At 40.5% G+C, this 255,633-nt stretch overlaps 1 protein-coding gene and 2 pseudogenes across 5 annotated transcripts; 1 reads left to right on the top strand and 2 right to left on the bottom strand.

Moving 5' to 3' along the window:
- Positions 1-23,932: 23,932 nt before the first annotated feature.
- On the bottom strand, positions 23,933-209,973 carry Armh4 (armadillo like helical domain containing 4). Of its 5 annotated transcripts, XM_087210145.1 has the most exons (9): positions 209,858-209,972; positions 199,964-201,278; positions 194,390-194,641; positions 192,154-192,357; positions 159,296-159,553; positions 48,135-48,177; positions 36,655-36,686; positions 30,865-30,999; positions 23,933-30,613 (listed from the first exon to the last, which is right to left on the bottom strand). In XM_087210145.1, exons 2-8 carry the CDS (start codon positions 201,219-201,221, stop codon positions 30,914-30,916), a joined length of 2,133 nt encoding a protein of 710 aa, XP_087066271.1. In that variant the 5' UTR covers positions 201,222-201,278; positions 209,858-209,972; the 3' UTR covers positions 23,933-30,613; positions 30,865-30,913. The 5 variants fall into 5 exon arrangements, with proteins under 5 accessions (XP_087066271.1, XP_004871153.2, XP_004871154.2 ...); XM_004871096.3 differs by lacking the exon at positions 48,135-48,177; XM_004871097.4 differs by lacking the exons at positions 48,135-48,177; positions 209,858-209,972 and adding an exon at positions 208,762-209,282.
- On the bottom strand, positions 62,529-73,727 carry LOC147828377 (programmed cell death protein 5 pseudogene; annotated as a pseudogene).
- LOC101702764 (PRELI domain-containing protein 1, mitochondrial pseudogene) lies at positions 109,558-110,179 on the top strand (annotated as a pseudogene).
- Positions 209,974-255,633: the final 45,660 nt, after the last annotated feature.

Genomic DNA, 255,633 nt, shown 5'->3' on the forward strand with positions numbered 1-255,633 from the left:
GGAGACACACATCATCCTAAAAGAAGCTTATAGACTAAAGATGAAAGGATGGAAAATAATACTCCAGAGCCCAAAAGCAAACAGGAATAGCTCTTATTTTCAGACACAATAGACTTCAAGCCATAATTGATCAGAATAGACAAATATGGCCATTACACACTGGTAGAGGGAGCAATTCAACATGAAGAGATAACAATTGTAAGTATCCATGTACCTGGTGCACCCAACTTTATAAAACAAAAACTACTAGATTTAATACAACAGATAAACACCAATACAATCATAGTGGGGGGATTGTTCTACCCAAGCAAGTTGGAACTATAGAGATGCACCACACTCTGAGTCAGATTTGAGTCCATTTATTTAAAGCTGGTGACTGAGAGAGACTAGTGCCTGGAAAGCTCTCTTGACACCAAGAAGCAGTTTGATTTTTCCTTTTAAACCATGCTTTCAGTTGGGGACGGCTCAAGGGGACAGCAAGCGGAATTTTACAGAAGCAGAACAATGCCAGGTTAGTGGGAGGCAAAATGAAGTTTCACATACTAGGTGAGCTATACAACATTCTGCAGCTGCAGCAAGTTTTCTCCCAAAGAGAATGTGGGTTTGGGGTGCTTTGTGCAGCACAAGTACAAAATGGTGGTGAGGCTCAAGATGGAGTTGGGTTGGCTATCACAGGATTCAACACCGCATTCTCACAATTAAACAGGTCAACCAGTCAAAAAATCAGCAAAGAAACATTGGAGTTTTTAAACTAAATCATTGAACAAATGGACTTAATAGATAGCTACAGAATATTTCATCCAACAACCACAAAATACACATTTATCTCAACAGCAAATGGAACTTTTCCCAAAATAGACTATATCATAGGCCATAAAGCATGCTTAAATAAATAAAAAAGAATTTAAATAATCCCCTCCATGCTATTAGATCATAGTGGAATAAAGCTAGAAATCAGCACCAAAAGAAGCGATAGAAACTACATAAATATATGAAGATTAAATATGTTTTTGAGTAATAGGTGAATCACACAGGAAATCAGGGAAGAAATGAAAATGTTTCTAGAATCAAATGATAAAATCTATGGAACACAATGGAAGAAGTTCTAAGTGGGAAATTTATACCTCTAAATGCATACATAAAAAGAATAAAACAGGGCCAGGGATTTAGCTCAGTGGCGCCATGCCTGCCTGACAAGGGAAAGGTCCTGAGTTCAATCCCCAGTACTGGGAAAAAGAAAAAAAGAACAGAACAGTCTCAAATAAATGAGTGATGCATCTCAAGGTCCTAGAAAGACAAGAGCAACCCATATCAGAAACTAATAGAAGAAAAGAAATTATAAAGATCAGAGCAAAAATTTATGAACTTGAGACTAAAAAAACAATACAAAGGATCAATGAACCCAAGAGTTGGTACTTTGAAAAGATGGGAAGGGAATCTTGGGATGGAGGAGCTGGGAAGAAGGGAAAGAGGAAGTAGAAAAGATCAAGACAAGATATGTATATGTACCATTCCCCATGATGAATGTATTTATTATGTATCACAAACATATACTGCTTTTTAAATTGAGGAATAAAACAAAGAAGGTAAACATTTGTAATTGATTCAAGACATTGAGGCAGAAACAACAGTGCAACAAAAGTTAGTTATAAAAGACTTCCCAGAAATGTTTCAGAAAGTGGCAAGCACAATAGGAAAAATGTATTCAAAGCAAGGAAGAACATTTTGAGAATGACTAACGGAAATGTCATTTACAGTAATATTTTTTAATTAAACAGTCACTGAATTTTTTAATTAAACCTCAAATGTGTCTTGATTCATGCTACATTTTTTTAATTAAATTCTTTTATTGGTACACTGCAGGTATACAACACAATTACATTTCTCATTGGGAATTGTACCTTTACATAATGCATCTTGGTTCTTATTTTTTCCCCATTCCTAGCCCTCCCTTCACGCCCTCCACCCTTCCCTATTTACAAAGACTTTGTTTCCATTTTTTCCATTTCTCATCATTTTTCCTTTCCCTTTCCTTTCCCCTGCCCCTCCCACTACCCCTACCCCTTTGGACCTTTTCTTCCTATTTTACATGATCAATTATTCATTCTAATCATTGGTACATTTTAGGTATACAATATAATGACATTCATCATTGGAAATTTGCACCTTTACATAGTCTCTCTTGGTTCTTGTTTTTCACCCTTGCCCAGCCCTCCCTTCAACCCCTCCATTCCTCCCTATTGACAAAGATTTTGTTCCTATTTTTCCATTTTCTCATATTAATCCCATTCCCTTCTATCCTTTCCCCTAGCCCTCCCACTTCCTTCCCCTTTGGCCCTTTTCTTCCTATTTCACATTACCTATTATAGATTTAGTCCTTATTTACACTTTCAGTTCCTCACACCAGAGAAACTATTCGGTATTTATACATGTGTGTCCTATTTATTTCACTTAAGAGTATTGCCTGAATGTGTATCCAATTAGCAACAAATGTCTCTAATTTTTCTTTTTTTATGGCTGAGTAGTACTCCATTTTATTTTTAAAAACCACATTTTCTTAATCCAGTCTCCAGTTGATGGGCATTTGGGCTGTTTCCAAGTTTTAGCTATCACAAACTGTGCTGCTATGAACATGGGCACACATATATCACTGTGGTATGATTCATTTAATTCTTTGGGGAAGATCACCAGCAGTGGCATAGTGGGGTCAAATGGGACTTCCAGTCCTAGTTCTTTGAGGTATCTCCATACTGATTTCCACAGTGCTTGCACCAGTCTACACTCCCACCAGCAGTGGAGCAGGGTTTCTCTTTCCCCACAGCCCCACCAGCATTTGTTATTGGTTGATTTCATGGTAGCAGCCATTCTTTCTGGAGTGAAGTGGAATCTCAGCATTGTTTTCAGTTGCATCTCTTGAATGATCAGTGATGTTGAACATTTTTTCATGTATTTATTTGCTATTTCTACTTCTTTGTTTGAGAAATGTCTGTTCATTTCAGATGCCCATTTTCGGATTGGGTCTTTAAATTTGGGAGGTCTGATCTTTTTAAGTGCTTTATAGATTCGAGATAGTAGACCTTTGTCTGAGGAAGAGCAGGTGAAGATTTTTTCCCACATTGTGGGTTGTCTCTTCACACTGCTGGTGGTTTCTCTTGCTGTGCAGAAGCCTTTCAATAAGAAGAGATCCCACTTGTTGATTGTTTGTGCTAGTTCACAGGCAACTGAGTTTTTGTTCATAAAATCTTTTCCTACATCCATGTCTTCAAGGGTTCTACCTAACCTCTGTTCCAACTGGTTCAGAGTTTCTATTTTAATATTTAGATCTTTAATCCATTTTGATTTTAGTTTAGTGCACGCTGAGAGATACAGGTCTAGTTTTAATCTTTGGCAAGTTGAAGCCCAATTTTTCCAGCACCATTTATGAAAGAGGCTATCTTTCCTCCAGTGAGGGTGTTTGGCTCCTTTATCAAAGATGAGATAGCTGAGTGTGTCTGGCATTGTTTCTGCATCTTCTAATCTGTTCCACTGGTCCTCAGGTCTGTTTCTTTCCCAGTACCATGCTGTTTTTATCACAATAGCTTTGTAGTATAGTTACAGGTTGAGGATTGTGATACCCCCTGCCATGTCTCTGTTACCTAGAATTGCTTTTGCTATTCTGGGTCTGTTCTTGTTCCAAATGAATTTTTGGATTGTTTTCTCAAGGTCCATGAAGTATGCTGCTGAGATCTCAATTGGAATTGCATTAAATCTATATAGCAGTTTTGGAAGTATGGCCATTTTCACTATATTAATCCTTCCTACCCAAGAGCAGGGGATGTCTGTCCATTTTCTGATATCATCTTCAATCTCTCTTTTCAGAGTGCCATAGTTTTCAGAGAAGAGGTCTTTGATTTCTTTCGTTAGGATGATTCCTAGGTATTTCAGTTTTTGGAAGCTATTGTGAAAGGAATTATTTGCCAAATTTCTCTCTCAGTGAGTCTGTCATTGGTGTAGAGGAAAGCTATTGATTTCTGTGTGTTGACCTTGTAACCAGCTACTTGACTGAATTTGTTTATTAAGTCTAGAAGACTTTTGGTGGAGTTCTTAGGGTCTTCTATAAGGAGTATCATGTCATCTGCAAATAATGACAATTTGACTTCTTCATTCCCTATCTTTATTCCTTTCATTTCTTTCTCTTGTCTAATTGCCATGGCTAATGTTTCCAGAACTATATTGAACAAGAGTGGTGATAGTGGACATCCTTGTCTTGTTCCTGATTTTAGTGTGAAGGATTTCAGTTTTTGACCATTTAGTATGATATTGGCTGTTGGTTTTTCATAGATGGCTTCTATCAGTTTGAGGTAGAGACCATCTATTCCAATATTTTGTAGGGTTTTTATCATAAATGCATGTTGGATTTTGTCAAATGCTTTTTCTGCATCTATGGAGATAATAATATGGTTTTTGTCCTTGGCTCTATTGATATAGTGTATTACATTGATTGATTTGCGTATACTGAACCATCCCTTCATCCCTGGGATGAATCCCACTTGATCAGGGTGTATGATCTTCTTGATGATCTTCTGCATTCTGTTTGCCATTATCTTATTAAGGATTTTTGCATCTGTGTTCATTAGTGAGATTGGCCTATAGTTCTCCTTTTCGGTTGGGTCCTTCTCTGCTTTGGGGATCAAGGTGATGCTTGCTTCCAGGAATGAATTTGGGAGTATTGCTTCCCTTTCAATTTCATTGAAGAGTTTAAACAGTAGAGGCAGCAGTTCCTCTCTAAATGTCTTGTAGAATTCAGCAGTGAAGCCATCAGGGCCTGGGCTTTTCTTCATTGATAAGTTTTTAATTACATTTTCAATTTCATTGGTTGATATTGGGTTGTTTAGAATTTTTAGGTCTTCTTCATTCAACTTTGGTAATTCATATATATCTAGGAATCTGTCCATTTCTTCTGTGTTGTCCATCTTATTGGCGTATAGGTTCTGGAAGTAAGTATTGATGACTCTCTGTATTTCTGCTGGGTCTGTTGTAATTTCACCCTTTTCATTCCTAATTGCATGGATTTGGGCCTTTTCTTTCCTTTTTCTGACAAGATTGGCTAAGGGTTTGTCAATTTTGTTGATTCTTTTGAAGAACCCACTCTTGGCTTCATTGATTTTTTGTATTGTTCTCTTAGTCTCTATTGCATTGATTTCTCCTCTGATCTTTATAATTTCCTCCCTTGTATGAGATCTGGGGTTGTCCTGCTCTTCTTTTTCTAGAAGCTTGAGGTTCAGCATTAGGTTGTTTAATTGGACTCATTCTGTTTTTCTAATATGCATATTCACTGCTATGAATTTCCCTCATAAGACTACTTTCATTGTGTCCCATAGATTCCGATATGTTGTATTGTCATTGTCATTTAATTGAAGGAACAGTCTGATTTCTTCTTTAATTTCCTCTCTGACCCATTGGTTATTCAGAAGTGTGTTGTTCAATTTCCATGTGTTTATGAAATTTTTTGAGTTTCTTTTGCTATGGATCTCCAATTTCATCGCATTATGGTCTGATAATATACAAGGGATAACTTCAATTCCTTTGCACTTACTTAAACATGTTCTATGTGTGAGTATGTGGTCTATTTTGTAGAATAACCCGTGTGCAGCTGAGAAGAGTGTGTATTCTGATTTTGTGGAGTGGAAGACTCTGTAAACATCTGTTAAGTTCATTTGTTCAAGAGTTCGATTGAGTTCTAGTATTTCTTTACTTATTTTTAGTCTAGTTGATCTACCTGTTTGTAACAGTGGGGTGTGGAGGTCCCCCACTACAATTGTATTAGTGCATATATGACTTTTCATGTCCATTAGTATTTGTTTTATATAGTTGGGCACACTAGTGTTTGGTGCATATATGTTTATGATTGTCATCTCTTCCTCTTGGATTCTTCCCTTTACAAGGATGTAGTGTCCTTCTTCATCTCTCTTCATCAGTGTTGGTTTGAAATCTACTTGATCTCCAAAGAGGATGGCTACTCCTGCTTTTTTTCAGGTTCCTGTCACATGGAGTATTGTTTTCCACCCTTTAACTTTCAGTCTATGAGTTTCCTTTTAAATGAAGTGTGTTTCTTGTATGCAGCATATTGTTGGATTTTGCTTCTTGATCCATTCTGCCAATCTATCTCTTTTGATTGGTGAATTGAGACCATTAACATTGATGGTTATAATTGAAACATACTTACTTGTCATTGCCTTGACTTTTTCTTTTTGTTGGGTTCTCCCCCTTTCCATTTAATTTCTTGTCATGCCAGATGGGTTCATTCTGCTTTGCTTCCTGGGGTTGTGATCCTCAATGTCTGTTTCTAGGATATTGTGTAAAATTCATTGGAGTGCTGGTTTGGTATTCACGAAGTTCCTAAGGTGCTCTTTGTCATGAAAGTATCCTATTTCTCCATCCATTTTGAAAGATAGTTTTGCAGGGTACATCAATCTGGGTTGGAGGCTGTTTTCTTTTAGGGCTTGGAATATGTCACTCCAAGCTCTTCTTGCCTTGATGGTTTGTGTTGAGAAGTCTGCTGTCATTCTGATGGGCTTTCCTTTGTATGTGATTTGTTTCTTTTCTCTAACTGCTTGTAGAACTTTGTTCTTCTGATGAGTTTCTGGAATCTTCACAATTATATGCCTGTGTGTAGATTTCTTTTGATGAAGGCTATTTGGAGTCCTATATGCCTCACTTATCTGTATGTCAAGCTCTTTTCCCCTGCTTGGGAAGTTTTCTGCCATTATTTCTCTGAAGAGATCTTTTATGTCATCTGCACTCTCTCCTGTTTCTTCATTGAGCCCAATCAGTCTTATGTTATTCTTCTCTGCATCATCTAGCAGCTGCTGGATTGATTTTTCATGTTCCCTTGTAATTTTGAAGCAATTTTTCTTTTCCTGGTTACTAATTGCAATCTTATCTTCTATATCTGAAATTCTGTCCTCACATTGGCTCATTCTGTTGTATAGACTTTCAATGGAGTTTTTCATCCATGGAAATCTATTTGCATCTGTTTTATGGATTCCATTTGTTTCCTATGTTGGGATTCCATCATGTTCCTGAGCTCCTCTCTAGATTTATTAATCATGTCTTGCGCTAGGGGCACAATTTCTCCTGTTATCTGAGAAATTATTTCTGATTTCATTTTTTCCAGATATCCTTTTGTTGCCAGTTCAGTGGGTCCAGGTGGTTGAGTATCAGCATGTTCCATCTCATTTCCCTTTGGGGTTGCTGTAGGTGATCTGGAAGTCTAGTTTTGAGACTTATTTACGTGTTTTCTCCTTTCAACTGGGGGAGGGGGCTGTTGGCACCTGCACAGATTACCTCCTCTGAGCTGGGAGAGGTGGGACAGGGGCCGGGAGCAGTGGGAGGGATGGTGGCCAGGAAGCCCCTTCCTCTGGTCCAGGAGCAGTGGGACTCAGTACCGTGGTCTGGTGGTCTAGTGTCCTCTGCATCTTTGTAGTGTGGAACCAGGTGGCTGTACAGAGGAGTGGGGAGTGGGGGGTCCGGTGGATTGTTGCTGGGTAGCTGGCTGATTCAGCATCTTCTGCATGACTTGGGACCTCGGCAGGGTGTGCACAGACCTGCCTGTCTGCAGCAGGCTGATTCGGCGTCTTCCACATGACTCCGGACCTCGGCAGGGCATGTGCAGACCTGCCTGTCTGCAGTGGGCTGATTTGGCATCTTCCAAGTGACTCCAATTCATGCTACATTTTGAGCCAAACTGTGGCCATTCTGAACACTGGCCTTGGTTATTTGGGAGCAAAGAACAGCTGAAAGTTATCCCTGTGACTTTTTCCAAATAGAATATTATGGGATAGCAGAAGTTTTAGGCACTTCCATATACATCTATGGATTTTAGGTTGTTTAAAAATATAGATAGTAACTAAAATCTAACATGTTTACATGTTTACCATGTGCCAAGGCCCCAAGGCCCATGCTAAGCGATTCTATACATGGCCAGATTTAAGTTCTCCCTTGACATCCCTGCCGTGTCCTTTCCATCAACTCCAGCCTCTACACAACCACATGCTGCCAAGCTCAGGAGGGATAAGGGGCAACAATTGTGTTTACTTTGTAGGTAAGGAAAGAGAGACTTAGATTATGAAACTTTTCCAGGGTCTTCTGAAGTGACAAGCCAGGACCAGACACCAGGCCTTTGGACTCCAAAGCCTACTCTCTTAACTACTATGCTTACACTCCCTCAAGTGAAATAAAAGACCTATAGTTGATATATGGAGGAAGTGGGGGTTAAAGTCTCTTTTGTAATTTATTTTTTTTTAATTTCCAGATTTCCTAGATCTGAAGGAGCCAATAAATTATTTTGTACAACTCCTTCCTTCAAAGAGCTGACTGTAATCTCTGGGACCCTGAATCAGTCTCAGGCCTAAGAAAACATGCATTATGATTGGCCAGAACAGGTTATGAACTCAGACTGGATGGCACAGTTGGGGTAGGTAGCCTTACCAACAGTAAGGGAATGTGAGACTGCTCTGGGCAGCTCCGAGTCAGCCCAGCCTGAATCTGTGGCATTAGCGAGTCCCATAAAACCACAAATATGTCATTCCCCAGGGAATAAAAGGGAACACTCATTCCCACCCCTGTGGTGAAACAGCTAATTCCATATAAACCATGTAAAACCAAGCCTGTTATCACACAAAGTCAAAAAATGAAATCACAGACAGAATGAAGGTCAAAAAGGAATTGTTTATTAGAAATATATGAGAAGAAAAAAAGGTCCCAGTTGGGAGGGGTCCTGGAAAGTGAGATGCCATGTGACCCCTCAGTCCACAGTTTTTTATGGATAAGCAGAGCATGGGAATTTACTCAGTTGTCCAGTGGCCACCTATCACAGTTGGCTCTGTGGATTTAAAGTGACCAGTTGGAACTCAGGCTCACTGAACCAGTTACTCGGCATGAAGTGTTAAAGGAAACTGATTTTAAAAGATATTCAGTTATTTTGTATTTCTAAATTCCTTGAAACTCAGCCCTGGATGTAGGGAAGGGTTGCACTCTATTTTGCCTGAGGAACTCCTTTCCTGGTCAAAGTCCCAGTTTTACTGTCTATTCTTATTTTAATTCTTATCAATGTGGTTGACCACCCAACTACCCCAGGCCATTTCTCTAGCTAGCTGCCTATTTATAAGCTAATTCAACAGCACAATGCCTTTTACAATGGCACCACACACCTTGGAGAACTCCAGTCTATAAATAAAGCTAGTCATCACCATCAGACAGGCTAAATCTTCATCTACCTTGACATATTGAATATCAACAAGGTGAAAAACAAGAGTGGAGAAGGGAGAGAGCATCTGCCTCCTCCGCTGCGTATTACTCACCCGCCATGACTGGAAGTAGCTAGGAGTCTCCATGTGTGACCAGGCACAAGTTTAACTGGATTATTGTGCATCAAGGCTCTCATCCTTGAAGCTGGAGCCACACTCTCCCTATGGACCTCCTGGAGTCAGGATTAAGGCCACAAAAGAAGCGTCTTGCAGAGCATGGTGGCACAAAGCCTGTAGTCTCAGCACTCTGGGAAGGTGGAGCAAGAGCATTGCAAGTTCAAGCCCAGTCTGGGCAATTTAGTGACTTCACACAGTTATCCTTAAAATAATAATAATAGCTCACCCCAGGTAGCACATACCATGGACCAAACACTGTGCTTATAGCTTTACATGCACCCATCTTATCTAATAACAAGCAAATTAGCATCATTACTATCAGCACCCCATATTACAGAGAACTCTACACCTTACTGAAGTGGGGTTGAATGCTGAGTTTGGTTTCTTCTGGGTTCTGCTTTGTATCCTAGAAACACTAGCCTTAGTGACTACACTCACAGGGTCTTTTGCCATGTGGTTCCAGTCAAGTAGGGCCCATGGGGGCGGGCACTAGCCTGAGATGCACAGTCACAACAGAGGTGTGGGCCTTCATCCTCTCTTCCTTCCCTGTGGTCCAATGAGGGTATCTCCATTTACCACCCACACCACTGCTCTCCCCTGGTTCTTGTATCTCTCTTTTCCACAGAAAGGTGACTATGGCTCCCCTTGTTGTTAATTTCTGGGAACTTCACCATCTCTCAGTAGTTACCTTCACCTTCCCACACCTATGAAAATCACCTTTGTTAAACTCTTTTCAGCTAAATTCCTTGAATATACATTGTCTTTCCTGCCAGGACCCTGGCTGAGGCAATAACAAAATGCCTTGCTCAAATTTAGCTTAGCTAAATATGATAACAACAGGGTTAGGAACTTTGGCAATCTAACTCCAGAACCTAGATTTTTAGATCAGTATTTGTATCTGTTAAGGCACCAAATAAGACCATCAGTGATAGAAGTAAAGAGTCTGGCTCCTAATTTTACACCCTCTGTGCTCTCTTGGATGCTGTCATTTAGGCAAATCTGGTCCCAGGCCTCACTTTTTCTCCAGTCAACTTCACCCCCATCTCCCCAGAAAGATGGGGCCACTATGAGAACCATCTTTCCAAAGGCCCAAGACCTTAGCTCTTCCCTAACCCTGGCCAGGCCCATTCTCTGGCTTGTCACCTAGAAGTTAGCTAAACACAGTCACCTCTACTATGAGACTTAGGTAAGGTCGCCGCACCCTGCCTGCTCCTGCCCCATGGCTGATCCCCACCCTACTCCATACCCCACAGGAGTCCAGATCACCCCAAGGCAGGTTTCCATTCTCCCCCAGCTCTGATCTAACTGAAACAATTCCACGTCTCAACCCTCAATACCCTACCCCGCTCATGTTCTGTGTCACATTAACTCAAACACAAAACTTGGTCCTGGACTTGATTTTCTTTCTTGTGGGTATGTGTATATTTAAAAGACTTTGGGGAACAATAGGTGAGTTTTTCACTAAAGCAACACAAACAATTTAAACAGTAAATACCCTTAAGACTCTTGAACTTCTGGCACCATGGATTTGTCACTGGCTCCTTCTCCCCACACGGAACCCAGCTTTCATCATCTGGCCTTCTCCTCTTTCCAAGAATAAAAAGCAATACTGGCTCCTTTCCTTCCCGGAGCACAGGTTAGTTTCTTTGTAGCCTTGGTTCCTCCTTCAACATAGAGCAGTTTTTCAATGCATTTCCTTTAACAAATCTCCCTCCATAAGAAAAATCCCGGAAGCAGTGCTGCATTATTAGTCACCATATAGGCCACCTTCATACTGCAGCTGGAAGCCGCTCCCCCTGCACTGTACATACCGATGTCTGGGGAAAATGTGTATATGATCTGACTGAGCAGAGATGCAGAAGTAAGTAGCAGTCTCCTAGCAGTCTCACAACCCAGTAAAGGACAAAGAGCCTAGGCCTCAGTCTGAAGACATTATGTCGGTCTTTTCTACTAAGTAGTGGGGACTCAGATTAGCAATGCCATATTCTTGAACTTCCATTTCTGCATCTGCTAAAACAATGCTTCTCAGAGTGTGGCTCCCCAGACTCCTGCATACAAATGATCAGGACCCAAGGGCCTATAGCATGTAACATTTAAGGGGGTGATAGTTTCTTCTCTGTATTTTAAGAAGCACTCAGGCAATGAGTCTGAGATGCGGGCATGAGTGTGAGAATTATTGTCTTTAATCAACTTTCAGCCATCTGCCCACCTACTTTGACAGCAGATGCAAAAGCATTTTATAAACCACAGATACCTAGTCCTGGATGCTCTGAGAATCTCTCAGGAAGTTTTTAAAAGCCCTGAGACCAATGAAGGCCAAGTGTTCAGGGACAGGCCGTGAATAGGTCAGTTCTATAAGGTCCTCTGGTGGGAGGTGGGTCCATGGTCCAACCAGGTATAGAATCCAGAAGCTAAACCTAGGCAGCAAACCAAATGTTAGAGTCACCATCATTGTAAGCTTGCCTTTTCCCAAGCTGGGGGAGAAGCAATAAGTCTCCTTCCTTTCTCATCAGGCAAGGAGATGGGAGGGAAGAGGCCAGTCACATCTCAAGTGATGGAGGGTTTTGAAACAGATCAGTGAACACATCTAAGAATCTTGTTGTGAGTGGGGACTGGCAGCACAGGAGGCCTTGTCTACATGATAAATTTAAAGAGATGTGGAAGAAGGGAGCTGAAAACACAGCCAGCTGAGTGGAGCTGAAAACACAGGATGCTGAGCCCCACCCCCAGGTTTCTGAGTCCATAGGTCTGGATGGGGCCTGAGCCATATTAAAACAAATATCTTTCTAAATCATGCCAAAGGGAGCCCCCACCTGCTTCCCATTAGAAATGTATAAAAAAAATTCTTCAGTGCACAGCTTCCATTTGTTGCCTCCCAAGTGAAGGCAAATGATATGCAAGTGAGAGCTCAAACTCTTCACTATCTTGTCCTCTCCTTTCTTCTCTGTCTTTTCTGTCTCTTCAGCTAACCAGCTATAGGACTCACGGTAGGGACATCATCTCTCTGAGCTTCCATTTCTTCATTTATTGTCAGTGATTCTCAGCATGTGGTCCCCAGACCAGCAGCATCAGTATCACCTAAGAGCCTGATAGAGATGTATGGTGTTGGGCTGGGGATTTAGCTCAGTGGTTCTGCCTTCTGCCTCGCAAGCAAAAGGTCCTGAGTTTGATCCCTGGTGTCCCCCCCAAAAAAGGAAGCAGAAGAAGCAATGCTGTCCTTTGATGGTCAATTTTCTCCCCCAGATGTGCACAACCTTCTGGTTCTCTTTATTCCCCTTTCCTCAAACACATTAAGTTTTTAAGACTTTTGCATTTGCTGCTCCTTCTGCCTGAAAACTGTTCCCAGTGGCATCTGCACATATTTCAGCGACCTCATTGTATAATGTAGATGCCTCCTAAAATCCTTTACCTTCACATATTATGTATGTCCTTCATAACACTAATTGTCATCTTCTTATCATATTACATGTTTGTTTTTTCTCTCCCTCTTCCCCCTAAAATGAAAGCTCGTGAAGGAGAGACCACATCTATTTACTTGCTGTATCCTCAGAATTAACAGAGTGCCCGGCATGGCCAGGACTGTCCAATAGAATTTCTTGTGAAGATGGAAATGTTCCATATCCACTTTGTGCAATATGGTAGCTGCTACCCATATGTGGCGCCTGTTTGGGCGCTCAAAATGAGGCTAGTATGACTAAGAAACTAAATTTTAAATTTTGATTCAATTTTAAGTCATTTAAATTTAAATATGTGTGTGTGGCTATATCCTACTATACCAAACAGTACATCCCTAAACATTTAAAATTTTAAGTGTAGCCTGGGATTTAGCTCAGTGGTTTTGCCGCCTGCTGCACAAGCACAAGGACCCAAGTTCTATCCCCGGTACCAAATAAATAAATAAATAAATAAATAAATAAATAAATAAATAAATATTTAAGTATATTGAACAAATGAATGACTCCTTTGTCAAATGCACTAAAAAAATCTGATTAAAAACTTTTGTCGCTGATTAGCAAATAATACTTTCACTGACCCTGATTCATCCAACTACTTTGGCTGCTAAAAATTTGGATTTTCATTCTAAGTAGGAACTGTCTTCTTTTTAGTAAAATTATTTTCAAGTTACAACTAGTATTCTGGTAGAAATTTTAGGTAGGAGATGGGAAGGAGAATGTAGAAACAAGGCATGTTATATTGGCCTTGGAGGTAAAATTGCATTATTCCTTTTATAGGAGTTTGGGATGAAGGGACCAGAGAAATCGTCCTACTTCTAGTGGACTCTGCTTACAGCACTGGTAAGGCTGCCTGCAAACTATGGAACTGCTAGAGATGGAGGGAACATGATCTCTTTTTTGGCAGAGGAAATATGGTTAAGATAGATGGAAAGAATACAATCAAGCTACTTAGATTACAAGTCATCTTAGAAATTAATTTTTTGAAATGAAGCTCATAATTTTAGCCCAGCTTACTTGCTAACTATGCCAAGGTGTGGTGTACAGGATATTGGTCTCTTCTTTCATATCCCAAAATTGAACAACTCCCAGGAGAAATCTATTTCTTGAGAAGGTTTATTTCCCTCTCTAAAATATCCCCCTCCCTCTGGGCTGGGGATGTGGCTCAGTGATACAACACTTACTGAGCACGTGTGAGGCCCCAGTACCACAAAAAAAATTTTATTTGAAATATTCCAAATCTCTATATTTTCCCAGTATAAGTCAATCTTTACATAAACTTACCTTAACTCTGCTTTGGCTGTTCCCATCTTTAAGACTCTTAGGTGTGTAATTTTATACTGTGGAGAAATTATCATTAGTTTGGTTAGTATTGGACAATTCGGCACACTGTAAATCCTTTTATCAGCTACATTAGAATATATGCTCAACTCAAACTTTCTTTTCTTTAAAATAAAAGATAGGCTAAAAATGGGATCCAAGGATCCTTCCAGCTCTAAAATTGTTATATCCTCTGGTTAAAGAGTTCCTAATGAGGAAGCCTGTGGCCTAAATTTGTCATCTGCATTATTAGAAATATCATAGTACTAAATTGAGCTCTCATATCCCAAAATATTCCTGCAATTTAATACCAGATCAGTTTTCTGCCTTGATTCATACCCTCAACTAATCTGCTGTCTTTCCCCACCCATTCTCCCCAAAACAAAGCCTTAGACACAGAAGTTCATTTGCAAATGTGGCCTCAGGGAGCAGGTGTGCATGACAGAGACAGGAAGCATGCAGGAGGAAAAAGATCCTCCGAGATGAGTTACAGGTTGGCCACTGTTTCAGGCAACTGGCTCCCATGGGATTGGAGAAGCCGAATAAATCACAACTCAGAACTGTCTTCCTGGGACAGGAAAAAGGAAAAAGCAGGTACCAACTAACTCTCATCCCTGTGGCCAAGCGTGGCCTGCAGATGTCACCTCCTCCATGCTCCTCAGTTGTGTACACCTGAGTATTGATCAAGTCAGGACACTCAGCATCAGAGACCTGAAAGCCACAGGACAAGGCTTGCCTATCAGGTGGCACTGCTTCAAAACTGTCACCTGCACAGACCTGATTACCACAGTGTTGGCAAGAGCAAGAGGATTGGGAGCAGTGCAGAGGTACAATCCAGGCCCTGAACTTATCTGTTCCCTTCTTGAAGTGCAGTCTATCCCAGATTCCAGATGGCAGCCAGGCATAATCTGCATAGACTTCATTCAAGGGCTTAATGTGACAAGTCCCAGTTGCTTCTATTGCAACTGTGATATTCACAGTAACATGAAGTAATATCAAGGCCACAGTGATAGTTGCTGTTTCCCTCCTTGACCACCATTCTAGATTTCTCTCACTCTTGACCAGAATCTTCAGGGTGTAGATTGCTTGCATGGGAGTAACCTTGAGAATCAGAATTTCAGCACAATCTGACAATGAGAGCCTCCTAGTGGACTCCTATGCACTCTGGATTTCAGAACATTCCTTTTCTTGACAACTGGGTGATCTGACCTTGTCATTTTCTTTTTTCAAAGCCTTGAACCAGTCTAAACATCCAGCTCAATCCTAATTACCATTGCTCCTATGCTATTTCAGGCCCACAGCTATCACTCGATCCAATGCTTTGCCTTCTGCCTGCACCTCTTTTCAGTTGCCAATAACTATGAGTCATAATGACTGCACCACTGCTGGCCAGGCACCCCTTCTCCCACTACCAGCACCAATGGAGTTTGTATCACCTCTGACCAGTGAGCTCCTGCCAAAGTTCCAGGCCCAGTTACAGTACCCTCGGTCCCTCTGAAAACAGCCTGGGACAAAGTCTTCCACTGATGGAGCAATGACACAGGGAAAGACAGCCAATGCAAAGATGAGTCTTCAGGGCCAGGGATTCAGCTCAGTGGCGCCACACCTACCTCGTAAGCACAAGGTCCTGAGTTCAATACCAAGTACCAAAAAAACAACACAAAACAAAAAAAAACAGATGAGTCTTCAAGGTGGTATTGCAATGGACAACCAGTGCATGGTCCTAAGAAATATTCCAAGAGCCTCTGAGAAGTGGCCATAATAGCAACAAAAGGTAGGAACATTTCTCCACCAGTTTCCGTTGCCACTGGCTTGGACCATCAGGTCAGCACTCTGGGTTGCCAAGCTGTTCACTTGTGTAAGCCAAGAGTGGGTCTGCGGGAACCCACACATGCAGGTGCAGAACTGAAAGGTGCTGCAGTGACTGGAACAGAAGAGGATTTGGTATGGCACACATGCCGCTGCAGGCTGTTGTCATCAAAAACCCTAAAAGCTCCATCATCACAAAGTCTAGGAAGTCCTTGGGGCCCAGGTTGCCCAGGATCATTCTGGTTTATAGTGTCCTCTTTGCCCCCTCTTGCTCTCAATTATGTTCTAGTTTAGATCATAAGTATTGTTACTTAGTTGTCTCTCCTTCTCCTTCCCTCCCTTTCTTCCCCTCCCCACTCAGAACATTTTCAGGTGCACACAAAAAAATTTCCAATACATTTGGTTTTCCATAGTTGTTTTTCTTCTTCATTGTCTTTTCTAGTTTTTCTACTAGATAGAATGCACTTTGTCTTCATTAAGGCAAAGAAACCAACTTCTACTGTCAAGCCAAGAACAGAACCCATGCCAGAGTTTATTTGATTATACTTAGTGAAATACCGCACTCCCCAAATACAGTCTGAATAGTAATTTTACTCTGATACAGAAAAATTCCATTAAGCAACACCAAAATCCATGAACTGTATGCGGAAGCCTTGTGCATCTAGAAATCAATGGTATGTGAACAGAAGACGGTCTCAACTTTTAAAATGTTGCCATTATAATAGAACAGGCTTTATTGTGACATTACATAAATGTCACATCATCAATATTCTTTTTGTTTCTAAGAATAAACAAAAGGGCTTTTAAACTATAAAATCATTTAGACCACTGTGTAAAAACCCAAATTAACTGAGAAATTCCAAACTACTACTTTAATGGATAACAAAAGCTAACTAGAAACTTTACTCAGAATAACTGGATACTCTGTTTGCACGCTACCTGTGGAATCAGGGTATTTAGCCACAGGCTCATTGAATTATTTTAGAATATGACTTGGTATGTTATATTCTTTTGTGCGGCTTCTCTCCTTGTGGCACTTGGGAGATAGACAATCATCGATCCAAAGGGCAATGTTCAGTGTATGAAGATATAACAAAAATTAAATACCTTAAAAATTTAATCCAACTCATGGCCAAAGACCAATGCTATCAAGTTCAGATAGCATGGAAAAACATCCAACAAATCACTTAGTACAGCTCATCTTTTATGCTTCCCTTGTCAAGATGATTATTTATTGCAAGTGAGATTTTTGCCATTGCCCACCTTGCATGGCTACCTTGTTGGGTTTTGGCAGTTAACTAAGTGAGCTTAGCTACATTAAACATTGAGCCCAGCATGGGGTCCCCAGCAAGAGTTTGATAAACATCTCTGACCTTATAGTCAAGCAATAAAAATAAATTTTAATTTCACTAGGATTTTTTTAAATTCACATTTTGTGTACAGTTTAAACTAGGCTATTTAACAAGTCCCCAAACTAATAAAAGTACCCTCATCATTTATAACAGAAAATAAATACCTTAATTATTTTTATTTGCAATTTTTTAGACTCCAGACTTCTTAAACAAGAACAAAAATGTGTCCTAAAGAGGATGATCTTCTCAGCAAAGTCTCAATCAAGCAGTTTGCCAAATGCTTGCTCCAAGCTATTTTAATCTAATAATACTTTTTGAACAAGAATTACTATCACACGCAAAGATAGATTTTTAGAATAAAGTTCAGTGGTCTGTACCATGTGCTTTATCTAACTTTATCTCCTATTATGTATCAGGAATTTGAAGAACTGTAGGTTAGGGAAGATGTTACAAAAGTCTTGGCCAAAAGGGTTTCATTAGCTGTTTTGAAAGACACAGATTTTTTTCCTGAAAATATGTGGAATTAAAATAATACAACAAGTCAGATGTGGTGGCTTTCACATGTAATCCCAACTGCTCAGGAGGCAGGGAGATCACAAGTTCAAGGCCAGCCTGGGCTACATAGCAAGGCCCTGTCTCAAAATTTATAATAATAATAACAATAATAATAATCAGACATAAATCCTACTGAGTCCATTTGTACACACTTTCATGGCCAGAACCTTCAGAACTAAAAGTAATAAAGAGAGGTTGGCTCAGAGTCCTGTGTAGAGAACACAAGAGCATGAAAAGCTATGATTCCTCTTATAACAAGGACAGAGAGAAGAAAGCAACCACATCGCAGTGAGCCTGTGCCCACTTAACTTCAGCCAAGTAAAGTCAGATATAGAAAATATGTGCACCTGAGCACTGAGGAGGAGCCTTCCAGGCCACGGCTCACAGCGCTGAGGAGCAAAGCCACCCCCAGCACTGAGAAGTTGAGCCTCGCAGGTGCCAGCAGCACACACCCCTCTCCCCTCACTCCCTCCACCCAGTTGAAATGAGAAGATACATTAAAAAGTCTCAAAACCAGACTTCTAGATGACCTAAAGGAACACCAAAGGGAAACAAGATGAAACAATCTGATACTCAGCAACCTGGACTCCGTGAACTGGCAATGAAAAACGATCTGGAAAAAATGAAATCAGAAATAATTTCTAAGACAACAGCAGAGGTTGTATTCATATTGTAAGACATGAATAATAAATCTAGAGAGGATACAGATAAACAAAAATAGAGGAACTGAGGAACATGATGGAATCTCAACATAGGAAACAAATGGAATCCATAAAACAGATGCAAACAGATTTCAATGAGATTAAAAACTCCATTGAAAGGTTACCCAGCACAAAGATAAGACTGCAATTAGTGAGCAGAAAAACAAAAATTTCTCTAAAATACGAAGAGACCATGAGAAATCAATCCAGCAGCTGCTAGACACTGCAAAGAAGAATAACATAAGACTGACTGGAGTCAATGAAGAAAGAGGAGAGAGTGCAGATGACATGAAAAAAACTGTTCACAGAAGTGATGGCAGAAAACTTCCCAAGGAGAGGAAAAGAACTTGACATACAGACAAGGGAGGCATATAGGACTCCAAATAGCCTTGATCAAAAAAATCTACACATAGTCAATAATAGTTAAAGATTCCAGAAACCCAACAGAAGAAAAAAATTCTACAAGCAGTTAGAGAAAAGAAACAAATCACATACAAAGGAAAGCCCATCAGAATCACAGCAGACTTCTCAATACAAACACTCAAGACAAGAAGACCTTGGAGTGACATATTTCAAGCTCTAAAGGAAAACATCCTCCAACCCAGATTGATGAACCCTGCAAAACTATCTTGCAAAATTGATGGAGAAATAAAATACTTTCATAACATAGAGCACCTCAGGAACTTCATGAATACCAAACCAGCACTCCAGAATCTTAGACAATATCTTAGGAAGACAACGAGAATCACAACCTCAGAAAGCCCAAAAGAATGAATCCATCTGGCACGACAAATAATTAAACGCAAAGAGGAAGAATCCAACAAAAAGAAAAAGTCATGACAATGATAATACCTATCAGTTATAACCATCAATGTTAATGGTCTCAATTCACCAATCAAAAGAAATAGACTGGCAGAATGGGTCAGGAAGCAAGATCCAACAAGATGCTGCATACAAGAAACACACTTAATTCAAAAAGAAACTCATAGACTAAAAGTTAAAGGGTGGAAAACAATACTCCATGTGACAGGAACCAGAAAAAAAATCCTCTTTGAAGATCAACTGGATTTCAAACCAACACTGATTAAGAGAGAAAAAGAAGGACACTACATCCTTGTAAAGGGAACAATCCAAGAGGAAGAGATGACAATCATAAACATATATGCACCAAACACTAGTGTACCCAACTATATAAAACAAATACTAATGCACATGAAAAATCAAATAAGCACTAACACAATAGTAGTGGAGGACCTCAATACTCCACCCACACAAATAGATAGATCAACCAGACAAAAAATAAGCAACAAAACACTAGAACTCAAAAAAACTCTTGAACAAATGAACTTAACAGATATTTACAGAGTTCCACCCCACAAAATCAGAATACACATTCTTTTCAGCTGCACACAGGTCATTCTCCAAAATAGACCACATACTCGCTCATAGAAGATGTTTAAGTAAGGGCACAGGAATTGAAGTTATCCCCTGTATATTATCAGACCATAGAGCAATAACATTGGAGATCAATAGCAAAAGAAACCACAAGAATTTCATAAAAACATGGAATTTGAACAACACACTTCTGAATAACCAGTGGGTCACAGAGGAAATTAAAGAAGAAATCAGACAGTTCCCACAATCAAATGACAATGACAATACAACATATCGGAATCTGTGGGACACAATGAAAGCAGTCTTACAAGGGAAATTCATAGCAGTGAATACTCATATTAGGGAAACAGAGCAAGCCCAATGAAACAACCTGATGCTGAACCTCAAGCTTCTAGAAAAAGAAGAGCAGGATAAACCCAAAGCTCATACAAGGGAGGAAATTATAAAGATCAGAGGAGAAATCAATGCAATGGAGACTAATAGGATGATACAAAAAATCAATGAAGCCAAGAGTTGGTTCTTCAAAAGAATAAACAAAATTGACAAATCCTTAGCCAACCTTGTCAGAAAAAGGAAAGAAAAGGCCCAAATCCATGCAATTAGGAATGATAAGGATGAAATTACAATGGACCCAGCAGAAATCCAGAGGATCATCAATACCAACTTTGAGAACCTATATGCCAATAAGATGGAAAACACAGAAGAAATGGACAGATTCCTAGATACATATGAATTACCAAAGTTGAACAAAGAAGACCTAAAAATTCTAAACAATCCAATATCAATCAATGAAATTGAAAACGTAATGAAAAACTTACCAACTAAGAAAAGCCCAAGTCCTGATGGCTTCACTGCTGAATTCTACAAGACATTTAGAGAGGAACTACTGTCCCTACTGTTTAAACTCTTCAATGAAATTGAAAGGGAAGCAATACTCCCAGATTCATTCCTGGAAACAAGCATCACCTTGGTCCCCAAAGCAGAGAAAGATCCAACCAAAAAAGAGAACTATAGGCCAACCTCACTAATGAACACAGGTGCAAAAATCCTTAAAAAGATACTAGCAAATGGAATGCAGAAGGTCATCAAGAAGATCACACACCCTGACCAAGTGGGATTCATCCCAGGGATTCAGGGATGGTTCAATATACACAAACCAATTAATGTAATACACTATATCAATAAAGCCAAAGACAAAAACCATGGGATCATCTCAATAGATGCAGAAAAACATTGGACAAAATCCAACATCCATTTATGATAAAAACCCTATAAAAAATTGGAATAGATTGTCTCTACCTCAAGCTGATAAAAGCCATCTATGAAAAACCAACAGCCAGTATCATATTAAATGGTCAAAAGCTGAACTCCTTCACACTATAAGCACGATCAAGACAAAGGTGTCCACTATCAGCACTCCTGTTCAATATACTCTTGGAAACATTAGCCATGGCAATTAGACAAGAAAAAGAAATAAAAAGAATAAAGATAGGAAATAAAGAAGTCAAATTGTCATTATGTGCAGATGACATGATACTCTATATAGAAGACCTCAAGAACTCCACCAAAAGTCTTCTAGACTTAATAACAAAATTCAATAAAGTAGCTGGATACAAAGTCAAAACACAAATATCAATAGCTTTCCTCTACACGAACAACAGACTCACTGAAACAGAAATAGGGTAAACAATTCCTTTCACAATAGCATCCAAAAAACTGAAATACCTAGGAATCAACCTAACAAAAGAAATCAAAGACCTCTTCTCTGAAAACTATAGCACTCTGAAAAGAGAGACTGAAAACAATATCATACAATGGAATGACATCCTTTGCTCCTGGGTAGGAAGCATCAACATAATGAAAATGGCCATACTTCCAAAATTGTTATATAGATTCAATGCAATCCTAATTGAAATTCCAGGACCTTAAGAAAGCAGTCCAAAAATTCATTTGGAACAAGAAGAGACCCAGAATAGCAAAAGCAATTCTAGGTAACAGAGACATGGCAGGGGGTATCACAATCCCCTACCTGAAACTATACTACAAAGCTACTGTGATAAAAACAGCATGGTACTGGCAAAGAAACAGACCTGAAAACCAGTGGAACAGATTAGAAGATGCAGAAACAACTCCAGACATACTTAGCCACCTCATCTTCAACAAAGGAACCAAACACCCTCATTGGAGGAAAGATAGCCTCTTTAATAAACGGTGCCAGAAAAATTGGGTTTCAACTTACCAAAGATTAAAACTAGACCTATATCTCTCACCATGCACTAAACTAAAATCAAAATGGATTAAAGATCTAAATATTAAAACAGAAAAGCTGAACCAGTTGGAACAGGGGTTAGGTAGAACTCCTGAAGACATTGGTGTAAGAAAAGATTTTATGAAAAAAATCTCAGTTGCTTGTGAATTAGCACAAACAATCAACAAATGGAATCTCTTCATAGTAAAACGCTTCTGCACAGCAAGAGAAACCACCAACAGAGTGAAGAGACAACCCATAATGTGGGAAAACATTTTCACCTGCTGTTTCTCAGACAAAGGTCTACTATCTCGAATCTATAAAGAACTTAAAAAAAATCAGACCTCCCAAATTTAAAGACCCAACACAAAAATGGGCATCTGAAATGAACAGGCATTTCTTACACAAGGAAGTAGAAATAGCAAATAAACATGAAAAAATGTTCAACATCACTGGTCATTTGAGAGATGCAAATGAAAACAAAGCTGAGATTCCACTGCACCCCAGAAAGAATGGCTGCCATCATGAAATCAACCAATAACAAATGCTGGCGGGACTGTGGGGAAAGAGGAACCCTGCTCCACTGCTCGTGGGAGTATCGACTGGTGCAACCACTATGGAAATCAGTATGGAGATACCTCAAAGAACCAGGACTGGAAGTCCCGTTTGACCAAGCTATTCCCCTGCTGAGTATCTTCCCCAAAGAATTAAAAGAATCCTACCACAGTGATATATGTGCACCCATGTTCATAGCAGCACAATTTGTAATAGCTAAAACTTGGAAGCAGCCCAATTGCCCATCAACTGAAGACTGGATAAAGAAAATGTGGTGTGTTTTTTTAAAATGGAGTACTACTCAGCCATAAAAATGAGAAATTAGAGACATCTATAGCTAAATGGATGCACATTGAAGTGATACTCTTAAGTGAAATAAATAGGACACACATGTGTAAATACTGAATAGTTTCTCTAGCATGAGAATCTGAAAGTGTAAATAAGGACTAAAAGGTATAATAGATAATGAAATAGGAAGAAAGGGGGCAAAGGGGAAGGGGAAGTGGGAGGCATAGGGTAAAGGAAAGAAGGGAAAGGAATTAATATGAGATAATGGGAACAAAGTCTTTGTAAATAGGGAGGAATGGAGGGGTTGAAGGGAGGGCAGGGGAATGGGGAAAAAATAAGAACCAAGAGAGATTATGTAAAGGTGCAAATTTCCAATGATGAATGTCATTATATTGTACACCTAAAATGTACTAACAAAATTAAGAAAAAAAAGAAAATATGTGCAACCAAAAATAATAAATGACACAAAAATACCAATTAGATTTAAGAGAGTTGATCCAAGCAAGTTTAATTAATTTAGATCACCACAGTGAAGTACCTGTCTTCCCAATATTTCTCACAATGCTAAGTATCCCCTACCCTTGTGGTAATTCAGCCTGTTTCATTTTTAAAACTTTAAATATCTGCTTTGAGGGCAAATGCAAAGATAGTAAAGTGTCCTCTAACCCCTCAGGGCACAGGAAGATGTCATTTCCCAATGGATGTTCCAGTTATGAAGATTTCTCCTTTTAACTGTGTTTTCATTTATATCATATAGAAGCATCTTGATGGAAGTGAACAGTCATAGACCATCAAATGCTTTAAAAAATCTAATGATGAAACACAGCTTGTTTATTCAAATACAACCACAACATTTTCACAAGCTTTTCCTTTTATTTATTCCTTTTAAGACAATCATGAGAAATAGTAGCAACAGAGAGGTAACAAAATAGCATGTAAACTATGATCCAGATTTTGTGTAAAATTAAGCATATAAAACATCATAAATACACAGAAAAAATTAGAAAAATATAGCTGAAATTGTTAACGCTGGTTATCTCTGGGAGTGGAATTGAGGTGATATTTATTTCTAATGCTTTCCTGCTTTTCTTCAATTCCATGCTGTCGTCACTGAGGGCCTCCAGAACCAGCCCTGTGCTGATGTTGATATGGCAACCATGCAAAATTTGACTTATTTTTCATATGCTAAGGGAGATAAGCTACTTGATGGTTGTCCATGACAACTGTCAAAAGCCCCAGAATCCACACAGCTCTGGGACCTGGGGCCTGGACACTCTGGCCACACCTCCAAACCTGACCTCATACTCCCACAGACTGCCGTGAGAAGGAGCTTCTGGGATTTGTTTTCAAGCAAAACAATATACTGACCCTTGGCTTTCATGCCAAATAATATGAAAGTCTCGTACTGATCTTTACAAACCAATCGGATCCTAGATAGTCACTCAAAGCTAGGATTCAACCAAAGTAACTGGAGATATTTGGAGGTTTTTTCAGATGTTTAACTTCTATTAAAGTTATTTCTTGGCACCTACTATTGAAAGTAACAGAATGAGCACATGCTTATAAACTTTGTAGAAAGTTAAAGCCACTGATACATTTTTGGCAGAATTGTTGTTTTTCTTAGGCCTGGACCTGCTGGAATAATAGCCAGTACCTTCATGAGGTGGGACACTGGCTTCCATGATATCTGAGGGCCCTCAGTCAGCCCGTGACCCTGGTTTCCTTTTCCATTGTCCCCACATCTAACCAGTCCCCAAGTCCTACCATTCACCATCTCCTCCTGGACACCTCCAGGATCCACCCCCACCCCCATAATTCTCTCCTGCACCTTGGTCGGAAAACGGTCATCTCTCACCTGCATTGTTTTGCCAGTCTTGACCTTGACTGGTGTCCCTAACTCCTAACACCAACCTTCCCATTTCAGTCTTCCTATGGCCTCTAGCCTGATCATATCACTTCTCAGCATGACACTCATGATTTCTAACTGGCCTCAGAATAAAGTCCCACTTCCTTGGCATGATCTGGAAGACTTCAGAATCAGTCCACTTCACACCACACATCCCCCAGTGCCCCATCCTCATGCCCGAGCAGAACCAGCACCCCACAGTGCTTAACTAACCCCTCTTTTTGACATGGCTCACTGCTAGAACATGCATCCCATTGTTTCCTGTACCTCACTAACCCATACTCACCCTGCCCAGCCTCACATTTGACGTTACCTGCTCTGGATAAACATTCCCAGTCTTCTTGTAAGAACGGATATTGCTTTTATGGATCTCATAGCAACGCTGGGATAAAATTATGCATTTACTCTCCCCCTTATGGCTCTCTAAATTCTTTCTGGTCATGGACTGTATGTATCTTGCTATTCTTGGTCTCCTACACCTCACACACTGTCCAACACATCAAAGGTATTCAATTAATACTGATTCAGAAAGAAACAATATGTTGACCGGCTCAAGGTTTAACAAAGATAGAATCTCCAGCCATCCTCAGATCCCCTGGACTCAGACCTCTGGGTGTTGTTATTGTTGTTTTGAACTTTTTGTGGTGCTGGGGATCAAACTCAGACCTAATGCATGCTAGGCAAACACTCTACCACTCTACACTCTACCAGTGAGCTACACCTGTAGTCCCAGACCTTTGGAATTTTATTGGTTCAATTACAAGACTATTTTGAACTTTTCCTCCTTTATCTCTTACATGAAAAAGGAAATAAGGATGATTTTGTTGTCATTTCCTAGAAGAACCACCCCCCATTTCCTTCCTTCCTTTCGTGTTTCTCTTTATCCTGTAAGCACATAATAGAAACAGGTTAATTAATAGGAAGTTAGACATACTTATTACTCCAAACAGGATATTCCCATTGCATTTATATCACAGTGGCTTACAAAATAAATGCAGACTTTTTTCTCTCCACGTAGAAATTAAGCAACAGAATTATTTTTCCAGCCATGTTGACTGCCAAGGTTTATAATTACTAGAGTTAACATAATTAGATGTCTCTTAGCCCATATCCAGCTTATGAGCCTAACAGCTACCCCAAAAAGGAGATGTTTGTCTTATGAGGGAACTAAATGTACAAATATGGGACTTTTATTAAGTCAATCCCATCATTTTGTTTTCGAATTATTTCCCATTCCTAGACGTTTACATTCAGTCATTAGAAGTCTGTGTAATTACGGAAGATGTTTAAGTGTGTCTCAGCTCATTTAAAGTAAGCACGCACCTTTCATCTCCTCATTCATCCTGGGCTTCAATTCCTTCCCAACTATGTATATTCATTCCACCTATTTATTGCAGGGTAATTTTCTTTGGTGGAAAAGATGGAAGCAAATAGATTTTTGTAGCTTTATGGTGCCTTTACTTGCTAATGATCTTGCTTACTGCATTCTCCTCTTTGCTTATCTTTATAACATTTTTAAGTATGATCATTCAGAATTTGGCCTCCTGTAGCACATTCTAGGGCAGTGGTGGCAAACCTATGACACATGTCCCACGCTGGGCTGTTTATCATCACTGAAAGCTCTAAAAGGTTCACCATCAACTGTTCTTAGGTTTTGGGCCATTTTTACATTTGTCTTGTATTATTGTTTTCCTTCCATCTTCATCTACCCGTATTTCTTTCTTTATTACCATCCTTCACATAACGGAAAAAGGACAGCTTGCTTTCTTCAACTGTAATCCTGCCTTTACAGATTTCTCTGAGGTCATAACAAAGCCTGTCTTTTTAAAAGCCACATGGCTATAAACTCACACCCAATAATATATCTTGTTTTCCAATGCTGCTTTTTGGCAGCTGGTAGGAACATTGATTATTCATATGCACAGAAATCACAATGCCTGTGGGTGATTTGATTCTTCCTCCCTGAGTTATGGCTGTAATTCTAAATGAGGTGTTTCATTTGGGCTTGCACAGGAAGGAGAGACAGAGAGAGGCGAGCATTGGGCTTTCAGAATGCTTTACACTGCTCCATATTATTTTCATCTTCATATTTTGACTTTTAAGTTTTAGCTTTAAAAACTGATGAAATGAAAGCTGGGAGTCTAGCTCAGTGGTAGAGCAATTGTCCAGCAGGCATGAGACCTTGGGCTCTATCCCAGCACCACAAAAAGTTAATAAAATAAAATCATGCAATGAAGAGCCAGCTTTGTTTGACTATACTAAAACCACTTCAAAGGTACTCTGAAACTTTGCTTTAAACATTTCCTCACAACGTTTTTGAGCAAGATACAAGATCCAGGTAATTTAAGAAAGCATTTCTGGAAAACTGCAGTGAGACAGTTGATGAACTTCAGCCAAGGCTGAGGCATTACTAAGGGAATCTGCTACCCTGGGATCCTAATTAACTCCAAATGCTGCGTATAAATTAAGCTAGCAGCTTCTTAAAGAAGCAGTTTACAGAAGAGAATAACTTTAAAAGACTTAAAAGGAAAACATTGTCTTCTGATCATAGAAAAGGACATCAGGGCATAGAAGAAACCCTTTCTCTCCATCCCAGCCTTCCATTCCTTTCTAATAGCTTCCACCTTTCTTTCATTTTCCTTTCTCCACTATGGCAGGTGTGATTCACTGGATATCAGGACCAGGGAAAGGGCCTCTTCCCACAAGGTCTTGCTTGGCTTTGTCTTTTTTTCCTTCCCCTCACCCTGCTTCCTTCTTTCTTTCTCCTTTTATCTTTCTTTCTTTCTAACAACACAGCAAGAGATCTGGCCTCTTAAGCTCACAATACAATGTTGTTAACTATAGGTGCTATGTTGTACAGCAGACCTCTAGAATTCATCTTGCAAAATTGTAACTTTAGACCAATTGACCCATTCCTTCCCACTCCCCACCAACACACACGCACACACACACACACACATACACTCACTTCTGTTCCTGGCAACCTGCATTTTAAGCTCTTTCTTTTTTTCTTGGTACCGGGGATCAAACTCAGGACCAGGCAGGCGCTATTGCCGCTGAGCTACATCCCTGGCCCATTTTACCTCTTTCTATGAGTTTATTTTATTAGATACCTCAGAGGATTGGAACCCTGCAGCACTCATCTTTGTGTGATTAGCTTCCTAGCATCCTGTCCTCTAACCTCACACCTACTGTCACAATGACAAGATTTCCTAAGACTGAATGACAGTCTAATTTATGTGCACAGAACCTTTTCTTCATCCAGATGTTTAAATGGGTTTGTACAGAAACCTACTATGATCTAAGTACACTCTTTCCCTTTAACAGACACGTGTCCCCTGAAAGGGTGCAGAGACATTTCTGCTCAGCCCTAAATCCAAGATGTGCCCTCCCCACAGCTCGCTGGAGGAATGAAAACGTGCCTGTTATTTGTGACTTTATTATACTACAGAGTGCAGAGTCGAGCTACTAGCCCTGACCTAGTGAAGGCTACAGAAGGTCCATTCCAAGCATCAGGGCTATCAGCATCTCTCCCGGTTTGCCAGATTTTTGCACTTATTGTTTGTTCTCTGCACACAGCTTGTCAAGAATGCAGACAGTAATGGCACCTGGCTCCCACTTCCTCCCGACTGGAGGAGTACTTACAGCCAAAGGTTGCTCTTAGACAATGAAAGAGTCCCCTGTGTAATATCAAGGTGTCTCTACTCATGAAATTACACACCACTTATGAGTGTCCTGGTTCTGAATTCCATGTTTAAAATCTGACCTTGAGCTTATTTGCCAACCACTAAGTACAGAGATTTTCATTTGTCTATCAATTTTGCACACGCTTGCATGCTTCTCTGGGCAAAAAGAGTTAAAATTACTTAATGAAAACATTCTTGTGATCCAGCCATCACTCAAGAATGGGTTGTAGGAAGTTTTCCCTATTGGTTCCCTACAGGTGATGGTTTAGTTTATGTATAAGAGAGAAATTAGTGCAGCATCATTCACCATTTAACAAAGGCAGAAGCTCCTATCAAATGCTCCTTCACCAAGCAGCTACTTCTTTAGAACTTTGATTTTAAAGAAGGACTCTGAAATGTCACTGCTTCCTCCAGATACCCAGAAAAAGCCCTGAACTGAAGACAGGGAATGTGGTTTTATATCCCAGGGAGATCTATATTGTTTCTCCCTTGGTATAACTTTGGATAACCGTTTCCCATCTCTTCTTCAGTTCCAATTTCAGTCAAATGGGAAATAGAAATATATGTCCCACCTCACCCCATAGCTATGAGAAAGCTCTGTTTGACTTCCCTGAACACAGCAGCACAGGCAATAATAAACACAATGAATTCTCCATAGTAACAGTAGTCTCAGGAACCTTTATCTTGCCATGGAAATAAGCCAGGCCTCTATCGCAAAACTCAACTAACTACAAGTCCAAAAGGCCCAGATTCGAATAGGGTACCTGAATGCCCTACTTGGTACCAGGCAGGGACTCACATATCAGGATCTAGCACAGTCCCTGTGCCCGGAGTGGATGCCTAGAGAGAGGCTAGCTTTCCATGAGCTCTGCTGTGCACTAGGACTCTGGCCACTGAGCCTCCTCCTGCCACAGAAGGCATTTTTCCTAATCATTCCAAAAAAGGACAAATGGTGGCTCACTTCTTCCATAGACAAGAAAAACAGATGTGGAGAAGCAATATTCTAAATTACTCGTGTGGCGGTCACACAAGCTGAGAGCCAAACAGCAGAGATAAATGCTCTGGGAGCTTGCTCACCCTCATCTTGATTTCTTCCTCATTTCTTCTTGCGAAAGTCAGATGGCACACAAAAAGAATACCTTTTCATGATAAATATAAGACTCTATGGATAGACCTGATGGACATAATCATACATTCTATTTAAGAGAGCAAGCACATTATTAAGAGTCATTTAATGTATTGTTTCTAGTGCACTTCTTTCCTTGCCAAGACAGAGAATATGACAGAAGGTGAAAATAATAAAAGTAGGAGACTGAAGTATATAGAGAGATACACAGAAATCTACAGATAGCAATGCTAATGTGCTGAGAGCTCTTGACAAAAAAAATTTCATTCCAAGTAGATGCTGATTTTAATGCAAATGCAAGATGTACCACGGCCCACAAGCCTACAATTTCAAGTAGATAGAGTGTGATTATGAGAAGTTACTCTTTGTTAAAATTTCTATTTCAAAGTCAAGCATGCCTGGCGGCAACAATCATTACGCTTAATTCAGGTGATCCAAACCATGGAAAACTACAAAATATTTACTCTACGTCATCCCACTACTTTTACTGAACAACATGTGTGCTGTGTTTATAAACTGCAGCCCGTGATGATGGGAAATTCACTACAGCAAACCAAATACCGTGTGTTACATTTAGTTTACAGCATGCCTTTTCTGCTCAGAACAAGAAAAATCTACTATCCAGCAGATACTAGGACTGACAGCCTTGTAGCAGCAGTGTGGCATGATATTGTTGTTGTTGTTGTTTTGCCTCAAAATAAAAATAAAATAATAACATCATTGACTATCCTAATGAAACCAAAGTCCAATTCAAAATTCATCTTCAGAGCTGTCGGCTAAGAGCATTACTCGATCTTGCATGCTGCTGAATTCTCTCTGTTAAAAAGAGAAAACAGAAAAACATTAAATTCTTTCTCTTGCAGAACCAAGCTGGGGAACAGCCACTTTAAAGAGCACAGTAACAAACACCCAACTCAGGCCCACAGCAGCTAATCCCAACCACTGGGCACATCAGTATATACTGTTCATGCAGCATTAAACCTCATGTGCTTTATTAAGCAAATTAGGTAAGCATAAGGGAAGAATGTTCTGAAACCAGTTAGGCTTTGCTCTTGTTGGTTCCATACCTTTCTTTTATGCCTTTTGAAGCCATTTCTCCTTCGGCGATTCATAACCTTAATGCTGTAGAGTGCTCCCAAGATGAACAAGGCTCCAGCTATCCCCACTCCTATAGGCACCAGCATCCCAGACATGTAGCCAGCCTGCAGACAAAGAAACATGCATCAGGGTGCTGAACAGACTGGCTGGGGTCCTTGCTTCTCCGGAGTAGCAGCAGGTTTTCAGATGCTTTGCATCTTCTGTCTACTTTATTATAAAATATAATGGAATATAGAAGCTACTGTTCTTAGGAAAAAGTAGCAGTGAGAGAGGTATGACAATTTGGAGGAATATTTCAAATGCTTAAGAGTAAGTACTGAAATAAATCAGCAAGATCTAGTGGCCTCTCCAGACACTTGCATATGCACATTTGTCAACATCAGTTTCTGATGCCAGAAATATAATTTGTATTAAAGACAGATGAAAAAAAAATTTAAAAACAAACAAACAAAAAAAGACAGATGATGTTGTAAGACCGTGGGCCTTACCAAACAGCTCCAAGGAGCTGACTACAGCGAAGATCACCCGGGAGGGAACACACCGGACAAGTTGTAGAACAGACCTTTATTAGTCTAGCCAGACGGCACTCTCCAAGCACCAAGCTTAGAGAGGCACCTGGCTCAGAGCCTGAGGTCCTTCCATAGGAGACGCTAGAGGGAAGTTGGCAAGCAGAAATACAGAAGCAAAACGCAGAAGGAACGTTTACAGATTGCTCTTAAGATAACATATTCAGATATGGAGTTGGGCAAGCATGATGGAACACTATGCACACAACAGACCTTCCTGGCACAACAACAAGCACATCCCTGGAACTCGATGTCTACCTGGTGATCTGTAACAGAAGCAGACAAGTTGGGGCCCTATTACAAAATGGAGTACAAAATGGAGTAACTGTTGTTCAGTCTCACAATGTGAGTGTCTGAGAACGCCAGGACAATCAAAATGCTCTAAATTGGAAATGGCCTGAGTGGGGCTTAAAGGGGGATGAAGTTTCTCTGGAACACTGTGTTCCTTGGAGGCCAGAAGAAGGGCCTCGACTGTGGTGTCTGTCTGTCTGTCTCTCTCTCTCTCTCTCTCTCTCTCTCTCTGTCCTCCAATATGGTAAGAAAGTAAAGGTGAGATTAGCTGAAAACAAGAAGAAAAGGGCCTGCAGAGGAAAGAGAAAAGGAGGAGAGGAGGTGTTAAAGGTTGGAACAAAGGCAGAAACGACAAGGACAGGAAGAGTGCTCCTATAATGGACAGTCTGGTTTCTAAGAATGGAAAGATCTTCCCCACGGACAGGACCAAAGCTGGGACTTAGGAGAGGATTCTGAGTGTCCCCAGACCCAAAGAAAGGCAGGGATAGAAAGGGGCACAAAGATCACTCCCAGCAATGATCCTGCATGCTGGCCCAAAAGAGTGTGAAGGTATCAAACCCATGTGATGTCTTCAACATTCCCGAGGGTCACTATGGATACCTCAGTCCTAAAAGAGTAGTTTGAGCCCCATACATTCCTGGGCTTGAGAAAGTAGCTCAGGACCCAGCAAAGCCTGGGGCAAGGCCACTGTAACTGTACTGAGAACCATCCCTGCACCCTGGCTCCTAAGTCCCGTAATGGGCTAGAGGGGATGTACCAACCCAGAGGCTTTTCACAGGTTTGCCTCCCTAAAAACTGATCCAGACAAAATACATGAACAATTAAAATTTTAACAGCTGAAATAAATACTTTAGATGAGCATTACTTGGAAGAGGGAGACCATTCGTTAATTTGCCTTAAATTTCTAATAGAGCTCAAACTATTTCCTGTATCTTTCAGAATGATCCAAAAACAGAGAGAGAGAGAATAAAATTGTCCAAAAAGGCTGATGTTTGCAAATTGTGATGTTTCTCCAACATTTCTAGAGGTGAAAGGAGAAAGAGATGAGACCTTACAAAAAAGTGGCATCCTCTTCTTGTGCACAGCCTGCTCCCTCATTTACTCCCTCTGCCTTCAAGAGTCTTAAATGAGGGCAAAACATGGAAATTTTCCCATTAATCTGGGAACAATGGCATTTCTCATCAGCATACTAAGTATTTTTTCCCTGAGAAACAAAGCCCAGTCATTTTTCAACACAATAATATGCTTCACAGAAGCCCCAACTTTTTCTAAGCTCCGCTTAAGGCTTATAAAAACTGTGTAATTTTCCACATACGAAAACTGGGAAATAAAAAATTTTTTGCTGCCCTTGCCAGAAATATGGATTTCTAAAAATTAGCATTCCCAGTGCATGGCAATACAAGTCTGCATATTGAAACACGGATAATGACTGAGGTTAAATCCAGTCGATGGAGCTTTTCAGAAATGCACATCAGTGGATGATATTCAGCCTTTTGCAAGACCAACCTGACCGGCCATTGCATGCATCAGCACCCCTGCCAGACCTGCTGCTACACAGATCCTGGGCCCAGGGGGCTAAGGCAGGTGCTGAGAATCTGCATTTCTAACAAGCTCAGTGCTGCTGCACTGGTGCACACTGCAAACCGCTGCCATGCAGTGTAACCTGAGGCATTCGTTTGATGGACGCAGGACGCATTGGGTGACCGGACAAAAGGGCTGGCCTTTGTCACACAGTTTAAACTGTTACTGTGCCTCCCATTTTAAGAAGCAGTTTAGGTATTGGGAAACTGCATCACTGGGTAGCCAAGTTAGGGTCTACCTCACAAGCCTCACCAACTTGGACTTTTAACCAAGAGCTCTAGGGTTATTGAAGGTCACTCTCCTGTCCCTCAGTGTCCATTTCCCTTACTCTAGCTATAAAGCTTCTGGTTCTGGGCTGGGCACATAATAAAGATCACTGCTCCCTGCCTTCCCTGAATTTTGACATGGCCAGGTAATAAATTTCAGCAAGAAGCTGATATGTTACTGGTCCATGCAAGTCTAAGACACGGTCTGGAAGAGGGCAGCAGAGTATTTATTCCCCTCCTTAAGAATGACAGAGGGCCTCATTCTGCACTTACTTTTTGTTTTCTGTTTGTTTTGTTTTGTTTACGGTACCAGAAATTGCACACAGGGCCTTTGCTCTGAACTACACTCCTACCCCTTTTTTACTTCAAAATATAAATTGAGATAGGATCTCACTAAGTCACTAGACTGTCCAGGCTGGGCTCCCACTTGTGAGCCTCCTGCCTCAGCCGCCCAGAGTGCCGGGCTCACCGATGTGCACCAGCGTGCCTGGCTTGTACAGTACTTTCAAGGAGGAAGGAGCAGTGACAGCCTCCCCTTTCCCCTCCTTACTTCTGACTAGAATTGGACACAGTGTGTTTGCAGCTGCCATCCAGGACCATGGCATGACCTTGGGAATGAAGGCTGTAAGCAGTGCCGCAGCAGACAGAAGCAGTCTGAGCCCGTCACTGTCATTCTCCATCAGTCCTTTACTGTCATCACCAGATTAGTCCATGAGAACCAGTGGCCCAAGCCACTGTCGCGGAGGGTTGTCTGTCGTTCAGAGCTAATCTTAACCCTAACTAGTATGGAAAGACTCAACAACAAAATGAACAACTGAGAACTTTCTAGAGCTTGGATAATTCATAGAAACCCAATACAGTGGTGCCTCAGTTCACGAATTCAAGTTCACAGTTAATTCTTTCCATGATTCTGGTTGCCAACTCCATTCCACCATTCTGATTTCTGCAAATAAATAATCATGGGAAGAATTAAGTTGGCGAACTGAGGTACTACTGTCTGGAACAATTAATGAAACCAAATTGAAAGTACTGGGCTGGGGATTTAGCTCAGTGGTTCCGCCACCTGCCTGGCAAGCACAAGGACCCAAGTTCGATCCCCGGTACCAAAAAAAAAAAGAAAGAAAGAAAGTACTGGCTTGGCTGAAGAGGCCAATTTAATACATAGCTTAGTTTACATTTCTAAGGGATTCTGTGGCTTTCATCAAAGAGATAACTGTTACACTTGGAAGTAGTTTCTAAAGATGATGACTAGCAAGATTCTTACAGAGGATACGTAGGGAAGGGAGTGAGAAAAGAAGGAAGAGAGAGATACACATTCTAGGTTTGAAATGCAGACACAGCAGTGTGAGCATACATTATTTCAAGCATGAATGAAGGAGGGATATGGGAAGATTAGAATGTGTTCCTCCAAGAAGGAATCAGAAGATGTAGACATTAAATAAGACAACCACTTTGCTATCTCAACTTCATTCTTCTCCGAATTTTTTAAAAATTAAGACATACTAAAAAAAATATTCCTGAAGAAATTGGAAAAAAGAGCTGGAGAAACTTCAAAACAAGAAGAAGCAGTGACAAGGTACCAGATTTCTGAACGAAAGCTTTAGAGAAATAGAACATACTAACTTTCCTAAAGCTGCACAAATTTTTAAAGAGAATGATGAGAATATTCAGGTAATTAAGTCTGCAGCAGCAAACTTTAGAGCAATTATATGCCAAAATTTATTTCTTAAATGTTTTTGTCCTTTTTGGTAATTCAGAAGGATATTTTTCTACAAAAACAGTGACTTTTGGGTTCCTAGATTATCTTGATTTCCCCTGACAAATAACAAGAAGGACTACCAATGTAAATTCATGCAATTCTAAATTTACAAGTCTTCTTCACCCAAGGTTTTCTCAGTCTATCTGAGCATATCCTCTTTGGACAAATGGATCTATTATAAATACCAGAGTTGTTTTCACCTGCCTCCACAGCCTAAACGTTTTCAACACCAATTTTAATGTATATGACCACAAAACAGTCTTGTCCTCCTAAACTGCATATATGCTAAGAAGTCTTAGTGAGAAGCAGCAAAAATAACAGTGAAAATAAGTTACATAATTTTATTTGCAACTGAATGTTCCCTTTTATTCTTTACCATTAAGCTATAACTAAATATTAATAATTCAAATATGGAAAAATTGACTCCAAAGAATGAAAAATACATGTAATATCATAAATGAAATATACTGAAACTGGAAAATTGGAAGTAACTCAACATCTGAGCATTAAAAAGGTTTCAATTTTGGGCCGGGGATTTAGCTCAGTAGTGCTGCCGCCTGCCTCGCAAGCACAAGGTCCCGAGTTCAATCCCCGGAACAAAAAAAAAAAAAGGTTTCATTTTAACTGAAACCCCACTTAAATCTGATCTGGGTTATGCTAATGGAATCTGACTTGGCCACACCAAGGAATCCTAACTCCATCAAATATTTTTATGAGTAATTCCAGTTTAAAATTATGAACTAACCAAAAGTGAAACTCTGGAAAGGGTTTAAAGTCAAAAGAAAATGAAAATATGAGCCTGGGAGGAAGTTAATATTGTCAGTCACTACCTAGGCAGAATTAATACCAGAGAAAAATATTTTTCCACCGCTGGTTGTCCAGATGGGTCAGCTCATTAACACTTGGTGGGAAGCAGCACTATGATAAGCTACATACCTACTTTCTTAGCTCACAGTGGGACAAGAAATGCCAGACAGAACTGGATAGCACTGTGAAATTCTCTAAAAGAAAGTCCACCTCGGTATCTTAAGGATATTATTCAGTGGCACACACCAACCAAGATAAATTCTTTTACCTTTGTAAGTATGAATGGTGCTATGAAGAATAAGGTGCCTCCTGTGTTCTACAGAAAGGAAGTTAAAGGGGAAGTCTTTCTTACTGGGCACCTGGAAGGGGCCCTATATGTTTGCACAGAGAAGCAGAATCAGAACAACAAAGTTCCACTACTTTAACATCTGTTTCCCAAAGGTGTATGCCCTGCAAGATAACTCCAGAAGAAAAGAAGACTTTTCTTACCTTGTCTTTGAGTTTTTCCATCCAGCTTCTCACTAGAAAAATCAGAGAATAAAATATAAATTGCCATCTTTTACTTATATTTCATAGTATTAATCTAATACATTGAAGGAATTTTTGTCCAAAATACAGTGAAAATGTCAATAGTATTAATGTAATGACAGCAATGGTCTTGCTTTTACTCCCGCTTGTTCAGAAATGCAACTGAAAACACAACCTCCCTCACATCCTTATTAGATGAGCAGAGAATATTTTTGTTTGTTAAGTGTTTTTTCATTTATTATTAAATGCTTTTGGAGGAGATCTGAGAAAACATACAGGAAATCACCTTGCAAGTATCTTGTTCATTTTTCCTCTGACATTTTCCTTTAGCCTCATTCCTCATCTCTCTTGGTTTCTAAACTCAGTGAGAATGCTGCACTTGCATAATGTCAGAGAGCAGAGAAGAAGGTAGGAGAGGGCAAAGGGCAGGGCAGGGCAGCCCAGCCCTGGCTCCAAAGAGACACACTTGCAATTGCATTTGAATATGGAGGAATTTGACCAAAGGCAAGAACAAGAAGGTATATATATATATATATGTATATATATTATACTGTATATATGCTATATATATCTTATGAATTGTACTATTCTGACAATGTAACCACTATGAATAATAAAAATAATCATCTAGCAATATTTATAAAAGCCAACTGGAAAGGACTAGATCAACTATGACATTTTACATAGATCATGATGACAATCATTTGGAAATATAGATGCCAAGAGTTAGAAGGAAGCATTAATCAAAGTAAAAACACATGTGAGAATGGCCCTGTTAAGAATGGTTTGAGGTTGGTGGGGGACATTTCACTTTTAATGTTATAACAGTGTTCAACACTGAATAAAGATTTTTTTTTCCCAGTACTGGGGATTGAACTCAAGGCCTTCCACATGCTAGACATGCACTCTACCACTGAGATACAGCCTTTTTTTAAAATTTTCATTTTTTCAGACAGGGTTTGCTAAATTGCCCAGGCTGGCCCCAAACTTGCAATCTATCTTCCTTAGTCTCTTGAGAGGCTGGAATTACAGGCATGCACCACCATGCCCAGATAAAGATTTCTTTTTTGAAGCATCAAAAAGGAGGGAAAAGACAAATATATCCTCATTTTACCTTTATTATCAAACAAAAGGAATCAATTTAAAAATCCTTCAAGATCTCTTTAAATGTTCTTTCTTCTCTGGGAGCTCCAACCAATAAAAAAAAGGAAGGGAAGAGAGTAGCAATCTTTCTTATACAGCTCAACAGTAACTACCTTAGGTTTTGTGTGGTGTATAACCTATAAAAGTTCTCTTACTGTAGTACAAAAGCAGTCAGTCAGTACATACATAAATGAGTTCAGCTGTGTTCCAGCAAGCTTTATTTGTAGACAATGAAATACAAATTTCATGTCCTTTTCATATGTCATAAATATTTTCTTTTTGGTTTTTTATAACCGTATTAAAGTGCAAAAAAAACCCCACTCTTTGCTCACTCACCATTATAAAAATAGAGGATAGGTCCCTTGAATGAACATATTTCATTCAAGAAGCTGGTACCTCCAACTTCTGCCTCCAGTAATAATATATCTGACGAAACTGACAAGGGTGCCTGCACACAGAGCTCTACCCCTTACAAAGCACATCACATCTCTCATCACTTGACCAGAAAACTGACAGCCATGACAGTCAGGTAAGATTATGCTTAGGGGAAAGATGGAGAAACTGAGCTCAGAGATCCTAAGAGACTTGCCCACAGTTAGCCAGGGAAGAGTCACTGAAATTCAAGGTTGATTTAACAATCCAGAAGCAAGACTTCCCTACCTGCAATTTCTCTTCATGATACCACCACTCTTCTCCTCCCTTGAGCTGAAGATGTGGAGACACATTTGACTCTTCAAGCTCCTCAGTTCCTGTCTCCATTCTCCCACATAAAGACCTAATCAAGACCTCCCAGCTTTGTTCTTCCCTCACAGCTTCCTCTATCACAACTGGGATTGAGACAGAGAGAGTGATGATCAATTAAGATGAAATCAGGGTGAGAGCTGCCCCCATCATAGAGGAGATGAACCTTCTGAGCCAGAATATCACTGCCCCCAGCACCAAGGAGCAGAACTGTCCCCAGCACAGAGGAGGTGAACATTCCAGAATGCTGTAGCACTGCCCCGAGAGCCTAAGCAAGCCTCATGGGCATCAGTAGAACACATCCCTTCCCCCCACCCCTTGGAGAAATTAGATGACACATAAACAAGTCTCAACACCAAACTTCCAGATCACCTAAAGCAAACCCAAAGGGGAACAAGATGGAACAAACTGATACTCAACCACCTGGATTCCCTGAACTGGCAAGAAAAGAGGATCTGGAAAAAATGAAATCAAAAATAATTTCTCAGATAACAGCAGAGATTGTGCCCAAAGTGCAAGACATGACTAATAAATTTAGAGAGGACACAGATAAAAAAATAGAGGAGCTAAGGAACATGATGGAATCCCAACATAGGAAACAAATGGAATCCATAAAACAGATGCAAACAGATTTCCATGAGATTAAAAACTCCATTGAGGAGGAGACTTCCAGTTCAGCGTGCCATAGCTCCCAGCCAGGAGGAGGCTTCCAGGTAGGCGCACCGCAGCTCCCAGCCTGAAGCAGGCATCCGGGTAGGTGTGCCACAGCTCCCAGCACAGAGGAGGCCTCCAGGTCAGCATGCCACAGCTCCCAGCCAGGAGGAGACTTCTGGGTAGGTGTGCTAAGGCTCCCAGCCTGGAGGAGGCTTCCGGGTAGGTGTGCCACAGCCTCCAGCACAGAGGAGGCCTCCGGGTTAGCATGCCATGGCTCCCAGCCCAGAGAAGAATTCCAGGTCGGCATGGCATAGCTCCCAGCCAGGAGGAGGATTCCGGGTAGGCATGCCACAGCTCCCAATGTGAAGGAGGCCTCCAGGTAGGCATACCACAGCTCCCAGCCCAAAGAAGACTTTCAGGTCAGTGCTTGCAGCCAGAAGGAGGCTTCCAGGTAGGCATGCCACAGCTCCCGGTGTGAAGGAAGCCTCCGGGTTGGAAGGCTATGTCTCCCAGCCTGGAGGAGGCTACTGGGTAGGCGTGTCACAGCTCCCAGGATGGAGAGGCCTCTGGGTCGGTGTGCCACAGCTCCCAGGGTGGAGGAGGCTTCTGGGTAGGTGTGTCACAGCTCCCAGCACAGATGAAACAACCAGGTCAGTGTGCCACAACTCCCAGGGTGGAGGAGGCTTCTGGGTAGGTGTGTCACAGCTCCCAGCACAGATGAAACAACCAGGTCAGTGTGCCACAGCTCCCAGCACAGAGGAGGTGAGCTGTGTGAGCATGAGGAACCCCCTCCCCCATCAAAATGAAAAGACAGATAAACAAGCCTCAGAACCAGATTTCCAGATCACCTAGAGCAACCCCAAAGGGAAACTAGAGGGAATACTCTGATACTCAACAACCTGGATTCCTTGAACTACCAAAGAAAGAAGATCTGGAAAAAATAAAATCAGAAATAATTTCTCAAATAGAGAAATAGCATAGATTGTGGCCATAGTGCAAAACATGATTAATAAATCTAGAGAGGACACATGAAAAAATGAAGGATCTGAGGAACATGATGGAATCTCAACACAGGAAACAAATGGAATCCATAAAACAGATGTAAACAGATTTCCAGGAGATTAAAAACTCATTAAAACTCTACACAGCAGAATGAACCAATGTGAGGACAGAATTTCAGATATAGGAGATAAGATTGCAATTAGTGACCAGGAAAAGAAAAAATTCTTTAAAATTATAAGGAACCATGAGAAAACAATCCAGCAGAAGCTAGATGATGCAAAGAAGAATAACATAAGACTGATTGGGGTCAAAGAAGAAACAGGAGAGAGTGAGGATGACATAAAAAAACTGTTCACAGAAGTGATGGCAGAAAACTTCCCAAGCAGGGGGAAAGAATTTGACCTACACATAAGTGAGGCATATAGGACTCCAAATAGCCTTGATCAAAAAAATCTACACATAGGCATATAATTGTTAAAATTCCAGTAACCTAACGGAAGAACAAAATTCTACAAGCAGTGAGAGAAAAGAAACAAATCACATACAAAGTAAAGCCCATCAGGATCACAGCAGACTTCTCAATGCAAATCCTCAAGGCAAGAAGAGCTTGGAGTGAAGTGTTTCAAGCCCTAAAGGAAAACAACCTCCAACCCAGAATGATGTACCCTGCAAAACTATCTTTTGAAATTGATGGTGAAATAAGATAGTTTCATGACAAAGAGCACCTTAGGAACTTCATGGATACCAAAACAGTACTTCAAAAAATTTTAGACAAAATCCTAGAAAAACACAACAAGGATCACAACCCCAGGAAGAAGAGCAGAATGAATCCACTGGACAAGTAAGAAATTAAAAGCAAAGGGAGAGGATCAAACAAAAAGGAAAAGTCAGGCAATGATAACTCCATATGTATCAATTATAACCATCAATGTTAATGGTCACAACTCACCAATCAAAAGAAACAGACTGGCAGAATGGGTCAAGAAGCGAGATCCAGCAATATGCTGCATACAAGAAACACACTTAATTCAAAAAGAAACTGATACACTGAAACTTAAAGGGTGGAAAACAATATTCCATGCTATGAAAGTCACAAAAAAAGCAGGAGTGGCTATCCCCTTTGCAGATCAACTGGATTTCAAACCCACAATGATTAAGAGAGACAAAGAAGTACACTATATCCTTGTAAAGAGAACAATCCAAGATGACAATCATAAATATCTATTCACCAAACACTAGTGCACCCAAATATATAAAACAAATACTAACGGACATGAAAAATGATACAAGGACTAATACAATAGTAGTGTGGGACCTCAATAACCCACTGTCACAAATACGTAGTTCAACTAGACAAAAAACAAGCAACGAAATACTAGAAGTCAATCAAACTCTTGAACATATGAACTTAACAGATGTTTACAGAGTGTTACACCCCACAAAATCAGAATAGGCATTCTTTTCACCTGCACACAGGTCATTCTCCAAAATAGACCACACAAGTGCTCACAGAACATATTTAGGTGAGTGCAAAGGAACTGAAGTTATACCCTGTATATCATCAGACGACAGTGTGATGAAATTGGAGATCAACAGCAAAAGAAACTGAAAAAACATCATAAACACATGGAAATTGAACAACACATTTCTGAATAACCAATGGGTCACAGAGGAAATTAAAGAAGAAATCAGACAGTTCCTTCAAATAAATGACAATAACAACACAACATATCAGAATCTATGGGACACAATGAAAGCAGTATTACGAAGGAAATTCATAGCAGTGAATATGCATATTAGGAAAACAGAGCGAACCCAATTAAACAACCTGACCCTGAACCTCAACCTTCTAGAAAGAGAAGAGCAGGACAAACTAAAGCTCATACAAGGGAGGAAATTACAGAGATCAGGGCAGAAATCAATGCAATGGAGACTAAGAAACTGATAAAAAAAAAAAATCAGTGAAGCCAAGAGTCGCTTCTTCAAAAGAATAAACAAAATTGATGAATCCTTAGCAAATCTTATCAGAAAAAGGAAAGAAAAGGCCCCAATCCATGCAATTAGGAAAGAAAAGAGTGAAATTACAACAAACCAGCAGAAATCCAGAGGATCATCAATACCTACTTCGAGAACCTATACGACAATAAGATGGAAAACACAAAAGAAATGGACAGATTCCTAGACAAGTATGAATTACCAAAGTTGGACTAAGAAGACTTAAAAAATTCTAAACAACCCAATATCATTCAGTGAAAATGAAACTGTAATTAAAAACATACCAACCAAGAAAAGCCTGGGTCCTGATGGCTAAACCGCTGAATTGTACAAGACATTCGGAGAGTAACTACTGCCACTACTCTTTAAATTCTTCAACAAAATTCAAAAGGAAGCAATATTCCTGAAATCATTCCTGGAAGCATGGATCACCTTGATCCCCAAAGGAGAGAAGGACCCAACTGAAAAAGAGAACTATAGGCCTATCTCACGAATGAACATAGATGCAAAAATCCTTACTAAGATACTGGCAAACAGAATGCAGAAGATCATCAAGAAGATCATACACCCTGACCAAGTGGGATTCATCCCAGGGATGCATGGATGGTTCAACATACACAAATCAATTAATGTAATACACTATATCAATAGAGCCAGGGACAAAAACCATATGATCATCTCAATACATGCAGAAAAACCATTTGACAAAATCCAACATGCATTTAAGATAAAAAGCCTACAAAAAATCGGAATAGGCGGTCTCGACCTCAATCTGATAAAAACCATCTATGAAAAACCAGCAGCCAATATCATACTAAATGGTCAAACACTGAAATCCTTCACACGAAAATATGGAAAAAGACAAGGATGTTCACTATCACCACTCCTGTTCCAGATAGTCTTGGAAACATTAGCCACAGCAATTAGATAAGAGAAAGAAATAAAAGGAATAAAGATAGGAAATGAAGAAGTCAAATTGTCATTATTTGCAGATGACATAATACTCTATAGCAAAGACCCCAAGAACTCCACCAAAAGTCTTCTAGACTTAATAACCAAATTCAGTAAAGTAGTTCAATACAAGGTCAACACACAAAAATCAATACCTTTTCTTTACATGAACAACAGACTCATTGAAACAGAAATAGGGCAAATAATTCCTTTCAAAATAGCTTCCAAAAAACTGAAATACCAAGGAATCAACCTAACAAAAGAAATCAAAGACCTCTTCTCTGAAAACTATAGCACTTTGAAAAAAGAGATTGAAGGGGATATGATAAAATGGAAAGACATCCCATGCCCCTGGATAGGAAGGATCAACATAGTGAAAATGGCCATACTTCCAAAACTGCTATATACATTCAATGCAATCCTAATTGAAATCCCAGCAGCATACTTCATAGACCTTGAGAAAACAATCCAAAAATTCATTTGGAACAAGAAGAGACCCAGAATAGCAAAAGCAATTCTAGGTAACAGAGACATGGCAGGGGGTATTAAAACCCCAAACTTGCAACTCTACTACAAAGCTACTGTGATAAAAACAACATGGTACTGGCTAAGAAACAGACCTGTGGACCAGTGGAAGAGATTAGAAGATGCAGAAACAATGCCAGACACACTGAGCCGCCTCATCTTCCACAAAGGAGCCAAACACTCTCACTGGAGGAAAGATAGCCTCTTTAATAAATGGTGCTGGAGAAATTGGGTTTCAACTTGCCAAAGACTAAAACTAGACCTATATCTCTCAACATGCACTAAACTAAAATCAAAATGGATGAAAGATCTAAATATTAAAATAGAAATGCTGAAGCACCTGGAACAGAGATTAGGTAAAACTCTTGAAGACACTGAAGTAGGAAAAGACTTTATGAACAAAACCTCAGTTGCCTGTGAACTAGCAAAAACAATCAACAAGTGGAATCTCTTCTTACTAAAAAGATTCTGCACAGTAAGAGAAACCACCAGCAGTGTGAAGAGACAACCCACAATGTGGGGAAAAATTTTCACCAGTGGTCCCTCAGACAAAGGTTTAGTATCTCGAATCTATAAAGAACATAAAAATTAGACCTCCCAAATATAAAGATCCAATCCAAAAATGGGCATCTGCATTGAACAGACATTTCTCACACAAAGAAGTAGAAATAGCAAATATATGAAAAAATGTTCAACATAACTGGTCATTCGAGTGATGCAAATTGAAACAATGCTGAGATTCCACCTCACACCAGAAAGAATGGCTGCTAGCATAACAATAACAAATAGCAATAACAAATAGCAATAACAAATGCTGGTGGGGCTGTGGGGAAATAGGAACACTGCTCCACTGCTGGTGGGAGTGTAGACTGGTGCAAGCACTGTGGAAATCAGTATGGAGATACCTCAAAGAACTAGGACTGGAAGTTCCATTTGACCCAGCTATTCCCCTGCTGGGTATCTTCCCCCAAAGAATTAAAAGAATCCTACCACAGTGATATATGTGTACCCATGTTCACAGTAGCACAGTTTGTAATAGCTAAAACATGGAAACAGCCCAAATGCCCATCAACTGGAGACTAGATCAAGAAAATGTGTTTTTTTATAAAATGGAGTACTGCTCAGCCATCAAAAATGAGAAATTAGAGACATTTATTGCTAAATCGATGCACACTGAGGTGATACTCTTACGAGAAATAAATAGGACACACAGGTGTAAATACCAAATAGTTTCTGTGGTATGAGAAACAAACTGTAAATAAGGACTAAAAGGTGTAATAGATAATGTGAAATAGGAAGAAAAGGAGCAAAGGGGAAGGGGAAGGGGTAGGAGAAAGGAAAGAAGGGAATGGAATTAATATGAGAAAATGAGAAAAAGGAAACAAAGTTTTTGTAAATAGGGAGGGATGGAGGGGTTGAAGGGAGGGCAGAGGAAGGGGGAAAAATAAGAACCAAGAGAGTATGTAAAGGTGCAAATCACCAATGATGAATGTCATTATATTGTACACCTAAAATGTACCAATAAAAGGATATACAAAAAAACTCCAGTGAAAGTTTTCACAGCAGAATGAGCCAATGTGAGAACAGAATTTAAGATTTTGAAGATAAGATTGCAATTAGTGACCAGGAAAAGAAAAATTGCATTAAAATTGTGAGGGATCACAAGAAATCAATCCAGAAGCTGTTACACTATGCAAAAAAGAATAACATAAGACTGATGGGAGTCAATGAAGAATCATGAAAGAGTTCAGATGACATAAAAAAAAACTGTTCACAAAAGTCATGGCAGAAAACTTCCCAACCAGGGCAAAAGAACTTGACATACAGACAAGGGAGGCATATAGGACTCCAACTAGCCTTGATCAAAAAAAATCTACACATAGGCATATAATTGTTAAAGATTCCAGAAATACAACAGAAGAACAAAATTCCACAAGCAGTTAGAGAAAAGAAACAAATCACATACAAAGGAAAGCCCATCAGAATCACAGCAGACTTCTCAATGCAAACACTCAAGGCAAGAAGAGCTTGGAATGACATATTCCAAGCCCTAAAGGAAAACATCTTCCAACCCAGATTGATGTACCCTGTGAAACTATCTTTCAAAATTGATGGAGAAGTAAGATACTTTCATGACAAAGAGCACCTTAGGAACTTCATGAATACCAAATCAGCACTCCAAAAAATCTTAGACAACATCCTAGGAAAAGACAATGAGGATCACAACCCCAGAAAGCACAGCAGAATGAATCTATCGGGCACAACAAAATATTAAACACAAATGGGAAGAATCCAACAAAAAGAAAAAGTCATGACAATGATAACTCAATACATATCAGATATAATCATCAATGTTAATGGTCTCAATTCACCAATCAAAAGAAACAGATTGGCAGAATGGATCAAGAAGCAAGGTCCAACAAGATGCTGCATACAAAAAACAGTTAATTAAAAAAAAAACAAAAAAACCTCAGACTGAAAGTTAAAGGGTGGACAACAATACTCAATGCGACAGGAACCTGAAAAAAAAGGAGTAGCTATTCTCTTTGAAGATCAACTGGATTTCAAACCAACTCTGATTAAGAGACAAAAAGAAGGACACTACATCCTTGTAAAGGGAACAATCCAAGAGTAAGAGATGACACTCATAAACATTTATGCACCAAACACTAGTGTACCCAAATATATAAAACAAATACTACTGGACATGAAAATTCAAATGAGCAGAATACAATAGTAGTGGGGGACCTCAACAGCTCAATGCCACAAATAGACAGATCAATTAGACAAAAAATAAGCAATGAAATACTAGAAGTCAATAAAACTCCTGAACAATAGAACTTAACACATGTTTACAGAGTGTTCGACCCCACAAAATCGGAACACACATTATTTTCAGCAGCACACAGGTCATTCTCCAAAATAGACCACATACTCGCTCATAGGACATGTTTAAGTAAGGGCAAAGGAAATGAAGTTATCCCCTGTATATCATCAGACCATAGTGCAATAACACTGGAGATCAATAGCAAAAGAAACCACAAGAATTTCATAAACACATGGAAATTGAACAACACACTTCTAAATAACCAATGGGTCACACAGGAAATTAAAGAACAAATCAGACAATTCTTACAATCAAATGACAATGACAGTACAACATATTGGAATCTATGGAACACAATGAAAGCAGTCTTGCAAGGGAAATTCATAGCAGTGAATAATCATATTAGGAAAACAGAGCGAGCCCAATTAAACAACCTGATGCTGAACCTCAAGCTTCTAGAAATAGAAGAGTAGGACAAACCCAAAGCTCATGCAAGGGAGGAAATTATAAAGATCGGGGCAGAAATCAATGCAATGGAGACTAAGAATGATACAAAAAATCAATAAGCCAAGAGTTGGTTCTTCAAAAAAATAAACAAAATTGACAAATCCTTAGCCAACCTTATCAGAAAAAGGAAAGAAAAGGCCTAAATCTATGCAATTAGGAATGAAAGTGATGAAATTATAACAGACCCAGAAGAAATCCACAGGATCATCAATACCTATTTCAAGAATCTATAGGCCAATAAGATGGAAAACACAGAAGAAATGGACAGATTCCTAGACACATATGAATTACCAAAGTTGAACGAAGAGACCTAAAAATTTTAAACAACCCAATATCAATCAATGAAATTGAAAATGTAACTTTTTTCTTCTATTATCTTTATCCAGTTTTAGGATTCGCACAATGTTGATTTCCTAAAATGAGGGGAGAAGTGTTCCTTCTTTTTTCTGCTTTAAATGTATGATATAATTTATCAGTTAAAATGTTTATGAGCCTGCTGTTGTCATATAGGTAGGTTTTTAAGCTAGGAATATACTTCCTTTAATAGGTGCTATTCAAATTTTAGATTTCCTCCAGTGTTAGTTTCATTAATTTGTCTTCTAAGTTACTTCTTAGAAGTTGTCAAATTTATTTCAAAAATGATTTTTGTAATATGCTGTCTATATCCTTTTAAATTCTGTAAAATCTATGGTAATGTCTCCTAGATCTTAATATTATAATTTTAAAAATGTATAACTGATATTGTGTAACAGGAAGAAAAGGTCTAAAAGAGCAGGGAAATTGGGAGGGGTAGGGGAAGGGAAAAAAGGGAAAGGAAAAAATATGAGAAGAGGAAAAAAATGGAAACAAGGTCTTTGCAAATAGGAAAGGGTGGAGTGGGTGAAGGGAGGGCAAGGGAAGGGGAAAATAAATAAGAACCAAGAGACTCATGTAATGGTACAAGATCCCAATGATGAATGTAACTGTATTTTATCCCTAAAATGTACCAATAAAGTTAATGGGGAAAAAATTAAAAAAATAAAAATTTAAAAAAAAAAAAAAAAAGGATACACCAAAAAAAAAAAAAAGGAAGTTGAAAATGTAATTAAAAACTTACCAGCAAAGAAAAGCCCGGGTCCTGTTGGCTTCACTGCCGAATTCTACAAGACATTTAGAGAGAAACTACTGCCACTACTGTTTAAACTGTTCAATGAAATTGAAAAGGAAGCAATACTCACAAATTCATTCCTGGAAACAAGCATCACCTTGATCCCCAAAGGAGCGAAAGACCCAACCAAAAAAGAGAACTATAGGTCAATCTCACTAATGAACATAGATGCAAAAATTCTTAATAAGATACTGGCAAATAGAATGCAGAAGATCATCAAGAAGATCATACACCCTGACCAAGTAGGATTCATCCCAGGGATGCAGGGATTTTTTCAACATATGCAAATCAATCAATGTAATACACTATAGCAGTAGAGCCAAGGTCAAAAACCATAGGATAGGGGCTGGGGATTTAGCTCAGTGTTTTCGCCGCATGCTGTGCAAGCACAAGGACCCGAGTTCGATCGCTGGCACCCAAAAAAACAACAACTACAACAAAAAAAGCCCCATAGGATCATCTCAATAGAGGCAGAAAAAACATTTGACAAAATCCAACATGCATTTATGATAAAAATACTTTACAAAAAAATTGGAATAGATGGTCTCTACCTCAATCTGATAAAAGCCATCTATGAAAAAGCAACAGCCAATATCATACTAAATGGTCAAAACCTAAAATCCTTCACACTAAAAGCAGGAACAAGACAAGGATGTCCACTATCACCAATCCTGTTCAAGATAGTCTTGGAAGCATTAGCCACAGCAATTAGACAAGAGAAAGAAATAAAAGGAAGAAAAAGAAGGAATGAAGAAGACAAATTGTCATTATTTGCAGAGGACATGAAACTCTATATCGAAGACCCCAAGAATGTCACCAAACGTCTTCTAGACTTAATAATGAAATTCAGTAAAGTAGCTGGATACCAGGACAAGATACAAAAATCAGCAGCTTTACTCTACACGAACAACAGACTCACTGAGACAGAAATAGGACAAACAATTCCTTTCATAGTAGCATCCGAAAAACAGAAATACCTAGGAATCAACCTAACAAAAGTAATCAAAGACCACTTTTCTGAAAACTATAGCACTCTGAAGACGGAGATTGAAGATGGTGCCAGAAAATGGAAAGACATCCCTTGCTCCTGGGTAGGAAGGATCAACATAGCGAAAATGGCCATACTTCCAAAACTGCTATATAGATTCAGTACAATCCCAATTGAAATCCCAGCAGCATACTTCACAGGCCTTCAGAAATCAATCCAAAAATTCATTTGGAACAAGAGACCCAGAATAGCAAAAGCAATTCTAGGTAACAGAGACATGGCAGGGGGTATCACAATCCCCAACTTGAAACTATACTACAAAACTGTGATTAAAAACAGCATGGTACTGGCAAAGAAACAGACCTGATGACCAGTGGAACAGATTAGAAGATGCAGAAACAACTCCAGACATACTCAGCCACCTCATCTTCCATAAAGGAGCCAAACACTCTCACTGGAGGAAAGATAGCCTCTTTAACATATGGTGCTGGAAAAATTGTGTTTCAACTTGACAAAGATTAAAACTAGATCTATATCTCTCACCATGAACTAAACTAAAATCGAAATGGATTAAAGATCTAAATATTAAAATACAAACACGGAACTGGCTGGAACACAGGTTAGGTAGAACTCTTGAAGACATTGGTGTAGGAACAGATTTTATGAACAAAACCTCAGTTGCCCGTGAACTAGCAAAAACAATCAACAAGTGGGATCTCTTCTTATTAAAAAGCTTCTGTACAGCAAGAGAAACCACCAGCAGTATGAAAAGGCAACCCACAATGGGGGAAAAAATCTTCACCTGCTGTTCCTCAGACAAAGGTCTACTATCTCAAATCTATAAAGAACTTAAAAAGATCAGACCTCCCAAATGTAAAGACCCAATCCAAAAATGGGTATCTGAAATGAACAGACATTTCTCAGACAAAGAAGTAGAAATAGCAAATAAATACATGAAAAAATGTTCAACATCAATGGTCATTCAAGAGATGCAAATGAAAACAATGCTGAGATTCCACATCACATCAGAAAGAATGGCTGCTATCATGAAATCAACCAACAACTAATGCTGGCATGGCTGTGAGGAAAGAGGAACCCTGCTCTACTGCTGGTGGGAGTGTAGACTGGTGCAACCACTGTGGAAATCAGTATGGAGACACCTCAAAGAATTAGGACTGGAAGTCCCATTTGACCCAGCTATTCCCCTGCTGGGTGTCTTCCCCAAAGAATTAAAAGAATCATACCACAGTGATATATGTGCACCCATGTTCATAGCAGCACAATTTGTAATAGCAGCCCAGTTGTCCAACAACTGGAGACTGGATAAAGAAAATGTGGGGTTTTTCATAAAATGGAGTACTACTCAGCCATCAAAAATGAGAAATTATGGACATTTATAGCTAAATGGATGCACATTTAGGCAATACTCTTAAATGAAATAAATAGGACACAGATGTGTAAATACTGAACAGTTTCTCTAGTGTGAGATACTGAAGTTGTAAATAAGGACTAAAAGGTATAATACATAATGTGAAATAGGAAGAAAAGGGATAAAGGGGAAGGGGAAGTGGGAGGGGTAGGGGAAGGGAATGGAATTAATATGAGAAAATGGAAAAATAGGAGCAAAATCTTTGTAAATAGGGAGGAATGGAGGGGTTGAAGGGAGGGCTGGGCAAGGGTGAAAAATGAGAACCAAGAGAGATTATGTAAAGGTGCAAATTTCCAATGATGAATGTCATTATATTGTACACCTAAAATGTACCAATAAAATTAATTTTTTAAAAAGATGAGATCAGGGTCAAGGGAAGGTCAGAAAAAAGAAGTCCAGGAACTGGGATGAGCCCTGGGTTATGGGGTCAGAAGTGAAATCCACCATCAACTCACTGGAGGCTGACCTGTGGGTCTGCTGCTTCCTCTTGTATGAAACAGAGAGGGCAATGGATGTCTTGCAAGAGTGCTGAAGATATTAGAAGTAACATATGCAAAACTTTAGTACAGTAATGACAGAGAGGACAGAAAACAAAAGACATGAATTCTAGGACAAAAAACAAGTGAAAAAAGAGTACTGTGTCCAAAACATAGATTTAAATTCAAGCAAGAATTTACCTTTGATTCCTTGAGTAGATATTTATTATTCCCACTGTGTTTGATCACATATTGTATGTACATTGGGTCAGCAGAAGTCATGGGACTAAATCCCATTGAGAAAATGATTAGCATCAAGTCCACAATGAACAGTGGTTGACAAGCAGGATGGACAGAGGGACAGAGGGAGAGAGTCAACTCCTGGGTAAAATCCCAAGGTTGAGTCTGATGTCTGGAGTCAAAGAGCAGGCTACATGTTAACCAGAGCCCAGAGAGGGAGAGGCCCAGGCATGCAGATGTGAGCATGTGCTGACATGCAGGAGGCAAGGTGGGGCACTGGCTACAGGTATATGGCAGGGTAGGGGTGGCTCAGAGAAGAGGAGATGGAGATAAAGACTATGCCAAGGTCTGGGGCACCCATTGGCTTTTGTACTGAAGAAAAACCACTGCCAGGAGGAATATTTTAACTTAGGTCTCACCAAGCCAGACTTCACTGAGAAACTGCCCATATCTTAGGTTCTCAGTTTCTGAGTTCTGCCCTGGATGATTTTCTAACAGAGTAATTTTCTACTAGAAATGGGAAGGCACGTCACACAGGATGGTCCCACATGCACAGGTAATTTGAAAGAGCATATTCCATGGGCCTAGTCTTGTAACTTCCCAAACAGACAAGAAAGCTGGGAAAACTCTAGAAAAGAAACCTCCAGTGAGAGAGGTGAAATACAAAGGATAGTGAACAAGTACTTTGGTGGTCACAGGTCTAAAAAGGTTAAGACACTCCTTTCTCAGAATCTGTGGGCTTGGTTGTGTTTCCCCAGCTAAGCATGCAAGACTCTCAAGAGCCAGGCCTTGGGTTCTCAGGCAGCTGGCAGGGACCTCAGCATGGTATTGGATACTTCAGTGCTTAATAAATATTTCTCCTTCTTTCAGCAACATTTACACTTTTAAGTGACTTCACAATTTTTGTGCAAGCAGGATTCTCTTTTTTAAGGATTCTGTAAACTGTTTCTAATAAAACATTCAAGGTAGAATAAAAATAAAATAATAAATTTTACATTGTGATCATTTTAACATTTTTATGAAGAGAAGTTGATAAAGGAGTGCAAAAGCAGAGGAGAGAAAATAAGAAAGATTTTAATAAAAATAAAAGACAATTATTTATAAAGAAGAGAAACCAACAATTGCATTTTTTAAAAAATAGAGAAACACATGGGCAGAAGCATGAAATGATACCATTTTTCAGAGATGTGTAGGTAGGAAAAGATTTACAATCAGTATCAAAAGCTAAAAAAATGTTTAAATATTCTATTCAGTTATTCATGGATTTGTATAAAAATTGTGTAGAAATTATAGTCACTGTAACATTTACAATAGGAAAATGTAAGTAATATCAATATTCAACAATAAGAGGTTAAAACTCAAAGGGAAAAAACTTTAGGCTATGTCTACATGAAACTAAAATTATTTAAAGAAGAATACTTCGTTATGAGCCCAAGTTTATATATATATACTCTGTTAGGTGGGTCATGGCTCAGTAGTAAAGCATGTCTTTGGCATGCATAAGGTTCCAGGTTCAATCCTTGGGGCCAAAAAAAGAGCATGTATATTAGAACAATATACATCAAAACACTAACTGACACAAGTAATAGATGGGAGAATTATGGTGGGTTTTCTTCTATTTTCTATATTTGTAGATTTTACAATTAGGTATAATTTCTTAAGAAAATCACTTTTTAAAAAACACAAAATTTGGCAATCCTCTGCAAACTGAAGTTGGTGGTAGGTTGCTGATACAAGAAGTTTGAGGCCTTCCCATGTAGCTAATTCCTGAGCCCACAGCTATAGATTCTAATCCCACTGATTCTGGTTTGTTTTCTTTCTCGATGTTTTATTTGCCGCAAATGAAAAAGCACAGCCATATAATGAGGCCTCTGGTGTCCTACAAGTAAGGAGAGAGCTACAAAGATAAACAGTAGGCATGCAGAAAGGTCCTACATGACAAGCCCACTGCCAACATCACACTCAATGGTGAAAAGATGAAGTTTTTTTCAAGTCGATCTTATATCCTGTAAGTTTACTGACTCCATTTATAAGTCCTAACAAGTTTTTGGTGGAGTCTCTAGGGTTTGCTAAAGACAAGATCATGTATTTTAACTCATTTCTTTCCAAAGGGAAAAGGGAAAGAAAAAATAATTGAAGGGAAAAATGCAGAAATAGAGCTTTTGCAAATGGGAAAAGGATCAACAGTTGGAAAGAACAAGGAGGGATGGGAGGGGTAAGGGATGAAAAAAAAAGAATTAAAATGTGTTATGCACATGTACCAACTCCCTACAATAAATGCAATTGTTACGTACTGCAAACTTGTACTAAAAAAAAAAAAAATGGTAGTGCCATAAAAGCAGAGACATAGACAAATGGGACAGAATTGAGAGCCCAGAAATAAATCTATGCATTTATGGCTAATTTTTTCTGGTTTTGGGTTTGGGTTTTATTGGTACCGGGGATCCAACTCGGGTCCTTGTGCTTCCACAGCAGGTGGCAAAAACACTGAGCTAAACCACCGGCCCATGGCTAATGTATTTTTAACAAAGGTGCCAATAACACACAACTGGAGGAGAACAGTCTCTTTGATGAGTGGTATTGGGAAAACTGGATATCCACATGCAGGAGCACACAAAAATTAACTCAAGACAGATTAAAGACTTCAGAATTTGAAATTATAAATCTACTAGAAGACAATATATGGAGAAAGCTTAGTGACATTGGTCAGGGCAATGACTTTTTTAATATGACTCAAAATACAGAGGCAATAAAAGCAAAATTAGACAGATGAAATTATATTAAGATAATACAGTTTTGATCCAGCCCAAGCCAAGCACAGGGGCGGGCCACCAGAGACAGGTCCTGGGTCACAGGAAACCCCACCCCATCCAGCCCTCACCAAGCACACTGGCGGGGACCAACCAGAAGGTGAGGACCCCTTGCTACTGGCGATGCCCATGGCAGTGATCCGCTTAGCTGCACGGACACCTGCAGGATTCACCACCCCCACCCTGCTCCTCTGGCCTCTTGGAAGAGATGACAATAAATATATACACACTAAATACAAATGCCCCCAACTATACAAAACAAATATTAATAGACTTGAAAAACCAAATAAGCACTAATACAATTGTAGTGGGGGACCTCAATACCCTACTATCACAAACAGATAGATCATCTAGACAAAAAGTTAACAACAAAATTCTAGAACTGAACTAAGCCATTGAACAAACGGACTTAATAGATGTTTACACAGTGTTCCACCACACAAAATCAGAATACGTATTCTTTGCAGCTGCACACGGGTCATACTCCAGAAAAGATCACATGCTAGCTCATAGGACATGTATAAGTAAATGCAAAAGAATTGAAGGTACCCCTTGTATATTATCAGACCATAGTGCAATACAATTGGAGATCAATAACATAAGAAACCACAAGCACCTGGAAGGAAGCTCCCCCGCTGCCATCCCAAGCTCCTAGGGCAGAGAAGCTGAGCCGGTCACAGAACTCAGAAGGAAGCTCCCCCGCCGCCATTCCACACTCCTAGGGCAGAGAAGGTGAGCCGCATGGGTGCCAGAAGCAACCCCCCACCCCACCCCATGGAAATGAGAAGACACGTAAACAAGCCTCAAAAACAGACTTCTGGATCACCTACAGCAACCCCAAAGGGAAACAAGATGGAACAATCTGATACTCAACTACCTGGACTCTCTGAACTGGCAACAAAAGAGGATCAGGGAAAAATGAAATCAGAAATAATTACTCAGATAACAGTAAAGATTGTGCTCATAGTTCAAGACATGATTAACAAATCTAGAGAGGACACAGATAAAGAAAATAGAGGATCTGAGGAACATGATAGAATCCCAACATAAGAAACAAATGGAATCCATAAAACAGATACAAACAGATTTCCAGGAGATTAAAAACTCCATCAAAAGTCTGCGCAGCAGAATGAACCAATGTGAGGATAGAATTTCAGATATAGAAGAAAAGATTGCAATTACTGACCAGAAAAGAAAAATTGCTTTAAAATTGTAAAGGAACACGAGAAATCAATCCAGCAGCCGCTAGATGATGCAAAGAAGAATAACATAAGACTGATTGGAGTCAATGAAGAAAGAGGAGAGAGTGCACATGACAGTAAAAAAAACTGTTCACAGAAGTGATGGCAGAAAACTTCCAAAGCAGGGCAAAAGAACTTGACATACAGATAAGTGAGGCATATAGGACTCCAGCTAGCCTTCATCAAAAAAAATCTACACATAGGTATATAATAGTTAGGATTCCAGAAACCCAGCAGAAGAACAAAATTCTACAAGCAGTTAGAGAAAAGAAACAAATCACATACAAAGGAAAGCCCATCAGAATCACAGCAGACTTCTCAATGCAAACCCTCAAGGTAAGAAGAGCTTGGAGTGATGTCTTTCAAGCCCTAAAGGAAAACAACCTCCAACCCAGATTGATGTACCCTGCAAAACTATCTTTCAAACTTGATGGAGAAATAAGATACTTTCATGATAAAGAGCACCTCAGGAACTTCATGAATATCAAACCGGCACTCCAAAAAATTTTAGACAATACCCTAGGAAAAGACAATGAGGATCACAACCCCAAGAAACCCAGCAGAATGAATCCATTTGGCGTGACAAATTAAACACAAAGGGGGAGAGTCCAACAAAAAGAAAAAGTCATGACAAGGCTTTTAAAACTTTTAACTTCATCTCCCTAATGAATGTATAAGTCAATCTTGTTATTGTACTTACTAGTATTTTTCTGATTCTAGACTTGCACACCTTTCCTTGTGCTATATTGGCTATTTATCATCTTCTTATGTCTACTTTTTAATTGGGTTGTCTATTAATGAGCTGTAAGAATTCTTTATATATTCTGGTCATAGGTTACAGGCATTGTAAATATGGTCTGTTTAAGGACTACTTTTCATTTTAATGATGTCATTTAAAGTTCTAAATTTTGGCTTTTGTCTCTCCTTTGTTCAGAGACAGCCCAGCACATCTATTCCCCTAATAAAGTCTTGTTGTGGCCTGGTCTGGTCTTGGTCTTCAGCACTTTTACCTGACATTTCTGGTGCCGTGACTCGGATGGTAGATGGTCCATTAATGGACGATGCCCCACAGGACGGGGCTGATTGACCTTTTGGCCATCTCCAATGGACCTATCTGCCATTGCCAGGACCCTCCGGGGCTTTCTACCTTTGCATTGCTGGTGCTACACATCCACACCGGTCACCAATGTCTGGGTGAGTAGGGAGTTCAGCCTCCCTCTCATCGGGTTCTCTGTCTCGTGTTCTCTCCCCCTCTGGGGACTTCTCAGAAATCGAAGCGCTTGGTCAGAGAAACCCCCACGGCCTCTGGGCCCAGGACCGTGCCCCTGGGAGAGGTCCCATCGGCCCGCCTCCTCTCGTTCTCTCCCTCTGGGAGACTCACTCGGAGATTGTCAAAGGAGACAAGGACGTTTCTCCCCTTTGTCTTTCCCCCCAGGGGCTGCCTCCTCCTCACCCACTCTAATCAGGGGGCCCAACAATCCAAACCCCGCCCCTCAACGCCTCCGGGCTGCCTTCTGGCACAACTCAAACCCCTCGGATTGTTGGGACCAGACTTTAAGCCAAAAAGACTTGTTTTCTATTACAATCAGGTTTGACCTCAGTATAAATTAGATAATGAGTTTCCATGGCCCAAAAATGGCACTTTCAAGTTTAACTTACTGTGTGATTTACACAACTTCTGTCGACGCAATGGCAAATGGTCAGAAATCCCCTACATACAAGCCTTGCCTAACTATGCTTTTAACCCTCCCTCTGTCAAACCTGTTCTCCTTCTCAAATAGTCCTAGCCTGAGCCGATCACTCACCACTCATACCTCCTCCACTTTATAACTCTGTTGATAGGAAAAAGTTTTAAAGCTTAATAGATTAGCTATTAAAGTAGTTGTGGAAGCAAACTAGGTAGTGTATCCCTTTAAAAACTTGCCTTAGCCCATTGCTTCTGCTGTTTAAAGTAAAGGTTATATAGCTTCTTTGATTTGTAGCTCCACTATAGATAACATCCTAACTAAAGAACGAAGTGGGAATCCTTGAACAAACTTGTGAGACATGTGCCTTACCTGTCATGTGTTTAGGGCTGTCATCAGTGGCAGAAACCACCTGTGTCTAACCATTAAACAGGAATTGGAACTTTATTTACTTAACAAAGACCACTAGGGATGAGATAATGATGGACAAAAGTATAAAATGTTTATAGTGAGTCGGAGACCAAATATTTAAAAAGCTATAAGTAAAAGACATATTTTTGATATAAAAGGATTTTATGTTTGTCTTGTTAGCAGAACAAGACCAAAAGGCCTAGGTACATAAAGAAGGTGTGTGGAAGTGATTTATAAAGGAAATATATATGTTTACTTGTTGGTTTCAAGTTTGCTATAAAAGGTTTACAGGAATAGAGGTTTCATTCCTTCTGATTTTAATTCTACAAGAGATCTCTGTTAATTGACTTACAAAAAGTTTTAAATAGTCTTATTTATAATTATAAACCTAAAATTATAAAGAGATTATAATTCCTTTGGGCTAAATATATTTGAGTGCACCCTAGTTTTAGAAATTGTCTTATATCTTTGTTTTTTGTCCAATCCTACAGCTGTCTTGTTTATAGATAAAGGTTATTAAGTTCAAGGCATGCTCCCCTTGGTGAACAAAGGAGCGGCCACATGGAAATATTTTCCAGTCTTTGTTCACTAGGGGGACCTCAACAGTTTTCGTCTTACAACAGACTGACCCGATAGTTTTCATAGCCTTATAAAAGACTTACAGGAATAAATATTATTTAAATATATTATTATACTGTTTATATCAATTGTCATCAAAGGGATAAATTCTAAATATGTTATTATGGTGTGCTTACACTGGTCATTTTCAAAGGACTAAATATCCTGTAAAAAACAATAATAACAAGGTTTTATTTTTTCTAGTGTACTAAATGTATTTGTACTTTCTGACTGTACAGGTTTTCTAATATTTGTTTATGATAATAACCTCTTTTTGGTTCAGGTATTTGCCTTTTCATACACTCTAGCTATTTATGATAACAGATACATATATGGGCTATTTTCTTTAGATGGTATCCTATCAAAAGATTTTTTTTTTAAAGATAATAATTTAGGTAAAAACGTTTGGTGTTTTTAAAAAATGAGTACGTTTAACAATGGCTATTTTATATCAAGATGGACATTTAAATGTGTTACAAAGGTAAAGTCATCATAATTGTCATGTTAAAATATTATTTGTGGCTCTTTTTCTGTTAATATTCTACAGGAATTCAACTACTAAAAAACAACCATGACTGATAACAGTAACAGTTCTCTATATTTTAAATTCCAAAATGCTTGCTATTCAGGTAAAACTATAATAGTTAAGTTCATTATTCTTGTTACAATGCTAACGCTATTGACCTTCTCTTCTGGATGTTCAACAACTAAAGTTTGGAGACCAGAACTAAAAGGTAACTAGGCTATGAGGACAGCCAATATTTTGGCCCTGGCCCCTCAAGGTCAACAAAGTTCCAGGACATGAGGGAACCTTCTCTACAGGGTCCTACATCTTTGGTAAGTCACTCAACCTCCTAAACTGGGAGATTGCTGGACACCAGAGGACAATATACTGTGTGCCAAAGGAGGGTCACCAAGAAAAATATCTCCAATGCTTTCACTGAAAGCAACTTGGTCAAGCAAGGCCATCAGCCATCCAGACGGCTGACAATGACAGAGGAGCAGAGAGGCACTATGCATGGTTCCAAAGTAATGGCCTGGGGAGACTTAACTGACCTTAATAGATAACAAGAGGTTCATATTGATTGACACAGGTCTCGCTTTAACTTGGTCTTAAACACCCAGCAGAAAAAATAACCAAAAGAGGTATAAAACAATGACATAATAATAAAGCTAGACTTCAGAAAAATTAAGACATAGCCCACCCATTAAAATCTTTTGGTTCACTCATGACACAGCCATTTCAAAAAGACAAAACTTTGGGTACTAAATAGAAGCAAAAATCATTAATTAGCTACAAGTGTGTACAGATTTTTTTCAAAAAAATTAAAAGAAGTTCTTTACAGATACCCAATCCTAGAAACCACTGGTCTCCAGATCTCTCCTTTTAGATAAATGTTTTTCTGATTCTGTGATAACTAATTAACTGTTGTGTAGTGATCAAAAAAAAAACAAAAAAACCATAAAGTAAGAGTATTGGGAACAAATCCCCTGCTTGTCAGCCACAGTCAGGATAAGTTCTATACCAAGCAGCTACAAGATTTATTCCTTTTAAAATAATGTACATCCTTGTTCTCTGTTTATGATGCCTCTTCTCATTGTGCTCATATTTCCTGGATACCTACCCGTGTCTAAAAAGATCAAGCCTTTTATGTTACACTTGATCGCCTCAAGTTGGCCAGGGTCCTTGTGGAGGTTATCAGTTCTCTTTATTTTTAAATATATCTAGGAGGCTTCCAAAAACTGAGAGGTACAGGAATAAAACTGTCCTGGCCTTGAATTTAAAGGAGAAGTCAGGTTCATAGTAACACTACACTCATCGGTAGGTTGGCCTCCAAAAGACATTTGCTCAGTTACATACACCTTTTATATTCAAAAAAAAAAAAAAAGGATTATAAAGATTATATAAATTGTGTTTATCACTTTTCCACTCATTCTCTAAGAGCAAGGACATGACACAGGGGCCCTTAGATCAGGAGCTATGATCTCTTCCATAACAGTCTCTTACTTCTATAACAAATGAGCCCCTAAACATCCAACTGTCTCTGTAAAACCTACGTAAATAATGAATAAAAAAATTAATTGTCAAATGAAAAAAATTAAAACTCAATGGGCCAGATCGATATGCCCCCAAGGTACTAATCAATGGTGGGGTACGTTTGGTTCCTGGAGCTCATGGCTCCCCTGGCTATTACTACTCTTGGGACCCCTCAGCATTATCTGTTTAATTCTCTGTTTTGGACCGTGTCTGGTTCGCTGTTTTCAAAATTTCTTGCAGGAACGATTGAGGGCACTCACCGGCCAGACCGTCACAGAGTTCATCACGGCAGGGTACCAGCCAGGACGGCAAAAGGAGGAGGTCCCCGCTTGCCACCGGCCTCATCAGATCCAGGTCTAGCCCCGATCTTCGCCCCTGGTCAGCAGGAAGCAGCTCCAGAAGAAGAGACCTTCACCCAACTATCATACAACAAAAGCCTGGAATGATAGGTCTCCCACCACCTCAGCAGCTATTATGTATCGTAGCTGCCCTCTTCCTATGGTGCCTTGCCCCCTCCCCTGTGTGACATCATGCCAAGATGGCTGCTCCCACCAAAGAATAAACCCTTCTTCCCAGCATGCCCGTTCCCGCCTAGAAAGTAACCTAATACTCGCTCACCTCCTACCACCTAGTGACATCACCAGCTCCTCCATTCCCTAGTCACTACCTCACTCAACCCCACCTCAGCCCTTACAAACCCCACCCCAGTCTCTATAAAAGACTCTCCCTGCCCCGGCCATATTGCTTTTGTCTCTCCTTTGTTCAGAGACAGCCCGGCAGATCTGTTCCCCTAATAAAGGCTTGCTGTGGCCTGGTCAAAAAAATAAATAAAATAAAATAAAATAAAAAATAAAGTTCTAAATTTTGATGGAATCTCATTTATCAATTTTTTTATTTTATACATTATGTCTTTTGTATCCTAGGTAGTTCTTGCCTACCCTGAATTCATAAACATTTTCTCTTATAATTTCTTCTTAAAGTTTTATACTTTTAGGCTTTCTTATTTAGGTTCATAGATCCCTTCAAGTTATTTTCATGGATGGAAAAAAAAGGGTTGAGGTTAATTTTTTATATACAGATACCAGGTGTTCTAGTGCCGTTTGCTGAAAACACTCTCTCTTCCTCGGCTCTTGAATTAAGTTTATATTCTATTAAATGCTAATGCTAAATAATCTTTCAAAACTCAGTGGACCATATATGTGTGGTTCTATTTCTAGATTCTCTGTTTTATTCCAATGATTTATATGTCTTTCCTTACACCAACACTGCCTTGATTACTGTAGCTTTACAAGAAGTCTTAAAATTGGGTGCTAAACGTCTTACAACACTGTTTTTGTTTTTGTTTTTAACTTTTCTAGGTCCTTTGTACTCCTTCATAACTTTTAAATTTCAATATCCAATTCTTCATTTATAGCAAGTATACATAGACTTGAATTTTGATATATACCTTGTGTTTTCTAATCCTGCTAAATTCAAATACAAGTTCTAGGGGCTCCCAGAGATTTCTTAGTATTTTTTCTGTAGATGATCATTTCATCTACATACAAAGATTTTGCTTCTGCCTTGCCAATCCTATCCTAATTGTGTCATTTTATTGCCAGACTATTTTGGTGGGGCCTAGGTTTCAAAGTTTAATGGACAGATAAAGAGTAAGCATATCTGCCCTTGTTCCCCACCTCAAGGAGAAAGCATTGTATCTTCTCCATTCATAAAAGGCATTCTCGCTGGGAGTATGGAGTACATGTCTTTGATCTGTTGAGAAGATTCTGTTCTACTTCTAGTCTCCTGATAGCTTTTACCATGAACAGCTGTGGAATTTAGTCCGATGCTTTTTCTCCAACTAGTGACAAGATCATATGGCTTTTTCCTTTCCTCTCTTAAAATGATGACTTTTGGGGGTGGATCTTCCAATGCTGAATCAACACTGCCATCCCTATAACAAAACCACTTTCTACATACTGCCAGATCTGACTGCTAATAGTTTGTTTTGTTAAACAAATTTCTATCTATGTTCATACTTTTTTCTTCTATTACCTTTATCCAGTTTTAGGATTAGAACAATGTTGAGTTCCTAAAATGAGGGGAGAAGTGTTCCTTCTTTTTTGTTTTAATTGTTTGATATAATTTATCAGTTAAAATGTATATGAGCCTGCTGTTGTCATATAGGTAGGTTTTCAAACTAAGAATATACTTTCTTTAGTAGGTGGTATTCAAATTTTAGATTTCCTCCAGAGTTAGTTTCATTAATTTGTCTTCCAAGGTACTTCTTAGAAGTTGTCAAATTTATTTCAAAACAGATTTTTGAAATATGCTTTCTATATCCTTTTAAATTCTGTAAAATCTGTGGTAATGTCTCCTAGATCTTGATATTGTAATTTTAAAAATGTATAATTGATATTGTGTAACAAGAAGAAAAGGTCTAAAGGAACAGGGAAAGTGGGAGGGGTAGGGGAAAGGAAAAAAGGGAAAAGAAAAAATATGAGAAAAGGAAAAAAATGGAAACAAAGTCTTTGCAAATAGGAAAGGGTAGAGGGGGTGATGGGAGGGCAAGGGGAGGGGAAAAAAATAAGAACCAAGATACTCATGTAATGGTACAAGATCCCAATGATGAATGTAACTGTATTTTATCCCTAAAATGTACCAATAAAGTTAAAGGGAAAAAAAAAAAAAGAAACCACAAAACCCCCACAAACACATGGAAACTGAATAACACCCTCCTGAACAACTAATGGGTGACAGAGGAAATTAAAGAAGAAATTAGACAATTTCTACAAGTAAATGATAATGCCAGTACAACATACCAGAATCTGTGGGACACAATGAAAGCAGTTCTATGCGGGAAATTCATAGCAATAAATGCCCATATTAGGAAAACAGAGAGAACTCAGTTAAATAACCTAATGCAGAACCTCAAGCTCCCAGAAAAAGAAGAGCATAACAAACTCAAAGCTCACACAAGGAAAAAATTATAAAGATCTGAGCAGAAATCAATGCAATGGAGACTAAGAGAATGATACAAAAAAATCAATGAATCAAAGAGTTGGTTTTTTGAAAGAATAAATAAAATCGATAAACCTTTAGCCAAACTTATGAAATAAAGGAAAGAAAAGGCTCAAATTGATGCAATTAAGAATGGAAAAGGTGAAGTCACAATAGACCCAGCAGAAATCCAGAGCATCACCAATAGCTACTTCGAGAACCTGTACTCTAATAAAACGGAAAATACAGAAGAAATACACAGATACCTAGATACATATGAATTGCCAAAGTTAAATGAAGAAGATATAGAAATTCTAAACACCCCAATTACAATGAGTGAAATTGAAAAGGTAAGAAAAAATTTACCAACAAAGAAAAGCCCAGGTCCTGATGGCTTCACTGCTGAATTCTACAAGAAATTTAAAGAACTATCACCATTACTCTTTAAACTCATCAAGGAAATTGAAAGGGAAACAAGGCTTCCAAATTCATTCCTGGAAGCAAGTGTTACTTTGACTCCAAAACCAGGGAAAGACTCAACCCAAAAAGAGAACTACAGGCCAATCTCCCTAATGAACATAGATGCAAAAATCCTCAACAAAATACTGGCAACAGAATACAGAGGGTCATCAAGAAGATCACACAACCTGACCAAGTCAGATTTATCCCAGGGATGCAAGGATGGTTCAACATCCATAAATCAACAAATGTAATACACTATATTAACAGAGTCAAGGACAAAAACCACATGATTATCTCAATAGATACAGAAAAAGCATTCAAGAAAATCCAACACCCATTCATGATAAAAAAAACTCTACAGAAAATTGGAATAGAAGGTCTTTATCTAAACCTGATTAAGACTATCTATGAAAAATCAACAGCCGTTGCACCAGTCTGCACTCTCACCAACAATGGAGAAGGATTCCTTTCTCCCCACAACCCTGCCAGCATTAGTTATTGGTTGATTTCTTGATAGCAGCCATTCTTTCTGCGGTGAGGTGGAATCTCAGTGTTGTTTTCATCTGCATCTTTCGAATGACCAGTGAAATTGAACATTTTTTCATATATTTATTTGCTGCTTTTACTTCTTTGTCTGAGAAATGTCCGTTCATTTCAGATGCCCATTTTTGAATTGGGTCTTTGAATTTGGGGGATCTGATTTTTTTCAATTCTTTATATATTCTAGTTAGTAGTCCTTTGTCTGAGGTACAGCTGCTAAAAATTTTTTCCCATATTGTAGGTTGTCTGTTAGCTCTGTTGGTGGTTTCTTTTGTAGTGCAGAAGCTTTTTAATAAGATGAGATCCCAGTTGTTGATTCTGCTAGTTCCCATGCTGCTGAGGTTTTGTTCATGAAGTCTTTTCCTATGCCAATGTCTTCAAGACTTCTACCTAACTTATCTTCCAGCAAGTTTAGTGCTTCTGTCTCAATAGTTATATCTTTAATCCACTTCGATCTTAGTTTAGTGCATGGTGATAGGTGTGGGTCTACAAAGAACTAGGACTAGAGGTTCCATTTGACCCAGCTATTCCCCTGCTGGGTATCTTCCCAAAAGAATTAATAGAATCGTACCACAGTGATATATGTGCACCTCTGTTTATAGTGGCACAGTTTGTAATACCTAAAGCTTGGAAGCAGCCCAAGTGCCCATCAACTGGAAACTGGATAAAGAAAATGTGGTTTTTTAATAAAATGGAGTACTACTCAGCCATAAAGAATGAAAAACTAGAGTCATTTATAGCTAAATGGATGCATATTGAGGCCATACTCTTTAAGTGAAATAAATAGGACACACGTGTAAATACCAAATAGTTTCTCTAGTGTGAGAAACTGAGAGTGTAAACAAGGGTTAAAATGATTAAAACGAATAATTGATAATTTGAAATAGGAAGAAAAGGTCCAAAGGTGTAGAGGTGGTAGGAGGGGAAGGGGAAAGGGAAGAAGGGAAAGGAAAAATTATGAGAAAAGAAAAACATGGAAATGAAGTCTATGTAAATAGGGAAGGGTGGAGGAGGTGAAGGGCGCACAGGTAATGGGGGAAAAAATAAGAACCAAGATACATCATGTACAGGTACAAGCATCCAATGATAAATGTACCAATGAAAGAATTTAAGAAAAACAAGATAATACAGTTTTATTATCTTATATTTCTGGAAGTCAGAAATCCAAAAGCAGTCTCCTCAGCTAAAGTCACAGTGCCAACAGTGTGTCTGGGGAGAATGTTGACTTGCTTTTTCCTGTTTCTAGACGATACCTGCACACAGCCCCTTTCCTCCATCTTTAAAATCAGCTGCATTACATCTCAAAATCAATCTCCCCTCATTTTTTCTCCTCCTACTGGCAAATTTTCTTCTCTGTTGCTTACCCTCCTACTTCTCTCTAATGAGGGCCATTGTAATAATCTTCTCATCTCTAAATCTTTCACTTAATCACATCCGCTAAGTCTCCTTTGCCATGTTAGGCAATGCCATCCAGAGGATCCAAGAACTAGGATGTAGATGTCTTTGGGGAGCTATTATTCTGCCTAGCACATAAGATAAGTCCCCCAGTCTTTCTCATCCCTGAATTGTGTTCCACATAGCTTCTCAGAGAATCCTCAGCACTAAGAAGTCCAAGGCCATTGCTACTGCCCCCTTTCCTGGCTTTCCACCTGCCCCATACCCTGCCTCACTTCTTGCCTGAATTCCTGGGATCACATCCTAAGTAAACTCCTTGCACACAAATCCTATCTCAGGAACTGCTTTTAGGAAGAACTCAAACTAAGGGAATAGTCACATTCTGCTCCCTATATGGCTGGTCTTGTGCCATGCCAATATTACTCATTTTGCACATTAAAACAAATCACTAAAGTAAACAGAAGGAAGGTGGTAAGGAAGGCAGCTATGCTGGCCAAGTTCAGTTAGTGGGCATCTGCTTCTATCTAAATTAACTCTAACAGAAGAATTTCAGGCTACTTGGACATATAAAACATACCCCTTCCATAGAGTATTGGGTAGAATATATTTTAGAGCTAGATTCATTTAGCTCACATCCAATTTTGAAAGGATTATAGTCACTCTGATCAAATCATCAATATCACTTGCATCTATCAATAATGTGGAAAACTTGATTTTTATCTTAATCAATGGAAAGAAAAAAAGTATGCTCTGCTTAAGTAAAAAATGGAGTGTCTGAACATAGTTATTTGTTCAGAACACATATAACTAAATTTCAATTAAAATGTCTCTACAGTGTTAAGAAATAAATGAAAAGTAGGGGTTTTTTTCCTTTCTGTTTAACCATAAGTGCCCTTTCTAACACAAGAAACAAACACAGCTTTTTTCCAACTTACCTAACACACTTAATAATAATAAAACTTAGCAAGTTTTAAGTAGTATATTCGTGCTTTTCAAAGAAAATTAAGTTTTCCTAGCTATAGGTTATTCTCTAATGATGCTAAATTTACCTGCTTAAAATCACACAGAAAACCTATCTGTAATTATTTGCCCTGCACATAATTATAGAATAGCAAGATTCCAATGAACAGAATGACCTACTTCCTTACATAAGGCTAAGTGAGCAGTAATTATGCATCCAAGAAGAAATTAATTCTGAAAGCTCTGAACGGATATTTACAGAGACGGTGCAAAGAGCCCAGAGATGCTCATCTCTCCTTTCAAGTGATAATAAGAATGTCTTTAATGAGCTCAAACTCAGAAATGGTATTAGATACCTATTGGGAAGATGCAAAGAGACTGTCATGCAATCAACTGCACATTCTGTCAGTGTCATCTAGTAATGTTGTTGGCCCTGAAAAACTATAAAATACATGGCCACAACTCTTGTGATGAGAAGACTATCATGAACTCCACCCACGTAGTATAACTTGAGTGTATCTTCCTTTCTCTTCTCAAAAGAGAAGCGTACTGTATAACACTGCATTCCTCTGTGCACTCTGTTGATGTCTCCTCCAACACTGACTAGGGGTACTCCTGGTTCTTGGTTAAGTTGTCCCTAAAGATCTGCTGACCACCTCACATCCGGGACCTAAAACTCTCATTCTTATGAGAGCTCTCTTCACATTTGCACTACTTGCATTCACGGTGAAAAAGAAAATACTGGGCCGGGGATTTAGCTCAGTGGTTTCGCCGCCTGCCTCGCAAGCTCAAGGACCCGAGTTCGATCCCCAGTACCAAAAAAAAAAAAAGAAAAAGAAAATACTTTGTTGTTGGGAGCAATGCTACATAATTCTAGGAAAAATCATTTGAGTAGGCCTAGTTCTCCTGCCTACAGCCCAGCTAGGACATTCCAGACATAATTCCATTTTGGCCTCTGGTCACAACTGAGACCTGAGTGATCCCCCCCCAGATGTTGCAATCTCCAGGACAAGACTACACCTGCGGGAGATGCCAGGGAGGAACCAAATCTTCATCTGCATAGTTCCTCATTGTTCTTAGATTTCCACTGCCCCCCAGGTTTTTGTTACACCTTGTTTACCCCAATGTGAAGGACTGAACTCTTTTTCACTTGTTACATCTGTTTCTCCCCATGTACTGAATAAAAGGTGCTACAAGCTGGGGGCTTTTGTCTTTGCTGCCCGGAGCAGCACTGATCAGACCCAAAGCTCAGCTTCTTCTCAGTCTCATTTGTCTACCTTTCCTGTAATTCGCCGTGTGCTGCCATGGCTCACAGGAGACTAGGACTCACTGCAGAGGTTCTGGTAACGTCCCCTTCCCCTGTTCCCTACACTTTGTTCTTATTTTTTAATTTTAATTGACACAATTTCACATATTTATAGGGTACAGTGTGATAATCTGATACATGAACATAATGTATGATGATCAAGTTAGGGTAATTAGCATTTCCCTCTCCTTAAACATTTGAAATTTGTGTTGGGAACGTTTTTCTTTTCTAACTTTCTATAAAATATATAATAAATTCATAATAATTGTTATATTGTATGTATTTCATATATTTTAATGTATAATTCTAATAGCTCTAGTATTTTGGAAAACATCAGCCCTTATTATGGAACTACATTTTGATCCTATTACCCAACCTCCTTCTGTCTCCCTTCTCACTCTTCCTAGCCTCAGATAACCACCATTCTAGACTCTACTTCTACAACATCAACTTTTTGGTTTCAACGTATGAAGGAAAACATACAGTACTTGTCTTTCTGTGCCTGGCTTATTTCACTTAATAATCTCTAAGTCCATCCATGTTGGCACAAATAACAAGGATTCCTTCTTTTTATGTCTGAATAATATTCCGTTGTATATATGTACCACATTTTCTTTATCCATATACCCATTGGTAGATACCATGGGTGATTCCATATCTTGGCTAGTGGGAACAATGCTGCAATAAACATAAGAGTTCAGGTGTTTCTTGGATATGGTGATTTCATTTCCTTTGGATACACACTCAGTAAACATGACAGCTGGATCTCATGCTTTACTCTGAAAAGAAAGTGCACTGCTTTCTGAAGTTCAGTACTGTCACTCTTCCAATGCAAAGTCAAGTTTCTACAAGGTGCAAGCTAGGACCTACCTAGAACTCTCCATCCTGAGATACAGAGGAGATTTTATCCATGTAAAATCCATCAGCCATACATACAATCCCTCCTCATTCTGAATGTCACATAAAGTGACAGACCACTTCAGTTTCAAGCCTGGGCCCCTAGTCACTCCTTTTCTTGATAAGAATTCCCACTGATAAAAGCCATGGCTGGGGATTGCCTAGTGAGCTCATGCTAGCCGATGGCTCTTATCTAGAATTTCTGACACAATTCTACTTCTTCACACAAAGCTCCACTTTCCTCATGCTTTGACACAGCCAACAAATGAAATCAATTAGTAATGGAGCAATGAAGGAGACTAGAGCGGTTTTCAAGGCTGCTTCAGGGTTTGTTTTCAATGGATTCCACTTACCAGCTCATAACGCTTCACTCCCCTCAGTAATGGGCAAATACCAAGATGTACTCTCAAGAGACATTTGGGCAAATATTTGGTTATGAACACCTAAGTATTGATGGTTAAAGGGAGAAAGTTTCAGTTCTGTAAGATAAACAAACTCTAGCAAATTCCCATACAGCATGGTGCCTACAGCTAACAATATAACATTATGTACTCAAAATGTGCTAAAAGGGTAGCTCTTTTCTTAAGATACACAACTTAATGTTTTGATATACTGTATGTGCACATTGTAAAATGATCATCACAATCAAATGAATTAACATATCCACACAGTTACCATTATGTGCATGTGTGTATGTGTGTTCAGAAGATTTAAGTTCTGTGCCCTAGGAGAGCAGATCTGTTAAGTTTTCCTACCACATAACATCACCATTACCATCATAATTCACTAAAGGGGTGGGAGGAAACTTTGTAAAGCAATGGATTCATTTGGGCGATGGTTTCTGAGGTGTGTACTTAGCCCCAAACTCATCAACTCTATATATGCACAGCCTGATATCCTGCTCAGAACCAGAGCATCACAATTAACACTGTGCAAGAGCAGAACTTTTCTTCCACCTAAATGGATCACTTGAACGTTCCCCTGAACTCTTGATCCTTTGAGAAGAGCTGAAAGGTCTTGGCAACCACTGTAGGAGAGCAGGTGCATTCCCCTCCTGCGAGCGAAGCAAGCTTCTCTCGCTCTCCAGGAGCAGCTGTCAGCCCAGAGAAACAGAGCCCCTCTCTCCTCTTTCTCCTCAGTCACTTCCAGCTTCCTTTTTCGGCCAGGTCCTGAGCGGCTGCCTCCCATTTGCAATACTCACCTCCTTTCCATCATGCTAGAATGTGTGCTTCCGTGTTGTGATCTTAAACTTCTCCTGCGAACTTAGTTTTTCGATGGAGTGTGTTTATTCCAAGTGTCTTGCTCACTCTGAGTCGCAGACTCTACAAATAAGCACTTTCTTTTTTGCTCTTGCTGAGCCACCAAGAGTTTCCCCCGTCTGGAGAAAGGTCCTACTTTCATTGCTGAGTTGGGGCTTCAATGTCCGTTTTCTTCCTTTCTTTTTAGGTATGAAGGATTGAATCCAGGGCCTTTACACCAAGCTACATCCCGAGACCTTTTCATTCTTTTCTATTCTGAGACAGGGTTTGCTAAGTCACTAAGTTGCCCAGACTGGGCTCAAACTTAGAGAGAGAGAGAGAATACACACATGCTTTTCTGGATCCCGCTTCACTAAGGCTCAACTTGTCCAAAATGCCTTCTTCGTCCAGGGGTTCAACTCCTCCTCCCCTTCCTACAGTTGCCCAAGGCCATGTCCCATGCCCCTGGGTCAGCATTAAACTCCGTTCAGTGCCCACTCTTGATCTGTGACACTACCCATCAGTGCAGGAGGCTGAGGCCAGGGCTGGCTTCATGCTGCCTCTTCTGGCAGCCACATATCTGCTCTCAAGGTCAGCGGCATGTGTGTGGATCCTGGTGTGATTATCCGGTGTTTCTCCACATCCGCAGCAGAGGGTAGGAATCCATGGTCACTCAGTCCCCCACATGTGTGGGGTTTGGAAATCCAGGCCCAGCTTCTGACCAGATGCCCTTTACTCACTGAGGCAAAACTCGTGTAACATAAAATCGACCATTTGAAAGCGGGCAGCAAAATGGCAGTCACAATGCTACTTGGCAGCCACCTCTAATTCCTTCAAAATGTTCTCATCACACCAGAAGGAAGCCCACACCCATTGCCTGTCATGCGCCACAATCTCCTCCTCCCTGGCAGCCACCAACCTGCTCTCCTTTGTGGATTTTCTATTCTAGATGCACTGTGAAAACGCAGACACACCACACATGACCTCTGCATCTGCTCCTTTCACTTAGCATAGTACCACACAGTTCACCCACCTTGTAGCATCTGCACAAATGCCCAAAGAGCACAAGAAAGATGCTGAGGGCTGGGGATTTAGCTCAGTGGTTTTGCTACCTGCTGTGCAAGCGCAAGGACTCAAGTTCGATCCCCGGTATAAAAAAAGAAAAAGAAAGAAAGATGATGAGTATCATCTGTCATTAGATGAATGCAAATCAAAACAAAAGTGGGATAACACTTCATCCTCTCTTTTTCTCAAGGCCATTCAAAAAAGAACAGAAAATTATAAGTGTACAAATTGGAAAGGATGCAGAGAAATTAGAACCATGGTGGAAAACAATTTGACAGTTTGTCAGAAGTTAAACCTAAAATTCTAAGAGAACCCAGCAATTCCACTCTTGAGTATCCATTCAAAAGAACTGAAAACAGGTCTTCAAATACTTGTACACAAGCATTCAGAGTGACACTATTCACAATGGCCAAAAAGGAAGAAACAACCCAAGTATCCATCAACTGATGAATAAACAAAAGGTAGTATAGACATACAGTAGAATAGCATTCAGCCATAAAAAGGAATGAACTATAATACATACTCCAATATAGATGAAACTTGAAAACCACATTCTAAGTGAAAGAAGATAAATGTGCTAAGTGGTAGAAGATGAGGTAAGGAATTATGTCCAAGTCCCCAGTAAGCTGAGTAGCTGCCACCAAGAGGGAAAAAGTAGAGCTCACATTCCAGCTGCACATACTGACCCCTTCCGCATCAGTTCTCGAATGACACCCTCCTGCTACACTCCTAGCAGGACAAAGACCACTTCCCAATGTCATGGCTGGGTCAGCCTGGCTCAATGGCTGAAAAATATAACTTTATTATCAAAAGAATTTCCTTCTTACTTATTTTTCTGGAGTAACTGTAAAATGTACAGAGTCCACTGCTAGGTCAAAAACAGAGGAACTAGAAGTGAAGTCATTATGTACATTTCTTTTTTCCAATTTTTTAAATTGTGATAAAATACACAGAACATAAAGTTTGCCATCACAGCCAGGTTTAAGTGCACAGTTCAGTAGGACTGACACCTTCATAATGCTAACAAGCATCCCCACAACCACTTCCCCCTTGTAAGACCGTCCCACCAAACAGTTATTCCCCATTCTGCCACCTCCCAAGCAACCACCATTTTACTTTCCAGCTCTAGGATTTTTCACTACTCAAATCCCTTATATAAGTGGAATCTCCAATGTTTCTCCTATTGTGCTGGCTTATTTCACTTGGCATAGTGTTATCAATATCACTGATATTGTGGCATATATGAGAATGTCCTCACTTTTAAGGCTAATATTCCACTGTATGTCTACACCACATTTTGTTTATCTATTCATTTATAAACAGACAACTCGGTAATTTCCACATTTTAGCCATGGTGAATGCTGCTATGAGAACATCAGCACACAAACATCTCTTCATGAGCCTGCTTTCAATTCTTTGGGGTATATACCCAGAAATGGAATTGGGTTTATTATTTGATATGTTTCCATTCAATTAGAAAAATTCAACAATATAACTAACATTTATTGACTATTTAATAGGTACCAGGTACTGTACTAGAAAATATCCATACAGCCTTATATATTTGTACATTAAAATGAACACTGCAGTTATGCTTTAAAAAGAGAAATTGAATTAGGTTTTTTTAACAGTTATAATTAAATCCCAAAACTCTAAGCATCGATTAGATACTACAAATAAAATCTGATTATCCCACAGACTTATTTCTACACACACTTTTATGAGTTTATTCAACTGCACATGGCCGTGAAGTTACATCAACCAAAACAGATTTTGTCTTACCTAGTAACAAAAACCCTGAACCTTTTAGGAGTTTCTTATGATGAAGCAGCCAGAGATGTTTCTTTTAATTGGCAATAAAACTATCTACATTATTAATGATGAGCTTAATTTCTTCATTGATGTCTAAAGGCCATTAACTCCGCAGCACATTACAAATGTACTCTAAGAGAACCTAACCAAATAACATCCACTTTTTTTGTTTAGTTTTGTGATACTAAAACAACTTTATTTTTCATAACAAGTTTATTTTTTAAAGGCATACAGACAAAACAAAGTAAACATTTAAACAGATTTTAACTTCTGCCCTAAAATTGTTCCATTAAGTGTCAGTCTCTAAACATTTTTAGTTCAGTAATCGTCATCTTCATCGGAGTCCATTACTTTTCTTCTGTTGAATTTAACTGTTGTTTTCTTTTCTGTTTGTTGGCTTACTTTTTCAAGGATTTCTATTAAACCTTGTCCTGAGACCTTCCCACTTAGCTGTCCATACTTTGCCATCTGTATAAGGTAATTCTCTACTGCTTTCGTGTTTTCAGGCTTTACAAGTCCTAAGTTACTTAACCTGGCCTAGGCTAACTGATCCAGAACTCGCGCTAAGATACTGTTTCTCACTTCCGCTTCCCTGTGCTTTGCTTCCTGTTGCGCTGCATCATTAGGACCCCTGTGTTTCGCCTGCAGCTCGGCCAGCCTCTGCTCCCTCAGCACCTCCACCTTCTCATCCGCCATGGCACAAGCGTAGCGGAGTAGCGGCAGTATACATCCACTTTTCTGATGGCCCAATGTTTCAAGGAAATATTTTTCCAAGATTTGTGAGGTTTTGTTCGCACAGAGGCATCTGCAGTAGACTTCGCCAAGAGTGCAGCAATTGCCATCTCAGTTCCAATAAAGATGCTTCCAAGGTTTTAACACACATGTGATAGACTAATACTGTCAATTGTCATTCAAGATCCAGTCACTGGAAGGGAAGAAGGGAGGGAGGGAAGAAGGGACAAAGGGAGGGAGGGAGGGAGGGAGGGAAAAAAAACCCCAACAGAAGTCATATAAGAATAACCTGAAAAGTCTCTGAAGTTTTCTCCTACCATGCACCTCCTCAGATGGCTGAGGTCATTTTTCACCTTATTACTACAAGAGTGTTCTGATTTCCTTCTCACCAATACTTTATAAAGGCCATCTGACGACATCACTTCCCGCTTAGAACCCCTTCAAAGCTTCCTACTGCCCATAAGGCGAGGTCTAAATGCTTCATCGGCTTGATTTCCACTTCATCATGAGTGTGGCGTGGTCACCTCCAAACCTCCACTCTTTTGTCTCTGCTGCCTGTGCTCCCAGTTCACGCCTACCACTTTTCAGGCCCAACTCCTGGATCCACCTGTCCATCGGGCAGTGCCTGGGCCACAGAGGACATTGCCCATGGGCAGCTTTGGCTCAAGAACCCTGTCAGACTAGCCAAAGCACTGTGAACTGAGCTATCATCTGAGTCTGCTCCTGTGTGAAAGAAATGCACAAGCTGTCAGAGTCAAAGTGAGTCATGTGTTGATCTTCACCAAAAAAACGGTAAGGAAAGTCAGGAGGCTAGGAAAGAAGGGTTCTTGCTCATGATTTCCCATTGCAAGGCTATTCCCAAATAAATATTATGGTTCTTTGGAGAACTCTGATTGTTTTTATTGTGGGTGACACTACCCAGTCCTTCTTCCTTCTTCCTCTCTCCCTTTGCTGTGACCTGAAAGCTCTCCCAGCCTCTTGTTCCTGTTTCTTCATCTTTTCAGGTGTTGTTCAGGATGCACCTCTTGCACAAGTAATCCCACCTTGGTCCTGTTTCTCAGAGGACCTGGTCTAATACATTCCCTTTTAGTTAAAGAAAAGAAAAAAGCCTTTTCACTTGATTTTTTTGAGATGGGTAAGAGGGTTTCACTACATTGCCCATGACTTGTGACCTCAAGTGATCCACCCACCTCAGCCTTTGGAGTAGCTGAGACCATGGGGAGGTGCCACCACATGTGACTTTGCAGAGAATTTTTAAAAGAAAAAATCTTTTCCATCAACTCTGTCGCCTAAAAGGTCCACAGTGAGTCAAGGCCAGGATTAGCCTCCCTGAACAGGGAACAATGGTTCATCCAGGAGCCAGGAGTAAAAAGAACAGAGGTGAGATCTCAGCCAGCACAAAAACTGTTTAAAGAATATGATCTGAAGGACACACAAAGTCAACCCATATATATTCTGCTTCTCATTCCTGGGAGCCCCTTGGGCTCCTGCCACAGGTTATGAAGTGAATGCATCAGAACTTCTCATGCACAATAGAGAAATTAGAATACTGGATGCCAAGCTATAACTTTGTGTCGCAGAGACGATGTCAAGAGAATGGGGAGTAGGACGAGTGAATTTCAAGGGAGAAAAGGGTTGAAGACAGGTTTCACCACAAAGTACTTTCCCTCTCCACCCTCCACTCTTACCACAAGGGATTTCAGGCTTAATAACAATATAAAAAGTGATCTTACAATGAATGTATTCATTATATATCACAAACATGTACAATTCTAAAATGTTACCATTTTCTTATATCCTCTTCGATCTCCTTTTTCAGAGTGCTGTAGTTTTCAGTGTAGAGGTCTTTTGGTTCCTTTGTTAGGTTAATTTCTAGATATTTCATTTTTTTAGATGCTATTGTAAAAGGAATTGTTTCCCGAGTTTCTCTCTCAATGGGTCTGCTATTTGCGTATAAGAAGGCTATTGTTTTTTGAGTGTTGACCTTGTATCCAGCTACTCTACTGAATCTGTCAATTAGGTCTAGAAGACTTTTGACTGAGTTTTTTGGATCTTCTATGTAAAGTATCATATGATCAGCAAATAATGACAGTTTAACTTCTTCCTTTCCTATCTTTATTCCTTTTATTTCTTTCTCTTTTCTAATTGCTATGGCTAATATTTTCAGAACAATATTGAACAGGAGTGGTGATAGTGGGCATCCTTGTCTTGTTCCTGATTTTAGCATGAAAGTTTTCAGATTTTGTCCATTTAGTATGATGTTGGTTGTTGGTTTTTCATAGATAGCCTTAATCAGGTTGAGGTAAAGACCTTCTATTCCAATTTTTTGTAGCATTTTTATCATGAATGGGTGTTGGATGCTTTTTCTACATCTACTGAGATGATCATGTGGTTTTTGTCCTTGACTCTGTTAATATAGTGTATTACATTTAGTGATTTACAGATGTTGAACCATCCTTCCATCCCTGGGATAAATCTGACTTGGTCAGGGTGTATGATCTTCTTGATGACACTCTGTATTCTGTTTGCCAGTATCTTGTTGAGGATTTTTGCATCTATGTTCATTAGGGAGATTGGTCTGTAGTTCTCTTTTTGGGTTGGGTCTTTCCCTGGTTTGGGGATCAAAGTAACACTTGCTTCCAGGAATGAATTTGGAAGCCTTGTTTCCCTTTCAATTTCCTTGATGAGTTTAAAGAGTAATGGCGAGCCTTCTGGGTTGAGAGGGTAGAAACCAGAGCCCAAGGACAGAAGAGGGGAAGCAGAGATCCGGTTACCTCTCTCCCCTTTTCCAGGTGTGCATTCAAGAGAAAAGATGTGAGTAAGCCCTACCACTTCTGCTTCTATTCCTGGCCAGACTGGAAGGAAATTCTCCCCCACCCTCTCCCTTCCACAAGCTGGTGCAGTTCTGTGCAAAGTGGGCCACATCGCAGAAGATTCATGCACTGCCTGACTGCGCAGAGAGGGGGATCCCTGTGTCTGCCCAGAGTCTCTTAGTAGACAGGCAGGTCTGTGCACACCCTACCGAGGTCCTGAGCCATGCGGAAGATGCCAAATCAGCCCACTGCAGAGAAGCAGCCACCTGGTTCCACACTACAAAGACACAGAGGACACCAGACCACCAGACAAAGGTACTGAGTCCCGCTGCTCCCAGCCCAGAGGTAGGGGCTTCAGAGCCGCCGTCCCACTGCTCCTGATCCAGAGGAAGGGGTTTCCTGGTCGCCATCCCTCCCGCTGCTCCCAGCCCAGAGGAAAGGGCTTTTGGGCCACCTTCTGTCCCACAGCTCCTGGCCCAGAGGAAGGGACTTGTGGGCCACCATCCCACTGCCCCTGGTCCAGAGGAAGGGGCTTCCCGGCCACCATCCCTCCTGCTGCTCCCAGCCCACAGGAAAGGGCTTTTGGGTCACCATCCCTACCACTGCTCCTGGCCCCTGTCCCACCTCACCCAGCTCAGAGGAGGTAATCCGTGCAGGCGCTAACAGCCCCCTGCCCCAGTTGAAATGAGAAAACACATAAATAAGTCTCAAAACCAGACTTCCAGATCACCTACAGCAACCCCAAAGGGAAATGAGATGGAACACTCTGATACTCAAACACCTGGACCCACTGAACTGGCAACAAAAGGGGATCTGGAAAAATTGAAATCAGAAAGAATTTCTCAGATAAAAGGAGAAATTGTGCTCCTAGTGCAAGACATGATTAATAAATCTAGAGAGGAGCTCAGGAACATGATGGAATCCCAACATAAGAAACAAATGGAATCCATAAAACAGATGCAAATAGATTTCCAGGACATGAAAAACTCCATTGAAAGTCTACACAGCAGAATGAGCCAATGTGAGGACAGAATTTCAGATATAGAAGATAAGATTGCAATTAGTGACCAGGAAAAGAAAAATTGCTTCAAAATTATAAGGGAACATGAAAAATCAATCCAGCAGCTGCTAGATGATGCAAAGAAGAATAACATAAGACTGATTGGGCTCAATGAAGAAACAAGAGAGAGTGGAGATGACATAAAAAATCTCTTCACAGAATAATGGCAGAAAACTTCCAAGCAGGGGAAAAGAGCTTGACATACAGATAAGTGAGGCATATAGGACTCCAAATAGCCTTGATCAAAAGAAATCTACACATAGGCATATAATTGTGAAGATTCCAGAAACACAACAGAAGAACAAAGTTCTCCAAGCAGTCAGAGAAAAGAAACAAATCACATACAAAGGAAAGCCCATCAGAATCACAGCAGACTTCTCAACACAAACCATCAAGGCATGAAGAGCTTGGAGTGACATATTCCAAGCCCTAAAAGAAAACAGCCTCCAACCCAGATTGATGTACCCTGCAAAACTATCTTTCAAAATGGATGGAGAAATAAGATACTTTCATGACAAAGAGCACCTTAGGAACTTCGTGAATACCAAACCAGCACTCCAAAGAATTTTACACAATAGCCTAGGAACAGACATTGAGGATCACAACCCCAGGAAGCAAAGAAGAATGAACCCATCTGGCATGACAAGAAATTAAATAGAAAGGGGGAGAACCCAACAAAAAGAAAAAGTCATGGCAATGACAAGTCAATACGTTTCAGTTATAACCATCAACGTTAATGGTCTCAATTCACCAATCAAAAGAAATAGACTAGGCGAAAGGGTCAAGAAGCAAAATCCAACAATATGCTGCATACAAGAAACACACTTAATTCAAAAGGAAACTCACAGACTGAAAGTTAAAGGCTGGAAAACAATACTGCATGCGACAGGAACCCAAAAAAAAGCAAGAGTAGCTATCCTCTTGGCAGATCACGTAGATTTCAAACCAACACTAATTGAGATAGACGAAGAAAGACACTACATCCTCGTAAAGGGAAGAATCCAAGAGGAAGAGATGACAATCATGAATATCTATGCACCAAACACTAGTGCACCCAACTATGTGAAACAAATACTAACGGACATGAAAAGTCATATATGCACTAATACAATTGTAGTGGGGGACCTCAACACCCCACTGTCACAAAGAGATAGATCAACTAGACTAAAAATAAGTAAGGAAATACTAGAACTCAATCAAACTCTTGAACAAATGAACTTATCAGATGTTTACAGAGTCTTCCATCCTACAAAATCAGAATACACATTCTTCTCAGCTGCACATGGGTCATTCTCCAAAATAGACCACATACTCACACATACAACATGTTTAAGTAAGTGCAAAGGAATTGCAGTTATCCCCTGTATATTATCAGACCATAGTGTGATGAAATTGGAGATCCATAGCAAAAGAAACTCAAAAAATTTCATAAACATGTGGAAATTGAACAACACACTTCTGAATAACCAATGGGTCACAGAGGAAATTAAAGAAGAAATCAGACAGTTCCCTCAATTAAATGACAATGACAATACAACATATCGGAATCTATGGGACACAATGAAAGCAGTCTTACGAGGGAAATTCATAGCACTGAATACACATATTAGGAAAACAGAACGAGCCCAATTAAACAACCTGATGCTGAACCTCAAGCTTCTAGAAAAAGAAGAGCAGGACAACCCCAAAGCTCATACAAGGGAAAAAATTATAAAGACCAGAGGAGAAATCAATGCAATGGAGACTAAGAGAACGATACAAAAAATCAATGATGCCAAGAGTTGGTTCTTTGAAAGAATCAACAAAATTGATAAACCTTTAGTCAACCTTGTCAGAAAAAGGAAAGAAAAGGCCCAAATCCATGCAATTAGGAATGAAAAGGGTGAAACTACAACAGACCCAGCAGAAATCCAGAGGGTCATCAATACCTACTTCCAGAACCTATACGCCAATAAGATGGACAACACAGAAGAAATGGACAGATTCCTAGATACATATGAATTACCAAAGTTGAATGAAGAAGACCTAAAAATTCTGAACAACCCAATATCAACCAATGAAACTGAAAATGTAATTAAAAACTTATAACCTAAGAAAACCCCGGGCCCTGATGGTTCCACTGCTGAATTCTACAAGACATTTACAGAGGAACTACTGCCACTACTCTTTAAACTCTTCAATGAAATTGAAAGGGAAGCAATACTCCCAAAGTCATTCCTGGAAGCAAGCATCACCTTGATCCCAAAAGCAGAGAAAGACCCAACCAAAAAAGGGAACCATAGGCCAATCTCACTAATGAACATAGATGCAAAAATCCTTAATAAGATAATGGCAAACAGAATGCAGAAGATCATCAAGAAGATCATACACCCTGATCAAGTGGGATTCATCCCAGGGATGAAGGGATGGTTAAATATATGAAAATCAATCAATGTAATACACTATATCAATAGAGCCAAGGACAAAAACCATATGATTATCTCCATAGATGCAGAAAAAGCATTTGACAAAATCCAACATGCATTTATGATAAAAACCCTACAAAAATTGGAGTAGATGGTCTCTACCTCAAACTGATAGAAGCCATCTATGAAAAACCAACAGCCAATATCATACTAAATGGTCAAAAACTGAAATCCTTCACACTAAAATCAGGAACAAGACAAGGATGTCCACTATCACCACTCTTGTTCAATATAGTTCTGGAAACATTAGGCACGGCAATTAGACAAGAGAAAGAAATAAATGGAATAAAGATAGGTAATGAAGAAGTTAAATTGTCGTTATTTGCAGATGACATGATACTCTATATAGAAGACCCCAAGAACTCCACCAAAAGTCTTCTACACTTAATAACAAAGTTCAGTCGAGTAGCTGGTTACAAGGTCAACACACAAAAATCAATAGCTTTCCTCTACACCAATGACAGACTCACTGAGAGAGAAATTTGGCAAATAATTCCTTTCACAATAGCATCCAAAAAACTGAAATACCTAGGAATCATCCTAACGAAAGAGATCAAAGACCTCTTCTCTGAAAACTATGACACTCTGAAAAGAGAGATTGAAGATGATATCAGAAAATGGACAGACATCCCCTGCTCCTGGGTAGGAAGGATTAATAGAGTGAAAATGGCCATACTTCCAAAACTGCTATATAGATTTAATGCAATTCCAATTGAGATCCCAGCAGCATACTTCATAGACCTCGAGAAAAAAATCCAAAAATTCATTTGGAACAAGAAGAGACCCAGAATAGCAAAAGCAATTCTAGGTAACAGAGACATGGCAGGGGGTATCACAATCCCCAACATGCAACTATACTACAAAGCTACTGTGATAAAAACAGCATGGTACTGGCAAAGAAACAGACCTGAGAACCAGTGGACCAGATTAGAAGATGCAGAAACAATGCAAGACACACTCAGCCATCTAATCTTCGACAAAGGAGCCAAACACCCTCACTGGAGGAAAGACAGCCTCTTTAATAGATGGTGCTGGAAAAATTGGGCTTCAACTTGCCAAAGATTAAAACTAGACCTGTCTCTCTCACCATGCACTAAACTAAAATCAAAATGGATTAAAGATCTAAATATTAAAATAGAAACTCTGAACCAGTTGGAACAGAGGTTAGGTAGAACCCTTGAAGACATCGGTGTAGGAAAAGAGTTTATGAACCTCAGTTGCCTGTGAACTACCACAAACAATCAACAAATGGGATCTCTTCTTATTCAAAAGCTTCTGCACAGCAAGAGAAACCACCAGTAGTGTGAAGAGACAATCCACAATGTGGGAAAAAATCTTCACCTGCTGTTCCTCAGACAAAGGTCTACTATCTCAAATCTATAAAGAACTTAAAAAGATCAGACCTTCCAAATTTAAAGACCCAATCCAAAAATGGGCATCTGAAATGAACAGACATTTCTCAGACAAAGAAGTAGAAATAGCAAATAAATACATGAAAAAATGTTCAACATCACTGGTCATTCGAGAGATGCAAATGAAAACAAAGCTGAGATTCCACTTCACTCCAGAAAGAATGGCTGCTATCATGAAATCAACCAATAGCAAATGCTGGCGGGGCTGTGGGGAAAGAGGAACCCTGCTCCACTGCTGGTGGGAGTATAGACTGGTGCAACCACTGTGGAAATCAGTATGGAGATACCTCAAAGAACTAGGACTGGAAGTCCCATTTGACCCGGCTATTCCACTGATGGGGATCTTCCCCAAAGAAATGAAAGAATCATACCACAGTGGTATATGTGCACCCATGTTCATAGCAGCACAGTTTGTAATAGCTAAAACTTGGAAACAGCCCAAATGCCCATCAACTGGAGACTGGATTAAGAAAATGTGGTTTTTTTATAAAATGGAGTACTGCTCAGCCATAAAAAATGAGAAATTAGAGACATTTATAGCTAAGTGGATGCACATTCAGGCAATACTCTTAAGTGAAATAAATAGGACACACATGTATAAATACTGAATAGTTTCTCTGGAGTGAGAAACTGAAAGTGTAAATAAGGACTAAATCTATAATAGGTAATGTGAAATAGGAAGAAAAGGGGCAAAGGGGAAGGAAGTGGGAGGACTAGAAGAAAGGATAGAAGGGAATGGGATTAATATGAGAAAATGGAAAAATAGGAACAAAATCTTTGTAAATAGAACCGGAGGGGTTGAAGGGAGGGCTGGGCAAGGGTGAAAAATAAGAACCAAGAGAGACTATGTAAAGGTGCAAATTTCCAATGATGAATGTCATTATATTGTATACCTAAAATGTACCAATGATTAGAATGAATAATCGATAATGCAAAATAGGAAGAAAAGGTCCAAAGGGGTAGGGGTAGTGGGAGGGGCAGGGGAAAGGAAAGAAGGGAAAGGAAAAATGATGAGAAATGGAAAAAATGGAAATAAAGTCTTTGTAAATAGGGAAGGGTGGAGGGCGTGAAGGGAGGGCTAGGAATGGGGAAAAAATAAGAACCAAGATGCATTATGTAAAGGTACAATTCCCAATGAGAAATGTAATAGTGTTGTATACCTACAATGTACCAATAAAAGAATTTAATACTAAATAAATAAATAAATAAATAAAAGCAATGGCAATAGTTCTTCTTTAAATGTCTTGTAGAATTCAGCAGTGAACCCATCAGGACCTGGGCTTTTCTTTGTTGGTAAGTTTTTTATGACATTTTCAATTTCACTCATTGTTATTGGGGTGTTTAGAATTTCTATATCTTCTTCATTTAATTTTGGCAATTTGTATGTATCTAGGAATCTGTCCATTTCTTCTGTGTTTTCCATTTTATTAGAGTACAGGTTCTCAAAGTAGGTATTGATGACTCTCTGGATTTCTGCTGGATTTTTTGCGGCTTCACCTTTTTCATTCTTAATTGCATGGATTTGAGCCTTTTCTTTCTTTTTTTAATAAGTTTGGCTAAAGGTTTATCGATTTTATTTATTCTTTCAAAAAACCAACTCTTTGATTCATTGATTTTTTGTATCATTCTCTTAGTCTCCATTGCATTGATTTCTGCTCGGATCTTTATAATTTCCTTTCTTATACAAGCTTTGGGTTTGTTATGCTCTTCTTTTTCTAGGAGCTTGAGATTCTGCATTATGTTATTTAACTGAGTTCTCTCTGTTGTCCTAATATGGGCATTCACTGCTATGAATTTCCCACATAGAATTGCTTTCACTCTGTCCCACAGATTCCTGTATGTTGTACTGGCATTATCATTTACTTGTAGAAACTGTCTAACTTCTTCTTTAATTTCCTCTGTCATCCATTTGTTGTTCAAGAGGGTGCTGTTCGATTTCCATGTGTTTGTGGGAGTTTTGCAGTTTCTTATGTTGTTGATCTTCAATTGTATTGCACTATGGTCTGATAATATATAGGGGATAACTTCAGTTCTTTTACATTTACTTAGATATGTCCTATGAGCTAGCATGTGATCTATTGGAGAATGACCCGTGTGCAGCTGAAAAGAATGTGTATTCTGATTTTGTGGGGTGGAACACTCTGTAAACATCTATTAAGTCCATTTGTTCAATAGCTTAGGGTTAGGGTTCCTGGGTAGGAAGAACCAATATAGTGAAAATGGCCATACTTCCAAAACTGCTATATAGATTCAATGCAATGCCAATTGAAATTCCAACAATATACTTCACAGAACTAGAGAAATCAATCCAAAAATTCATTTGGAAGCAGAAGAAACCTAGAACAGCAAAAGCAATTCTAGGCAACAGAGATATGGCTGGGGGGTATCACAAGCCACAACTTGAAACTATACTACAAAGCTACTAGGATAAAAACAGCATGGTACTGGCAAAAAAAACAGACCCAAAGATCAGTGGAATAGATTAGAAAATGCAGAAACAACTCCAGACATACTCAGCCACCTCATCTTTGACAAAGGAGCCAACCACCCTCCTTGGAGGAAAGACAGCCTATTTAATAAATGGTGTTGGAAAAACTGGATTTCAATCTGGCAAAGATTAAAACAAGACCCATACCTATCACCATGCACTAAACTAAGATTGAAGTGGATTAAAGATCTAAATATTAAAACAGAGACACTAAACTTTCTGGAAGATAAGTTAGGTAGAACTCTTGAAGACATTGGCATTGGAAAAGACTTTATGAATAAATCTTCTGTAGCGCAGGAGCTACCACAAAGAATCAACAACTGGGATCTCATCATATTAAAAAGCTTCTGCACTGCAAGAGAAATTACCAACAGAGCTAAAAGACAACCTACAATGTGGGAAGAAATATTTAGCAGCTGTACCTCAGACAAAGGTCTACTATCGAGAATATATAAAGAACTGAAAAAAATCAGATCCCCCAAATTCAAAGACCCAATTCAAAAATGGGCATCTGAAATGAACAGACATTTCTCAGACAAAGAAGTAAAAGCAGCAAATAAATATATGAAAAAATGTTCAACATCACTGGTCATTCCAGAGATGCAGATGAAAACTACACTGAGATTCCACCTCACCCCAGAAAGAATGGCTGCTATGAAGAAATCAACGAATAACAAATGCTGGCAGGGGTGTGAAGAGAAAGGAACCCATCTCCATTTTTGGTGGGAATGCAGATTGGTGCAACCACTGTGGAAATAAGTATGGAGATACCTCAAAGATCTAGGACTATAGGTCCCATTTGACCCAGCTATTCCCCTACTGGGAATCTTCCCAAAAGAATTAAAAGAATCATACCACAGTGATATATGTGCACCTATGTTTATAGCAGCACAGTTTGTAATAGCTAAAGCTTGGAAACAGCCCAAGTGCCCATCGACTGGAAACTGGATAAAGAAGATGTGGTTTTTTTATAAAATGGAGTACTACTTGGTCATAAAGAATGAGAAACTAGAAACATTTATAGCTAAATGGATGCATATTGAGGCCATACTCTTTAGTGAAATAAATAGGACACACATGTGTAAATACCGAATAGTTTCTCTAGTGTGAGAAACTGAAAGTGTAAATAAGGATGAAAATGATTAAAATGAATAATTGATAATTTAAAATAAGAAAAGGTCCAAGGGCTTGGGTTTGGTGGGAGGGGAAGGGGAAAGGGAAGAAGGGAAAGGAAAAATTATGAGAAAGAAAAAAAATGGAATCAAAGTCTGTGTAAATAGGGAAGGGTGGAGGGGGTAAAGGGTGCACAGGTAATGAGAGAAAAAATAAGAACTAAGATACATCATGTTCTGGTACAAACACCCAATGATAAATGTAAATGTATTTTATACCTAAAATGTACCAATAAAATATATATATATATTTTAAAAATCTTTTAAAACATTCTAAAATGTAATATTAGAATGAAAGTAAGGAACAACAACAAAATATAAACATAGTAGCCAGGTGTGGTGATGCCTGCCTGTGATACCATCACTCAGGAGGCTGAGCCAGGAGGATAGCCACAATTTCAAGATCAGCTGGAGGTACATAGTGAGACACTGTCTCCAAAAAAATGTAAATATTGAAGAATCTAGAGAGAAATAAACACCAGTATGAAGTTTATAAGGTCCACCAGAGTCACCCAATGGAAAGAACTATGCTCTTATACTCCAGGCTGAAACTTGGAACATATATCACACCAGAACCTTATCTGACACACAGATTAGACTCTATAGGACCCTCAATGGAAATGCTGTGGAGGGTCCACCACGAAATAAATCAGTCACCACGAGTTCCCTCAAAGAACTTGCCATAGCATATATAAACCATGTTATACAACCTGGCTTCTAAGGAGTAATGCTTCTGCATTTCAAATCAGTTTTTGGAAAAGAATTCTTTCAGAGATATAAAGTATTTTGTTTTTCTCTAAGTAAAAAGAAACATCGTGGTAATACATGTTGAATTTGATATGCTAACCACCAATATCTCTGAACATGACAAAACAGATCGAGGGTGGCTGAAGATATAATTAGTTAAATCAAAATGAGGTCATACTGAAGCAGGATGGCCTCTGTCTTAGTTACTTTTCTTGTCGCTGAGACAAAATATCCAACACCTAAAGTTAAAGAAGGAAAAGTTTATTTCAGCTCACAGTTTGCGTAGATTTCAGTCCATAATTGGCTGGTTCCAAGGTAGGGTGGCATGGCAGAGAGGCATGGCAGAGGAGTAACAGTCCGTGGCATGGCCAGCAGAAAGCAGCAAGCAGGAAGCAGCAAAGCAGCCCTTTCCCTTTTATTCAATCCAGACTACAAGCCTGTTAGGTGGTGCCACCCACATCCACAGTGGGGCTTCCCACTGTCCACATCCAAAACTATGCTAAACCAATCAGTGAACTAAGTTATCACATCCTTAATCCATATTCACACACCCTAAATAAGGCTTTGGGGAGACATCTAGATACAAACCATAACAGGCTGTTAACCCAGTATGGCTGATGTCCACATAAGAAGAGAGAAACAGAGAGGAGATACTACTATGAAAACACCAACACATGGAGAGAAGGCAGTCAATGACCACAACAACAGGACTTTGGAGAACACCAAAAGTCAGGACAGAACCATGAGACCCTTCAGGACCTTGAGAAGGAACCAACCCTGCTGACAACTTGATTTGACTTCCAGCCACCAGAACTATGGAAGGATAATTTTCTCTTATTTTGAGCCACACAGGGCTGAGGGGGTATATTCCTAGCATAACTGAGGCCCTCGGTTCAATCCCTAGTTCTACAAAAAAATAAGTTTAGGCCACCTAATTTTTGATGCCTTTCTATAGAAAGCTGAGAAGAGTAATACAATAAGCCTGAGGCTCCTAAACATGAACCCCTGGTCAGCCTTTCTGCTCCTGGTAACACCAAGCTGCTGGTTTATAAATTACAGGGTAATATGCTTATCTTCAAGGGTCTTGGTTCCATGCTAAAAATGGGCTTATGACTTGGAAACTGGACCTCAGGGACAGAACCCTTCCTGCTGGTGCACTCTAAGGATCTGAGCTGCTTTTTTGTTCCTAGGGAAGGATCTGCATGGTGAGAAGGTCTAGTTCAGTTCTGGCCCCGATGCATTACATTTAAACTGTACTTTTCTTCCAAGAACACTTATGAAAATTACCTCATTAATTCTCACTGCTCTCTTGTGCAGTAGGGAATGAACAAGAACCATTATCTCAATTATGGAGGAAGACATTGAATCCTAAGATCCGACAACTAAGAAAAACACCAAGAGTTTGTATCCTCCAAAGGGCACCAAACCTGTTGCTTAGTAGGATCACTGAAGCAACTCAGCAAAAATATAGATTCACAGGCCCAGCTCAACAGCTCCAAGATGAACTCAAGCAAGTATATTTTAACAGATTCCCTTGGAAATGTTACTTTTTTAATAACCTGCCTTGCACAGTTTATGAAAGGGTATATGGGAACCACAGAGTATGCTAGTCTTTCTCAAATTTCAGCAGTGCTGCATTAGACTTTTTTACAAGATAAAAATTCTTATGGCCCTCCAGTGCTAACAAATTTTTTCTCTATTATAATGTTACTTAAAGAAATACAATGACAGGGCCGGGGATTTAGCTCAGTGGTTCCGCCGCCTGCCTTGCAAGCGGAAGGACCCAAGTTCAATCCCCAGTACCAAAAAAAAAAAAAGAAAGAAAGAAAGAAATACAACTACAGCTGTTTTATATGACAATAAACTCAAAGAAAATTCATAAATTAAGTAGACTGCAAATAAAATCCTGCACTGACATCACTCCGCTGGTCTCTGACAATGTGGAGCTCAGACCTGTGTGCTGGAGGAAACTCCAATCCCCTCCACTCCTCTCTCCCAAAGAGCTAGGCCAGCCTTCCAGCAGCCGCCCCAGGTCCGGACCTTCATTGTGTAACAGTGTGATCATCAGCAGGGCGCAGAGGCAGCTTTCTCACAGGGCAGCTTGGCCAGGAGGCGTCATCCAAATGACCCTGATGTCTTCACATTTTCAGCCACAAATGAGTACGAGATTTGCAGTTTCTCACGGAAACTGGTGTTTCCCACTTTGATAAACACGGAGTTAGTCTTATTTCTGGGAAAGTCGAATTCACTGGATCCAAGTTTTAGTATCTTAGTAATAGTTAACACATCGAGTGCTGCATATGGTCCTATACGTAGCACACGCAGTGTCCAAAGCCCTTTATGTGGATGAACTCTTTTACTCCCAATATAGACCACATAAAGCGGGTACAGCCACTCTGTCCATCCCGCAGGAGAAAGGGTCAGGGCAACAGCCTGAAAGGGGCATATCTGGAACTGGACCCCAAGGGGACTGACACCATAGCCCGTGTCCTCACTTCAGGTGCTTTCCTGCTGAGGTGTCTGCATTCCAAAATTCACACTACAGTCTGACTTCTCTCTCTACTCCCAACGTAGGAATCTGAGGGGGAAAAAAATCCAGACTGGCATAAGTTTCAGTAATTGGGACGTTGGATGAAGGGTGGAAGGGACCCCTGCCCTGCACAGAAATAAGAAAAAGGAGCCTTAGGCACACACCAAGCCCCCAAGGTAAATGCCAGCTAAACCGCCCAAATAGGTATCCACCCAGAAAAGCTGAGTAAAGTGGAAGAATGTGAATAGGCAGATGTCAAGAGACAGTAAGCAAGGAAACTAGATGACAGAGGAGCTCAAAGCAGCTTAGAAATGTTCTTTGCACAGGAAAGGAAAATTCCTGCAGCCTTGGCCATGGTGAAGAGGAAGCTGTGAAAGTTGCTGCAGTAGAATCCTGCACAGAGGAATTGGCTCTGCTGAGTGTGGACACATTCACAGCGCCCAAGAGGACCCTGCCCCCGAAGAGGAAAAGGGGGCACCAGACTCCCTAGAAAGTTAAAGTCACAAAAGCTCCTGACAGCAAAAACCCGGGGCTCCCTTCTCAAAGACAACTGCACCTTTTACCATGTCATCTGCCAGGCATGCATGTGAACTTACTTCTTCCATTCTAAAAATACAAAGGCATCAAGCTATATCAAATTGATGTGGCCTCAATCACAGATGAAGCAGGAAGATAAATGATGGTGTTATTTTGATGAATGACATATTTCAAAAAGCTTATGTGCACATAATTAGCAGGAGGCTACCTGAAAAGAAAACTGGGTTTGTGTGTGGGCAATGAGACCTCTCTGTAATACTGACCAATGCAGCTTCTGTCTGCCCTTCACATTACTGAGCAGAGCACTCTCCTTGACAGTCAGCACTTTATGCCTGCTTGCTCTATGGACAGCTTGGCATTTTTTTCTAATAGAAAGGCAATTTTTTTAAGAAAATAACAACAACCAAAAAAAGCACAAGGAAATGTTGGAAATGAAAAGAGCTGAAAGAGAAAAAGAATGTGAATATATATGCAAGTGAGGAAACATAAGAGGTATACAGGGATGATCAAAAACTATGAGGAATGTTTACATTTAAATATAAAAACTTATTCCAGTAAGACACACATTGCCAAGAACGATGGGATACATGTGTTTGAAATGAGAAGGAATATTTTGAGTATTCTGAGGAAAATTCATGGCAATGTGTCTTTTCTGTAATAAACTTTTTGTACTTAAACATTCACCAACCCCTCATTGATCAAATGTTTATGGCAATTCCTGTCAAATAAAAACAATACAGTGCTTCCTCATCCACCTTATCCACTGGATCTGGCACTATACTACTTCTGGCTCTTCCCCAAAATCAAAATGACTATGAAAGGTAAATGTTTTGAATCCACTCAGGATATTGAAGCAGCCACAACAGCACAACTAAGATATGCACAAAAGAGGACTTCCAAAATCGCTTCAGAAAGTAGCAAGAATGATGGGATAAGTGTGTTCAAAGCAAGGGGGAGCATTTCGAGGGAGGTTAATGGCAATGTGGATTTTACTGCAATAAAATTATTTAAATTTAATTATTCACTATAGTTTTTGATCACACCGGGTATGAGACAGAGAAGAGGACGCGGAGGAAAAGTATTGTAAGAGACTGACCAAGACCAAGCAAGAAAAGAGAAAATCATTCAAACACACCTTGAAATTGGTTAGTGCCCATGATGGAACCTCTGACCTCATAATTAAGAAAACTGACCCATTGAGCTATTTGAGCAAAATAGCATTACTGATGAGAGCTTAAAAAACTTAAACAAGATCAGAGAAACCTGTGCCACAGAGAATAAAGGATCCTTCACTGCCGTGTAATTCACTTGTTCCTGAACTATAAAAAAGTCATAATCACAGGTACTGAATTTTGCATTGTTTTACAGAAAGCTCTCCTCATCTGTGTCAGGAGTAAGGTTTTACAGATGATGGCTTTGACAACAAGAACAGTGTGTATTTTAGGTTACAAAGCACAAGAAAAGAGATAGAATCAAAAGAATTGAGCGTTTTAAACTTGATCAGTCTAAGTTCTCTGCGGTGATTCAGTTCAACCATGGACTATGCTTCTTGCTGGAAAATGGATACAGAGATGATTAAAGTCCAGTCCTTGCCTTCAAGGGGAAGCCCTGGGGAGAATTCATAAAAGACAAGTGGTTAAGTGCCTGTTTTAGTGACTTTCCTCATCACTTAGACATAATACCAGATACCTACAATTTAAAGAAAGAGAGGTTTATTTTGGCTCACAGTTTGTAGAGGTTTCAGTCCATAGTCAGCTGGCTCCGAGGCAGGGTAGCAGGGCAGAGGAGGCTTATCTACTGCATGGTGGTCAGAAAGAAGAGAGGGATCAAGGGAGCGAGGAGGGAGATAGAGCATTCCAGGCCACACTCCCAGTGACCACCTCCTTGGACTAGTCCACCAATGAGTATCTCACCTCCTTGATTCAACACCTCCCAAAGCCCCACCTATGAGGCTTTGGGGGGACATCTAGATGTAGACCATAACGGTACCCATGATCACAAAAAAAAAGAATGAAGGCATTAATGAAACAGGACTTTTACTACTAAAACCCAGGCATAGAACTCACCTCACTCCTAGGATTCAAAGTTAATGACCTACTGACACTACAGGCATCTCTACTGAAGCTCAGATGAAGAGCAGCTCTTCTTTTATTGAGTCTCAAACTTTGGATCCTGATCCTGAATGCCTGTTCTGCCTTCTGAGTCAACGTTCCCATGACTTAACAGCGTGAGTGACCTACCCAGAAGCATTCTTGGTAAAGGCTTTTGCTCCACCTACATGCTTACACACAGAATCAAAACAATGAAGTCAAACCCAGGTTTCCAGACTACAGTGTGCATCTCGGGTCCGGAGCATGACTGTCACATCTAACTACTGACTTACATGGAACATTTTCCAGATAGATTTCACCTCTGTGCTTTGACACTCCAACTGGTGAGACAAAATTAGTACAACATCCTATCCTACCTTGCAGACTCAGTATGAAGGAAAGGAGTAGGGATGAAGAGACCCCTTTCATAGGTCTTTAGAGGCAGTAGGAAAATGTTTGCTTTCTTTACTTATGATCAGCTCCATCCAAATGAGTCCAAGGAGAACTATGTTCCTCAAACCCTATCTTTACACCACTCAAACTCACACCTTTCCCCCTCTCGGGCCATTAGCCTTGATCATGGCCAATGGCAAACAAATCACTCACATGAGGGATTGCCTTCTCCTTTGGGAACCGTGATCAAGGAACAATATAAAGAGACCAGGTGCAGAAAGAATCGTGCAGTTGCTCCTGGAGCAATAAGCCAGGTCATGAGGGGCAAGCTGGCTGAGCAATCAGTGAAAGAAAGCAGCTGGTCATTCAGTCTTGCCTGTGTTGGAGTATTTGTTCTTCTGTTTTTGCTATACTGTTTTTTTTAATTGTTGGTAATAAATAAATAAATAAAAACAAGTGGCAGCACCACTGAGCTAAATCCCCAGCCCCAATAAATAAAATAGATATACAAACATTTACATAAACTTTGCCATCATTTAATAATGTTAAGTATATTCACATTATTGCACGGCAACAGATCTCCAGAACCTTTCGTCTGATTGCTTAATATTATTAAACAACAGCTCCGTATTTCCCACTTCCCTTAATCCCTGGCAAACACTCACTCTTGTTTGCCAAGGAGAGTGGTGTCTGACATTAATCTCCTTCACATCCTAATGATATCAACCTTAGTAACATCATGTCGCAAACAGGAACAAAATAGAAACGAAAAATATTAACTTTACAAATAAAAGATTCCTTGTTTATTGTTCCTTGAAGCCAGGTAACATCTCTTTCAGGTATACAACTATGTCTGATCAAACAACAGTATGGGATACAAAGGTCTATTTGGTCCAGAGTCATTGAATTTAGTATTTTACCCATGTTCCTGCCAGTGATCACTGGTGATACAAATCTGTGGTGACTTCACAGGTAGAAATGTGGTTTGAAAAGCAGCACTATCTTCAACACTTTCTCAACACTGGGACCAACTACCCAACACCCACAACTTAAAGGAGGAAAAGTTTGTTTTGGCTCACAGTTTCGGAGGAGTCAGTTCATAGTCAACTGGCTCCAAGGCAGGAAGGGCATGGCAGAAGGGCAGAGGAAAAGCTGCTCCTGTCATGGCAGACAGGAAGCACAGGAGGAGGAGCCAAGAAGGATGATAGAGTCTTTCACCTTATACCCCGACTCACCTCCCACCAGGCTCACTTCCTAACAGTATACTCAGTTTTTAAATTCATTAGAGGTTGAGTCCACTGAAGAGTACAGCACCCCCATGATCCAGTCGCCTTCCAAAAGCTCACCTCTGAGCATAGTCTCATCTAAACCGTAACAAGCACTGAAGGATGATGAGGATTTCCAGGGCCACTTGATGATTTCAGAAAATACAAATTCCTCAAACAGTCCCTCCACAGTAACAGGCTCATATATTCTTAGCACCTCAGGCTCCCCTGGATGGGCCAGGCCAAAAAGCCTAATGGGGGCTGCAAATCTCTGATAGAAAAGCCACTCTCACAGAAGGGCTCCATGTGTCCAAATGTCCACCCATCACACCACTGCTCCAGGCTGAGCCTACTTTACGTTCAGCTGGTAACAGCCCAGCTCAAATTACTAAAGCAATAATTCTGAAGAAAACAAGTAACTGTACTTAACCAATATGCTTCTGCTGAGAACCTTCTCAGAACAGGGACAACTCCTGAACCGCTCTAACTTCTGATAAATGAGTCATGTGCTACACCAAACCAGCCTTGTCCTGATCAGGGCAGGGTGTGAAATGTGGATTTAATTTCTATGTCTTAGTGCTGAAAGGCTCCACATGAACTCCCTCCTTTGGCTCTGAAGGTCCCTCAGGGCTCCATCCTGGGTCTCCAATCTTTGCTCTTTTACCAAGAGATACAAGGTGACAGTGACCTGCTGCATCTCCCAACTGAGTTTCATATGGTACTCTTCTTTTTTTTTTTTTTTTTTGGGTACCAGGGATTGAACTCAGGACCTTGTGCTTTTGAGGCAGGCGGCGGCACCACTGAGCTAAATTGCGACCTACATATGGTGCTCTTTAAGACATACGAGAGAGTCTAGACTAGATTATCTAGTTAACACATCAAGAGCACTCAGAAAGAAAAAGGAGATTCTACCAGATCCTAATGAGAGTAATTTTAAACTCTCTATTCTGTTGCAGCCCCTGTCAAAGTTCTGATGAATTACCCAGAAGTCCTCTGCCTCTGCCTTCACTCTCTGCCCCAACTGCCCTGCCCTCTCTCACCCAGACCTCTCCCAGGACTGCAGCCCTGTGAGGGCCCGGTGGCTTCCTGTGGACTCACTTGAACTCTTCCATACCCGAGACACAAACCCTAAGCCCCAGGGAGGCCGGGAACTGTGCTCTGCTCTGTGCGCTCACCCTCACTCCCATTCCCTCTAGCACACTTCCGCTTACTGCCACACCCCTGACACTGAGCCCAGCTCCGTGCTAAGTATTTACAGCTCTCCGAAAGACGCTCCTGCCATCCCTGCTGCGTCAGCCAGAAACCTGGGAGTCTCGTTTAACATGTCCCTCCCTCTCAAGAGTCAGTCAACCATCGAGACATTCTGAGTCTACCTCTTACAATCCCTGCAAATCCCTAAGCCAGTAAAGCATCTTTCCTGCTGTCCAGACCACACGGAGACCAGCTCCTCCCTGGTTTTCCAGCATCTGTTCTCCTTCACTCCATTCCTGTTCTTTAGGTAACATTCCTTACATGCCATCCTCCCACCAGAGAGATGTCTGAACCCTGAATAGCACTTTAGGAGGGTGCTGTTCTATGCCATGTCCAATTCCATGGAACCTGTGTGCTCTTCCATGGCATCCTACACAGCTCATGCATGAAATGCCAAACCCTGCACTTCCCCAGTAAGGTCGCTGTGGTCCACAGCGCTTGTCCACCAGCCCTTGAGGCACTTCCTGTTGGCTTCAGCATTACAGCCTTCTTTGAAGTTCTCAGCTACTCCTCCCTGCCTCCAGCCTTCACAATCTATTCCCTTTGCCTGAAACCCTCCCTCCTCACTACGCATCTCCACACATCTCAGTTCCCAGACATATTAATGACACGGGGAATCCTTCTGTGATCTCCATCAGGTCAAGACCTTGCCATAAGACCTCAGGCCACTTAATCTTCTCCTTGAGAGTACTTACCATAATTATCACTGAAAAACTGTTTACTGCCTAATGCCTGTTTCCTTCCTTCTAAAATGCACACATCATGAGGGCCATCACCACATCTGGGACCACGCCATGCTGGTTCTAGTAATGTATGGTTCTCCCCTCAGCTTCCATAACTTCAGTTAGTGTACAGTGTTTCCCTGAACCACGGCTCATATCAGTAACATCTCCGTCCTGTTGTGACAACCATGCATGTATCCTTATGTCATGGTTTTCACTTTTTTATATAATACAGTGTTTATATAAATATGTTACATGCTGAACTGTGAGCTCTAGACAGCCAGATGGAGCTTCTTAGAGTTAGGATGTTGAGAAATTAAGACTCATTGCCCTCAGTACCTCTCAGAAACCCCACTCAGACTTTATTCCATCATTCCCATTTTACAGGCAAGGAAACTAAGATACAGAAGAGCAAAATAATTTGCACAGGAAGTGGTGGAGCCAGGAATTAAGTCCTGACCCACAGAACCCAAAGCTCATGGTAAGATAGAGTGCATGAGCAATGACAAAGCCAGACTGACCCCATTTGTGACATGGAGGACAGAGCTAGGAAAGTTCCGTGTGAATGACCATGTAAACCTCCACTTCCTTTCTCTACGGTGATTGGTGGCACATCGATTCTGTAGCTCTACCAAAGCTCCCTGGCCCCTCTCTCAGTTTCTGTATTGGCCAACTGAGTGATAAGAAGAGCTTTGAAACCATCATACTGAAATATGCAGTAAAGAGCTGAATACCTGCAAGGTTATCCCTATAAGACTTCCTGACTACCTAACATCTCAGGACACTCTTATGTAAATTTCACTTGCCATTAAAACTACTAAAGCCTTCAATAGTATACAGACTTTGTACATGTAGGATTGCACAAAAATATTGCACTTAAGACTCCAAGTACAATTTTCCACACCTTACCATTTAAGTCCTTTAATTTCATGTGAGTTTGGTTCAGGGCAGCCAGGTATGCCCACTAATTCCCACCTGCCCTGGGTAGACAAGGACTTGTATTGGGACAAGAAAAGCACAGACCATGCTCCACTGCTAGGTGGAAAAAGCAATGTAAACCTTTGTGAGTTCACTCTAAGCAGCTGCAGTGGCCGCCTGAGCCCTGAGGACTGTTTTAGCCCCGTGCTAATGCACACTTCTGCAGTCTTCACTATAGACAGCAAAATAAAGCACTAAGAAGTATTTTCAGTTCAGTCTTCTACAGGGCCACAGTGCCTCTCACATATTAATTCTGATAGAAAACTTAACAACAAGATATGCCCAGACTAGATAGATGAATGTATTCTCTACCTACCACGTGTACCAAAATAAACAGACTTTCCAGTCACGCATAGTTTTATACGTTTATGAACTACACAAGTGTGCTACATTTATAGGAAAAAGTGAGGTTAAATAAACAGGGTAGGGCTGGGGATTCAGCTCAGAGGTGCTGCCGCCTCACAAGCACAAGGTCCCGAGTTCGATCCCCGGTACCTCCTCCCAAAAATAAATAAATAAACAAACAAACAGGGCATTTTCCAGGTTTCAGGATCTTGTCATCTTAAAAGGATCACATATGCAAATAACTTTAATATGAAGCAACATATTTTAATTAACCAATAACAGCCCATATTAAAAGGGTCATGTTAATGAAAAATATTCTTTACATCCTGCTCAAAGCTTGGTCCATGGATCAGGGCATCATCTGGGATCTCATTAAAATGCAGGGTCTCAGTCACCACCCAGCACCTTCTGAATCAGGATCTGCATTTCAAACAGATGCCCAGATGACTCAAATATTCAATAAAGCACTGCTTTACATTATTTGGTACTCAATCACTGCCTCACCAGTAACAAACTCAACAGAACTGCAGTGGCAAATTTTTAGAGAATAAATGCTTAAGATACTATTTTTAAAGTGAGTCTCTGAGGAATTTGTTTTAGGATTTAATGTACAAAAAGTGGCTCAAAAGCTCAGCAAAGTACATGGCCCTGCATTTTAATATCCTGTAAGTACTCAGACCCTTGCCTGAAATGCTAAAGGTTTTTAAAATATAGCTTTATTCATAAAAGTGAGAAGATTTTCATTTAAACCTTAATATGTATTAATTTGGCCTTGCAGGAGCCATAGAAATGGAAACTTTAATCCAGAATTTAAATTGATGATAAAAAAAAAAAACTTGTAGCTGGAATGTCACCAGAGGGGATGAAGGTAGGACTCTTCCCAACTTAAGAGCTGCTGAGTCATAGAATCATAAAATGTGAGCACAGAAAAGACCTTAGAGTTTATTCTCTTGGCTCTGCTTCATTCCCAAAGAAAAGCATTCTGCAGCACTTCATACCTAAAGTATCTTTTCCCAGTGAGCTCCAAATGATTCACATTTATCAGCCAACCAATCAACCAACATATAAGTATTGTTTAGTCTTCTAATACCTGCAAAATGCTGTGATACATTTGTTTATTTATAAAGCTCATAGTCTAGTAAAACGAAATAAAAGCTCATAGCACATAAAGTCAAATTAGTTATGTCCCATGTGAACCATAGTAAAGCTAAGCTTTAGTAGGAGAAAGAAAAGCTAAAGATGAGATGGTCATGGTTGGGGACAGACCAAGAAACATGGAGTACAAGAGTCTGGGTGCTTCAGCCAATGTCATGATATAAGTCTCTGGCTGAACTAGAGTCAGACGCTAGGCCTGAGAAACTCTGCCTGCTGTGCACACAGTCCTTCAGGAGTTTTGGCTGTTGGAGGCCAGGTTTTCAGGCAAATTCTGCTAGATGTCTATTACTACCTCCTTCTACAGCAACAGAACCCTGTCTATCCACATGTTGCCCAGATGGCCTGTTTTCCAGTCTTTTGTAAGGTGATATGGCTCTGTGACTAAGTCATTGCCAATAAAATGTAAGTGAAAGCACACGTGACTTCAGGGACCCCACCTTAAGAGAGTGGACATGCCTACTTCACATTCTCCTTCCCTTTCCCAACTGCACGCCAGAAGTCAACAGCACCCTGGTGAATGGCAGCACCACATGAGAAGGAACCTGCCCTTGAATGGACAATGGTGCAGAGCTACCTACCAAGCAGGAATGTTGAGCTCAGACTTCAACATGAAACAGAAACTTTCTCCAGGGGTCTCAAACCAACATAGTACATGAGCCATGTAATATGAGCGAAGTGAGGTTCCATGAAGAAGTATGAGAGGGTTAACAAGAAGCCTGGTGCTTTCCTATTTTAATAGAAGTATCACCATGTATTGTCTCCTGGACCTCCCTCAGTGCTTTGAACATGTGAGTAGAAATAGAGACAGGCACTTTATTGGACACTTAAGTGCCAGACGATTCATTAAGAAACTTACACACACATTAGATTATTTTAGCCTCACAACAACTCTATGGAGTACTGTCTTTAATTTACAAATGAGGAAAAGCTGAGACCTAGGGAGATGAATTAATTAAGTCATATAACTAGTTAGTACTGAGTAGGACTCAAACTTAGGTCTGATGACTCTAGTGTTCATGCTCTTTTCTAAAATGCTATATTCCGTGTGTGTGTGTGTGTGTGTGTGTGTGTGTGTGTATTTTGCTGAACAGGGATCGGTAAAATAAGTGTGGCACCTAGATGTAGAGAGCAGAACACAGGCCAGGAAACAAGGGATTCTCATGGGTTCTAACTCTGGCAAGTATTTAGCTTCTCGGGGCATAAGTGTATTACCAAGAACACTTCTCTGGCATAAAATGTATCACCAAATCAGAGACTCTTAAAAGACACAGTTCTAACAGTCTGCAGCAAAGGTACCAAGACCCAGCAATCACTTACTCACTGCCATCTATACGATCACTCTCTTACTCTCAAATCAACCAGAGGGAAGAGCTTATTAGAGGAATAAGAATCACTCTGCACTGAAGGAACAGCAAATTACAAAAGCTCAGTCACACAACATAAAACAACTATAGTGCACGCAGACAAAGGCAGGGAGTGCCAGAGTGTCATCGCTAACTACCCATTTTCCTGTTCAAATCTACTTCTTTATTTTTCTCCAGTAAAGGAAGAGAGAATGAAAAGGTAGGAAAGTCAGCTCCTTTCTGTTAGTTTCTCACTGCAGCCCTGCTGGTAAAGCAATTAAATCAAAGCAGTAAGCACATGAGTGCTATGTTATAGGCTACAGGAAAGAAAGAGAGGACTTGGGGCAAACTTTAGGGACTGTCCCAAAGAATTCATGAAAGAGGTTTCCAGTTCCCGTCTCAGGAGTCTTTCAATGCTGGGTAATGTGATGGATAAAGGTAGAGTACACACTCATCTTACCTAAGCCATTTCACGCATGTGCAGAACATAAAACCCTAGACACTGAACTACATGTGAGCGTTTGGGATTTCAGAACAGACTGGTAAGCTCTCCTGTGTCTGCAGCTCCCAATCTCAAGGAGAAGGGCCAGTAAGGGATGAGAGAATCCCAAGACAGTTCGGTGAGCCCACTCAAAGCCAAGCATCTTCAGGGGCAGAAGAAGGCTGCAGGTGTCATTTAAATGGCCCTTTCTGTGGTTTCATGTTTCCTGGGGTGCACAGAACTCCGAGGGGCCAAGCTCCTCATGGATCTGCTGAGTGTCAGATGCTAAACCGCTCTGCCAAACACTCTGTCCAACCCGAGACAGAGCTACCACTGTAGAAAGAGGAGGGGGCCAAGATTTCAAAGGAGCCCTGGCAAAGATGCTAACTATCATCTTGAGGTGAGCTCTAATTTTAAAATCAACATTTACTTATAACCTTTCACATTAAGTATACGTTCCCATAATCGAGGGACTGTCCATTCAAAACATCTCTTTGGCTGCTGCCCATGAACAGGATTCCAAATGGATGACTGGAAATGGCTCAACTAATCATTTCAAAAGCACCCTGTAATCGTCACTCACCAAACATATGCCACTGGAAACCCACTGAAGCAATAACTCTCTTTGCTTTGGGCATTTATGGCGAATTAATGATCAGTCGGAGTCTCTGGACTTTGACCAGAGCCAGGGATTATTAATGCACAGGAAAAATGTTACACTGTGGTCTGTTTTTCCAAAGTAGCATCCTTGAATGTGTGCAGAATATAAATCCACAACACTGCACTGTATGTGAGCTCCTCAGTATTTCTGAGCAGACTGCAACTCAACATCTCAAGCATTTGGAAAGAAAGCACAGGAGCTGTCAGGAGGATGTCTACAGTTCTGAGCCATGTCATCAACACGAGGAAAAGGCTTTCCAAGTCTCATATTAAGTCCACCGGAGTATAGCGTACTTTAATCAAAACTGGATTTCTTTTTGAATCTTAGTAATAATATGATCACAACTTAATCTTTACTTCCACTTGTCTTAGGCTGTAGTTTATTTGCTCTTCATTGGTCTGCCTTCATAGACAGGATCAACTAATTCCTCTCTAGAGTCTCCTGAACAGGGCAGTAAAACCAGCAGTAATGAGTCAGCTTTGCTGTTGCTTCCTCATAACTCTGTCAGAAGTGAGGAATGGCTTATTCTCGGCTTTGTCCCCACCCACCCCACTTTACTCATTTTTCTCTTTATTTTAACTCCATGGAACTTGTGGAAAGCAACCTGGTCTTAATTTTAACAGATGACCTGACAGCCATCAGCAAAGACTGATGAAGGCCGGTGGGAGGGCCTGAAACTCTCTTCACCCTGTATTAATTGGTGGTCCCTCAAGACTGGCTTGATCATAGACACTGCAGCATTTGTGACTCTTGCATGCAGATATCACTGAGAAGCAATAACCAGACACCTTGCACTGTGACACTGACCTTTTAGAGAATCCCAACAGAACCGAGCCCACTGGGTCTCTGTCAAGATATGTAAAATAGGGCCGGGGATTTAGCTCAGTGGTTCCACCACCTGCCTCACAAGCGCAAGGACCAGAGTTCTATCCCCGGTACCAAAAAAAAAAAAAAAAAAGATAGGTAAAATTAAAGTAACCACAAGGAGCGTATCTTAATCAGAGCACCATCTACAAAATACCTCTGGCAGAAAAAAGAAAGCCATTGCTTAAACCTCAAAAGCAATTAAAAGCAGAGGGAAAGCTGTCTCTGGGGTGGGTGGGCTAGCACGGGGCTTTTCACAGTCTGTACAGCAAATGCACACAGGGAGGATGGTCTCAGAGTCCCAGGTTCTCAAACTGCTGCTGTATGCTCCTCTAACAATGAATAAGAAATAACGAACGAGGCTTCTGTCAGCTCTATTCCGCGGTCTCTCACCTCTCTGGGTCTTGCATCCCTGGCCTTCCTGGCCTCTCAAGCTAAGAGTGATAGGGCTCAGCCTGCACCAAGAGCCCCTCCATACAGTTTGGGGAGGCTTAAAATGAAGTCGCTTCCCAGAGTACACATTGCACTCCATCCCGTGATGAGCCAGCCAGGACATGCACCGTTGTTTCAAGCCTTTCCCTGGAGCCCTGTGTTGGCTCCACCCAGAGGATCCAGGTTCTCCGGAATCGTACAATCCCTGACCTCAGTTCACTGGTCAGGCCCGGAAATCAACCTGGTTTGTGCCAGTCCCTCCTCTAGGGCGTGGCCACGGAACTCCACCCACCAGAATCCTAATCCCATACCTCCATGGCCCTCACTGGGTGCCTAGCGCTGATCATGAAAAGTTTGCTCCCTGATAGACATGCCTGGTTCCCTGCCATCCCTTCCCAAGCCAGGGTCCAGTCAGTCACTGCCCTTGTAAGAGGATGCTTCTGAGAGCTGTAGGAGAAACCAAGTCAGTGGGACCTGGTAGCCCCTGAATGGAGAGCTGGTGAGGTAAAAAATGCCAGCCTCACCTTCGGCTGCAGTCTGGTGAGGCTTTTCCCAGGGAGGGAGACTGCACAGACGCAGCTCTGCACCAGTAGCTTCACCCTGCACTCAACCAAGTGACCCCTAGGGCTGCCTGCCAAGGACACTGGCCCCACAGCCTCTGTCCCGGACAGACAGAGGCAAGCCAGGGGCACGTGAGAGCCAGGATTCAGCTCATGCTGGGCCTTCTGCCTATGTGATCCCCTTACTGCCCATGCAAGTCCAGTGGGGTAAGATTAGCCCTATTTTATAAAAGAAATTATTTTTTAAATTCTAGGGCCCAGAAAGGTTAACCGATTCAAAATCAATCACTTAACATGTGGAAAGCTGAGAATGGAACCCAGAACTGTGAGCATCCACACACGGGCTCTCTCCACTGGCTACAGCACTTTCCTCAGAGCAGCTAACAGAAGGGACGGGAAAGTTAAGCAGATGTCAGTGGCACACAGGAGCCATGGAGAGGAAGGGGGCCTTCGGAACTGGGTGATGTAAGAATGGAGATCAGACAGCGGCAAGGACGTCATGGAAGGAAGCCACGTGCCAGGATTATGCTAAGTGGTTTAGCTGTGTCACTCCTAGTCCTTTACAGAAGCCCCAGAGACAGACCCATTTTATGATAAACACAAGCTAACCACAGACAGCTTACATCATCTGCCTAAACTCACACACCTAGAAGGAGTGGAGTCTGGGCTTGCATGCCAGCAACCCAGAGCCAGGATCTGCAGACTCAGCCCTTCCTGGGAGGCACCAAAGACCTTGGCATGGAGTTTTGGTGGGGTGGTGAGGTCTTACTGATTTGCAGCTTGGCTATGGAAGGAGAGAGAGAGAGAAAGGAGGATCTCAGGGGCTGTGGTAGTTCCCTCAACTGCTTTAACAGAGTACTGCAGATTGGACAGTTTAAGATAACAGAAATTTATTCCCACAGCTCTGAAAATCAGAAAGCGAGCAGAGTATTGGCAGGCCTGAGCTCCCATCGGAGCCTCCAGTGGAAGATCCTGCCCCAGGCAAACCTTGGCTATGGCGGCTACCCTCCAGTCTTTGCTTCAGTCTTCACGTGGTATCTTCACATGTCCAAATGTCCCTTTTGAGGGACATCAGTCATACTGGGTTAGGACCCATGCAAATGAATTCATCGTACCTGGATTACATCTAAAAAGACACTATTACCAAGCACAGGCACAAGCAAATGTTACCAAAGCACTGAGATTTAGGAATGCAACCCATAACTGGCACCATGGGTTCTAGAGAGAGGATTTTTAAAGACAAAGAGGGGAAAGATGATTAACATACTCTTGACATAATATTTCATTAAAGATCATCATAATTCTTTCCAAGTAAGCAGAAAATCTGATTATCCCAAGGAGGGCTGCCCGGCCAGCCACATCATTTTTAGTACTTAATGAGTTAGAGAAGGACACAGCCTCATGGCTTTTGCCAGGAACATTCTGGTACTCTCATCTATGACAACTTCCTAGCTCATGTCTGCCCTGATCAATAAGAAGGCAAAATCGATCCCCAAGTCAAGCCGCATAGTTAACTCTCAATCACACAGCATGATAGGAGTGAGCAGTGGTGCAAACACCAAAACTAACACACAGAAACTTTCCACTTGGCTGCAATTTGGTCTGGTTTCTTTATTGTTAGTTTTCTCGGACAATTTTTAAAAAATCAGTTTGCAATCTTTTCTTTTATACCAAGTGGAAGTAGTGTGAAAGGAGCAACCTGGAAATAATCATATTGGCCAAAAGAAGTCGACTTGGAAGTCAATAGTTGGTACTGCTTGCTAATCCATATACTTTTAACCAACAATTAACTGTGCTTAGAAATAGGAATAATAGGCAGATCCTACACCCAAGATATTGGCATTAGAATTTTGCCCTAAATAATTCCAACACAAAATTACTTATTATATAAAGATATTGCCACTTTAAATATTTATGTATTCATTAACATTTCCCAAAATGTTTAATTACTACTTACTCCTTCCTAACTACTTTCACATAGTATCCTAAGGCTGGAAATTTAACCAAACTCTAAGTAAAAACAACTATAAAGACTGAGCACGTAGTACTTGTTAACAGTTTCGAAGGCAGCAAGACTCCCCTGATTCTCACTGTCTTTATCCTTTACATTTCAATCACTGTAGTTCCCACAGGATGGGAAGCAAAGAATAACTCAGTTAAAGAAGACAAAAACATGATCAAGGACCAAGGGTGTTCTTAAAACAGACACACAGCTCCTCATACAAATGGATGTTATTCTAGTTCAATAAGCAAGTCAATGGCCATCATTTAGTAGAATAATATAGGTATCAGTCAAAACTTTTGGAAAAACTCCCTTCCTACAATTACTACCAGAGCAGTCACTAGAATTCATAAGAACTCATAAGAATTTACCAAAATCATTTCAAATGCCTGCTATGTATGTGATATTGCACTAGGTGTCATTGATTTTTTTTAAAGACTCAAGAGTAATTCAGAGCAAAATCAGGGCAATCTGACATTGTTGATCAAGCAGAATAATGCTACTTGAGAGAAATGAAAAAATAGTTCCACAAAAGGTATGTTGCCAGCCAGAACACAGTTCACCCCATCAAATGGAGCCCCTCCCTGGTTTCAGAATTCCTTCCGAGTAAGACTAGCTGATGGTGGACACTGTGGGTTGGATTCCTAGCAAACAAAGCCATCAATTGAGGAGAATCCATCTGCACGCACAGCTTACTGTGTGGTTGCAGGCTTTCGGCTCCCCCAAACCTCAAGCCTCCGGGAGATACCTCCAGGCAGACACAGAGGGTTTGCCCACTAAGTGTCAGCAATTATTATCTTCCTCAAAGACGCATTTTTTTCTTTCCCAATTTCCTTTGAAAGATCAAAACAGTGAGTTGTGGGTTCTATACACCACCACAATACACAGCACACTGTCCTTACACCTGCATTATTCCTCAGAAGGAGCCTGTTTCCTTGCCTAATTTACTTTTTATAAAGATTTATTTTATTATTGACATAATAACAATTGAACATATTTGTGGCATCTAATGTGATGTTTAAATACATGAATACATTTTTTTCTTGAATCCATGATCACACTGAGATATATCCCTATCACTTTTTTCTGGTAATAAAATCTAGGGATTGTCTGGCTGAGACAGAGGAGACTGGGGAATGGGGTCTCCTTTTGGGATAATCAGTGTGTCTTGGAAATGATGGAAGTGATGGTAACAAAACATTGTGAATGTATTAAATGCTACGGAATTGTACACTTTAAAATGGTTCATGGCTAATTTTATGTCATGTGAATATTACCTCAATTTTTAAACAAGTTAAGGTGAGAGAGAGAGAGAGAAAATAGGGAGATGTAGGAACCATGAAGGCTTTAAAGATTTAAGAGAAATATTTTTAAAACCATAGGAAACCACAAAGGAAATTCAGTCTGGCCACTATTTCATGAGAAAAATTTGAAGGAACTATACTACATGCTTTTTCCAAATTTCGTATTTCATGGAGGTCACTTATTATAAAATTTACCATTGGCATGAAATCCATATTATATTAACATTAAATTTGTCACTGGCATTAAAATTATACATTAATTTCAAGATGTATCCATGATTTTAGAAAAATATGAAAATCATTTGCATTAAAATCAAAGGAAAGGGCCGGGGATTCAGCTCAGTGGTTTCACCGCCTGCTGCGCAAGCGCAAGGGCCCAAGTTCGATCCCCGGTACCAAAAAAAAAAATCAAAGGAAAGCCCTACCCCAAATAAGCCTAAATATGGTTATCTACTCACATAAATAGAAGCATTTTACTTGACTAATCTATGATATAACTTACAATGTGTTAATACAAAATGGGAAGAATATAACGTCAACTAGGACAAATATGAATAGAAAAAAGACTGAAAAATAACAGGCCGTGTGCTTCCTCTGAGCAAAGAGGCTGAGAGTGAGCTTTACTACCTTCTTCAAGTACTTCTGGACTGCAGCAGGATGGGGCTACCTCTCCTTTCACCTACATGATGTGTCTTCCAGGACAGGAAGAGGGTCTTCTAGCCTCAAGCATCCAGGTTATGCCATAGAGAAGTGTATTTGTCTAGCTAGATGCTTTACTTTGAAAGCTTCATTAGTTTAATAGAACTCTGCTGAGGATCTGTTGCCTGGGAAGTCTTGTCCTACACTCCAAAGAGATGACTGTGAATAAGCAAAATCTCGGCTTTTGTGAAGAAAGGAACCTGCTCAACCAAGAAATGCAAACTAGAACTTAGTAGTTGGTTCACAAGACCACAGGTTGAAGTTGGGAGGGGGATATAAAAGAAGAGAGAAGTTCAAGAAAGGGGGGCTTTGAGCATTCCTGAGGACAGTCAGCTCAAGCTGAAAAACAACCTAAGGGGTGTGGGAGCAAAATATCTTCACCAGTTTCTGACCACTGAGTAACTCCGTGGTCAGCTCTAAATCCAGGCTCTTCCAAGTGGTGGACAGAGCCAGAGGCCAAGCCCGCTGTTCTCGGGCACCATGCCAGGATTATATGTTTTATTCTTTTTTCTTCTTCGAGTATTTTTTTCTTTCCTGCCTCATAATCAGAGTAAACAAATAAAAATGGAGGAGACTGACTAATACCAATCCCTGCCCCACACCTTTTAGCCAACCAACCACGTGCTTTTCGAAGGAGACAAGTCACCATCTATACACATAATCATCTTATAAAAACATTTCAAAAGATCCCAAGGGAGTTTTTTTGTTGAAGAGAAAGAATGGAAGGGAAAAAATGGAAACAACGCTTTTGTAAACGGGGAGGGGATAAAGATTGAGGGCAGGGGAGAGGAATGAGAACAAAAGAATTAAGATCTACTATGCACAGGTAAAATACCCTATGACGAGTTGCACTGTCATTGCATTAGTACTTTCAAACATGTAATAATAAAACAAATAAAATAAAATAAATTTTTTTAAATCCCAGAGGAAGCTGAAACCTCAAGAAAAAGAAAAAGGTTAGGTGAAAGAGAGTATCACATTTTTCTTTGGACAGCACTGCCTTTTTCTGAATCTTAATGAGTGGTAGACCATCAAAACATCATTTTTATGGGCTGAGTGGTTTTTCTTTTCGGGATAATAATGTATGTGATAGAGGTGCTAAAAGACTGAGAGGAAGCAAGAATAGGAAGCAGAGACTGAAAAAAAAGACCTTGTAAAAGCTGTTAGTTCTTTTTATTATTCACACCCTTGAAAATGGCTGCCTGCAAGTTGATTTATAAAAGTCAGTTTTTCACATTGGGAAATTATGGGTGGATTTCCAATTAAAACACACACACACACACACACACACTTTGATTTGCACTAAAGGAAGCATTACATATTGGCTATTACTCACTGACTAGAGTAAGTGCCAATAGAGATGTGCCAAAGCCTTGAAAGAGGATCCTCTTTGCTTCTCAGGATACCACATCACCAAGCTGTCGTGATTAGAGTGCATCATATTTGCCTTGCTCAGCTGAAACTAAGACATTTTGCTAGCCTTAATGATGCCTATCTGACAGCCAATTCATTTGGGAATGAGCCTAATGATTTGTTATCAAGGGACACAGAAGTGCATTTCATAGAACTAAGAGACAGTGACAAGTAATGTTGAGCAATCTTCCCTTCTTTCCACAGATAGCGCCCAAAGCTTCACAAGGAAAGTGCTCCAACTCTTGGGTTTGAAATGAAATAGCTAAAATAAAGTTATCAATTCTTACATCTTTAAGAGGTTTCTAAAGATTACAGCCCAAAGATCCCCTACTTATCAGTCTAGGATCTACCTAAAGACACCAAAGACTGCCTGGAAGATAAACAAGCCAGTTGTAACATGTTTCTTTTCCCAAGTACTGACACTTCCACCTGTGTCCATCCATGCCTGTGTGCAGCATATATTCATCCTTTATTCTACCATCATCAACAACCACTTACTGAGCCCCTAATATGTGCTACCTGCTATGGCAGGTCAGGAAAAATAAAGATGAATAAGGCCTGAATACGACCTTGAAGCAGCTCACAATCTTACAAGGAGACATATTAACAAATACAACACAGTCAGCAAGTAATCAATTAATAATAATTCCCACAGATTAGATGACATTTGCATCAGGTGTAGAAGAATGAGTAGGCATTCCCCAGACAGACAAGAGAGAAGTGGGAAGTGAAAATCCAAACAGAGAGACCTGAATATGTAAAGTCTTTGAAACATGAACAAACACCACATGCTTGGATGGAGAAGAGCTCAGACTGGTAGGGTTACAAAGTTACACAGGTAACAAGAGAGACAGCAGGAGGTAAGAGAGAAGGTAGGGATAGAAAGCAGACAGGATAGAAGGTACAGGAAGGTAGATATGAGGCTTAAAAATGCACAGTTTCAAAGCCATGCAAAGAAACTCATTTGGTCCTATAAGTAAATGAGGTGGCCAACACAAAAAACACATTGGTTTTCACTTCAAAGAGCTATCCATGCTGAGGGCCAGGGATTTAGCTCAGTGGTTTCGCCACCTGCTGCACAAGCGCAAGGACGGGAGTTCGATCCCCGGTACCAAAAAAAAAGGGCCAGGCTGACTTAACCGATTAGTCTCCCGAAATGCAGCATGACACCTTCTCACACTGGCAATACTGGTTCGGTGAAGTTGTTGCTGGCTGGTAGATGTAATCATGTCTGTGTTTCAGAAAGGTATCTCTGAGGTCAGTGTGGAGAGTGGAAAGAAAGTGGAAGAGACTACAAGAAAGGAGCTCTATAAAGATGTTCGTGCAATAGTCTGTGCAGGATGATGCGAGCCTAGGGCAAAAAGGAGAGCAAAGAGGCATGAGTCCAACAGTCACCTAAGAGACACAGGAGTGGGGCCTTGCTACTGATAGGATGTGGGAGCACAGTGAGATCAAGAGGAATCAGAGGTGATGCCAGGTTTCTAATTTAGACAGTGAATGCTGGGTGTTCTTATCGGCTCCAGAGGAGGAAGAAGATGAAAGGATCTAGATCACAGGCGATCTGTGAGTCAAAAAGGAACATAGGTCCAGATCCACTAGAGAGGAGCACCAAAAAAAATGTAAGGGGTTCCTAGGTGCTGACCTCAGATCAGTCCACAGTCCCTTTATACACAGATGAGAAACTCTTCATCGCTCTAAGTGATTAAGAGCTACTCAAGACCATAGCAGTTAGGAGCAAAGCCAGAGCTGCAAGAAGTTTCCTCCAAGGGTTCCTAACACTATATTACAACGATTCTTTCTAGAAATTAGAACAAGCTGGGTGTCTTACTTACTTTTTCATTGCTGGGACAATATACTCAATACCCACAAGTTAAAGAAGGAAAAGTTTATTTCAGCTCCCAGTTTGTAGAGGTTTCAGTCTACAATTGGCTGGCTCCAAGGCACAGTGTCATGGCAGAGGGCATCAAAGAGGAGAAACAGGGCCGGAGATTTAGCTCAGTGGTGCTGCCACCTGCCTTGCAAGCCCAAGGTCCCGAGTTCGATCCCCAGTACCAAAAAAAAAAAGAGGAGAAACAGTCCATGGCTAGGCAGGCAGGAAGGGAGCAGCAGCGAGCCTCCCTTTTCTTTTTATCCCTTCCAGCCTATTGGTTGATGTCACCCCTACCCAGAGTGGGGCTTCCCATTATCCACACCCAGAGCTATGCTAAACCAATCAGTGGGCTAATCTAGTACCACACACCCTTAATACCAGAATCATACACCTATGATCCAGCACCTCCCAAAAGCCCCACCTATGAGCACAAGAAGCTCTCAGGGGACATCTAGATATAAGCCATAACACTAGCTATGGTGGCACATGCCTATATGATCCCAAAACTCAGGAGGCTGAGGCAGGAGGATCACAAGTTCTAGGCCAGCTTGGACTGCACACAGAGTTTGGCTTAAGTTGCATAGCAAAATTTTTTAAATATTCAAAAAAAGATAGAAACTAGAACAGTGAACATTTTCAACTTTCTGAATGTAGTAAAACAAAGGAGATAAGTACATAAATTAAGAGAAAGTAGCAGTGAAGCCTTTCAGTACTTGGAACATGTCGCTTCTGGCAATTTACTTTATAACCTAGTATAGGTAAATATGCTCTTATGCCAACAAACATGGATGGAAAGACCATACTAGCCTTGAGGCCATGTTTTACAGTGTGATAAACATTTCTGAATAAATTAAAGGCAAGTGCAGACCCCAAAGTTAAGTAAAAAATAATAGTAATAATAATAAGGAACTTACTTTTGTAATGTCCAGCCTCTGAGTGCCCCCCGGGCGCCGCACCCCTGATGCTGCACTGGTACTGAGCTCACCCAGGCCAGGACAATGGTGAAGTATTTCCTTGGCCAGAGCTTGCTCCAAAGTTCTTGGAACCAAGTGTTCACTGCCTTTTGGCAGCAGTACCCAAATCCCTACAGCAAACATCTCTTGACTGAAGACACAGTCCACCTAGAGGTGACCCCTGACCAGAAGCTCCTGTCTCAGAGACTCCTGACCAAGACCAAAAGGACGCCCCACTGGGCAGAGTGACCGTTTCCTGTCAATGCTGCTCACTCAGTGTGCATCCTGAGGACTCTATAGTGGACCCACAGAATCAGACCATGACCACCCTCACCTGGAGGCAGAGGAAAAATGTGTTTACCATGTGAAGTCTGACACCAGTGGCTGGACCAAAATCTGCCTGGATCTCCTCTAGCTTATTTGGCATCTCCAGAGCTGTCCCGGAATTTGGCCTCACCCAGTTCAAAAGTAATGGGACCAAGAGCATGAAGGTTTTGAACACATCTTGGCCAAGCTGCGAGGTGAGGCCCCTTCTAAAACACTTGAGACAGCCAAGGAAGCCAAAGAGAAGGCAAAGGAGACAGCGCTGGCAGCTACAGAGAAGCCCAAGGACCTTGCCAACAAGGCTACCACCAAGCAGCAGCAGCAACAGCAGCTGTTCATGTAGCTGGTGTGCACCCCTGCCAGCAGGACCACCACAGGTCACCAGCCAGCATGGCGCTGCTTCTGCTGCCCTCTTCCCATTGTACTTTATTATTAAAAATCAACTTCCAGCCCTCTGTGCTGTCTGGGTGGTGGGTTGGACAGGTAGCCCATCAGCATCTGCAGGCCACTACAGTATCCACATCTGAGCCCATCCTGCTTATGCCCCCATTGGGCAGCTGATGAGAGATGCAGAGAGGTGCAGAGATTTGCCCAAGGTCACAAGCAGAATGCAGGTCAAGTGGCAGTAAATGACAGCCCGTATGCTTCACAAGGGCAGGGCTCTTTGTTTTATTCTCTACGACCCAAGTACCTGGAACAATACCTAGCACATAACAGGTACTCAATAAATATCTGTTGAATTCAATCCACCCCTCATCAAAAAAGGCAAGAAGTTGTTGCTGATTCATCACAACACAATTCTGACTTTTTTTTTTTTTTTTTGGTACCAGGGATGGAACTTGGGACCTTGCGCTTGTGAGGCAGGCACCAGAACCACTGAGCTAAATCCCCAGCCCAATTCTGATGTTTTTACAATAAAATTTTTGATCTCCTAAAGAGGAGGCACTCACATTTACTAAATTGGTTTCACTCATCCAAAAATCAATATATGGCACCCTTAATAAATTGAATTTAGGCCTTCAAAATGTAACTAATGAGTCACTGGAGGCACAGCAAATACTGAACAGAATAAATTCATGTTTCTTTATTATCTGCTGAAAATGTCCAAGATTGAATGGCAATGGCCAGTCCTTTCCTGCCAGCCAGATCTTCTAACTTTTGCCAGACTGGCTTCCAGCTGCATTTTAGGCTGACCTCAACTCCCTCATGGAGCCTGCAGCTTTTCTTTAACCCAAACACCCCAGTGAGGAATGAATGCAAAAGCAAGAGAAGGACAGACTGCTTCAACATTTAACTTTATCTTCCATGCATCATACACTAATAAAGTAGTCAACAGCATTTGTCAGTTTCTCACATATAAAAGACAGGGAGCAGTTTTCATTTTCAGAGGAGAGAGGTAATGTTATGGCTTGTGTCTTAGGGGGCCCTTTTTCAGAGATGGCTGAATGTCGCATGTGTGATTGATTTGTGGTGCAAAGCTAGGCCCAAGGGCAGTAGGATTAAGCAGTCTGGATAAGATGAAAGGGGTAGAAAGATGCTGTTAAGGTCCTTTGTTGGTTTTGCTGTCTGTTGTCCACCATGAATCACTGCCCCTCTGCCATGTGCCACTGTGCCTCTGAGCCAGCCGATTATGGATTCTACAAACTGTGAGCTAAATAAACCTTTCCTCCCTTAACTTTGGCCGTGGGATATTGTCTCAGCAATGAGAGAAAAGTAAGACAGGTAACGATGGTAATATAAATCATGATTAATTTTTTAGCTACTTTAAATTATCTAAGAAAAATCAGAAACAGGGTACTCTTTACACTATTCAAACAGCTGATGTCCGGGGAGCTCAGCTGTGCCATGAGGAAGACCTACAAGAATCTTAAGCGGAGTGAAGGACACAGACCCTCCTTTCCCAGACTGTGCCAAAGTGCATGCATGGGTGCTTTCTCAAATGTCATCGGACCTGGACAATCATGCCTGCCCTTCAACTCAGTCAGGTTCCCCTGTTATCTTCTATTGTCCCCCCAGTACATTCCCTATGATTACACCAACTTTTGTACCATAATTACTTCCTTTGGGGGTATTATCTCGTGTGTGTGTGTGTGTGTGTGTGTGTGCGCGCGCGCGCGCGCGCGCATGTGTTTTGCTGAGGGTTGAACCAGGGCCTCACACATGCTAGGCAAGCATACCAGAACTGATCCGAAACCTCAGCCTTGGGTATTATCTCTTAGTTTGCCTATCTCCCCATCAGACTGTAAGCTTCAAAAACCACACTTTCTCTGGTTATCACTGTAATCCCAAGGCCTTCCAAGTGCCTCACATGTTGTTAGATGCCTAGCAAATATTTGTTCAATGAAGGAACTGGTGTGAATGGATCTATGGAATGGAATGGTTGGCAGAATCAGCTTTTTTTCTTGTTATCTTTTAAAAAGTAAATAATAGTATGAGGTGAAGGACTGGAGTTTGAGTGGAGAAAGTGCAGGTGCCTGGTTAATTGTAAGCTACTAGTGCTCCTTTCCTTTTTCCTGTTTTCCCAGGGTTTAGTTGACTGCAGCGACACCTGCTGCTAAACTGAAGGAAGTTCCATCTTTTCATTTGCTCACTGTAGGTGGTACCTGAGACAAAGACCCCAGATGTCACCCTAATCGTCAACCATGATTCTATAGTTATGTCTATTTTATAGAAAGAGGCCCTCACTGTTCATTTCATTAACATATCTCGCAACAAATTAGGGACAGACATTAAATAACACCTCTTGCCTGCAGCATCCATCCGCAGAGCCTGCTGGAATGAGGATTGGCTATGACAGTTACATAAACTTGCCTCCTTGGATAACACATTGCTAATGCAGCTCCCTTTTATCTGCATACCACCCTGACACCTATATTTAGCTTTGTGAAATTCCCACCTCTTTGAGAGTTTGCCCCATAAAAATGTGGCAAATCCAAACTAAACAAAAGGTGAGAAGAAAAAAAATTTTAAAGAACAGGAAACCTAGAACAGAACAAGGAAACATCCTTGGGCTATTTTGTAAACATAATACAGCACTGTTATTTTCTAACTGTTGTTCACTTGAGACGCTATGGTGCCTGGGGGTGTGGCTTCTGCATAAGGCCTTAGTTTCTATCCCCAGAACTGCGGGAAAAAAATTTTAAGTAAATAAAATGTTTTAAAAAGAAATCACTCTGGAGCCGGAGTTAACTCAGTGATTTAGCATTTGCCTAGCACACATGAAGCCCTCCCTGGGTTTGATCTCCAACACCACAGAGAAAGTCACTCTGTGTCAGCCTCACCACTAAAGCGATCCGCTGGCTCATGGAGGAACTGATTGCGATTATGGTTAAACACATCCCAAGCTGCTGTCCTCTGTCAAGCTAATCTGTCACTGACACCTACTCTGGTGTATGCATATTCATGTTCAGTGCCTCTGATCTCTACAGCAGTTATGATCCTAACAAGCCATCCAGTGTTACTTCCTCTCAGCTCTTCTCTTGATTAAAAAAAAAATGGATTTACTTACCTCATCAGAAAAAAAACTTTCTAAAGCTGCAGTCTACCTTCGGACGTGGACATGTAGTTTGACCTATGTTTATAAGACATATGGTGATGTGACCATTCCTAGCTCAATGGATTTTGTGTCTGCACTGATCAAAAGGAAAAGACATTAGAAAAGGAGAAGACAACAGGGTAGCTGCAGGCCTAGTAACTCTGCTTGCTAGCTTTGCCCTTGGAATGAGTTACGAACAACCCTAGGTCTCAGTTTCCCCGTTAAAATGAGGACACTAATTATTCCTTGTTTTTCTCAGTGTTAAGGTCAGTAGGAGGACACAGGAGCGAATGTGTGTTGAAACTTTAGTAAATTACAAGAGGATTGTACAAATTGAAGACAGTGTCATCTCAAGTCTGGAAACTGAACCACTGAGGAGCTTTATTACATTTGCATCTCTCCCAGTGAACCAAGAAGCACAATATTTAAAAGGCTATGTAGAGAAAGCAGCCACAGAAATGCAGAGCTTAAGGATGCAGAAAACCTGGAATTAACCTGATTCAGACTTTGGCTCCAGGTGAATTAACTGCAGGGATAATTTATGGGGTCAGTCTCAACCCATGCAGAAGCCTGGGTCTCCTGACTGCTGGACCAAGCTCATCCTAGGAACTGTCCTGGCCCCTGCCACCTTACCCAGTGTTATGGCTTGTATCTAGATGTCCCCCCAAAGCCTCATGTGCTCATAGGTGGGGCTTTTTGGAGGTGGCTGAATCTAGGGTGTGTGAATATGGATCAAGGATATGTGATATCTGGATTAGCCCCTTAATTAGATTAGCATAGTTCTAGGTGTGGCTAAATGGATTTATTGAAGAAGGAAGCCCTATCCTGATATAGGTGGCACCAATCAACAGACTCGTAGCCTGGATGGAATATAAAGAGACAGAAAGAAGGCTGCTTGCTGCTTTTTGCCTACCCTGCCATGGACTGTTTCTCCTCTATCATGCTGCCCTGCCTTGGACCCAACCAACTATGGACTGAAACCTCTGCAAACTGTGAGCTAAAATAAATCTTCTCCTTTAACTTGTGGGTGTCAGGTATTTTGTCTCAGCAATGAGAAAGTGACTAAGACATCCGGCCTGTGTCAACTCTGTTCTGGAATACTATCACATGATTAGCTCTGTATACTTCAAATTGCCCGAGAAAAGCTAGCAAATAAAACCTGTACAGAAAGATCAATAAATTGCAGATTGTTCTCCTGAAGAAGATAGTGCTATGGAAGAATTCCATGGTGCCACAACCACAGGGGTCCAGTTCCACTGAGGACTAAAAGTGGGAAAGCAGTGGAGTGCTGGTAAATGCTTAGCAATAGGTCTGCTGGGAACAGGTAGGAAGGGGTGTGTGCCTGTGTGCGCGTGTGTGTGTGTGTGTGTGTGTGTGTGTGTGTGTTTATTATAAATTTTAAAGACATAAAAATAACAATAATAACAGATAAAATACCGTTTATTGCAAATCCAATAAAGCCAACTGATTCTCAGTGACGCTTTTACTGGTTTTTGCCAAACTTTCCTATCTGTAGCCAACCTATGGCTGCAATTCCTCTATGATCTGACAAGTGAAGTTGTATCCCATGGAGTCTTCTCATAAATCTCCTAACTTTAACTATGATACGTGATCTACTGCTATCAAGAGATTTAAATAGTCTGTATCCCAATGCAAAGTGTACATGTTAAACTGAAGTCCCTCTTAGCTTCAGGACTAGACGTAACACAATTTTTGTTGTTCAATCACGTTAAGTCTAGATCACCAACCAAACAGTAAATCAAACCCTGATTTGTACATTTACCCATTTCTGTGGAGTCATTTCTCCCACTGTGACCAATTTCCAGCTATCAAAATAACAACTCAAATGCAGATTTAAGGAAAGACACACAATAGTATTTCCACAAAATGGTGCAAAAGATACAAATAGCCTCAAGTGCCCAGAAAGAAGTAAAACATAGTAAAATAACTAGGAAATGATGAGTTCTGAGCATGCTTGTATTTTTTAATATTGTTCATTTAGAGAAAATTGATAGAATTTTATTTTTAATAATGGCTGTGTTTAACAACTGGCTTACACAATTCCTGAAACAACTGGCTCTTGCAATTCAGCATCTGCTGACCTGAGCACAATACTGAGAAAGAGTCCCAAAATTGTGAGAGGGATTTAGATTCATACATGGACAGAAGTACTTTCATAATCAAATAAACATGGGTTTAAATCTTGGCTCTGCCATTGATTGAATATATGATTTTACTTTTATATTATCGTTTGTATTTCAGGGTTATTGTGAGGATGAAATCAAGGTTTCATGTCACTATCGTAGCCAATACCTGGTGCCTATTAAACACACAAGATGAAATCCATGTTACAAAACAAGAAGAAAAGATGTGAGCTATCCATTTTGTTGCTGAAGAAGAATTTCCTCTGTTAAGCAGTGGACTGAGTTTTCAGAGTAGGTGACCAAGTCTTCTGCTCTGGAAGCTTGTGGTTTGTTGCAGATGCCCACGTGGCTGGAAAACACAGAGGGAGGAAGCCCAAGGTGGACCTTCCACAACATCTGAGCTCATTATCCACTTGCCATCCACTAACCTTGCAAGTCATGCTGTGTTAGTGGCTAGGTGTTGGGGAGGACCAGGTGTATCTTCACCTCAACCAGAAACTCTAACTGGTTCCCCTGCTTTCAGAACCAAAAGGACAAGTGAGAACTCCCCAATCACAGCAGCAGACCTCCAACTTTCCAAATACCCCCACCTATAGTCTCAGGTGAAACACAGCAGTCTACTCAAGCCCACTGAATTGTACATTCTATACCAGGGAATTTATGATAAATTCTAGTTCATGGTAGGAATGTAAATTAGTAAGCCACTATGGAAATTAGTATGGAGGTCCCTCAAAAAATTAAAATTAACCAGCTATACCAATCCTTGCTCTATACCTGAAAGAACTGAAGTCAGCGTTATAGGGATACCTGCATACACATGTTTATTGTGGCACAATTCACAGTAGTCAAGGTATGGAATCAGCCTGGGTGCCCATCAATGATGAATGGACAAAGGAAGTGTGATATATAAATATATCATACACAATGGAGTATTATTCAGCCATAAAGGAGAACGAAGTCATATTATTTGCAAGAAAGTGGATGGAAATGGAGATCATCATGTTAAGTGAAATAAACCAGACTCGAAAAACAAATGTAACATTTTCCCTAATAGGTAGAAATTTTTTAAAAGTCTAAAAGCAGAGGATTACTAGACAAGAGTAAGGAATAAGGGAATGGGTGATGGGGGGGTATAAGGGAGGGTAACGGGGGGATGGACATGACCAAAATACATTATACGCATGCATGAAAACAAAACATCGAAACTATGTATTTTGTAAAAGTAATAGGTACTAAAAAAAATGTTTTAAAAATTCCACTGTGACGATACATAAATTCTAGCTCAATGAGGCAGTTTTAGAAAAAGAATGAAAAAGAGAACCAAGCTTGGGAAAATGGAAGAAGAATAAAGGTGGGTGTGGAGGCTGAAACCAAGATGAGCTGGAAAGGAGGAAGGTGACCAAACGGGGCCACAGAGGTTTGAAAGGTGGTCCTTCGAAAACGGACACAGAGGAACAGGGCCACCACCTGACAACAGTGGACCTGGCAAAGGGGAACCTGCAAGATCCTTTCTTGGGTGCCCAGGAGTTCCTTGGGAGCAACCCACTGCTGACTGCCCACTGACCAGCCGCCAGGCCAAGAATCCCATTGCTGACCCCAGGACTGGGCCACTCCATCCTCCCACCAGGGCTCCTGGATCTTCCTGTGTCTGCACCAAGGCCCTACCCTATGCCAGGCCAGCAGCAACAATGTCTGTCTCTGCCATCTTCCTTTGTCCCAGCAGGCCCTCCACGAAACCATCAATGCCCCCAACCAGTCTAAAGCCCACCTGGATGTAATGTGTCTTTGGCAGGCATGTGGGCCCAGGGAAGGCGGAAGAAAACAAGCTAGGGGCCCCTGAGCTGTCTCACATTTAATGGCTAAGGACACACTAGTTACGAAAGGTGTTTTGTTCTCTTTAAGGATGAGTCAGATTTGAAGCTTCCAAAGAGTAAGAACTGATGCAGTTGTCAGATAAAGTGAGAAAAACATTAGACCAAGGGCAAAAGTGGGTGCACTGGTTCCAAGATTACTCTGTGTAGGTCACTATCATCCTCCTGACTTAGACAGGGAAACTAAGGCTTGGAGAAGATAAAGTATGCTCTCAAATTCCCAGAGCTGCCAAGTGAGCTAGTCAGTAGTAGTCCTGCTGACATCCAAATTCCTCTTGAAACCACATTGTTACCTGCAATTCTGCCCTTTGGTTTTTCAGCAGGTCCATCTGTACACAGTTCTACGGTACCATCGGAACACAAATCTTTAGAAACGACTGCCAATTGTAGTTGTGAGGTCATTTCAAGGCTATGGTTGAGACAGTCCTTTTCTCTTTGCTTTCCGATACTTGCTTTGCTGAACCGCTTCTCTCCAAGATGACAGAGATGCTGCCTTCTAGAGCTCAACCGTCAGTCCTGCCTGATCAGAGTCTCAGTTCCTCCTGCCGGGCTGATCTTCAGAAACCCAAGCTACCATCAAGGCAAAGCAAGGAGGAGCTGCCTGGGAGACGCTCTGCTCAGGGGTTGGTGTCCTTGTCACAGCCATACGTGTCCCCAGAATGCCATGGGCCCTGCTCTCAGTTAGCGTCCTGAGTGCCAAAAGGACTGTTAGCACCTCCCACACACCAAGCCCTAGGACAGACACACAGCCTCTGTCCCTCCCTATCTGCACCCACACCTAACACCTTCCTCCTGGCCTCAACCTGCAGGACCCTGTTCAGTCCCCGAGGTGCAGTCACCTCCCACACAGATGTCCTTGGCAGTACATCTGCTGCACTGGAATCAAGGGCACTCTCCTAACAGCTTCCTTTCCTGTCATTATCCTACATGCTCCAAAAACTAAAGTGTGTCATTAACCTGGGAGAAGGAGAAAAACCTCAGAGGCTGAAATGTAGAAAACAGTCAACAGCCTTACCTACAGCATGAAGAAGTTATGTCTGAAAAGTGAAAAACTCTAGCCAATTACCTTGTCACCTCAAAGACAAGCAATCACTATAAATCTCCTCGCACAAAATGGCTAAAGTAAGCAGTCAACTACATGTTGGGCAGATGACCACTGCACATGTTGGAAATAAAAGAAGGAATCTGTAAAGATCTTTAAAATCTGTGCTAGATTTTTAAATAAGATATTCCTCGGCTCATGATGGGATTATATCCCAATAAACCCAACACAAACTGCAACTATCTGAGTTGAAAATGCTTTGAATCCATCTCTCCTATCAAACATCCTAGCTTAGTGACACACACATAGGACAGTATCACCTGCCTCTCACGTGATCATGGAGCTGAGAGCCACGGTTGCTCTCTCTGCCTGCCTCCAGCGAGAGAATTGTGCCACGTGTCACTGGACTAGAAAAAGATCAAATGCAAAACCCCAAGTACAGTTCCCACTGAAGGACACTGCTGCTGCCTCATCACAAAATCAACAGCTCTTAAGTGAAAGCATGACAAGGGAGGAGCCATCTGCTTTTGGCTTTTCCATTCCCAAAAACACATTACTTTGAAATTTATTTTTGAAAGCAAATCCCTTTTTCCCACATATCATCTTCATGGGAACTCCCATTACATAAAAGCTGCTTGCACTTGCTCTGCTCCACCTTACAATGCCTTTTCCCTCCTACCCTTCAAGGTCGTGTGTGGGCTTCTGCTTCATTCTGCACATACGCAAGGTCTGAGCAGAAAATAAGATGTGTTTAAGTTTTAAAAATTCATGGGAGGGGAAGGGAAAATAAAAAGAATTAAGATGTGTTATGTACATGTATCAACTTTATACAATGAAAGTAATCATGATATAATGCAAACATACTAACAAAAATTTTTAAATTACATGATAAATAAATTTTTTAGATTTGCTATAGTCAAAGACAGATTGCCATTAATGCCAAAAAAAAGTACTCCCTCTCAGGCTGGGGATTTAGCTCAGTGGTTTCACTGCCTGCCTTGCAAGCACAAAATCCTGAGTTTGATCCCTGGTACCAAAAAAAAAAAAAAAAAAAAGAAAAGTACTCCCTCTTGCTTAAAACACATTTATCATTCTTGCCACTTTCTGAAGCACTTCTGAAGTCCTTTCTTATAAAGTGTGATGAAAATATGATGAATGCTGCTGCCGAGTGCCAATCCAACAGAAAGTCAGGCTCATAAAACATGACAGTGTGTCCTAACCCACCTTATCCACCTTATCCTTATCTGGCCCCCTGCAAGTCCTGACACTTTCCCAAATCAAAATGACCAGAAGAGGTAACTGTTTTGAATCGGTGCAGGACATCACAGCACCCAGGACAGTGCAATAAAAGACACAAAAGAGGACTTCAGAGAGCAGCAAGAAGGATAAGACGAGTGTGCTCCAACCAAGGGCAAGTGCTCTGAGGGACACTGGTGGCAATGTGCCTTTTACTGTAATAGCCTGATATGGCCGCATGTAATATTATGACTCCGATTATTACGCCCTTTCGCAAGGAAACTGAGCTCAGAGAATTAAAAACTCACTGAGGGGCAGCATAGCAAAGACAAGGCTTGGATTCAGGCCTTCCCAACCAGATTCTGAGCTCCCCACTGCCATCCTGCATGTTGTCTAGAAGGCTTCATATTCTCTCTCTCAATTGAAGTATGTCACCCCTCTGTGCTTTGGGAACACTAGCTTTTTACAGCTAACAAATATCCTGCCTCCCATGACAAATGTTTTCCCTGTGACTCGTGAGCCCCTGGAGAGCAGGCACTATGTTTTGTTCACCACTCCTGATCTAACAATAATTTAAAAATAGCTAACTGAGCTGGCCCCCCTCACCTCGCTCCCTCTGGGGTTTGCTTCCTTCAGCAAGTGCACCTCGGTACAGTCCCCAGAAAGTGCTCAGTATTCACCAAGCTGGTTTTTTCTGAGGTAAGCCACCTTTACCACCACCAGCACCTCCTCCACAATCCAGGCAGGGTAAAGGGATTGATGCTTACTGAGGAATCTGAGTGAAACGAAAATGCATCCATTCCCAGGTGAAGAGTTTTGGGTGCCCGTCACTAGGTCTTTGCTCTTTTTTTGCCTCTGAATAAGTGCAGAGGATTGAGTGAGGTTCCACATACCCAAGAAGATAGTGGTGACACTGTGTGGAAGGACAACTGAGGGACAGTGGGTTGTGAAGAAGGTAAGAAATGAATCTACTGCCCCAGTGCCAAGGAACAGAACTGCCCCCAGCAAACAGGAGGTGAACATTCCAGGCTGCCATACCACCACCCCCAGCCCTGACAAGGTAAGCCTCTCAGGCAACAGCAGCACACATCACCCGGACCCCGCATTAAAATCAGAAGACACTTAAACTAGTCTTGATAACAGACTTCCAGATCACCTATAGCAACCTCAAAGGGAAACGAGATGGAACACTCTGATACTCAACCACCTGGACTCTCTGAACTGGTAACAAAAGAGGATCTGGGAAAAATGAAATCAGAAATAATTACTCAGATAACAGCAAAGATTTTGCTCATGGTGCAAGACATGATTAATAAATCTAGAGAGGACACAGATAAAAAAAAATAGAGGAGCTGAGGAACATGATGGAATCCCAACATAAGAAACAAATGGAATCCATAAAACAGATACAAACAGATTTCCAAGAGATTAAAAATTCCATCGAAAGTCTGCACAGCAGAATGAACCAATGTGAGGATAGAATTTCACATATAGAAGATAAGACTGCAATTAGTGACCAGGAAAAGAAAAACTGCTTTAAAATTGTAAGGGAACATGAGAAATCAATCCAGCAGCTGCTAGACGATGCAAAGAAGAATAACATAAGACTGATTGGAGTCAATGAAGAAAGAGGAGAGAGTGCAGATGACATACAAAAACTGTTCACAGAAGTGATGGCAGAAAACTTCCAAAGCAGGGCAAAAGAACTTGACATACAGATAAGTGAGGCATATAGGACTCCAGCTAGCCTTCATCAAAAAAAATCTACACATAGGCATATAATAGTTAGGATTCCAGAAATCCAACAGAAGAACAAAATTCTACAAGCAGTGAGAGAAAAGAAACAAATCACATACAAAGGAAAGCCCATCAGAATCACAGCAGACTTCTCAATGCAAACCCTCAAGGCAAGAAGAGCTTGGAGTGATGTATTTCAAGCCCTAAAGGAAAACAGCCTCCAACCCAGATTGATGTACCCTGCAAAACTATCTTTCAAAATTGATGGAGAAATAAGATACTTTCGTGATAAAGAGTACCTCGGGAATTTCATGAATACCAAATCGGCACTCCAAAAAATTTTAGACAATACCCTAGGAAAAGACAATGAGGATCACAACCCCAGGAAACCCAGAAGAATGAATCCACTGGGTGTGACAAATTAAACGCAAAGGGGAAGAATCCAACAAAAAGAAAGAGTCATGACAAGGCTTTTAAAACTTTTAACTTCATCTCCCTAATGAGTGTATAATTCAATCTTGTTATTGTGCTGGTTGGTATTTTTCTGATTCTAGAGTTGCACACCATTCCTTGTGCTGTACTAGTTATTTATCATCTTCTTATGTCTACATTTTAATTAGGTTGTCTATTAATGAGCTCTAGGAATTCTTTATATATTCTGCTCATAGGTTATATGCATTGTAAATATGGTCTGTTTAAGGACTACTTTTCATTTTAATGATGTCATTTAAAGTTCTAAATTTTGATGGAATCTCATTTATCAATTTTTTTATCTTATACATCATGTTCTTTGTATCCTAGGTAGTTCTTGCCTACCCTGAATTCATAAATAGTTTCGCTTATAATTTCTTCTTAAAGATTTATGCTTTTAGGCTTTCTTATTTAGATTCATAGATCCCTTCAAGTTATTTTCACATATGGAAAAAAAAGGGTTGAGGTTAATTTTTTATATACAGATACCAGGTGTTCTGGTGCTGTTTGCTGAAGACACTATCTCTTCCTCGGCTCTTGAATCAAGTTTATATTCTATAAAATGCTAATGTTAAATAATCTTTCAAAACTCAGTGGACCATATATGTGTGGTTCTATTTCTAGATTCTCTGTTTTATTCCAATTATCTATATGTCTTTCCTTACACCAACACTGCCTTGATTACTGTAGCTTTAGAGGAAGTCTTAAAATTAGGGACTAAACGTCTTCCAACACTGTTTGTTTTTCTTTTTCTTTTTACATTTCTCAGTCCTTTGTACTCCTACATAACTTTTAAATTTCAATATCCAGTTCTTCATTTATGGCAAGTATACACAGACTTGAATTTTTATATACACCTTGTGTTTTCTAATCCTTCTAAATTCAAGTACAAGTTCTAGGGTCTCCTAGAGATTTCTTAGTATTTTCTCTGTAGATGATCATTTCATCTACATATAAAGATTTGGCTTCTGCCTTGCCAATCCTATCCTAGTTGAGTCATTTTATTGCCAGACTACTTTGGTGGGGACTAGGTTTCAAAGTTTAATGGACAGATAAAGAGTAAGCATATCTGCCCTTGTTCCCCACCTTAAGGAGAAAGCATTATATCTTCTCCATTCATATAAGGCATTCTCACTGGAAGTATGGAGTACATGTCTTTGATCTGTTGAGAAGTTTCTGTTCTACTTCTAGTCTTCTGATAGCTTTTACCATGAATAGGTGTAGAATTTGGTCCAATACTTTTTCTCCAACTAGTGACAGGATCATATGGCTTTTTCCTTTCCTCTGTTAAAATGATGACTTTTGGGGGTGGATCTTCCAATGCTGAACCAACACTGTCATCCCTATAACAAAACCAGTTTCTACATCCTGCAAGATCTGACTTCTAATCGTTTGTTTTGTTAAACAAATTTCTATCTATGTTCATACTTTTTTCTTCTATTACCTTTATCCAATTTTAGGATGAGCACAACGTTCAGTTCCTAAAATGAGGGGAGAAGTGTTCCTTCTTTTTTCTGCTTTGTTTGATATAATTTATCAGTTAAAATGTTTACGAGCCTGCTGTTGTCATATAGGTAGGTTTTCAAGCTAGGAATATACTTTCTATTTTAATAGGTGCTATTCAAATTTTATATTTCCTCTAGAGTTAATTTCATTAATTTGTCTTCTAAGTTACTTCTTAGAAGTAGTCAAATTTATTTCAAAAAGATTTTTGTAATATGCTTTCTATATCCTTTTAAATTCTGTAAAATCTGTGGTAATGTCTCCTAGATCTTAATATTGTAATTTCTAAAATGTATAACTAATATTGTGTAACAGGAAGAAAAGGTCTAAAAGAGCAGGGGAATTGGGAGGGGTAGGGGAAGGGAAAAAAGGGAAAGGAAAAAACTACGAGAAGAGCAAAAAATGGAAACAAGGTCTTTGCAAATAGGGAAGGGTAGAGGGGGTGAAGGGAAGGGGAAAAAAATGAGAACCAAGAGACTCATGTAATGGTACAAGATCCCAATGATGAATGTACCTGTATTTTATACCTAAAATGTATCAATAAAGTTAATGGGGAAAAAAAAATTCTACAAGCAGTTACAGAAAAGAAACAAATCACATACAAAGGAAAGCCCATCAGAATTACAGCAGAATTCTCAATGCCAACCCTTGAGGCAAGAAGACCTTGGAGTGATATATTTCAAGCCCTAAAGGAAAACAGCCTCCAACCCAGATTGATGTACCTGCAAAACTAATCTTTAAAAATTGATGGAGAAATAAGATATTTTCATGACAAAGACCACCTCAGGAACTTCATGAATGCCAAAGCAGTACACCAAAAACTCTTAGAAAATATCCTAGGAAAAGACAATGAGGATCACAACCCCAGGAAGCACAACAGAATGAATCTATCAGGCACAACAAGAAATTAAATGCAAAGGAGGAAAATCAAACAAAAAGAAAAAGACCTGCAATGATAAGTAAATACGTATCAGTTATAACCATCTATGTTGATGGTCTCAATTCACCAATCAAAAGAAATACACTGGCAGAATGGGTTAGGAAGCAAGATGAAACAATATGCTGCATATAGGAAACACATTTAATTCAAAAAGAAACTCACAGACTGAGAGTTAAAGGGTGGAAAACAATACTCCATGCAACAGGAACTCCAAAAAAATCAGGAGTAGCTATCCTCTATGCAGATCACCTGGATTGGATTTCAAACCAACACTGATTAAGAGAGACAAAGAAGGACACTACACATCCTTGGAAATGGAACAATCCAACAGGAAGAGATAACAATCATAAACATTTATACACCAAACACTAGTGTACCCAACTACATAAAACAAATACTAACGGACATGAAAAATCAAATAAGCACTAATACAATAGTAGTGGGGGACCTCAATACTCCACCCACACAAATAGATAGATCAACTAGAAAAAAATAATGAAATACAAGAATTCAATCAAACTCTTGAACAAATGAACTTAACACATGTTTACAGAGTGTTCCACCCCACAAAATCAGAATACACATTCTTTTCAGCTGCACACGGGTCATTCTCCAAAATAGACCACATACTCACTCACAGAATGTGTTTAAGTAAGTACAAAAGAATTGAAGTTATCTCTTGTATATTATCAGACCACAGTGCAATAACATTGGAGATCAATAGCAAAAGAAACCACAAGAATTTCATAAACATATGGAAATTGAACAATACACTTCTGAATAACAAATGAATCACAGAGAAAATTAAAGAAGAAATCAGATAGTTCCTACAATTGAATGACAATGACAATACATCATATCAGAATCTATGAGACACAATGAAAGCAGTCTTACAAGGGAAATTCATAGCAGTGAATACTCATATTAGGAAAACAGAGGCAGCTCAATTACACAACCTGAAGCTGAACCTCAATCTTCAAAAAAAAGAACAAGACAAACCCAAAGCTCATACAAGGGAGGAAATTATAAAGATCAGAGGAGAAATCAATGCAATGGAGACTAAGAGAATGATACAAAAACTCAATGAAGTCAAGAGTTGCTTCTTCGAAATAATAAACAAAATTGACAAAACCTTAGCCAACCTTATCAGAAAAAGGAAAGAAAAGGCCCAAATCCATGCAATTAGGAATGAAAAGGGTGAAATTACAACTGACCCAGCAGAAATCCAGAGGATCATCAATACCGACTTCCAGAAGCTATACACCAATAAGACAAGAAACACATAAGAAATGGACAGATTCCTAGATACATATGAATTACCAAAGTTGAACAAAGAAGGCCTAAAAATTCTAAACAACCCAATATCAACCAATGAAATTGAAAACTTAATGAAAAACATACCAACTAAGAAAGCCAGGGTCCCAATGGCTTCACTGCCAAATTCTACAAGACATTTAGAGAGGAACTACTGCCACTACTGTTTAAACTCTTCAATGAAATTGAAAGGGAAGCAATACTCCCAAATTCATTCCTGGAAACAAACATCACCTTGATCCCCAAAGCAGACAAAGACCCAACTGAAAAAGAGAACTACAGGGCAATCTCCCTGATGAACATAGATGCAAAAATCCTCAACAAGATACTGGCAAACAGAATATAGAAGGTCATCAAGAAGATCATACACCCTGACCAAGTCGGATTTATCCCAGGGACACAAGGATGGTTCAACATTCATAAATCAATAAATGTAATACACTATATTAACAGAGTCAAAGACAAAAACCATATGATCATCTCAGTAGATGCAGAAAAAGCATTCGACAAAATCCAGCACCCATTCATGATAAAAACTCTACAGAAAATTGGAATAGAAGGTCTTTATCTTAACCTGATTAAGGCTATCTATGAAAAACAAAAGCCAACATCATACTAAATGGTCAAAAACTGAAAACGTTGATGCTAAAATCAGGAACAAGACAAGGATGCCCACTATCACCACTCCTGTTCAATACAGTTCTGAAAACAATAGCCACAGCAATTAGAAAAGAGAAAGAAATAAAAGGAATAAAGATAGGAAAGGAAGAAGTTAAACTCTCATTATTTGCTGATGATATGATACTTTACATAGAATACCCAAAAACTCCACCAGAAGACTTCTAGACTTAATTGACAGATTCAGTAGAGTAGCTGGATATAAGGTCAACACTCAAAAAACAATAGCCTTCTTGTACACAAATAACAGACTCACTGAGAGAGAAATTTGGGAAACAATTCCTTTTACAATAGCATCCAAAAAAATGAAATATCTAGGAATCTACCTAACAAAGGAAGCAAAAGACCTCTACACTGGAAACTACAGCACTCTGAAAAAAGAGATTGAAGAGGATACAAGAAAACGGAAAGGCATCCCTTGTTCCTGGGTACGAAGAACCAATATAGTGAAAATGGCCATACTTCCAAAACTACTATATAGATTCAATGCAATGCCAATTGAAATTCCAACAATATACTTCACAGAACTAGAGAAAACAATCCAAAAGTTCATTTGGAACCAGAAGACACCTAGAATAGCTAAAGCAATTCTAAGCAACAGAGACATGGCTGGGGGTATCACAATCTCCAACTTGAAACTATACTACAAAGCTACTGTGATAAAATCAGCATGGTACTGGCAAAGGAACAGACCTGAGGATCAGTGGAATAGATTAGAAGATGCAGAAACAACTCCAGACATGCTCAGCCACCTCATCTTTGACAAAGGAGCCAACCACCCTCATTGGAGGAAAGATAGCCTATTTAATAAATGGTGTTGGAAAAACTGGATTTCAACCTGCCAAAGATTAAAACTAGACCCATACCTATCACCATGCATTAAACTAAGATCGAAGTGGATTAAAGATATAAATATTAAGACAGAAACACTAAACTTGCTGGAAGATAAGTTAGATAGAACTCTTGAAGACATTGGCATAGGAAAAGACTTCGTGAACAAAACCTCAGCAGCACAGGAACTAGCACAAAGAATCAACAACTGAGATCTCACATTATTAAAAAGGTTCTGCACTGCAAAGAAACCACCAACACAGCTAAAAGACAACCTACAATATGGGGAAAAAAATTTATCAGCTGTACCTCAGACAAAGGTCTACTATCAAGAATATATAAAAAACTGAAAAAAATCAGACCCCCCAAATTCAAAGACCCAATTCAAAAATGGGCATCTGAAATGAACAGACATTTATCAGACAAAGAAGTAAAAGCACCAAACAAATATATGAAAAAATGTTCAACATCACTGGTCATTCGAGGGATGCAGATGAAAACAACACTGAGATTCCACCTCACCCCAGAAAGAATGGCTGCTATCAACAAATCAACAAATAACAAATGCTGGCGGGGTTGTGGGGAGAAAGGAGCCCTTCTCCATTGTTGGTGGGAGTGTAGACTGGTGCAACCACTGTGGAAGTCAGTATGGAGATACCTCAAAGTACTACGACTAGAAGTCCCATTTGACTCAGCTATTCTCCTGCTGGGTATCTTCCCAAAAGAATTAAAAGAATCATACCACAGTGATATATGTGCACCCATGTTCATAGCAGCACAGTTTGTAATAGCTAAAGCTTGGAAGCAGCCCAAGTGCCCATCAACTGGAAACTGAATAAAGAAAATATGGTTTTATTATAAAATGGAGTACTACTCAGCCATAAAGAATGAAAAACTAGAGTCATTTATAGCTAAGTGGATGCATATCGAGGCCATACTCTTAAGTGAAATAAATAGGACACACATGTAAATACTGAGTAGTTTCTCTAGTGTGAGAAACTGATAGTGTAAACAAGGGTTAAATTGATTAAAATGAATAACTGATAATTTGAAATAGGAAAACAGTCCAAAGATGAAGGAGCGAAGGGAGGGGAAGGGGAAAGGAAAAGAGGGAAAGGAAAAACCATGAGAAAAGAAAAAAAAGTGGAAATGATGTCTATGTAAACAGGGAAGGGCGGAGGGACTGAAGGGTGCACTGGTAATGGGGAAAAAAATAAGAATCAAGGTATATCATGTACAGGTACAAACACCCAATGATAAATGTAAATGAATTGTATACCTAAAATGTACCAATAAAAGAACTAAAACAAAAAAAAAAGATACTGGTGAATAGAATGCAGAAGATCATCAAGAAGATCATACACTGTGAACAAGTGGGATTCAGCCCAGGAATACAGAGATGGTTCAACATATGCAAATCAATCAATGTAATACACTATATCAATAGAGACAAGGACAAAAACCATATGATCATCTCAATAGATCCAGATAAAGCATTTGACAAAATCTAACACGTATTTATAATAAAAACCCTACAAATAATTGGAATAGATGGTCTCTACCTCAAAGTGATAAAAGCCATCTATGAAAAGCCAACAGCCACTATCATACTAAATGGTCGAAAACTGAAATCCTTCACATTAAAAGCAGGAACAAGACAAGGATGTCCACTATTACCACTTCTGTTCAATACAGTCTTGGAAATGTTAGCCACAGCAATTAGACAACAGAAAGAAATAAAAGGAATAAAGATAGTAAATGAAGAAGTCAAATTGTCATTATTTGCAGATGACATGGTACTCTTTATAGAAGAGCCCCAAAATGCCACCAAACATCTTCTAGACTTAATAACCAAATTCAGTAGAGTAGCTGGTTACAAGGTCAACACACAAAAATCAATAGCTTTCCTCTACAGGATCAACAGACTCACTTGAGACAGAAATAGGGCAAACAGTTCCTTTCACAATAGCATCCAAGGAACTGAAAAACCTAGGAATCAATCTAACAAAAGAAATCAAAGTCCTCTTCTCTGAAAACTTTAGCACTTTGAAAAGAGAGAATGAAGATGATATCAGAAAATGGAAAGACATCCCCTGCTCCTGGGTAGAAAAGATCAACAGTGACAATGGCCATACTTTTAAAACTGCTATATAGATTCAATGCAATCCCAATTGAAATCCCAGCAGCATACTTCACGGACCTTGAGAAAACAATCCAAAAATTCACTTGGAACAAGAAGAGACCCAGAATAGCAAAAGCAATTCTAGGTAACAGAGACATGGCAGAGATTATCACAACCCCCAACTTGAAACTATACTACAAAGCTACTGTGATAAAAACAGCATGGTACTGGTAAAGAAACAGACCTAAAGACCAGTGGAATAGATGAGAAGATGCAGAAACAACTCCAGACACACTCAGCCACCTCATGTTCAACAAAGGAGCCAAACAGCCTCACTGGAGGAAAGATAGCCTCTGTAATAAATGGTGCTGGAAAAACTGGGTTTCAACTTACCAAAGATTAAAACTAGAGCTATTAGAGGGGCCGGGGATTTAGCTCAGTGGTTCTGCCACCTGTCTCGCAAGCAGAAGGACCCAAGTTCAATCCCCGGTACCAAAAATAAAACTAAAAAAAAAAAACTAAACTAAACCTATACCTCTCACCATGCAATAAACTAAAATCAAAATGGAGTAAAGATTTAAATTTTAAAATAGAAACACTGTGGGGCCAGGGATTTAGCTCAGTGGTTTCGCTGCCTGCTGTGTAAGCGCAAGGACCCGAGTTCAATCCCCGATACAGAGAAAAAAAAAAAAAAACAAAACTAGAAATGCTGAACCGGCTGGAACAGAGGTTAGGTAGAACTGTTGAAGACATTGATGTAGGAAAAGATTTTATAAACAAAACCTAAGTTGCCCGTGAACTAGCACAAACAATCAACAAGTGGGATCTCTTCTTATTAAAAACCTTCTGCACAGAAAGAGAAACTACCAACAGTGTGAAGAGACAACCCACAATGGGGGAAAAAATCCTCACCTGCTATTTCTCAGACAAAGGTCTACTATCTAGAATCTATAAAGAACTTTAAAAGATCAGACCTCCCAAATGTAAAGACCCAATCCAAAAATGGACATCTGAAATGAACAGACATTTCTTACACAAAGAAGTAGAAATAGCAAATAAACATGAAAAAATGTTCAACATCACTGGTCATTGGAGAGATGCAAATGAAAACAACACTGAGATTCCACCTCACCCCAGAAAGAATGGCTGCTATCATGAAATCAACCAATAACAAATGCTGGCGGGGCTGTGGGGAAAGAGGAACCCTGCTCCACTGCTGGTGGGAGTGTCGACTGGTGCAACCACTGTGGAAATCAGTATGGAGATACCTCAAAGAACTAGGACTGCAAGTCCCATTTGACCCTGCTATTCCACTGCTGGGGATCTTCCCCAAAGAATTAAAAGAATCCTACCACAGTGATATATGTGCACCCATGTTCATAGCAGCACGATTTGTAATAGCTAAAACTTGGAAGCAGCCCAATCACCCATCAACAGGAGACTGGATAAAGAAAATGTGGTTTTTTTAATAAAGTGGAGTACTACTCAGCCATAAAGAACAACAAACTAGAGACATTTATAGCTAAATGGATGCACATTGAGGCCATACTCGTAAGTGAAATAAATAGGACACCACATGTGTAAATACTGAATAGTTTCTCTAGCGTGAGAAACTGAAAAGTGTGAGGACCAAAAGGTATAATAGATAATGTGAAATAGGAAGAAAAGGGGGAAAGGGGAAGCAAGTGGGAGGGGTAGGGGAAAGGAAAGAAGGGAACAGAATTATTATGAAAACATGGAAACAAAGTCTTTCTAAATAGGGAGGGATGGAGGGATTGAAGGCCGGGCAGGGGACGGAAGAAAAAATAAGAACCAAGAGAGAGTATGTAAAGGTACAAATTTCCAATTATGATGTCATTATACTGTTTACCTAAAATACACCAATAAAATAAATTTTTTTAAAAGTTTAAAAAAATGAGAAATTAGAGACATTTACAGCTAAATGCCTGCACATTGAGGCGATACTCTTAAGTGAAATAAATAGGACACACGTGTGTAAATACCAAATAGTTTCTCTAGTGTGAGAAACAAAGTGTAAATAAGGACTAAAAGATATAACAGATAATGTGAAATAGGAAGAAAAGGAACAAAGGGGAAGGGGAAGTGGAGGGGTAGCGGAAAGGAAAGAAGGGAAAGGAATTAACATGAGAAAATGAAAGAATGGAAACAAAGTCTTTGTAAATAGGGAGGGATGGAGGGGTTGAAGGCAGGGCTGGGGAAGGGGGAAACGAAGAGAGACTATGTAAAGGTGTAAATTTCCAATGATGAATGTCATTATATTGTATACCTAAAATGTACCGATAAAATTAAAATTAAAAAAAAATAAGCTGTTATCTCTCCAGACCAGAAAAAACAAAAAGAAATCTACTGATCTACGGAGACTTTGGAGTTATTTTTTTACAGCAGCTGACAGATACATTCCCACTTATCCTAAGTGCATTACTCAACTTTTTTAGTTAACAAGCTAGTTTTTCACAATATAAGTGCTTTCAAACAAATTAAGTATTCTTACTTTAGAATGTAAGAAAAAAATCTTAACTTTGGAATAAAGGCATGATTGGATACCCTTTCAGTGGAGCACTGGACCTTCTGGGAATCACTTGATTCCAGGGCTCTACATTGTCCATTAATTCCTTTGGAACTGCTTTACATGTGTAGGTAACTGATAGCAATACAAGTAGTTCTCTAGACAAGCAAAAGCCCATGTGCAGTGGAGGGACAGCCCACGCCCCTTGGAACATGTCAGACTTGAACCCATCTGTCAATTATTTTCCAAGATTTCTGACACCACATAAATCCGTGGTCATTTGGTGTCTCCCTGAAGCCAGCTGTGTTCCCTCATTCCTTCATTAATTAATGAGTTGGATAAAATCTTTGACATGTGTTCATTTTATATCTGTATGACAGTCATGATCATGCCTTCTTTGAAAATGTATCTTCTAAGAAGTATACATTATTATGGTTCCGCAAAAAGTCAGCATACCAAGATCTTAAAGGAAGAGTGTTTTGAGGCAATGAGAGGAGTCAGGAAAAGGTTGAGGTGTCTCTAGGTCTCGGGATGGTCCAGGCAGATATGACCAGGGCTCAAATGAAGAACGCAAAGTGCAGACAGGAAGCAGGGAGCAAGAGAAGAAAAGGCTGCTAGATGGCACTGAAATCAAACTTCCTCACTTCAGAATGCTTCCCACAGTTTTCCCCGCCTCCTTTTATTAATGGATTAAATAAATGAGGGTCTTCAGGCCCCTCTGTGGTTTCCAGGGCTCAGGCCTGAGAACTGGCCTAGCTAGCAAATGCTCTTCACACTCTTCGCCTTGTCTCTGGGTGCATCACCCCCACTACCCATCTACTCCCCATAAGGAAGGGCTCAGACGGCAAGGCCTTGGGTCCTGTGGGAAGTGTATCCTTTATCAGGCTTGCAGTAAACAAACGCAGGTGGTAGTTCGCCTGATGCCTAGGGCTGATTTCACATCAAACCTTCTGCAGTCAGAAGTCACTGATATTACTTTGGGTATGTATACCCAAGGATTCATCAACTCCATCCCATTCCAAACAATGGCTACTCTCAAGAGAAGCAGCATAAAAATTCAGATCTCGGGCCGGGGATTTAGCTCAGTGGTTCTGGCTCCTGGTCCTGAGTTTGATCCCCGGTAGCCCCCTAAAAAAGAATTCAGATCTCAGTATTTCAGAAAGATTTCAGCTCTACAGGAGAAGTTAGAGATGAAAGGTGTAAATCAACATCAAACTCTCTTTAGTTGTGATCACTCCTTCACTTTAGGTTCCCTCCCTGGGTCTTGATAATCTGTATGCTTGTAAGTTATTTTAAAGAATCTTCACGTGAACTGAACTGGGACACTTTGTTGACCACAGACTTATATTTTGTGCCAAGTTCTGTGAAAGAATCTCCCTGTATAACAGAAAAGCAGAAAGGTTTTGAGTTGAAAAAGCTGAACCTGTGCTATTACTTTTCAAATGCTGAAACAAAGCAAACAAATTGGCTGGCTGACTTCATTCTCACTGGATCACCTTGTTTATAGCATCCCTTTTTGTGGTGTTAATTGAAGACAGAGGACAATTACTTAATTACACTATGTTCTAAATCGCAAAACCGAAATACTTCCTCTGATTCAGATTAACTAAACCAAATAAAATTTGGGACACTCCAAATATTCAAGGTTCTTAATACAGCAGACCCACAGAATTTCATTAAAGTAATCATCTTAATTAGCATTATGGAACCTCAAATCAAGAGATAAGGACACTATTTCAATACTTTCTCATTTTGTTTTAACACAATAGAAACCTTTTTGCCATCACCTTTGTTTACTTTTCTCTATATTTTTTCAAAGAAAATTATTTATACTTCATTTCTTCTTTTCTAAAAATTTTCCCAGTTCTCATAATATTTCTTCTTGTTTAATTACCAGAAGGGCCTCCTAGATGTTTTCACATTGTAATAATTCCCTCAACTGATCCTAGAAGTGCATCCTGATTACAAAGAAATTAGTTCACAGCATTCTCCTCAGATGTAATGTGCCCACGTTAATGTTTTTATTAACTGTAGTTGATGAGGGATTGTTTTCTGGCTTAATTCCAAGACTCCTTTTGTAGCTCTCCAATGGAAAAGTGACTGCTGAATTTTCACATAAGAAATGCATTCCTGGGGTGGGGATTTAGCTCAGTGGTTCCGCTGCCTGCCTCAAAAGCGCAAGGACCAGAGTTCAATCCCCCCCGGTACCAAAAAAAAAGAAAAAGAAAAAAGAAATGCATTCCTCATGGAAGAAATGAGAATTTTTTCCCCCAATTCTCTTAATCAGTATAATTTAATTAGGAAAATACTGACAAGCTTCAGTTTCTGGGAAGCATGAAGTCTATTATCTCACATAGATCACTAAAAAATAAAATCAAGATGAATATTTTGGAGCTGAGATATTTAGGTTTAGTTTTCAGAAAGGTTTTCCTAATCAACAAGGCCAAATTTATTTTTAGGGAATCTTTGATATAAGAACCAATACTGAGGACCTCCGCTAAGACATTAAAGACAACAGAAAGAGAAAATTCAGCAAACTAGGACCTTGAGCACTTTAAAAATGATCTTATAATTATAATTTTGTTGTAGTGAGATACAAAAGGACAATTTTGTTCTCTGATGTGGGAACCAGGAGGCACAGTGAGGAGAATCAGGTTGATAAATGTCTCACATCCACCTGGGTGGGTCTGTGGTTATTTCTGCACTCTGGTAGGAGATATCAAAGGCCTTGCTCTATAAAGCTGTCTAATTAACTACTGTGAGGTTTTTAGTTGCTAGATCACCCTGGGAGAACGAAATGATCTGATTTTCATCTGTCTCAGAGACCAAGACAATGAAGGTAGCTGACCAATATTTCCAAGGTCTGATCAGTGAAGAACTGCTCAAAATGTAGAACTGCTTGATGTTCATTCTAAAAACAAAAACCAAAAAAACTCTAAAATGTTCAATCATGTTTTGGAAAACAACAGATGCAAAAGGCTTAATATAATTAGTTAACTACTAAAGATTTGGTAGATGTTGAAAACACTTGGGTATAAGTGCTATAGCAGAGAACCAGAGAAAATGAAGTCAGTAAAGTTCTATAGTGACACAATACTCAGGTTCAGTGTCAGCTATAAGCACCATAGAAACTCCTCCGTGTCTGATCAGTTAGATCTTTCCATGAATCAAACTAATGTCATCACACACACACACACACACACACACACACACACACACACAAGCACTGTTGCCACCCAGGATAGATGCAAGGAAGCATCTGCACCTCCACCCCTTCCTGGGCTGGAATGTTTCAGGCCTAGCCTGATTGCAGCTGAAAGACAACACCCTTCCAATCATCGCTGGTACTCAGCATAGGGTGCTGGATGCTGTAAGGTTCCCGAAAAGAGGAGCAAAATGAGATAGTGAGATGGATGAAGAGAACATAATACTGAAAATAACTGCCAGAAGAGCCTTTAAAGGGAGGTTCCAGCCTGAGTTAGGGCTCCCAGGAAGGGCTTCAATCAGATTTGGGTGCATACAGATGAAGAGGAAAGAGGGCCCTTATAGGGGAAAGAGGAATGAAGAGAAAATGCAGCATCAAGAATGCATGATGCATATTCTAAGAATAGTGACTATGGCTCGATTAAAGCAGAGGTCTCAGATACGGAACTGGGACAAACACTGGAGGGAGACAAAACATGAGATCCCTGAATACATCCGGAGTGTGTCTAAGAGATAAATACACTTTGAAGTGATGTTCTTATCTTTGAACTTCTGAGTCCCCAAGCTATCTGATCCAAATCTCTTGATTCCTTGTTTTAACACTGAATCTCTCCTTCAGTTTTGCTGTGTTGTAGTCTTCCTTTATAACATTGACCCTTTGGACTTCAAAAATAGCTTTGACATCCTAGGAACAGCTGGAGAGTTTGTTTAGGAAATCAAACAGAACCTACAACTGTAGTACCACTACTGCAACCCTCCATGTTAGGAGTCCCAGCTGCTGCACAGGTTACTAACAAGCAGGCCTAACTTCCCTTCAGGATTCACACCTGCTCTACACAACCAAACCATGCAAGTAAGTGGTTGTGACTGCCCCTGCTCCACAGTGTCACTCAACTAACTCTATTTTACTGATTCTGTCATTAGCATTTGAGACTCAGAGTTGACTTTGTGCAATTTTCTCAAAAAAAAATTGGGGGAGAAGAAATGAATTTGTAGTATTCCTCGGGAGACTTGGGCAATAAAAATGGCGTCTGGGTTCATGATCTGAGTTCTATCCGTGACTCTTGGAGTAAACAAATTCTAAGAAGCCTCAATTCTGCCTATAATTTTTGGTGAGAAAGTCCTATTGATGGTTAAGAAAAACCATTAAGTGCCAGTCTTCCCCCAAAAATGAGCCCAGTTCATAAAATTATCCATGCCATCAATTCTTTCCTCTTTGCGAACACCTTACAACACCTATGGTAAAGGAAAAAAACAGCTAGATTACGGCCAATATCCAGAGTTGCTCATCAAAAGTCTCAGACACAGTAAAATTTTTTTAAACCCGGTATTCCTGCCTGGGATTTAGCTCAGTGTTTCTGCTGCCTGCCTCGAAAGTGCAAGGTCCTGAGTTTGAGCCCCAGTACCAAAAAAAAAACCAGTAGTCTACATTCTGCTCACCTGGTGTTCTTTAGGCTGGGCCAGTTTTCTTTTTGACTTCTGGTTCTAATGATCTCTGTGTTTGTCGTCCTCAGTGCACATCTGTGAGCACAGCTGAGATTGAGCAGCAGGAAGGAAGTCTATCCACTTTTGTGTATTTTCCCTATTTATAACCTACCTCACACTTTAAAAAAAGACTTAGGGTTTCTAACAAAAATAGCTACAACAGGATACAAATAAATAGATGAAAACTCACAAAATAAATGCATTTGAGGCCCTGAGTTTCTTGATTCTTTGACCACAGGCATACAGATAGATTTTCTCCTGCAGAATTCCTTGACTACTACTAATCTGCAAAGATCCCACAGCTGCAAGGGAAAGATCTAGGAAGAAATAGTATCTTGGAAGTAGAACACATCCTCCTGTGCAGACCTAACTCCCCTTCTTTGTTCATCCGTGAGTAGGGAGAGGTGGCAATGGGAATCTCTACATAAAATTCTAGCACCACAGCATCTAATGTGAATAAAAGGCATCTGCACCCAAGTCTTCTGCTTCTGCTGTCCAGGAAAAACAGTCTGTTCAAGAATGGAAAATGTTTAAGTGCTTTTCAGTTTTTTTTGGTTGAGTTCTACTGTATTTGAATATTATTATAGTTTTTTTCCCTTGCATTGCTCTTCTTTGAATGGTTTTAATTTTTATATGTGTGTGTGTTTGATAATAAAGTTATTTTTAAAATAAAAATAATAATAATAATAATAATAAAGAATTAATGGTGGGCTGGGGATTTAGCTCAGTGGTTCTGCTGCCTGCCTTGAAAGCGCAAGGTCCACATTCAGCGGTCTGTACTGTGATTGTGGGCTACCTGGAAAAATTAAAGCCAGAATACTGACTTTAAGTTTGATGTCTACATGACTGTAAAATGCTGGAGTCTTTTTCTTTTTAAGACATACTAATCTAATACAAATGATCATTAAAAACAATTTAAGTACTCCTGGATATTTCACTAGTGGTAAACAGGAAACCTTTTAACATCCTTTCTTCCATCCCTCTACATAAACATATGCTGCCACCTACAGGAGGAGAATCAGAGATTCAGTCTAGGACAGTTATCATCGAAGGGTTGGAGCCAGCTGTCAGTACGTTCTGTAGCTCTCTAGGAGCTCAGTGGGCAGCCCAGATTGAGAACCCCTGGTCTGAGAGCTTTAACCAATCTGCCATCTCCCCTTGTGCTAGTTACAATGGACAGAGCTTTCTTTCCTTCTTCTTATTCCATACACATATTTAATTCCTTTTGGCCTGAGAGCTTCCTGCGCAACCTTTTAAGCCACACATCAAAATACACTGACATTTGTTGCAATAAGTTGTTCTAAACCTAACACTTCCTACTATCTTTTGCAAAGCCCCTTTCTAGCTGTCACAAAGTGTGTTGCACTATATTTAAGTACTCAGTCTTAGCTATGTTAAGTGTTTGAAGTGAATGAGGAGGTGGAGGAAGAGAAGAAAGCAAGTGCTTATATGTTTTAGGACTGAGAGTCAGACTTCCTCGAAATCAAGCACTCTGCTTCTGCAAGGCCCACCCATCACACTCTGGCTGCAGTTCATGCTACTTTCCAACCAATCCAAAACCTATTTGTCTCATGTTCCTCTCCCTTTCATCTTCTAAATTACCAGCTAATGAAGCTGATAGATTAATCTCTGATACAGCATAATAAATGACACTCTCTCAGTGAGTTATCCTGCCCACACAGCAGTTCTGCATTCTTCTAGGACCTTCTGAAGACACAGCATCACCATCCAAGGGAAGGCATTGACAGGGGAGAGCAGGTACCACATTAAGACAAGAAGGTCATATAAATTCAGGGATCTGGAGAGGAAGGAGCTTCCAGGCTGACATCCGTCCTGCCACTCACAGCCCAGAGGAAGGGGCTTCCAGGCCATCATCCATCAAACCACTCCGGGCAGCCATCTGTCCCGCCACACCCGGCCTAGAGGAAGGGGTTTCTGGGCTGCCTTACTTCCTGCCTCTCCCGGCCCAGAGGAAGGGGCTTCTGAGCCACTGTCCCACTGCTCCCAGCTCAGAAGAGGTGAGCCACGTGGGTGCCAACAGTACCACCGCCGCCGACAACAACCCCCGCCCGGGCCAAAATGAGAAGACACATAAACAAGTCTCAAAACCAGACTTCCAGATAACCTACAGCAACCCCAAAGGGAAGTGAGATGGAACACTCTGAAACTAAACCACCTGCACTCCCTGAACTGGCAACAAACGAGGATCTGGAAAAAATGAAATCACAAATAATTTCTCAGACAATACCAGAGATGGTGCACATAGTGCAAGACATGATTAATAAATCTAGAGAGGAGCTCAGGAACATGATGGAAATCCCAATATAGGAAACAAATTGAATCCACAAAACACATGCAAACAGATTTCCAGGAGATCAAAAACTCCATTAAAAGTATACACAGCAGAATGAGCCAATGTGAGGACAGAATTTCAGATACAGAAGATAAGACTGCAATTAGTGACGAGGAAAAGAAAAAATGCTTCAAAATTGTAAAGGACCATGAGAAATCAATCCAGCAGCTGCTAGATGATGCACAGAAGAATAACCTAAGACTGATTGGAGTCAACAAAGAAACAGGAGAGAGTGCAGATGACATAAAAAACTGTTCACAGAAGTAATGGCAGAAAACTTCCCAAGCAGGGGGAAAAAACTTGACATGCAGATAAGTGCAGCATATAGAACTCCAAAGAGCCTTGATCAAAAAAATCCACACATAGGCATATAATTGTTAAGATTCCAGAAACTCAACAGAAGAACAAAGTTCTACAAGGAGTTAGAGAAAAGAAACAAATCACATACAAAGGAAAGCCCATCAGAATCACAGCAAACTTCTCAAAGCAAACCATCAAGGAAAGAAGAGCTTGGCGTGATATATTCCAACACCTAAAGGAAAAGAACCTTGAACCCAGATTGATGTACCCTGCAAAACTATCTTTCAAAATTGATGGAGAAATAAGATATTTTCATTACAAAGAGCACCTTAGGAACTTCATAAATACCAAAACAGCACTCTAAACAATTTTAGACAATATCTTAGGAACAGACAATGAGGATCATAACCCCAGGAAGCACAGCAGAATGAATCCATCAGGCGTGACAAGAAATTAAATGTAAAGGGGGAAAATTCAACAAAAAGAAAAAGTCATGACAATGATAAGTCAATACGTATCAGTTATAACATTCAATGTTAATGGTCTTAATTCACCAATCAAAAGAAATAGACAGGCAGAACGGGTCAGGAATCAAAATGCAATATGCTACATACAAGAAACACACTTCCTTCAAAAGGAAACTCATAGACTGAAAGTTAAAGGGTGGAAAACAATACTCCATGTGAAGGAAACCCGCAAAAAAGCAGGAATAGCTATCGTCTTTGCAGATTAAGTAGACTTCAAACCAACACTGATTAGAGAGACAAAGAAAGACACTACATCCTTGTAAACGGACTAATCCAACAGGAAGAGATGACAATCATAAATATCTATGCACCAAACATTAGTGCACCTAACTATATAAAACAACTACTAATGGACATGAAAAGACATACATACACTAATACAATTATAGTGGGGGACCTCAATGCCCCACTGTCACAAATAGATAGATCAACTACAAAAAAATAAGCAACAAAATACTAGAATTCAATCAAACTCCTGAACAAATGAACTTAACACATGTTTACAGAGTGTTCCACCCCACAAAATCAGAATACACATTCTTCTCAGCTGCACACAGGTCATTCTCCAAAAATAGACCACTTACTCACATATAGAATACGTTTAACTAAGTGCAAAGGAATTGAAGTTATCCCCTGTATATTATCAGACCATAGTGTGATGAAATTGGAGACCAATAGCTAAAGAAACTAGAAAAATTTCATAGCCACGTGGAAATTGAACAACACACTTCTGAATAACCAATGGGTCACAGAGGAAATTAAAGAACAAATCAGACAGTTACCTCAATTACATGACAATGACAATACAGCATATCGGAATCTATGGGACACAATGAAAGCAGTCTTACGAGGGAAATTCATAGCAGTGAATACGCATATTAGGAAAACAGAACGAGCCCAATTAAACAACCTGATGCTGAACCTCAAGTTTCTAGAAAAAGAAGAGCAGGACAACCCCAAAGCTCATACAGGGGAGGAAATTATAAAGATCAGAGGAGAAATCAATGCAATGGAGACTAAGAGAATGATACAAAAAAATGAATGAAGCCAAGAGTTGGTTCTTCAAAAGAATCAACAAAATTGACAAACCTTTAGCCAACCTTGTCAGAAAAAGGAAAGAAAAGGCCCAAATCCATGCAATTAGGAAGAAAAGGGTGAAATTCCAACAGACCCAGCAGAAATCCAGAGGATCATCAATACCTACTTCCAGAACCTATACGCCAATAAGATGGACAACACAGAAGAAATGGACAGATTCCTAGATACATATGAATTACCAAAGTGGAACGAAGAAGACCTAAAAATTCTAAACAACCCAATATCAACCAATGAAACTGAAAACGTAACTAAAACTTATCAACTAAGAAAATCCCAGGTCCTGATGGCTTCACTGCTGAATTCTACAAGACATTTAGAGAGGAACTACTGCCACTACTCTTTAAACTCTTCAATGAAATGGAAAGGGAAGCAATGTTTCCAAATTCATTCCTAGAAGCAAACATCACCTTGATCCCCAAAGCAGAGAAAGACCCAACCGAAAAAGAGAACTACAGGCCAATCTCACTAATGAACATAGATGCAAAAATCCTTAATAAGAAATTGGCAAATAGAATGCAGAAGATCATCAAGAAGATCATACAACCTGATCAAGTGGGATTCATCCCAGGGATGCAGGGATGGTTCAACATACACAAATCAATTAATGTAATACATTATATCAATAGAGCCAAGGACAAAAACCACATGATTATCTCCATAGATGCAGAAAAAGCATTTGACAAAATCCAACATGCATTTATGATAAAAACCCTACAAAATATTGGAATAGATGGTCTCTACCTCAAACTGATAAAAGCCGTCTATGAAAAACCAACAGCCAGTATCACATTAAATGGTCAAAAACTGAAATCCTTCACACTAAAATCAGGAACAAGACAAGGATGTCCACTATCACCACTCTTATTCAATATAGTTCTGGAAACATTAACCATGGCAATTAGACAGGAGAAAGAAAGAAAAGGAATAAAGATAGGTAATGAAGAAGTCAAATTGTCATTATTTGCAGATGACATGATACTGTATACAGAAGACCCCAAGAACTCCACCAAAAGTCTTCTAGACTTAATAAGCAAATTCAGGAGAGTAGCTGGATACAAGGTCAACATACAAAAATCAATAGCTTTCCTTTACACGAACAACAGACTCACTGAGAGAGAAATAGGGCAAATAATTCCTTTCACAATAGCATCCAAAAAACTGAAATACCTAGGAATCATCCTAACGAAAGAAATCAAAGACCTCTTCTCTGAAAACTATAGCACTCTGAAAAGAGAGATTGAAGATGATATCAGAAAATGGACAGACATCCCCTGCTCCTGGGTAGGAAGGATTAATATAGTGAAAATGGCCATACTTCCAAAACTGCTATATAGATTTAATGCAATTCCAATTGAGATCCCAGGAGCATACTTCACAGACCTTGAGAAAATAATCCAAAAATGCATTTGGAATAAGAAGAGACCCAGAATAGCAAAAGCAATTCTAGGTAACAGAGACATGGCAGGGGGTATCACAATCCCCTACCTGAAACTATACTACAAAGCTACTGTGATAAAAACAGCATGGTACTGGCAAAGAAACAGGCTGGAGGACCAGTGGAACAGATTAGAAGATGCAGAAACAACGCCAGACACACTCAGCCATCTCATCTTTGACAAAGGAGCCAAACACCCTCACTGGAGGAAAGGTAGCCTCTTTAATAAATGGTGCTAGAAAACGTGGGTTTCAACTTGCCAACGATTAAAACCAGACCTATATCTCTCACCATGCACTAAACTAAAATCAAAATGGACTAAAGATCTAAATATTAAAATAGAAACTCTGAACCAGTTGGAACAGAGGTTAGGTAGAACTCTTGAAGACATCGGTGTAGGCAAATATTTTATGAACAAAACCTAAGTTGTCCGTGAACTAACACAATCAACAAGTGGGATCTCTTCTTATTCAAAAGCTTCTGCACAGCAAGAGAAACCACCAGCAGTGTGAAGAGACAACCCACAATGTGGGAAAAAATCTTCACTTGCTTTTCCTCAAAGGTCTACTATCTCGAATCTATAAAGAACTTAAAAAGATCAGACCTCCCAAATTTAAAGACCCAATCCAAAAATGGGCATCTGAAATGAACAGACATTTCTCACACAAAGAAGTAGAAATAGCAAATAAACATATGAAAAATGTTCAACATCACTGGTCATTCGAGAGCTGCAAATGAAAACAATGCTGAGATTCCACCTCACTCCAGAAAGAATGGCTGCTATCATGAAATCAACTAATAGCAAATGCTGGTGGGGCTGTGGGGAAAGAGGAACCCTGCTCCACTGCTGGTGGGAGTGTAGACTGGTGCAACCACTGTGGAAATCAGTATGGAGATACCTCAAAGAACTAGGACTGGAAGTCCCATTTGACCCAGCTATTCCCCTGCTGGGGATCTTCCCCAAAGAATTAAAAGAATCATACCACAGTGATATATGTGTGCCCATGTTCATAGCAGCACAGTTTATAATAGCTAAAACTTGGAAACAGCCCAAATGCCCATCAACTGGAGACTGGATAAAGAAAATGTGGTTTTTTTCTAAAATGGAGTACTACTCAGCCATAAAAAATGAGAAATTAGAGACATTTATAGCTAAGTGGATGCACATTGAGGTGATACTCTTAAGTGAAATAAATAGGACACACATGTGTAAATACCGAATAGTCTCTCTAGTGTGAGAAACTGAAAGTGTAATAAGGACTAAAAGGTATAATAGATAATGTGAAATAGGAAGAAAAGGGGCAAAGGGGAAGGGGAAGTGGGAGGGGTAGGGGAAAGGAAAGAAAGGAATGGAATTAACATAAGAAAATTGAAAACTGAAAACACAGTCTTTGTAAATAGAGAGGGATAGAGGAGTTGAAGGGAGGGCAGAGGAAGGGGGAAAAATAAGAACCAAGAGAGATTATGTAAATGTGCAAATTTCCAATGATGAATGTCACTGTATTTTATACCTAAAATGTACCAATGATTAAAATGAATAATTGATAATATGAAATAAGAAGGAAAGGTCCAAAGGGTAGGGGAAGTGGCAGGGGCAGGGGAAAGGAAAAATGATGAGAAATGGAAAAAATGGAAACAAAGTCTTTGTAAATAGGGAAGGGTGGAGGGGTGAAGGGAGGGCAGGGAATGGGGAAAAAATAAGAACCAAGATGTATCATGTAATGGTACAAGTTCCCAATGGGAAATGTAAATGTATTGTATATTTAAAATATACCAATAAAAGAATTTTTAAAAATAAAAATGAAAAAAATAAAGATTATGAAAGTAAAGAAAAAAATAAATTCAGGGATCTGGCAATGCAGCCCTGAGCTCTCAACACACAGAGGCTTCCCAGCTCGTAAGTGATAATTCAATATCCTGCAGTGACTTTGCTGGGCCACATCTGTGGGGTCATTCTGTTCTCTGGTGATTTATGATCTATGGTACCATATCAACCTTTTACAATTTCCATAACAGGCAACACACACTTAGTAGGTACTCAATGAATGTCTGGTGAGAAAATAGAAACATGACCACTCTTCACTCCTCTGTTGCCTATAAACAGCTCTAGACTATTAGCTGAGGATTATATCATGTTTTTAAAGACTTCTAGAGGAAAATATTCCATTTTCTTAGTCAAGAGTCTATTCCAATGTGACATGCAGACTTTTGAAATAAGTGAGGACAGCTGAACTAACTGAAGTTTTGTGGGGTTTTTGGGTACCAGGGATCAAACTCACGACCTCACACTTTCGAGGCAGGCGCCAGAACCACTGAGCTAAATCCCTGGCCCTAACTGAAGTTTTTTAGAAGCCTGAACCCTCTAGAACATCAGACTTTAAAGTGGACTAAAATGGTTCCCTTCTGAGGAACAAAACAAACTGAAACAATTCCACCTTTGAGTTGTCATCCAGAACTCATGAACTCAAAACACATTTACAATAAAGACATTTGTTTTTCAGCATTGTTCACAGCATTCTTAGAGGTAAAAGAGACATATGAGGTGTAATCAAAAAGTACAGTGAAAGACACACTGCCATTCATACTGCTCAGAGTCCCCACACACCCATCCTTTGAACACACTCATACTATTGTCCTTGCTACCTTATGCAGTAGCTCTGGAGGTCCTCTTTCATGAGCATTTTTAGCTGTGCCACAGTGGCTACCTCTATATTCTGAATTAATGCAATAATTGCTTTCATGGTCACTGATTTTGGGGAAGAGCCAGGAGTCACACAGTGGGAGATCTGGTAACTGAAGTGACAGGTGAAGGTACATCACAGTGTTCGTACAAGCCCGCCTTTCCACGGAGTCGCACGCTGCAAGCACAACAGAGTGAGTGTTCAAAGCAAGGAATGTTTTTAGGGGGATTAATGACAGTGTTCTTGGGCCAGAGATGTAGCTCAGTGGTGCCACACCTGCCTGGCAGGCGAAAGGTACTGATTTTGATCCCCAGTACTGGGGGAAAACATGACAGTGTGTCTTTCACTGTATTACTGTCTTCTTTCTTTTTTTTTTTTTTTTTTTTTGGTACCAGGGATCGAACTTGGGTCCTTGCACTTGCAAGGCAGGCGAACATTTTTTAAATTTAAACATTCACCATATATTTTGATCATCCCTTGTAGATAAGTATCTACTACATGAGAAGAAAACTGAAGACACCAACAAATGGTGGTGGGGGTGTGGGGAGAAAGGAACCCTTCTTCATTGTTGGTGGGAGTGCAGACTGGTGCAACCACTGTGGAAATCCGTACGGAGATACCTCAAAGAACTAGGGCTGGAAGTCCCATACGACCCAGCTATTCCCCTGCCGGGTATTTTCCCAAAAGAATTAAAAGAATCATGCCATCATCAGCGATATATGTGCACCCATGTTGATAGCAGCACAGTTTGTAATAGCTAAAACTTAGAAATAGCCCAAGTGCCCATCGACTGGAGACTGGATAAAGATGTGGGGTTTTTTTAAAATGGAGTACTACTCAGAAATAAAGAACAAGAAGCTAGAGACATTTATAGCTAAATGGATGCACATTGAGGCGATACTCTTAAGTGAAATAAATAGGACACACATGTGTAAATACCGAATAGTTTCTCTGGTGTGAGAAACTGAAAGTGTAAACAAGGATTAAAACAAATAATTGATAATTTCAAATAGGAAGAAAAGGTCCAAAGGGTAGGGGAAGGGGGAGGAGAAGGGGAAAGGAAAGAAGGGAAAGGAAATATTATGAGAAAAGGAAAAAATGGAAACAAAGTCTGTGTAAATAAGGAAGGGTAGAGGGGGTGAAGGGCGAACAGGTAATGGGGAGAAAATAAGAACCAAGATGCATCATGTACAGGTACAAGCACACAATGAAAAATGTAAATGTATTGTATACCTAAAATGTACCAATAAAAGAATTTAAGAAAAAAAAACTAAAGACACAAATCACTGATAAGCATGGAGATTAACCCCCACCTCCGCCCATTCTACCAGTCATGTGACCACATCCCCTGCCAATCATGGCAGAGAAATGCGCATGTGGCTTCATCTCATCAATTTGAGACAAGAAAAATTCTAATGCAGGATTCTTAGAGAGGGTCCCTCTACCTTAAGAAAGAAGCACAGTGAAAAGACAGTTGTTTTCTTTCTCTGGGCAATGTCCTGTCACTGTGACCCTTGAAACTCCACAGTCAGTACAACTACCAGGAAGCCAGCCTGACAGTAAAGTCAACTAAACAAGAGAGCAGAGCAGCAAGACACGGAAAAGGCCCAAGTCACTGATGACAACCTAAACTAGGAGCTTTAACTGTACTTCTTGTTTTGAGAGAAAATATTTTTCTTGGCTTTTTAAACCAAGTAAAGTTAAGGTTTCTACTACTATAATTGAAGGCATCTTAGTGGATATAGAAAGCAAATTAATTACATTGCAAATGTTTAAATACTGTCATGGATATATTGACTCAAATTTGATTCTACTGATTTTATACTTTAAAGAGGATAATTGTGTGAATCATTATAGCAACAGGATAAAAAGCACCATGTGCAATAATTCATGCTCTGTACTGGTTCTGGCCAATTTGAAAATGAACTTATGAGATGAGAGAAGAAATTTACTCTATATTTGTAAACAGAGAGCTTCCTACTTTGCACTAGCACTTTATTGACAAGTCTATCGACCTCACTCATAACACAGCCTTTCCCTCCTGGTTCTCTCTACTCTGACAACACACAATTCCCTGAGTCACACTTCTCTGTATTGAGATTGAGAAACTGAGCTCTCTGCCACCAAAGCAAGTGTTTGTGACAATGTAGAAAACACAAGTTCAGAAACTTCAAACCATGAATCTACAGCTTTGCCTTCAAAAGTCATGTACATTTTCCACTCTTGACAATTTACAGGAAATAGACCATAATCTATTCAAAGAGTTTGCGTTATATTTTTACCCAATCCCAACTACCCACCTCAATCTGTTCATTTAAAATATATAGAGTGCTCCTACAGCAGAGGAGGTGAGCCAATTCCAGCCCCCAGGAGGAGGCTCCCCACCACCATTCCACCGCTCCAAGGGCAGAGGAGGTGAGCTGCGTGGGTGCCAGCATCAGAAACCTCCCTTACCATGGAAATGAGAAGACACATAAGCCTCAAAAACAGACTTCCAGATCACCTACAGCAACCACAAAGGGAAACGAGATGGAACACTGATACTCAACCACCTGGATTCCCTGAACTGGCAACAAAAGAGGATCTGGAAAAAATGAAATCACAAATAATTTCTCAGATAACAGCAAAGACTGTGCTCATACTGCAAAACATGATTAATAAATTCAGAAAGGACACAGATAAAAAAATACAGGAGCTGAGGAACATGATGGAATCCCAACATAGGAAACAAATGGAATCCATAAAACAGATGCAAGCAGATTTCCAGGAGATTAAAAACTCCATCGAAAGTCTGCACAGCAGAATGAACCAATGTGAGGATAGAATTTCAGATATAGAAGAAAAGATTGCAATTAGTGACCAGGAAAAGAAAAATTGCTTCAAAATTATAAGGGACCACAGGAAATCAATCCAGCAGCTGCTAGACGATTCAAAGAAGAATAACATAAGACTGATTGGAGTCAATGAAGAAAGAGGAGAGAGTAAAGATGGGTAAAAAAACTGTTCAAAGAAGTGACGGCAGAAAATTTCCCAAGCAGGAGAAAAATACTTGACATACAGATAAGCGAGGCATATAGGACTCCAAATAGTCTTGATCAAAAAAAAAATCTACACATAGGCATATAATAGTTAGGACTCCAGAAACCCAACAGAAGAACAAAATTCTACAAGCAGTAAAAGAAACAAATCACATACAAAGCAAAGCCCATCAGAATCACAGCAGACTTCTCAAGGCAAACCCTCAAGGCAAAAAGAGCTTGGAGTGATGTATTTCAAGTTCTAAAGGAAAACAGCCTCCAACCCAGATTGATGTACCCTGCAAAACTATCTTCCAAAATTGATGGAGAAATAAGATACTTTCATGATAAAGAGCACCTCAGGAACTTCATGAATACCAAACCGGCACTCCAAAAAATTGTAGACAGTATCCTAGGAAAAAACAATGAGGATCACAACCCCAGGAAGCACAGCAGAATGAATCCATTGGGCATGACAAATTAAATGCAAAGGGGGAGAATCCAACAAAAAGAAAAAGTCATGACAAGGCTTTTAAAACTTTTAACCTCATCTCCCTAATGAGTGTATAATTCCATTTTGTTATTGTACTAATTAGTATTTTTCTGATTCTAGTGTTGCACACCTTTCTCCTTATGCTGTACTGGCCATTTATCATCTTCTTGTGTCTACTTTTTAATTGGATTGTCTATTAATGAGCTGTGAGAGTTCTTCATGTATTCTGGGCATAGGTTTTATGCACTGTAGATATGGTCTGTTTAAGGACTACTTTTCATTTTAACAATGTCATTTAAAGTTCTAAAGTTCATTTATCACTTTTTTTCTTTCATACATGATGTTTTTTGTGCCCTAGGACGTTCTTGCCTAGCCTAAATTCATAAACATTTTCCCTTATTATTCTTCTTAAAGTTTTATAGTTTTGGTCTTTCATATTTAGGTTCATAGATTCTTTCAAGTTATTGTTATGTATGGAAATAAAGGGTTCAGGTTAATTTCTTCTCTTAAATTCTTTTATTGGTACATTTTAGATATACAACACATTTACATTTCTCATTGGAAACTTGTACCTTTACATGATACATCTTGGTACTTATTTTTTCCCCATTCCTAGCCCTCCCTTCATGCTCTCCACCCTTTGCTATTTACAAAGACTTTATTTCCATTTTTTCCATTTCTCATCATTTCTCCTTTCCCTTCTTTCCTTTCCCCTGCTCCTCCCACTACCCCTACCCCTTTGGACCTTTTCTTCCTATTTTGCATTATCGATTATTCATTCTAATCACTGGTATATTTTAGGTATAAAATATAATGACATTCATCATTGGAAATGTGCAACTTTACATAATCTCTCAATTCTTATTTTTCGCCCTTGCCCAGCCCTCCCTTCAACCCCTCCATTCCTCCTTATTTACAAAGATTTTGTTCCTATTTTTCCATTTTCTCATATTAATTCCATTCCCTTCTTTCCTTTCCCCTACCCCTCCCACTTCCTTCCCCTCTGCCCCTTTTCTTCCTATTTCACATTACCTATTATACATTTAGCCCTTATTTACACTTTACACTAGAGAGGCTATTGAGTATTTATACATGTGTGTCCTATTTATTTCACTTAAGAGTATTGCCTCAATGTGCATCCACTTAGCTATAAATGTCTCTAATTTCTCATTTTTTATGGCTGAGTAGTACTCCATTTTAGAAAAAAACCACATTTTCTTTATCCAGTCTCCAGTTGATGGGCATTTGGGCTGTTTCCATGATTTAGCTATTACAAATTGTGCTGCTGTGAACATGGGTGCACATATATCACTGTGGTATGATTCTTTTAATTCTTTGGGGAAGATTCCCAGCAGTGGAATAGCGGGGTCAAATGCGACTTCCAGTCCTAGTTCTTTGAGGTATCTCCATACTGATTTCCACAGTGGTTGCACCAGTCTACACTCCCACCAGCAGTGGAGCAGGGTTCCTCTTTCCCCACAGCCCCGCCGACATTTGTTATTGGTTGCATGATAGCAGCCATTCTTTCTGGAGTGAAGTGGAATCTCAGCGTTGTTTTCATTTGCATCTCTTGAATTACCAGTGATGTTGAACATTTCTTCATGTATTTATTTGCTATTTCTACTTCTTTGTCTGAGAAATGTCTGTTCATTTCAGATGCCCATTTTTGGATTGGGTCTTTAAATTTGGGAGGTCTGATCTTTTTAAGTTCTTTATAGATTCGAGATAGTAGACCTTTGTCTGAGGAAAAGCAGGTGAAGATTTTTTCCCACATTGTGGGTTGTCTCTTCACACTGCTGGTGGTTTCTCTTGCTGTGCAGAAGCCTTTTAATAAGAAGAGATCCCACTTGTTGATTGTTTGTGCTAGTTCACGGACAACTTAGGTTTTGTTCATAAAATCTTTTCCTACACCGATGTCTTCAAGGGTTCTACCTAACCTCTGTTCCAACTGGTTCAGAGTTTCTATTTTAATATTTAGATCTTTAATCCATTTTGATTTTAGTTTAGTGCATGCTGAGAGATACAGGTCTACTTTTAATCTTTGGCAAGTTGAAGCCCAATTTTTCCAGCACCATTTATTAAAGAGGCTGTCTTTCCTCCAGTGAGGGTGTTTGGCTCCTTTGTCAAAGATGAGATGGCTGAGTGTGTCTGGCGTTGTTTCTGCATCTTCTAATCTGTTCCACTGGTCCTCAAGCCTGTTTCTTTGCCAGTACCATGCTGTTTTTATCACAGTAGCTTTGTAGTATAGTTGCAGGTTGGGGATTGTGATACCCCCTGCCATGCCTCTGTTGCCTAGAATTGCTTTTGCTATTCTGGGTCTCTTCTTGCTCCAAATGAATTTTTGGATTGTTTTCTCGAGGTCCATGAAGTATGCTGCTGGGATCTCAACTGGAATTGCATTAAATCTATATAGCAGTTTTGGAAGTATGGCCATTTTCACTATATTAATCCTTCCTACCCAGGAGCATCTCTTCTGATCTTTATAATTTCCTCCCTTGTATGAGCTTTGGGGTTGTCCTGCTCTTCTTTTTCTAGAAGCTTGAGGTTCAGCATCAGGTTGTTTAATTGGGCTTATTCTGTTTTCCTAATATGCATATTCACTACTATGAATTTCCCTTGTAAGATTGCTTTCATTGTGTCCCATAGATTCCGATATGTTGTACTGTCATTGTCATTTAATTGAAGGAACTGTCTGATTTCTTCAATTTCCTCTGTGAACCATTGTTCATTCAGAAGTGTGTTATTCAATTTCTACGTGGTTATGAAACTTTTCCAGTTTCTTTTGTTATGGATCTCCAATTTCATTGCACTATGATCTGATAATATACAGGGGATAACTTCCATTCCTCTGCACTTACTTAAACATGTTCTATGAGAGAGTATGTAGTCTATTTTCGAGAATGACCCATGTGCAGCTGAGAAGAATGTGTATTCTGATTTTGTGGGGTGGAACACTCTGTAAACATCTGTTAAGTTCATTTGTTCAAGAGTTCGATTGAGTTCTAGTATTTCATTTCTTATTTTTTGTCTAGTTGATCTATCTATTTGTGACAGTGGGGTGTTGAGGTCCCCTGCTACAATTGTATTAGTGCATATATGACTTTTCATGTCTGTTAGTATTTGTTTTATATAGTAGGGCTCACTAGTGTTTGGTGCATAGATATTTATGATTGTCATCTCTTCCTCTTGGATTCTTCCCTTTACAAGGATGTAGTGTCCTTCTTTGTCTCTCTTAATCAGTGTGGGTTTGAAATCTACTTGATCTACAAAGAGGATAGCTACTCCTGCTTTTTTTCAGGTTCCCATCGCACGGAGTTTTGTTTTCCACCCTTTAACTTTCAGTCTGTGAGTTTCCTTTTGAATTAAGTGTGTTTCTTGTATGCAGCATATTGTTGGATTTTGTGTCTTGACCCATTCTGCCAGTCTATTTCTTTTAATTGGTGAGTTGAGACCATTAACATTAACGGTTATAACTGAAACATACTGACTTATCATTGCCATGACTTTTTCTTTTTGTTGAGTTTTTCCCCTTTACATTTAATTTCTTGTCATGCCAGATGGGTTCATTCTGCTTTGCTTCCTGGGGTTGTGATCCTCAATGTCTGTTCCTAGGATATTGTGTAAAATTCTTTGGAGTGCTGGTTTGGTATTCACGAAGTTCCTAAGGTGCTCTTTGTCATGAAAGTATCCTATTTCTCCATCAATTTTGAAAGATAGTTTTGCAGGGTACATCAATCTGGGTTGGAGGCTGTTTTCTTTTAGGGCTTGGAATATGTCACTCCAAGCTCTTCTTGCCTTGATGGTTTGTGTTAAGAAGTCTGCTGTCATTCTGATGGGCTTTCCTTTGTATGTGATTTGTTTCTTTTCTCTAACTCCTTGTAGAACTTTGTTCTTCTGTTGAGTTTCTGGAATCTTAACAATTATATGCCTGTGTGTAGATTTTTTTTTGATCAAGGCTAGTTGGAGTCCTATATTCCTGACTTATCTGTATGTCAAGTTCTTTTCCCCTGCTTGGGAGATTTTCTGCCATTACTTCTGTGAAGAGTTTTTTTATGTCACCTGCACTCTCTCCTGTTTCTTCATTGAGCCCAATCAATCTTATGTTATTCTTCTTTGCATCATCTAGCAGCTGTTGGATTGATTTCTCATGGTTCCTTATCATTTTGAAGCAATTTTTCTTTTCCTAGTCATTAATTGCAATCTTATCTTCTGTATCTGAAATTCTGTCCTCACATTGGCTCATTCTGCTGTGTAGACTTTCAATGGAGTTTTTCATCTCCTGGAAATCTATTTGCGTCTGTTTTATGGATTCCATTTGTTTCCTATGTTGGGATTCCATCATGTTCCTGAGCTCCTCTCTAGATTTATTAATCATGTCTTGCACTAGGAGCACAATTTCTCCTGTTATCTGAGAAATTATTTCTGATTTCATTTTTTCCAGATCCCCTTTTGTTGCCAGTTCAGTGGGTCCAGGTGGTTGAGTATCAGAGTGTTCCATCTCATTTCCCTTTGGGGTTGCCGTAGGTGATCTGGAAGTCTGGTTTTGAGACTTATTTATGTGTCTTCTCATTTCGACTGGGGGGCGGGGGGGTGCTGTTGGCACCCACGCAGCTCACCTCCTCTGAGCCGGGAGAGGTGGGACAGAAGGCGGCCCAAAAGCCCCTTCCTCTGTGCGGAAGTGGTGGGACTGACTGCAACCAAAAAGCCCTTTCCTCTGTGCCAAGAGTGGCACGCTGGATGGTGGCCCAGAAGGCCCTTCCTCTGGACCAGGAGCAGTGGGACGGTGGCTCACAAACCTCTACCTCTGGGCTGGGAGTGGCAGGACGGACTGAGGTTAATTTTTTATATACGGATACCAGGTGTTCTAATGCCATTTGCTGAAAACACTATCTCTTCCTCAGCTCTTGAATTGAGTTTATAATCTATAAAACGGTAATGTTAAATAATCTTTCAAAACTCAGTGGACCATATATGTGTGGTTCTATCTCTAGATTCTCTGTTTTATTCCAATGATCTATATGTCTTTCCTAACACCAAAACTGCTTTGATTACTGTAGCTTTAGAGGAAGTCTTAAAATTAGGTACTAAACATCTTCCAACAGTTTTTTTTTTCTTTCTACTTTTCTAGGTCCTTTGTACTCATACATAACTTTTAAATTTCAATAGCCAATTCTTCATTTATAGCAAGTATACATAGACCTGAATTTTGATATGTATCTTGTGTGTTCTAATCCTGCTAAATTCAAATACAAGTTCTAGGGGCTCCTAGAGATTTCTTAGTATTTTCTCTGTAGATGATCATTTCATCTACATATAAAGATTTTACTTCTACCTTGCCAATTCTAGCCTAATTGTGTCATTGTATTGCCAGACTATTTTGATTTAGGCCTATGTTTCAAAATTTAATGGACAGATAAAGAGTAAGCATATTTGCCCTTGTTCCCCACCTTAAGAAGAAAGCATTGTATCTTCTCCATTCATATAAGGCATTCTTGCTGGTAGTATGGAGTACATGTCTTTGATCTGTTGAGAAGGTTCTGTTATACTTCTAGTCTCCTGATAGCTTTTACCATGAACAGCTGTGGAATTTAGTTCGATACTTTTTCTCCAACTAGTGACAGGATCATATGGCTTTTTCCTTTCCTCTGTTAAAATGATGACTTTTGGGGGTGGATCTTCCAATGCTGAACCAACACTGCCATCCCTATAATAAAACCACTTTCTACATACTGCCAAATCTGGCTTCTAAGAGTTTGTTTTGTTAAACAAATTTCTATCTATGTTCATACTTTTTTCTCCTATTATCTTTATCCAGTTTTAGGATTTGCACAATGTTGAGTTCCTAAAATGAGGGGAGAAGTGTTCCTTCTTTTTTCTGCTTTAAATGTTTGTTATAATTTATCAGTTAAAATGTATACAAGCCTGTGGTTGTCCTATAGGTAGGTTTTCAAGCTAGGAATATACTTTCTTTAATAGGTACTATTCAAATTTTAGATTTCCTCCAGTGTTAGTTTCATTAATTTGTCTTCCAAGGTACTTCTTAGAAGCTGTCAAATTTATTTCAAAACAGACTTTTGTAATATGCTTTCTATATCCTTTTAAATTCTGTAAAATCTGTGGAAATGTCTCCTAGATCTTGATATTGTTATTTTAAAAATGTATAATTGATATTGTGTAACAGGAAGTAAAGGTCTAAAGGAGCACAGGAAGTGGGAGGGGTAGAGGAAAGGAAAGAAGGGAAATGAAAAAATGTGAGAAAAGGAAAAAATTGGAAACAAAGTCTTTGTAAATAGGTAAGAGTGGAGGGGGTGAAGGGAGGGCAGGGTAAGGGGAAAAAATAAGAACCAAGATACTCATGTAATGGTACAAGATCCCAATGATGAATGTAACTGTATTTTATACCTAAAATGTACCAATAAACTTAATGGGGGGAAAAAAAAAAAGAAAAAAGAAAGAAAATATATATATATATACATATATACATATATATGTATATATATAGATATATGGGTTTTAGCATTTGCTCTGGAATATCATTCATACTGTAAAAATGTATGGGGTGATCTACAAATAAAATAATGCATTTAATGATAGGAATGAAAACCAGGTGTGGAGGTGCATGCCTGTACTAGGAGACTGCGGGAGGTAGGTGGCGAGTTTGAGCCCAGGTCAGGCAATTTAGTGACTTTGTGAGTCCCTGTCACAAAAAAAATGTTAAAGGAGTGGGGATGTAGCTGTGTGCAAAAGCCTTGGGTTCAACCCCCAGTAGTGAGGGGGAAAAAAAGAATGAAGCAGATAAAGTATTATTATAATAAATAGGACTATTTTTAAAGGGCCTCAGTATTTTTTAATTTTTATAGATTCATTAGGAAAAGTAGACTTAAAGCAGACTTAATGTTAAAATGTTCACATTCTGCCCAAAGCTGCCATGCAACTCCCTTTCAAAACAATGTAGCTCATTGAACACTTACGGTAATCTGTACTAGTTTCCTATTGCTGCGGTAAGACACTGACGTAAACTTAGTGCTTAAAACGTCACAAATGTATTACCGCTCAGCCCTGGAAGTTAGAAGTCTGAAATGGGCTAACCTCGGCACTGGCAGGGCTGCGCTCCTTCCTAAAGCCTGGAGAGTACATTTCCAGCCTTCCCGGCTTCTCCAGGCTCACAGCCGGCCTGGCTCAAGGCCACACCAGGCCAGCCTTCGCTCCCCTCAGCGCCTCTCCCTCTCTGACTCTGACTCCCACCCCTCCCTCTTATAAGAACCTTTGTGATTATGCTGGGCATCTAGACAATCCAGAATAACAGGCTCACAGCCTCCAGAGATCAGAATGTGGACATCTTCAGAGAGCCATTGTTCCTCCCACCACAAACCCATCCCAAATAGGGACCTGACCTAGGAAACTGGATTGATTAATTCCAACCCAGAAGTTGTTGCTGGTTTTGAGTTAGGAGAGGATATCCCTTTTCCCTCCAAGAAAAAGTTGGTGGGCTAATAAACTTCTAGACTCAGATAGGTCAAACACAATTTTTCCCAGTAGGAAAAATACCAACTGGAAATACATGTTCCTTATTTTGGCTTTCTACAAAACATTCAGTGCTTAAACAGGCTGAAAAAATAACTTTATTGAGTCAGTTAAGGAAAAAAACAAGAGACACCTTGGGAAATAGTAAATTGTAATAAGAAAAAAATCTGGTGTTAAAAACTCAGGACCTGGCCCAGGGATTTAGCTCAATGGCACCATGCCTGCCTCACAAGTACAAGGTCCTGAGTTTGATCCCCAGTACAAAAAAAAAACCCTCAGGACCTGCAGAAATCCCTTTTAAAAGCATAACAAGGGGATTTTTTTTTAAAAAGCTGTAATATGTACATATAACCACTTCCCAAGAGGACTGTAAACTGCATGAATTACAAACATGTGCTAATAAAATAAAATAAATAAAAGCATAAAAATCACTAAGTTGGTATCATTAATTTACAAAACTAGCTATGCGTGGGGGTTGGAATCAGGAAGCAGGACAGGAGAACAATAGAGCTGTTTGTCCTGAGCTTTGTGCCTGACACACCTTGAAAGTATTAGCTAAAAACTGGGAACAACTCAAATGTTTACCAGATAAAATGTGGTAGTTCCCACAACTGAATACTACCCAGCTATGACAAAGGACAAATTACTGATTGATACAGTTGAATCTTGAAATCATTGTGTTCAGTGGAAGAAGAATGTTTACATTAAAAACCTTATTACACATTGCCAAGAACAGAGGGATATGTTCAAAGTGAGGAGGAAATATCTGGAGTATTTTGAGGGAGATTAATGCCAATGTGTCTTTTACTGTAATAAATGTTTTTAATAAAAACATTCACCATATTTTGTTATCCCTCTCATTAATCAACCATTTACAGCAATTTCTGTCAAATTTTACACCATTTACAGCAATTTCTGTCAAATAAAAACATGACAGTGTGTCCTCAACCACCTTATTTACTGGCTCTAGCACTGTGAAATTTCTGGCTCTTCCCCAAAGTCAAAATAACTATGAAAGGTAAACATTTTGAATCAATTCAGGACATCATGGCAGCCAGGACAATGCAACTAATGGCACTCATGAGAAAGGACTTCCAGAGCCACTTCAAAAAGTAGCAAGAATGATAGGGTAAGGGTGTTTGAAGCGAGGGGTAATATTGTGAGAGGGATTAATGGCATTAGTGTTCTTTACTGTAACAATGTTTTTAATTTAACATTCACCATATGCTTTGATCTCGTCCCGTGTACCATATGATTTCTCTATACAGAATTCTGGATGCTGTAGAATCATCTGTAGTGACAAAAGTAGCACAGTGCTGGAGCCGGAGCCAAGGGAGGTACTGCAAAGGGCAGGCAATCCCCAGGGTGGGATGAGAGACGGGAAGAAACTTTCTGCCCTGGGACAGGCAGAGGTTCGAGGGTGACAGTGGTCAAAATGCAATGAACTGTGCACCTCAGTGGGTGCAGTTTGTATATGCTATGCCTCAAGAAAGTCGATTCCTTAAAAGTCCAACTACTATGCAGCAGCAAAATTGTGTTGGGAGGCATGATAAGGCCACACAAAAAAATGATCATTGCAGCTTTAAACCAATGACTCTCCATATTTTTCTAAGCTCCATAGTCTGTCCAATTACTTATAAATATTCGTCGGTGACAAGCCAACTTCGTAAGTGAGGAAAGTTGGTTGCTTTGACCACAACTCAGGGGTAGATGTCATGTGAACTCCTTATTTCTATAGAAAGGCCATTTCCTCTCTCTCTCTCTCTCCCTCTCTCTCTCTCTCCCTCTCTCTCTCTCTCTCTCTCTCTCTTCCACTCATCTCTCCAGCAAAGTGCTGCAGTCTCAAATACTCATCCTATACACATGTGTAAATACCAAATAGTTGCTCTAGTATGAGAAACTGAAAACTGAAGAAGGGAATGGAATTAATATGAGAAAATGCAAAAATGGAAACAAAGTCTTTGTCAATAGGGAGGGATGGAGGGGTTGAAGGGAGGGCAGGGGAAGGGGGGAAAATAAGAACCAAGAGAGATTATATAAAGGTGCAAATTTCCAATGATGACTGTCATTATATTGTACACCTAAAATGTACCAATAAAATTAATTTTTAAAAATACTCATCCTATCCATAGTAAAAAGACTACCTAACTTACACGATACTTCCACAGTATAAAGTCCCCACCTATAGTCACTTTTACATACAGACTTTCGTCTTTGTTTCTAACTTGCTCTGTAGTAAATTATATTCCCATTTTGCATTTTATTTCATTCATTTCAACCTGTACATATAGGAGTTTTGCTTACTAAATATTTGTTCACTTGTTCAAGGCCAGAGCTCATATTTTGTGTTTATTTTATAATATTTTGATAGTATAATATTTTATGTGTTTATAAGCTTTTCATTTATTTGATACCTTTTAAAGTAATTATTGCGGAAAACATGCTGCATTTGTAATTTGGTAAATATTAGAGGCACAATAATGCCTGGCTGCCCACTGAATGACCATCCTTTATCATCCTCTCTCTTTCCTATATGCATATTCCACAGAAAAATCCCAGCTACACTTCAGCTACAAATTTTATGCCAACCCATAGGGTAACAATCCCATAATTACATTCAAAGCAAATTCCCAGATCAACATTCAAATTTACAATAAAATATTCCCAAAACTGGTAATATGACTCTTTGACTTACTATCTGCCACACTGAAGGTATAAACAGACCCAGCTGCTAGAGAATTTTATAAAGGTGATTTCTCTAGAGAAGAAGATACTTCTACCTCAAGTCAGGAAAGGGTTCCTCTCACTCAGAGCTGACTTTGTCTCCCCTGACAAGAGAGAAAAGTGACAGGTTGGGGACCTTCCCTGGGGCACGGCAGGAGTGCCACGTGGAGACACCTGATCAAGGTGTCTCATGGCAAACATGAACCACGCACAAGAGAAGCAAGAAGAGGCTGTCTGTGTGCTGACTGCTGAGATGAGACTGTGTCTGACGGTGAACAGGAGAGTTATTAGGCTCCCTAAATGCTCACCAGCCCCAGGGAAGCTTCTTCCCCGAGAATGAATTTGACAGGGAAGAGGGTGACAACATCCATTTGTTTTATTATTCCAGTCCATCTGTGCTGCTGGGGCAACATACTGATTACACACACTTGCAAGTCCTCCTAAGCTATTTCATTGCTAGCAAGGAAAAATGAAATTCCTTCCAAACCCAGGTGACAATACTCATAAGGAGCAGCAGGAGACTGGAGTCCACTGTTTAAGAACACAATTTTTCCCAAGTGAACCACTCATAACCATAGGAAAAAAATCATTCTGCTCAGTGAAAATGGTCACCTTAGGAAAATAAAAGGAGGAGGGAGGGAAGAAAGAGAAGTAGGCAGCCTCTCACCCAGGCCTTGATTCTGTTGCTCCCACTCGATGGCATCTGGCACCTGGTAGGTGGCTCCCGCCAATGGGTCCCTATTTCCCTGCTCCAAGCCAGGCTCCTGCGATGTGTCACCAGCGAGAGTAAAGCCTGGCAGGTCACTGTCACCATCGAAGCTCTCATCTAGGGAGTCTGCATCTTTATCTTCCTCTTCTTCCTCCTCCTCTTCCTCCTCTTCATCCTCATCTTCTTCATCCTCTTCATCCTCGTCATCTTCTCCCTCTGGGCAAAAGGAAATCAAATGGAAACATGAAGACAGAACAAGGAGCACATTCTCAAACAAAGCAAACTCCTGAAATGATCCAAGCTCTGAACCTTCATTGCGCTTGACCTCTTAAAACCAACTTTTATGGCCAAAAGTGAGTTTTGTGGGATTTTGTGCCCATCAAACACACCATATTTTAAACTTTCAAAGTCACAGTTAGGTCAGACACGCACCATGCATCATGTTTATTGGGAGTTAAAGTTCAGGTATTATGATTTGTTATCAGAACAATGTATCTTTGCAAGGGTAGGAAACCTTCCCATTTCTGTATTCAGGTCATGAAGGGTTTATCTATTAGAAAATACACCAAAATAGCAACAGAATTTTAAATGATTTGTTCCCCTCCCTTTATAGCTCATAACATTAAAGACAATAATTCATCATTTAGGCATGGTTTTCTTTCTGTTCTTGCACATCAGTGAGTAGAACTCACAGCTGTGTTGAGTGAGCAGGAAAGAACTCCGCTCTTGGCTCTGTCTCCCTGTGGAGGGTGATGGAGGGTCACTAGGAAACGAGGAACCATGGAGCCAGCATTTCCAGCCCTACTCCATGGGGAACTGGGAAATGGGATCATTATTCAGGACAGTCAGAAAATCCCACCACTGCCATCATCCCAGAAGTTGACACTGACAGCAGTGGTCATTTTCATTGCTTCAGGTGACATGGGCTTAAGGAAAATAAGATCCCAACAGTGTTGTTCCCCAGTTTCGATTTTCCAGGAAGACTTCGAGCTGCCTCCTCACCGTGGCTGTGCCTCTGAAGCCCTGACAAGCACTCAGCGACATCCAAGTCCTCACCTTTGGCCCCCACCGGCCCCACCACAGTGGTGACCACAACAGGGACTCCATCTTTCTGGGGGAGGACAGAGGGGCAGGGACAGCTAAAGCCTCCCAGGAAGCCTGGGACTCTCTTTTACTGCTTTTAGACAATTTTCTCCACACAGAGCCCTTTCCTTCCATGTCCAGAGGTTTTTTAAGTTTTAAGAAACATTAACTCTTACCTTTATTTTTTTTACCATAAGAATATGTTTATTTGGGTCGCGCGGAAGATGCCAAATCACCCCGCTGCAGACAGGCAAGGTCTGCCCACGCCCTACCAAGGTCCCCAGTCACCTGGAATACAACGAATCAGCCCACTGCAGACAGGCAGGTCTGTGCACGCCCTACTGAGGTCCCAAGTCGCGCTGAAGACACCGAATCACCCCACTGCAGACAGGCAGCCACCTGGTTCCACACTACAAAGACGCAGAGGACACCAGACCACCAGACCAAGGTACTGAGTCCCGCCACTCCCGGCCCAGAGGTAGGGGCTTCTGAGCTGCTATCCCACTGCTCCTGGTCCAGAGGAAGGGGCTTCTTGGTCACCATCCCTCCCGCTGCTCCCAGCCCAGGGGAAAGGGCTTTAGGGCCACCTTCTGTCCCACTGCTCCTGGCCCAGAGGAAGGGGCCTCCAGGCCACCATCCCTCCCACCACTCCCGGCCCAGAGGTAAGGGCTTCTGAGCCACCATCCCACTGCTCCTGGTCCAGAGGAATGGGCTTCCCAGCCACCATCCCTCACGCTGCTCCCAGCCCACAGGAAAGGGCTTTTGGGTCACCATCCCTAACGCTGCTCCCGGCCCCTGTCCCACCTCACCCAGCTCAGAGGAGGTTATCCGTGCAGGCGCTAACAGCCCCCTGCCCCAGTCGAAATGAGAAAACACATAAATAAGTCTCAAAACCAGACTTCCAGATCACCTACAGCAACCCCAAAGGGAAATGAGATAGAACACTCTGATACTCAACCACCTGGACCCACTGAACTGGCAACAAAAGGGGATCTGGAAAAAATGAAATCACAAAAATTTCTCAGATAATAGGGGAAATGGTGGCCCTAGTGCAAGACAAGATTAATAAATCTAAACAGGAGCTGAGGAACATGATGGAATCCCAACATAAGAAACAAATGGAATCCATAAAACAGATGCAAATAGATTTCCAGGACATGAAAAACTCCATTGAAAGTCTACACAGCAGAATGAGCCAATGTGAGGACAGAATTTCAGATATAGAAGATAAGATTGCAATTAGGGACCAGGAAAAGAAAAATTGCTTCAAAATTATAAGGGAACATGAGAAATCAATCCAGCAGCTGCTAGATGATGCAAAGAAGAATAACATAAGACTGATTGGGCTCAATGAAGAAACAGGAGAGAGTGCAGATGACATAAAAAAAAATCTCTTCACAAAAATAATGGCAGAAAACTTCCCAAGCAGGGGAAAAGAGCTTGACATACAGATAAGTCAGGAATATAGGACTCCAAATAGCCTTGATCAAAAAACATCTACACATAGGCATATAATTGTTAAGATTCCAGAAACACAACAGAAGAACAAAGTTCTCCAAGCAGTCAGAGAAAAGAAACAAATCACATACAAAGGAAAGCCCATCAGAATCACAGCAGACTTCTCAACACAAATCATCAAGGCAAGAAGAGCTTGGAGTGACATATTCCAAGCCCTAAAAGAAAACAGCCTCCAACCCAGATTGATGTACCCTGCAAAACTATCTTGCAAAATTGATGGAGAAATAAGATACTTTCATGACAAAGAGCACCTTAGGAACTTCGTGAATACCAAACCAGCACTCCAAAGAATTTTACACAATATCCTAGGAACAAACAATGAGGATCACAACCCCAGGAAGCAAAGTAGAATGAACCCATCTGGCATGACAAGAAATTAAATGGAAAGGGGGAGAACCCAACAAAAAGAAAAAGTCATGGCAATGACAAGTCAATACGTTTCAGTTATAACCATCAGTGTTAATGGTCTCAATTCACCAATCAAAAGAAATAGACTGGCAGAATGAGTCAAGAAGCAAAATCCAACAATATGCTGCATACAAGAAACACACTTAATTCAAAAGGAAACTCACAGACTGAAAGTTAAAGGGTGGAAAACAATACTCCATGCAACGGGAACCTGAAAAATAGCAGGAGTAGCTATCCTCTTTGCAGATCAAGTAGATTTCAAACCCACACTGATGAAGAGAGATGAAGAAGGACACTACATCCTTGTAAAGGGAAAACTCCAAGAGGAAGAGATGACAATCATAAATATCTATGCACCAAAAACTAGTGAGCTCTACTATATAAAACAAATATTAACGGACATGAAAAGTCATATATGCACTAATACAATTGTAGTGGGGGACCTCCACACCCCACTGTCACAAAGAGATAGATCAACTAGACTAAAAATAAGTAAGGAAATACTAGAACTCAATCAAACTCTTGAACAAATGAACTTAACAGATGTTTACAGAGTCTTCCACCCCACAAAATTAGAATACACATTCTTCTCAGCTGCACGTGGGTCATTCTCCAAAAATAGACCACATACTCACACATACAACATGTTTAAGTAAGTGCAAAGGAATTGAAGTTATCCCCTGTATATTATCAGACCACAGTGTGATGAAATTGGAGATCCATAGCAAAAGAAACTCAAAATTTCATAAACACATGGAAATTGAACAACACACTTCTGAATAACCAATGGGTCACAGAGGAAATTAAAGAACAAATCAGACAGTTACCTCAATTACATGACAATGACAATACAGCATATCGGAATCTATGGGACACAATGAAAGCAGTCTTACGAGGGAAATTCATAGCAGTGAATACGCATATTAGGAAAACAGAACAAGCCCAATTAAACAACCTGATGCTGAACCTCAAGCTTCTAGAAAAAGAAGAGCAGGACAACCCCAAAGCTCATACAGGGGAGGAAATTATAAAGATCAGAGGAGAAATCAATGCAATGGAGACTAAGAGAATGATACAAAAAAATGAATGAAGCCAAGAGTTGGTTCTTCAAAAGAATCAACAAAATTGACAAACCTTTAGCCAACCTTGTCAGAAAAAGGAAAGAAAAGGCCCAAATCCATGCAATTAGGAAGAAAAGGGTGAAATTCCAACAGACCCAGCAGAAATCCAGAGGATCATCAATACCTACTTCCAGAACCTATACGCCAATAAGATGGACAACACAGAAGAAATGGACAGATTCCTAGATACATATGAATTACCAAAGTGGAACGAAGAAGACCTAAAAATTCTAAACAACCCAATATCAACCAATGAAACTGAAAACGTAACTAAAACTTAGCAACTGAGAAAATCCCAGGTCCTGATGGCTTCACTGCTGAATTCTACAAGACATTTAGAGAGGAACTACTGCCACTACTCTTTAAACTCTTCAATGAAATGGAAAGGGAAGCAATACTCCCAAAGTCATTCCTGGAAGCAATCATCACCTTGATCTCCAAAGCAGAGAAAGACCCAACCAAAAAGGAGAACTATAGGCCAATCTTACTAATCAACACAGATGCAAAAATCCTTAATAAGATATTGGCAAACAGAATGCAGAATATCATCAAGAAGATCATACACCCTGATCAAGTGGGATTCATCTCAGGGATGCAGGGATGGTTCAACATACACAAATCAATCGATGTAATACACTGTATCAATAGAGCCAAGGACAAAAACCATATGATTATCTCCATAGATGCAGAAAAAGCATTTGACAAAATCCAACATGCATTTATGATAAAAACCCTACAAAATATTGGAATAGATGGTCTCTACCTCAAACTGATAGAAGCCATCTACGAAAAACCAATAGCCAATATCATACTAAATGGTCAAAAACTGAAATCCTTCACACTAAAATCAGGAACAAGACAAGGATGTCCACTATCACCACTCTTGTTCAATATAGTTCTGGAAACATTAACCATGGCAATTAGACAAGAGAAAGAAATAAAAGGAATAAAGATAGGTAATGAAGAAGTTAAATTGTCATTATTTGCAGATGACATGATACTCTATATAGAAGACCCCAAGAACTCCACCAAAAGTCTTCTAGACTTAATAACAAAATTCAGTCAAGTAGCTGGTTATAAGGTCAACACACAAAAATCAATAGCTTTCCTCTACACCAATGACAGGCTGAGAGAGAAATAGGGCAAATAATTCCTTTCACAATAGCATCCAAAAAACTGAAATACCTAGGAATCATCCTAACGAAAGAAATCAAAGACCTCTTCTCTGAAAACTATGGCACTCTGAAAAGAGAGATTGAAGATGATATCAGAAAATGGACAGACATCCCCTGCTCCTGGGTAGGAAGGATTAATATAGTGAAAATGGCCATACTTCCAAAACTGCTATATAGATTCAATGCAATTCCAATTGAGATCCCAGCAGCATACTTCACAGACCTCGAGAAAAAAATCCAAAAATTCATTTGGAACAAGAAGAGACCCAGAATAGCAAAAGCAATTCTAGGTAACAGAGACATGGCAGGGGGTATCACAATCCCCTACCTGAAACTATACTACAAAGCTACTGTGATAAAAACAGCATGGTACTGACAAAGAAACAGACCCGAGGACCAGTGGAACAGATTAGAAGATGCAGAAACAACTCCAGACACACTCAGCCATCTCATCTTCGATAAAGGAGCCAAACACCCTCACTGGTGGAAAGACAGCCTCTTTAATAAATGGTGCTGGAAAAATTGGGCTTCAACTTGCCAAAGATTAAAACTAGACCTGTCTCTCTCACCATGCACTAAACTAAAATCAAAATGGATTAAAGATCTAAATATTAAAATAGAAACTCTGAATCAGTTGGAACAGAGGTTAGGTAGAACTCTTGAAGACATCGGTGTAGGAAAAGATTTTATGAACAAAACCTAAGTTGTCCGTGAACTAGCACAAACAATCAACAAGTGGGATCTCTTCTTATTAAATGGCTTCTGCACAGCAAGAGAAACCACCAGCAGTGTGAAGAGACAACCCACACTGTGGGAAAAAATCTTCACCTGCTCTTCCTCAGACAAAAGTCTACTATCTCGAATCTATAGAGAGCTTAAAAAGATCAGACCTCCCAAATGTAAAGACTCAATCCAAAAATGGGCATCTGAAATGAACAGACATTTCTCAGACAAAGAAGTAGAAATAGCAAATAAATACATGAAGAAATGTTCAACATCACTGGTCATTCGAGAGATGCAAATGAAAACAAAGCTGAGATTCCACTTCACTCCAGAAAGAATGGCTGCTATCGTGAAATCAACCAATAACAAATGTCGGCGGGGCTGTGGGGAAAGAGGAACCCTGCTCCACTGCTGGTGGGAGTGTAGACTGGTGCAATCACTGTGGAAATCAGTATGGAGATACCTCAAAGAACTAGGACTGGAAGTCGCATTTGACCCTGCTATTCCACTGCTGGGGATCTTCCCCAAAGAATTAAAAGAATCTTACCACAGTGATATATGTGCACCCATGTTCATAGCAGGACAGTTTGTGATAGCTAAAACTTGGAAACAGCCCAAATGCCCATCAACTGGAGACTGGATAAAGAAAATGTGTTTTTTCTTTTTTATAAAATGGAGTACTACTCAGCCATAAAAAATGAGAAATTAGAGACATTTATAGGTAAGTGGATGCACATTGAGGCGATACTCTTAAGTGAAATAAATAGGACACACATGTGTAAATTCCAAATAGTTTTTCTGGTTTGAGAAACTGAAAATGTAAATAAGGGCTAAATGTATAATAGGTCATGTGAAATAGGAAGAAAAGGGGCAAAGGGGAAGGAAGTGGGAGGGCTAGAAGAAAGGATAGAAGGGAATGGGATTAATATGAGAAAATGGAAAAATAGGAACAAAATCTTTGTAAATAGAGAGAACCGGAGGGGTTGAAGGGAGGGCTGGGCAAGGGTGAAAAATAAGAACCAAGAGAGACTATGTAAAGGTGCAAATTTCCAATGATGACTGTCATTATATCGTATACCTAAAATGTACCAATGATTAGAATGAATAATCGATAATGCAAAATAGGAAGAAAAGGTCCAAAGGGGTAGGGGTAGTGGGAGGGGCAGGGGAAAGGAAAGAAGGGAAAGGAAAAATGATGAGAAATGGAAAAAACGGAAATAAAGTCTTTGTAAATAGGGAAGGGTGGAGGGCGTGAAGGGAGGGCTAGGAATGGGGAAAAAATAAGAACCAAGATGCATTATGTACAGGTACAATTCCCAATGAAAAATGTAAATGTATTGTATACCTACAATGTACCAATAAAAGAATTTAATACAAAAAAAAAGAATATATTTATTTGGCAAGTGGCTTTTAATTCTTTTCCCACAATTTTCCCACATTTTTACATAATCACATCTTTTTTTCTAAGCTTTTTTTTTTTTGGTACCAGGGATCAAACTCAGGTCCTTGCGCTTGCAAGGCAGCAAAACACTGAGCTAAATCCTCGGCCCTCTAAACTTCTTACATATTACAATTTGTCAGAAGTTTAAAAAGGGCAAACACATTCTTTCCGTTGAATAAATAACGCATTTAACACAAAGATTCTGAGCTTTTTGAACATCAAGCATTGAAGCTGTTGGGGGGGGGTGTCACATTTATTTGTCCCCAGATCACCTTGAGGTCTAAACAGGAAAACATCTCTTATAAACTTTTTTTAAAAACTCACCTTAAAATAAAACACGCTGAAATTTATGTCTTTTAACATTATAGTCCTTAATACCTGTCACTATTCCAAAATTTAAACAGACATTTATCATGTTCCTAACGGGTGCTGTTCCAGGGACCAGGGATAAAGCAAGAACACTTCTGCCTTCCTGGATCTGATATACCTCTCAGGGAGATACACGCCAACAGACACGCCAACAGATGCCCAGCACTACACTCTACTCAAAACTGTGGAGAAGACTGAAAAATGTGAGCTGCTGTTATTTTAGATGAGGAGATTTAGGAAAGCTTTTCCGCTAAAGTGCAGTTTGAATAAAGACCGTACTCAAATAATGAATTCCACTGTTTAACTGAGGTCATTGTCTACAGGAAGGACATTCTCAGCAGTGAGCATGTTCTCAGGTTCACCTGTACCCGCTGTGTTTGAAGAGTGACAAAGAAGACTGGGCTGGCAGGGGCGCAGAGAGAACACAGGAAAGGAGGTGGGAGACGGAGGCAGGGCAAGATTGGAGCTACACTTTTAAAGGATGCCTCTAGCTTCTGGTGGGAGACAGGCTGCCTCAGAGGAAGAGAGGAAGCAGGACGATCCACTAGGAGGCCATTTAAAACTCAGGGATACGTGAGGGTGTCTTGGACTTGGGTGTATTCTGGGAAGGGGTGAGGGGGCAGATTTGCCAAGGAATCTGAAGGTAGAGCCCTGCAGGCAATTACAGTGTAAGGTGCAGGCAGGAGATACCACAGTATTGAAGATGAGAACTAAAAGACAAAGAACAAAATCAAGAATTTTGAGGTGTATTTATTAGTTGTGTAATGGCCATACCTATGATATCCAAATAGAAATGCCGGAAGTCCATAAAAGTTAAAATAGAGCAGTGTCAGTGGGAACAGAAAGGGTAGTGATCCAGCCCAAAGCCCAGGCAAGCCACCACAGAGAGGTTGGCCAGCAGAGGGGTCCAGCAAAGGAGACAGAGAGGGGATGCCAAGCCGGGAGAAAAATCGACAAGTGCGGTGTCAAAGGAGGCAAATGAGTGAAGCCTTTTTGAGGGGCCAGCTAAGAAATGTGAGAGTGACGCTCTGGATTAGAAAACAGTCACTTCCACGGAATGAAAGATGAAAGCCAAGCTGGAGAAGTTCAAAAGAAAACGTGAAATGAAGAGGTCAACACAGCAAACACAGAACACTCCGAAAACAGACATGGGGTTACAGCCGGAGAAAGCTCCGTGGTCAATCTGCCTTAGCACGGAAGGTACTCAGACCGGAGCCTGCACTCGGACACCAGGGAATGGGGGCTTCTCCACTCTTGCGAAGGGGCAGGGAGCAGGGCACGGGCTGCTCAGGTACAAGGACAGGCAGAGCACACAGGCCCTGATGCAGCCAGGCAACTTGGGCGGTGGGAATATGGAAAGGTGTCTCCGTCTCTCTATGGTCTCAGTCCAGAAAGAAACTGGGTAGGAGGAGACCTGTCGGAGGTTGGAGGTGAGAGGGGAGCGTGTGAAGCAGTCATCTTGCACACAGGAGAGCGGCACAGCTGGGCAGCCCTGGGACACACGACATGGATCTAAGGTGGCCTCGCCTGCGTGCTTTTCGCAGCTGCTCTCAACCCTCGAGTGCCGCCCTGGGAGGAGAGGTCGATCCACTGAGCACTTTGACCAACAGCACATCTGGCTGGGTGGAGAGAGGGTCAGGAGGGATGTGAGCGTGGGAAGAGAGAATTATAAAGATGCACCCAGGACTCTAACTAGAGAACAGCTGAGCGGGAGGCTGGACCGTGAAAACACAGGGCAATGGGTATGGAAAAGCTATCGAGGATCATCAGAACTGTGTGAGAACTATGCGGACCTTCCTCCTAGACACAAGAACTGGTCAGAAGCTAAAAGGAGTAGCACTTCTTTATTCCTTTTTTTCATTAATTAATTCTTTTACAGAGGTAAGGTCTTGGGGCCTCAGCGGCACCAGGGCAGTGTGAAGTATCCCGCACCTGGAGCCAGAGGGTGGGAGGTCGATCTTTGACCTCTGCTGGGAGTCACATGTGCTGACTGGGAGCTCAAAGGCTGGGAAGTTACAGTCTCCATCCCATTTGGATTGCTGTGTTATATTATGAAAGATGTGTTGTCTAACAGCAGCGTGCTTACAGCAGGGATAACATCACTTAGTCTAAAATGTACATGTTTCATGGACTATGATGGCTAAAACATTTTAAGAGAAAATTAATGCAAAACTTCATGATGGAGTATGTCAGTGTTGTAAAGAAGTTCTTGAATGGCAGGTAAAATACAGCAAATATAAACCATTATCAAAACCGAAAAATGCGTTAAATGTTACAGAAGACTGTGAAGGAGTCTTACCACATGTGTAGACCATGTGCCTGCGAACTTGAAGTCTGTGCAAAATGTGGAAAGAAAGAAGACATTGTTATTCCGTTTAATAAAGAACCACAAAAGACAGAAAATATTGAAAATAATCAAAGATCCAATCATAAAAGAAGCTGAAAAGGAATGAAGAAAGTGATAACAGATTTTGATAATGATTTAGATGACACAGGTGATAATCAAGTGAATTAATGTAACGTACATTAAAAGTCAGTCTAGGAATGTGAAATTCTGATCACTTTTTGCCTTTGACAGTGTCACACAAAAAAATACTGTTAAATCCCAATGAGGAAGTCAGAAAAAGCTAAAGAAAATAGGCAAAAGTCACATATGAACAATATGAATTAAGTATGATATTTACATAATTGTAAAACTTTTATCTAGAGTTCTCTTAAGACAAAATTTTAAGCTGCATATACTAGGATACCTGCCAAAAAGCAGATAAAATCAGGGTGTCATGCTGCAGTTCATGGGAATTACCTAGAAGAATGTATTACCTAATATCAAATTTAATAAGATTCAGAATTCATGGTTGTATAAGAACTATCTAAGCCAGGTATGGTGGCACATGCCTGTAATCCCAGCACTCAGGAGGCTGAGGCAGGAGGATTGCTGCGAGTTCAACGCCAGCCTGGGCTACAGAGTGAGTTCAAGGCCAGCCTGACCTAAGACTGTCTCAAACAAAAACTATCTCATGTAAAACTAAGAGACATAATTTTAATAGCCTTTAAAAATTAGTCCATGGGGGCCGGGGATTTAGTTCAGTGGTTTTGCCGCCTGCTGCGCAAGCGCAAGAACCCAAGTTCGATCCCCGGTACCAAAAAAAAAAAAAAAATTAGTCCATGGAAAGTACCTTTTAATGATTGATCCTCAAGTACAAAAAGATCCACTTGGCCAAAGGCCCCTTACTTAATGTTTACTTGTTACAAATTTTAAAATTTATTCTTTAAAAATGTTTATCAAATGTATAGCAATTTTTCTGTTTTTACGTTTTTTTCTCTTGTGAAATATACATCCAAAAATGCACAGAATTTATATGTATGGTTTAATAAGTAATTATAAAGGAAATACATAACATTTACACAGGGAGCGGGCTGGGGATTTAGTTCAGTGGTTCTGCCGCTTGCCTCGCAAGAGCAAGGTCCCGGGTTTGATTCCTGGTACCAAAAAATCAAACATTTACACGGGGAGGAAGCACCAGAAGCTCCCCTCGAGGCTCTCCGTCATCACCAGTTCACCCTTCTTCCCTAGTCTGCCCTGTGCCAAAGTTTGATGATTATCTTCTTTGTTATTTAGTACCCAGACTACTCCAAAACAGTACACATTAGCTTTGGGTGATTTTTAACCCTTTCCTATTCTTTTATTTTGAAAAGTCTCAAACCTGAAGGAAAGCAGCAAAGAAGTAAAATGAACCTTTTCATGCTCTTCACCTCAATTCCCAGTTGTTAGCATTTTCTCATGTTTTCTTTACAGCCCTATAGATGGGTATTTTATATGCTGAAACTGTTCAAAGCATTGGTTTTGAAATTTATATCAACAGATTTACACTGTCTATTGTTTTGTCTCTTTTTTCATTTTTATAAAGTTTGGGGGATTGGTCCATTTTGTTATAAAAGCTGTATTTATTTAAAAACAAAAAGAGGTAGGGTCTTGCTGTGTTGGCCAATCTCTCAGGCTCAGGTGATCCTCCTACCTCAGCCTTCTGAGTAGCTGGGACTAGAGAAGTGAGTCACCACGCCCAGCTAAAGTTTTACATATTTTTTTTCTTTTTTAAAAGTGATTCAGATTGAACCCAGGGCCTCACAAATGCTGGGTACTGCTGAGCTACACCCTAGTTCTCATCTTTCTATGTGACGCATTATAAAATTACTTTTAGTTCCCTTTGCTCCCCACAGACGTCAGGTGTCCACATTGATAGAATAATGGTGATAATAGATACTTACACTTTTGCTTTGCTTTTCTCTGACCAGTACAACTCCTGCTAGTCTTCAACATCTTTGGTTAAGGTGTAGAACTATCAAGAATGAGAGGCACCTTATCTTACCCCATCCTTTTGTCTCAAAGAGAGGGCTGCACTGAGCAGACCTAGGTCAACAAGAAGGTTTCTATCTTCACGATGTGATCTGCAGGGCACTGCCAGGATCAACATGTGTCACAAACTCTCCTCCTCCCTGCTCCAAAATGCCCAGCATGCAATACCTCCCACTGAGTCTGACAGTAAAACCAAGGAGCACTCCCTTTTCAGAAATACATGAGTAATGTACAATTTATCCTACTCAAAAGTATGACAGGGCTCTGCTTTACATGTGTGGTGAAAGAGGAAAGTGTCCTTGTACCATGAGCCTCACCATTTGGCACCAAGCAACTAAGAAGATTTACTATTTGTTACTTTTAGTATTTGAAAATCATAGAGCAAGCCTGAGATGGTAACTATAGGAAAGGGAAGTTTCAATAACTGCAGAGAAGATAGAAAGACAGGCCTTAATGGAACAAGATTTCTCTTTCAACCTAGCCTATTCTCTCAGTATCTTTTTCTGCCTTTTTGTAGTAGCCTACCATCATTTGATAGCCATCAAACACCTTTAGTCATATAGCACCTGTACCCTGCTGCAGTTACCAACAGAACAGTACTATTACAGAGCAAAGATGAAACAGGTATGAATCACCTTTCCTGATATTAGCAAAATAATGCGTTTTCTAGAACCTAGACCCAGAAAGTAGAAAACTATGGAATAAGGGAAGAATAATTTTGTCCTCTGTTAAATCTGCAGTGATGAGCACATCATTTGGCAACACCAAAGCCCAATAAGTATTTAGTAAATTAATGGATGGATGGATGGATGGATGGAGTGATTGAGGGATCAATTGACAACAGGATAGATACAGTTTTTTAAAATCCAGATCTCAGGAAACATAAAGTAACATCTAAACAAACAGTAACACACTCCTCTGAATAATCTTACAACAAGCACAAAGGCAACACATAAAACCAACAGGTGTACAACAAACCAGAGCTCTATGCATTCATCTTCTATTCATCAAAACTGAAAAGAGAAGCCAGTTTCTTGACCAGTTACACTCAAGAGAAGCAGTGATGTTGTGAACACCTCTGAACACAAAGGGCAATGCCGTGTCATAAATGCTCAGCAAATACAGCTGCACCAAAAGCAATAACAGGATCTCTGATCTGGAGGTCTAAAAGTAAAGAAGAACATGTTCAAATAACACTACCAGAGCTCTTGTGGCCTTTGCTGCCTTGTGTTTGCATGTTGTTTCTCCTCCGCAATGCCCGTTTGTCATCCAGGCCTTGGAGCCAGCTGATTATGGACTGAAACCTCTACAAACTGTAGGCCAAACAAACTCCTTCCCCTCTAACTTTGGGTGTCGGGTATTTTGTCTCAGCAATGAGAGCAAAGTAACTAACACAGAAATTTGGTACCAGAGAAGTGGGGTCATTGCTGTGACACTACCTGGCCATATGGCTCAAAAGCCTTTGGAACTGGCTTGCGGGAAGGAGAAGAGTTAGGAAAGATCCAGAGACACTGGCTACAGAAGCAGCTCTGGAACGCCTTAGGTTGTTCTGTATGGGAGATTCCGGTCAGAGCTCAGAAGACCAGAAAGCCGGTAGAGACCAGGCTCAGGAGGTTTCTCCTGGGAAGAAGGACTGCTTTGGCTGCTGGACTCCAGATGTTGTTATGACTTGACAGAAAGTTTGTCTGAATTTTTCTCGTGTTCATACTTTGTTGGAAGATTCAGAGCTACCAGTTTAAAAAGTAGGGCTGGAATGCCTTAGGCTGTTCTGTATGGGAGATTCTGGTCAGAGATCAGAAGACCAGAAAGCTTATAAAGACCAGGCTGGGAAGGTTTCTGCTAGGAAGAAGGACTGCATTGGCTGTTGGACTCCAGATAATGCATGTTATGGCTTGCCAGAAAGTTTGTGTGCTTTTTGTTCATGTCCAGAGACTCTGCCTGAGATTAGAGGTGGTGGACTAATTAATCTTGCAGATAAAATTTCAAGGCACTCAAATATTGAGGCAGTGGCATGGCTACTGTCGGGGGCTTTTAGCAAGATCTATGTTGAGAATCAGGAGCAAAAAGTCCAGCAGAATGATTTAAAACATTTTGAGTTGGGCCAGAAAGGAAGCTCCAGTAAAGCTGTGGACTGCAAAGATAGAGCAGAGCAGATCTTGATTACTGAGAAGGAATAGGAAAATAGAAAAGATGGTTTGAGAACATCACAGGAAGCAACAGGACTCCACACTTTGCAGCCTCAGAGTTATAAAGGTGAAAGAATTTGCTTTGAGAAAAAAGCCCCAGAGTACAAGGTTCCAAAATGGCAACAGCCACACCATGTTCCAGAATGGCAGCGGCCTAGGGAAGTTGTTCCAAAATGGCAGCCTCGGGAAGCTGTTCCAAAATGGTGGCAGCCTAGAGAATTTGTTCCTCAGGATTGGGTTCAGAGTGCTCAGCAATCCAGGCACTCGACCCCTACAACCAAGAGAGAGGGAAGACTGGCTACTTACTACTGCTCCAGCTGGCAGCAGACCTCAGCATCATCCATGTGGTACTGGTTTTAGGCGCAGGCAGAATGCAACAGTTGTGCGGTCAGGAAGGCTTCCACCCAGATTTCAGAAGAAGGCCTGCAAGGCCAGGCATGGTACCCGAGAGAGCCGTGTGTGAAGCTGTGAGTGCGAAGCTGAAGGTGCATTGGAGACCCCAGAAGTTTGGAGAAGCCTGGAACATGGATCATCTGAGGAAAGCTGCAAGGAGGGAGCAGAGCCAGCCCAAGAGAGGAGCCATGAGAGCTACAACCACCAAAAGTGCCGAAGGGGCAGAGGCACCAAAATCCTTTGGAGTTCACAACTCGCCACAGATTGCTGGGGATGTTGGAAGTGGAACTATGGAATTTAATGTTTCCCCTACTGGATGTTGGACTTACTTTGGTCCCATTCCTCTGTATCCCCCTATTTGTACCTTTTGGAACAGTAATGTTTATCTTGTGCCATTGACTGTTGGAAGAGTTTAACTTTCTTTTCATGTGTACAGGGGCTTGCAGCTAAGAGTTTGCCTTCAATCTCAGAGGAGACTCGGGACTTGGACTTTTCAGCAATGCTGAAACTCTTAGGACTTTGGCAACTCTTGGAGATGGACTAACTGCCTTTGTGTAAAGGAGTGTACATGAGTCTTTGCGAGGCCAGGGGCAGAATGTTAGGGTTTGGGTCCAGATGTTCCCCCAAAGCCTCACGCGGTCATAGGTGAGACTTTTTCAGAGGTGACTGAATCTAGAGTGTGTGATGCTGGGATTAATGGTGTGTGATTAATAGATCAGTACACTGATTGGTTTGGCATCGTCCTAATTCCCAGTAGCCTGGATACAATATAAGGGACAGAAAGAGGCTTGTCTTCTCCCTTGCTTGCTTGCTTTTGCTGCCTTCTGCTTGCCATGAACAGTTTCTCCTCTGTGATGCCAACCTGCCAAGCCACCCCTCTGTGGAGCGGCCAATTATGGACTGAAACCTCTGCAAACTGTGAGCTAGTAAATCTTTCCTCCCTTAAAAATAAATAAATAAATAAATAACACTACCAGGTTACAAAGCATATAGGGAAATTCTCTTGAATTTTGCAATTTTGTTTAAATAAGCCACAAATTTTCCTTGTTTATCTAAACACCACCTATGCATGTGGGTCAAGGTAAACACACACACACACACACACACACGTATATTATTCTTTATGAGATGGCGAAAAAGAGAGACAGTAAACCTCTAAAATTAAACAATTGCTCTTGGTTTACCCTAATAACAGATACACTTGTATGACAGACAGTGACAACGCTCAGAGACTTAAGGTTGTCTTTGTCCTGAGGGTCCCTTAAAATGACTGCAGGAAGAGCAGATTTGGAAAGTGCAGCCCGAGGAGCAATTGCAGCCCTGTCACTGAGAATGGAAAGCGCATCCTCTGGACAGGCAGGTCGTTTCCTAGCTCAATTTCCCACCAATTATTTCACAACTCCAAACAGTGGCACCAACACTATCAGCATCCAAAGGTGTAGGGATGGAGGCTTCTTAGTAATCATCTCTCCTTACAGACAACCCCCTCCCACTACACTTTATCATCCTCACCCCTAAATCCACCTGTGACATATGTCATATAAATGCCTTTTACTCCTGTGGAGCCAGTGTCCCCTGAAAGCTTAGAGACCCCACTGGATGCAGGATGCAGTCAGGCACCAACTGAAGTCCCCTACCATGAGTTAATGGCCTCCCCATAACATCCTTATCTACACCTGGTTCCTGAGATCCATCTGATGTTCTTGCTGCATGTCCTCCGTCATGAATTCCAACTCCCAGAGAATGTGAAACATGACTCAGGCGTCAGCTGAAACAGCTCAGTGTGCAGTGGGGCTTGGATGAGGCTTCATTCCAGACTGCTGCACTTGAGGCAAGTTGAGATGGTTAAACACTAGAGCCGTAAACCACCCAACACCAGTGTTGGTAACACTGCCACACAGCTCAGATGCCTGATGATGTTAAGTGCTATGCCCAGAGCTCTAACTGACAAATGTCCTGTTGCAAGTGGCAGGGAGGGAAAACTATGTCTAGACAGTAGCCTCTCCGAGCCAGTTCCATCTGCCTGGACTCTCTCCAACAAAATCTCCTAAGAGCTGCCTCCTAACCCACAACAATACTTTGTACTTATAGGGCTTTTATAACTTCCAAAGAACTTAAAAGTTCTGCAGGCATTGTCCTCCAAGCTTGCCTTGTTAGCTAAACACAGAGCAAGCAAGTTTACCAGCTTTGTTTTACTTATAGGGTACTTCACTCGTCAAATATTACTAGCCCAGCCCTCAAACAGAATCACAGGAGATTATGAGTTTGTTCAAACCCATAATTTTTGCCTCTCTACATCAAAATTGTTTTCTTTACTCATCACAACATTTCTGCCCAAAGTTACCAAAACCCAAGTTTTCATTTTGCTCAAGAGTACGTTGCTGGGAAGGCCACTTGCTGCTTCACAGACAGTTTCCAACAAAGAAGACAGACAGTAGTTAGCATGTCCCAGGCTGTTCCTAGTCACAGAGGAAGAATCCCTGAGAACATGTCACCCCCAACAACGGGGTGCGACACAATAACGCGTGTTCCCCGACATGTCCTGTCCCTCCCTGAGTTATAGGGTGCAGCTCACCTGAGCCTTTGCCTTCTTGGAATCACAAGGATGAATTGAATCTTCATCTGTTAAGTTTACTCATTGGTTTTACATGCAAAATCTCCCTTTTCATTGGCTTATATTCTTCGCTTTTATAAGTTTAAAACTAAATCTAAAGTAAACAAATTTGTGCATGTGAACAAGTGGAAAAATATCACGAAAAGACAACATGGCTTCTGTGGGCCTGAGCTGAGCATGTTGGTCTCTCCCGCTATCCCTATGAAAGGCATGACAAGGACACATCGCAGTGACATCTTTCTAAAAGCAGAAATATTTACCAATCTAATCAAAAGACACTACAGCAGAAAAGGTTTGCACCCATGAAAGTAACAGAAGCCCCAGGGATGTGCTGCTTTTATTTCCAGCTTAAAACAAATACAAAAATATAGACTTGGGCATCAGACTGAGTGTTAAAAAATGAAATCCGGAAAAGGGAAAAGAAACTTAATTTAGGATATAAAGAGATTGTCCAGTAGATGGCCCTCCAAGATCAGAAGGTGCTGAAGAACCGCAAAAGTTTCTGAAACTATCACAAAATATCCCTGCTGTTACACTTGTACTGTGTAACATTCGATCAACAGAAGAGGATGTATTTTCATGTATGTATGTATGTCTTATAAGGCTTAATAACAGAAATATTAATACAAATAAGACATTCATATACTATACACACATCGTATTTATTTTACTAAGCTTCATAATAAAAGGAACCCCAAGAACCCTCCATTCCTTTAAAAACTAGAATGAGATTGCTTGTGTATCTCTCTACATATTCCACTCTACCTTAACCTCCTTCTTCCCCTCGGTACCATACAAAATTACTGAATATGTTGGGGCTTTTAAATCATATATTCTGCTACATTCCCTTTTTTCAGCCTTACTCTTAAATTTTTCCCATGCATATTTATCTAAACAATACTAACTGTAATCGCTATCTTTTTTCCCCCATTAAGTTTATTGGTACATTTTAGGTATAAAATACAGTTATATTCATCATTGGGATCTTGTACCATTACATGAGTCTCTTGGTTTGTAGTCGCTATCTTACTAGTCATTAAAAAGGGCTTCAATCAACTGGAAACTGGATAAAGATGTAGGTTTTTTTATAACATGGAGTACTACTCAGCCATAAAGAACAAGAAACTAGAGACTTTTATAGCTAAATGGATGCACGTTGAGGCCAAACTCTTAAGTGAAATAAATAGGACACACATCTGTAAATACCGAATAGTTTCTCTGGTGTGAGAAACTGAGAATGTAAATAAGGATTAAAATGATTCAAATGAATAATTGATAATGTGAAATAGGAAGAAAAGGTCCAAAGGGCTAGGGGAAGTGGGAGGGATAGGGGAAAGGAAAGAAGGGAAAGGAAAAACTATGAGAAATGGAAAAGCTGGAAACAAAGTCTTTGTAAATAGGGAAGGGTGGGCTAGGAATGGGGAAAAAATAAGAACCAAGATGCATCATGTACAGGTACAATTCCCAATGAGAAATGTAAATGTACTGTATACCTAAAATGTACCAATAAAAGAATTTAAGGGAAAAAAATAAAGATAAAAAGGGCTTCAAACATTTTATATTGATCATACCTTCCTAACGTACACCCTATTACTGCCCACTACTTTAGCTGACTTCTCTTCTTACTCCATAAGTTATAAATGATTATATTTATTTTAGACAGAGTTTTTTGTACATGTCTATCAATCTATTTGTTCGCTAGTTTTTGCATCTCAGCCCTTTCTCTTTGGTTATTTTCTTCCTTACGTGCATCCTTCAGAAGTTTCTTTTCTAAAATCTTGTTAGTAATTCTGCTTTATTCTGAAAAAGCAGATGGAACATAATTCTAGGTTGTCAGTTAATTTCCTTTAGTACTTTGAAGACATTACTCTCCTGTCTCCTGGTTTCTGCTTCCAATATTGCTCCCATGAAGTCTGCCCTCCATTTTATATTGTTCCTTTGTAGGTATTCTTTTTCCTCTGGTCTTGCTCCTTACAAACTACATTTTAAGATTTTTCTCATTGTCTTCATTATTCTTCAGTTTCACTACAATATATATCTTGGTGAGCACATCTGTTTTTAGCTTTTTAGTTGATGTATTAACATAAGATGACAAACCACAAATGTGTAGCTTAACAAACTACTACACAATGAACAGATGAGTACATCCACCATCCACATTTAGAAATGTACATCTTACTGTCTCAGCTGCCTTCATCATGCTAAGGACCAGAAGTCTCTAACACCAGAGATGAGATCTGCCAGTGTTAGAAATTTATATAAACGGAATTATGCAGTGTATGTTTCTTCATGTTTAGCACCTTTCACTGTAAGAGTCACCTGGACTATCACATGCAGCAACTATTCACTCATTATTCAGTGGCATATAATTTTCCTTTTTTTTAACCTACCAAAACTCGTCTGTCCATTCTGCTGGTGATGGATATTAAGATTGTTGTAGGTTTTTGGGTTTTTTTCAATAATGTTGCTGTGACACTCATTACATCTTTTTGGTGTATTTGTTTTGGCAGTTTATAGTTTATTTCTTTTACATTGTACTTCCCGTGTCCCAGGTTCCTATCTTGTTTCTGTTCTAGAGAAAGGCTTAAGAACTAATACTACAAATCTCTTTTTCTCCTCCTTTCCATCTTCTCAGGCTGGGGCCCCAATGAGACATTCATGAGAAATTCCTACTCCGACCTAAATAGAGCTTAGCTTTTCTGTCATGATGTCTGACTGGCCTCTTGACACCACACTCCCAAGAACGCCTTCAAGAGCTGGGTGTGGTAGCACACACCTGTAATTCCAGCACCTGAGAGGCTGAGGCAGGAGCATCGCCATGAGTTCAAGGCCAGCCTGGGCTACACAGTGAGACTCTGTCTCAAAAATCAAAAAAAAAAAAAAAAAGAATGCCTTCAAATTGATCTTCCAGTCCACTAATTCTTTCTTCTGATGTATTTAACCCATCCCTGAAGTTTCTATTTTCAACAATGATATTTTTATATCTAAATGTCATGTTTGGGTCTTTTTAAAAATCTGCTGCATCTTTTTTTATAGTCTTTTGTTACTTGTTTTGGTTTATGATTTTATCTTTTATTTCTTTAAACCATGGTTATTTCATATTCTGTGTCTGATAGTCTTAGTGTCTAAGGTCCTGGGTAAAAAAATAGCAAATCAATTGTTTGTCTTTTCTGCTGATTCTCGGTCATGGTGAGTTGTTTCCTGATTAATCTGTTGAAATTTTGTTACATGTTTCATATTTGTTTGATTTTAATCCATGGGAAGCTGTGGGTCTCTACTGGGTATGCTTTGTTTCTGTAAAGAATTTATATTTTGTTCCCCAAGACAAAACTAGACAATGCAGTCCTTAGAGATGTTTAGGACTACTCATACTATCATCTAGTGACAATTTGGGGGGGGGGGGTACCGGGAATTGAACTCGGGTCCTTGCGCTTGGGGCAGCAGGCAGCGAAACCACTGAGCTAAATCCCCGGCCCTTCATACTCTCATCTATACACTGAGGTACTGAGTATGTTTTATGCAAGATCTAGTTATTTTGCTACATGAGAGCACATTAAAGTTTTCTGTTTGAAGTGTTTAGGTTTTCGGTTGTTTTCTTTTGTTTGCAGCACTGGGGATAGAACTCAGGGCCTCATGCACACTAGGAAAGTGCTCTACCATATGCCCAGTCCTGAAATAATGTACTTTTCAGATGCATCTATATTATCTTCATTTGAAGTAGGTCCAACAAGTTGAGGAAGAGCTTTTATTTGCCTTCCAAATTCCATTTTCAAATTCTCCAATCTCAAATACTCACAGGAGCACTGGGAATCGGGAGTACACTTTAAAATTAAATAATATCTCAATGATAGTGTTTATTAAATGTTACCTTCTTTAAACACTTCTGTTAATTTCTTTAATTCTCTCTTTTTTAAATGAACCATGATTTTTTAAAGTTCCCATATTAACCTACAGCACTTTCTTGAAAAATTGTATTGTATTTCCTTTCCATTAAGCAATAAATATAATACTTCAAACTTTCCTCCAATCTTGGGTTAATAATATTTAAAATGTAAATTAATGAGAAAATAAAAAGGCATGAGGTGAAATAATCCTTGCAGTTCAACCCACTGCAAAGCGTTTTAGACTCAATCCACATTTCAGATGTATTTAAATATTTTTCTCATTTCATTTATCATTACTTTCTTTAAACTTGAGGGGTTTGCTCTTGGCAGTGTAGTCTCCTCTGACTAAGAAGCTGAAGAGACCAGCGTACAAAACTGCACTACACACACTGCTCATTACCTGATCCCACTTCAGCCTTGACCCTTGGGTATAATTGGTATGTTCTCCATTATCTTCTATAAATCCTGCCCCAAATTAAATTGAGTCACCTAATAATGCCCTATAGCACTCATAAGTTATAGAGTCTGACGCTGCTCATTAAACAACTCACAATGAACTCAGATAACAGCCTTTACACATTTCTCTCTGGTTTTTGGGGGGGTTTTTTTTTGGTACTGGGGATCAAACAGGTCCTTGAGCTTGCGAGGCAGCGGAACCACTGAGCTACATCCCCAGCCCCTACCCACTGGAAAATTAGACTATAGCAGTGTCATTCTGTATCTCAAGGGTGCTATAGGAGAAACATAAAAGCTTTATTAATATTGTATCTATAAATTCTGCACCATCTGGAGTAGAACCTTCCTTTTTAGTAACTTAGTAGTCCTGAAGGAATGTTTTAATAAATATACAAAACTTGTACATAAAAATCCACAAACACTAAAAATATAAATTATAGATTGGTTAGATTGCCTGCTGATTTTGAAAAAATGTGTATAAAAGTAGATTTCCCATTCAAAATGTAAAACATGACTCAACCTATCCAAAAAGAGGTTTACATGTTAATTTGTGGAAATGTGTGTTTGTTTTATCACACCTGTGTGCCCGTAGCTCCTTGAAAGCAGAAATCTTGTCTTATTCATCTTTGTATGAAGATGAGGCTCCCTGTGCCGGGCATGGTGGTGCACGCCTGTGATCCCAGCACTCAGGAGGCTGAGGCAGGAGTACTGTTGCAAGTTTGAGGCCAGCCTAGGATACATAGTGAGTTCAAGGCCAGTCTGAACAACATAGCGAGACCCTGTTTTTAAAAAAAAAAAAGATGAGGCTCCCAGAAGACCTTGAGGGTCAAACATTTTGCCTTGCACAAAATAACCACTCAGTATTTGCTGATTGAACAAAAGTAAACTAAACTGCTTAATCTTCCTCTTCAAAATAAATATTAATAGGGGCAGGGATTTGGTTCAGTGGTTTCGCTGCCTGCTGCTCAAGCACAAGGACCCGAGTTTGATCCCCGGTACCAAAAAGAAAAAAACAAAATAAATATTAAGCCTTTTTAGAGCTTGAATACAACTTTTATTAATTTATGATAAATATATTTCAAATGAGTAATTAAGAAAAAATCCATTTTAAAGAAAAAAATCCATCTATATGCTTTTGTTGCATGGTGGGTAGGGGAGGAACAGGGGTAAAACACCCCGTGTGCAGTTTAACTCCCAGTTTTAGAGGGGGTATCCCTTGACCCCTCTTCCCTCTGTCCTTTCGTCCCACTCTAGCTTCCCAGGGTGGGTTTAAAGAATTATTTAAGTTTACTGAGTTCCTCTTACCTAATTGAGTGCAGATGTTGCTTTGGAATCCTATGAGAAGGTAGCAAAATAATATACAACAGACCCAAGAAATCTGAGCTAATCATTACAGAATTTCTAGCAGAACGTGATTGGGAAATACTGCTTCACTCACATAAAAAGTGTTCAATTTCAGATCCAAACAGGCACAAGATCTGAACAAAAACAACAACAAACAAGGCAAAGTCAAGTAGAAGGCAAGATGGTCCCAGAATCAGGCCCTTAATTATTCATCACAGGTTCCCAATACCTGGCTCTGACCGACAGGCTACTGCACACACGACTGAGCAGAAAGATCTGACCCCCCTGTTCATGAAGTTGTACAGAGTCCAGCTGAGCATTCACAGACTGATGGCCAGTGTCTGAGAAGGCACATTCATTCTGGGTGTGCACAGTAATAAAAAATAAAAGAGAATAGGTAAACACCTGAATACATCCCTAACACTTAACAAATCAGAATACTTTACATCAAAATCAGAAGGCTCGGCTTATTTTGGAAAGATCCTGGGACCTTGCTTCACTGAGCTCCGAGTCTCCTCCTGGCAGCAATCTGAAGAGAATCTGTCTGGGGCAGACGGATGTGTGCTCTCCGCTGTGGCACATCCACCACTCCCTACTGTCTGCTCAGGGCACTGTCTGCCTGGCCTCTGACCCTTGACTGCTTGGAGAGGATGGATTTCATCATTTCTTCACCTGATAAAGGAAGTGAGCTTATCAATTATAAAATTAAGTCACACTGTCCATTACTCCACGTCCAAAAGTATGATAAGAACATGACATACAAGATCTCATTTAATCTTCACAATGAGCCAAAGGAAAAAGCAATGTCTTTGCCTCACAGATAGGAAAACTGAGGTCCAAAGACGTTAAATAATTTGGTCAGTGCTTAATGCTCTTTCATGATGGAAGCCAAGACTTAAATTCAGGTATTTCTAGTTGAGAGCAGGGGCCAAGCTACTTCCCAGTGACCTCTGCTATCCATCCCTGTATGCTGTGCGGTCTCGAGGCTTCCCAGAGAGAAAATGGAGCTGAACTGTTCCTTTCTCTTCCTGTCCTCTTACTTTCAACTCCAGTGCCATCTGGCTATGGAGCAGCACAATTCTCAGTATTATTTTCTACTGAATGTGAGAGAATGACCCTATTATCAAACAGGCGTATTTCTGCTGAGATGAATCAGGCCTCCAACAGGGATGGAATTCCCTCTGACAGACAGGATACACAGGATATTAATCACGACAGCCATCAGACTGTCACCTGCCTGGGAAATACAGGTGTGTCCTTCAACCGGGAAAGAGGACACTGTGTGTACTTGGTGGTGAGGCCTGGAGAAAATTTACATTTGGTCTTGTTTGGCTCTTCTATGTGGAGGAAAAACTGGGGAGGGGAAAATAAGAAATATCTTAACTTCTGTATAAGATACAGGCAAGAGCTGAGATGGTGGAAAGCCTGGAAAATTGCCTCTAAAAGTGTTCCAGTGCTTTGGGGGCATAATATTAAAAAACAAACAACCAAACAAACCTCCTCAGAGTGTAGACTGGGTCAGAGCCTGTGGGCTCATTAGCTGAGGTAAAAGGAGAGAGAAATTTGTACCTGGTAAGTCTAATTCATTTCTATGTTTCTTTTCCTTTCTTGGTTTGCTTTCGTGTTCCCTTTGGTTTGACCAAGTATTTTTTTTAATTTCTACTAATTTCAGTTGAAACAGGTGAGTTTTCATCTATGCCTGAGTGAGACTTTTAATGGAAAACTGCAGCTCTCACAGAGCGGGGGAGGCAGAGCAGGAGAGAAAACCTGGAGGCCTGTGCACTGCCCCAGCCCCCGATACGGTTTTAACAGAAGAAATCTCCACACAGCGTTTTGTCTGGAATTATCAAACAATGTAGAAGGGGGCCATTTTTATGAAGAACAGGCACTGTTTATCATAGACAGAATTTGTATAAATCTCTCAGATTTAATGTTTCCAAATGTGGTGATTTTTTAAAACTTACAAGCCATTTAAACTGGTGCTCTGCATTTTCCTTCTTACCTTTTCCTCTGGGACTGCGCATGTTTAAATGTTAAGAGGCACCTGATACCAAAACAACTCCATGGTTATGAATCCAGCTGGCCATACTGCAAGAGATACTATCTCACATGATTCTGCACATTTTTAAGTTTTGTTACAGTATGTGCTCCAATGTAATAAAACACCAATGTTTATACCAATAAAAATACTTACATATCTATCCTTGCATTGAAAAATCACACCTTGAAAAATGCATTAATTAGTTCAATCCCCAGTACCAAAAAAAGAAAACTCCATTAATTTTCTGCAAACTTCTAAAACACCTTAGAAATCTCCACAACCCATTTTATACTTCCAAGCTACATGCTTGCTTCTGTAACTGCATAAAACCCACCACATGCAGGAAGCCCCACCTGCTCAATCCCCATAAGGGCTCTCAACCCTGGCAAAAGCCCAGATTAGTGACCCAGAATAAATCCTTTGCTCAAGAGAAGCACAGCACAGCTGCCTACAAATCAGAGGGCAGTTAGCGTGAAGCTGATTCCTGGATATCTCTTGTACATTAAAAAGCAGTCACTCCTGTTACTAAAAGATATTCCAGATGACATGGTTGTAATCCCAGCATTCTGGGAAGCTGAGGCAGGAGAATTTCAAGTTTGAGTCTTGCCTGGATAAGACCTTATCTCAAATTTAAAAAGGGCTGGAGGTATAACTCAGTACAAAGCCCCTGCATTCAATTCCAAGTACCCCCCAAATGTGTATGTATATATAAATATATTCATAAAGAGTAATTTGTCTAATAATCTAAATTGGAAAAGCTTGCTTGATTATGTCTATAAAATATCACTAGTGTGATGTATGTTGTATTCAGTCATGACCCTTTAGAATTTTTATGTCTTTTGATTTATCACCTTCTTTTTCTATAAATATCAATAAAATGATAACTATATATACAAATCTATACAAATTTCTCACACACATACACACACACAATCATAAATATCAATTCTGTGTTTCTCTAAGTTTGAACTAAGTTATCTCTCCTAACTCTAAATGTCCTTTTTTTCAGTGATACTTTTGTCTTCCACCTTGCTTTTTTGTTATTTGTGTATCTATCTTACCTCTTCTACTGAAATCTGTGCTCACTGAAGTCAAGATCCACCCTCAATTCTTCCTCACATTATCCAAATCACCAAGCAAAAATGCGTTAAATGCACATATAAATGCATGAATAACTAAAACCACTGTATAAGTAAAAAGCTAAGTCCTCTTGTCATCCTGAGCCATTATGTATAATCTGATGAGTGTCTAAGGGCAGAGCTAACAAAGCAGTGCTGGCCTGGGCTCGGCAAGCAAGGCACACAAGAACAGATGGAGAGAGTCAAAGCCCTAGCAACAGCTACTTAATTGTGATTATACCAATAGATGGATTCCCTATGGGGAAGAGAGCATACCAGAAAGATCAGAGTGAGTATCAGCTGCCTGTTTTCAACAGCAGAATTTATGAACATAGCTTTATGGCCATGCATCACAATATCGATTTTAAATACTTTCAAAATACCACTGACCATGTGAACATTACTACCAGACATGTGGTAATAATTTTGAGTGGAAAGTACCTGACCATACTAGTCCAGAGAGAGATGGGTACTTAAGAATAAAGATGTGACAAGCATGATGGTTTCATGGCAGGACAGCAAAACAACTTACCATACAAATCAATCAATAATTGAAATCAGCAGCAACTCCGTCTCATAGTCTGTCACATGCGACACTTGAAAATGATGCATAGGTAACAACAAAACATTCCACCCTTCTCTGCCATATTTGGCAATAAGTGTTAGATGGTTCATGTGTTTATGTTAATAGACTTATCAAAAAATTTTTACTTATCCCACATTGTTTCTGCCAACAGAGGCACTAGGGGGTGAAAGTCAGAATTTAATTCACATTAAAAATCACAGGGCATATTCCACATCTTCTCCACTTGTATACCCTTTAAGTGCCTCTGTCACTGAGACAACAGTAAATCAGAATCCAAAGCATTTCCAAGAACAAAAGTCAAAACTTGTGCCCAGTCCTAACTTTATTAGAGTGAAACTTCTTAACCTGAAAAAATGTTCCAGTGCAGTACCACAAGGTGCAAGGAACACCCCAGGTTTATCACACAGAACAGGACTGTCAACTGTACATCCCACCCAGCGGGCACCTAAGCAAGTCACATAAACTTGCTTTTTATAAATATGGTCCCAAAGCAGGGTTTGGGTTACTCTCTCATTCATCCATCCTCACTATCTTTCAAGGTGAAAAGTCCCCTGAAAACTAAGAAAATACTCTGAACATGAGTACTTCCTGGGAGACTCTTCTCTTCAGCATCCTTAGTGGAGCTGGCAAAGAGCAGAAACTGCTCCCTAATGTCACTTCATGCATCTCCCAATCTGTTTCCAATTGACCAACAGAAGAAAAAGACAGAGCCTACTGCCTTCAGAACTAGCCATAAGGCCACCACACTGGCAAAAAATATCATCTCAGTCACCTAAAACATACTTTGCAAACATGACTTTCTGCTGAAAGTCCTATGTCATCAGTAGAGAGAACGACCAGGAAGAGGCAGAATTGATACCTTCAGATAAGAAAGGAGAGAGATCACCTGTTCAGCAGAGGAAGTCAAGAGGCACTGCGAATATATTCTGGAAGTGCCCTCTGAGAACTGCGAGAAAACTCTCATGAGTAAATGTGCACACACAACACATATACGTACACACACACACATGCACACACTCATGAATGTGCAAACACAGGAAAAGAGATGTCACTGAAACAGACTAAACAAAGAGTGACAGTATAATGACAGCTTCCTGCCTCATGTGTGCTGCCTGGAAGGAAAAGGGTGTCAGAAACATAACCTTTTAAACCCAATGACAGTCAAAATGTTTTTGAAAAACCAAGGAAAAAACTAAATTTAAAAGCTATACCTAATCTTATACTGAAAAGACATTTTTTTATAATTTAAATATGGGGCCAGGGCTTTAGCTCAGTGGTTCCACTGCCCGCCTTGCAATTGTAAGGACCAGAGTTCGATGATCCCTGGTACCAAAAAAAAAAAAAAGGGCCGGGATTTAGCTCAGTGGTTTCGCCGCCTACTGCGCAAGCGCAAGGACCCGAGTTCAACCCCCAGTGCCAAAAAAAAAAGTTAAATATGGTTTCTCTCTTGGATACAAAGAGTTAAAAATCACTTTCTAAGTTAAAAAGGTAATCCTCCAGTGAGTTAACTACTGTGAGTTTGGTCTGTAAAGCCTGTGATAAATGGGACTTCTGGAACATAGGAGGAAATGGGAATTATCCAAGGTGATTCTCCTTAACACTGAACACTTAAACGCTCACAGAAAGATACCAAGGAGGACTAGTCAGACCAAGAGTTCAAGCTCTCCAGATCACAGACACGGCCATTTCTTCTCTTACAACCCAGGGAGCAATAAACTAAGCCAGAGTCGCCTGGGAGAGTCCAATCAACTTCACTAACTTCCTCTCTCTACTTATTCAGCCCCACAGTGAGCACCAAGTGGTTTTCCCATTTCTGGATCATGGAGAGGAGACGCTGGGAATGGGAGGGAAGATTACCAAACAATCACAAAATCTGAGAGTCCCTGTCTTTGTACTCCTGTCTTAAAAATGTTCTTGGAAACGTAAATGCTGGCAAAATAGACCTACAATATATCTCTGTGAATATTGAACTGTTTTGTTTGGTTTTCTTTCCAGTGCTAAGGATCAAACCCAGGACCTTGGGCATGCTAAGTAAGCACTCTACCACGGAGCTATACCCCTAGTCCCCGAATACTGAATTGTTAAAGCTATATCTTTTTATAGACTTATTATTACAATTTTACAACACAGATGAATTTTGATCTTCCATCAGAGTATGCAAAAGAAAACAAGTATGATTTATTTAGAGTTCAAAGATATCTTCCATTGAATTTCTAATACACAGATATAGAACTTCTTTAAGAAATGTCTCCTTCTATTCCATCTGATATTAGAATTAAAATATTGTAAAGCCAGTTACCCAAAAGGAAGTCCACATATGTTTTCAAAAGTAATCACAAATTTTAAGTTACCATTTTGGTATAAAGAAAAACATTAATATTCAACAAGAAAAGAAAATCAATCTACAGAGTGATAACATTCAAAAATTAGTTTATGTTCCTATAAATAAATAAATCCATGTATGAAATTTCCACTATTTTGTTTTAAATAAAATATTAGAACATTTTTTATATTTGTATTTCAAAGATGCCAAATAGAACCCTAGTAGAGTTATGTATGTGGTAAGTATAATGCAATTTTATCATCCTGAAGACATATATTCTCTAAAAAGATCACACATAGACTTAAAATATTTCAGGCAAGGTGAAAGAGAAACCACTATCCCTTCAAAAATAAAACTGCATTTTTGCTGACAAGGCAAAAGACTTACTGAAATAAGTACAAGGTAACATGCCCTGTTCTGTGTTGAATTGTGGCCCCCAAAAGATGTGTTTGACCCTAACCAGCAGAACCTGTGAATGTGGCCTTATTGGAAACAGGGTCTTAGCTATGCAATCAAGTTAAATGAGGCCATGGGGTGGGCTCTCATCCAGTGACTGATGGCCTCATAACAAAAGGAAGTTTGGACCCAGAGACACAGAGGAAAGACTGCCACGTGAAGAGGCTGGGGTAGGACTGCTACACACCAAGGAATGTCTAGGGCTACCAGGATGAGGCAAAGGCAGATCCTACCTAGGAGCTTTAGCGGGAGGATGGCCCTACCTACACCTTGACTTGGGATTCCTAGGCTCCACAGCTACACAAGAATAAACTCTTGTTTTTCTTTTTGTTTTTTGGTATCAGGGGTTTGAACTCGAGTTCTTGCACTTGCGAGGCAGGCAGTGGAACCACTGAGCTAAATCCCCGGCCCATGTTTTGTTTTGTTTTGTTTTCATTAAGTTTACTGGTACAGTTTAGGTCTACAATACAGTTACATTCATCATTGGGATCTTATACCTTTACGTGATGTATCTTGGTTCTTATTTTTTCCCTATTCCCCTAACCTCCCTTCACCCAATAAACTGTTGTTTTAAGCCACCAGTTTGTGATACTTCATTATAGTAAGTCTGAAAAACTAATACACCATCTTAGTCACCATGTTGGAGAGATGTAAAAGAGGGAGAGGTCAGGGTGCCCAGGAGATGGGATTTTTTTAGACTGATTTGGACTGTTCATTATCTCTTAAAGGATAAAGAGGACAATGGATTCAGAAATTTCCATAGAGGTACTCTCTCGTTGGACATCCAGTATCTAGTAAGAGCATGCCTCTTTCTATACCCCATTGAGAGAAAGGCCTCATTCTCTGGAGTAATGCCCCTGCTCCTAGTGGAAAGGATGATACTAAAATAACAAATGTAGAGATTAATAATATAATTAAACAAACATACATCTTAACCTGAAGAGTTATGTCATTTGCCAACACATTACAGAGATTCAAACGTAAAAGGCAGCTAAAGATAATTTGACATAACTAATATGCTGTTCTAGATAAATTCTATCCCTCTGAGTATAATTCTATGCTAAGAATTAAAATGCTTCATCCATGGGGCTAAGGGTGTAGCTCAGTGGCAGAGGACAAAAAACTAAAAGAAAGTAAAATAAAAGCTTGACTCAGGCAACGTCACAAGTTACACTTAAAATGCTGGGCAAGGTATAAAAATGTGCACTGTAAATTAAAGCCCCCACTATCTAGGAGTCTAGTTGGTTTCTCTATTTAAATAGGGGAAGCTTCTTTAGCTTTCTAAGAATTAGATGCACCAGCATAAAACTAATTTGGATATTTTTAAAATACACTAAACATAAATTGTGAGCTTTGGTCCACAGAAGAAATGATGTGCCAATTCAAAATCTTAAGCCTAACAATGTAGCAGAAAGTATATTTTTTAACTAAAAATGTTTTCTTGAAGGATTATAATTTAGATCAAAAACTGACAAAATGTATTCTCAAAAAGAAGCTAAAATTGAATTGTGCAGAAAAAAAGAACCAAAACCCCAGGACATCCTAGGCACATCAGGAAAATGCTAATGTATTTTAATACAACTGCCATCGTCCGCTAGACTTAGAAAACTATTGCAGTTTCACAAGTATAGATTATTCACAAATGTATTTTTTTGTGGTTTGACAAGCCCAGCCAAGCAGAGCTGCTGTCTCTTACACAAGTTAACATGAGGAACCTTGCGCTTTCCAGACAGCATCGAGGAGGGCAGGCGGTCCCATGAGGCTGTGAGCTCAAAGGCAGGTGGCATTCAGCTTCCAGAAGAGGGGGAGAAGAGTCAGCCTCTGGGCCCACTGTATCCATTTCTCAGACCACATTTTGCTGTGGAATTCCCCACACATGGCTCAGCATGCCATGCCTCTCTGTGAGCACAGTGCCAGTGTGACCCTGAGCACCTACAACAGCCTCCTGCAAACCAAGCCAAACCACCTTACCTGCAGCCGACAAAACAGAAAATACAGTGGTGCCTCAGTTTGCGAACACTTTTGTTTGCAAACAATCTGGCTCACAAACAGAAGCATTTGGCAAAATTTTGTTTTTGTCTTTCCCACACAAACACAAATGTGGCCATCTTTTCCAGAATCGTGGAATGAATTAAGTTCGTGAACTGAGGGACCACTGTAACAGCACATCCTGCACCTTCACTGCACTGAACACATGGCTAATTTAGTGCTCAAGAGCTTACCTATGTGCCAGGGAAGTTCATCTTCACCACAGGCCTCTGGGCATTTTGCACCTCCAACCAGGTACTGCTCACCTACCAAGATGCTGACTGTACTAACACCCGCCATCAGCCTCGCTCCAGTCCTCTCATTTTGTTGATGTGCAACCATGTCCCAAATATCTTTTTCACACCAAAGCCAATATTTTTGAAAGTACAATTTGGTATGAATTCCTCAGTCATAGTTAGTAAAGGGGCTGCCTATCACAAAATAGTGAAAATACTAACCCAAAGATGCTATAAGGGAAATTAACTGAACATTAACAAACAGAGCCATGCTATGAAAATAGAATAGACATTAAAAGTTCCATCCAAGGAAAGCTGGTGGGGAAATTCAACTTCTCCATTTAACCCTAGTATTCTCAGTCAAGCCCAAACACTGAAATAGTCGAAGATACTCCTTTTAAATATTGATGCCAGATCCTACCCCATACCAACCTAATTCAGATCACTGCAAGAGGGACTCAGGCCCTGGGACTTAGTACACGCTTTCCAAGGTGATGCTAGTGTTCAGTTGTAGTTGAGAATCACTGATCTACACCAGGGGTCAGTAGATTGTTCTGTGAAGGGCCATGCCAAAAATGTTCTAGGGTATCTGGGCCATTTAGTCTTTATCACACTTCTCCAATTTACTGCTCTATCCCAAAAGGAGCCTTAGACAGTACATAAATGAATGGGTGTGGCCGGGTTCCAATACAGCTTTACTTATGAACACTGAAATTTGGAATTTTAAATAACTTTTACACATCACAAAATATTCTTTTTTTCATCATTTAAAAATGTAAAACCTATTCTTAGCTTTTGAGTCATACAAAAGCAGGTAGCAAGCAAATGTGGCTGGCCCAGAGTTTACCAACCCATGATCTGCACTGCAGTCTGAACAAATGTCTACTTAATTTTCTCAAAAACATCTGATCAGTGATTCCCTATAGTCCCAGAAAACATCTCTTTCAAGACATGGATACCTTCAGATTCGAGCTGTTCCAGGCCGTAGGAAGCGGCTGTATTTGTGCTGCTACTGGATGGAACTGTTCTCTCAGAGGAGGCCTCAGAAGCAGGAATTGCTGGGGAAGAGCTAATCACCTCCATCATTACTCCAGGGGTTGTCACAGGGGAGCCCAAAACCGGTGTGAACTCCTCACTGGACAATGTGACTGTGTCCGTGCAGCCTGCCAAACACAAGAGACAGGGCTTGACCCACAGCCACTGTAGATGTGTGCTTCCACTTTGTAGGCAAGAAATGATGAAGGACAGCAATACCTCCCACGCAGCAAGTCTGGCACTCAGACCAGCTCCTCCCTCCCACATCGTGTCAGTTCGGCCACCCACAGCAAACACTTTAGCATCCAGGAACATATGTTATCCCACACTGGAATCTTCCTTTAATTTCAGTCTCTCATTGGTTCTGCTGACAATGCTATCGATGTTGCAGAGTTTTCTATAACGCGTTAGCAAAGGTAGAAAATTTAACAAAAATGTTAAGATACATGCCAATGACTACATTGAAAAGACAAATACATTTCTCAAAGTCAAGTCAAAGAATAAGACCCTAGATCTGTACCTGAAATGTGTCGAATTTCAAGGCAACCAATTATAGAAAAGTAGGGCCAAGGTACTCCTAAGTCTAAGACTCTAGCATAGTAGTAGCTTGAAAACCTCGTTGATCATCAGAATCAATGAAGGTAATTTTTAAAATGTACATTCTCATCCACACATCTCAACTCTCTGAATCAGAATGTGTTTGCCCTAAGAAACTTTTTAGAAAAGCTTCCAGAGTTGGGCGCAGTGGCATACACCTGTCATTTCAGCTACTCAGGAGGCTGAGGCAGAAGGACCAAAAATTCAAGCCCAGTCTGGACAACTTAGCAAGACCTGTCTCAAAATGAGAAATAAAGGCGCTGGGGATACAGCTCAGTGGTAGAAGATCCCTGACTTTATTCTTTTTTTTTTTTTGGTACCGGGGATTGAACTCGGGTCCCTGCACTTGCACAGCAGGCAGCGAAACCACTGAGCTAAATCCCTGGCCCTTTGACTTTATTCTTTTAAATAAAAAGGCTACCAGGATTTGGATCCACAGGATCTCCTGCATTAGCACCCACTTTGGGAAACAGGCATTGGCTTCAAAAGTGTCAAACACTCACACATCCTAGGGCCAGCATTCGTGCTGCTAGGTGAAACTCCTGCAGTGCAGAGTGGGGAGCATGAACAGGACCCAAATGCAAAACAGCAAGACAGTGGATAAGGACTGGATAAACAAACTATGGTGTATTTTCATTATGCAGCAGTGAAACAAAAGAGCTGCAGGATGTAGATCTTAGTCACAGAACATTAAGTAAAAACTGTAAGTGCCAAAAAGTTCATCTGTAGTACACTATTTCTAACATTAAAAAAAACTAGAAATTTAAAATGTGCTTTTGTAAAAATATAGCTGCAATAAAACTTTTTCAAAAGGATGGAAAAGGACTTATGAAAACAGGGTTCAGAATGCCTACCAGCCAGGAGAGGCAAAGCTGAGAGACAAAGGGTCTCTGGTTTCTGTAGGTTATTGTCCAGGCTTTTTGTTGTTTTATTTGAGGGCAGGGGAAGGAGAATGCACTAGAAAGTACTCATTACATTGTTGAAAATAACTCAGTATATACATATAAAAAGTAGGCCTTTCTTGGACCAATGATAAAACAGAGATATGAAGTCAAAAACTAGTATTTTTAAATATTAATTTTTTAATTCCCAAGGGATTATAATAATCAACCAAATTTGAAAATATCATTGCCCTTAAGAGATCAGGGCATTTAAGGTCCTACTAGATAGAAAGCCCTTTGTACACACTATTTCAAATCTTTAAAATGCCCTCAGAGACAGGGTAGGCATTGTTTAGAAATGAACAAACCAAGTCATACAGAAGTTGAAACGCTTGAAGCTACAATACCACCGAGGACCAAGGTGGGACTCAAACCCAGGTCTTTGCTGTGTTTGCCTCTAGTTGCCAAACTAGGAAAGAGTTCCCCAGAAGGCCTTCCCTCTGGGGACCCAGAGCTGAACCACCCTGCAGGCTGCACCACCCTCTGCAAGCAAGACAGAGGTCACCCCTCTCTGGTGGGGTGTTGTGTGCCCTGGGGAAGAGCCAGCTACCCCGCTCCTCCTTGTCCTTGTGACTGAGAGAAGAGCTACCCGAAACTGAGTCCAAGTCCCTCCCTTACAGACCTTCCGCACCAGGGATGACTGCAGGAGTCAATGGGGCCGCTGTGGTTGAAGCTGTCGTGGCCAGAGGCTCCCATCTTCTGGACAGCTGAGTAGCAGCAGAAGCATCAGTCCCAGCAGAGGGGGACTCCTCGCCTTCCTCGGGGTCTCCACTGTCTCTGGGAACATCCAGGGTAGCAACCTGCTCTCGTGTCATGAAGGGTAGAGTGGCCTCTGGTTCCTGGGCAGCCGTTGTCATTTCTTGAGTGATGGTGTCTTTAAAGAGGGAAATATTTTAAAATAGACTAAATCCTTAAAGTCACCATGTAGTTAACAAATCAAAACAAAAATAAGCTGACAGCTATTTCAGGAACTGCAAAAACAAAGAGAAAACTCAGAAATAAAAGTCCAAAAAATAAATGTTTCCACTGTTGCTGATTTTAGGACTTACGAGTTAATCTCAGACAGAAGTAAAGAAATTTTAAATGTAAAAAAAACCTGGAATAAAATGCAAAGCAAAGTAGGAAATCAACAGCTGAATACTAACATAATCAGTTTGTTAAGAAACAAATTACACAAACTAAATTAAAACCAAAAATTCTCAGAGGCATCTGTATATATTAATTTTCACATGCATTTCTGAAAGGGAAGTTGCTATTTTAAAGTAAAATAATAATTATAATAACTGAATGTTCCTTGAGTTTCTAACATGTGCCCTACATGCCCCATACAAGTGCACAGTGTGTGCAGATTTTTATTTTATCCTATGTCCTAAAGGGAGGTGGGTACCAATATCGTTCCATGGAAACTGAATATCACAGTGGTCAAGAAAGCAAGCTATACAGCCAATTTCCCTGAGTCTGAATCCTAGCTCTGTGAGCCTGAGCAAATTACTTAACATCTCTGGCCCTTCAGTTTCCTCACTATCAAATGGGGAAAATAATAGTATCCATCGTATAAAATTGTTACAACGATTAAATTCGCTCATACATGTAAAACACTTAGTACATGCCCAGTACATTGGTTAGTATTCCATAAATATCAGCTATTATACCCCATTCTATGGAACAACTTAGTTTCAAAGAGCTGAGGAACCTGCCATTCCCGGCCAACACTCTCAGCCACTGTGCTAACCATGACCAAGGAGCGAAGTGGAGCAGCCTCTGCAGAAGGTCTGCATCTCTCTGAGATCTGCAAATGGACTGAGACGGAGCAAGAGAATATGCCATTGTCCATCATAGGCCTGCCTTCCTTACAGTAATATAATGTCTTCAAATACACTGTTAGCACTACCTGTATTTATAAGGATTGAAACTTGCTGCCTTCTTAGGGAGTCTAGGCTGGAAATTTCAAATACTTAGCAACTACAAAAAATGTTAAGAGAGACCTTATTATCTCTCTTTCTTCAAATACCAGTTCTGGATACACAGCACAGTAGCAAGTTCAGTAAGTTAGACGATGAAAAATATCAGGCTAGGTATAGCTAGGGAAAGTTTCCTCCAAGTTTTCATCAATGACATCATGGTACATAATTTCAAAATTATTTTCTCAAAGGGCAATTTATCTGCTTGAGAACAGTGTGTTTGTTTCAGTAAAAGCAGTTCCTTTTCTTGGAACCCAACCAGTCTACACTGTTTTGTTTTGTTTTGTTTCTTCTGAATTGAGGGCTTTTTACATTTGGTAGATCAATTACACCTGGTTAGTTACAGGACAAAATGAACTAGGGTAAAGTGCTTTACCTGAGCTTCCAGTTTGTTCTTTTTACCAATATTTAAGTTGATTCTTTATTTTTTCCTTCTCCAGTAAGACTGGAAATGTCCTGAGAACCAGGACCATTGCCCTTTTGTGTCCCCAGCACTGGGACAATGGTCTGCTCCACAAGAAGACTCACACACAGCTGTGTCACTTTATGTAGCGTGTGCATTCTTCATATTGTCACTGATAAAAATATGATGAACACTTTTGAGCACAAATATGTAAAAAGCCATATACAATCTACGTTCATAGTTTCATGAGACAGCAAAAAATGTCAAAAAATGCATAGCACTTGGAACAAGTGACAACTTTGTAAAGAGTGAGAACTAGAAATATTCACGCAAATTTTTTAAATAACATTCAGAATTTCCCAATATCTCTCACTCTTCCTACTTTCTGTAGAGAAAGAAGAATGTAATACTCATGATAGACTATTTTTCAAACCTTAGTTGAAATAATGAACTCGCTGAATCAGAGGACAGACTATAATCTCAGGATTTTCATCTGTTAAAAATAGACAAAATACCAAAAAACCATTGCATACCCTCAAAAAGATAACATCCTCAGTGATTCTTGGACCCTAAAATGATTGATATTTCAGTTATTTCCTTCAAAAAATACTTATCGAGCTAGATGTGATGATGCACACCTGTAATCCCAGCACTCAGGAGGCTGAGGGAGGAGGGCCACCATGGGTTCAAGGCCAGTCTGGATTACACAGTGATTTCAAGGTCAGCTTGAACTACATAGTGAGACCCTGTCTCTAAAAAAAAAAGGCAAAAAATATTTACAATCATCAAGAAATGGTAGAAGATTTTGCTTGTTTGCTTGGTGTTTTTGTTTTTTGTTTTTGGCTATTCCATAACTCCCATTGTCATAAACTGCAATCTTCTACATTCCTCTGAATTCAATGGTAGCAGTCCCCAGCCTTAGTGGCACCAGGGACCAGTTTTGTGGAAGACAATTTTTCCACAGGCGATGGGCTGGGGTGGGGTGCTCACGATCCTTCAAGTGCATTACCTGTATTGTCCTGATTTTTTTTTTTTTTCTCGTACTGGGGATCGAACTTGGGACCTTGCACTTGTGAGGCAGGCGGCAGAACCACTGCGCTAAATCCCTGGCGCATTACCTGTATTGTGCATCTTATTTCTATTATTGTTACATTAGTTTCTCATAAGAAGCACACGACCTACACCCCACCTGGAAAGCTCACAGTGGGGTTCCTGCTCTTCTGAGATTGCCTGTCAGGAGGGGCGGAGCTTGGGCATAACTAGATATGGGACCACTTTGAATTCAGGAGCACATGATACTCCACCCCTGCAGAGGCCCTCGCTCTTTAGCCCTGTTCTGGACGCCCACTATAGGGGACCAAGAAAACTAAAACGAAGGCAATGACTTGTCTATTCCTCTCTCTACAACAAACATAGAGAGGCAGATTAACTTGGACAAGGTGGGTACTCCATTGGGATGATCCTAGTCTGAGTGGTTCTCTACATTTACCCATCCGCTGGACTCATATTCACTGAACATCTAATACATGCCAGGTATTGTGCTATTTGCTGGGAATAAAAAGTCACCTGCTAAATGACTGTCGTTAAATGAGATGATTGTGACTAAGGAGCATATTCAATAGTCACAATAATCATCAAGTCCAGTTTACTTTTTAGCTTGTATCTACAGAAGCTAACACAAGTCTGGAATCTACGAATCATGAATTCAAGGGTACAGTGTATAATCTGGGACTATAGGATTTAATCCCCCAGAAATATTTTCTAAGTGCCAAGACAACTGAAATCAACTTCTTGTTCAGTCATATCTAATATTTTCACACTCACATAGACTCAACTCTCTTAATGTCACTTAAAAACCAACTCACAAAACATTTCTGGAAGCCTCTTTGAAAACTTAGGGTACACCTGGTCTTTCGGTCTTTACAAATGAATTAGACATGCAAAACTCACTCATCCTTTTCTCATTTACCAAGTAATCTTTTATCATCTTAAGTGAATCCCAACAACACTTTATAAAATATTTCAAATTTCTTATTTCCATTAATTGGGCCACTTGGCTGGAATAATATCTTTTAATTGTTCCAAAACAATGTGAAATGAGATACACACTTTATACTAAGATTTTCCTTCTCAATGCTGTCATCTGACAAACTACACGTAATAAAAGAAAAACATTATGCAGCACAAGAAATACAAGGCACGTCAGGTTATAATATCCACAGATGAAAGGTCAAGAAAAAGTGAAAAATACAAAGCCAAGCCAGCAGATGACTCATCTTTCTTCCTCCTTATCTCCAGATGATTTATTTTTGGGTAAAGTCAGAGAACTCATGTGGTTAATACTATTGGATAAGTATCTGCCTAAAGCTTTTGGGTAAGAAATATTAGAGATGTGAGTATATTTTACAACAATATACAAACATATAACCTATACTGTTTATGATACTATGTAAATATATAGCTAATTCTTTCATATTTTCCTGTAGAGTTATACGTTTTCACAGTGAAGTGGAAATATTCATCTATATCAGGGTTTCTCAGCCTCAATGCTGTTGATACACTGGCTCAAATGACTTTGTGCTGGGGCTGCTGTATGTATTGCAGGATGCTAGGCGCCATCCCTGACCCTCTACCCACTAGACACCAGTAGCCACCCTCAACTGTAACAACCAAAATGTCTCCAAGCACTGGTAAATGTCCCATGGGGTAAGGAAGGGGTGCTGGCCTATAAGCAGGGGTTACACGTGGGTATAAGTTTTACATAAAATACATGATTTATGTCCTATTTATTTCACTTAAGAGTATCGCCTGAATGTGCATCCACTTAGCTATAAATGTCTCTAATTTCTCATTTTTTATGACTGAGTGGTACTCCATTTTATAAAAAGAAACACATTTTCTTTATTCAGTCTCCAGTTGATGGGCATTTGGGCTGTTTCCAACTTTTAGCTATTACAAACTGTGCTGCTATGAACATGGGCGCACATATACCACTGTGGTATGATTCTTTTAATTCTTTGGGGAAGATCCCCAGCAGTGGAATAGCAGGGTCAAATGGGACTTCCAGTCCTAGTTCTTTGAGGTTGAATAAATACCGAATAGTTTCTCTGGTGTGAGAAACTGAAAGTGTAAATAAGGACTAAATGTATAATAGGTCATGTGAAATAGGAAGAAAAGGAGCAAAGGGGAAGGAAGTGGAAGGGCTAGGGAAAAGGATAGAAGGGAATGGGATTAATATGAGAAAATGGGAAAATAGGAACAAAATCTCTGTAAATAGGGAGGAATGGAGGGGTTGAAGGGAGGGCTGGGCAAGGGTGAAAATAAGAACCAAGAGAGATTATGTAAAGGTGCAAATGTCCAATGATGAATGTCATTATATTGTACACCTAAAATGTACCAATGATTAGAATGAATAATTGATAATGCAAAATAGGAAGAAAAGGTCCAAAGGGGTAGGGGTAGAGGGAGGGGCAGGGGAAAGGAAGTAAGGGAAAGGAAAAATGCTGAGAAATGGAAAAAATGGAAATAAAGTCTTTGTAAATAGGGAAGGGTGGAGGGCATGAAGGGAGGGCTAGGAATGGGGAAAAAATAAGAACCAAGATGCATTATGTAAAGGTACAATTCCCAATGAGAAATGTAATTGTGTTGTATACCTACAATGTACCAATAAAAGAATTTAATACAAAAAAAAAAACATGATTTACTTGAACACTTTTGCTTTTCATTAAAACTTTAACAACCCATTTCTAAATTGCCTTTAAAAAATAAAACCAAAAGATTGCAAATTAAACAAGGCTTATTTTTCTTCCTTTCCTTTTCCCCTTTCCTTTACCTTTCAGTGCCTGTCCCAGCAGTTGATACGCCTCTGACTGAGATTCTGACCCAGACTCGGTCGTCTCTGAGAGGAACGCTGTGCTGTCTCCCTTGGTGGAATCCGTGACACCTCCTACACCTCGGAATAGGCTCATGGAAAACTCTGTACCTTCCAACAGGCTCGTGGGAGCAAAGGAACTGAGGCGAGCGGAGGCAGGTAATCCCTCGTCCCCCTGTGACATTTCCAGGGCTGTGCCCACATGTGCTTCTCCTTCTGGCAGCCCCAGAGCTACCTCCGCTGCCGCTGGATTGCCTTCAGGCTGTGGGGTCCTTATCTGGTTTCCACCCCCTGGTTTGGTGTCATCCCATTCCTCACTTAAGACAGAGGTGGCTGGAACAGCTGAGCTGACACTCACTGTGATTTCTGGGGCTTCCAGCAAGCTGTAGGTTTCCGGCTCAAAACCCAGGGTATACGCAGAAGTTGCCACCAATAAGTGCTTGGTGCCAGTGGCCTGGGTATCATCAGCTGTCATCTGGGAGGGCTTCTCCCCATTAGGCAGGAGGCTTCCGGGTACAGTGTCTGTTGTGGACTCAGCACCAGGAAAAGAAGTTGTCCTCTGCTCTGTGGCTGCTTCGAGTTGCTCCATCCTTGGACTGGTGGTTATCATTTCTTCGGTGTTCATATAGGATGAAGGTGTATGTCCCAAACTAACTTCTTCCTGATTTTCAGTTGCGAACAGCTGATTGACCACATATGTCAGAAAACTTTGTGTTGTTTCTGTGGTCCCTTCCACAGTGGGCTGACTGCTGGTACTGCTCCAGGGCTCCTCTTCCCCATCAGTACTCAGAGAAGCAGCTGCAGGGAGGGCGATGGTTAGCGTGGGCTCTGAAGGCTTGCTCTCAGCAGACAGGCCCCCTGGCTGGCTGGAACCAGGCATGTCCTCACCTGTCGGGACCGCTGGCTCAGATGCCATATAAAGACCAGCACTGCTAGACTGCAAGAGCCCAGCTCCTCCAGGATGGGTTTCTTTGTTATCCAAGAGGATTTCATTTAATGACATTGCTGATGGTTCTGCTGAGGCTGGTCTTGCATCTTCGGAGGACACCAGTTGAGGAGTTGGCTTTGGAGTCACAGAGCTATTTTCCAGGTCATCTGTGCTGATCCTCTCAGGCTGCTCTTGTTCTTTTTTGGGGAAGGCCAGACATTGTATGGCAAAGTTAAGAAAAAAAAAGCTACCAAAAGCCAGACAAAGGTGCAAGACAATTGATCTGCTCATAGTGGAAGAGAAATGTGCATAGAAATTGGCAGAGCTGACAATTCCAGCAACTGAGTCCTGCAGAAAAATAAAGCACATCAAGCTGTCATATACATACAGCTTATAAGTTGCTTTAAATGGAACTATAAGAAAAACAATCTCCTTGACTTCGCAGAGAATGTAGGTAGGAAAGGGCTGTTCTATTTCTTTGTACCCTTGAGACATGGATAACCCAGTTCATTTTTCCCTGCTGAATTTTGCAGCTGATTTAACTTAAGCTCCCTAGAAAAAGGTACACATAGTTCAATAGGTTCATTGTTTCTCAAATACCTACTTGAAATAAATTACCCTTGAAGTTACATTTGCAATATCTTCTCCAAACTCCTCAATTAATCTCTATTAATCCTCTATTAGAATCCCAAATTCCTCTATTATTCCTCTATTCATCATAGTCAAGAACTTGTAGAAAATAGCAGTATATCCAGGATATAGAAAATAAATGTTACACGTTCATTCAAAGAATTTTTTAAGTGTTGCCATGGTATGAAAGTTCATGTCCCCCAAATCCATATGTTGAAATCTAATCATCAGAGTGATGGTGTTAGGAGATGGGCCCTGGGGGAAGCGATAAGGCCATGAAGACAGAGTCCTGATTAATGGAATCAGTGCTCCTTAAGAGTCCCCAGTGAGCCTCCCCACCTCAGAAATTTCTCACTTTGCAGTCTGAAGCACCACCACACCCACAAAAATAAATCTCAGAGATGCTGGGAGTTTTCTAGAAAATTAAAATTCTAAAACAAAAACCTTGTCTTTACAAAAGTTATACTTTTTCTTTCTTTCATGGCTAATCATTAAACCCTCCAGATTAAACACATGGTGTGCAGGTGAAATATAGAAATTCCATTTCCATGGGGCCTTCTCCCCTTAGGGATTTCAGAACATCCACACATTAATCGAGTTTTGTTTTAAAGGTCCTTTCAAACATAAAATGGCTAAACCCTATGGGCATGATCTATATGACTGGAGACCAAATGAAGTCTGGATTTCCTGCCTGAGAACAAAGGAACCCGTGCGTTTGGAGCTGAGGCCTCCTGCAAACCACAGATAGCACCAGGAGAGCAAGCTGTCTGGAAGCAGACCTTCTAGCCCCTATCCTATCTTCTTGAGCAATTTGAAGCCAAAATCACCCAGCTAAGCTACTCCCAAGTTCCCGGTGCACAGAAGCCGTATGAAAGAATACACATTTATTGTCATGTTAAACCACTAAGTTAGGGGATAACTTGTTACACAAAAATCCTGAACCCACAGTGCTTTAAGGAAGTACAGGAACATAGGTGCTGAGAGTTGTCAGGATGCCATGTGCAGAGAAGGATCAGCACATCAAGGGTCACAAAGTAAACAGGAAAGAGAAAATGAACTAGAGGTAAAGGGAAGGACACATCCCCCATATGCCAAATCGGGGTTTGAAATCCCTGTTAAATTAAACCCAGGTAGCTCTAGCCTCATTTTAAAAGGAGAAAATAGGGGGGAAAATAATCGAGAAAGAAGAAATAGCATGTGCTGGTGCATGTCAGCATCACGGACACTGCTGTAATTCAGATGAGCCAGAAAGCACCTCTGTCCGTGGCCAGGACAGATGACTGGACAATATCAGGCCTGCTGCTTGTTTCCCTTCCTTAAAACAAAAACCTGTGAGAGCTGTGAAGCAGGAGTGTTCATAGACAGTGGGAAACTGAACAATGAAACTATTTATATATTTGAAGAGGCATAAAAGCTACAGACTGACTGTCTGGGTCATTTTGGATCTGTTCAGAGAGCTGTTTGTTCCTAAACAGATACTCACTAAACCTAACTAAACATCCCAGAAAATAAAAAGTATGGACTAAAAACTTGGTCTACATGACCACATGCTTTTGGCTAAAACTGTGGAAAATGAAAGTCTTCGTAAACGGTGACAGAATTTAGAGGTTCAGAGACTGCCATTGGAAAGACAATTTCTGAATTTTAACTTTCTTGGTATTAAAATTTGTTCTGATACCAAGCAACTGGTTTTAGTTTCTCCTTTGGCAAAATGAGGAGTAAAACAAAATAACCTTTGAAATCTCCTCTGCCTCCATAATTCTGTTCATACCTCACCTCTCTGACATAAAACAAAAATACAGGGACGGGGATTTAGCTCAGTGGTTTCGCTGCGCAAGCACAAGGACCTGAGTTCAATCGCCGGTACCAAAAAAAAAAAATATATATATATATATATATATTCCTCTAGAATCATAATTTTGCCATCAGATAGGTGAGGCACCCACATGACAGAGCAAATGCTCCAGAAGAATTTTATGAACAAATGAGATTGAGGAGAAGGGGAACAAAGAATAAAAATTTAACACAAAGCCAATCGCCTTTCCAAAAAATAATTTTCCTTCAAGGTCTTACTTTTATCCACACCTTGAGTTTTAGAACTTTGGTGTGAAAGGGATTCAGTTGTGCTCTAAAAGACCTTCCTTCTGTGATTCAATGTCGGCCACCTGCTTTCTAAATCCAATTACAGCAGAAAAAGTGGGGTGAAGTCGAGCCTTTTCTAGTCTGTGTATTGAAGCCATATGCGCCTTCTCCCCACTATTCAAAGCAAAGCCTGAACTTTGAAAGGAAAAAAGACAGCCTGTAGGAATGGCAGCAGGGAACACATCTGCTACACAGATAAATTGGCAGATGACCTTCAAGTTCCAGGTCTTTCTTGATCTTTCAAAACCCAGCGCAAGTTCACACAGCCACCTTAGGAGTTTGGTGTCCCATAATGGGAGTTGCATGACATTAGAAAATTAAGAAAAGAATGACCATTGTCAATTCAATTACAATATTCCTAACACTAAATTACCACCTGCAATAATATTTTGAAGATCATAGCCCTTTCCTCTTTTCCTCAACACAATATCTCCTATGAGGCCACACACCCAGTTTAGAAGAAATGCTTAGTAAATACTTACTGAACAAACAGATAAACGTCTATGGTCTGCTTTACTGGTAGAAGTGGAAGGAAGATTTCATTGCCCATTAGAATTCTGTGTCTTCTATTAAATTAACTCAGTCATACAAATATTTAATAAAAACACAAAAAGAACTCTTCTCTTACTTTTCCCTTAGCCTGTGCCTTTAGATGCTGTCTTTTCATTTGATCTGTCAGTGCAAATTGATTCACATGAACTGTAACCCAATTCTTAACTGATAGTGGATATTAGCTTCAAACAGCTTAAAAAGTGTCCCTTTCAGAGCAAATCAGCAGCACTTGGGCTATCATTTGCTATCAAGGGGCCCTAATGGCTTGCCAGTCCTCTGAACAATTTACTACTTTTCCACCACCAGCGAGTACATAAGCTGTCTTGTCAAGTATTATCTTTGACAATCTTAAATAGACACAGCCCAGAATCTGCATCTTTGTCAAGTCTGGGAATATTCAAGTTTCAAAGACAAATGAAAGACAATACAAAAAGAAAAAAAAACAGCCTTAGACTTAAGGCTGTTCTAAACACTTGGTCAATACTTTTCCAATTAAAATGAATACTGCTATTTCAACGTGCTACCAAAATGAAGACACAAAAGGGAAACCAGTATGTTGAAACATTTTCATCACGACAAAGCTATTTCCAAGGTAAACTGAGTTTCATGCACAATGTAGAGAGAACATGAGCATTGCCCTAAGAGTAGAAACTGGTGAAAAATCTGCCTGATACTTTCCTTTCTCCTGATACACACAATTACTGTAAATAGATGGTGTGGGTGGGGAAAGAAAGACAGCTAATCTCAGATTGTCACTGTCTACTCAAAAGACAGCGGGGATGAACTGCGAGCCTTTTCTAGTCTGTGTACTGAAGTCATATGCTCTTTCTTCCCACTATTCAAAGCAACACCTGAGCCTTAAAAGGGGGAGAAAAGACAGCCTGAGGGAATGGCAGCAGGGAACACATCTGCAACTCAGATAAACTGGTAGACAGCCTTCAAATTCCAGGTCTTTCTTTATCTTTTAAAGCCCAACATCTACTTGGTGGCCACCTCAAACACAACCATCTTCTTCATCTCAACTGAGGTGTCAACTTGAACTCTTCTCTTTTACATTCTTGATTCACAACTTATATAAACTCTTCCCTTATACTCTCTCCTAGAACTGTGCCTTTGAGCCAACTCACTGGATTATCATTATTTTAAATGCCTCTTAATTGGTCACCCTTCTACAGACTCTCACCTCTCTAATCCATTTGATACAATCCAGTTTATTCTTAAGAGTAACAATGACAAAAATCAATCAAAGTTGGCTACCATTTGGGAGATGCTTTGTGCCACATGTTGTAATTGCCTTCTGGAAATTATCTTATTTAATCTTCACAATAACCTAATGTGGTAGATACTACCACTGTCCCCAGGCTTACAAAGGATAATTACCTTGCCTAAGTGATAGCATCTGGTTTCGATCTTCTGGATCTTGTCAGACTTCAAGGTCTCTGCCTATTATAATTTGGAGCAAAAAAATGTGCCCTCTTATATTCAAAGACATAGCTTTTGGAAAGGTGGTAAGATTGTGGGAGTGGTATCCTCATGATGGATTAATCCACTGGTAAATTCACAGCTGAATCAACTATGTGGGGGAAAGGCAGAGGAAGTAGGTCACTGGGGGCATGCCTCTGAAGGGTATATCCTGTCCCTAGAGTCTCCCTTCCTCCCTGGCTCCTCCCTGCTTTCTCTGCTTCCTAGCTGAAGTGGGCAGCTTTGCTCTACCACGCCCTTCCACCATGATGTTTCTGCCTTGGATCATGGACTGAGTGTTCTGAAACCATGAGCCAAAAATAAACCTTCTCTCCTTTAAAGTGTTTAAGTCAGGAATTTGGGTCCCGAAAAGCAAACGCACTGCCTTTGCCATCACAGCTCTCTGCCTTCCCAAAACACATCATCATGCATGCCTCCAAACATACAACTGGAAAATTCCAGATCTGTAATGCAAGCCCCATGCTATCAGAGCAGAGTACAAACACCACCCCAGTCAAGTCCACTGCCCTCTTATGTAACACACTCATTTTAAGCTCTGAAATGTTGCCATAGCACCACAGCAGCTCCAACACCCACTCTTCTTCCCTGCCCCAGTTATCCAAACCCAGGCCCCCAGTAACAGCTGTCATAAAAAACAACTGGCACATTCTCATCCCATCTTTGCCCTATCTCCTCTCACAGAAATCATCATGTCTGTTAAGTCTCATCATTTCAGTAAGATTAGGTTTCTTCCACATAAACACTGGGTCTTACGCTTCCTTTATTCACCCTAACCCTAATAATGATAGGTAGACAGAAGTATTCAATAAATAATTGCTGGCATAAAATGAATATAAATGATCACTTAATAATGAGGAAAATAATGCTCAGAGTTTCTGTTTTGCATTGGAAGATATCAGGGACATTTCATGATCTATCTTTATCTAACTGTATATTTTGTTCAGCACCTGGGCAATTTTGGCTACTTATTCAATGTGTCATTTCAATAATAGCAGTAACTTGTGTATTCTTATTTCTGTTATATTTTAGGTTTCCAAGTTTATTTCACACACACATACACAAACACACAGATTAAGTTACAAGCAATAAGTCTTGGAGCTTTGGGTCAACTTGCTTCCCAATTACCACCTCACCTTTTTAAATCCAATTAGTAAAAAAATAAATAAATAAAATAAAATACAATTAGTGATCCTTTAATCGATAAGGAAAAAGGACACTCTGCTCCTTCCTGGCTGGTGTCTTAAAAATCTTTCCATCTTGTGCTTTTCTTGCTCCTCAATGATCCATTTGTCATTGTCTTATTTTGTCTTTTTTTAATCCTTGAGGCTCTCATTGCCAATACTATTCCATTTGGGCAAAGCTGAGCTTATCAAGACTCTGACCTTATTAGCCCAGCTGTAGGACATGGCATTCAAGTACCACACTCCTGATTCACTGTGCCACTGACAACTGTCACTGGTCTGTTGCACTGGCTCTTAGATCTGGGCTGAAGCCATCCTTCACTATACATTAAATGGCAGGGATGACAGATGATCTTTTCAGCAGTATGTTCCATCACAATGGAAGGAGGGAGAATGGAGTAACCACACACACAAAAAGTGTGGTCCCCCAGGAGGAAAGCAGTCCTGAGGGGATGAGGGTAAGTAGGTTGGGGTCGAGATGGTTACCCCAGAAACTACCAGCAAAGTGCTTCCCTCTCCCTGCAGGCCACATACTGCACCCACAAGCTTTAGTCTGAACAACTTAATGATGCAAACAAATGAAGGTACCTGTGTTTATCACCCCAAGCATATCATCCTATCCCTGGCAAAAAAAAGGCAGACTTGAAGATTTAAAAACAGACTTCAAGGGGCTGAGGATTTAGCTCAGTGGTTCAGCCACCTGCCTCACAGCGGAAGGACAGGAGTTCAATCCCCGGTACCAAAAATAAAAAAATAAAAACAGACTTCAAGTTTCAGCTCAACCATTGGCAAAGCTCAGTTTCTTTGTGACAAAGTAGCAATAACAGTGCTCATACTAAATACTAACGCGAATAATATTCATTCCTTTTCCTTCAAAGGGTGGAGGAAAGACAAAAATAGCAGACATGAAAGCAAGTCAAAAATGTACATAATGGGAGGCACTCATCACATTGGTTACAAATAGAGTACCCATTTCCCCTCGAGATGCCCTCGGAGCTTGCCTTCCCAGCTTCCAGCTTCCACAGAGATGGTGGGACCTGAGAGTCTTTGCTGCCTGCAGCAGACTCCTGTCCTGCTCAGTCTGGATCACAAGCTGTCTGTCCACCAGCCAGCTCTTCTCAGTGACTCATTCTGACACTTCATTTTTGCCCTCTGGGCTCACAAACCTCATTTGCTTAGTGAGAACTGTTAAGCACTAGGTGGCATGTATAGGGAAGCTAAAACTAGATTCATACACTTTTCTTATAATCACCAAGAAAATGCAATATGGAAAAACAGGATAGATGCACACATTTTAATTACAGAATGAGTTTTTAATCTTGCAGAGATTAATCCCAGAGTCTCTCTGAACAACCAGCTTCCCTATATGAGAATAGATAAAATTCAATTAACAGAAATACAATGCCATACACAACTTCTCAGGCCAACATTTACTGAATAAAGAGTGACGTGCACCTTTAGTCAAAGAGTGAAATTTTTTCCATAGTAAGCCCATCTTCTTCATTTTGATCTTGTGTTTATATTTAGTATCAAAACGTCTCTGTAAAACCAAACTGTGATATCGCAAGCAGGAAACATCAGGAATATACGGTAAGAAGCCTCCCATGAAAACAAAGATAAACCCACAGCTCTCTAATTGGCTCTGTTGCCAGTAGCTACCCTGGACTTGGTGAGCCTTGGGAGTTTCCTGAATAAAGGCAATCAATACCAAGTCTGGTGCCTAAGTGCTTGGTCCCTTACTGTCAAACACCAGGAGTTCCACTTTATTCATAAGAACAAGTCAGACTACCCTTAAATCTCTACTAGGTGAACAAAAGCAACATTCTAATTCTGTGAAACCTCACCCGGTTTTGGATCTGTCAGGAGAGGCGAGGGTGGCTTTGCTGCCAAGTGTGCAGAATCAGCCGGTGACTGAAGATGTTCGGCGGAAGGGGCTCCTGGGAGCCCAACAGCACAGCTTGTGATCAAAGAAACACACAAAGGGAGAGGAGGGGGGCCAAATCCTGACCACACATTTTGTTCCTCAGATAAAAGACCCTTGCAGCTCTGCGGATGGTTTTGGGAACCACCTCTCACTCCCCCTTAAGTTTCAAACTAAAACTTCCAAAGACAAAAGGCAAGCATTTTGAAGCAGCTTTGTCTGCTCTCTTGCACATCATTTCTGCACTGATTAGGTACCAAGATTCCGGCAGATCCTTGGGTGGGCTTGGAAAAGGATTTCTCATTCTGAAGAGCCCTAAACTCTTCAGGGTCTTGGGTCTTGTTGTCCCCTCCCTCGCCAGGGCGCCACACGTTCAGAACCCGCACAGGTCAGTTCCGACAACGACCCGGACGCGCACGAAACGCTGGAGCCGCCCCGAGCCCCCGGGACAGCCCGGGTCCTCCGAGTCCCGCCGAAGGCCCTCTAGCTAACCCAGTGACCTTTCCACCTGGCTCCCTCCAACCGCGTGGGGCCGGGGGGGGGGGATGGAGGCTCCGCGGCAACCCCACGGTAAACACGCAACTGTCTGTGTCCTGCAAAGTAGCGGACGCGCTCCGGTGCCACTGCAGCCCGCCACCCTCGACCTGGGCTCTGGGTCGATGGAGTCAGGAGAACACCGCAGTCTCGGGAACTTCTCTCCCACCGCGGCAGGACTGGGAGGGGCGGGAAAGAGAGAAAGCCCACACAAAAGCGGCCAGCCCATCAGCCCCGCCAGCACAAAGGCCCGCTCGCCGCGCAGAGCCCAGGTTGGGCTGGGCTGGGCTGGGCTGGGCTGGCCTGGGCCGGCGGTGCCCGGCGTCCTCCGAGCCTGGTGCCGCGCCCTGCGCCCCGCGCCCCGAGCGCCCGCCCCAGCCTGGCGAGGCGCACGCGGGGGCTACGGGTGGCCCCGCTCCCCGCGCCCAGGCTCCGCTCGCTCCGCCCGCGCGTTCCCATCCCAGCCGCGCCCCACCTCACCTCACCTGGAGCCCTTAGCCGAGCAGCGCGCCGGGGACCGCGGCGGCCGCGCTCCGCATCCCGCGCAGCCCTGCCCGGCCGACCCCGCCGCGTCCCGGACGCCGGGGAAGCGCGTCGCCCTGAGCTGGAGGAGGCCGCGACCGCGCCTGGGGATTGGCCGGCGGGGAGGTGTGCCCGCCCCGGCCCTGCGGGCGGCGACACGCGTCCCCCCTTCCCGCCTCCTCCCCGGCGGGGCGGCCCCGCGGGTACCGTCGTCCCAGGGCCCTCCGGAGACGCCTGCCCTGCTGGCCCTCTGCGTCCTGGCGCCCCTCCGTCGCCGGCAGGAGGCCCCTGCGCACCCTGGTCACAGCGCCCAGATGTCTCAGGTCCAGGCTGCAGGGCGCTCCTCGTGGAAAGGTGGGCGGCTTGGCCGTGCGTCCACGTAGATCCTTAGAGTGACTCTCAGCAAAATGATCCTCTCAGTCACTCAGAGAAGTTGAAAATAAACACTGACAATACTGCGACTGGTTGAGCCTCTACTCCTGCCAGGCACAAGGCTGAGCGCTTTATTCAGGACTGCGTAATCTGCACAGTAACCCTGAAGAGTAGAAGCTCTGATCCCCATTTACAAGGGGGAAAGTTGGGGCTAAGGGCTGTGTAGTTCGTTCACGATCTTATGGCCGGTGCGGCTCCCCTGGGCGTCCATGATCTGCAGTCTTGAGTCCCTCAAGGACCGTTTCCTTTTTCTGCTGCTCCTAATAATGAAGGCAGAGGTGGCCGGAATCTCAAGGCCCATTCCACAACAACCTCCGCAGCACTCTACGCTGCAGTCCTGATAACTCCCTCTTTCTGACGGCTGCTTAGTTCGGTTTGTGGAGTTCCTTGTAAGCATCCTGAAGTGAGAGCAATGCTCTCGTTCATCGTTGGCTCCCACGCTTAACTACACATAGGTCTCCACGTTATCTCATCCCTTCCACCTTTAGAATGCATTAGCTTCGTGTTTCCGGAAAGGTAATTAACAAATAGTTGTTAAATGGAATGTGATTGAATTAAACTGAATTCATAAAATCTGTTTTATGTGTATTCGATGTGATATGTCATACATTGCAACAGACCAGGTCTTCTGCTGTATTCGATACCCACCGCGTGGATCAGCCATACCCAGCCTCACCAAGTTATGTTTTAACATTTCAAGTCAGTAGTTAGAAAATCAAGCCACATCTTCACGTAAATACAATATGCTATAGTATGATGAGGTCCCCACAAAATTGGGTCTACACAGGTAAACCGTACTGCTAATAAAAACAAGGTGATGCTGAGAAAGAAGGGCAAGCAGAATAGGAATGGGCAGGAAGAAGGGAGTCCAGCCCCCTGGCGTCGAGGGCCAGCCCTACCCACAGCATTGAAATGTATCTTTTCCTTGCCATCTTCCTGTCTCTCTTGTGGACCCCTTGCTAACATTTTAGTCTTCACCATAGAGATACTCAAGTCCCGGCTGCAGAACACCACTCCTCAGATCTGCTGTATGCTCAAAATATCTTCTCCAAGACTTCTCTTCTCCCATAGTAAGATTCCTCAACATGTAATTAGTTCAGCTATGCAGTAAAAGTAAAGTAATCTGACTGGAACTTGTTTGTACTAGTGCCTTATCCTACCCTAAATGGTTTGTACTACTTTAAGCCACTCTGGTTGATAAAAATCTTAACAGCTGCTGTGGGTAACTAGCAGTGAATAATACCAACTCTTACCCACGACATACACACAAATCGTGGACAAGGAAAAATTATTTTCTGTAAGTCAACTCAGCAAATCCACAGGTAATGAATGTTATTTGTTTTTTATGAGTAAAGGAAGAAAATGTTTGTGTATGTGTGTAGCTTTATAATACCCAAAACTATTACCAATCAATGTAACAGGAATGAAAGTTCAGAGACGCAGTTTGGGGCTGCCCAGATTTAGCAAATAAAAATGAATGATTCCTAATTAAATTTTAATTTCAAATAAACCATGTGTAATTTTTAACCTAAGTGTGACTCAAATATTATATGGGATATACTTATACCAAATTTTATTTGTTCATTTATGTACTTATTTAGTATAAGTAAAAGAAAGTCCCATTCAACATTTGAGACACACTTATGGTAAAAATTATGTGTGGTTTTCTGAAATTCAAATTTAACTGGGTATTCTGCATCTTCCCTGTCACTATTAGCCTGTTATTTGGTCCTGATTGGTAAAGCCTTTGGGTCAGAAAGGAATTGGTCAGATTGTAGCAAAGACCAGGATAACCAGTCTCAAGAGTTAGGACTGGACAGGGCTGGGCATTTAGCTCTGTGGTTCTGCCTCCTACCTCGAAAGCACAAGGTCCCAAGTTCGATCCCCAGTACCCAGAGGAGAAACATCTTGGCAGTGCAGACTTAGTGAAATTATCACTAAATTGTGTTGAAATAATTCAAAGTCTGCCAATGACTTCTCTTCTGACTCTCATGTGTAATTATCTGACACCTTCCTTTCCCATGTACACACATAACCTGTGGGGCTCTACTGAAGTGAGCGTTCCTGTCTGCTTAGTCTTAATATCTGCAGAATTGTTCTGTGCTGCCTGAGCTAGACTGTGGGAGTCTGCTCCTAGCAGATCTACTTCTGATGCCCACAAAAATTGGGTTGCTGGTATTGTAAAGCTAAGATCAAGAACCTGAGCAGAGCTGACTTCACCTAGGTACTTTATAAGGATTCTTTCAAAACAGCTGGCAGGCCTTCCCCAAAAGGCACTATTGTTTGCTGAGGGTGTTTTTGTTTTGGTCTGGGGTTTTTTTGTTGTTGTTGTTGTTTTTTGGTACCGGGGATCGAACTCAGATCCTTGCGCTTACACAGCAGGCAGTGAAACCACTGAGCTAAATCCCCAGCCCCTTGGTCTGTTTTGTTTGCAGTTAAAATTATACCATCAATAGGACTTGGAGCAATAGAATAAAATGAAATAAAAGAGGCACATGAGGGAAAATCTTACAAAGCTGTTTACCTGGATCTCCCCAAATCCCTTTCTGTATTTCAGTGCCTTTCCCTCTTTTTAAATTCTTTTTAATTCCCTGAAATGCCTTTCTTGGATCTTCTTGTTCTTCTTGGCTCCCAAGGCACCTAACAAGGAGGCCCAGCCATGAAACACAGGAGCTGCTATGTAGAATCAAGGTCATTTGTAAATTGGATGTTAAATTCTCACTGAAAGATTTTCTTCTTTTTTTTTTTTTTTTTGGTACCAGGGATCGAACTCGGGACTTTGCGCTTTCGAGGCAGGTGGCGGAATCACTGAGCTAAATCCCCAGCCTCTGATTTTCTTCTTTTCCTATCCTTTCTAAACATTTATGGGACCAGAGATTTAGCTCAGTGGTTCCACCACCTGCCTCGAAAGCACAAAGTCCCGAGTTCGATCCCTGGTACCAAAAAAAAAAAAATTTATGACCACAAGCTTTTCAGCATCATCCAGTGTTCTGAGCCCAGTTACTTGCCAATGCTAATTCTCAAATGGCAACTTCCTGGTTAGTTCTGTAAGATAAAATTCACAGAGTAGACTATAGTGTAAAACAGTATTAAGTCTACTCTCTTTACTCTGAGTATCTTTAAATAGTTAATGATTATGGTGATGGTGATAGAAATAATGGTAATGATATTAGAATCTATTTGATTGATTGATTTTATTAATTCTGATGGATGTTTTCATTGTATTCAAGCCCCTTACAACCCTTGATATAGGCTGTATCTTAAACTAGTTCAGTGCCAATGAACTTGGCTTTTCATCTCCTACTGAATTATGTCCTTGGTATACAATTTATTGGTAAGACAAGTAGGAAGAATTAATCCTATAATAAAATGGTTTTCCTAAAAACAAGAGTTTGGAACAATGAACTTTTAAACATAAAAATTGCCTATCTTTATTAGTTAACATTTACTATGGAAGCATCCAAGTGAATCTTCTTGATTCCCTGCTCTTCCCCAAAAAGCCTATTATAATTGTAGAAGTAGAATATTTTATAACTTCTATTCACCTCTTTTAAAATCTCTAATTTGGGACTAGAGTACTTACCTAGTATGAGTGAGGCTCTGGGTCCAAACCCCAGGAAAGAAAGCAAAGGAAACTACTCTCTGTAATACTCTATCACAGAGCACTACATTTATTTAAGCCCTGGACGTTCCCATTTGGTTTAAATAAATGATTTTTTTTCTGTTCCCTTGAAAAATATCAAGATAAGAGAGGAAAGGCCTACTAACTCAGATACAGAGTGAAACAAAATTTTGAAAATAATACAATCATTAAATGAAACTTTTTAAGATGAAGTCAAGCTGACAACATTTGCATAAAAGACATCTTATCCTTTGTTTTACAGGCATGAATATGTCCTTGTAAAAATTATCAAAATTCTGATGTCTATCATGGAACATAGCCTTTAATTCCAACTGAATTGGTCATCAAAAGTAACTATATTCAAAATGGCATCTATAACTAAAGAAAAGATATGAATTGCCTTTTTTTTTTTTTTTTGGTACCGGGATTGAACTGGGGCCCTTGCACTTTCCAGGCTGGCAGCAGGACCACTGAGCTAAATCCCCAGCCCCATGAATTGCCTTTTACTTTGTCAGAGTCTTATGACCATTTTTGTCTTTTTTTATGCCCAATCATAAATGTATCTTGTACATTTCCGATATTCTGTGTTGTCGTTTTGCTTTGTTTTGTTTTGTTTTTTGAGATGGAGGCTTGCTATACTACACACACTGGCCTTGAACTCACAGCCAGCCATCTCAGCTACCCTAGGAGCTGGGATTACAGCTCTGTGCTGCTGCCTCTTAACTTTAGGATTTCTTATCTTAAACAACAGGTATGAGATATTTATTACTGACATAATGATACACATACCTACTACCTATATTGCAAAGGAAGACCATTTCTTGTTCCCTGCCTCTATTAAGGGTAGATTTTTTTTTTTAAATGGATTTACTGGGTCAAGAATGTAGCTCAGTGGCACAGCACCTGCCTGGCAAGCACAAGGCCGAGTTTGATTCCTGATACCAAAAAAAAAAAAAGACAATCAGGGATCCAGCCCCAGGAAGCACTCTTGACAAAGGAAGTTCAGACATTTGAATAAATTAGCAAGAGAGGTTACATATTGCCTTCTGTTGTAGGCCTCTAACAATGAATTTCAGTGATTTTGAGTTTCTAGTGAAATGCCATTAGTTAACTCAACAAGGAAATTATTGGAATAGCTGTAAATGTGAGGTAAATTACCAAATATATTTATTGAGACTGTGTGACTGTTTATTATCTGCTTTCTAATAAATGTTTCTAGGTTACTTTTAAAAAAATAAAATTCAAGTATTAACATCAAGTTCAGAGTACACAAGTATATTTGATTTGTAGCATGTTGACAGCAAAAGCAAAGAAGGAGATACTGCCAATGGAGACTGTTTATTACAATGTAGCTCATAGTCAGAATAATGGTGTACCAACAGCTTGAACATTGGTTTACCAAGATTTAAAGATAATATGAAAATCAGTGCCAAAAAAATAAAAGGCTTTCCTTCAATGCAGCATTCAACTTCTTGCTAAATTCCTCGTCCTGTAAATTTTGGTTAATTCTGCAGGTCAAGCTGTGTTTGATGACTTTGTGTTTCCTCTTCATTAAGCAATGAACAGTGCATCACAGGGTGTGGGCTAGGCACATATTTCAGCATTGAGCCCAGCTGTACGGTTCGTCAATAAACACAGGTTTTGCTTTCCAGCAAGTATGTGAAGTGTGCAAGGGTATATAACTGAACTCTTCCTCAGGGAGCTTAAAGCTAGTTAAGAAGAGGTTATATATTCATAAACATTACCAATAAGGCACAATGTAAACTGTCCTTGTGTGCTTCTTGTGTGATCTGAAAGTGGTATTGCTTTTTCTCTTTTTTCAGGGTACTACTAAAAAGTCCTATTGGATAAAAACTAAGTCAATGTCTTAACATAATTAGTTCATGTGTATGTAGCTGTCTTTCCTTCAACAACTCTAAGCTCTTTGGATTAAGGGTGTGTTTGAAATAGTCTCACATCTCCCATAACACTTACCACAGTGCCTTGACACCACAGCTGTCCAAATACTATTTGTTGACTGATTATGGGCCTAAACTCATACCAAAATAAATACGTGGCTTTGTAATGCTCATCATTTTACAACTCTGAAGTCTGAGCTCAGTTTTATTGGCATAAAAAGGAAGTTTGGCCAGCTTCAGATATACTCCAATGTAAGTACCTCTGAGCTCAGGATTGAATTATTTTTACATCCTATGAAAAAAAGTCAACCCATGTATGCATGTGTGTGCTGTCTTAAAGCAAAGAACAAAGCCAACTGATGTTTCAAACTCCTTTCTAACCGCAAAATCTGTGATTTTTTTGGTGAAGTTCATACTCATTTAAACAGGAATTGTGCATGAACAAGAAATATCTTGAGTTTCAGATTTTAAAAAGAAAGATGGGGGAAAAAAACTATTTCAAGCTCAACCCAGAACTCAAATTCTATTTAGGCACAAATCCTTTAAAATAGTCGGAGCAGTATGTTTTACTTTATTTATTCTTTCTCAAGACCTACAGCGTAAACTAGATGTTCCCCGCAAAATCAGTTCAAAGCAATTCCTCCCTAACTTGTTTACAAAAATAGCCAAAGGGGTAGGGGGAAGTTCCCTTAGAATCGGGGTGTTGAAAGCATGTCTTATACAGAGAAAATTATTTGCTTTTGGACTGGTCTGAAGTGTGAGGCATCGCCACAAAATAACAAATGAATTTGTCTCCCGTAGCTTCCCAGCAAAGATAAATGGAATAGCCATATGATGTTCTTCCCTTTCTCTTCCCTTTTGCTTTTAGAACTTTCTATAAGTAGTTTTCAGGCACAGTGACATGTTTTGTTTCCCTTCTGTTTCTCTCTTTGCAAAAGACATTTTAAGGCACTTACACTGCCAGCTAATGTTCATTTTATGACATTGTTCTTAGCAGTCACTCTTACGTGGATAAGCACTTTTCGCCTAGATCATATTCTGTTCAGTTCATTAAAAAAAAAAAACTTTTTCCCGTTAGCCTCCATTTTTCTTTTAAATTTTATTCTTTTCTCATGTATCTACTTATTTTCTAAACTTCACATTGCTGCTTTTAAAATTTAATGTTTTCTCCAGTGCATTCTTTGTTTCAAAGATGCAAGCCTGAGAACTTTGGCCCAATCCTTTTCGATTTCAGAGCCTTTAGTCCTGTGTGCTGCTGTTTTTGAGGCAGCCTTGAGGACTATAAAAAATCCCCCATGGTGTAATGCATTATTCATTGAGAAGCAGTTTCATAGGCCCATTCTTTTGCCCAAGGCACAAATATAGGCAGTTGGTCTCACCTCCTCTCCCACTCCCTCTTGCTAGCAGGCAGAAATGTGACAGACATGAAGGACATCTGAAGTAGACAATAAAGATATAGGATCAGTGAGCACATTTAGAGAATACAAAAGTTTTGCCTACATGGAGAAAGAAACGAAGACAAAGATGATGACCTCTGTTTTCTTCCCTCCTCTTCAATACTTCTAGCCCCAGACCCAAGAGGTGGGCTTCTGACAAGAAAAGAGGGGAAGGCACTTGGACTGAGTAGAGGGGAGACTCAGATTCCTTCACGCTCTCTCAGGAGTAGCTTGAGGGAGGAAACTTTGGGGGGTGCGGTTGGGGGAGCAACATGCCCCCCAAGTGTACTACTCCCCTCTGGAAAGCCCAGTGGGGTTGAGTCAGGGCAAAGCTTTAGTTCCTACAAACTATTACAGTCAGAGTGGTTGGTGAAATAATGAAACATTTCCATATCAGTTGGTAAAACGCTGTTACCCCAAGTTGTTACTCCAGGTCTGTCCAATGCCCACCCCCTCCCAGACGCAACTGCTCCACCACCTCCCCACTTTCCAGAAGCCAAGGAAAGTCAAACCTGTGCTGCGGGCTGAGTTGTGTCCCCCAAAATCCCTAGGTTCATAGCCCAACTCCAGTTACCTCGATGGGACTATATTTGGAAAGGGGGTCTTTAAAGAGGTGATTAAATTGAAATCCAATCCGATTTGACTTGAGTCATTATAAAAAGGGAAGATGTGGATATGCTAGGCATAGGAGGAAGCGCATGTGAGGAAGTCACGTATGCTGTTTAAGCTCCCCAGTCGGCAACACGGACCTTGCTGGGCAGCACCAACAAGCTAATCAACCTGCCACAGACTAGAGTCTCTTCTAACTGGCGCTTGTGCCAAGCTAAGTATTTTTAACAGGTTCCCTGTATGAAGCGAAACTGACAGATTTAGAGAGACAGTGTAGAGAAGTCCTCCTAAAAGAAGCACATTTGCAGACCAGAGAGTTGCTAGGTGGAAACTTTTTTACACAGTGGCTGTCACTAATGGCAGCGTCTAGGTGCACTTTGAACTGTACCTTGTAAAATGAACTTAAACTTGCTACGTAGGACACCTAGAGGTTCTTGGTCTTCACTAGGATAAGACAGCAAATATGTGTTCTAGAATCTAAGCAGAAATATTGTGTAGAAACCAGGAGCACATTTAGCCTCTAAGTACAAATAATAAGAATTGTGATATTTTAGGGCAGTCATGGAAAACCTTTTAGAGCTTTCAATGATATAGACAGCCTACTGCAGCACTCATGCCATAGATTGGCCACCACTGTTCAAGGGTTATTATGAGGATTAAATGAGAGAAGGTGCACTGTGCTAAGCACAGTGTCTGTAACAATAAATACTACTATTCAATAAATACTACTATCTGAACAGAGTGCAGGCCCAGTTGATGAGGTATTGATTTTCACCTATAGAATCAGAGATTTCCTGAGTTGATGGCAAATAGATATTTTCTTTCTGAGAACAAAAATGAACCTACTGATATCCTCATATTTAGATTTCAAGTTATTATACAAAGAAGAATTTTCTGGGAATATATTTTAGAGTAGTAGATCTGACATACTTCTAAAGAATTTTCTTGGAATTTTGCCCAACAAATTTAATCAATGAGACTCTTGAATTTAACTAGTAGTTTGGACTATGTCCACTAGGTATCTACTAACACTACATTTTTCCTCAAACAAATACTCTTGAAGAGGGCTGGGGATTTAGCTTAGTGGTGCCGCCACCTGCCTCGCAAGTACAAGGTCCTGAGTTCAATCCCCAGTACCAAGAAAAAAAATACTCTTAAAGAGATAGAAAACATTTTTTTAATTTGCTAAGATTATGCCATTATTTAAATGATTCTGTATATTATGAAAATGCACTTAACTAGAACCAATTACATTGCTTACAAAGATGAAAACACATCAGACCTCTCAGTGTCTGGTCTACTACAAACATTTAATAGATTTATCTCATTTAAGGATCTCAAGATGGTTTATAGTTATAGAGATGTGTTTCTCATCTGCTCTAATTTCCTTATTCATCAAATGAGGCCCTTTGAATCTGGAAGAGAGTGCCCAGGGCCAAGGAAAAGCAAGGAGGAGCCCAAACCTCTGGATTTGTAATTCAGGACTCTCTCTCTGGTGCAGAGCTGCTGTTGGTGGCAATATCCCATGTTAGGGGCCAGGGGTTTGGCTCAGGGGTTTGGCTCAGTGTTTCTGCCCCCTGTCTTGCAAGCGCAGGGTCCTGAGTTCAATCCCCGGTACCAAAAAAAAAAAAAAAATCCCATGTCAAATGACAAGAAATATGCTTAGTGGCTTAACAGGGGATGTAGCTTCCCAACTGAGCATTATAATCTACACTGACCCCTCTCTGCCCGGGCTACTGTTCTTTAATCTGATGGGGATGCTCACCTCAGCTTTCCTCTTTGTCAAGCTAAGGATGCTGTCCTCATTGCTGGGACAAAATACCCGACACCCATAAGTTAAAGGAGGAGAAGTTTATTTCGGCTCACAGTTTGTAGAGGTTTCAGTCCATAGTCAACTGGCTCCAAGGCAGAGTGGCATGGCAGAGGGGCATGGCAGAAGAGAAACAGTCCAGGCAGGGCATGCGGAGGCAGCAAAATGAAGCAGCATAGAGCTTTCCTTTCTCTTTTATCCCATCCATGCTACAAGCCTATTGGATGGTGCCATTCACACCCAGGATGGGCCTTCCCATATCCATACCCAGAACTAGGCCAAACCAATCAGTGGACTAATTTAGTTATCATACACCATCACCCACTCTGAAAAACCCCACCTATGAACATATGAGGCTTTAGAGGGACATCTAGATACAAGCTATACTCAGGTTTTGCCTCCAAGAAAAGGTTCCTTATTGGTTACCTTGTCTGGGCTTCTTCAGGTACCCATTACACCTGGGCACACCTTTTGGGCTTAGCCCTCAGTTCAGTCTGGTTATGTGTCAGGTACCCAGGCTCACCAAGGAGCTATACTGAGCCCCACTTGTGTTAGCCAGCTTTCCATCACTGTAACAACGGTTCCACAGCATTCCTACCTCAATGTGCCCTCATTTATACCCCTCCCCACCAGACTATGTCCTCAAGCCAGCCCCCACCCCCAGCCTGAATCTCTTTGTGGGAGGCAGAATTCCACGATGGTGCTGGAGATTCCATGGTCCTCATGTGTATACACCTTCACCGAGGAGTTCAGTCCAACGCAACTTGGGCACTACTATGAAGAGACTTTACAGATGTGATTAGGGTCCCAAATCAGGGGACTTTAAGATAGGGAAATTAGGGCTGGAGATTTAGCTCAGTGGTTCCGCCACCTGGCTCACAAGCACAAGGTCCTGAGTTCGATCCCTAGTACCCAAAAAACAACAACAAAAAGATAGGGAAATTACCTGGTAGATCTGGCCTAGTGACAAGCCCTTTAAATCTGAATTGAGAGCTCAGAAACAGAGATGTCATAGAGATTCAGAGAACAAGGGGATGAATGAAGGTGGCACATGACAAGGAACTGTAGCTGCCTTCCGGTTCAGATCAGCAATCAGCAAGTGCATAGAGGCTCTACTCCTACAACCAGGAACTGAATTCTTCCAACAACACCGAGTTGGAATGAGGATCCTGAGCTCCAGACAAAAGCACTGTTCTGCTGGACTTGAGTTGAGCCCTGTGATACATTCACATGCCAGGTCTAGACCTCTAACCTATAGAACTGTCACACAAGGAAGGGCCATTGTTTTAAGACTGAATTTGTGATAACCTGTTGTGTAATAATAAAAAAATTCATATGCTCCCCCAGCCCATGTCTCCCCAGTCTGTATCACTTCCATCTATGTTTGCAGCTTGTATCACCCCAGCCTGAATTCCCCAAGATATTTCTCCCAAGCCTGTGTCACAACCCCACCAGTAGGGATCCCCTGGGCTGCCCACCATCCCTGGGCCTGAATGTCCCGCACATACACACAGTTTGTCATTTACCCTCCCCATCAGTCTCTCCCTCACACACACCAGCGCCACTACCACCACCACCCACCACACCACCTGTGCGGCACAGCATCCAGAGGAATTCTGCCCAGCCACAGAGCTCATGAGGCAAGGCCACAGTCTGCGGCACCAGATGGAACTGTTGTCCCCTTTCCAAGACTGGCGAGCAGAACTGGGCAACCCACAAGGAAATGTAATCTCGTAGCCTTTGCTCTGCTGAGGCATAAACCTATAACACGTGGCCATCAGCCCTGCTTCCCACCCCCTAGCATCAGGGCCCAGCTGCTCCCTCCCCTCCCAAAGGGAAATGAAATAGCCCCAAGCTGATGACCAGAGCCTTCCATCTCTCCTCTCTGAGGATCCCTAAGTCCTATGTCTCCAGGAGCCCAGGACTTCTGACGCCACCTACCCACTCGCCCCTTCAAGTCCAGGACCAGCTGTTTTATTTGCTCCTTCTGAACTTCTTCCCATCAGTGCGATGCAACATGTGCAAGTTGATGCCTCTTTCATTGTCCTTGTCCCTGAGCTAGAGCTTCCTCTGGAGTAGATGGGATGAGTGACATAGGATCTAATATCTACCCTAAACATGCAGGTGAAGAAGACAGAACATCTGCATAAAATATCAATACATTTATGTATATAAATACATACTTAAACATGATATATAACACAACAACATCACAAGGCATGGTTACTACTCTTATTTCACAGATGAAGAAATTGAGGCTCTGAAAGGTTAAGTTGTCCCAGGGCACACAGCAAAGCAAGTGGCGGAGCTGGGACACTAAGGCTGCAGTTTGGTCTAGACCCCAGCCTCCTATCCACTCTCATAAACTCTCACTCTGTCCGGGTCACCCTGCTAGCAGGGCATGTGGGTTCTTATGGTGAGAAAGGAACAGTAGAGAGAATGGAGAGGACTGTGTGGTAAGCGATCAGAAAAATTTGCACAGAAAGTGGAGCATGAGCCAAGCACGGTGCCACACTCCTGTAATCCCACCATTCGGGAGGCTGAGGCAAGAGGGTCACAGTGAGTTCAAGGCCAGCCTTGGCTACATAGTGAGTTCAAGTGCAGCCTGAACTGCACAGAGAGACCCTATCTCAAAAGATAGAGGGAGGGAGGGAGGGAGAGAGAGACGGGGGGGAGGGAGGGAGGGAGGGAGGGAGGAAGGAAGGAAGGAAGGAAGAAAGAAAGAAAGAAAGAAAGAAGGAAAGAAGGAAGGAAGGAAAATGAAAGTGGGGCTTGAGCTGCATGATGGGCAAATTAGGACTCGCAAGGGTGGGGCATTCAAATTGAAGGAGCAGAGAGCTGGCTGGGCTTGCAGGGACTATTGCTCTATACCATGCATACCTTGTATAAGGGAGCTGATGGAAAAGCAGCTAGACAGATGAGTGGAAATCGTTTTGTGGCAGCCTTGAATGCCACACAAAGGCATTTGGCTCTCACCATAAGGCAAGAGGGAAGTCTGGGAAGGCTTTTGAGCAAATGGGTGAAGAGAGGGGAGAGACAGATAAATATGGTGACTCGAACTTGGGAGATAAAAGGAAGAACAAAAAATCAGCCTAAGGGTTAAATGACTGGATAATTTTAGGGGTTTTGGGGGGTTTTTTTTGCTTTTTGTTTTTCAGTATGAGGGACTGAGTGTAGGGCCTCTGCACTAAGATACATCCCTAACCTTTTTTAAAATCTATTATTTTGAGACAGGTTTTCACTAAATGTCTAAATAGCCCAAGCTAGGCTTGAATTTGCAATCTCCCTACTTCAGCCTCCCAAAATGCTGGGATCACAGGCATGCATCATCATGCCTGGCTAATTTTAGTTTTAATAATTGACTAGATTTGGAACAGAAATTTGCCTCCTTGCACTAGTTACAAATACAACTGATCTCTATATTGTGCTAGCACGGAAACTATGCTTTTACTTTCTCCATTAAGCAATCTAGAAAAAAATTTGTATCGGGTCAGACAAATATGAAGTTAACAGCATTATCAGAATCCTATGGATTCTCCTTTCCCTATAGAAAAATTCAAAAAGTGCAGCTTTCTGATGAGCTTTCTGGCAGTGAGACAGTTGCCCTCTGGAGTACAGTAGAAGTCTCTTCCATAGGATTTCACAGAGCCATAAAACGATTCACTGTGGCTTAGACATCACTGTCCTGTGAAGACCCCTAGTGGGGGGTCCTTAGGTCACTGCAGGATGTCTTGAAGGAGACATGCCCTCAGCCCCTTCTTCTTCTTTGGTCCCCGTTCATGATACACACAGATGTGCTCTGCTACTGTGTGCTGCCTCACCACAGGCCCCAAAACAATGGGACCAATCTACCAAGGACTGCACCCTCCAACACTATGAGCCGAAGTAAACCTATTCTCTTCAGGAGTGAATTAAGCTGGGCATGGTGGCACACCTATAATCCCAGCACTCTAAGAGACTGAGGCAGGAAGATGGCAAGTTTGAGCCCAGCCTGGGAAACTTAGTGCCTTAGCAAGATCCTGCCTCAAAATAAAAAATGAAAAAGGGCTGGAGATACAGCTCAGGACCAAGGCCCTGGGATCAATCCCTAGCACCAGAAAAGAAAAAGTTAATTATCTCAGGTATTTTGTTGGCTAACATACATAACATAAGCAACATATGCTTTGGAGTGATAAGAACCTAAGAGAATGTTACGTCACACCTATCAGAGTACTAGGTGAATTATTGGCCTCCATTACTGAACTCCAAAACACATAAATCCAAAATTTGGTGGACAGGTTGGGAGCTTGGGCTGCAGCAGCAGGGCTACTGTCTGCCTTCAAGCTAACCTCCAAAGCCTCACCTGGCAACACCAGCACCACTTGCTAGTGTTGAGAAGTCCTGGGTGTCTTCATGGTTCTCTGCTCTGTTGGTCAAACCATTGGTATTAGTCAGCTTCCTGTCACTCTAACAAAATACACAAGTTGATTCAACTTATAGATTAAAAAGGTTTATTTTATTTTATTTTGCAGTTTTGGAGTTTTCAATTCAAAGGTGAATGGCTGTAGCATTTCGAAACTCTCATGAGGGCAGCACACCATGGTGGGAGAATGTGACAGAGTAAACCGCTCATCTCATGGCCAGAAAACAGAGCAAGAGAGTAAGAGGAAGAGAGCAGGGCTCCACAACTTCCTTCAAAGGCATCCTTCCAGGGACCTCAGGACCCCCTCAAAGACTCCTCCCCCTAAAGTCCCCATACCTCCCGATGCACCACCTGCAGACCACGCCTCTACCACAGGGAAGTCTAGAGGACATGCAATGTCCAAACTACAGCCCCATCTTTACCAGAAGCCTCTCACAGGAAGATAAATAGCCAAATAGCCGAAACTTCAAACTCAATTCTGTATATACCCAGTCTTGCCATCTACTTGCTGCATTTACTTTGGGCAAGTTACCTTGCCGGTGTCAGCCTTTTTTAAAAAGGTTAAAAGAATCTATTACAAAAAAAAAAGAAAAAAGAATCTATTACATTGAATGCCATCTGCAGAGCACCTAACACAGCACTGAGATCCATGTTAGTTTCTTTTGCCTTCTCCTCCCTGAGTAGCTGGAAGCAGAGGATGGGAAGAGTTATTTTGACAGATGTCAGAGCAGAGCTCAGGACCAGGAACCCAAGAGAAAAGAAGTTGTGCAGTACAAAGCTGGAGTCTGGTTCCTCCACAGCTGCCCTGCAGCTTGCTAGGACAGACCTGCAGGGTAAAATGTTCATAGGGAGATAAATGGAGTCAGAATTGGGGACCAGGGAAGGCACTAAATTACTAAAGGTCAAGTAGATAAGAAGGGTATCTATAGGGCCAGGGATTTAGCTCAGTGGTTCTGGTACCTGCCTTGCAAGCTGAGGACCCGAATTCGATCCCTGGTACCAAAAAACAAAAAGAAGGGTATCTATGTGTATATATGTACATATGCACACGTTGCTGGGATTGAATCCACAGCTTCGAGCATGCTTAACAGGTGCTCTACCACTCAGCTACACTCCCAGCCTCAAGAATGTTGGGTTTTGTTTTTTTCTTTTGGGGTTTTTTTTTTTTTTGGTACCAGGGATTGAACTAGGGACCCTGCGCTTTTGAGGCAGGTGGTGGAACCACTGAGCTAACTCCCCGGCCCCTCCCAAGAATGTATTGAAAGAAGAATTATGGATATTGGGGCAAGATATGGAAATGGGGAGGGGCTGGGGAACAGAGTGGGGCTTACAAGGTTCTTGAAGATGAGTGCTTTCAATAAAAAATGCTGAGCCAGTGCAAGAAAACCTTTGTCCTATAACAAATATTCAAGAACAGACACCCCTGAGAAAACTGGCAAGGAAAGGACAAGGATTTGGTGACAAAAACAAAGACGCAATTATCAAAACTGGGATGGAGCCGGGGATTTAGCTCAGTGGTTCTGCTGCCTGCCTCCCAAGCGCAAGGTCCTGAGTTCCATCCCCGGTACTAAAAAACAAAAACAAAAAAACTGGGATAGAAAATGGGAGCAAGGTCGGAGCCAGGTGACAAGATCAGATCAGGAAGAACAGCTGCAACAGGGAGCTGAGTCACCGCGCCCTGACGCTGAGTCAGCAGAGGATTGACCCTCTGAGGATTGACCCTCAGGCTCCAGTGCGCAGATGGAATTCAGAGCCCTCGCCGGGAGCCAGAGACACGAAGGATGGGAATCCAAGCTTGGCACTGAAAGGGCAAAGAGTCTATGGAAGCTCAGTCAGGAGCTCCCCAGACAGCAGCAGAAGCAAAATTATTTTCACTGTTTTTTAAGTCTATTAAGACATACCAAAAATTAAAAACAAATACCTCATAACATACTGCACTTTTGTTTCACATTCACCTAGGCATCTATTAAAAATAATGTTCTAGGGCCGGGGATTTAGCTCAGTGGTTTCGCTGCCTGCTGCGCAAGCGCGAGGACCGGAGTTCGATCCCTGGTACCAAAAAATAATAATAATAATAATAAATGTCCTAGCCCACCTCAGACCTAGCAAATTAGAATCTTTGTGGGTGAATCTGCTGCAAACTAAAATTAGAAGCCCCAGGTGTCAGATTCTAAGCTCTACAAGGACACTCCTCCCCAGCTGGATTTGGATTTTTGATGTTAGGGTCCACCTTCGTGGACGCTAGCTCTGCTCACTCTCTCTAGAAAGTAAGGAGCTGCTAATAACCGTATGAGTCTGACTGACATTCCAGGAGGTTCACCTAGGGGGCGTGTGTGTGTGTGTGTGTGTGTGTGTGTGTGTGTGTGTGTGTGTGTTAAAATAAATATAAAATCGGGGGCCGGGGATTTAGCTCAGTGGTTCCACCACCTGCCTCTCAAGTGCAAGGTCCTCAGTTCGATCCCTGGTACCAATAAATAAATAAATAAATATAAACATAAAATATGACATTTGCACCATTTTAAGCATAAAATTCAACACTATTAATTATGTTGTATACCCATCACCACTATGTACCCATGGTTCCACATCCAGCCACAGAAACTATTCTGAAAACAATTGCTCCTCTACTGAACATGTACAGTACAGAACCTATTGTCATTATTCTCTAGACAGAAAGTACACCTGATGGGAATCTGCCTACCACTTACATTGTATTAGGTGTTATAAGTCAGTGAGAGAGGATTTAAAGTACACAGGAATGTTGCACGTAGGCAGATATCACATCTTTTTTTATTACATCATTTTATATGAGAAACTTGAGCACCCACAGATTTCGGTGCCCACAGGGATCTTGGCAGCAATCTCCTTGGACACTGAGGGGACAGCTGTGCTCTCTTTTCTCATCACTCCTAACAGGAACTCCACGCTCATGACACAGTGATTTCCCATTCACCCTCCTGCAGGACCTGGTGACCTCTAGTCATCTTATTGCCTCTATATATTTGCCCATTTAAGATATTTTGTATGAATGGAATCACACTACATCTGTCCTTTTGTGTTACCTTATTTCATTTAGCATATATTTTGGGGGTTTTTTTTTGGTACCAGGGATCGAACTCGGGTTCTTGTGCTTGCACAGCAGGCGGCAAAACCACTGAGCTAGATCCCTGGCCCTCGGCATATTGTTTACATGGTTAATGCATGTTGCAGCACATATCAGCACGTCACACTTTATGACTCATAGTCCATCGTATATGTATACCGTGCTGTATTTACTCATTTGTCTGAGGATGGACATTTGAATTGTTTCCACTTTTTAACTACTGTGAATTATGCTGCTGTGAAAGTTGGTGTATAAGTATCTTTTTAAATAAATCTTTTCAATTCTTTTGAGTCTATACCTAGACACACTCCTACTGTAATTCAGTATCTAACTTTTTAAGGAACCACAAACCTATTTTTCACAGCAGCTGTACCATTCACATTCTCACAGGCATTCTATAAGGGTTTCCATTTTTCCATATCCTTGTTATTTTCTATTCCTTAATAATGGTCATCATAGTAGGTATGAAGTGGTATCTCATTAGCTGGGGCTCTCATTTTCCCAATGATTAATGATGTTGACATCTTTTCATTGTGTTTATTGGCCATTTGTTTATCTTCTTTGGAGAAATGTTTATTCAGTCCTTTGCTCATTTAAAAAAAAATTATCTTTTTGTTGTTGAGTTGCAGTTTTTCTTTTTTTTCTTTTTTGGTACCAGGGATCAAACTTGGGTCTTTGCGCTTGCACAGCAGGGGGTGAAACCACTGAGCTAAATCCCCAGCCCAAGTTGTATTTTTCTTATATTTTAAATATCAAGTGCTTATCAGACATAATGTCCTTTAATGTATAAAAGTTCTTAATTTCTATGAAATACAATGTATCTGTTTCTTCTGTTACTTGCGCTTTTGGTGTCATATTAAGAACCCATTGCCACCATTCCCAGGGCTGAGGAGGTGAGCCAATCCCAGCACCCAGGAGGAGGCTCCCTGGCCGCCATTCCACCACTCCCAGGGCAGAGGAGGTGAGCCACGTGGGCATCAGCAGCACTCAAAGCCCCACCCCCAGTGGAAATGAAAAGACATGTAAACAAGCCTCAAAAACAGACTTCCAGATCACCTACAGCAACCCCAAAGGGAAATGAGATGGAAAAATCTGACACTCAACCACATGGACTCCCTGAACTGGCAACAAAAGAGTATCTGGAAAAAGTGAAATCAGAAATAATTTCTCACATAACAGGAGAGATTTTGTCCATAGTGCAAGACATGATTAATGAGTCTAGAGAGGACACAGATAAAAAAATAGAGGAGCTGAGGAAGATGATGGAATCCCAACATAGGAAACAAATGGAATCCATAAAACAGATACAAACAGATTTCCAAGGGATTAAAAACTCCATTGAATGTCTACGCAAGAGAATGAACCAATGTGAGGACAGAATTTCAGATATAGAAGATAAGATTGCAATTAGTGACCAGGAAAAGAAAAATTGCTTCAAAATTGTAAGGGACCATGAGAAATCAATCCAGCAGCTGCTAGACGATGCAAAGAAGAATAACATAAGACTGATTGCACTCAATGAAGAAAGAGGAGAGAGTGCAGATCCCATAAAAAAACTGTTCAAAGAAGTGATGGCAGAAAACTTCCCAAGCAGGGGAAAAGAACTTGACATACAGATAAGTGAGGCATATAGGACTCCAAATAGCCTTGATCAAACAAAATCTACACATAGGCATATAATAGTTAGGATTCCAGAAACCCAACAGAAGAACAAAATTCTATAAGCAGTGAGAGAAAAGAAACAAATTACATTCAAAGGAAATCCCATCAGAATCACAGCAGACTTCTCACTGAAAACCCTTAAGGCAAGAAGAGCTTGGAGTGACATATTTCAAGCCCTAAAGGAAAACAGCCTCCAACCCAGATTGATGTACCCTGCAAAACTATCTTTCAAATTTGATGGAGAACTAAGATACTTTCATGATAAAGAGCACCTTAGGAACTTCATGAATACCAAACCAGCACTCCAAGAAATTTTAGACAATATCCTAGGAAAAGACAATGAGGATCACAACCCCAGGAAGCACAGCAGAATGAATCCATTGAGCATGACAAATTAAACACAAAGGGGGAGAATCCAACAAAAAGAAAAAGTCATGACAAAGCTTTTAAAACTTTTAATTTCATCTCCCTAATGAGTGTATAATTCAATCTTATTATTGTACTGATTAGTATTCTTCTGATTCTAGTGTTGCACACCTTTCCTTGTGCTGTACTGGTCATTTATCATCTTCTTGTGTCTACTTTTTAATTGGATTGTCTATTAATGAGCTGTAAGAGTTCTTTGTGTATTCTGGTCATAGGTTATATGCATCGTAAATATGGTCTGTTTAAGGACTACTTTTCATTTTAACAATGTCATTTCACGTTCTAAAGTTCATTTATCAATTTTTTTCTTTTATACATGATGTTTTTTGTATCCTAGGAAGTTCTTGCCTACCCTAAATTCATAAACATTTTCCCTTATAATTTCTTCTTAAAGTTTTATAGTTTTAGTCTTTCATATTTAGGTCCATAGATCCTTTCAAGTTATTTTTATGTGTGGAAATAAAGGGTTGAGGTTAATTTTTTATATACAGATACCAGGTGTTCTAGTGCCATTTGCTGAAAACACTATCTTTTCCTCTGCTCTTGAATTGAGTTTATAGTCTATAAAATGTTAATGTCAAACTTTCAAAACCTAGTGGACCATATATATGTGGTTCTATTTCTAGATTCTCTGTTTTATTCAAATGATCTATATGTCTTTCCTAACACCAAAACTGCCTTGATTTCTGTAGCTTTAGAGGAAGTCTTACAATTAGGTACTAAACATCTTCCAACAGTTTTTTTTTCTTTTTCTCTTTACTTTTCTGGGTCCTTTGTACTAGTACATAACTTTTAAATTTCAATATCCAATTCTTCATTTATAGCAAGTATACATAGACCTGAATTTTTATACACACCTTGTATGTTCTAATCCTGCTAAATTCAAATACAAGTTCTAGGGGCTCCTAGAGATTTCTTAGTATTTTCTCTGTAGATGATCCTTTCATCTACATATAAAGATTTTACTTCTACCTTGCCAATCTTATCCTAATCGTGTCATTTTATTGCCAGACCATTTTGGTTTAGGCCTATGTTTCAAAGTCTAATGGACAGATGAAGAGTAGGCATATCTGCCCTTGTTCCCCACCTTAAGGAGAAAGCATTGTATCTTCTCCATTCATATAAGGCGTCTTTGCTGGAAGTATGGAGTACATGTCTTTGATCTGTTGAGAAGGTTCTGTTCTACTTCTAGTCTCCTGATAGCTTTTACCATGAACAGCTGTGGAATTTAGTTCGATACTTTTTCTCCAACTAGTGACAGGATCATATGGCTTTTTCCTTTCCTCTGTTAAAATGATGACTTTTGGGGGTGGATCTTCCAATGCTGAACCAACACTGCCATCCCTATAATAAAACCACTTTCTACATCCTGCCAGATCTGACTTCTAAGAGTTTGTTTTGTTAAACAAATTTCTATCTATGTTCATACTTTTTTCTCCTATTATCTTTATCCAGTTTTAGGATTTGCACAATGTTGAGTTCCTAAAATGAGGGGAGAAGTGTTCCTTCTTTTTTCTGCTTTAAATGTTTGTTACAATTTATCAGTTAAAATGTATATGAGCCTGTGGTTGTCATATAGGTAGGTTTTCAAGCTAGGAATATACTTTCTTTAATAGGTGCTATTCAAATTTTAGATTTCCTCCGGAGTTAGTTTCATTAATTTGTCTTCCAAGATACTTCTTAGAAGTTGTCCAATTTATTTCAAAACAGAATTTTGTAATATGCTTTCTATATCCTTTTAAATTCTGTAAAATCTGTGGTAATGTCTCCTAGATCTTGATATTGTAATTTTTAAAATGTATAATTGATATTGTGTAATAGGAAAAAAAGGTCTAAAGGAGCAGGGGAAGTGGGAGGGGCAGGGGAAGTGGGAGGGGCAGGGGAAGGGGAAGGGAAAGAAGGGAAAGGAAAAAATATGAGAAAAGGAAAAAAATGGAAACAAAGTCTTTGCAGATAGGGAAGGGTGGAGGGGGGTGAAGGGAGGGCAGGGGAAGGGGAAAAAAATAAGAACCAAGATACTCATGTAATGGTACAAGATTCCAATGATGACTGTAACTGTATTTTATACCTAAAATGTACCAATAAACTTAATGGGGGAAAAAAAAGAACCCATTGCCAAATCCAAGGTCATGAAGATTTATCTTTATGCTTTCTTCTAAACATTTTATGGCATTAGCTCTAATAGTTAAATTATTAGTCCATTTTGAGTTAATTTTTGTATATGGGTGTGAGATAAGGGTCCACCCTCATTCTTTTGCCTGTGACAATCCAGTCGTCCTAGGGTCATTTATTTCCTCATTAAATGGCTTTGTTATCTTTGTCAAAAAAAAAAAAAAAGAACTACTTTGGCCACACTACTGGGTGTAGCATTTTGCGAAGTGTAAGATGGAAAAGCTCTGCAGACAGACGGTGGTGATAGTTGCAAAACATTGTTGATGTACCTAATGCCATTGTCCTATATACATTTTTAAATGGTAAATTTTTTGTTATGTGTATTTTGTTAATTTTTTTAATCAGCCATTAATGTATGGGTTTATTTATGGACTCTCAATTCTATCCCACTGGTCTGTATGCCTATACTTATGCCAATACCTACAATCTTCACTACTTGTATCTTTGTAATAAGTTTTGAAGTCAGGAAGTATGAATACCCCCAACTTTGTTATTTTTCAGGATTGTTTTGGCTATTCAGGGGCCCTCGCAAGTCCACATGAATTTAAGAACTATCTTTTCCATTTCCAGGAAAAAATAATTTTGAAGTTTTGTTAGAGATTTTGCTAACTCTGTTGACAGCTTTAAGTCACACTGCCATCTAAACAGTATATTAAGTCTTTCAGCCCATGCACATAGACTATCTTTTCATTTATTTGTGTCTTCTTTCATCTGTGTTTTGTAGTTTTCAGGTCAGGTAGAGTCTAACACTATAATGTTTTTATTTCCTTGCTTCAGTATGACACATCTTAAATCAAATCTTATAACTCAGAAAAAGACAATCAGCATTTTGTTCATTTTGCTGGTATCTACTCATGAGAAGAAAAGACATATCACCCACTCTGTATTAAAACAGTATTTATGACAAGTTCTTCTAGTCTAGGCTCTGTGTCAGTGCTGGAAGGTTCCTGATTTCCATAAGCTTGAAACAGTGTAACTATCAGGCAGAAATCAAAATAGCAATGATACACTAGAAAATGCTATGAAGCAGCCTCATCCAGAAAGCTGAGAGAGCACAATGAAGCATAACTGACTGCCCAGGGTAGAGGCTGGGCTGGGAAAATTATCAGACGAGGGGCTTTGAAGGCGGAGGTTTTGTCAGTCATAAAAGAAAAATAAGGTGAAGGGCATCTAAGCAACACTATGTAACAAGGCTGTCTTCATTACTTTTTCATGTTGGAACAAAATACCCAACACTCACAGATTAAAGGAGGAAAGGTTTATTTTAGCTCACAGTTTGTAGCCCTAGTTGACTAGCTCAAAGGCAGAGTGGCATGGCAGAGGGGTATGACAGAAGAGAAACAGTCCATGACAGGGTAAATAGGAAGCAGTCAACAGCAAGCCTTCCTTTCCCTTTTTATTCCATTCGGGCTACAAGCCTATTGGTTGGTGCTATACACACCCAGGGTAAGCCTTCCATTATCCACACCCAGAACTATGTAAACCAATCAGTGGACTAATCCCGTATCACACATCTATGGATCCAGCCACCTCCCCAAAGCCCAACCTATACATGTATGAGGCTTTGGGGAGACATCTCGACATATGCCATGACAAAGGCCTATTAAGGAAATGCTGAATAAGGCGTATGTTTGTCTCTATCTGTATCTGTATGTGAGAAAGAGGATAGGAGGTTGGGATAGATATGGAGATAATCAGAAGGTAGAAGTGGTTGGTCAACGAGCTCATTATTTTGAACAGTTGTGGGGGGAAAAAAGTCAAGGCATATATCTATTGACACATTCCTTTCAATAAATGATGTTATAATTAAAAACTGATGCTGTTGGGCCAGGGATTTAGCTCAGTGGTTTCGCTGCCTGCTGCGCAAGTGCAAGGACCCGAGTTCGATCCCCGGTACCAAAAAAAACAAAAAAAAAAAACTGATGCTGTTGGAACAATTGGAAAAATAGAAGAAAGTCTATTATAGAGTAGGTAATAGTGTCTTATCAATGTTAATTCTCTGGTTATGATACTTGTACTATGGTTATGAGAGAATATTCTTCTTAGGAAATGGGAGAATACTCATTTATACATTGAAGTATTTAAGGAATAAGAGACATCATGAATGCAACTTACTTTCAAATGGTTAAAAAATAATAATATTGAGGGCAGGGCTGGGGATTTAGCTCAGTGGTGCTGCCACCTGCCCTGCAAGCACAAGGACCCGAGTTCAATCCCCCGTACTAAAAATAATAATAATAATAATATTGAGGCCAGAGGTGTAGCTCAATGATAGAGCACTTATCTTGCATGCGCAAGCTCTGGGTTCAATCCTCAGTACTAGGGAAAAAAAATAATATGCACGCATATAGAAATGGAGACAATCATTAAGTAAATGTGGCAAAATGTTAACGGTGGAGAATGTGAGTGAAAGGTACATAAGAGATTTTCCTACTATTTTTGCTACTTTCTTAGGGATATATCATTAATTCAAAATAAAAATTACAAAAAGAAGCAGTGCAAAAGGATTTTTGTGCTGGGTGTGGTAGGGCACACCTACTGTAGTTCCAGCTACTCGAGAAGCTGAGGTGGGAGGATTGTTTGAGTCCAGGAATTCCAGGCTGCAGTGCACTATGCCGATCGGGTGTCCACACTAAACTGGGCATCAATATGGTGACTTCCTGGGAGTGGGGGACCAACAGGTTGCCTAAGGAAGGGTGAACTGGCCCAGGTCACAAGAAGATTTTTGCTTGAAATGTTTTTATATGCACAGATATCTGTCTGAAAGGACATACAACTATGAGTGACTATTTCTGAGAAGTAGAATTTGATAGAAAAAATACTTAAAATATTATGTTATACATTTCTATATTGTTTGAAAATTTTATCAAGAACTTATATTAATTTTGTAATTAAAAATAAACCTACAAAACCAGGTGTGGTGTCACAGGCCTATAATCTCAGCTACGGCAAAGGCTGAGGCAGGAGAACCACAAGTTTGAGGGCAGCCTGTTCAATTTAGTGAGATTTTGTCTCAAAATTTAAAAATAAAATAAAAAGGGCTGGGGATATAGCTCAGTGTTACAGCAACTACCTAGCATGCACAAAACCAATCCTATGTACTTAAAAAACTTTAATTTAAAAAAAACACGAAAGACAAAAAACTGGGAATGATGACTGATTGTATTTAATATGGAGGGGGAGTAAGATATTTTGAAAATAAGGAACAATATGCATTTTATATACAAGTGTAAAAATCAGCATATATATCTACATAGAGCAATTGTTGGCACTTAATTAGAATTATTTTTATGTCTCCGAGAAGCCTTTTTCAGGAACTGAGAACTCAAAAATCTTACCACATTGTTCTCCCAGCCAGGGCTCCATTGGTAAGGCAAAACAAAGAAGCTCTCCTAAAAATTTAAGCAAAAAGCCCACATCTTCACCTTAACTATGTCTACACTTTGCCAAAGCTAAAGTTTGTTTTATCCAGAATGACTTCTGTGGGCTGACATAAAAAAAGTGACACCCAGTCGTGGTTTCCCTAGCCCATCTGAATGATCAAACTGAATTAGGCACTCATTAGAATCATACACTTTAAAAAGGGAGAAAGAGAAAAAAGGTACAGTTTATTCTGTGAGTGGATGAAATGAGAAATATAAAAATGACACCAATAAACCAGTACCTACTTTCTTCACCTGACCCCAGAATAGAAGGCCACCGAGTCACGGCTGCCCTGGAACTGATGTGGCTTCGATCAGATTTGATGCTAAAGATGCATCTTTAACCAAGGCCACATATTTGCACCAGTTGTCCAGCTTGAGAATAGGTCAGAAGACTCAGGTACACTCCTGGGCCTCCTCCAGCTGGGAAGGTCCAATGCCAAGCTCAGAAGCTGCAGGGACCAGGGCTCTGACCTTCTTGCTATTTTATACTGTTGCCTTCCAACTCCTTCCCCCACATATCTGCACACCAACATCATCATCCCTTTGTCCCAAGGATGTAGGTATAGAAGAGAGCCGAGCCTGTTCCTGGGGCTGTTAACTCCCAACGAGGAGAGGACAGTAGACAGCTCACTCGACTAATCTCTCTTCACTATGATCCATTTAACAACCAAGAACATTATTTTGGCTTTCGGCTGGGTCCTTTCATGTCCAAATACAGTATTATCTTTTGAATGGAGTTTTTTCTTTTTCTTTCTCTTTTTCCTGTTTGTTGTTGTTCTTGGTAGTGGTGGTGGCAGTGGTGATGCTGCTGCTGGGGATTGAACCCAGGGCCTTACCCATGCTCAGCACATGCTCTTACCACTTAACTACACTTCTATCCCCTTGATAACTTTTTTAAGCCAAACTATGCTTATTATATTATATAAACTCTAGACAAATATAAGGCCTAGATTTTTCTCTTCTTCTTTAACAAAAAGAGAAAAAACTACAGAATTGTAAGTTGAAACTTAATTCAATTTTTAAAATTCCAAATCCCAAATTTGGGGGGGGACGGGTACTGGGGATCGAACTCGGGACCTTGCGCTTGCACGGCAGGCGCCGGAACCACTGAACTAAATCCCTGGCCTCAAATCCCAAATTTTAATGATCACAAATATATCTTTCAAGATATATATTCTACAGCTTAAAATGCATCTATTTATTTAAAATTATGTATTTAACTGGGGATTTAGCTCAGTGGTTCTGCCACCTGCCTCGCAAGCAGAAGGACCCAAGTTCAATCCCTGGTACCAAAAAATAAAATAAAATAAAATAAAATAAAATTATGTATTTAAGACCACTATAGCATTAAATAAAACATATTCCCTGTCTTTAAGGACCTTATCCTCTAAGCCAGGTGGTGCATACCTATAATCCCAGAACTCTGGAGGCAGACACAGCCTGGACAACTTAGCAATTTAGTGAGACCCTGCTTCAAAATAAACATTTTCTTAAAGGGGAACTACTGGGGATGCAGCTAGTGAAAGGATCCTGGGATCAATCCCCAATACTAAAAAAAAAAATCCTTACACTCTAATAAATAATCATAACTATTTTCCTGATTTTTTTTCGTACTGGGCATCAAACTCAGGACCTTGCACTTTCGTGGCAGGCAGCAGAACCACTGAGCTAAATCCCCAGCCCATTTCCTGATATTTAAAAAGAAGATAATATAATAAGAAATCACCTAAGCATATTATAGCATGCTATCAAGTGAGGTAACAGATACTCTCGTGAAAGTTTACTGAATGATACACGCGTGTGCACGCACACACACACACAGAAATTTGCTGTGTATTTAGGCTGCTATAACAAAATACCACAGACTTGAGTGGCTTATCAACAAGAAAAGTTTATTTCTCACAGTTCTGAAGCTGAGAAGGCTAACATCAAGCATGAGCAAACCTTGTCCAGTGAGGGCCTGGTTTGTAGGTGACATCCTCCCATGGCAAAGGCGAGCTAGCTCTCTGGGATCTCTCTCTTTTTTTTTTTTTTTTTTGCAAAGCAGGGAGTGGAACCACTGAGCTAAATCCCCAGCCCTCCGGGATCTCTTTTATAAGGGCACTAATCTCAATCTCATCCGGAAGGCCCCACTTCCTAGTGTTTTCACATCGAGGGATAAGATTTGGGGGATGGAGAGCCAAACATTCAGTTCATTGTACTTCCTCTCAAAGGATTGTCTTCTATTGGTGACAGTAAACTTAAATTCATGCTGAACATGGTATTAGATAGTCATCTTGTATTTTGTTCTCCCTTGAAATATTTTATTTCAATCCCACTTAGTTTGTATTAAGTATTATAACTAGAGTAAATATTGGGAAGAGTACCTTCTTTGAATTTTGCAAAGCAGAAGCTACAGATATAGCTCATGCTTGCCTAGCATGTGCAAGGCCTTGAGTTCAATCCCCAGCACTGTAAAACAAAACAAAACAAAACAAAGGAATAGGCACAGATTCTAAATAATTACTGTAGAAAGAAGTTCATTTGACTATTTTCTCTAGTAACGTCTTGATTAAAGAATTATGTGCTTAGGGCTGGGGATTTAGCTCAGTGGTTTTGCTGCCTGCTGTGCAAGTGCAAGGACCTGAGTTTGATCCCCGGAACCAAAAGAAAAAAAAATTGTAACTTTGTCTTGCAACAAGCCAGCCGTTTTATAAAAAGGTGGATTTCTGTATTTCTTATTGTCAAAATAAAATCCAAATCACACAATAATCCCAGTAGACAAAGAAAAAGCCTTTGACAAAATCTAACATCCATTCATAATAAAAACCCTGAAGAAAACAGGTATAGAAAGATCTTATCTCAATCTTATAAAAGCAATTTATGACAAACCTACTGCCAACATCATATTAAAGGGGAAAAACTGAAAGCTTTCCCTCTAAAATCAGGAAGAGGACAAGAATGGCCACTATCATCACTCCTGTTCAATCGAGTACTCTAAACTTCAGCCAGAGCAATCAGACAAGGCAAAAAATAAAAGGGATACAGATAGGAAAGAAAGAAGTCAAACTATCCTTGTTCACAAACAACATGATCCTTTACATACAAGGTCTAAAAAATACCACCAAAAGACTCCTAGAAATAATAAGTTCAGCAAGGTAGCAGGATACAAAATCAATACATAAAAATCAATAGCATCCCTGTACACCAATAATGAGCCCACAGAGAAAGAAACTAGGAAACAATACCATTCACATTAGCTTTAAAAATTAAATAGTTTGGACTTATCTAACCAAAAAAGTGAATGACCTCTATTAAAGAAAACTATAGAACTCTGAAAAAGGAGATCAAAGAGGACATAAGAAAACAGAAAAATAGCCCCTGTTCCTGGATAGGCAGAAACGATATTGTCAAAATGGCCACCTTACTAAAACTGGTATAAAGATTTAATGCACTCTCAATCAAAATATCTACAGCATTCCTCAAAGAACTAGGCAGAATAATCCTATAACTCATATGGAACCAGAAGAGACCCAGAATAGCAAAACTATTCTGGGCAACAGGAGCAAAGAAGGAGGCATCACAATTCTGGATTTCAAGTTATATTACAGAGTTACAGTGATAAAAATAGCATGGTACTGGTACAAAAACAGAAATGCAGATCAATGGAACAGAATAGAGGGTGCAGAAACAACCCCAGGCACATTCAGTTATTTGACAAAGGGGACAAAAACAGACACTGGGGAAAAGACAGCCTCTTTAGTAAGTGGTGCTGGGAAAACTGGCTATCCACATACAAAAGATTGAATCAAGAACCATATTTCTCACGATGTACTAAAATAAAATCAAAATAGACCAAGGACTTAAATATTAAAAACAGCAGCACTTAATCTGCTGGAAAATAAAATAGGTAAAACTCCTGAAGTCATAGGGATAGGCAAGGACTTTCCAAAAAGAACCCCAATTGTACAAGAAATACTAAGAATCAGCAAATAGGATCATATTAAACAGTTCCTGCACAGCAAAAGAAACAACCAACAGGGGCCGGAGATTTAGCTCAGTGATTCCTCTCCCTGCCTCACAAGCGCAAGGTCCCGAGTTTGATCCCTGGTACCAAAAAGAAACAACCAACAAAGTGAAAAGACAACCTACAAAATGGAAAAATAGTTTTGCCAACTGCACTGCAGACAAAGGTCTAGTAGCTAGAATAAATAAAGAACTAAAAAAATTTAGCCCCCCCCAATAAAATAACAAGCCCAATCAAAAAATTAGCAAGCAAGGGCTGGGGATTTAGCTCAGTGCCACCGCCACCTGCCTCACAAGTGGAAGGTCCAGAATTCAATCCCTGATACCAAAAAAAAAAGAATTAAGATGTGTTATGTACATGCATCAACTCCCAAGCTGAATATAATCATTATGTGCTGCAAACATGTACTAATTTAAAAACCAAACATAAGATCCAGGTGAATCAGAAATTTATACAGAAACATGTGCGTGCAGGGGCCAGGGATTTAGCTCAGTGGTTCTTGCGCCTGCCTTGAAAGCACAAGGTCCCAAGCGCGATCCCCAGTACCAAAAAAAAAAAAAATGAGAACATAAAAATGCCAGAAAATGTGGACAAATTTTTGTAGACCCTTGCATTGTGAAAGTATTCTTTAGACGATGTGGTGGCACATGTCTGTAATCCCAACACTCAGGAGACTGAAGCACGAGGATCACCTCAAGTTTGAGGCCAGTCTGGACTACATAACGAGACCTTGTCTGAAAAACCAAAAAAAAAAAAAAGTGTTTTCTAAATATGATGATTATTCCAGACACATAAATCAGTTCACACAAAAACTAAAATTCTAGGATAAAAATTACCTTAAACAGAGATGAAAGAAATAAAATTTAAAAAAACAAAAACAGATGAAACAAGAACGAGGAAAAATTCATGCAACAAACACTGACATCAAAAAGACAGGCCAGGGCCAGGGATTTACCTCAGTGGTTCCAGTGCCTGCTCCACAAAGGCAAGGACCTGAGTTCGATCCCTGGTACCAAAAAAAAAAAAGACAGGCCAGGCATGGTGGCCCACACCTGTGATCTGAGCACAAGGAAGCTGAGGCAGGAGGATCGCTGAGTTCGAGCCCAGTCTGGGCTAAATAGTGAGTTCAAAGCCAGCCTGAACTACATATCAAGACCTTGTTTCAAAAAAACCAAAAAGGGGGAGGGGCTGATTTATTATCCAAACATGGATCTCCTTTAAATCAAATAAGAGAGTGACAAAATCACAGTGGGGGACCAAGGGATAGAAAAGCAATTTCCATTAGTGTCCTCCATTCTGTGATAAGGACAACCCTCTTCAGTCTTATGTAAAGTACTGGGCAACCATAACTTCAAAGGAATGTCCTTAGCTTTATACTTTTGTTTACATCAAGCTGTTCCTACACAGGAAGTGTGGGCCAGGTGTGGTGGCACACGCCTTTAGCCCCAGCTCTCAGGAGGCTGAGGCAGCGGGATTGCCATGAGTTCAAGGCCAGCCTGGACCACATAGTGAGTTCAAGGTCAGCCTGAACTGCAAAGCAAGACCCTGTCTCAAACAAACACACATACAAACACATACACAACCTGATATTGTCACTAATAAAAGGCAATTTACTCAACAGAATAATGAGCAAAGAACATAAATCAGTAATTTAAAATAACAACATGAAAAGGTATTTGATTCTAATTATAGTTATAGAAAGTTACATTGACATGACGATGTAATATTTTCTACCTATCAAACGAATAAAGATTTAAAAGACTAATGATGTTCTGTGTTCAGAAAAGTCAGAAAAATGGACACTTATGTATCATTGGTGGAAGGGAGTATAAACCCATAAAACATTTGGGATACTCCAAAGTTAAATAGAAAGTTTGATCCAACAATCCCACTTCTAGAAATTTACCCTATAGATATATACTTGCCCAAGTATGCACAGATTATACAAAAGGATGCTCATTATAGTTTTTGATAACTGAAATGAGCTGAAAATAATCTAACTCACTAAAAGGGATCTGCTTTAAAAAATAATACAGGGCTGGGGATTTAGCTCAGTGGTTTCGCCACCTGCTGCACAAGTGCAAGGACCCGAGTTTGATCCCTGGTACCAAAAAAATAAAATAAAAAATAATACAGCCATTAAAAACTCATTAGAACTGGGCTACTACAAAGGGATGGGTGGGGTATAGTTCAGTGATAAAGCAAAAGTTTTTCATTCAATCCTCAGCACAAAGAAAAAAATGGGGGAGAGGTATTAGTGGGTAGACTTCATTAGATTTCTAAGATATGTTAAGTAATCAAATGTTTTAGAACCAGTTATCACATTTGTATAAAATAGTGTGTGATACACTTGTATGCACATACGCACAGAAAATATCCAAAAAGTGATAGTGATGAACTATTAAAGGAGATAAATAATTAGAAAAAGAGCACATTTTATTTGCTACAGCTCTGTACATTATGAATGTTTTCCCAAAGAGAGACAGTTAATAATATGATTTTATCTCATATATCTAAAATTCTTGAATATTGTCAAGAACTATAAATCATGTTTGAGCTTTCCCAGAAAAATTAAATCACACTTAAGGGGGGAAAATTAGTTGTTTATGCACTAAAAGCAAAACACCTGCCAACTTTATTTAGTTTGACATTTTTTCATGTCCTGTTTACCAAACAAGAAACAAACACTGAATCATAATTAAGTGATAAGATTAGAAAGAAATATTACCCTATGATGATATGCTTAGTGATGTATTCACACAGTGTACATATTGATAGGTAAGTAAACTACAGCAGGAAATGTGCAGCTTTAATTAGCAGGATACCTGTTGCAATAACTCACTGCTTGTCAGTACCTTCATATGCAAGAGGGAGTAATAATCAAAAAATCAAAGAATTTATCTTGGGGCTGTCTGAAACTAGATGCTAATTGCTTTTATAAACTAGCTTACAACAGTCTGTTAAAGGTCAGAACAAAGAAAAGATTAAAGGGACTTGCTGCCTTAGAGTTTACTGGGATAAACTTCAATGCAAGGATCTTCTTTGTAGGCCTGACCATGCAAATGGTAATTTAGGGCCAGAGTTCTGGACCTCTCTTTGAAAATAACTTAGCTGGTCTCTGGAGCTATAATAAACAAAGGGGGGAATCACAGGCTATGTTCCATTCATTCATTCTTTACCCTACATGCACACATTATTTCACGCATCATTGATTCTTTTTTTAAAATGTATTGAACACTTGGTACGTTCAGCTCTGGGAATAAAGTTAAAATGCCATCCCTTGGGCTGGGGAATTAGCTCAGTGGTTCCGCTGCCTGCCTCGTAAGTGCAAGGACCCAAGTTCAATGCCCCGTACCAAAAAAAAAAAAAAATGCCATCCCTGGACCCAAAGGTTTTGCAGTCCAAGAGGAAATAACCAGGGGAAAAAAGGAAAATTACTAAGTGATAAAAGATTTGTACAGAAGGAGGGGACCCGAAGGAGTGGTATCGAGTACAAGCTGGAGGGGAAGTGAAGACATCCCAGCAAAAGGAGTCCCTGAACTGAGTGCAGAAGGGCACAGATGCTCACACAGGGAGAGGGAGCAGCGTGCTTAGTAATAGCAGCAAACCAAAAATCACAGCACACTTAGAGAACCGCTCACAGTTCAGGGTGGAGTTAGCAGCCTTCTGAGAGGGGGATGGAAAGGCCAGGGATAGATGAGCATGGTCAGGTCATACCAAGAGACCTGGGATTCACCTGAAATTCATCCAACGGTTACAGGATTTAAGCAGGAAAATGACAAAATCAGGGTTGGGTTTCAGAAATATGTCCTGGGCAGTAGTATGAAGAGATAAAAGAGGTGAGAAATGTGAAAGGGAATACTTAAGACAGGAAAATTAATGAGTCAGTAGAAGCAGTAGCCTTGGGAGGTGATGATGAAGGTTTTTGCCTTTTAGAGAACTTACCAACTCACAGATGAGGACAGTAGGGCTTTCACTGGACTCTGATGCTTTGGAAGGACGATGGAGTCAGATGTGAGGCAGCGAACGGAAGCCTTTGGCAGTGGCAGCTGGAGCCTCGGAAGACAAGGCTGGAAGGAGGAATGGCTCTTGGTGTGTAGCTGGGCCATCAGGTCAAGGCCATGGAGGTTACTTCCTGGAGGAGAGCTCTTCCTGCCCATCAAGAATCCAGAGATTTCTTTTACTCTCTCCTAGGGAATTCCCACAAGGCCCTGGAGATCTGGTCCATTTTGAAACAAACTGGAGCAGTCAGTGACCCGGGTTAAAGGTGTTTGTGGCCATGGTCAATCTAGAAGTCTAAGGTCCTCGAGGGAATCAAACTGCCATCCATAATGCCAGCTGCCTGACCCAGCTACTTTAATTTCTGCGCAATGAGGCAGCTTGGGAAACAAGATCAACGCACACTTCATTTTTGCCACGTGATACTCTCTTTGCAAGATAACAGGGTATGGGTCTCATTCTAGGTGCCTTACTCTTGTTCCTAAATGGACCGACATTACTTCTCTGCTCCTGTTCCTAAGAAACTGCTACCGATGACTAATACTGATAGATACTGAGTCCTGCCAAGAACTGCTCTGCTACTTGGACAACTTTGCCAAATGTGTCTTCAATGCCATCACCAGCTCCTGTAGCTATCTGAGCCCTAGAAAAAGACAATATTCATGAAGTCTCCATCTCAGGGACTTATTGATCATAAAGACCCTAGAGATAATGCCAAGAACCTGTAAATCTTTCTGTGGCTACCATACTGTGTTCTTGTACAAGTAAAATTAAAATTAAAGAATGAGCAAAAGAACAATGATGAAGGCCTGAACTAATACAGGGGTAGGGAGAATAAAGAGGAGGTGACCAAGGTTCATATGTTGACCCGTGGCGATGTTCAACCTTGTTGAACCTAGGCAATGTCATTAGGAAGTGAGGGCTTGGGGACCAATGAGTCATGAGGATTAACCCCCCCCCATGAGTGGGATTAGTGCCCTTTTCAAAAGAAGCCAAAGAGCTGGTTTGACTCTTCCACCATGTGAGGATGAAGCAGGAAAGCACCACTCTGTGATCTAGGAAGGGCCCCCTCTAGACACTAAAGCTGCTGGCACCTTGACTCTGGACTTCCCAGGCTCCCACACTGTGAGAAATAAGTTTCTATTATTTGTAAAATGCCCAGTTTATGGTATTTTGTGACAGCAACCTGAACAGAATAAGAGCTAACAGACCTGAGATATACAAGGAGAAATCAGAAAACTACATAGCTGGTGGAATATGAGAAATAGAAGGGAGAGTGGATTTGAGAACTGTTTCTGGTTCTGAACCCCTAAAAAGAGGTGATAAAAGCAGAGGATATGAAGGTATTCTTCAAAGGATTATGAATAGTTATGTTTTGGACATGTTCAGTCTAAGGTGGCTGTAAGATGTCCACAAAGACATTTGTGTCCAACAGCATGAAGTTGGATAATACAGGTTTCAAACTCAGGAGACAGGTCCGAGCTGAAGCTACAGATTGGCAGAGAGTGGAGGAGTGGACAGGAAGGAACATAAGATGGTAAATGAACCCACAGAAGAGGATGAGACGGTTCAGGGAGAGTTTGAAGAGGTGAGAAGTGAATCAAAGACAAAATGATAAAGAATACCATATTACAAGAGAACAGAGGATAACACCAAAGAAACATAAAGAAAATATGTGATAAAACAAAAGACAGTGGTATTGCAGAAGCTAAGGGAAGAGAATGTTTCAAGGAAAGAGTGGGCAACAGTTTGAAAACTTACAGAGAAACCACACAGGATAGAAACAGAGATATGTCCATTGGGTTTAGCAAAGAAGAAGATAATGTGTCCATCACAAGCCATCTTGGTCAGGTGGCTACATCTGGACCACAACAGGTTAAGGAATGTCATGGAAGATGAGCTGTGGATATGGACAACTCAAGATTAGTTAAGCATGAAAGGAGCAGAGTGGTATCTACAGGGGAAGTGGTGCTAGGGAAAGACTGCTTTTTGTTTTTGGTTTTTTGTTTTGTTTTGTTTTGTTTTGTTTTGGTACCAGGGATCAAACAGGAAGGACTGCTTCCTATAAGGTGCTGGTGAGAGAGAGAAGGAGGCAGGTGCAGTTGAGGAGCTTGGCCACTGAGGTGTGGACGAGGAGACACACAGCCCAAGTGGTGAGCTAGCTGGGGGCTGGAGGGAGTCCTACTGGTGACAAGGAGAAGCCCCACGGACCCTTCTAAAGGACATCTACCAAGTACCACCAATTTTTGACACAGAGATTCTTGGTCCTAGAGTTCCAAGCCGGATGGAGAGTAAGGTGTTTGGAACATAGGAAGGCGTAACTGGCAAACTTCCCAGGACCATGCCAACCCACGAGCTTTGATAACTGTCACCTCTCACATGTTCAACAGCAGCAAAACAAAAGTAAAAAACAAGTCATTAGAGCTCCATTGACTTTGAAAAATACTTTTTCAAGGTATAATTCAATGCCATGAAAATTCACTGGTTCTAAGTACAAGAGACAATGATTTTTAGTGAATTTGCTGAGTTGTAAAACCATTGCTATAATCTGGTTTTGGAACATATCTCTCACCTGAGTAAAATCCCTACAGCCCAATTAGAGTTAACAAGTTCCTGCCAACTTGAGCCACCCGTGGTACCTGCATGACTGCCCCTTCAGCAGCATGGGACAGTCCCAGTGGATGGTACAAGCGCCCAATGGGACATCCATGCAGGAATGGGCCCATCCTGAATGTGTTATTTCTCACTCTCACTCCTGACTTCAGGAAACTGCTAATCTACTTTTTGTCTCTATAGTCACCTTTAGTAGATATTTTATATGAACTGAATCATACAATATAGGATCTTTTGGGCCTGGCATCTTTCGTGCACCATAATGATCGTGTTGTAGCAAACATCAGAAATTCATCTCTTCGTGTTGCTGAATGTGATCCACTCTTTGGCTGTGTCACATGTGATTTCTCCACTCACCAAGTGGTGACATGTGGCACTTTGCTTCAGCCTCCATCCTTGTCCCTGCACTACAGCGCATAGGTGGACAGTTTCTCCTTCCCTCTCACTAGCCTGCTAGCAACTTTATATTTAGGGTTGGATATTGCTTTCCCAAAGGATATGGGACTATACTTTGCCAACTTTTAATGACTAGTGAGAATAAAGACTTTATGATTAGATTCACTCATTAGAACTGTGCTTTGAAATATTTCCAAACCAAAGTTGATTTCAGCAGGTCCCTGCATTCCATAGGATGTACACTTCATACACCCCCTATTATGGTTTCCATGGGTCCCACAAAATTCATGTGTTAGAAACATAATACTAAATTCAACAGTGTTGGGAGGTGGGGCCTAATAATAATTTACTGGGTCATTCATGTGAAATCTGCTCTTAGAAATGGATTTCATCATTATCTCAGGAGTGGGTTAATTCCCGAGAAAGTGAGTTTGTTATAAAAGTAAGTTTGGGCCAGGTGTGGTGGTGCATACCTATAATCCCAACACTCTGGGATGCTGAGGCAGAAGGATCACAAGTTCTAGTCCAGCCTGAAAAATTTAGCAAGCTCCTGTGTCAAAAAAAATTTTTTTTTAAGGACCAGGGATTGAACTCAGGACCTTGCGCTTGCGAGGCAGGTGCGGTGCCACTGAGCTAGATCTCCGGTCCTTAAAAAGTTTTTTAGGGCTGGGGATTTAGCTCAGTGGTTTCGCTGCCTGCTGCGCAGCCGCAAGGACCCGAGTTCGATCCTTAGTACCAAAAAAAAAATTTTTTTTTAAAGGGCTGGAGACATAGCTCAGTGCAAAGGCCTTGAGTTTAATCCATAACACTGATCAACCAATCAGTCAACCAGAGTTTGGTCCTCTCTTGGGTGCACTCTCTCTCTCTCTCTCTCTCTCTCTCTCTCTCTCTCTCTCTCTCTCTCTCTCTCATACTCTCCTCCCTCCCACCTTCAAATATAGATGATACAATACATAGGTCTGAATAGATGCCAGTACCAGGCTTTTAGAGATTCCAGCCTCCAGAATCATGAACCAAATGAACTTCTGTTGTTTATAAATTATCCATCCTACAGCATTGTTATAGCAGCAGAAAATGAACTAAGATACTCCCAATTGTGGCCATGCCAAAAAAATAGTACCATGGAACAATGATGAAGTTGGCCACAACAAAACCTCTCACCAAACAATGAGAATGGTGTTCATGTAGGGGGTCCCAGTGGGAAAATCACATCAGAATTTCTCAGAATGTTGCCCTGACTTAATGTTGACCTATAAGCTCCCATGTCTATGGACAATACACAGCCCTGTTAGAGCATCCTATACTTTGAGCACTGTTACAAATTTGACCCAAATAGTAAGATTGAAGGTAAGGATTATCATAAGATAAATACATACCATAAGAAGTGATTCAATCTTGTTAGCTGCATTTTCTTAGTTTTTAAAAATGTTTTACCTTTAAATACACAAAAGTACATAAACCAGTACAATAAACTCCCAAATAGCCATCACCAAGGCCAACAACCTTCAACCTACAGCCCAGCTGCCCCATGCACCAACCCACTCATTAATCTTCCTCCCTGGGTTATTTTTAAGTAAATCTTGGGCACCACATCAGTTTATCCATAAATATTTTTATCTTGCAACTCCAAAAGAGCCTTCTAATATTAAAACCACAATGGCATGATCATATCTAAAATATTCTAATTGCTACAAATTCCAATCAGTGTTCCTATTGTCTCCATTTATTATTTCAAGAAATAAAGTCTGTAGTACAACCCCTGTGTGATAAGGACTTGGGGAAGTGGGGTCAATGTGGATTCTGAGCAAACACACATAGTAAGCTTGCCTCAGCCCCAAGCAATCTTTCTTGGCTGGGATTTAAAGGACTAAGGGAATGCAGAAATAAGCTAAGGAAACGTATGCCATACGGACATTAAAGGATTACTCTCCTCTTTCTGGCTATGAAATGACTAACTATTTGCAGCTGAAATGTGTGGGATCTTTTTCAGAAAGTGGAATTATCTTTCCTTCACTGAGCATATTGATTAGAAACATAACCAAGACTGTCTGGGAATAGTTTCTCTACAGCAGAACAAATCACACCCTTCAATGCACAGTTTAATTTTAGATATATCTTGTCACATTTATGTAAATGGTTTGGCTCCTGATATCTTTCCTTTAGGAAAGCCTGATGGCCACACTTGTAATATAGTTGTCATTTTTCTCAAAAGGTAGCATGAGGTAATAGGACGAACAATTTCAAATTTTGTTACATACTAGCAGTTTAACCTTTTACGCTGTTGTTCAACCTATATGAGCACGAGTTGTTTTTAATTATCTGTTAACTGATGAGGATTGGTGAAGAGTAAATGAGATTCAGGATTCAGCACTCTGCCTACATAGATTAGACAATCAAGATATCATTAGTATGGACAACAAAAGAGGAATTCTCTATAATAAATAGGCACACTTCATGGAACGTTCTCTAACAGAAGGTTAGATGTCTGACAAGGCCATAATGTTACTATGCATGGAACAGTGTTCTCTCCATAATTGTCTCAAAAGTAAATAAGAGCACAGGGTAATAGAACTGAAAGTAAAATAGACATTCTTGAAACATTCTATCTTGAATCTATTTTTTGAAAATGAACAAATTTTTGTTCATTATCATTTGTTTGAGACAATGTAGTTCACGATAGCCTTGATCTCACTGTGTAGCCCAGGACGACCTTGAACTTGCCGTGGTCCTTCTGCCTTGCAGGTGTGCACCACCATAGCTGGCTAAGGACAAACCTATTCAGTCTATCCGTTCAGAATAAAATACCAGACAGAAGAAAACGATAGGTGAAACCAAATGAGCCTTATGCGCTCACCTTAGCAGTAATACAAAGAAATCCAAACCCTTAGGGCCAATGCCAAACCTTACTCAGGCTGGATTCACGAAGGTAAGGAAAGGAGGAAAAAACTGCCGTGAGCCAAGCCTGAAGATGGTCCTTCGCCTCCTCCCTACTCCCCTTCTCCTCCATAGACTAGATAGAGACTGGAGACCCTGGAGGGCACAGTCCCAGGAGACAGTTCCATTACGCACCCTTCTTTCTTGTTTCCTTTCTGCTCATGCCCTGATCACGAGACAATCACCCTACGTTCAGCCTAGGCCACGTAGCACTATTTACCCTGCTTTCTCTTCTTGTCTGTCTTACACTATAAATAAAGAATGTGCAGGACTCCAGGCAGCCATTAACTCCCAACAGGCTATGGCTCCACCTGGGCCCACCTATCAACCATAATCTTGGTATGTATCCTCCTTTCTTGTTGTTTTTATTTTTCTTCATCTCCCGCCGCTCTCCCCGGCTTCGGACTCTATGCTGTGAGGGTCACAGCAAAAACTTTCACTTTTGCCCCTCCATTTACAGAAACAAAATGAAAATCATTCATAGTAGAATATTAGTGAATTGCAGTGCTAGTTCAGCAAACACTTTATGCTCAATGAATAATTTATTAAAATCTTTATTAGGGCCAGGGATTTAGCTCAGTGGTGCCACTGCCTGCCCTGCAAGCGCAAGGTCCTGAGTTTGAGATCCCCGGTACCAAAAAGAAAAACTTTATTAAATACTTAAGCCAGTTTTCTCTGCCTTGAAAAGTATAAATTTGTTGTGAGTAACTGATTCTGTGATTGACGGTTCAAGATCTTACTAGACTTCATAGGTGGCAATAAATTTTCATTACATACTTCTACAGAAATGAAGAATGTGTCCTGACCTTAACATAGTTCCTAGTCCTATTCTCTGGTGAATTACTTCTCTCTTCTAAAAGAGAGCATCATAATTCCAGCCGCTTGCGGGCTGCAGTTCATTACTGGAAGTTTTATTAGAGTGTGTCAAAAGCATTCAGGAAAAGTGGCATGATAGATTCTTTGAGGGGTCAGCTTTGAAAGCACTATTGTGGTCAATCCCATAGATGGAGAGCTACGTACTCTAAAGCAGTTTCCTACTATCCCTTGCCAGCTGGCTTCAAGGTGAGCTGGGGAATTCAACTGGCCAATTTCCACACCACTGTCAGTCACACAATAAAACTGGTAAGTGCCTACTCCATACTCAGTCCCCTACTAGGTCCTAGCCTACCAAGCTCCATTCTCAGGCTGAAGATGCAGTAGTTTGAAGATTACACTAACAGGTGTTAGTCATTTGTCAAGGATCCATCCAGAGCCCACTAGGTGCCAGGTGCTCTATTAGGGATACAATAGGAAATTAAACTGATGAAGATCCCTGCCCCAGTAGAGCTTGTATTTTAATGGTCCTCATATACACAAGATGCCATGGAAACCCAGATAAAGATTTAAACACACTGAGAGACCAGGGGTTAGGGAAGCCTTTTCAAAAGAGGGGATACTTCAGCAAAACTTGGAAGGACAATACGGAAGGAAGCTAGATAAAGAGGCATTCTAGGCACAATTCAGGAGGTGCTAAGTAACAGGATATAGTGGGGAAACTACTGGTTGGTTGCCATAACTGCTGCCTTCCCTGAGAGCTGCAGGGGGCCACTGAAATGTTGTAAGTGAGGAGTGTCAGGGTTGTATTTGCGTTCTAGAGGCTCTCTCTGTCAATGAACACCAGACAATGAACTGTGGAGAGGCCAGAGAGCCCAATCAAGCAGCTGGTGACACCATTCTGGCAGAGTAGGCATGCAGAAGAGGTATAGTGACCACAATGGGGAGACAGACTCTACAGGGCTTTGCAACTCATCAGAACAGAAAAGGTATAACTGAGAGGGGCCTAGGAGACTCCAGCTGTAATATAAACTTCTGGCTATAAACACAACTGCTTTAATCATGGAGGCTGATGAAAACTCTTTCTCATCAACCAATATTAGAGGGACTTTATAGTGTCTCAGGAAGTCTCAGAATGAATCATCTTCCTAGCCACTTGAGACCCAACATCAGCTTGAGTTTAAGAAGGTAAATTGCTCCTGGAGACAGAAAGTAATTGCTAGCTCTAAGGAGGGCTTTGGGCAAAGGATGAGCAGTGTACTGGTATGACCCCCAACAGGTCATTACTGTCTGCATTTTGGCTACAGAACCTGCAGACACAGCATGGTAGGAATGAAGAGATTGGCTGTGTGTGAGGAGAAGGGAACAAGGCAGTGCAGGCCCCAAGTTTTAGCCTGCTCGCCATTTATACCCCATGCTTTTAGAAACAATATTCCCAGTTTCCTGTCAAGAAACCTCATTTCTCTCACCTTCAGTCATTTAGTTCTTGCAGACACAAGACCTGGCTGGTAAGAGCACCTCATTTCCCTGCTTGTAATCCAGGGGTGAGCATGGACCAGAGTGACCCAGTCAGTGCCACACACGCTGGAACTGAAACAAGAGAAGCAGTCTCTTTGGTGTGGCTGACCTCATGGTCACATGGTGGGAATTTCCGGGAGCCATGCTGCTCTCCTGGCAAGAGAGGCTGAATGGGCCTGACCTAGAGGGAAACAAAGCATCACTGCTTGAGCACAGGATGCAGCTGGGCCTGGTGCCAAATTCCATACCTGGACTCTTGGTGAAGGGAGCCGATGTTCTGTTGCATGCAACTCATGATGGCAAGAAGATAGTTCTTTTCCCTGTACATATTTTCTACTGCTATTCTGTTCTCATCTTCTTTTTTTCTCTTCACCTTTTACTCTCTCCCCTCACAACCATACTGCGTCTTGGAAGAGTCAGAGGGGATACGGCATTGATCTGCTGGTCTCTCAAGAGTCCAGTGATTTCTCTAGTCCACAGCCTGATGTCTCATGGCACAGGACACAGGCTCACTTCATCTCTACAAGAAGGTTCTTGAGCCAAAGCAAACTTCCTTATAATAGCGTGCCCTCCAACCAAGGAGAGTTTCAAAACAAAAGATGAAATTAAATACATATTTGATGACTAGTATAGTCAGCTATTACTATGGGCCCCCCGATGAACTGCAGCTCCTTTGACCCATGTGCATCTCTGCATGACTTCCTTGCCTTCCCAATAACTAGGTGACATCTCTTTTCCTACCCCTAGAACCTGAGGTGGCCTTGTGACTTGAATTAGCTCATGGCTCCCAAGCTTAGGGCTTCAGCAAACTTGCTACTTCAGCTTTCAGCCTTTTGTCTGTTTCTGTCATCATACTAGGAGCCCGGCTTTGTGTTCCAGAAGGAAGGTTCCACTGCAAGCGGCCCTATCTAGCTGATGACTTGGGCCTTCTGGGGCCATACCGCCCCCTGCTGACCTGCCAGAAGCACACATCTGAGTGAACCAAGACCATGTGGAGTTTAGGGACTGCCCATGGTAGGGCGTGGTGGCGCACATCTGTAATCCCAGCTAAGAGGTTCAAGCCTAGCCTGGACAATTTACTGACTTAATGAAACTCTGTTTCAAAATAAAAAGTGAAAAAAAAAGCTGAGGATGTATCTCCACATGAAAGCCCTGGGTTCAATCCCCAATACAAAAAAAGAAAGAAAAAGAAAGGAAGGCAGGGCCAGGGATTTAGCTCAGTGGTTCTGGCACCTGCCTCGCAAGCACAAGGTCCAGAGTTTGATCCTCGGCACCAAAAAAAAAAAAAAAAGAAAGAAAGAAAGGAAGGCAGGCCCAGGTTAGCCCAGCCCACGTCAAATAAATGGTTGTTTTAAGCAATTCGATTTGGGAAGAGATTTCCTAGACAGTAAAAGATAACCAATACAATTATCTATACAGATGATTAGTTTCAAAATCAATTTCTAGAGGGACTTGGGCTGCGAGCCATGATAGAATAAGAGCAACCATGTTTACTCCTCTACCTAAACTTAACCATAAAATGGCACATAATTCATATGAAACATCCCAGCCCTGATGCTCAGGCAAGAGGATCCCAAGTTCGGGGCCAGCCTGCACTACACCGTGAGACCTTGTCTCAAAATTTGGGAAAAAAAGATGTGAACGTTTTCAGACACTGGATGAGAAGGCAGTGTTAGACAGTGATCCCTGACGCAGGGAAGCCAGCAAGATGAGACCCAGCTTGTTTTGTGGAGTTTAAAGGAGGCAGCACAGAGAGGCAGGGCCCAAACCACTCCCACTGGGGACAAAGTGGGATGTTTTGAAGGCTAAGGCAGAGGACAGGTTTATAGAGAACACTGAGGTCGGGGGTGGTTTGTCAATCTACACAGTGGTGTGTGACTCGCCCCAGCTACCAAGGCCACAGTCACACACCACTGCATTCAGCTCATTTTTCCTATCTTTTGAAATCTCTTCAAAACCTGTTTGTATTTCTTGGTTATAGTTCCAACCAAAGATAAGTACCTAAAATACTCTACTATTTAGTTTTGCCATCCATATGCAAAATGTACCTAAGCATTATGCTAATAAAGTATCTAGTTTATAGTGGTGACTAAGGGAGAAAGGCTTGAAAGTTAGAAAGGGTTGAGTCAGTTGGATTTTTGAAAGGGGAAAGAATTCCTCATGCCTAAGTCTTAAAAGTTTTTGCAAATATTTCTATTTCTTATGGTTACATAAAGAACTTGTTCTTGGAAATACCTATTTAATTATTTGTGGGTGAAATATCTATAATTTGCTTAAATATATTTCAACAAGGAAGAAAAAAACCTAGATTTTAAAAGGTAGAGAAAAATGCTGATTGTTACAGAAACTGGGTGACAGGAATTTCCTAAGCTGTCCACTTATGATTAGGCTTGCAACTTATTCTTTTTTATTTTTTTTTCACAGTACTAGAGATTGAACCCAGGACTTGAACATGCTAGGCAAGTGCTCCCCTTCTAAGATACATCCCCAGCCCTTTTTAAATTTTGAGACAAGGTCTCACTAAATTGCCCTGGCTGGCCTTGAACTTGGGATCCTCCTGCCTCAGCCTCCCAAGTATCTTGGATTACAGGCATGTGCTATCACACTCAGCTTCTTATAACTTCTTATAAGGCTTAATCGATGTAGAAACTAAAGTGATTTTATGGATCATTTGTAGAATATGTACATTTTTTTCTCAGTCTATTTTTCTACATTGTATCATTGTCTAGATGGATGAATTCCTTCATTTGTTACTGAGGAGAAATTTTTAGACCAAATCTGTGGCTTGACACTGCCATCTGTCATATATTAGTCATTCAAAGCGAAAATAAAGCTGCAGAGTAAAAGCTACCATTCTGATTAAATCGTATACTTTAGAAAATATTATTCAGGAGGCACTAGTATAATTGGAACTATAAAACCCTCATGACCAGGTAACTTTAGGTCATTAAATCAGAACACTTACTACATTTTTTTCTAATACAATGCTTGAGAAATGGCTCTAAATTGCCTTATTGTGATCTTGTTACTAAGTATAAAAATTATGTCTTCTCTCATATGGATCATACTTTAAAGCTAATTTGTCATATAGGTGTAATTATTCCCTAATTAATCCAAGCTCCATTTTGAAATGAAAGTCAAAAATTTCTTGACAATACATAAACATTGATATCATTACCTCATGCAGAACTTCAAATTTAATTTTTTCCTTATATTCTTATATAAGTTCTAAAGGTATTATTTTTCCAGTTGAGAATTTGGGGAAAACCCTAAGGGAACAGATACTGTATTTCAGAGGGTGACCCCACTCCACCTTCAAATCTGCTTCTTCACTAGGGATGCTCTTTTCCATGTTCTACTTAAAAAACCAACAGTCTTAATGTCTCCTGACAACATGAGCTGCCTTGTGTGTTATGTCTTTTTTTTTTTTTTGTACCAGGGATCAAACTCAGGTCCTTGCACTTTTGAGGTAGGCAGTGGCACCACTAAGCTAAATCCCTGGCCCATGTTATGTGTCTATTTATTGTCCATCTCCCGCTATTGGAACCTGTGTTCTCAGAGGGCAACAATCTTTGTTTCGCTGGACCAATTCTAAGCACCTAGAACCATTCCTGGCTCACAGTGGAGTACTGTCATTCCATCAGATGAACCTTTTACATTTCTCATAGGCTAGATCTGCTGGCATTGGCTTTTGTTTTGTTTTGTTTTGTTTTTTGGTACCGGGGATCGAACTCGGGTCCTTGCACTTGCACAGCAGGCAGTAAAACCACTGAGCTAAATCCCCAGCCCTAGGCTTTCGTTTTTGTTTTTGTACATCAGAAAAAGTCTTTATATTATCTTCACAGACAAACTTTCCAGTTTCTCTAAAATTTTTTCTTTCCCTTGCCAGGACATTGTCTTAGTTCACACAGTCATAATTTTCTTTGTGGATTCTCATGACTGCTTGTAAGCTGGTTTTTCACAGCCAGTCTCAGTCCCCTCCATTTTATTCTGGTGTGTCCCTCTTCACAAGAAAAGAATCCAAGCCGGACATAAATATGATTTTCTCTCCATTATGTAAGTTATTTTCAATGGTTTCTAATGACTGTAGAATAAAGTCCAAACTCCCCAACACATCAGTTAGGGGCTTCATGATTTGCCTCTATCACCTCCTGACAATTAATTGAAAGCATTTCATTACCCTCACCCCCAGCCTTATCAAATTTCCTACAAACCATCACTACCTGCTGCTGTCTTGGCCAAAAATACTTTCCCTGAACTTCCATCACGCTTCTAGATAGAGTTCATGTATGTGTATGCTCTTTCTCACCCATTTCTAACCAAGAATATTTTTAAAGGATACAAATAAACAGCCAGATAAAGAGACACATAGGGCAGGATATGGTGGTACACACCAGTAATGCCAGCTACTGGAGAACATGAAGCAGGAAGATCCCAAGCTCCAGGCTAGCCTGAGCAATTTA

The sequence above is a fragment of the Heterocephalus glaber genome, unplaced genomic scaffold (genome assembly GCF_053883595.1).
Source record: "Heterocephalus glaber isolate CG9 unplaced genomic scaffold, H.glaber_assembly_v1.0 deba00001118, whole genome shotgun sequence".
NCBI classification, from domain to species: domain Eukaryota; kingdom Metazoa; phylum Chordata; class Mammalia; order Rodentia; family Bathyergidae; genus Heterocephalus; species Heterocephalus glaber.

What these genes read in the sequence shown, in the direction of transcription:
- Armh4 (XM_004871096.3), bottom strand. Translation starts at nt 201,221, where the DNA reads ATGAGCAGATCAATTGTCTTGCACCTTTGTCTGGCTTTTGGTAGCTTT. An exon ending in GGAACAGCTCGAATCTGAAG is followed by an intron (nt 159,554 to 192,153) that starts GTATCCATGTCT and finishes CCTTTTGCCCAG; the next exon opens with AGGGAGAAGATGACGAGGAT. An exon ending in TCAAAAGGCATAAAAGAAAG is followed by an intron (nt 30,614 to 30,864) that starts GTATGGAACCAA and finishes TCTTTTTAACAG; the next exon opens with AGAGAATTCAGCAGCATGCA.